Here is a 243,441-nt window from a genome sequence, read left to right on the forward strand (position 1 = left end):
TATGGATTCCACATCGAAAGCCAAAACCAGAACAAGTTCTGTAATAGATGATTGGTTGGTTTGTTCATTGCTTAACGCCCTGCTCCGCAATATTCCAGCTGTATATAATAGAAGAGTGAGTGAATTTAATTTTACGCCGTTTATTGCAATATTAGAGCGGGGAACACCAGAAATGGGCTTTCCACACTGTACCCATGTGGGGAATCGAACCCAGGTCTTTGGCGTGACGAGCGAACGCTTTAACCCCTATGGTCCCCACTGTCCCTGGAAATGAGAGAGTCACTGAAAACCCTCCGTTTTAAGCTGGAATCCTCTTTAAAGTTCACTTTCTATTAAATGTAGTATATATATTTAAAGCTACGTGATCGATGTGATAATTCCAAAAATATTTCATAATTTCCAATCGATGATGTAGATATGCGCTCTATATATAACCAACAGAGCGTTTTGGAAGATTATTCGGACAGGACGATCCGTAACTCTCAATAGTTGAAAAATAGATGAGGGGATAGGAGAGACGCAGATGACAACAAATGTTTCAGTAATTGTTGGCCGCGCACCGCGGTTTTCCAGATATATAACGGTGGTTACGTCATGAACGCTGGTTACATGCATGCTGTGGTATGGCGTCCCTATCGTTTCATCAGAAAACTGATCACTGGATTATCTGGTCCAGACTCGATTATTTACAGACCGGTGCCATATAGCTGGAATATTGCTGAGTGCGGCGTAAAGCAACTCATTCACTCACTTATCAAAAAGATTTATACTTGCTTCACTATTGTTCAATCAGACGGGATCATATCAGATTGCAAAAGAATAGAAGACATTTTAGCAGATACATTTTAATTATCCGACGTTCATGTTGAGGAGTGTAAAGTTTTATTTCCCGTGTATTCCAAACGTTAAACTCCAATATGAATGTCTCCGACACATAACCGGACCTTTTTACTTGCCCTCAGTGTAATGTGATAACCGCACAAATCCCTCCATGTGTCAAATCCGACATGGCCAGAGGATACTTTTTTCATATCAAACCTCCCGACTTGGACAAGTGAACTACTGCAAAGATGCATCCACGAGTTTGGCAGGAAGATAATCTCTGGGTTCCTTTCTATTATACTGTAAAGGATATTTCCACATAGAAAGAAACCAGACAAAATGTTGGTGTCTTGGGAACAGCCTCCCAGGAGGCAAAAGTGAGGATTGTATTAGCGCTTCTGTTGAGCGGTTAAGGATGACTGAGTTTGGTTTTACGCTGCTTTTAGCAATATTCCTGCAACATCACGGCGGGGGACACCAGAAATGGGCTTCACACATTGTACCCATGTGGGGAATTGAACCCGGATCTTCAGCGTGACGAGCCAACGCTTTCACCATTAGGCTACCCCACCGCCCCGGTTAAGGATGAATAAAGTGGAGGTTCGTCAACTTCATCCAGATGAACATAATGTACTTGAGCTGTGTTACTGGACAGTGTTGGTTTTGGCAATGGAAAGCTTGATGTAATGCACACCATTTAGAAAGATCCTACTACTAATGGGTGTGGGAGTGTGGAATTCAAGCTAAATACATCTTGTCTGGTTCTGGTGTCAGTCTAGACCCACTAATTACCAAGTGAATGTTGTCTTTGACATTGTTAGCTACCTAATTCCAGACTCAATTATTGATTATTTGTATCTGACTCTGTGCCAGCCTAGTCCAAGAACATACATCACTTCAGATCGAATGTTACAGTGCAATTAGTTGATGCAGTCTGCTGCGCAACCATGTTTTAGAACTGCGCAACCATGTTTTAGAAATCTATTCATTCACAATCCCAACTGTTGGCTCGGCTAATGACAGGTTTTGGTAATATACTCGCTCAGCACATGATAGGTTTGAAGTAATATCCTTCCTTTCTACAATAGGTTTGGCTTATTTCCTTGATTTCAACCAAGGGTCATATCCTTGATTTCAACCACAGGTTTTGGTCATATCCTTGATTTCAACCACAGGTTTTGGACATATCCTTGATTTCAACCACAGGTTTTGGTCATATCCTTGATTTCAACCACAGGTTTTGGTCATATCCTTGATTTCAACCACAGGTTTTGGTCATATCCTTGATTTGGATGACATAGCTGGATGTCACATCATTCTGGTGCTAATACTGTTATCCAATTCCATTAACTTTTTAACTTTGGTTCCCAACCTTGGTAATGGCCAAGGTTGAAACCACGGAAACACAAACACTGAATGGTTAAACATATACAGAAGTTTACTTGATGATGATGATGATGACGACATGTTCAGAGTACAATATTCGTTATTTGTACAGAATCATAATTGTGTGAGAATCTCCTCTAAAAGCAATTGTACTGAGGGGGTGAGAAGTCCCACGGCATCGTCCATGACGTCTGTTAAATCCCTCACACCACATACACTACAAAATAATCCCAGAATCCCTGTGTAAGAGTTGCATATAACGCCTGTACACACTTGCTGAGATGCCACTTTCTGCCACTCGCTGAATATGCAATCAGATAGCTATGGCTAAAGAACACCTCTGAAGCTGGTATAACATGGGGGCGGTCATCACTGACCTCTTGTCCGGATAGTAGAGACCGCTGTCCGTGTCTGGAGACATCGCTAGTTCCAAGGAACGTGTGAACACTTTGTCGAGGCAGATCATGATCAACCAACATCAAACTTTGTAAATGTTGAATAACACTCATAAATAAACAGAAAGATCTCAGGATAACCCACATAGCACAATTCTGATTGCTTCAACATTTGTAAATATGTCCTTTTCTACCCATTCTCGTTATCAACAGATCGGCTCGAAGCTGTTGAACTGTACATTATCAAACCTGCAAATATTTTTGTTTTAGGGGAGGGGGGTGAGGTGGGGAGGGAAGGGAACTGGGGGCCAAGAACAAGAAACTAATCATCAAAACGAAATGACACTGATTACTGAGGCAACGAAAAAGAAAATTCTACAAATGCAATGATGAAATTTGGATAATAAAGACAAAATGAAATCGCTGAGAAAAGGCTTCAGCATTATTGTCAATGTGAACAGAGTATCATTTGAAAGCATCCTATTGCAAAAGTATCCATAGTATACAGACAGAAAACGAACTAAAGCATACAAAGTGTGAACTATGAACATAGAAGGACCAGGCCGATCCAATGCAGTTGTGGCATCTAAGGGCTATTCAGTATGACTGACTGGTCACTGGTGCAGTCTTCCAAGGATGGGCTGAAATCCACACTGAGGCTGCAGGAAGAGCTCAGTACATCTGGAAGTTGTCAGACAGCTTGCATTAATCCCCAATAGCACAACATGTGTATATTGTTTATTATGTGTCATCATTAAGTCCTCTCTTATCAAATCGATGACATCGCAATAACAGCAAAGCACTTGTGAGTGTAGCATTGTCACCTAGCCGTCTTCTTTCGGTGGCGTAAACCAACCTGCAAAGAAACAATGTTCAGTGAAAAGGATCAATATCTGCAGAAAGCATTCAAGGTATTGCCAAACTACTTTTTAAAGGTGCTAGAAGTATTTATTCATATTACCATCTCATCCTACCAGGTACCCTATTACTGCTGGGTGAGCAGAGGCATAAATCACACAGTCACTTCAGGTTCTTACAAGACTTTTCATGGGATGCAGGGGTGGAAATAACCCATTGCCCGACGTCCGAGTCCAGTGTTTTTTTCTGTCGGGCAAGCAAATTTCGTATATCACACTGTACCGGTGTCCAGTTGACTTTCCAATGTTAGTTATGTTGTTTATTTTAAAAATACAACAAGAAAACGGCTGGTATAGTGAAAAAATTATCAGGGCAAGTGATTTTACATGTGCCACTGTTCTGGAGTACACTAGCAATTTTAAAGTTTGTTCCACCCCTGGGATGTTTTCAGACCTTCATGTCCTAGTAGCGAGCACTAAGATTTGATTTTAATGAGATTGACAGTTGCCTTGAATGGCACATAAAAACACACCTCCATTCCAAAACAAACAAAATTAAACTGAATTAAAAAGTTCAGGATCATCCCCAAACATAAATGATCCCAAACTTATCTTCAGTATACTCTGGCAGTTTTCTTCAAAGGCCTACATAAATTGATCATCAGCTGTTCATTCCTACCTGCCTACCTAACCTTGTGCCTAATCCACAAGACAAAACAAATCACCCTGTGTGTTGCCTTGTTTACTTGAAGAAACTACACCATACACATAGTGAAACCAATAAATATTCACTCAGATGTTTGTTTGGTGTTCAACACCTCAATCAGCCATTTTCCAACTATATAATCAGGGGTGGAAATAACCCATTGCCCGACATCCGAGTCCAGTGTTTTTTTTCTGTAGGGCAAGCAAATTTGTATAATACACTGTACCGCTGTCCAGTTGATTTTCCAATGCTAATTATGTTGTTTATTTAAAAAATCAACAAGAAAACGGCCGGTATGGTGGAAAAATTATCAGGACAAGTGATTTTACATGTGCCACTGTACCGGAGTACACTAGCAATTTTAAAGTTATTTCCACCCCTGATGATGGCTGTCTGGACCAGACAATCCAGTGACTGACATTAAGAGCATTGATCTACCCAACTGGGATGCCATATACACAGGTGAACAGGTGTTTTATTCACTGTTGCTTCTGGCACATCAGGCAATCAATTATACCACCCTGTCATATACATACCATTCTTTTCATGTATCTGTACAAGTGATTTGAAAGACTGTTGTGCTCTGGCCAAACTGTACTGGGTCTGTTGTTACAAAAAACAAGAAATTACTCACCATACACATAAAACGCAAAACAGAACACTCTATATATACTCTTTGGCATCCAGTCGCTGGGGCTTATTGAGCCTTATCTTTGAATCAACACTTGCACTATTTTTTTTATATCATATTTTATTTTCCGCAAGATTCCAGTAGTATGATTGGTACTTGAGTCAGGACCACCTGTGGTGTCTTGTTTAGGTAAAGAACGATGATATCAGGTGTAGAAACTATCACATATAGAAATATCTGTCTACTACACATGATCCTCAAACTTGTCCTTCTGTCGAGAGAGCTCAGAGTTTGGACAAATCATTTGGTTTCTTTTAATCTTTGTACCAACAATAAATATTCAAAACTGTCATACAAACGTCACTGTACAAATCTTCCAAACCTGCAAGTCAAAAGTCATTAGCCCAGAGATGCCAAACCCAAATTGGTGCAATTAGGAATCTGAGCTCCCTAAGATAGAACAAATTAGGAATTTTCCCAACAAAGTAGGGATCCCTATAAATTGTTGCACTCAAGGAACGAAACTTTTCAATGCCATTACACATCGCGATTCTTTTACAACCTTAAACCAGTTTGCCGTACTCGGTAGCAGTGTTTGTGAATGGTAAGTGAAAATAAAGTGAAATAAACAGTGCGTGGAACTTATCAGGCAGCCTACTCAACTTCCTGATTACTTGCTATTTTAAACAATTTAAGAAAGTGTTATATTTATTTAGTTATCATTTATTATAGTCAAAGATGATCCTAGCCCCCCCCCAGTAAGTAAGACTATCTCAATCTTTGTTATATTTTGAAAAGAATTGGAACGAAATTTGACTTTCGCAATAGCGGAATCAACATGCATTTTTCGGGATGATTCCGATAAATTCGGGAGGGTTGGCATCTCTGTTAGCCCAATCTGTCATTGCATGTCAGATTAACAACTTGGGACGCAAAGTTTCAACTTTAACCCAACACGATGCCAATACAAGCATGCCACCAGTTAAATCAACGTAATTATTAAAACTACAATACATTACAATCAACCCATCCCTTCCCTAAACACAATTAACTTCCTGATGGTTCCATAGCATGTACCAATGTTTTACATCTAACGATTATTAAATTTTAGATGCAACTGGTAAATACTTGATCGCAAGACTGACATGACCCGGCATGAAGTTTCAACACTAATGAAGACAAACCTTTGAAGCACTGAATGTAATGCGTGCTTTTCCTTTCACTAAAGTAGCTGAAATCTGCAATATGACGGATTCCAGACTGTACGCACTACTCCAACCCTGAATAAAACAAAACATGAATGAGTACAGGTCAGTATCTTCATCACTCAACCTTACTTACAGGGATACATCAAGACATTCTCAGGAGACAACATTCCATCCTCAGTCAGATGCAACTGCCAGTAAAAATTTTAACATTGAAGTATAATATTGCCCATTTATGTATTATCGTAACATCTTCAGCTGGGTAGACTTACATTTCACTAACAGGATCAGTAAACGAAAAGCTTAATTTTTCTGTTCTGCTTTTTGTATTGCAGAAAACATTACCACCACCCTTAAATTAAACATGTTTACAAAAAAGAGTAGTCTCAAATCAGAACAAAATAATTCATCCCTTTTATCTGCCACTTAGTTTGGAATTTCAGAAAAATAAGATAATGTAACATAAATGTAATCTTACATAAGTGGCCAGGCCCAACATTTCTGACAGGGAGAAAATATTTGTAATCTTACATAAGTGGCCAGGCCCAACATTTCTGACAGGGAGAAAATATTAAGCTTGTATTAATCTGAAGCACTGCTGAACCATCACCCAAAGGGAGATAACTCAAAGACAAATTTGCCCCAAAATATCTCTACCAAATATTAGTTCCCAAAAGGCATGGCCATCATTGTTCCCATACTCGGTAGCATTGTCCTGACACAGATCTACACTGTACCATCTCAGTCTCATGTTAATTTCAGGACTTGCTAAGAATCAAGAATTATATATATACAACACAGATCCATCCAAGGAACTGTCGTGGAGCCTACCTGTTTTGTAAGAAGCTCCATACATATGGCTCCTCCACCCAATACATAGCCTCCAGATATGACGGGATTCACCACTCTCACAAAAGGAGGATCAAATGGAAAGGAATCCTACAAAGAAAAGACAGCAATATCTTGAGAGATAGACAGAAGGGGACTATTCCGATTGGTAATCAAATTTGGGGTGTTTGTTGTTTAACGCCACACTCAGCAATTTCACAGCTATGTGGCAACGGTCTGTAAGTAATCGAGTCTGGACCAGACAATCCAGTGATCAACATCATGAGCATCAATCTACGCAATTGGGACACGGTGACAGATGTCAACCAAGTCAGCCAGCCTGACCACCAGATCCCACTAGTCGCCTCTTACGACAAGCATGGGTTACTGAGGATCAATATTCTAACCCAGACCTTCACGTGTGAGCCTCTGATGACAAGCATGGGTTACTAAAGAACAATTATAACACGCATCTACACGAGTCTAATCAAATTTGAACATTCGATGATATTGTAAATTTTATTTGGTGAGGCAAGGTGAGAGAAGGTTAAAGTTTGCTCCATTCACGATTACTAAAGTTATATGTAGCAACATGAAAGCACTGTGGCTGCTGTACCAGTTCAGACTTCATTATATCAGTAACCATTCATTGCACCTGAACCACACTGAGAACATGTGGCAGTCAACATGTTTAAGACATAATTTCAAGTATTTTTATGTTATTTCTCAAAATCATTAATATGAAAACGCATCTGTATCACATCTGCAGCAGTTAATATAGCTAATATGACCAGTGTAAAGATGTGCAGTTCCTGGTGCAGCCAAGAGACACAACTCTGCACAGTGAAATACTGTAATTAAAGATCACAGCAGCACCTGTTTCCTCCGTTTTGGACAATGTCACAGCATTCAAAGAGCAGGTCAATTACAGTGAAATCTGGACAGGTTCTGTTTGGTTCTACAATACATTCTCCAAGAATAAATAGATTGTTTGTTGTTTAACGCTGCACTCAGCAATATTTTAGCTATATGGCGGCGATCTGTAAATAATTGAGTCTGGACCAGACAGTCCAGTGATCAACAGCATGAGCATCAATCTACGCAATTGGGATATGATGACATGTGTCAACTAAGGCTGTAACGATTCATTCGCATATTCAGTGAATCGAACCGCAGCCTTTCATGAATTCAATTCGTTATTCGTGGTCACCAGAACCGAATATTAACGAATATTTACAATTTTTTTTTATGGGAGCATGTTTTACTAGCCTTGCAGTAGCCCAAGTCATGTTAGTTTGCCAAGGCCACACATGGTACTGTCAACTATAACTATTACATACCAAATTTGAGTGTCATGAGATCACTGGTTATTGCTGTGACAAATCAAAACTGTCAACATGGGCATTCCATATTGTACATCAATCACTTAACTACAATACTGTATTCGTGAATAATTATTCGTATTTGTTACCCAATATTCATGATATGTATCATATTCGCCACATAGTGTATTCGTTGCAGCCCTAGTGTCAACCAAGCCAGCGAGTCTGACCACCCAATCCAGTTAGTCGCCTCTTACGACAAGCATGGGCTACTGAAGAACAATTGTAACACGGATCTTCACGGGTTTTATCAAATTTGAGTAGACACTACAATCCTATTTCTACATGAACAGACAAACTGCAAAATACTTCCACTTAACCTGTTAATTCCAAAGTGGACCATGTCTTAGTTAAAACAGGTTATATTAGAACACAAGGGAAACTCTCTAGTGGTAAATTTCACACTTACTTTGAAAGTAAAACAAAGTTGGATGAAATCTTTCCCCTCCTTTTCCTTGTATGTCTGAAGATCTGAGTGAAGAGGACTGTCTTGATCAACCCTGTGAACATAACACACAGTGTAGCACACAAACACCAACACCTAAACTCGTGGAAGTAGCAGTGTATAAAACAGCCCATCCACCGTCCTTGACGGTCTATTTTTGTGAAGGACGGTCTATTAAATAAGTAAGGCCGTCCTTTGATCGGGGGAAATATTTGAAAAATAAACTTAACTTGGTTTGAACTTCGTCTTATCTATTATTTTTTCATTGTTTTTGTTTTAGGGACTGGCTGTCTTTGCTCAGGACTGGTCACTTTTTTGGACATTCCATATTTCAAGACTACTTTATACACTCACAGTAGCCACTAGAACTGGTCTGCCGGAACATTGTATTTTCTTATTTTTACAAGTCTGTCTGTAAAGGTTTTCTGAAAGTTTAACATATCATTGGGTAATTTAAACTAATTTGAATAGAAAGTACAAACAGTTATACTTTCTTAAAACAACTAGTCATATTTGGTCCACAAGTATTTGGATTATGAGTCAACAAATGCAGGGGCGGATACAGCTTTTTGAGAAGGGGGTGTGTGGGGGTGTGGGGGTGTGTGCACACACACTATTAAGGAAAGGAGGGGTGCACACTTCATTTTTCAGGGCAAAAGGGAGGGTGTGCATCCCTGCACCCCAACCCCTCTGGATCCGCCTATGAAATGTGAAATGACCTCACACTTATATCTTCAGATTGGTATAGAAAGGGAGGTAACTCTTGATTAGTCCAACAAGCCAAGCTGCAAATTTTCTTGCATTTTCTAAAATACCCTTCTCCCTAACTACCACACTTTTTAAAATATTATGGCAAAACATGTCTATTGGTTTTGGAGAAGGTGACATGAAGGCTATATTCTTCATTACAATGTGATTTATCTTATATTGTCATGTTTCATAGTTCTGAAGAAGAGTTTTTAAGTTCAAACACGTTCAGAAGGACAAGAGACTGATGCATTGCATATATTGCCATAGTGACCATCCTAATTACAGCTAGTATCAATATATGAATGAACAGCTTCTTATATCAAAGCGGGAGCAACATTTCAGTATAGGTTCTAATTCTGTTTTCAAGCAAGTTTCTGTGTGTGTTCAAACACCGAAAAGTTGCTCCCACTGTAACAAGAAGACAAAGTCATCAATATCCCCCTCAACGGCAAAATACTCTTTATGAAGATGTCTACTATAGTTTGGCATGAAATGCATGTGGACCCGGGTTTTTGTAAATATCTCTTCATCCAATGACCCAATCGATCTCAAACTGTGCAAGTGGATGTTTTGTCAGACAACCTAATCACATTGTAAATCACCGATTTTATGCATTTGTATTAAAGAATCTGTCTATGTAACTGTCAACAAAATAAACAGCAGAACGCAGAATGCTTGCAGAAGGAGGGAGCCAATGACCTGTAACAGCGGCAGTGTTGGGTCATAAAGGTCAACGTTCGTCAATGTAGGTCAGCTATGCACGTGACAGGTATGAAGAGGTGTCACAGGTCGTGAATAGGGTAAGGTGGGTGCCAAGTGTTAACCATCATACGGAGTTTGTTTCTCTGAGTTGTTCAACATTAACCACAAAACCCATTAGTGAGAATAATTCTGTAGGTTAAAATCTTTAAATTTTGCAAATAGCCGGCGAATGACATCTCTGATGACCCTGATGTCAAAAGAATCTAACTTTGGAAGCCTACCTTTTTGTACAAGGTTTTGTTTATTGGTTGTTTGTTTATTTTTTACAATTTTTAGCACGATGTTCTTTTTCATGCCAAGAGCAAAAGTTGTACGTTTCATGTAATCCGACACCTTATAAATCGGTTTGCTACGTTTGCTCTCTTTTTAAAAAAAATTAAACACATTTCTAATTAAACGTTTAGCATCATCTGAATAAGCTTTCATGATGACAGCTAGAAGTAGTCAATGTGAATGATCCAAACGGTCTATCACTGTGCAGTGCACAGGTAACTATCATGAACTACACGTGCATTGACCTTTATGACCCAACACTGCCGCTGTTACAGGTCATTGGCTCTCCCTCCCTCTGCAAGCATTCTGCGTTCTGCTGTTTATTTTGTTGACAGTTCCATAGACAGATTCTTTAATACAAATGCATAAATTCGGTGATTTACAATGTGATTAGGTTGTCTGACAAAACATCCACTTGCACAGTTTGAGATCGATTGGGTCATTGGATGAAGAGATATTTACAAAAACCCGGGTCCACATGCATTTCATGCCAAACTATAGTTATGATTATGTCAAATGTTTTGGAGTGTATACAGCAAAGTGCAAGGAGAGTATTGAAAGGTTTTTAAGATCTGCTCTAGAGAGGAGCACTACCCTCAAATTCAGTTGAAGCCTAACTTGTTGCCATGGAAATGCAACAAGATGACATCCTCATAGTCACAGCCTAAGTCACGTTTCTATAGAAACCACAAAAAATAAACTTCATATCTGGGTCTAAACCCCAAAAGGTACATCTAGGGATCATGCTTGACATATGTACCATGTTCGATGAAGCTAGCATGTATAGTTTGGGAGATCTGCTCCGGACAAGATGCCATCCTCATAGTCACAGCATAAGTCATGTTTCCATGGAAACCGCCAAAAATAAAATTTGCATCTGGGTCTAACCCCCAAAAGGCACATCTAGGGATTATGGTTGACATGTGTACCAAGTTTGGTTAAGCTATCACCAATAGTTTAGGAAATATGCTTCAGACAAAGTGTGACGGACGGACGCACGGACGGAACTCATTTCTATATCCCCCGCAACTTTGTTGTTGCGGGGGATAATAAAGAAGTTGTTCATCCACATATTGTTATCCTTCCCTAGTGCCCCAACTTCTAAATGCCTCTCAAAGAAGTTAGTGATAATGAAGCATGACATGAATGGAATTTTAACTTCTCCTCAATATTTTGCCATTCGGTTACAGAGTATTGTGAAGCATCACTGGTTCCATAAATTGTTACCCCTACTGACAAGCTCGTATGATCAGGATCATTGACTTACTTTTTTAACTTGACACACCATTCATACAGGCAATCATTGACTAGGTCTACTGTATAGATTTCTGAAAGAAATGTAATCCAGAAGTCAGTGTATGTAAGGCACATTTTTCAATCAACAGGGAATACTTGCATTTCACAGACAAAACAAAATCAAAGTGATGCTAAGCTCACAGTAACCATTCAATCCAAACTATAACATCTTAACAACATATATAAAAAATTACAGAGTTTCAAATTAAGATGGGAGTGGGTTTATGTGGTTATTTGCAGCACTGATTTTACCACTAGGGTTACAGAGGAACCATTGACTTTCATGCAAAATTCTGAAAAGCGGAAGTATGTTATAATGCTTAAGGCACTAGTAAAGTGAAGTACAATGCCTTACGTCTTTTAAAGCTTTCAGATTTGTATATGTCTCGTAGCTCCTTCATCAGCCTGTCGGTGGCCTGGACTGAACCAGTCACTGATCCCTGCTTAGAACGTAAAGGACAACAATCAATCAGAGCAGTAATACATAGTACAGGGTGTTCAGCTTGACCTGAGCTACTCTACATATGCTTAACCTGGGAGGTCAAATGGCACAAACGGCAGGTCGAGTTAACTTCATGAAATAGGGGAGCAGAGAATGTTAATAATGCCTAAAAGCCCGAATTGGAAACATTAAACCATCTGTAGCTTCTTTTCAAAAGAGAGTTAGGACATTGCTGACGATTTATCGACACTGAGATGTCAAGCGGCGACCTTGTGTCGGCTGTTTGGACATGTTGACAATCAACTGATAAAGGTGCACCCCTTCACAACAATAGACCCAACCAGTCTCAACAGTCACTGATTATGGAGGTTAATACCAAGATTATCTCACCAGTCACGGATCAATGAAGAATGTGATCGAGAGAGTGAGTATTGTTTCATGCCACTTTCAGCAATATTTCAGCAATATCACAGCAGGGGAAACCAGAAAAGGGCTTCACACATTGCACCCATGTGGGAATCAAACCTGGGTCTCCAGCATGACAAACAAACGCTTTAACCACTATGCTACCCCACTGCCCCAATCAGGTGGCACATCTCCTTAGCTTGCTTACAAGATTGCATCAGATCCCGGTAGCCTGTTTTGAGTGATAGTTACACTCTGACTGTGCTGGACATTCTGTTAAAATCACATCTCATATTTTCACTCTCACTGACATTATAAAGCATGAAGTACCAAAAAACAAGACAGAAAACATCTTAACCTTTTCAACCAATCACACTGCAGCAGTGAAAAGTCAGACAGATCAAATCCTTTTATACAACATTTCTTAACCAATCACACTTCAGCAAGCAAACATATATATTTCTAATCAGTTTTCATGACCAGCCTGAGTGAAGTACTAGTGGGTTTCCCCACTATGAAGGTCCTAGTCCAGAAGCTGTAATACCTTTAGGTAAGACAGACGTTGGTTCTGTTTCAGCCGTTCCAAGACAGCTAGGTTTTCTGTGTCAATTCCATCTATTTCCTCTTTGGCCTTCTGATCACTGCTGGAACAATCATCATCATCATCATCATCATCATCATCATCATCATCATCAAATGCATACATTCCTCGGGCAATACAAGACTGTTTTGAATCATATCTTAGACAAGAAGAGAGTACAATCTTAAACACAGTTGAGTTCACTCCAGCCACACTTTGGAAGATTTCTGTGCTTCTGTGCCACTTATAGTGTTGGGAATTGGTTAAAATCTCATAATTGATGATTGGTTTATTACAACCGATTGATGATTGAAAAATTGGTTAGCGTCATTAATGAAATTTGTTAATGCACACAAAAATAAGGAAAAAACATGTAGTTCTTTTGGCAAAATTTCACATCTTTAAGGGATGACTAGTATGGAGTCTGTAAGATAAATTCAATCATGACTTGAAACGAACTTGTAGTGCTTATGAAATGTAACAGACAAAACCAGTTTGTGAAAAATATTGTTTATGAAAACAAGTGTTCCAGAATTGTTTGTGTTCGATTATGAGAAAACATGATCGATTGCTTGGTCGTTTAGTCACTGCGTCCAATCTTCGATTATTTCAATTAATCGGACCACCACTAGCCACTTAGTCCACTAACCAAACACAATATTTTCTTTCCATAAACCTAAAACAGTAGGTCATGCCTACTAAGGGACTCCTGCTTCCTGACTGTCTGACAGCTGATTTAACGGGACTTGAGTTGCTTATTGCCCAAATAGTGTCCCCGATATTTTACAATGTTTACCCTTGTCTACAATTTGTTTCACATTATTGATTACACAAGCAGTCTGTGAAGTTAATAAACTTGACATTTTGTCATTTAGAACTGGCTTCAACACAAAACAACATGAGCACCCTCTGTGTTAAATTTGTGTGAAATATGCACATGGTTTTGTACGTATAAACCATCAGTCAATTGTACAATGTTAACAGGGAGTGAGGCCAAATCTCCAGAGCAATAACCCCAGAACATGACACAGATAACTACAGTCCTGGGCCCAGACTTTCGAAGCTCTCTTAACGCTAAGATTGTTGTAAGTGCCATACATTAACATTAACTTACGACTATCTTAGCGCTGAGAGAGCTTCGAAAATCTAAGCCCTGGGCTCAGACTTTCGAAGCTCTCTTGTCTTAGTGCTAAGATTGTCGTAAGTGCCATACATTAACATTAACATACGACTATCTCAGCGCTAAGAGAGCTTTGAAAATCTAGGCCCTGGTTGTTCTCATCAAACTGTTTCAGGATTGTCATCCCTCATATATTGTTTGACAATTCTGTTTGTTAACTCACAGCAATCGTTTGATTTCATTTATCTGGTTGGAACAAAAGAAGATCATCCCTTAGTAGTTCTTCCCTACCTTTGAGCATCATCTTCCATGTCATAGTGGAATTCATCTTCATCTTCTTCTTCAGAGCTCTCATGGCGGTCTCGCACTGGTTGTCCCTGAAACACCCAGCAGCTGGTGTGTGAGTTTAATGCTATTTGGAAAGAATTTCAGGTAAACTTCACATTTCTCTAGAGTAGTAAACTGAATGCAATGAGTTTTCCACCGCACTCAGCAAAGTTTGTCACATTTACTCCTGAACAATTTTATTTTTCTGCTAATATGAGCTACTTTGGTATCTAATTCAAAACTAGTGGATCCTGATACAACAAAGGGATGCAACTCTCAGAATGGATTTAAGTGCCTGAGACCACAAGGTCGCCAGTGTCCCCTGGGACAGACATATTGAGCATTGGACATCACATGACTATATATCCTGAAAGTAATAGAGTGAGTGAGTTTAGTTTTATGCCACACTCAGCAATATTCCAGCTATATGGCGGTGAAAGTAATAGGATATTATATGAGCGCGCCCATGTCATACTATGTTTATGACACGAGTGCCTAAATGTTGGTATTTACCGAGCGAGAGCAAGTGATATACCGATATTTAGGCACGAGTGTCGTAAACATAATATGATATGGGCACAAACATAATATTCTGTTTATTACTGTCAAATTGAGAAAATAAACCCATATCTACTTCCAAACATAGGCTGGCTACCCGCCGTCGCCGCATGTAGAAGGCAACGTCACAGAAGAAACATGAAGTCATAGCATTGTTCCTGACGTCACGTCACCATGACAAAGTGATATTTTGCCCTAGGGCATCGTATGAAAAATATGAACCCAGATATTTTCGCCCTGATAGGTAATAATCCTAAATACTGCATCATAGACGTAATGTACTCATGTTACAGCAGCTCTCTTAAACTTATGACTTCACTGCAGAGGATTTATTTATAAGTGTTGTCACTGTTTCAGATGTTGATGCTTCTTTTAACATTCTTAAATATGTCTGTGACATGAAAACAAAAATAAATATCTGATGGTTATCCAGAGTAAACATAGTAAAGTAAATACTGAGAAAAGGAACTTTTATATTCCTGAGTAAGAGATTTATTAACTGATCACTGACCTATTCAACATTGGTGCGTAAAATGGGCATTCGGAGTAAATTATGATAATAAGCATTATTCAAACTACATTACAGATCTGTAACACACAAGATTCTACCTGATCTGCCTCATGTCTTTTGGAGACAAGCATAAGGTACTGGTTATACCTGTTGTAGAATCCCCAGAGACAAACAAGAAACAATGGATATCATCATGTTCCACAATCAGGCTCAAACACATGCATTATAAGTTGTTCACTGGTCACGAGGAGGACATGGGTTGTTATCTTGCCTCACACATAAATGTCTTTTTCTGATTGGCTGAGCGCTCTTCTGTCATTTTCTATGTACCAGGGGTGGAAATAACCCATTGCCCGATGCCCGAGTCCAGTGTTTTTTTCTGTCGGGCAAGCAAATTTGTATATCACACTGTACCGGTGTCCAGTTGACTTTCCGATATTAATTATGTTGTTTATTTAAAAAATCAACAAGAACACAGCCGGTATAGTGGAAAAATTATAAGGGCAAGTGATTTTACATGTGCCACTGTTCCGGAGTACACTAGCAATTTTAAAGTTATTTCAACCCCTGTGTACCCCGCTGGGAATGCCGAACAGTGGGAATTCATTCGGTACTTTGTGTTAGTAATTCTTCTTTATCTTTCCCAGTGGGTAACTTAGAAAATGTTACTCGCTTGTAAGCAGGATACTTTGAAAATAATATAAGAGTGCTCAGCCAATTGGAAAATGATATTTATGTGTGAGGTAAGATAATACTGGCTATAACTTCTCTGCTCCAGAACCCCAATAAGGAGACAAGGGTACTGACAACTTTGTGGCTCCACTAACAGACCTACCCGGTTGACTAAAGCACTGTCAATAAAGGCGATCTCCTCTGGTACAGGGATGTCGTGGAGGGAACAGAGCTCTGTCAGGAGTAGCTTTACCTGTTGTAATATCTGGAACACAACAAGCAAGGAGTTAAAACATTAACATGGCATGGACCAACACTGGCAGGAAACAGTATCAAGAAGCCTGAGGTGAGAGGTGAGGTGAGGTGAAATTAGGTTTTAACGTCATGCTTGAGAATATTTCGCTCATATGACGACGTGCATGCGTGTGTATGTGTATGTGCGGCTGCTTGTACTAGCCCAGACTTAAGCTGGTTTTATAGTGCTAGCCAACTGAGATACCATGCTGCAGTGAAGCATGAATACCCCACTCAGACACATTATATGACTCCGAGCCGACCAGTCCTTGTTGTACCCATTAATGCCAAGCACCAGACAGGGACCAACAAGTACCATATTTTAACGTCTTTTGGTATGACGTGGTCGGAGATCGAACACGCGACCTTCCGCTCTCCGGGCGGACACTCTAACCACTACACCACGGAGGCGGTCCAAGAAGAAGCCTGAGACATTTGTAAGCCGTGTCTGAAACTAAACAGAGTAAGCTGTAAGCCTTCAAGCACATTTATAAAGCTGTGGGCCCAGTGTAAAATGTGGAGGGCAGTTGAAGAAACACTATTACAACATAGATTCTGTTTGGCAAGTAACACAGTATCTTTACATCACAAAATGGCCTCACAAAATCTGAGATGAACAGACAAGGTGTATCGAGTACCAGAAAAATATATATTAAAAACCTCTAAAGCAATGCAGAAATGGTTTAAACGGCAAGTTATGCAATGCCTACTGTACTGCATACAGTTCACATGAACTGATAACCCTCATATCTCTTCTCCACTTGGCATCTGTCCCCGGTCAGCATGACTGATTAACGAGCAGAGTAATTTGAAGATGGGTCCCATTTTACAAAGCAATAGCAGTGTTATCATTCATTTACCATGTTTAGAGCTTAAAATGAACTCCACCCATGCAGGATAAGGTGTCAGCCATAACCCTTTAGTTGGAGACATGTGAAATTGGAAAAATTGGCTGTTTCAAAGAAACTGTAGTAATGCTGTTCCGTCAATAGTTGTGTCATAGGGAAACTTTATGTACCTTATGCCTGAATGTCATTGTCATGGCAACAAGCATCTAAGTTCTAAACAGGTAAGGGTGTCACTACTTGGCAGCAAAACTGGTTGTCTTAAACAACAATTACAACATGTTTGTGTCACACGTTTCACCGTGTCACATGGTTTCGCCTAACATGAGACATCAAATAAAATGACGTTAGCCGTCTTGATTCATGATGGTTTCACTCATGCAACAATGTACATGCATGTTTTGCTAGTCGACATCCCTCTAATCATGCTGATGATGGTTTCGTAGTGCAGGATCACTGGGATACCATGCCATACTTTAACATGACGGGCCTTGTTGACATCAATCTGTCCAGTCTCACTTAGGGGTTGTACAACACAGGGGTGGAAATAACCCATTGCCCGATGCCCCAGTCCAGTGATTTTTTCTGTCGGGCAAGCAAATTTGCATATCACACTGTACCAGTGTCCAGTTGACTTTCCAATGTTAATTATGTTGTTTATTTAAAAAATCAACAAGAAAATCGGCCAGTATAGTGGAAAAATTATCAGGGCAAGTGATTTTACATGTGCCACTGTACCAGAGTAAACTAGCAATTTTAAAGTTATTTCCACCCCTGCAACACCAAGAAATTATGACAAATTTAATGAAGGAATTCTGGGTAAAAATAAGCTTCTGTCTGATGTAAGAAGCGACATAATGACCAGTCTTAGTGACATGTTTGCTATGTGTAAATGTACCAAAATGACTGAGGCTAATGTTCACAATACTAATTATCATGATTAAAAGAAGATGCTAAAATACAGTTAGTTGGTTGGTTGTTTAATGCCACACTCAGCAATTGTCTAGCTATATGGTGGCAGTCTGAAAACAATTTAGTCTGGACCAGACAATCCAATGATCAACAGCATGAGCATCAATTGATGCAATTGGGATACGATGACATGTGTCAACCAAGTTAACGAGCCTGACCACCCGATCCTGTTAACCACCTCGTACGACAAGCATGGGTTGCTGAAGACCAATTCTAACCCGGATCTTCACTAGTCACTAAAATACAGTACACTGCAAGAGACAAGGTAAAATATAGGATATTTTCATAATTCATAAGGGTGTCACAAATACATCTGAGCACCAATGCAACAGTGCATTAACATTGCAATAATGTATAACAAACATTCAGCTCTCTTCCTGTTTCTTTGTCCTGAGATCATGCATCTCCATAAAGCCATAATAAAAGTCACTACAGTATCATCATGAGCTGAGGAATTTTTTTTCAAATTTGGGAATTTTAAAAACTGCTCCCAATTTCAGGCTGAATACTCCCTTTTAATGCTTAATTTCTGGTTATGCAGCTTTAACCACTACATGGTTTCCAATAAAATGTCTGACCTTAAGCTATCAATATTCTTCCTACTTGACTATGTGAGGTAAGGGGACTAGAAGTGGTGTCAAACTGTATAATCTCACAGTGACAAGGTTCAGACATAGATAAGTTCTACCACAGCACACATCTGTAGGCCCCAGTAAATATCAGCCTATTTCTTTGTAGGTTAACACTGCACTTAGCTATATTGCACCTGTATGATGGCAGCATGTAAATGACTCAATCCAGTGGTTGATATTGTGAGTACCCACTCAGTCTGGAACAAGAACATGCTACCGACCAAGTCATCAAGTCTGACCACCCAATCCATTTGGTTCACAAAAGGACAAGCTGTTGATTAACTAGATCACAAAAAATACTTGTCAAGTCAACGATATCAAATAATGTTCAAACTATTATACTTGAGTTAAATCATTGGTAGATATAGTTTGACATATAATTCCACATCATTACTCATTTCATGATAACCCTATGGGGGAAGAGACGGCTGAACTGGTCTTCAGGATCCAATGCTTGTCGTAAGAGGCGACTAACAGAATCGGGTGGTCACGCTTGCTGACTTGGTTGACATGTCATCGTATCCCAATTGTGTAGATTGATGCTTATGCTGTTAATACCTGGATTGTCTGGTACAGGCTCGATTATTTACAGACCACCACTAAACAGCTGGAACATTGCTGAGTGTAGCATTCAGCAACAAACAAACAAAATCCTTTCAGCTTGGGTTATCCGGGGTAATAATGCCCACCATGTTGTATGTGCTTAGAGCAGGTCCCTGCAGCATGGAGTTCGATGCTATATAAGTGACCTTATTATTAAATTAACAACATTTCCAAGAAATAGAGAATTGTTGGGCTTTTGAGGGTATAGACCCAGGCTTGCTTATCAATAACGTACCAATTAAGTCAACATAATACTGTCAATAAACTGATTCTCTTCATTCTCATTCCACAGAGGTTACTCCTGTCATATCTTCCTACGTAGGAAGATATGACAGGAGTAACCTCTGTGGGAAGAGAATGGTGTCACTGGGACTTCTAGCAATCTGTTGAAATTCATTCTATCTGGTCCGATTAACCAACTCACGCCTATTTACAAAGAATGCACCAGCATATTGACAGTGACAAAGTAAAGACTTCACAGCTGTTGATTACTGTGGGATATCCAGGACATCAGTCACAGCAGCTGTTGAGCAAAGGTACAACACGAGGTCAACCCAGGGTTAATGTCGCTTCAAACTCACCGCACTTATATACAAATGTACTGTATATGACTGTAGATAAACCATTCTCATAGTTAAGCCAACATCCTAACTTGGTCCTTTAAATATGTATCAACTGACTGAGTTTAGTTTTACGCCGCTTTTAGCAATATTCCAGCATAATCACGGTGGGGGACACCAGAAATGGGCTTCACACATTGTGCCCATGTGGGGAATCGAACCCGGGTCTTCGGCGTGACGAGCCAACGCTTTAACCACTAGGCTACCCCACTGCCCCTAAATATGTATCAAAATCCCATCTCTTTTACGTAAGACTACGTAAACTTTTCGCTCAAGATCAGTCATTGAAAATAGAATATAACATCTCCATAGTGAATTACCATGATATCACAAGTTATTCCTGTTGTTACTAGTGTTGGGAATTGGTTGAAATCTCACAATTGATGATTGGTTCAATACCAACGACCAATCATCGAAAAAAATTGGTTAGCGTCATTTTTAGATTTTCCTATTCAGGTTGTAGTTTCAGATAAGTATAAAGAAAAAACACTTGGTTCTCTGGGTTTTTTTTCAGAAACTGCACAAATTACATTTGCAGATTTCACACCCAGTGTAAAATGATTCAGTTCCAGTGTAACATTAACTTCCCAGATTCTTCAAGAAATATTCAGTCATGACTTTTCAGAAAGTGAAGTGAGTTTTCTTAGAAATAAACACGTTTTCAGGCCCTGACAACGTCTTAGATATGTTAAATCATCAAGTATTTCAAACTCTATTACAGCGGTTCCAAAATTGTTTGTGTTCGATTATGAGAAAATGTGATCGATTGTTTGGTCGTTTGGCCACTGCGACCAATCTTCGATTATTTCAATTAATCAGACCACCACTAGTTGTTACACTGTCTCACAACAGTGAGTTGGTTTTACGCCGCTTTTAGCAATATTCCAGTAAAATCACGGCAGGAGACACCAGAAATGGGCTTCATACATTGTACCCATGTGGGGAATCGAACCTTGTATTCGGCAAATGCTTAACCCCACTACCCCCATATATTGTACACAGGGATAGAAATACTTTTTTTTCTAAGTGTGCCTTAGGGCACCAGACAAATATTTCAGGTGTGCCTTTCAGAAATCGAGTATGCCCACATGTTTTTAGAATAAATGACAATGATGATGATCATTTGAAATTTATTGTTAAATAAAGAAATGGGTTTATGAGCATTCAAATATGTATGGTATCATTCAATTTGGTAAAAAATAATTGTTTGGGGGATTAAATGACTAAATGTGTCTCTAAAAAATTAGGCGTGTCAAAAGGGCACCAGAACATTTTTTAGCCGTGCCATTTCTATATTTACCGTGCCATGACACACTAATATATGGGGTATTTCGAACCCTGGTACATATATAATAAATAACATCCTTCAACTAGTTCATATCATATGTTGTAGTTTGACAATTACATGTCAACATATTTTCGTAACATTACACACTAATGTACTAGAGTATATTACTCTTGGTAACATATAGTTTTCAATACTGTTTTCTCCAATCATTGCATGAATTGTATTTCCATTTTATTATTGGATCTAGTTTAACCTATGTTACTAGAGTATATTACTCTTGGTAACATATAGTTTTCAATACTGTTTTCTCCAATCATTGCATGAATTGTATTTCCATTTTACTATTGGATCTAGTTTAACCTAATCAATGGCAGATTTGGGAAAATGTGAGCACAGCCGATTCATGTGGTTTCCGTTACACCTCTGGCGCGAGGTCCTAACTTCAATGTTAATCCCCTGCATATAAAACAACAGCTTGTTTCAAAATACTTACAACTTAAATGCTTGGGACAGTACATCATCATACCCAGATATGTTTAATCACAAATTTCATATCTTCATTAACAAAGTCTTTTTCTCTTGTTGGCTCACCTTAATAACATTAAGTGCTTACTAACATGTAGTGCTGTTAAAAAATTGAGAGAAAAAAAGTTTGAAGTGTGTGGGAAAATGTGATCCTTTCCATAAGCCTTTATAAAACAACAGCTATAGAAGCTTTTTCTGAAACCCAAATTCTGCTTATCTTGTCATATAAGTTAGTTCTCTACAAGCTGGTTGGATTGTTGTTTAACGCCACACTCAGCATTATTCCAGCTACATGGCAGCGGTTAGTCTGTCTCACAGTCCTCGAACCACATTATTGTACCTACTGCCAAGCCCTCTCTGCAGTGCTAAAGCCCTAAATAAAGCAAGTCTATATTTCCTCAGGTTCTGAATCTCTGGTCTCCCTGGGGCTCCTTTTCAATTTAAATGGGCTTGTTTGTTACTATCAAAATTAAGCGTTAGTCTAGACGGCAGTCTGTAAATAATCGAGTCTGGACCAGAAAATCCAGTGATCAACAGCATGAGGATCGATCTATGCAATTGGGAACCGATGGCATGTGTCAACCAAGTCAGTGAGCCTGACCACCCGATCCCGTTAGTCGAACGTTACAACAAGCATGGGTTACTGAAGATCCAAATTTTCACAGGTCTCTCTATATGTAAGGACATTACTGTCTGTAATTCTGCTGGTCCAGATTTATACTGAGTTGATAGTGTCATATCTCTAAGATATCTTACATTTTCATATATAAGAGCACAATGGATACCATCAATATCCATTTGTTTTATCCTGCCACAAACCTACAATTTGTATGATAAATTGGCCAGGGAGCACCTTTAGAATACAGCACCACAACTTCTCGTGAGGACGATCTCTGCCGTAGGTCACGTGTCATTAAGACAAGCAACCAGTTTGTGAGAACCCGTCGGACGCGAACCCGCGACCTTCGGATTGTTAGCGCGACAGCTAACCGACTGAGATACGTCCACACTGTTACACAATGTGCAAATTTATCGAGTCATTCCTGTGACGTCACGGAAATGAACGGAAAGAGTCGAATAGGTCACGGACAATTACGAATGCTACGGGTAGACTTGGTGTCATGTGATTTTATTCTACGGACAATTGCCGAATGGATCCGATGCCATTTGGCACACTCGTCCCATTCCGTAATCTACAAATTAACGTGTGGCGTGGAATGAGCCGATATGCCTCAAACTGAAAAGGGTTGTTGACGTCAGGCGTCCGGCGTGAGATTTCATGGTGTATGCATGAATGACGCCAGCTTTATATAAATCGGTGATTTTGTGACAGAAAAGTGATGTAGGGAACACTGTAAGGATAATGTGGATCGCACTAAGGAATGAGGGAGACATGAGCATGTGTAGTGATGGCACGAGGGTGAGTTAGCCTTCGAATCACTACTTTACAAAATTTATGTTGCGTGTGAAAGAGGCTTCAGTGCAAATTCCAGGCCATTTTCCATTAGCCTACAATTTCTACATTAACCAATTTCATAATGTACTTTCTACTTTTTTGGTTTCCCGTTTTTGTGTGAAAAAAAGTATTAAAATGCAAAAAGGAAAAACAACAAATGGTACTCAAGTATTACAACCGGACATACTATATTGGATTAGGTCCCTTACCGTAACCCCTAACCCTAACCCCTTGAAATAATCCTAATAAATAGAATGCATTGACAGAACCGGCACAAACACGACTGACGTGTCTAGTGTAATGCAATATTACCGCTTCGAAAAATAAAATACTATTAAAACACTTTTCTTTGTAATGGTGCAAATTACTGAATGACAAAAATATATATGTAAATTTAAAAAATTACAAAATACAAAATACACAACACATAACACCTCAGCAGCCCGTAATACAAATAAATATGAACGTATTAGTGAAAAAAGAAAAATATTTCAAACTGGTGTTTGCAAAATATTGCGCATCCGCCGGTATACAACTACTGGAAACTCTCAACATCATTGGGCTTATGCAATGACATAGCTCGTATAGATGAAACACCAGTGAGCGGAGCTTATACGCACTCGCTGAGCCAGACAACCGTGTTGCCATGCAGGCGTCATAGGGCATTGTTTCGAGATCGTGCTTTCCAACAAAATCACATTACATTACGTAAAAGGGTATTATGACGCATTTGTAAAGTTTGTGGTGGTGTATTCTAAAGGTAGGCCAATTGTTGAATCGAATCAGCATGTACAATGTCTTGGTCCTGTGCCTACAGAATCAGCATATATATCATATAGATATAACGATTGTTATTGTCATCATAACTATTTATGCAACTCATGAATACACTAAGCGATTTTTTGACTCTTCACAACTCACATTAGATAAACCAGTATTTTGTCAACACTACACTGTATAAACATGAAATCCAATGAATAATTTTGGGAAAGAGAAAAACATTGATTTGCAGAACCTGTTACCGGCTTCCATTCAGGAATCAAATGTCAAAACTGTCACAATATAAACATGATAAACAATAAGCTTAAAGGTCACATGCAACGTAAAACACAACTTTGCAGATTCTGATACCTTTCGGTATGGACTTACCGAAACAAAGCGTCAAAAATGCAAATTCAACTTATAAAGTTGAAAAATAACGCGATGAAAAAAAACACGCAAAATTGGAGTTCAAACGTTTCACTAATTTTCCCCCGACTTTACTGGGGAAAACGGGTTTCAACAGCTGGGCTGCGCTCATAGCACGTGCGCAGTGAAATAGGTTCGCGCAGCTTGGAAGCGGGTTGTCCGGTGAGCTATTTTTCTAATGTTTTGTTGATATCTCACAGGCGCGAGCTTTTTATATGTTATGACCGTAAATAAACTGTTTATATAATTTCATTTGTCTATTTCACCACACTTTCTTCTTACCGAGTCACTTTCTCAGTTCGACACTTAAAAGCAATGTCATTATTTAGCGTTGACAGATTTCTAACTGTGATATAGATATGTCGTTGTCACAGACAAAACTCAATGTCTTGTTTTATTGACACCTGTGTGTCTGCCTGCCTGTCTGCTAATGACAATATTCAATACACAGCTGCTATCACTGACCACATGCAATTTGAACTTAACACCAATCAGGCTATACACCATAATCAAAATGCATTGATTTATGGCCCGAGTTCGGTCTCTGTCACATTATGTAATTACACAGACAGGTAGGTGTGATACTTGAACACATGACATGTTATGATGTCTGTTGATAGCAAAATGTTATACACAAAAAATGAGCATGTATTTACAAAACCCAACATCTCTATATATATACACACACAATGAGCCGTGAGGGCATCTGCAAATGAACCAGCCGTTACACTTGAGTGCACACCCACCCGCTCTGACTGGGTTCGGTATCCCGGCTGCTTCGTTTCTTGGGAAGTAAACCCGAAGTACACAATATTGCACTTTTGATTTGCGATTGTATGCTTATAAGTTTGTTTATATGTTTTTTCATAACCAACAATGTATATTATATGTCATGAATAAGTGATAATTGTGTTTTAATTATGTTTGATTTTTTGGTTGCATGTGACCTTTAATTGACTGCCAATGAGATTCACAATGGGCAATTGTTTATTATCTTTGGACAAGAACCATTTAGCTTGTCTGGTAACTATTAACCAAAAGTCCACCTAGGTTTTTCACAATGAAACACTGTTAAACTACTATACAAATTCACAATAGTGTAACTACTATACAAATTCACAATAGTGTAACTACTATACAAATTCACAATAGTGTACAACTAAAATATATACTCCCCTCTGCAAGGGATGCAAATATTGTGGACTGAAAAAGCTATACTATGTCTGCTTATTGTTTTTTACTCTGCACTCAGAAATGTTCCTGTATGACAGCAGTCTGTAAATAATCATGTCCGGACCAGACAATCCAGTGATTAACATCATGAGCATTGATCTAAGCAACTGGGATAAGATGACCTGCATCAACCAAGTCAGTGAGCCCGACTACCATGCGCAGGTTCTTATGACAATCATGGGTTGCTGAAGACCAATTCTATCACAGATCTTCATGTGTTATTATATGCCGTTAAGATTAGTGACTTATTTGTGTAACTGATTGTTCTGGTTTTCCTGAACATGCGGAAGGGACATGATGTAGTTTTTATCCACCAGGGATTTACAGGACGCGAATTCTTGCATCCTATACGCATAAAAATTGACAATGGACACAGCAAAATTTATTATGGTGGGTGCACCACATGGACGCAGAAAATGTCCAAATATTTTATTTTTTTAAATTTCAATCAAGTAGCAATAAGTTATCACTGAGTCTGCTACTAGCTGGGTTATGGTATCATTTGCAATTTAATTACTGTAACAATGTGATGATCTTGATACACAATACAATAACAGAAGCTGGAGAACAACAATATTACAACATAGTATTAATAATAATATTTAAGTGTCTGGGACCCCCATTTTGTAGTCCAGGACCCCTGAAAATTAAGAGCACGAGTCCCAGGGACCCTCAAATACAGGACTCAATGTAAATCCCTGATCCACACATTGTGTAATATTATGTGCAGTCAAAAATGTCATAGCATCCCTTCAGCATGTTCATGAAAACAGGGACAAACCTTGTCAATTTTGTCAACAAAAATGTGAAATTGGAGATATAACATCACTGGACATGATATTGATACACCTAATACATAGTAAATACTTTTCATAACTGGCGATAAAGGAACATATGCGCACATCTGTGCCATCTTGTTGACATAGCATTGCACGTGCCACATGCTCAGTGTAGGGTCCTTGTGTTGGGAAATAGTATCAAAAGTCGATGCAGGCGTGTACTGCGTTCAACCATATCTACACAGTCTTATGTCTTCGGGCAAAAAATGCTCTCCCCTGAAAGAATACAGCATTCTGATTGAACGAAACCTTAGACTTCATAATAATGGAAATTATTCACAAATCCTGAGAAGGATTGTAAAATGCCTAATTCAGACTAGTTGTCCCACTAGCAGTTTATGAATGACCCTTGCTGTGGGATAGTTTCACATATGGAGCTGTTACATCTCTGAACTGGTTTATATCAGTGTCCAGCGAATTTTCTCGACTCAAATGACATGGGGCCTTGACCATCATTTGATGGGACATATGTCATCATCTTTATCAAAACAATTTCACTGATAATTAGTCAACGTCCTTGAAAATGAACTGATGTGAAACCCTGATGTTCTTTCCTTGACAACTGTCAATAGTGTTATCACAGACCTTATGACAACTAAAATAAAGAGGCACCAGTTGGTTTTTTCCCCAATATCTAATCAACCCTTAGTCCTTACAGGAAAGACCTGTGTGAGAAAATAGCTATGCCATACATACTGTAGTATTGGTATATGAAAGAGTAAACTTTGTTTTAGCAGCAATGCATATATACTAGGGTTCGCAATATAACCGGTTTACCAGTAGTTACCGGTTCAGACATGAAAACGATACGTATTGCGATACGCTGATCGAAAACCGTATTTTGACTTGCATTAGGAAAATTTCGTAACACTCGAAACAACACTGAGTTAACCCAAGCTGCCTGGGAGACATTAGTAGGCTAACTGTCATATGACTTATCCCACCGGGTAATTGATGCTCAAGATGTTGATCACTGGATCGTCTGGTCAAGACTCAATTATTTACAGACTGCTGCCATATAGCTGGAATAATTTTGAGAGTATCGTTAAACAATAATCAAACTAAACTAAACCAAAACCCATTCACTACTATAGGCATGGGACCTCAGGCTGGGTCATTAACTTGGACAATGTAGGCTCCAGACTCTTTTAAGCCATTGAGTATTTACAAAGTGATCATTAACATTAGGTATTGAAAGTTTTCATAAGGGTATTCAGCATATATTCACCTTCTTCCATTTAGTCTGTTGGGATGTGTAAACAAACAGGGGACTTTTTCAATAGTAATTCTACTTCTATCCTGTTTCAAGCAAGTTGAACAAGAATGCACGATGAGGACTATTTTGTATGGATATACAACTTCTTTATTCTGTATAGACGACGTTTCGACATAGATTCTAATGTCGTTGTCAAGCAAGAATGCATTTGTATGCTGCCCTTAGTCACATGTAGTGATACATGACTAATTTGAAACAAGCAAGATGTTGCATATCAACAGCAAAGCTCATATAATTATGACACATGCATTAGTTCAGTGAGTGAGTTGGGTTTTACGCCGCTTTTAGCAATAATCCAGTAACATCATGACTCGGGACACTAGAAATGGGCTTCACACATTGTAACCATGTGCGGTATCGACCCCAGGTCTTCGACTTGACGAGCGAATGCTTTAACCACAAGGCTACCCCACCGCCTCCATTAGTACAGTGAAAAAGATCTGTAACGATGTGAGCATGGAAAAGTGTTAGCTGAAATAGCTAGACTGGCTCATTACACACTGTTATTATACTGTCAACATTTTTCAAACTCCATAGGGTTTGGTGATTCAGTGAGCTTTGACACAGACAGTCCTAAGATTGTCTGCCTTACAGTCCCTGAACCATTTTCCTCCTATCCAGCCCTTTTCTAATGTACATGGCCTAAATGAAGTGTCAAATTGTCATCAGGTTCTGATTCTCCAACCTCACTGGGCTCCTTTTCAATTATAACAAGAAGACAAAGTCATCAATATCCCCCGCAATGGCAAAATACTCTTCATGATTATGTCTACGAGTTATGATTATGTCAAATATTTAGGTGTGTATATAGAAATATTTAGGTGTGTATATAGAAAAGTGGAAGGAGAGTATTGAAAGGTTTTTAAAGTTCTGCTCCAGAAAGCAGCACTATCACCAATTTCATTCAAACTTGTTGCCATGGAAATGCCAAAAATATTTTATTCAGAATTCCAAAACTACCAAAAGGCACCAGTACACCACCAGATCTATCTATGTGCCAAGTTTGGTGAAGAAATATTGAAAGGTTTTAGAGTTCTGTCTCGAAAAGAGCACTACTACAATTTCAGGCTGTCAAACTTGTTGCCATGAGCACTATTTAATTCACCAATTTCAGTCTAAGTCAAACTTGTTGCCATGGAAACGCTGTCTGAAAATATTTTATTCAGAATTCCAAAACTACCAAAAGGCACCAAAAGTACACCACCAGATCTATCCATGTACCAAGTTTGGTGAAGAAATATTGAACGGTTTCAGAGTTCTGCTCCGGAAAAGAGCACTACCACTAATTTCAGTCAAAGTCGAACTTGTTGCCATGGAAACGCCAAAAACATTTAATTCAGAATTCCAAAACTACCAAAAGGCACCAGTACACCACCAGATCCATGTATGTGCCAAGTTTGGTGAAGAAATATTGAACGGTTTTAGAGTTCTGCTCCGGAAAAGACAAATGTGCACGGACGGACGGACTGACGGACGGACGCACGGATGCACGGACGGAGTCCATTTTAATACCCCCCGCAAAACGCGTTGCGGGGGATAACAAGTGAGTATGGCTTTACCCTTTTACCAATATTCCAGCAATATGATGGTGGCGGACACCAGAATTGGCCTTTATACCTTGCACCCATATGGAGAATCGAACCCGGGTCTTTGGTCTGACAAGCAAATGCTTTAACTGTTAGGCTAGCCCACCATCCCTTTTCAGTTTGAATGAGGTTCTTTAGTTATACATTGCAGGGCTCCAGATAAGTTTTCAACATCAGGAGAACGTACTCCTTATTTTTCAATATAAGAGTACTCAAAAACCTTAAAAGTACATATAGAGTACTGAATGGAATTTAATGGAGTATAAGTAATCTTGTGTTTGGTTTCATATATGCACCACAACATTGCTACTCTTGTGTAAACAGGTCAATAACCAATAAAACAATACTTTTCCAAAAACATATATGTCTGTAAATGATTCTAAGACCATTGCTGTGGTGCGTATCTGCTACGTTTTTTAAATTATTTCCTACCGTATCATGCATATTTTTTATTTGTACATAAGCCGATACGGCCCTTATCTGGAGCCCTGCATTGTCAGAGACTAAACGACAGTCTAGTCCAAAGGTCGAGAGTGAAAGTACTGAAACAAACAAATGTTCCAAACAGCTTTACATTGACAGCCCCACAATTATCAAATCTGGGCATGGTAAGCAAATGGTCAACAGCATGAGCAAACAGCCAGGTCAGACATTGTAACCTACGGATCCACATATTGTGGCCCTCACGATAAGGTGACATCAACTACTAGAGGCCTACACTGGCACTGAAGCAACAGGTTTGAACCACCACCTCTGGTCCAGCTTACATTGTATTTGTCAGGAGTGGTTTCTGTGAGTCTCTCTATCACAGTGGTGACCACCACTTCCTCTGAATCACTGAACCAGATGGGAGCTGACTGTGGATACGTTTCCTGAAAAGAGAAAATAAACTTTAGTCTATAAATAATGATGACATTAAAGAAGCTGATCAACAACCCTGTCTGTGCTATCCCGTAATCCAAACTTAGTTTATGAAATCAAAAGAAACAAAATGTCAGAGATACAATAGTTGCATCTTCAATGATCCAGAGCATATATGTCTAAAGTATTGGCAAGGAACCTGTGAGAGACGATATATCATCACAATACAATGGTGGCGATACAATGCGCCCGATACTTTACAATTGCTAATAACAGAACAGATATGATAGATAAAATGACTGAAACTTTATTTGTTATACAGCAGAACTTGTGTTCCATTCACACACACTTGAAAAGCTGTTCATCTAATAAAGTTTCAGCATTTAATGCTTAAGAAAGTCAAACATATTCAGTATACCTTGATCTAATATATATAAATCTGAGAGTGAAGTTTCCCTTGGGAAGTTGTGTTTCTACACCAATGCTTTCACAAACAACTCAATGTAATTTATATCAGCATTCAGAATCACTTAAGTCTGCTTTCTAAAGTTTATCTTCTGTTTCTTCTCTTTCTTAACAACGCTAAGACATCGTTCATAGTTGTAAATAAATAGTGTTATTTATCAAACAACTAAAACATATCTGTATATTTCAATTACTTGAAAGTAATTATTCTCAGTTCACAGAGTTTAAATGTTCATACACTGTGACTTATACACCAACTTCTTTGTTTATGTAGCAGACATAACAGACACAAACAAATTCCTTTGAAGTTCAATTTGTTTTTAAAATTCAGAAGAATTTCAAAGAGACTCCTTTCCCATTCCTAATGCAATACTCCCTACAACTTTAAGTAGTATTTAAGTTGTATCGGGATATATCGTCTCTTGTGGCGATACATCGATGTATCATGGACCCTCTCGACATAAATATCCTGATATATTGCCTAAATGTGATTTGTATCGATGCACTCGTATCTCGTAGTTGACGATGTAAACATCGATACTATTGATGAATCGTTACACCACTACACTGACTGACTGAGTTTTGGTTTTACGCCGCTTTTAGCAATATTCCAGCAACATCACGGCGGGGGACACAAGAAATGGGCTTCACACATTGTACCCATGTGGGGATTCGAACCCGGGTCTTCGGCGCGCGACGAGCCAACGCTTTAACCACTAGGCTACCCCACCGCCCCTACACCACTACAAATGTCAATGCTTTTGTTGTGAATACCAAGGAGCTATTAGTCACCTTCATTGTAAAAGCACACTTCAAGTTCACAGACGCATGAAATAGTATTCCATCCAATGGCATGTTCTATGGCAGGGTGTGATTTCGCTATTTACAACCTGCACCGGTGCATGTTAAAAACGGCTGGTGCAGGTTATACTATATAACAGGTTGCTCAAGGTGCAGGTAACAATAAATCTTCCTGACCCAAATGAGAGTGTTTGTCACGTGTACTGGGAATGTCAGGAGACACAAACTTTTTGGAAAAACCTACAAAGTTGGCTTAACAATTTATACCCTCATCCATTGCTATTATCAAAACATATGGTTTGGTTTGGTACTCTACGTCAAAATTAGAGCTGTGTATCGTGGCCTAAGTGGCGAGACGATATATCCCGATACTAGTTTAATGAGGCGAGACGATATATCATGAAAGTATTTATCTTCTCTTTCTTAACAAAACTAAGACATCGTTCATAGTTGTTAATAAATGGTGTTATTTGTCAAACAACTAAAACATGTTTCAATTACTTAAAGACAAGTCTTTACAGTTCACAGAGATTGTTCACATTCTTTCACTTATACACTAACTCCTTTGTTTATGTAACAAAGATGGCAGACACAAACAAATTCCTTTAAGGTTCAGTTTGTTTTTAAAATTCAGAAAAATTTCAAAGAGACTCCCTTCCTATTACTTATGCAATACTCCCTACAACTTTAAGTAATATTTAAGTAGTATCGGGATATATCGTCTCTTGTCGCGATACATCGATGTATCATGGACCCTCGCGATATAAATATCCTGATATATTGCCTAAACGTGTTTTGTATCGATGCACTCGTATCGTGTAGTTGACGATGCAAACATCGATACTATCAATGAATCGTTACACCACTAGTCAAAATATACCACTAAATAACATCATCATTGTAGCAAAAAAAGACACATTTACGTATGCAGTATTAAGAATATGCATCCAAACATAACTCTATTTATAAAAACTCTTAAAGAAATATTCTTTGTGGAAAACCATATATGCATTTGATGAATTTGATGAATAATTAGAAAGATGTGATACTTTATGGATAACAACTTCTTTATTATATTATGATGCAACATTTCGGTATAGATTCTTACACCGTTGTCAGGCAAGAGTGAAGTAATACAGCACAGAACTGACGTATATACACAAGTCGCATCGCCATCATAGTAATAGAATAAAGAAGTTGTTCCAGAAAGTATCCGACCTTTCTCATGAAACAGAATCATTCATCATTTATCATCATGGGGTCAGGTGCTGTTGAATGTATCTGATACTGAGTACTTGCTATGAAAACTGCTAAACAAGTATTTATGTTACTTTTAAGAATTAGTGACATTTATGGTGCAACCAAATTTTCATGGTGCAGCCAAACCTATAAGACAGGTTGCACTCGGTGCAGGCACTGAATAAAACCAAACTTGCACCCTATATCAGTATATGGATTTGAGTGAGTATGGTTTTATGACAACACGGTAATATTCCAGCTAGCTGTGGTCCTATTAATTGAAACAATCGAAGATAGGTCGCAATAACTAAACGACCAAGCAATCAATCATGTTTTCTCATAATCGAACACAAATTTTTTTGGAACACTTGTTTGCATTAACAATATTTCTCCCAAGGTTGGTTTTGTCTGTTATATTTCATGACCACTACTGTAGTCTACAAAGTCATTACATGTCATAATTGAATTTATCTTAAAGACTCCAGGAAAGTTATGTTCCCAACATATTAGGCATCCTTTAAAGACGTAAAATTTGTAAATGCATTTTGTGCAATTTGAAAACCCCCGAAAGAACTGCATGATTTTTTTTTTTAAATTGTACATTAACAAACATCGAAAAAAATTGATAAATGACGCTAACCAAGTTTTTTCGATGATTGGTCGGTTGTAATGAACCAATAATCAATTATGAGATTTTAACCAATTCCCAACACTAATTCCAGCAATATCTTGGTAGGAGACACCAGTACTGATCTTCCCACTGTACCCATGTGGGGAATCAAACCTGGGTCTTCAGCATGACGAGTGAATGCCTTTACCACTGTGTTACCCCACTGCAGCCTACTGGGTTGAACATTCAAGCCCCTGAACACATCAAATGACTATATCTAGTTCTATCAGTCAGTGACACCCTCTGCTGCTGTGACTGGTACAATAACTCATGAATAAGCCATCTCGGTGTGGCTGTGATACTGTCAGAAGATACCTGGGAGAAGTGGTAAGCATCAGACACCCCAGGGTTCTCAATTCGTTGTGATGGTATTATTAAAATTAAAAACATTAACGAAAGAAAAACAACTTAAAGTGAACAGATGACCATTTGAACAAACTTAAATGATTAGCGAGGAAATACAAATGTTCTGAATACTTACATGATTGGAATTCATTGTCATGGAAACCAGAAAAATCTCATTCAAAAATATAGAATTAGCAAAGCAGCACCAGCTCAAGGCTAGAATATCTGTGCACAATTTGATAAGGAAATAGTGAACTAACATTAAGGATGAGTTGAGGACGCTTCAGACACCATGTACATGACTGATGGAAAGTCTGAAGGATGGAGCCCATAGCCCCTGTGAATTTGGAGGCTTGCGATGATAGACGAAATACAGTGGGACATCCTGTATACTTTACTCAAACCATGTTATATTTCGGTTTTGATGAAACCAGGAAATAATACCACAAATGCCCTTGACAATAGTCACCTCCTTCATGATGATCACATTACCACAGAAGCTGCCACAAGTGGGCAATAGAGGCACTTTCAAGAAACTGATAATGTGCTGAAAGTACTTGCAAATAAATGTTCAGAACTTACAAAATCATTTTATACATAAATTAACTTTTAAGTCAAATTATTTGAGATTTGTTTGTTGTTTAACACTGCACTCAGCAATATTCCAGCTATATGATGGCGGCCTGGAAATAATCAAGTCGGACCAGACAATCCAATGATCAACACGTGAGCATCAATCTACGCATATGGGATATGAAAACATGTGTAAAGCAAGAGAGCAAGCCTGGCCACCCAATCCCATTAGTTTCTTCTTACCACATACATGGGTTGCTGAAGAGTGAGTGAGTGTGTTTAGTTTTACACACACTCAACAATATTCCAGCTATATGGCGGCGGTCTGTAAATAATCGAGTCAGGACAAGACAATCCAGTGATCAACAGCATGAGCATCGATCTGCGCAATTGGGAACCGATGACATGTGTCAACCCAGTCAGCGAGCCTGACCACCCGATCCGTTAGTCGCCTCTTACGACAAGCATGGGTTACTGAAGGCTCATTCTAACCCGGATCTTCACGGGTTACACAGTTAGAGAGTCAAAAAGGAACCTAAGACCTCTAATTTTGAACATTGATCTAGACAATGCTTAGCTTGATGAACTGTTTCTTAGTTCAAGGGGAAAATGGTGCTACAATCATGCTTACTGAGGTTAAATTATATTTATTATTAAAAAAAGTAGATATACTTGGTAAACCATACCAGGTAAGAAACAGTTATTCATTCATATAACGAAGTTGATATACCCAACACAGAGTATGCAATAGATGCAACAATTACTCAATACCAAACTTTATACACTAGTGCCTGATGTTCACTGTTATTCAATAGCGAATCAAAAACCAAGAGATCTTGACTAGCAGATCCCGACAGGAAGGAGATGTAAGTCAGTGGCGCACCCATAACACAAAGGTAAGAAACTGGCAAACCACAGATCATCACCTGGACCCTCACCCAGCGGATCCTGTCAGCCAAGAGATGTTAATCTGGGGCACACCCATAACACAGAGGTAAGAAACTGGCAAACCACAGATCATCACCTGGACCCTCGCCCAGCAGATCCTGGCAGCCAAGAGATGTTAATCTGTGGCACATCAATAACACACAGGTAAAGACCTGGCCAATCAGAGGAATCCGGCACATGAGATGCAACACCATGGTGAACCCATAAAGCACAGATATAAGCTACAAAAAAGGACACAAACTGATTAACAGATATTAAGTAACTTCAAAAGCCCAAATAGAGGTAAGTTATAGGAACAATCCCCAGTATTCACAATTAAACCAGCTCATGTTACCATATGCTCCCCCATATCTCTCTGACATGCTTACTCCTTACTCAAACAAACGCTGCCTTCGATCATCCAATCAAGAGCTTCTGTTTGTGCCAAACTTCAGGCTTAAAACTTGTGGAAACCGGACTTTTTCATATGCAGCCCCAACCTTGTGGAATTCACTCCCATACAATCTGAAAGTTTCTGACAGTATTGCCACATTCAAGTCAGGACTCAAAACATACATGTTTTCAATGTATTATTAGGAACTCTATTTGAAATGTACATATTGCTGTATAAATGTGGGAGACGCTTTTAATCTGTCATTGTTGTGCCTTGAGCCTATCTGCTGACGTGGAAAAGGCGCATGAAGAAATCTGCAATATATATATTTAATATATGTACATTAGCAAAAATACCTCAGCCTTGTGCTAATTACCAGCCTAAGAAGCAGATTTCGTTTTCTTCATACTGACTTACTCTGCAAGTAATGTCGGGTCATGCACACATATTCACAACATATATCATATGGAAATTGTATGGTGACACCTACAGGAAATTTGATACTTGCGGCTACCCATTCTCATGTTTCAGGTTTACAGTATTTCTGAATCAATCATAACTGAGATTTAAATTTAACCACTCACTTGAAGAACTTAAATGTAAAGCATTTCAGGTTTACACATACTTCAGCTAAATGTGGGTTCAAGTGTGAAGCCCATTTCTGGTGTCCCCCGCCATGATATTGCTGGAATATTGCTGAAAGTGGCGTAAAACTGAACTCATTCACTCACTAATGTGGGTGCAAAGCCCAAAGTGATGCAGGTCTTACACGTTAACACTACATGAAACCAACGAACCTGGATGTACAAACCAATACACCCAGGTAATAATCACTACAGCAGATCCTGGCACAGTTAACATTGATAAGTCTGTACAGCAAACTATCAGGAAATGAAAAACCCCAAATAGCAGCATTGGAAATCAAAATGTTTGCATTGTAAATCTTAGACTGGACTAACATAATTATTCTAATACCAGAAGTATAATATATTTTAACTATTTACTTTTGGGGGTTGAGTCCCATCGGGGATTGGAACCCACTCTCTCAGAGTGGGGGAGTATTAGTTTTACACCGCCTTTAGCAAATTTCCAGCAATATCACGTCAGGGGACACCAGAAATGGGCTACCCCACCGCCTCTCAGTGATGCACCCATGCATCAGCACACAAAGTCAGCGACCTAACCCACCGCGGCTTCCATTATTACTGAAGTCTGCCAACTAGTCTTGATCAGTACTTTGTGTACCCCTCTGACAAGTGTAAATTGGTATGGCTCGGATGGCTGAAAGCCATGAAATAGAGAATGGCTTTTAGAAAATACGCTGTAGTCAAATATAACAAATGGTATATCTGGGATGACACTTTCTCATTAAATTACAGATTATATGACCTTCTGAAGTACTGTTTGTGCATATGCCTCTAATATAAACTCGTGAAGATCTGGGTTAGAATTGATCTTCCATGACCCATGCGGTCAAGCTAGCTGACTTGGTTGATTTAAGTCATCGTGTCCCAATCACGTAGATCGATGCCTATGCTGTTGATCACTGGATTTTCTGGTCCATACTCAATTATTTACAGACCACCGCCTAATAGCTGGAATATTCCTAAGTGCGGCATAAAACCACCAACCAACCCTTTAAGACATGAACTTATCATATCGTCTATATTCCACAGGTTCGTATACACAATGTGTCTCCTTCATTCATCCATCACAACATACAGCCTTGTAGTTCAATTGCTATTTATCACCAAAAATAAGTGACAGCCTGGTTGCAGCATACAAGTTTTGAAGACTAAATCTGACTAATTCATCTTTTGCATGAAGTGCTATATCCCAATTATCTGACAGAAGTAGAGTAGGTTTCATTGCATTGGTATTCAATTGTATCCGAATGCTATGCCAAAAATTTGCATCAAATATATATTGACCGGTGTGATCCTAAGTAAAGGCACACAATTATATATATGTAAACACATTCCGTTACAATGGCAGGGCCATACTCTACACACCAAAGAGATGTAACCATATCATGTTACTGCTACTGTTGGTGAAAATGATTTCTACATGTGACCTTAGCTGATAATAAATGCTACGTTTGTTGATGTATCTGTGAATTATGCTATTAGTGAAACCTTCCTTTACAGATCAAACTGTCTAAACATACATGTGCACATGTATTTTCCCTTAACTTATTCCATTTCACTGAATGATTGAGTATGCCATGTAACAATAAACTACAGCAGGGCTTATGTTACACATTTTGTAACAGTTCTTTGTCATTCTTGCGTACTAATCTACCGTCATTAATAACATATTAATAAGTTAGACCTAATATCCAATTTGGGTAATCTGGAGGCCTTCCTGACATCGTGACAAAGAGGAGTGTTGTCAACTTTACTCATTGCGAGCCAATTGACATCACTTCCGCTTATCATTTCAGGGCTAAAACGACAAGGAAACAGACGCAAAAACCGAAATACGTGAATGAAGGATTTCCTGCAACTACTTCTAAGGCATTTCAAAGATGATAGCTCTTAATGTGTTTCGTTATACCGTGATATTTGCTTGAATGTCGTAGTGATTCCCATTTCTTCCGATGAATCGACATGACAGTTCATCGAGTGTTGCAGATCGAATCTGAAACCTTTCGTGGTCTTTCGGGAAAGAAGTCTCCAAAAGTTTGATATCCTGTTTCAAGTTCGCTAGACACGCCATTTTCGGTGATAACTGGTACCCTAGTCGGGCACCAGTTTATGTTTATCAATAACAAAACATCCAGAAGGCCTCTCACTTTCCAGAGTTGGTTGCCTTCACATGGTGCGCGCATGCGCAACTAAGGGTCAAGTTAATGTTTGTTTCCACTTCTTGCACTTCCTGTGAGTTATAGCACATTTCTGATTTTATTTTGAGACGAACAAACACAGACACGAGACGGAATTACAGCTTTTCACGATAAAATAGAACACGGATCGGATATTACAAGTATCTTTTGTTTATAAAACAATAATGAGCCGATATTTGTTTGACTACGACTATACATATAGTGGCTTCCTAAGCTCTATATTCATTGGCCTACACTTACAAAAATCAGAATTTCCGAGGCTTCTTATACAGTGACGTGAAACTGCGTTTTTTCTTGGGGTGGGGGGGTGGTGGGGTATTTGTTTTTTTGTTTTCTTTGTTGCGTTCATCCTCATCATTATCCGAGTCATGATTTCCCGGTTCCGTTTTCACTCTATTCTACATAAATCTTCCCTTTCACCACTGAGCATATTCACACACAATCAACAGCTTATCTCCTGCTTAAATGCAAAGTTGTTCCGATGTTCTTTTGACCCGTTTGAGTGATATCTTTGAGATCAGCTGACAAAAATATGAAAATATTAATGATAAAAACATTTTTGAGCAATATCCATACACATACAAATCCAAATTGTTTTGGTTATTGACACGTACGATCAACACAAGTTTGGAATTCAGCAGGAAATATTTGCGTTCAAATATAAAATAAACACGAAACGTTTAGCTGATCGTGCACTTCCTGGTAGCACAAGGCTAGCGTATTCAAAACGTCAATGGTTTTAAATGGGTATTAGTGTTAGTGAAAAGCAGCGTGTTGCTACATCCGTTTGTAATTGTTTACTAGTATCTGGGATATGTCAGTTCATTGAGGCTGCCCTCCCACTTTCGGTTTGCCGAAAGTCGAGTCCCTTTAAATGGTATTTTTCAATGACGATGTGCAGTGTCATTGCCTGGCAGAGATTGACTTTAATCAATAACACATTCGGCCCTCACGCATTGCCACTCATGCATTCTGTGTGAAAATCCTAGTCTAATTTAATTGTAAGGTCTGTGTGCACTGATATGATTCAAGAGATTTGGATGTCGAGGCGAAATGAGTCGCTTGTCGGATGACTAGAAATGGGAGCTACCATTATCAGTATACAATATAGTATTTGGGAAATATGTGGAAGGAATAGAGTTGCTTCCCTTTGATCAAAGGAATTACTCGACGAATAATCCTGAGCATGAGTTTTCCATTGTACGCTTCGGCACCCCTTTGGCAACTGGAACAGGAAAGCAGAAAAAGCAGGAACTTTGCCAAAAAAAATCCGAAATGAACAAGAAACACAAGAAAAGGTGCATTTAAAAAAAAAAAAAAAACAACTCATACGAGAGTCACACAAACTAAAGTGAAGACCTCTAATGTAAAGAAAAATATAGAAACTATTTTTACCTTAGTAGGAATATTGTATACATGTATTACATTGGTGGAGATTTTTACTGTATAATTTTAGCTGTCATTTATTATCCGTGATTCACGCTTTAATTTTGACTTTACTGTGAACACGTTTGTGTTTCCTCTTTGACTTTTGAGTAATTTAAGTTTATCAATATCCGGTGCTTTTTAGCCATTCAGGATTTCTTTTACTTTACGGAGTTTTATGATAGTCAGTTACTGTTTTATAGTCACCTATGTAGTATTTTAAAATGATTTGCCGCGCGTTTGATTCCCGGTTAGCTCTACTGTGTTTTTAAGTTAGTCAGCGCCATACCCAATGCTTGTGGCGTGAGAGAGTATGATTCTACGCCGCTTTTAGCAGTATTCCCACAATATCACGACTGGGGACACCAGGAAATGGGCTTCATTGTACCCATGTGGGGAATCAAACCCGGATCTTCGGCGTGACGAGCGAACTAGACTAACCCACCTCCCCCATGCTCGTGGATGTCACCAAGATGTAATTGTCTCAAATATGCACCACTTCGAACTGTCATTACATGAAACAGACACGAGTCACACGACGTTAAACAGTTGGAATTTACCGTGAGTGGGTTTAGTTTTTCGCTGCACTCAGCATATTCCAGCTATATGGCGGCGGTTAGTAAGTAATCGAGTCTGGACCAGGCAATCCAGTGATCAACAGCATGAACATCGATCTACGCAGATGCGATACGATGACATGTGTCAACCAAGTCAGCTAGCCTGACCACCCGATCCGTTAATCGCCTCTAACGATAAGCATGGGTTAATGAAGACCAATTCTAACGCGGATCTTCACGGCCATTCTGACGTGTGGCCATTTGACTAAGACCGTGGAATACCGTACAAAGCGGTGTTATACACAACACATTCACTCACTAGCTAATGATGGGCTGAAAACGTCTTGAATTCCGCAATTAAACGTGTATACTCAGAATTATATTTTTAGGCACTTAAGGCCCGTCCACCTTACGGGAGGTGAAAAGGCTTAGCAAGGGAAGGGACGGTGGAGTAGCCTAGTGCATGGTAAGAGCGTTCGCTCGTCGCACCGAAGACCCGGGTTCGATTCCCCGCATGGGTACAATGTGTGAAGCCTATTTCTGGTGTTCCCCGCCATGATATTGCTTGAATATTGCTTAAAGTGGCATGAAAATCCAACTCAATCACTCACTCTTCTCACCTTTGACTAATTTAATTGTATTGTTGAATTGTTCATTTTCAGAGCTGAAAAATGTTCTAGGTTTGATCGGCATAGATCAGTGCAGCACGTGCAAACTCGAGAGAATATCCTGATTCAAGAAATTTAAATACCACGTGACAGTGATGATGATTATACTGTTAAAAAGAGTAGAGGATAGTCCATTATTTTTTTTTACAATTTTTTTTTAATTTTTTTTTTTTTTTTTTGGGGGGGGTGTGTGTGTTATTATCTAGGAACCAAGTAAATTGTGTGATTGTTTATGGATTTAGAAAATGATCATTCCATTCACAACGTGTTAAGAATTTCGTGCAAACGTTTTTCATGAAGTAGACGTGAACAGCTATGGTTGGGGTAAACTTCGAAATTTACTGTGAAAATATCAGTATGTTGTTGTACATTTCAGTGACACAAACCAGATAGAAATTTGTTCAGATATGGTTTTAAACTCAGTTAAACGGGGTTTTTTCCGTACACGCGGCGTCTATCACGTTAGCAACAGATGCGTGCAATTCTTATACTGGAAGTTGGACCAGGAAGGACAGAGCATTGTGACGCGATCTCTTGCCGTTCACAGTCAATAATTAGCAGGATATATTCACGATATCAACAAACAAATAACGTTGATGACAGACGTCAATCTGTAAAGGTCTGGAATGGGATCACTCTGACTGCTATCTAGAACACCTTTAGATGTTGTTCACGGACGTGTCACTGGACAGTATAACCTGTCTCACAGTCCCCGAACCACATTATTTTCCCTACTGCCAAGCCCTCACTACAGTGCTAAAGCCCTAAATAAAGCAAGTCTAGATTTCCTCAGGTTCTTAATCTCTGGTCCTTCTAGGGCCCCTTTTCAATTTAAATGGGCCTGTTTGTTACTATCAAAATTATATACATTCAGAGACTAAGCATTAGTCTATGGACAGTACTACCGTGGTACCATCCTGGAAGCACACGTGGTGCCTTCCGCGTTGACATGGACGCCGTATTGTGTTTCAGGACAACGCAAGAACACACAATTGTATATACTTCCTCCAACATGGAGAACATGACCACCGTGCAATGGCCAGCACTCCGGACAGACTGGTCACTCATCTGAGATATCATGTCGAACATGTGTGAGATATCCTTGGACATCCTTGGCGTACGTCACCGTCAGCAACCACCGACCACCCTCAACTAGACTAAGGCTTAGTCTCTGAATATATATAATTTTGATAGTAACAAACAAGCCCATTTACATTGAAAAGAAGCCCTAGGAAGACCTGGGGAAATCTAGACTTGCTTTATTTAGGGCTTTAGCACTGCGGAGAGGGCTTGGCGGTAGGGAAATTAATGTGGTTCAGGGACTGTGAGACAGACTAACCCTCAACGAGCATGGTGTTTCCCTGCAGGAAGAATGGAATGTACCAAGTTGACAATGGGCTAGACTGATATCTAGTCTCTGAAATGAACACTTATTAAAGAATGAATAAATAATAATCATAAAATATAATGAAAACGTGCATTGAGACTTTCTTCATTTTCAGAAACTGTGGGAATTTTGACTTGCCACATATTCTAGACATGGATGAGCCTTCTTGGATATATTTGTTTTAGGGTCTGTATGACAGGTGAGGTGAGGTAAAATGAGGTTTAAACGTCACGCTTAAGAATATTTCGCTTATTTGACGACGTGCATGCGTACGTGTGTATGTGTGGCTGCTTGTACTAGCCCAGACCTAAGCTGGTATTATAGTGCTAGCTCACTGAGATACCATGCCGCAGTTAAGCATGAATATCCCACTCAGACACATTACACTGATTCCGAGCCAACCAGTCCTTGTTGGACTAATCTTATCTTACATGGCAATGCAGGTCTCTCAATCACTGAAAACCAGAATGTTTTCAAACATGTACATATCTATATCTCTCAAACAAACGCTTTCTCAGTTAACATCTGTTGTACATATCCTAGCCTATGTCTGTCACTTGTGTACTTTGTTGTAAGATGAATTGTGTATTTATCTGGAGAGGGCTTTTCTAAATTGTGCCCAATCCTTTTCTTGAATGAATAAAATATGTTTAAAACAAAAGTCCTTGTTGTACCCGTTAATGCCGAGCGCCAGGCAGGGACCAACAAGTACCATATTTTAGCGTCTTTTGATATGACGCATCCTCGTTATGTCCAGGGTATACGTTCCGATAAATCTCCACTATCGGAACGTATCTCCACTATCGGAACGTATACCCTGGACATATCGAGGCTGGGGATCGGGCTCTCTGGGAGGGCGCTCCAACCACTACTTCACGGGGGCGGCTCTGACAGACTAACATTGGACGTTTAATAAGGAGTATGCCTCGTCGAATCTGGAACTGTCTATAGAAACGAGGCAGACTCAAGCGAATCCTACTAATAAGTTTGATTTTTCATGATAAACGACGTGATGCTCAACGACTAATGCAAATCTGAATCAAATGCTTTTGTTGAAATATAAAACATCAGTAGCTGTGACACCTTTTCATTGAATGTCCCCTACCTTTTTAAATGTAAACAAACAGAAGCATCCAAGATGGTGTTTGAGTTATCCTGTCCACGTAAGGAGTTTTATAATGATGGGTTTTCCCAAAAGGATATACTGCACACTGCCAGACAATGTGGCTTCACCACAGAGTCTGAATGGATGTTTAAAAGTATTCACTTCTATTTATACAGTGTTCACAAGACGACTCGTTCAGCAGGTCTATGTTTGTCTTGATGTTACTGACTTGTATAATCACTTGGTGGCCAGTAACACGTTTTGAAACATCACGCTTCCTTTTTCATCCTCGAATACGGCCTTCACTCCGCAGCCATATCACAACGGATGCCTTTCAGCTGAGTATTAAAGACAGCTATTAAGGTAGACACAACACTAACATCAGTTGTAATGTATACTGTACAGATACGTTAAGGATAACCTGATTCTTTCATATTACCATTGTTTATATGTCGAGTTGGTCGGGTGACCTTATTTTGAGTAGTATATCTGAGACATGTTTTCTCGACCCAGTTGCTCTCCTTGTATTCACCGAACGTACCCAAGTTTGAAATGGCAAGTCAAATTTGAAATAGTTGTTTTTGTCTTTAACTGAATTTTCCCTGTAAAATAGTTTTGTCGATTTGGAACAAGCTTGTAAACTTTAAGCCGTCTTATGGTTTAAGGGGATATTGACTTGAGATTCCGAAGTGTGTTACGATGAATTATTGGTCGGTGACGCTATGTTATTTGGTGTGATTTAGTGAAAGTGGTTTTACGCTACCTTTATCTACATTCCATCAGTAGTATGTAGCTGGTCAGCAGATGTACGCCGAGTTTCAATCATGAGAGGAATCTAACCAGGGCATTAGGCGTGAAGAGCAAATGCTTAAACCACAATGCCAAGTCGCTGGTCTAGTTGCATGTGGACATAGTCCATTGGAAACTCGAGTAATGTACAAAGAAGTGTTCTCGCTTACAAGGAAGGTAAACTTAATATTTCAGAATTTAATAAATTCCTTGAGTCAATTGTTGTATCAATATTTAGTGTGCTGGTGGCAAATAATTTAAAGCGAAAAATAATCAGTAAAATGAATACGACTATGTATACAAAGTGACGTGACCTAGATTTGCGTCGAACCGCGACAGTGATCATGTGGTGGGTGTTGATCCAATGATATTCACCTCGGCGAGTGTGTCTGTGTGCGTGCGTGCGTGCGTGCATGTGTGATAGAGGTTAGGTGTTAAGGAGAAAGTGAGCGGGAGGGGTGGGGATGGGGGGAAGCTCTTCTTAAATTTGTGTCGTAGTCATGGGCCTAGTAAATTATTTTTTGTATGCTACTTTTATTACAGTGTGATATCTTCTCTGCATGCACCATTTAAGATGGGCTTTCCCACAACCGTTCTTCTTCTTCTATTACCAGGTAAGAACTTTGGCTTTAAAGCAACTATCACTTTTTACAGGACATGTATTTTAAAAGTTCATTTGTCCATCAACACATCCAAACGCTCACTCACACATCCCTACACTCACTCACACATCCCTACACTAACTCACACATCCCTACACTCACACACACGTCCCAACACTCAATCACACATACCAACACTCACTCACATATCCCTACACTCACTCACACATCCCTACACTCACTTACACATCCCTAAACTCACTCATACATCCTCACACTCACCCACACATCCCTACACTCACACATCCCTACGCTCACACATCCCAACACTCACACATCCCTACGCTCACATATCCCTATACTCACACATCCAAACACCCACACTTCCCTACGCTCAAACATCCCTTCACTCATACACTCACACATCCCAACACCCACACATCTCAACACTCACACATCCCTACACTCACACATCCCTACACTCACACATCCCAACACCCACACATCTCAACACTCACACATCCCAACACTCACACATCCCAACACCCACACATCTCAACACTCACACATCCCTACACTCACACATCCCTACACTCACACATCCCAACACCCACACATCTCAACACTCACACATCCCAACACTCACACATCCCAACACCCACACATCCCTACACTCACACACTCACACACACACACATCCCTACGCTCACATCCCAACACTCACACAGCCCTACTCTCTCTCTCTCTCACACACACACACATCCCTACGCCTACATCCCTACACTCACACATCCCTACACTCACACATCCCTACGTTCACACATCCGAACACTCACACATCCCTACCTTCATACAGCCATACGCTCACACATCCCTACACTCACATACACATCCCTACGTTCACATCCCAACACCCCTACTCTCACACAGCCATACACTCACACAACCCTACACTCACACAGCCCTACACTCACACACACATATCCCTACGCTCACTCACACAGCCCTACACTCACACAGCCCTACACTCACACAGCCCTACACTCACACACACATATCCCTACGCTCACTCACACATCCCAGCACTCACTCAGCCCTACTCTCACACAGCCCTACACTCACACAGCCCTACGCTCACTCACACAGCCCTAAACTCACACACCCTATGCGCACGCACAATCACGCGCGCACACACATCAGGTACTATGACCGATTCACTTTGTTTCCTATTGGTCCAGCTTAATGATATCCCAGAAATCCCAACTTTAGCACTTGAAAGGCATAAACAACGTGTGACTGACATGGTGGTGACATGATCTGGTTTCTTGTAGGCGCCATACATTGTCTTGAGCTGAAGTATCTCCTCACCCTTCCCATGAGTGTTGAACACGAATTCGAAGTCAAATACTCGGCATCAAAAGCTGTTGATGCTGTGCTTCAGAAGCCTGGATTAAACGCCACTCTTTACCCCTCCAAACAAGGCGTTTTCAGAATACCTGGAAATGAATCTTATCTGGTCGGAGGCAAAGAAAATAAAGCCCTCATTTTGAGTCTCACCACGCACGATGATGTCATCATTGGTTCTTTCGAAGCCACGGTTATGTGCTCAGCCCATTGGGCAGAACACTATGCATACCTTGCCTTGCCATTCTCAGCCCTAGGAACTCACTACATCATCTCAACATACACACCGGGAGAAGTAGGACGTGCCCAGATGGTCATTATCGCATCTGATGACGACACTGATGTCACTATCGCACTGCAGTCCTCCAAACCTGTTACGGTTCTGGATAACACTTACACAAAGGGGCAGATAATTCAGTTGACCTTAAACCAGTACCAGTCATTGTCGTTTGAGGCTTCGTCCGATATTACTGGAACCGTTGTCCGCAGCTCCAAGGCTGTGGCAGTGTTTTCTGGGAACTTCAGAAATCGTTTCCCTTTCAACGCAGTTTTCAATAATACAAGAGACCCAACGTTCGAGCAACTTCCCCCCGTGTCCCTGTTAGGTCAGGTGTATGTGGTTCCTCGAATACCCTCTTGTGTTTACCAAGAAGCTAAGTTCATCGCTGCGTTTGAAGGAACAGTGCTTCGTGTATCTCAAACGGCTGCCAGCATCACCCTCAGAGAAGCAGATCAGACCTCTTTAGAAGTAAGACAGAGTCTCTATCTATTTGCCAGCAAACCTATCCTTGTCACGACAATGTGTCGATGGAAAACGGGTCTTAATCCAACGTCTTTGACATTTATACCTCCCGTTGAGCGATACAAAAAGGTTTACCCTGTTCCAAGTCCACACACGGGTGACGCAACATTTCACCTCACGATCATTGCCTGTTATTCTGGCAAAACTGGATTAACTATAGACAAGAATCTTCTTACGGGAAAAAAGTACCTTCAGTGGGAAAGAGTTGAAAACTTTGTTGTCACCACAATGGCGGTACCTAATGGCCAACACGTGGTGGAAGCGGATTCACCCTTTGCGTTGATTGGCCTGGTGTATGAAGCAAGTGTAACCTCCTCGACAAGTCAGTTGTGTTTGGGATTTGACTTGGAACAAACAGGCGACAGTTTCTGTTCTCTGTCTCTCACATCACCAGGAAAGACCACTACAGGTGAGTGAGTGAGTTTAGTTTTATGCCGCTTTTAGCAATAGTCCGGAAATATCAAGGCGGGGGACACCAGAAATGGGCTTCACACATTGTACCCATGTGGGGTATCGAACCCGGGTCTTCGGCGTGACGAGCGAACGCTTCAACCACTAGGCTACCCCACCGACCTACCACTAAAGGTAAAGTGTCCCCAAACCGGACACTGTGTGTTAGTGGTGAACGTTTACTTTAAAGTCGATTTCAGTTAGGATAAGGCTTCTCATTTATTTTTACAATGTGAAGATAGATTTTTGGGCATATTGATTAAATACAGTAAAAACACCGTTGTGTCGAAGTTGAAGGGACCAAAGTGACTTCGAGTTATACAGTGTTCGAGACAACCGCGAAATTGTCGAGTAAAGAAAGAATAAACAGGGACAACATTTTGCTTTGAGGTAAAGATGAATTCGACACATCAGCTTTCGACACAACAGTGTTGTACTGTTGATATATATTGATGTTTTTGCCTGTTTACAAAATATGAAATATACTATATATTAATATACTTAATATAGGGCGATGGGGTAGCCTAGTAGTTTAAGCGTTCGCTCGTCACTCCCCCGAAGACCCGGGTTCGATTCGCCCATGGGTACAATGTGTGAAGCCCATTTCTGGTGTCCCCCGCCGTGATATTGCTGGAACATTGCTAAAAGCGGCGTAAAACCAAACTCAGTCAGTCATGATCATCACATTGTTACAGTAATTAAATTGCAAATGATACCATAACCGAGCAAGTAGCAGACTCAGTGATAACTTATTGTTACTTGATTGAAATTTAAAAATAAAATATTTGGACATTTTCTGCGTCCCTGTGGGTGCGACAATAAATTTTGCTGTGTCCATTGTCAATTTTTATGCGTATAGGACGCCAGAATTCGCATCCTGTAAATTCCTGGTGGATATAAACTACATCATTTCTGGTGTCCCCCGCCGTGATATTGCTGGAATATTGCTAAAAGCGGCGTAAAACGAAAACTCTGATTACATAGGTATAACTATTCTTGTAAATATAGAATTACAGTACCGATTATGCTTGCCCGGCATAACGGTATAGTGGCCAGTGTGAAGAAACCTCAAGAAATTCTATAGAATATGCAGCGGCATACTTCTTTCACTTATTCTTCGAATTTGATTTGAAATGCCTGTGTCTTTTACTCGTTTCCCTCCAAGAACAAGGTTCTTGAAAGACATTTAGAAGTTGGACGAACATGGATAGGAATTAGCCCTGAAACGTCGTATTAAAGAATAAGAAGAAGTTGTAATAACGTGTCATGTATCCAAGAAATAGACATCATATTCGGACTCATAGCCTCGAAGGATATCAGAGAGAAAAACATGGCGTTATGCATTCTGAATGTTGCTTTCAACGTGTTACATTGCAAACCAGTTCTTCACACATACCCCCGACAGACACACCAATGCCAGATGCAGCGCAAAGCAGTTCTTCACACATGCCACCGACAATCACGTCAGAGCAAGAGACGTCCATGCCAACATATGCTGTTATCCTCGTTGTTGTCGCTGCTGTTGCTGTTGTTGCTGTTTTCATATTGGCTGCAGTTATAATCAGTAAGTTAATGCACCGGTCTTTGCGGTTCGTATATGTTTTATGGAGCAACAGGAAACGTTTTAATTTGAATCTAACCACATTGACATCGTGGTACTTCGTGGCATATGTAGGCTGAAAACATGCCTGCTTTAATCAATTATAATTTTATTTTAATTGATTATTTTCAATTCACCGCCATGACAACAAGTGCGAAACAAACAAACCAGTACTTAGTGGAGGGTGATGTCTGATAACATGCATGATTTATGACAAGTCTACGTGCTTTTCAGTACAGAGACACAGACCACCATCTTCCGACTCCAGCAATTTGACGGATTCCACCTACGCATCCGTGGATGCTATTTCTCGTACGTATAGTCATCGTACGCGTGTAACCGAGGATTGAGTTTTACTAGAATATAGGCAGGGTATGAAACTCCCAAACATTTCCAGACCACAGAGCTATTTAGATGTAAAACATGCCAGCCCTGACCAAAACTTACCTGCCCACAAAAAATACCAATTCCCTTAGTATATATTTTTTTTAAACTTGTAAAATATTGAAAAAACTAATGCCAATGCACAAAAAAAATTAACTGTTTATTTCAGATTTGTGTGTGAATTAATAATGATTTATTATCCTAAAATATGAGGAATATCTTCATATACATGTCTAAATTTTAACGCGACCGTCGGGCAGGTAAATATGAGAATCTGGCGGTCCGTGTTGAAAATAACCCGTCCCGGGCGGTCGGGCAGGCAGGTATTTTGAACGCTGATATAGGCACGCCAATTTGCTTATAGCGACGTATTGACGAGGAAGCTGAAGTCAAGTAATGAATATACACTACTACTTCTACTACTACTACTACTACTTCTGCATGCTGCTGCTTCTGCTACTACTACTACTACTGGGGCGGTGGGGTAGCCTATTGATCTAAGCGTTGGCTCGTCACGCCGAAGACCCGGGTTCGAATCCCCACATGGGTACAATGTGTAAAGCCCAGTTCTGGTGTCCCCTGCCGTGATGTTGCTGAAATATTGCTAAACGCGGCGTAAAACCAAACTCAGTCAGTCAGTCAGAGTCTACTACTACTACTACTACTACTACTACTACTACTACTACTACTACTCTCTCTCTCTCTCTCTCTCTCTCTCTCTCTCTCTCTCTCTCTCTCTCTCTCTCTCTCTCTCTCTCTCTCATTCTCGATTGCACATCAGATCGTATGCACACTACTAAAGAAATCTTAATATTTTCACATGCATGATTATATGTTTCAGGGTTCGATGACCTACATAACACTGTACCAACTGACTCAAGAATGTCCTCAGGATCACTCTCGCCCTCCTACATCGAAATTATTCATTTACCGACAGGTTGGTAATTATGTTTACTGTAAGTTTTCTCATTGTTTTTGTATAAGAGGGCACACATTAAGGATCTGAAGTGGCCTAGATTTCGACTTTCAGTATTTTTGCCCTAAATCAGTGCTTCCGTGTGTTTTTCAGTGCTTAACCTTTGTCAACACTTCTTTCCAGGTGCAGATGTCCCCACAGATGGAAATGCGTAATCTAAAAATAAGGGTCGAAACCATAACCATTTCTTAAAAAAACCGTGCACACCACAAATACAGTAACTGACATCATGAGCATCGATCTACGCATCTGGAATGCATGACATGTGTCAACCATGTGTCAGCGAGCCTGACCACCCGATGTAACGACAAGCATGTGACGATCAAGCATAAGACCCAGGGGCCCGTTTCACACTGCGATCGTAGCGCTACGACTGTTGTAAGTCTATGTTGAAGTATAGGAGTTACGATCACCTTAGCGCTACGATAGCTTTGTGAAACGGGGCCCAGATCTGCACGGATAGTTTGGCATACTGTATACTCTTGTATGCGCTATGAGCACGCCCCAATGGAGTTTAGCGCCATATAAATGGACATTATTATTATTATTATTATTATTAGTAGTAGTAGTAGTAGTAGTAGTAGTAGTAGTAGTAGAAGTATACTGCTTTCTACTGTTATCAGTACCCGTGAAGGTCCGGGTTAGAATGAACCTTCAGTAACCCTTGCTTGTTGTAAGAGGCGACTAACGGGATCGGGTGGTCAGGCTCGCTGGCCTGCTTGACACATGTCATCGTATCCCAATTGCGCAGATCGATGCTCATGCTGTTGATCACTGGATTGTCTAGTCCACACACTCACACACTCACTACTGTTATCAGTTATTTTCAAACCACCATCATGTAGACACGCTATTGCCAAGTACGGCATTAATCAAGAAACAAACAAAAAAGTACTTATTGGTGTCTGATAACATGCGTGCTTTAATCAATTATTTTATTTTATCTGTTGATTAAGAATCTGATGTGCACGGATACTGTATCATATTAGTTTCTACAGTGATAGATTTTATTTGACATACTGTGAATTTGTTGCATCATGTTCCCATATAATGTGAAATGTGATATATCTTTTTTGTTACATATCTTTTTTTCGTATATTTTTCTTGCGGGGGCGATGGGGTAGCCTGATGGTCAATGCATTCGCTCATCACGCCGAAGACCCGGGTTCGATTCCCCACATGGGTACAATGTGTGAAGTCCATATATGGTGTCCCCCCGCCGTGATGTTGCTGAAATACTGCTAAAAGCGGGGTAAAACTCACTCACTCACTCTTAATATTGTATTATACATTAACATGTACATTACATTCTGTATTTGTGTGTGTGACACATTAATAAACATCCCTTCATTATTAAACACCTGTGTGACACATCAATAAATATTCCTTCATTACTAAATACCTGTGTGACACATTAATAAACATTACATCATTCATAAACACCTGTGTGGTACATTAATAAACATTCATTTATTACTAAACACCTGTATGGCACATTAATAAACAATCCATCATTACTAAACATCCGTGTGACACATTAATAACCATTCCATCATTACTAAACACCTGCGTGTGACATATTAATAACCATTCCATCATTACTAAACAGCTGTGTCGACACATTAATAACCATTCCATCATTACTAAACACCTGTGTTGCACATTATCATTACTAAACACCTGTGTGGCACATTATCACTACTAAAACACCTGTGTGACACATTAATAACCATTCCATCATTACTAAACACCTGTGTTGCACATTATCGTTACTAAACACCTGTGTTGCACATTATCGTTACTAAACACCTGTGTTGCACATTATCATTACTAAACACCTGTGTGGCACATTATCCATTAATGACTAAACACCTGTGTGACACATTAATAACCATTCCATCATTACTAAACACCTGTGTTGCACATTATTATTACTAAACGCCTGTGTGACACATTAATAACCATTCCATCATTACTAAACAGCTGTGTTGCACATTATCGTTACTAAACACCTGTGTTGCACATTATCATTACTAAACACCTGTGTTGCACATTATCATTACTAAACACCTGTGTTGCACATTATTATTACTAAACACCTGTGTGACACATTAATAACCATTCCATCATTACTAAACAGCTGTGTTGCACATTATCACTTACTAAACACCTGTGTTATTAAGAACCATTCCATCAGTACTAAACACCTGTGTGACACATTAATAACCATTCCATCATTACTAAACAGCTGTGTTGCACATTATCGTTACTAAACACCTGTGTTGCACATTATCATTACTAAACATCTGTGTGGCACATTATCATTACTAAACACCTGTGTTGCACATTATTATTACTAAACACCTGTGTGACACATTAATAACCATTCCATCATTACTAAACAGCTGTGTTGCACATTATCGTTACTAAACACCTGTGTGGCACATTATCATTACTAAACACCTGTGTGGCACATTAATAACCATTCCATCAGTACTAAACACCTGTGTGACACATTAATAACCATTCCATCAGTACTAAACACCTGTGTTGCACATTATCGTTACTAAACAGCTGTGTGGCACATTATCATTACTAAACGCCTGTGTGGCACATTAATGACCATTCCATCAGTACTAAACACCTGTGTGGCACAATATAATTACTAAATACCTATGTGGCACATTATCATTACTAAACACCTGTGTGGCACATTATAATTACTAAACACCTGTGTGACACATTAATAACCATTCCATCGTTACTAAACAGCTGTGTTGCACATTATCATTACTAAACACCTGTGTGGTACATTATCATTACTAAACACCTGTGTGGCACATTAATAACCATTCCATCAGTACAAAACACCTGTGTGGCACATTAATAACCATTCCATCATTACTAAACAGCTGTGTTGCACATTATCATAACTAAACACCTGTGTGACACATTATCATTACTAAACACCTGTGTGACACATTAATAACCATTCCATCATTACTAAATGTTGCACATTATCTGTGTGTGCACATTATCATTACTAAACACCTGTGTGGCATATTATAATTACTAAACACCTGTGTGACACATTAATAACCATTCCATCATTACTAAACAGCTGTGTTGGACATTATCATAACTAAACACCTGTGTGACACATTAATAACCATTCCATCATTACTAAACAGCTGTGTTGCACATTATCATTACTAAACACCTGTGTGACACATTAATAACCATTCCATCATTACTAAACAGCTGTGTTGCACATTATCCATACTAAACACCTGTGTGGCACATTATCATTACTAAACACCTGTGTGGCACATTATAATTACTAAACACCTGTGTGACACATTAATAACCATTCCATCATTACTAAACAGCTGTGTTGCACATTATCATTACTAAACACCTGTGTGGCACATTAATAACCATTCCATCTTTACTAAACAGCTGTGTTGCACATTATCATTACTAAACACCTGTGTGACACATTAATAACCATTCCATCAGTACTAAACAGCTGTGTTGCACATTATCATAACTAAACACCTGTGTGGCACATTAATAACCATTCCATCAGTACAAAACACCTGTGTGGCACATTATCATTACTAAACACCTGTGTGGCACATTATCATTACAGCTGATTCGAAACTTGGTGGTCGCTGGTTCGATCCAGTCGTTTGTCGAGTCATGCCAACAGACGTTAAAAGGTTGTACTTGTTACCCTGCCTGGCTCTCGGCTGTAAGGGGATGGTACAAGGACTGGTTGGCTAGGCGTCAGTCCGTTCACTCTGGGTATGTTAAACTCCAAGGGCAGGCGACTAACGGGATCGGGTGGTCAGACTCGCTGACTTGGTTGACACATGTCATCGTATCCCAATCGCGTAGATTGATGCTCATGCTGCTGATCACTGGATAGTCTGGTCCAGACTCGATTATTTACAGACGGCGCTGCCATATAACTGAGATATTGCTGAGTACAACTAAACTCACTTATTCGCCTATATATCACTGGAATATTGCAACGAGCGGCAACAAAACTCACTCAGTCATGACATTCAGACGTCTATATAATGTTAATGGTAATTGTGCATGCAGCTTTGACCTGCGTCAGAAACACACATTATATCTCCAGGATGTTCCATCATTTTTCCTTGACGGAATGTTCTTTAAATGTGTGTAGCTGCTTTGTCGGCTTTTGAAACAGGTGTGCTAGATTTTGTTGTTGACAATGTACCCAAGCCGTTCCTCTCGCGATGAGGATATGACCGACAATGTTGTATATGTAATCGACTGGGTCTTACTCTTCATCGTGAAAAAAGGAAAAAACCTACTTTAGAATAGATGCAGGATGAACACAGGTGTTTCCTTCTGAGCGTGTACTGACAATTGATCAAGTATGACCTTTAACCAAATTAAACGCACCCATCTGTACAATGGTCGGATTTGTGTTTGTTTTGTTTGTGCTGCACCTTTACCTGGTTCACATACACATCCGGGCTACAATTGGTCTTCAGGAACCCATGCTTGTCGTAAGAGGCGATTAACGTGATCGGGAGGTATTCCTGGGAAGTAGAATGGGTAGTTTTGCTGTAACCCCTTTGATGTCGGGGTTATGTGATTTTAAGGGATTAAAATACTGGGTGATGTAAAAATCTGGAATGTGAAGCGAAATGAGAATTGGGTGGTCAGGCTCGCTGACTTGGTTGGCACAAGTCATCGCATCCCCATTGCGGAGATCGATGCTCATGATGTTGATCACTGCCCAGACATACAGACCGCCGCTAGCTTGACTATTGCTGCGTTAAACAACCAATCAATTTCTGCAAAATTAAAAATTAATGCCTCTTTCCGTCATAATCATCCCTCTTTCGGTCATAATTGCCCCTCTTTCGATAACACTGAATGGTCTGACTGAGCCCGTGTTCGAAATATGCAATTAACATGTTGGAAAGCGCACATAAAATCTAGAAATCATCACCATGTTGAATAGCTGAATACCAACGAGAGAGAAACAAATAAATGAACTCAGGAAATTCAAGTGTTTCTTTAATATTTTCCAGTTTTCATCACAGCTTTGAATAGCGCTGTAGAAGATCTGAGAATAAATAAAGGAACACTGCCATAAAGTGGTGTTCCCTTATTTGTTTCCCTCAGCATATTATTGTCAAGAGTCAAGAGTTATACAGTCAACACCTGTGCTGTCAATAGTTTGACATGTGTCATATAATAATCTGTATAACTTTTTTTAAAAAGCACAAATCCTAGCACATCTAGAACTCAATTTGTTTGTTTGGTGTTTAACGCCGCACTCAACAATATTCGATCTATAATGGATGCGATCTGTAAATTAATGAGTCTGGACCAGAAAATCCAGTGACCAACAGCATGAGCATCGATTTCGATCTGTTGTGATATGATGCAATATGTGTCAACAAAGTCAGTGAGCCTCTTACAAGCACAATTCAAACCCGGATCTTCAAGGGGTTCTGGAATTCGTACTCACATTAGTACCAGAACTTGTTCTTTACTCAGAATGTGTAATTGCAGATAGAACACATGACAATTTTCTGAAATACTGTGTATTTATAAAAATCGTACATTGGAGCCTATGAGGTGGGTTAGCCTAGTGGTTAAAGCGTTCGCTCGTCACGCCTAAGACCCGAGTTCGATTTCCAACATGAGCATAATGTGTGAAGCCAATTTCTGGTGTTCCCCGCCGTGATTTTGCTAAAAGTGGCGTAAAACTAAACTCACTCACTTTATTTCTTTGGGGCGGAGGGGTAGCTTAGTGACTATTAAAGCGTTTGTCACGCCGAAGACCCAGGTTCGATTCCCCACATGGATGCAGTGTGTTAAGTCTCTTTCTGGTGTCCCCCAATGATATTGCCAAAACTGAAATCAAACAACACTCATTCTGTATTTCTTTTCATAATTTAGTCATCACTTACAACGTTACCCGTGAAGATCCGGGATAGAATTGGTCTACAGGAACCCATGCTTGTCGTAAGAGGCGACTAAAGGGGTCGGGTGGTCGAACTCGCTGACTTGGTTGACACATGTCCTATCCCAATTGCTTAGATCGATGTTCATGTTGTTGATCACTGGATTGTCTGGACCAGACTCGATTATTTTCAGACCGCTGCCATATACTTGGGATATTGCTGAGTGCGGCGTTAAACAACAAAACTTACAACGTACTTTAAACATCTTTAGCGTTTAGAATTACCGATGTTGTACAAAGAGCGCTTCGTTTCATCTTCAGCTGGGTGCCTGTATTTTGAGGGGCGGTGGGGTAGCCTAGTGTTAAAGCGTTGGCTTGTCACGCCGAAGACCCGGGTTCGAATCCCCACATGGGTACAATGTGTGAAGCCCATTTCTGGTGTTTCCCCGCCGTGATGTTGCTGAAATATTGCTAAAAGCGGCGTAAAACCAAACTCAGTCAGTCAGTCCTGTATTTTGAAAGGCTCATAAAATATATTTGAAGAAAACTGTCATGAACAAAACGCTGGAGTTGTTATCCAAAGGACAAAAGGCAAGTTTTGAAAATATTTATTGACATTATACAGCTTTCATATTAACTAATGCATTGTTTGTGCTTCAAATTGTCGATAAGTACATGTATACATATATTACACTGCTGCCTTGTAAAAAGACAGAAACCCATGACAAGTGAGTGGGGTAAGTGAGTTGCTTACATCAATATTACCGTTATGATGATACGGGCGCGTCAGTCTATAGGGAGGTGATCCGAAAAGAGGCCAAGGCAGAGAAGCCTGGTTTCCGGTGTCTGCTGCGCTACGCTTCGACACGCAGTACCGCCCGGTCACGGTATCGTGCCGACAGATCAGACCATGGATCATTAATCGAACCCATGACCAGCGGATCATTCCATGACTAAGAGATGCTATCAAGAATAATACCTGTACATTAAACTGTGATATATATATACATACGCATACAACTACGATAAATCTAATATTATGTATACACGTGAGAACTGTAAACATGCAACGGAGAGCGTAACAGTCTTCTGTTGTCCCGTATTGTCCATGTACATGATTCCACTTGAGATATACATCTGATTAACGCATCTACAATGACACCATTCATAACTCTCGACACTCCTGGGCCTAGATTTTCGAAGCTCTCTTAGCGCTAAGATAGTCGTAAGTGCCATACATTAACATTAACTTACGACTATCTTAGTGCTAAGAGAGCTTCGAAAATGTAGGCCCTGGATCCCAGAACAATGTAATCTGGACCAGGGTCTCCTTTCACAAAGACACTAAGGTAACAATATTGCAATGTTAAAGAATGGGAGTTAAGGTTGACCTAAGTAAAGGTTGCTTCGTGAAAGGAGACCCTGGTCATTCTAGGTTTGGGTTGGATTCCTGTGTCATGTAATCTCTATTTTCTGGGAACCATCCACATCGTGTGTGTATGACCACTTCACCGGCATCAATCAGTCTCGTTTCACAGCCAATTCCAATGGGACAACTTCATATCATGAAGCCCACGAACATGTTTTAAGTGTCACATATTGTCTGAGCACAAAATGTTTTTATGTTGCAGCCTCGTTCACATTAAGTTTCCAGCGATTTCTTTTCAAATCAGGACGTTAATTTAGTTACATGACGTATTTCTCTTCACAACCTTGCAGACGATTTCCGGTAGATGTAAGATGACACCCGGCCGCCATGTTCGTGGATCAGCGGAAGCACCCCGTTCTCCCTCTAGTGGTAGGAATTTGAAATTTTGCACTAAGGTTGCCACGTACATGAACAAACGGCTTTTCGCGAAGCTCTCGCCTGGACATTGTCTCTTGCCAATACCGAAAGGGATGGATCTGTAAGGTAATATTTCAAGGCTATTATATAATATCATAAATCATTAAGCAGCATGGTGTGTCAGTTTTTGCTTTATCAAGTTTAAAATCATCGTCAATACTAAACGGATCTGCGCACCAGTTTTCTCCATCACCCGACAAGACAATACGTATGGCCGAAATATAGTGACGTAGTTAAATATTACCATCCAATCAAAAGACTGTCTGGTTCCAGAGCGAGGGAAACTTCGTGAGCATTCTGACTAATGGACGCTCAGTTAGAGTTCTGGAACCTGAGATGTAGTCACTGACTGAATTTGTTTTTTAGGATAGTTGTACGCCCTCCTTTCTTTGATGAAACAATGAAAGGGGATCTTACTTTCTCCTCAAGGGATGGTCTTTGGGCAGTAGCCGACCAGCAGAGTCCAGAAACCTTTCTGGACGGAACACCCAAGGGTCTTCGTAGACGCGGTGGTCATGGTGGATGTTCCACAAGTTGGCCACCAGCTGCAACATGGAAGTGAATGGTAGCGAAAAGGACGTCAGCAATATGTGAGCATTAATGTTAGCTTCATGGGCAAGAATATGCACAACAGCGTCAGCTATCAGCAACAATGTCAGCAACGTGGGCAACAGTTTCAGGTTCATGGCCAACAGCATCAACTTTAAGGATAACAACGTCAGCTACAGACATCAACGTCAGTGAGTAAATGAGAATGGTTTTACGCCGCTTTTAGGAATATTCCTGCAATATCACGGCGGAAATCGGCTTCACACATTGTACCCATGTGGAAATCGAACCCGGGTCTTCAGCGTGACGGGCGGGCGCTTTAACCATTAGGCTACCCCACCGCCCCTATCAACGTCAGCAATACATGTATATGAACAACAACGCTGCATACACTAGCAGTTACTGATTAAGAGACCATCTTACGAGTACAAACAGCCCCTTACTATAAAATTTGTAAATTCCATCGTTTAAATCAAACGACATCATGCTTAATCGGACACGGACCATTTCAGGATTTTTGAAGCGCTATTATCGATTCACTTCAGAAACCTCATCTTTAAGAAGCACTAGTGTATCAAATATATCACTCAACATACCAGGGTGCCTTTGGGTATCGTGTACCCTCTTGTCTCTATGTCACCGCGGCTGAGATGGGGAATACTGAAAGGGGTATGGCTGGTGTATCGCAAGGCCTCTACAATGACGGCCTCGAGGTATGGCAGCTGCGGACGGTCTTCTAGAGTTACCTCCCTTGAACCGATCTGCGTCTGAAGCTCATTGTACATTTTCTGTTGTACGTCCTGGTTGTTGATGAGGCTGAGCATTGTGCCAAGCAGGGCCCCACGTGTTGTCACGTAACCTAGCAACAGAAATTTCAGATAAGTAAAAGTCTGTCATACAGTCCCAGACGCAAATATATCCAATACAGCCAGTGACAGAGTGTGGTCTGCGGTTTCAACATGAACATGAAGAAGGGACGTTCGGGTAGCCTTGTGGTTAGGGCGTTCGCTCGTCCCGGGTTCGAGCGTGAGTAAGTTTAGTTTTACGCCGCCAATATTCCAGCTATATGGCGGCGGTCTGTAAATAATCGAGTCTGGACCAGACAATCCAGTTATCAACAGCATGAGCATCGATCTGCGCAATTGGGAACCGATGACACGTGTCAACCAAGCCAGCGAGCCTGACCACCTGATCCCGTCAGTCGCCTCTTACGACAAGCATGGGTTACAGAAGGTACATTCTAACCCGGACCTTCACGGGTACCCCGGGTTCGATTCCCCACATGGGCACAATGAGTGAAGCCCATTCTGGTGTCCCTCGCCGTAACATCGCTATCGGTGTTACACAAGCAAAAAATATTTACGTGCATTACACAGCATGTTGGTATTAGCGAAATTCAGATAAAAATACTGCAATCATGGGTTTTTAAGGTTCTACAATCTTGATAAAAAAATACTCTTGACGCCAAGTTTAAGCTTGAATGGGACGAAATCCATTCAAACTCATACAAAAGAGGCTTATCAGGGAGTCGCCATATATATATATATATATAGTGCAGATATAAAGGAGATTTGACAAGAAGAAATATCTGGACTTATACACCTGCAGAAATCGTTAACCTCCCAACAGTCCAGCCGTAGCACGTGCTAATCAAGAACCACGGAGGAATGTGGGGCTGGTTGGAATGCACGAGCAGCACGAGAAAAATGTGACCCTGTGACAGTCATGACAAACGCTTATTACTCTATAACGTTAATGATGGCTTGTACATCGAATTGACACGTCAACCTCCGTTTATACCTCTGAAAACTATAAGACGTGCACTAAACATTGAACACCGGGTATAGTCGATTTCATGTGACTGTGCAAAGTTTGATTTTGTTGCAGTTATTAGATTTTGTGTTAGTGAGCAATTCATCGGTCTCAAATGGAAGTCAAACGGACTATAATCGCTACAGCACAGGTAGACTTGCACAATTCTTTAAGGTAATACATAATTAACAGTTTAAATGATAATTTCTAAAAAAAATAATAAATACCAGACTGGGGTCCTGTACTTAATCTAGATTTGCCTCTCAAAGGATAGAATTACTATACATCCATGGGCTTAGCATACAGTACAAACTGTAATTCATAATAGATAATCTCTGGGTTCCTTTTTAATATATAATTAAGATAATAAAATAATTAATTTCAGAGACTAAAGTTGGTCTAACATGTCTGTAACACATGGGCTTGTAACGTCAAAACCTGGCATTACGTCATTTATTGTCACGACACAGCACTATAGGATACATAACCTTCACTCCGGAATGTGCTGGGGCCAAGTCAGAAATGCATATTCATGAGAATCAATTCTATGTTTATAGGGCGGTGGGGTAGCCTATAATGGTTACGCTGAAGACCCGGGTTCGAATCCCCACTTGGGTACAATGTGTGAAGCCCATGTTGGAGGAGAGCGGAAGGTCGCGGGTTCGATCCCCGACCGCGTCATACCAAAAGACGTTAACATATGGTACTTGTTGGTCCCTGCCTGGCGCTCGGCATTAATGGGTACAACAAGGACTGGTCGGCTCGGAGTCAGTATAATGTGTCTGAGTGGGGTATTCATGCTTCACTGTGGCATGGTATCTCAGTGGGCTAGCACTATAAAACCAGCTGCAGTCTGGGCTAGTACAAACAGCCGCACATACACATACGCACGTCGTCATATGAGCGAAATATTCTCAAGCACGACGTTAAACCCAATTTCACCTCACCTCACCCATGTTGGAATATTGCTGAAAGCGGCGTAAAACCATACTCACATACTCACTTTAAGTTTATGTCATGACTATAATCTATTGATGTCCTTTGTAAGACATTGTGCCATATTAGGAACTGACGAGCGTATGAAGTGATAACATGACCAAGCACCGAGAGTGAGTGAGTTTACATGCTTTTAGCAGTATTCCAGAAATATTACGACGGGGACACCAGAAATGGGCTTCACACATTGTAGCCTACCCATGTGGGGAATCGAACCCGGGTATTCGGCGTGACGAGCGAACGATTTATCCACTAGACTACCCCACGGTCCCCAAGCACCGAGAGGAGAGGCTTCAAAGGCAACATGGATATTCAGTGAACACCCCTCTGTTTCACCAATACATGTATTAACACATCCTGTTACAGGTTCACTGATGACCACAATACTGTATGTGTAATTTCAGAGTTTTCAAATTGTTACTGCTTTCAATTCGTGTGGACGTAAAATATATGGTCACTATGGCATTGGTCCTCGCTGCAAGGCTGTACTGAAGGCTAAGCCATGGATATATACATGTAGTAATTATATCCGAAATATTATCTAGAGGCCAGTCTAGATAAGCGGAGAATACAATGGTTATTAATGTTTATTTAGAAATATTTATTTAAACTGTTAATTATTACCGTATATACCTGTGCAAGTCTACATTGGACCCACCTCTTCTTACTGCGACTCAGTGTGTGTGACGTTTACAATCAAGACTATTTATAAATTAACAATGTCATTCTTACGTACTATAAATATATAAAAGAAGAAAAAGTCTCCTCCATGCGCAATCAATTTAAGAAAACTAGTGACAAGAAACACTATTTTATATGGCTAATCATATCACCAGACGGTTTATGGAACCCAGCAACACTAAAACATCCAGACAAACTTGAATGTTGTCATACGACCCTGTCTCAATTTACGCCAGTTCCAACATAAACTTCAAACAACTATACCCTGTGATCCATTACGCGGATAGGATATCGTAACAGTGAAACCTATCTATCCACCGACAACGTATGCTGATTTGACACATTTGTATAACAACATGAACCAGCTCAACCGTACTCCTGGTTGCAAATCAACACTGTCACACACCACGAACAATGAAATTGTTTTGCGAAAAACCTTGTTTATTTTTAATGGCTAGGTACTGCCCTTTCTTACCTGCATTGAGAAAGTCCAGTATGAAACACTTGATTTGGCTGTCGGTGATCTCGGCCTTCTTGCCTCCTACCCCGCGAGCTTGTTCGGTGAGAACGTTGTATATGAAACCTTGTCCCAGCTCGGCATTGAATTCGTTCTGTCGGGCCAAGAGTAATATAATAATACGTGCAGGCAAAGAGAAGGCAAAAGAGAACACCCCATATAGTTGCGGAGTTGGTATTTCAGTTACATCGTGGAGTGTCGCCTTTATGTTCGAGGTAAGTCCGAGGTGACGGTGGTGTACATCTTTTGTGACGCCTATGGATGGGACAAACAGGATTGATAATGAGGGCGAATCTGGGATTTGAACCAAGAATCGCCGGATTCTGTCACGGCTAAGGGGGGCAACTCTGTATTGCGCCTGTCTCAGTCGAGACAGTATAATATCGCTCTCTCAAAAGATGTACACGCCCTTCACCTCAGGCTTTCCCCGAACATAAAGATGATACTCCAAGATATAACTGGAATACAGCGTGAACTCTTTGAGAGCATCCCTGCTGACAAAAGTTGACTAACATAAAAGGGAAATCGAATTGTTATTATCTTCTAGAATTCATTATATTGTTTGTACTACTGTAAATACACTGCTGCAGTCTCTCTCTCTCTCTCTCTCTCTCTCTCTCTCTCTCTCTCTCTCTCTCTCTCTCTCTCTCATTACTGAATGATAAACTTCAGATTCTGATATTTCGAAAATATAATATTAAAAAAATACATTGTAACCATAAAATGTGTATTTGCGGGCTTTACCTTGGACTGTTCGAAGAAATGGTGCAGTAGCCTCGTCTTGGATTCGTGCACGTCGTCGCAGATAGCCTTATAATAACCAGGTATGAGACGGAGGAACGGAAACATCGTCAACGTAGCATCGAGTTCGTAACGTAGAAGTTTGTTCATGGCGTTGTTGAAATCCAGCATGGCGGACAGTGACAGTGACTCGCGTTCGGCTCGTCGTCCTATCAACTGAAATCAGTAAAGTAATATTCTTTATACAGTGAGTGTGGGTTTACACCGGCTTTAAGCAATATTCCGGCATTATAATGACACAAACATGGGCTTCACTCGTTGTTGGTTAGTTGGTTGTTATCGCCGCACAGAGACTAATTAAGTTGGTTTAACAAGTCAGTAATGGATACTCAGTTGGCTGGTCCACGTTTGTCCTTTCTATGTTTTTTCAATATATGTTTCTTTCTTTGTTGTTTTACGCCGCACTCAGCAATATTCCAGCTGTATGGCGGCGGTCTGTAAATAATTGAGTCTGGACCAGACAATCCAGTGATCAACAGCATGAGCATCGATCTACGCATTTGTGATACGATGACATGTGTCAACCAAGTCGGCGAACCTGACCATCCAATCGCCCTTTACGACAAGCATGGATTGCTGAAGACCAATTCTAATCCGGATCTTCACGGGTCTGCACGTAAATAGTTGCTGTTCCTCCATATGCTCGAGAGGGGTAAGGATAAAGGATCAAGCAATCGAGGCTACCTTTGGATGATATGTTGTCAGGCTTTGTGACTTGGTCAATCTCATGTCATCGTGATCGTGTCAAACTCATTGTACCTATGTGAGGAATCGACCCAGGGTCTTCGGCGTGACGACCGAACGCTTTAACCACTAGGCTACCACTGCCCCTATTCCTCCTGTAACTGCCTTCATCTGACGGTTTGATTATTCCCTGAGTGTCCAGCTTGGTGTGTCCCTGTCTATACACAACCAAAGCGAATATAACCCTGTCCAAAGCAACATCTATTGAGTAAATTATGATTCTGATATCAGCTAGGCCTGTGTAGATGTACATAAATAATTGTGAACAAATATCGGTTAAACATTTGTTAGGTTTGTTGGATTATTCACAGAACAAGGATCATCAATGGATCAAATGTTGGAATAGTTGTCACGACAACCGGAATTCGGTAGCACTAAGGGAGACAACTCTGCACAACTAAATCCAGCTCGGACCCGTGAACCGTTATGACTTATCTTTCATCTTCATTCCTGCAGTAACATTACCCTCCTGAACGGCTCTGTCTGTCTTCAATTTCGTCTATCTAACAGACGGCGTGTTGTGTCAACAAACAGACAGGTTTATTTAGACGGGTCTTGCACAAACTCGCACTAGTTATTGGTAGTCATAAACTACCGAGTAGAATAACTTGGTAATCACATGTAATCTTATCATTTCAGTCTAACCACGTACGCCCCTGTCATGTGTAATCTCAACATTTCAGATGGAATCTAACCACGTACGCCCCTGTCACGTGTAATCTCTTTATTTCAGATTGAATCGAACCATGCACGCTCCCGTCACATGAAATCTCATCCTTTCAGTCTAACCATGCACGCCCCTGTCACATGTAATCTCATCATTTCAGTCTAACCACGTACGCCCCTGTCACGTGTAATCTCATTATTTCAGATTGGATCTAACAATGCACGTCCCTGTCACATGTAATCTCATCATTTCAGTCTAACCACGTACGCCCCTGTCATGTGTAATCTCATTATTTCAGATGGAATCTAACCATGCACGCCCCTGTCACATGTAATCTCCTCATTTCAGTCTAACCACGTACGCCCCTGTCATGTGTAATCTCATTATTTCAGTCTAACCACGTACGCCGCTGTCATGTGTAATCTCATTATTTCAGATTGAGTCTAACCATGCACGTCCCTGTCACATGTAATCTCATCATTACAGTCTAACCACGTACGCCCCTGTCACGTCTCATTATTTCAATCTCATTATTTCATCATTGAATCTAACCACGTACGCCCACGTGTAATCTCATGTCAGATTGAATCTAATCTCATCATTTTCAGTCTAACCACGTACGCCCCTGTCATGTGTAATCTCATTATTTCAGATTGAATCTAACCATGCACGCCCCTGTCACATGTAATCTCATCATTTCAGTCTAACCACGTACGCCCCTGTCACATGTAATCTCATTATTTCAGATTGAATCTAACCATGCACGCCCCTGTCACATGTAATCTCATCATTTCAGTCTAACCACGTACGCCCCTGTCATGTGTAATCTCATTATTTCAGATTGAATCTAACCATGCACGTCCCTGTCACATGTAATCTCATCATTTCAGTCTAACCACGTACGCCCCTGTCATGTGTAATCTCATTATTTCAGATGGAATCCAACCATGCACGCCCCTGTCACTTGTAATCTCATCATTTCAGTCTAACCACGTTCGGCCCTGTCATGTGTAATCTCATTATTTCAGATGGAATCTAACCATGCACGCCCCTGTCACATGTAATCTCATCATTTCAGTCTAAATACGTTCGGCCCTGTCATGTGTAATCTCATTATTTCAGATTAAATCTAACCATGCACGCCCCTGTCACATGTAATCTCATCATTTCAGTCTAACCACGTACGCCCGTGTCACATGTAATCTCATCATTTCAGATTGAATCGAACCACGCACGCCCTGTCACATGTAATCTCATCATTTCAGATTGAATCGAACCACGTACGCCCCTGTCACATGTAATCTCATCATTTCAGATAAAATCTAACCATGCACGCCCCTGTCACATGTAATCTCATCATTTCAGTCTAACCACGTACGCCCCTGTCAGATGTAATCTCATCATTTCAGATTGAATCGAACCACGCACGCCCCTGTCACATGTAATCTCATCATTTCAAACTGAATCTAACAATGCACGCCCCTGATGCATGAAATCTCATGATTTCAATCTAACCACACACGCCCCTGCCACATGTTATCTCATCTCATCATTTCATTCTCGTCATGCATGTTAAAATCATATATAATCTAATCATATGTTACCTCGTCGTAAGGCCTAAGACCCAAGATACACGTTACTGAAATATTGTTCGAAGCGGCGCTAAACCCAACTTTCTCATCAGTCAGCCAGAATATATGCTTTACAACGGTACCCGACAACCCTACAAATTGGTCACGAGTGTGGGCGAGATGGGTTTTACGCCGCCTTTTAGCAACATCCCTGTATTATCACGCCAAGGGACACTAGAAAAGGGTTTCACAATATGTTCCCATATGGGGGATCAAATCTGGGTCTTAGGCGATACGAACGCTTTAACCACTGAGTGTGGATAGGCATCAAAGGGGATGTGGAATCGTCCCTTCTCTTGCTGACATACCACATTATTTTGGACTCAATATTCAATTGATTTAAGCTGGACATTGAGAGCAGAATGTGACATGTTTGCTATGTTGAACGTTGTTAAATTGAGACTCCGCGTAAAATTACAATGAGTGAGTTTAGGTTTACGCCACACTCAGCAATATTCCAGCTATATGGCGGCGGTCTGTAAATAATCGAGTCTGGACCAGACAATCCAGTGATCAACAGCATGAGCATCGATCTGCGCAATTGGGAACCGATGACATGTGTCAACCAAGTCATCGAGCCTGACCACCCGATCCCGTTAGTCGCCTCTTACGACAAGCATGGGTTACTGAAGGTTCATTCTTACTCGGACCTTCACGGGTGTAAGATTACAATTAGGCGGTGAAATATCATCAGCTTCGCACGTATTAATGTCGAATACACATACAGTGTCAGCATCCGGCTAAATTCTATGTTGTACAGAATGAATACCTGATCACAATATACATGGAACGTAATACTGTACTACTACTAATAATAAGATGACTGACTGACTGAGTTTGGTTTTACGCCGCTTTTAGCAATATTCGAGCAATATCACGGCGGTATAATAAGATGAAGAATGATGATAAGATGATGATGATGATGATGATGATGATGATGATGATAATGATGATGGAAACAGCAGCCCCATCAATAATAATAGTGAGTGAGTTAATATTTAACGTCACATCGGCAATATTTCAGCCATATTGTGACTAATCAATAATAATAACGATGATAATAATAACCATAACAATTATCGTCGTCGTCGTCGTCATCATTATCCTCAGCGTCATCATTATCATCATCAGCATCAACTATAAACCATACATCACTTACCAAACTATGAAGACAGTTCATCAAGGAGGTGGAGAGGATCTTTTCAAGATCCACCTGATCTTGCTGAGCAATTTCATTGACCACGTAGTCCATCTCGTCCCTCGCGTGGACCTCGTAAGCTTCGACCCCCTCGCCGTACAGGTGGAGCGACGCATGAAACAAACGACGCAGACGGGAGTGTTCCTGTCCCGCCTGAAGGAACCCCAAGGAACCATTGTCAAAGACAAACTTGGTCGCGAAAGTACCTTGTCTGTCATTCGTCAGTTTCTTGTTACCCTCCGAACTAAACACCTCTTTTACAACCTCGGCTTCGTTAAGAAACACTATGGCTTGACCAGGGAGTTTGAGCGCCAGGACGTCGCCGTATTCCTGAGCCCAGTCCGTGACGGCGACGTGAAGACCTGTCGTCGACGACGTATTCAGGAGACTTTTAAACGCTTCTAATGTCGGAGGCCCTGGCAAATGACTTTTCTTCTTCTTCATTTTCCATAATGTTTTCATCAGCAGGATTGCAATACACACAAGCACAGATGTAATAATCTCCATTTCCTAATTTGTACCCAACCTGTACAGTATATAAGTCAGAGGAAATGTGACGTTGGCGATATATGTCCACACTTTTGTATTTCTCAGGAAAGACGTCAATCCCAATTACTGACGCGAGCTGTCTATTATGAAATATTCAAGGAGCGCGACGTGTTTTCAGAGACGAGTAACACATGAACCGTCGAAGTGGTTCGGAATGTCTCCTGTTTCAGTACAGTAGAAGCTGGTGCATATTTAACACTACAATAGCCCGTTACTGACGACCACGCTTCGCTAATCTCGCACAGGGTCGTTGGTTTCCGTAGGGTTTAAACTCTCTTAACACCCTCCTTCCGAACAGACATCTATTAAAGCAGAGGGAACGATGTCTTAATCCAGCCAAATCCTGCTGCACTGCTTTGTCAAATGTGTGTTGTCGACATTGACCATCGAACCGGGATAACTGTTATAATAGTTCGAGACTCGCATGACCTATATTGCTAGGTCAGACGGCTTCCAAGGTCAGTATGCTAATACCATGCCGACTCATTTTAAACTCGAATTAATGACACACATAAGTCACAGCGCACTAGCAAATATGATGGAGATATTCCTTCGTGTTTCGCGGGAGGATTTGCGCTTTCGAAGTTTTCACAACTGGTTTGCAAATGGGCTTTTGAGACGCGTTTTAACAAGGCACTCTGCGCCGCGTGTTTATCTGTTTATGCACATTTTGGAGATGTGGCAAAACCGCGGCTTCTCATTGGTCACGCCCCCTCCATACCTCCAAGTGACGTCACAGATCAACACAACCTGGGTCGTTTTCTGCGTGGCAGAGACTAGGGGAATTGGCGCAAAGCCCAGCAAGTTTTTCCAGTCGCAGAACGGAAAGACATTAACATCACATGAAAGTTCTAGACAGTCTTATCTTTGGTTTATCCCAGACTTCATAAATTGCCAGTTCTGAAGGATTCAGTAATGGCAATGATATAGGTTTGGTAATAGCATCGATGGCAAGAGATACGAAGGATTTCTCTCTCTCTCTCTCTCTCTCTCTCTCTCTCTCTCTCTCTCTCTCTCTCTCTCTCTCTCTCTCTCTCTCTCTCTCTCTCTCTCTCTCTCTCTCTCTCTCTCTCTCTCTCTCTCTCTCTCTCTCTCTCTCTCTCTCTCTCTCTCTCTCTCTGTGGTGTGTGCTTGTGTACGTGTGCTATGACTAGTGGTTCTTGGGTTAATTCGGTTGTTTAGAGTCATTTCAATGTCAGGATGGTGTACACTACCTTAAATGATGAAATGAAATTCCACAGGCCATATATAAGCATTTAACGGCCGAATGTAGATGTACTTACATTAGGTTACATAGACGCACTTCATTGACTAGATGTTCTTACATTAGGTCACTTAGACGCACTTCACTGACTAGATGTTCGTACATTAGGTCACATAGACGCACTTCACTGACTAGATGTACTTACATTAGGTTACATAGACGCACTTCATTGACTAGATGTTCTTACATTAGGTCACTTAGACGCACTTCACTGACTAGATGTTCTTACATTAGGTCACATAGACGCACTTCATTGACTAGATGTTCTTACATTAGGTCACATAGACGCACTTCACTGACTAGATGTTCTTACATTAGGTCACTTAGACGCACTTCACTGACTACATGTTCTTACATTAGGTCACTTAGACGCACTTCATTGACTAGATGTACTTACATTAGGTCACATAGACGCACTTCACTGACTAGATGTTCTTACATTAGGTCACATAGACGCACTTCACTGACTACATGTTCTTACATTAGGTCACTTAGACGCACTTCATTGACTAGATGTACTACATTAGGTTATGTTCATTGACTAGATGTTCTTACATTAGGTTACATAGACGCACTTCACTTGACTTAATTATGTTCTTACATTAGGTCACTTAGACGCACTTCACTGACTAGATGTACTTACATTAGGTCACTTAGACGCACTTCATTGACTAGATGTACTTACATTAGGTCACTTAGACGCACTTCATTGACTAGATGTACTTACATTAGGTCACTAAGACGCACTTCACTGACTAACTGTTCTTACATAAGGTCACTTAGACGCACTTCACTTACTAGATGTTCTTACATTAGGTTACATAGGCGCACTTCATTGACTAGATGTACTTACATTAGGTCACTTAGACGCACTTCACTGACTAGATGTTCTTACATTAGGTCACATAGACGCACTTCAATGACTAGATGTTCTTAGATTAGGTTACATAAACGTACTTCACTGACTAAATGTTCTTACATTAGGTCACATAGACGCACTTCACTGACTAGATGTTCTTACATTAGGTCACATAGACGCACTTCAATGACTAGATGTTATTACATAAGGTTACATAGACGCACCTCACTGACTAGATATTCTTACACACTTTACAGGTCATATGGACGCAGTTCGTGGATCATATATGTAATGTACTTATATTAGGTACGACGTACGGTATTGACTAGATGTATATATACTTACATTAGCTCATATAAGACCCACTTCATTGACTACACGTAGAAGTAATTACAGTTGATCATGTGGACACACTTTGTTGACTAGATGTACATATACTAGGTTAAACAGAGTGCGTGAATATGGTTTTACGCCGCTTTTAGCAATACTCCAGCAATATCACGGCGACGGACACCAGAAATTGGCTTCACACATTATATCCATGTGGGGAATAGAACCCGGGTCTTCGGCGTGACGAGCCAACGCTTTAACCACTAGACTAGCCCACCACCCCGGGTAAAACAGAAGCACAACGATGTATTTCACATACACTTGAGGGATTTACTAAAATCTACGAACCTATGATCAACAGTCACTCATAATATATATACTCGTACATCATACATTGATTTGCTACATCAAACGTTCGAAAGTGTGCCCATAGGAAAAGTTTCAGATATATACTGACGTATAAAAGAAACTACACACCTGGTGTTTGGGGATTACATTCGCCCATAAAATGTCAGATATCGTATGACGTTGCGACGTTGCCAGCACCTTACGTTACTCGCCCAACAAAGACGATTCAGTCTATGTTGACGGGTTAATGTTATGCCCCGGAAAGGTCGGTACACCTGGATGCCAACAGCACGCAGTCATCTCATCACTGTGTTCTTGCTGATGCGGTAACCCAGCGCTGTTGATGCTGGTGACGGTCATCGATTAATCTCCATCTGCAAAACGTCTGGCCAGTCTAGCTGACGCGCCTATTTAGCCTGGTGATGGTCTGCCTTCTTCATCCGCACGTTCGTGCAACATGGCTGTTCGAAGCAACCATGTGCGACATTACAATGGCATTTTTTGGGCTCCGCTACAGATCATTGCAGATAATCGTGGACATTTTGATGTGTGCTGGCTGTATCAGTCAGCTGTGTTGCTACTGTTGGAGCATATCATGCACGTGCGATTGAAAATGACCATGACGTCCCACGCACGTCCCTGTTGAGAAAAATCAATTGTGTTTTGTCAACACGTACACAATGTTTCTGACTTATAAGTTACAATCGAAACACTTTTCAAAATATTTACGTTGTAATTGGGAAAGTAATCGATTTCTCGAAACAAACTTAAGTTTTTACTCAAATTTCAAACTCAGTTTGACAATTTGAAACAGCTGAATTTTTAACTCAACTGCATTTTTTAAAATAAAAAAGCCCAAACAACTTAAGTAATCTATCCGACAAACTCAACTTGTCTACTATGTTGGAGTTTAATATCGATTTCCGTTCATTCTGGGAAATGCATTTTCCTGCTTTTTCTCAATTTTGAGTAAAAACTCTAACTTAAGTCAAAACTCAGACTTAAGTTTGTTTCGAGAAATCGGGGCCTGGTGTGTACAGTATTTTGTACGTCAGTTTTATATATTAGATTACCGAGACCTTTAGACATACGTTATTCTCTCAATGTACAGAGACCATGGCACTTTAGACATGCTTAAAACACTACATGTACATAGATCATGGCATTTATGCACTAACCCTCACCACCAGCACCTTCATTGCCCTACCCGTCAAACCCCCTCAACCGATATTCCCCACACAACCCTCATTACAGCATCACTCGTACGATAAACTGGACTCTCTTCGGTCTAATTCGTATTGTGATTTAGTACCTGTCAGTTTGTGAAAGACCATTTTCTCGCTACCGAGAGAAGCATCCCCATGTGGACAATTCAAACAAAATTCGCCATCTTTCTATCACAGACACATACAATGTATATGACGATCGTACTAGGCTGTATTCAATTCAGAATCTGGTTCACGGTCATTATAAAGGCAATTCGGTGATAATACACACAAGGCAGAGATAATGTTAACCGTATCAACAAAACCATCAGACTAAACGCTCACTAACCCATTTATATTGGGACTTAACCCAGTACAAGGAAGTCCTACTGACAATACGTACAGTTGTGGGGTGACCTGTACTCTCTCTATTGGGGTATCAGCAAGGGTATCGTGTAGCACCACCGCTATTAATGGTCAAAAATATAAATGTTGAAAAATCACAGCATGTCATGTCGATAATGAAGATAAACGATAGAAATTTTAGATATTTCAGTACGATCATTGCGTGCGTGTTTGATAGGATAAAACTGCAGTTAGAGCGTTCTTGCAGTTTATTATACACCCACGAAAATAACCTACGCAATTACATGTAGATATTTCAGCTGTCGGGCGTTTAGGCTAGTTGTCCCTTACTCTGAGCTGACAGCCTGGTTTTAAAGGTCACACCACTTTAATATTTATAGGAACAGTAATTTGTTGTGTGATTGTTTCTGCAACTGAATGGTTATCATTGTTCAGTGGTATTTCAACGGAAACGAAATCAACAAGTAGAGGAATGATTGTACTGAGCCTTCATAATGTGACGACTGTGCGCGGCCGAACAGTTGAGCCGTTGTGCTAGAAACACGTTTCCTCCCGTTGGCTGTTGTGTCTCTGCACCGAGAGAAATCTATAAACATACGTACAAACGTTATGTCACTAAGCCTTTAGGCGCGTTGAAACAAATGAATGAATGTTCTTTGTTTCCTCAAATAATGTCAGAGAGTACAAATATAACACAACACATGACATGTATGCACATAAATATGAATTATAACCCTACGTTGCTATCCTTATTTACGTTTATTCTTTAACAGGTATAGTAAAGATTTTAGATTCCGAATTATTGCTCTTGACACAATGCTTACGAAACTGGCTCATTGTTCAAGATCAATAGCATCTAAGACGTGTGATACCACCCAGAAGAATGATAACTCTGGTGTCTTCTGAATAGTCTTTTATACCAGTCCAGTACTGGGTCGTACAGGGAGCGGTGGGGTAGCCTAGTGGTTAAAGCGTTGGCTCGTCACGCCGAAGACCCGGGTTCGAATCCCCACATGGGCACAATATGTGAAGCCCATTTCTGGTGTCCCCGCCGTGATGTTGCTGGAATATTGCTAAAAGCGGCGTAAAACCAAACTCAGTCAGTCAGTCGTACAGCTTTCTGTACAATTCCTTTCTCTGTCGCAATAGTTCTTCACAGTTCAAAAGTTGATGTTTTTAATTGCATGTTTCAGTGACGCAATGGAGTCTTAAGCACGGTCTATCTTTGTGTGTTTGTTTTGTTTTTGGTTGTTTGATCGCCGCATTCTGTAAATAATCGAGTCTTGACCAGACATTCCAGTGTTCAACAGCATGAGCATCGATCTACGCAATTGGGATACGATGACATGTGTCGACCAAGTCAGCGACCAGACAATCCAGTGATCAACAGCATGAGCATCGATCTGCGCAATTGGGAACCGATGACATGTGTCGACCAAGTCAGCGAGCCTGACCACCGATCCCGTTAGTCGCTTCTTACGACAAGCAAGGGTTGCTGAAGAATAAGTCGAACCCGGTCACGGGATTCATCTGTGCGAGTATAAGTGGCATATAAATGGTATAAACTGTGCTTGACGTACTCGGCAATGGGACATTTTTTAATACGTATTTTCCTTGGACTCTTTCTGCATTTGAATATCAGAACACAACACTTGGTTGCATTGTAACACAAGAGTAACCGCACAACATTGGGTAAACATTGTAAACACTGTAGGACAGAGTAAATAGTTAGATATAATAATAAGCTGAACCATGCAAGTTTAAGTTGTAGATCCAAATACAATGTTTAAACTTTGACGTTAACTGGACATCGGACTATCGGACAAAAGTCAGTCTCCTTTCCAGGGAGTTATGTGAAATTTACAGTGATGTAACTGCCTGGAAAAACACAGTATACACCGATGTTTGACAGGGGCTACAACAAACCAAACACGGAATGGTTGGTGACGTATCTGATACCGCTATATGGGGGCTGGTGGGGTAGCCTAGTGGTTAAAGCGTTCGCTCGTCACGTCGAAGACCTGGTTTCGATTCCCCACATGGGTACAATGTGTGAAGCCCATTTCCGGTGTCCCCCGCCGTGATATTGCTGGAATATTGCTAAAAGCGGCGAAAAAGTAAAACTCACTCTCTCATTACGTAAGTACAAATATTCTTGTAAATATATAAGTGCAGACCCGGGTTCGATTCCCCACATGCGTACAATGTGTGAAACCCATTTCTGGTGTCCTCCATTGAGATATTGCTGGAATAATGCTAAAAGCGGCGTAAAACCATACTCAATACGTATTTTCCTTTGGACTCTTTCTGCATTTGAATATCAGAACACAACACTTGGTTGTACTTGTAACACAAGAGTAACCGCACAACATTGGGTAAACATTGCAAACACTGTAGGACAGAGTAAATAGTTAGATATAATAATAAGCTGAACCATGCAAGTTTAAGTTGTAGATCCAAATACAATGCTTAAACTTTGACGTTAACTGGACATCGGACTATCGGACAAAAGTCAGTCTCCTTTCCAGGGAGTTGCGGAAATTTACAGTGATGTAACTGCCTGGAAAACACAGCATACACCGATGTTTGACAGGTGGCTACAACAAACCAAACACGGAATGGTTGGTGACGTATCTGATACCGCTATATGGGGGTGGTGGGGTAGCCTAGTGGTTAAAGCGTTCGCTCGTCACGTCGAAGACCTGGTTTCGATTCCCCACATGGGTAAAATGTGTGAAACCCATTTCCGGTGTCCCCCGCCGTGATATTGCTGGAATATTGCTAAAAGCGGCGAAAAAGTAAAACTCACTCTCTCATTACGTAAGTACAAATATTCTTGTAAATATATAAGTGCAGACCCGGGTTCGATTCCCCACATGCGTACAATGTGTGAAACCCATTTCTGGTGTCCTCCATTGAGATATTGCTGGAATAATGCTAAAAGTGGCGTAAAACCATACTCACCCACTCACTGATACTGCTATCAACGGTGTTTTAGTTGTCTTGCGTTGTTTCGTAAAATGTTTCGTTGTAACGTCTTGACAATGTTTGTATGCTTTTGTCAAATCCACTTTTCAAGGGTATCTTTACCTTTCCTGATAGTTCAGTTTTGTTATTTTTCATGTCACAGAACATTACATGTTTATCTCCCCGAGTGATAATATAAAGCTGGTATAGGTTCATCATGAGTTGCGCAGCCTATTTGACAGTTGTTTGACAAGGAAAGATAAATATTCTATTTATACAACCTGTTTCCATAACTCAACAGGAGTTTACCCAGAACACTAAGGCGTCGACTTGCACAGGTCTCTAAGGTAATAATTAATAGTTTAAAAGATAATTATGTAAATAATAGACTAGCATCATGTACTGTCCGCTTATCTAGACTTGCCTGTTTAAGGGACAGAATTACCACAAATACATGGGTTTAGCATTCAGCATAGACTAATGCTTAGTCTCTGAATATATATAATTTTGATAGTAACAAACAAGCCCATTTAAATTGAAAAGGATCCCCAGGGAGACCAGAGATTCAGAACCTGAGGAAATATAGACTTGCTTTATTTAGGGCTTTAGCACTGCAGAGAGGGCTTGGCAGTAGGGAAAATAATGTGGTTCAGGGACTGTGAGACAGACTACATTGTAGGGAGGGCTTGGCAGTAGGGAAAATAATGTGGTTCAGGGACTGTGAGACAGACTACATTGTAGGGAGGGCTTGGCAGTAGGGAAAATAACGTGGTTCAGGGACTGTGAGACAGACTACATTGTAGGGAGGGCTTGGCAGTAGGGAAAGTAATGTGGTTCAGGGACTGGGAGACAGACTACATTGTAGGGAGGGCTTGGTTCGGGGACTGGGAGACAGACTACATTGTAGGGAGGGTAGGGCAGTAGGGTTCAAAAGACAACTACATGTGGTTCGGGGACTGGGAGACAGAGACTGTGAGACACATTGTAGGGAGGGCTTGGCAGTAGGGAAAATAACGTGGTTCAGGGACTGTGAGACAGACTACATTGTAGGAGGGCTTGGCAGTAGGGAAAATAACGTGGTTCAGGACTGTGAGACAGACTACATGTAGGTTCAGGGGAAAATAATGTGGTTCAGGGACTGTGAGACAGACTACATTGTAGGGAGGGCTTGGCAGTAGGGAAAATAATGTGGTTCAGGGACTGTGAGACAGACTACATTGTAGGGAGGGCTTGGCAGTAGGGAAAATAACGTGGTTCAGGGACTGTGAGACAGACTACATTGTAGGGAGGGCTTGGCAGTAGGGAAAATAATGTGGTTCAGGGACTGTGAGACAGACTACATTGTAGGGAGGGCTTGGCAGTAGGGAAAATAATGTGGTTCAGGGACTGTGAGACAGACTACATTGTAGGGAGGGCTTGGCAGTAGGGAAATAATGTGGTTCAGGGACTGTGAGACAGACTACATTGTAGGGAGGGCTTGGCAGTAGGGAAACTAACAGTGGTTCAGGGACTGCTTCAGGAACTGAGACAGACTACATTGTAGGGAGGGCTTGGCAGTAGGGAAACTAATGTGGTTCAGGGACTGTGAGACAGACTACATTGTAGGGAGGGCTTGGCAGTAGGGAAAATAATGTGGTTCAGGGACTGTGAGACAGACTACATTGTAGGGAGGGCTTGGCAGTAGGGAAAATAATGTGGTTCAGGGACTGTGAGACAGACTACATTGTAGGGAGGGCTTGGCAGCAGGGGCAGTAGGGAAACTGGCAGTAGGGGAAAATAATGTGGTTCACATTGTAGGGAGGGAAAATAATGTGTGAGACTGTGAGACTACATTGTAGGGAGGGCTTGGCAGTAGGGAAAAATAATGTGGTTCAGGGACTGTACATTGTAGGAGACAGGGGGAAAATACAGACAGACTACATTGTAGGGAGGGCTTGGCAGTAGGGAAAATAATGTGGTTCAGGGACTGTGAGACAGACTACATTGTAGGGAGGGCTTGGCAGTAGGGAAACTAACGTGGTTCAGGGACTGTGAGACAGACTACATTGTAGGGAGGGCTAGGCAGTAGGGAAAATAATGTGGTTCAGGGACTGTGAGACAGACTACATTGTAGGGAGGGCTAGGCAGTAGGGAAAATAATGTGGTTCAGGGACTGTGAGACAGACTACACTGTAGGGAGGGCTAGGCAGTAGGGAAAATAATGTGGTTCAGGGACTGTGAGACAGACTACATTCAGCACAGCCGTGGAGCAAGGCTAACCGAGGTGTTATGGAAGTAGTTCCGGCTGAAGTGTTATTTTACATGAGTGATGCGGTGTGATGTACACTGTGTGTCAGGCAGTGCACTGCATTGTGTTTGCTGTTTAACACGAGACTCCAGCAATATACCAGCTAACCGACGGCTGTCTGTAAACATCAAACAATCCAATATATAACTGACATCATGAGCTGAGATCTTCACAGCTGGCATATCATCACATGCATCAACCAATCAGCGAGCCTGACCACCCAAATCTATACACATTGTGTTGGGTAGTGAGCGAGTGATTTTACACTGCCCCTAGCAATATACCTCCTACATCACGACAGAGGATAACAGCATTGGAAATCAAACATGGCCTTCGGTGTGACGAGCGAATGCTTTAACGCCTAAACCAACCACCCCTAGGGCTTTGCACGAAGAGACGAACATAAGTTTAAGATGGGATATTCGCGTGTGTGCGTGAGCGCTAGCACTGACTAGTGCACGTTTCACTGAGAGCTCATGCCGCAGTTTAATCAGGATAAGCCAGATAACCCAGGGAACCCACGACCTAATTCCGTTCCTGCAGATTCCACCTACTACAGCATGAATGTGGCATCAAAGATATGAATGCCTCACATACTTCAGTGAGATCGTAATGTAGGCAATGTCTAACTGCAGTCAGTTTGCAAAACAACTGAACATTTCATTCAATCACACTACAATGTACCTGAAGTTTTATTGATATATATGTTTGACAGACTGACAGATTCTGCAAGAAGTGCAGCACATGTGAAGAATGTAATGAGTTTTGAAATGACGTCGTTCTGTTGCGTGTAACCCTTGTACTGCGTAGTTTCCTTGAATGTGCTAATTTTCTGACCATGTCGTTCCCTTGAATTTGTTATTTTATTGACCATGAAGTTTCTTTGATCTTGTCGTTATTTAATAACCAGGACGTTCATTTGAAAGTGTTACTTTATTATCATGTGGTTTCCTTGAATGTGTTACGTTATTATCATGTCGTTTCCTTGAAAGTGTTACTTTATTATCATGTCGTTTCCTTGAATGTGTTACATATTATCATGTCGTTTCCTTGAATGTGTTACATATTATCATGTCGTTTCACTGAATGTCTTACTTTATTATCATGTCGTTTCCTTGAATATGTTACTTTATTATCATGTCGTTTCCTTGAATGGGTTACTTTATTATCATGTCGTTTCCTTGAATGTGTTACTTTATTATCATGTCGTTTCCTTGAATGTGTTTCTTTATTATCATGTCGTTTCATTGAATGTGTTGCTTATTATCATGTTGCTTCCTTGAATATGTTATAAATGATCATGTCGTTTCCTTGAATGTGTTATTTTATCGACCATGAAGTTTCATTGAAAGTGTTACTTTAATTATTAACAAGTCGTTTCCTTGAATGTGTAATTTTACTGACCACGAAGTTTCATTGAAAGTGTAGCTTTATTAACATGTCGTTTCCTTGAAAGTGTTATTTTACTGACCATGCCGTCCCCTTGAATTTGATATTGTACTGGCCATGTTGTGTGCTTAAATGTGTTATATCACTTGCCATGTTGTTTGTCAGGGGAAGCAAACGAATTATATTATACAATTGGTTCACAGACAGGGGGCAAAAGGATTCTTCTACTTGTGTGACTGAGCACATGGACGGTAGTGGAGAAATATGGTGATCCCGACTGGTGATCGTGTTGAACCAAACCAGTTGAATCAGTCTGTCTACCTGCCTCCACATACCAGTTCTAATTAGTAGTAGACAAATGAGGATTGGTTGGTAACGATGTGTGACCAAGGTTACGATGTGTCCATTGTGACTCTCGTGTCTCGACGCAGGAACTGGTTAGATGCTAGTACTGACTGACTGACTGAGTTTGGTTTTACGCCACTTTTAGCAATATTCCAGCAACATCACGGCGGGGGACACCAGAAATGGGATTCGAACCCGGGTCTTCGGCGTGACGAGCCAACGCTTTAACCACTAGGCTACCCCACCGCCCCTTAGATGCTAGTTACCAAGGCCAGCTGGTTCAGAGCTTGTCAACTGTTTCTGGGTTTATCTTCAACGAGCGGCCTGAAATAGCTGAAATACTGACAAAGAAAAACAATCACTCGTACAGCAGTCTCACACTCAAACAGGGCCAATGCTACATATGATACGACGCTAAAGTACATCAACACTCACACGTCACACTCTTCATTTAGACCCAGATGTTATCAATAGCTTGCGCCTCCCGCTGGGTGATGATGAAACACTAGTCTGGAGTACAGTTGCTGAACGTACACTGTACGGCAGCTTGAGATGCTCATACGGAGGGTAATGTGAACCAGTAACTCTTGTATACTTAGCACGTTGGTAACCAACACGTCGAAAGCCGAAGTGTGTAATTTCGCCTCTCGTGTACCTCTCGGTCTCGTTTCATAAGCGATCGTTTTGATACGACTGTCAAAGATACTTACTACTTACTTACCTGATAAAGAGTACCTGAAGAAACTTTAGCTGCAAGATTGCTGATACAACGTCAACCAATACTTCTCCAGTTTATACTCATAAAGAAAGTCAAAGTTATGTGTAAGGTTTAATAGAAACAGTTCTACAAAGAGACCATAAATATTAAGAGTGAGTGAGTGAGTGAGTATGGTTTTACGCCGCTTTTAGCAATATTCCAGCAATATCACGGCGGGGGACACCAGAAATGGGCTTCACCACGCTTTAACCACTAGGCTACCCCACCGCCCCCATAAATATTAAGAAAACCTATATATAATGACTGTTCTGAATAGGATTAGTAAATGCCGCTGGAGGTAGTGAGTTTAGTTTTACGCCGCTTTTAGCAATATTCCAGCAACATCATGGCGGGGGACACCAGAAATGGGTCTCACACATTGTACCCATGAGGGAAATCGAACCCGGGTCTTCGGCTAGTGATAAAGGGGCCCTGTATGTAATGGTCGAAGGTTTGAGTCCCGCATTTGTCCTGATTGGCATGTTAGCCTTATACCCGTGTTCGCTAGTTTCACTAGGATTATACACGTCTCATGCTAGTATTGATTTGGACTCTCACATTAAGACTACACGCCCTGATACAGCCGGCGTTAAGCTTAACCTCCTCAAATACGTAGTACACACGTGGCTGTAACGTTGAAGATCGCGTTCATCGAATATCACATTAAAACCTAATGTGAAGATAGCTTTACACGGTCCCTTTGTGATCGTATTATTAAATCAATATTTAACATCAATACATAAAATCCCAAAGGAGCGAAGAACACTTCTTTATGTAAGGAACTAGGGTTGATGAAATCTGGACTTGCCTAATAATTCTACACTTAAGTTTGAGTCCATTTTAGTTTATTATAAAAGGCTTTGGAGAAAGAGTACATGTGTAAGGGCATATGCAAGGGGAAACCTAACCCCGACAAGTAATAATATATCAATTTGACAGCCAGGAAGTTATTACAAAGTGCATCCTCATCATGCATCCGGCCCGGAATTGGTCATCATCGTGTCTCCAGGCAATCTGAATGTACTAAGTCAACTCAGATGTATGTATCAAATACATTAGAGAGGTGGTGGCAGTACCATGGTACACGATACAGGTTCACTGGTGACCAGCACAGTCGCCAGTCTAACCCCGCATTTTTTGCACAAGTTTGCAAGGTTTCGGTCACTGTTTTCAGCCTATTGATGACGTTTGTGTTGTTTTTTTAACCAAATCGAATTGTCAAGAAACTGCATACTTCCTTTTGCACCTCAGCATATGTATGCATATCGGTGATCAAATGTGCTGTGAACCGAACTTACAAAATAATTCATTGAAGCACATTTTGTCTTTCGTTGTTGTCATTCTTGTTGTTATTGATGTTGTTTAACGCCGCACTCAGTAATATTACATCTACAAATAATCGAGTCTGGACCAGACAATCCAGTGATCAACAGCATGACCATCGACCTACCCAACTGGGATACGCTCACATGTGCCAACCAAGTCATCGAGCCTGACCACCCGATCCCGTTAGTTGCCTCTTACGATAAGCATGGGTAGCTGAAGACCAATTCTAACCGGCATATTAACGGGAAGTTTAGTCTATAAGCCTTCAATGATGTACAAACAATATCCATGCCTTCATCCGTGCCATTACTTTTTGTCTTGGGGAAATTGTGCTAACCTTTCCCAAATGCAACATCAACTTCCAATTATATATCTCGGTCATAAAAAATAGGTTGTACACAATACGTAAAAAGCAATAAAAACTAGTGACCTGATTATTTTTCGACCGAGATTCATCGTACAGAAATATGTGTCGAAAAGATAGTCAATTACAACCATCGACACGAAAACATGACTTTGAGAGCCTTTGGAATTACCAGCTGAGTGTGTGGGGGTGCGTTCTCGTCACGGATCTGGTCCTGCTGCAGCGTTTGTGCCATCTAGTGGGAGGCCAGGATGAGGTTGAAGAGTTTATAAGCACTCGTAGAAAAAACGGACTTCAATATTTTTTAAAACTTTAAAGCAACTTTAAGTGTTTCCGTCCTCAAAGATTTTTTATTTTTTCCCTTATATTTAATGATGATGAATTTATCCATTATCAAGATCCTGTTTATAGAATATAGGTATCATTCTCACTTTATCTTTGTAGGATGGTGATGATTTTCATTTCATCAGAAACCAAAGTGAGAATCGTTTTACGCCAACTTTATCCATCCTCGATAATCTCCTGGGTGTACGTTACAATCACTCTCCACTATATACGTATACCCTGGAGATTATCGAAGATGCCTTTATCAAAAGCCCAGCAATATCAATGGTTTGCGGGACCTTAAACGGGCAACACAGTTTCTCCCTCCAAACCAAATGGAATATAGGTGGATATAGACAGTGTCTGTAATACGAGTATTTAGCTGGGTCGTGACTGATGCAATACTTTCTCGGAGCAGTGTCACGATAGGCTATATCAATATTTGAGCGAGCAAATTTAGTTGTCATAATTAGCATGGAGAGCACCGCACGAATCTGGATTGAGATGATGGTTTAATCTAAAACGTAGTTCTGCGTTGGAGAAGGCTTTTCCCTAAAGACGTGAGATTAGATTCATCTGGCGCGATAAAGCGAATTGAAGTATCAGCCTCAGTATGAGCCTGGTTCTGGGTTAATCTGCCAGAGCCCTTTGAAAGTGTGTCGGTTACAGCAAGGCGTGTTAGGTTCATGAAGGAGAAAACCTCAAACGTTTACCTTCGGCGAAACCCAGGAATACGGGGTATGGTGCTGACAAACCTATAAACACACGTGGGGGACCAGGATTCGAACCCATGATCATCGGACTCTCGCGTGCACAAGCGATGTAATTCTTCACAGCGAATTGTAGCGACGCATACCATTCTGCCTTCCTTGCCCCCGCTAACATATATCGGTAACTCGGGTAAGATATAAATACTTTAATCCAGTTTCGATTACCTTACATCAAATAATTGTCCTGTATGTCAATATGATAACGACCCGTGAAGATCCGGGTTAAAATTGATGTTCAGTAACCCATAATTGTTTGGGGCGACTAACGGGGTCGGGTGGTCAGGCTCGCTGACTTGGTTGACACATGTCATCGTATCCCAATTGCGTAGATCGATGCTCATGATGTTGATCACTGGATTCTCTGGTCCAGACTCGATTATTTACAGACCGCCACCATACAGCTGGAATATTGCTGAGTGGGGCGGTGAGATGGCATTGTGTTCAAAGCTTTCGCTCGTTACGCTCTAGAACCAGGTGCGATTCCCATATGGGTACAACATATAGTTCTCTGCTGGTGGTGAATTTATGGTGGGATGGTAGCAAACTTTCTGATAGTCCTATTTGACAATACGCCTGATTAATTATAACCTGTCGGACAAACGAATGTATACATGCATGCTTCATGGTTGTCAAGAACTAAACGTGCAAGAAATGTTTTGTCGACTGAAATACTGACTGACTGAGTTTGGGTTTACGCCTCTTTTAGCAATATTCTAACAACATTACGGCGGGGGACACCAGAAAATACTTTAATCCAGTTTTGATTACCTATCATCAAATGATTTTGACTGATATTCAGTAACCCATGCTTGTTGTAAGAGGCGACTGACATTATCGGGTGGTCAGGCTCGCTGACTGGGTTGACACTTGTCATCGTATCCCAATTGGGGCGATCGATGGTCATGATGTTGATCACTGGGTTGTCTGGTCCAGACTCATTATTTACAAACCGCCGCCATATAGCTGGAATATTGCTGAGTGCGGCGTAAAACTAAATTCACTCACTCCCCAATATGATAATGAAGGAACGACGTCTCTCGAGTTAACTATCAACTTAGTACTGGGACCTTGTTGGAAAAGATGCTGAAATATTTAGCATGTTTTGTTTTCATTATGTTTAAACAGTTTTAGGCACTATTTCAGAAACATACCGTTATCTGATTGATCGGATGGAAGGTTGTTTTGACGTGATCCGTAACGGCATGTCACCACGCCTTTAAGGGCGGGACAATCATTACATTTTATTGAGACTGATCTTTAATGACTCTTGATTTAAAAACTCTCGCCTTAAAAAAATTCCATGTGGCATTTTCAAGAAGGAAGTGAATTTTTAAAATATATATGTCAAGATGAATCACACCATGACGTAACGCTACTGTAGACATAGAGCTGAAATATAGTGCCACTGGGATTATCTACGTAATTGGGATACCATGACATGTGTCATCCAAGTCAGCGAGCCGGACCTCCCGATCCCGTTAGCACGGGCTGCTGAAGACCAATTCTAACCCGATATTCAAGTGTTATTTGTTCTTTGTCAAGTGGGTAACCAACGACTTGTTCAGTTGCTTTCTCTGCATCATATGACTCATCTTTTTATTTAAAAAATCATCTGCGGAAATGTGCAATGTTTTTGGATCCATGTTTTCTTCGGTGTCGTAAGAATATATTTAAATGTAATTTTGAACTGTTTGAAGCACGGGTATCGGATCACAATAAGGAGTACCAGAGTTAGGCAATTACCCAATACCGACAACGACAGACAAGAAAAACAAACTTAGAGTTATCTCCCTTCCGTCGATTTGCATTCGCAAAACGTCGGTAATTTCCGTACATCATACGTGCCTCAATTACTCGAGATAAATAATTACTAACACGAAGTGCCAAATGAATTCCGAGAGTTGGGCATTCCCAGCGGGTAACATAGAAAACGTTACGCGCTTCTAAGCGGGGTACAATGAAAATGATAGAAGAGCGCTCAGCCAATCAGAAAACGATATTTATCTGTGAGGTAAGATAAAAGCTATGATCTATCCGAAACTCAGTACCTCTGTAAGAGTTGAACAACCCTCACTCACTGAAGCAACAAAAAGTCCAGGGCCTAGATTTTCGAAGCTCTCTTAGCGCTAAGATAGTCGTAAGTTAATGTTAATGTATGGCACTTACGACTCTCTTAGCGCTAAGATAGCTTCGAAAATCTAGGCCCCGCATTGTTTGTGATGATAATACCCTGAATACTCTGCTAAGCCCTTTCTTCCAAGTTGGATTACTGTTAGTGGAGACTGAATATTTCCATCGTTGTCTTTATTGCTATAATCACTTCTCTTGCATAGGGGCGTAGTGGGCGAGCTGTCTGAGGCGCCAGGCTAGTGATCCAGCGAGCTTGGAGGATCGAGCCCACCAGTGACCGGGTGTAAAAACCTTGGAGTCAACTTTGTGTGCCAACTCTTTCAGTGTTGACACAAACCTGTGCACTTAAAAGGACCCACGAATCCGTTGGTATATGACCAGATGGTGGCCACATGAATGCGTGCAAACACCTAGTTGCGGGTACAGCAACGTGCAGTAAACCTTGATAAAGTACTGTGACTATGTGTCCCAGTCCACCCTGCTGTGAATGGGTACCTCGTAAGGATGGTAAAGCCGCAATAACTCGGTGGGCCTATAAAATAGTGGCTGCAAGAGTTGTATGTTCCCCAGGGAGCTGAGATTGATAATACGATGTTGCTGTTGAGATTGACATCCAATGATCGAGGAAAAATACCAGCGCCTTGAGCGTGTACTAGTTGCGTGGATATGTGCGCTGTATAAATATCCTATATTAGCATCATACAGCCTCTGGATTTGTCAGTATAAACAGATTAACGGTCCGTTATATAACGGTAAAAACATGAATATGCCACATACTGCATAAACAGATTAACGGACCGTTATATAACGGTAAACAACTTTAATCTGCAACACATACTACATAAACAGATTAACGGTCCGTTATATAACGGTAAAAAACGTTAATATGCCACATACTACATAAACAGATTAACGGACCGTTATATAACGGTATATAACGGTAAAATTAACGGACTTTAATAACGGTGCCACAATACTACATAAACAGATTAACGGACCGTTATATAACGGTAAAAAACATTAATATGCCACATACAACATAAACAGATTAACGGACCGTTATATAACGGTAAAAAACTTTAATATGCCACATACTACATAAACAGATTAACGGACCATTATATAACGGTAAACAACATTAATATGCCACATACTACATAAACAGATTAACGGACCCTTATATAACGGTAAAAACATTAATATGCCACATACTACTTAAAGAGATTAACGGACTGTTATATAACGGTAAACAACATTAATATACTTCACATCCATGCCTATTTATGTCTAGCCACTCCTTTTTTACTTTGAACTGAATGCATAACCGTTAAAGAGTTTTCAGGGTCGTTATATGTCAACTTTGCCGACGTCTTTGCCGGCGTTTAGACAGGTAGTCGTGTCTGCAGGTTATACGACTAAATATAGGAGCTTCGGTGAGGCAGTGCAATTTGCATGGTAAACTGTAATGTGCTGGCCTCGAGGTCGTCAGCCTCCACGGTCTACGGCCCTCATTCTGTCCAGGTCTAGACGTTGAGATTTATGGTGTGCATGTGTTTGACTCATTGCGTAATTGTTACACGTGGAACGAGGACATGGCATACGTGTTTGTTTTTGAATACTTACAGGTGACTGACTATCCTTTGTCTACAATCCTTGTCCTCTCATCCCTCTCCAACCCCCGTCCTTTATCACTCAACCCCTTATCCTGTTTTTCAACCCCTTATCCTGCACATCAGACTATCCTCAATCCCATACCTGTTCCTCCATCTCTAAATACTAGTACCTTTTCCTGTAATTCAAACCCTGCCTATGTATTTCATTTAACTTGCATAACAGATTCTCACGAAAGAACGGATGTCTGCTGACTGTGATATGATGTAATGTGATGTAATGTGACTGTGACGTTATATAATGTGACTGTGGTGTAATGTGATGAGGCTGTTATGTGATGTAATGTGACTGTGATATGATGTAATGTCACTGTGATGTAATGTGACTGTGACGTGATGTATTGTGACTGTGACGTGATGTAATGTAATGTGACTGTGACGTGATGTATTGTGGCTGTGATCTGATGCAATGTGACTGTGACGTGATGTGATGTAATGTGACTGTGAGGTGATGTAATGTGACTGTGACGTGATGTATTGTGACTGTGACGTGATGTGATGTAAGGTGACTGTGACGTGATCAAATGTGATAATGCCGTGATTTAATGTCACTCTGACGTGATGTAATGTGACTGTGATGTGATGCAGTGTGACTGTAATGTGATGCAATGTAACTGTGATGTGATGTAATGTGACTGTGATGTGATGTAATGTGACTGATGATGTGATGATGTGATGTATGTATGTGACTGTGATGTGAAGTAATGTGACTGTGATGTGATGTAATGTGACCTCATGGAATGCAATGTGACTGTGATGTGATGTAATGTGACTGTGACCTGGTGTGATGTAATGTGACTGTGATGTGATGTATTGTGACTGTGACGTGATGTGATGTAATGTGACTGTGACGTGATCAAATGTGATAATGCCGTGATTTAATGTCACTCTGACGTGATGTAATGTGACTGTGATGTGATGCAGTGTGACTGTAATGTGATGCAATGTAACTGTGATATGATGAAATGTATCTGTGATGTGATGAAAGGTGACTGTGATCTGACGTAATGTGACTGTGATGTGATGTGATGTATGTGACTGTGATGTGAAGTAATGTGACCGTGATGTGATGTAATGTGACCTGATGTGATGTAATGTGACTGTGACCTGGTGTGATGTAATGTGACTGTGATGTGATGTATTGTGACTGTGACCTGATGAGATGTAATGTGACTGTGACGTGATGTAATGTGACTGTGACCTGATGTGATGTAATGTGACTGTGACCTGGTGTGATGTAATGTGACTGTGATGTGATGTATTGTGACTGTGACCTGATGTGATGTAATTTGACTGTGACCTGATGTGATGTAATGTGACTGTGATGTGATGTAATGTGACTGTGACCTGGTGTGATGTAATGTGACTGTGATGTGATGTATTGTGACTGTGACCTGATGTGATGTAATGTGACTGTGACGTGATGTAATGTGACTGTGACCTGATGTGATGTAATGTGACTGTGACTGTGATGTGATGTAATGTGACTGTGACCTGGTGTGATGTAATGTGACTGTGATGTGATGTATTGTGACTGTGACCTGATGTGATGTAATGTGACTGCGACGTGACGTAATGTGACTGCGATATGATGTAATGTGACTGCGATGTGAAGTAATGTGACTGTGATGTGATGTAATGTGACTTGATGTGGAGTAATGTGAGTAAATGAAGTGAGGACACGCTTGTTGTGCCAGAGGAATGATTACAGGTAGGCTTACACCGATCAGACTGCATGTGTGAAGAGTGGAGCACATTCATGCCACACATTAGGCATGTTGTTTCTGAGGGTGCTTGTGTTCGGGTGATGTTGTCAATGTTATCAGATAAATCAATTTGACAGTCACAAACGGTCATGTATTCTTTGAATATTTACCTTTCAGTAACACGTCGGCAAAAATCGCTATCGAGATTGATAAAATTATTACACTGAAAATACTTGTTGCTTAATTTTTTGTGAGGAGTATAATATAACAGTTGTGATGTGATGTGACTGATGTGAAGTAATGTCACTGATCTGCACGTTGTACATTCGCCATTCCTGTCAGGTTGAACTGTGCACTGAATATATACGTCACAGGCATTACTGATCAATTTCATTCTATGACAAAATACCTGCTGGGTAAAGGAAAGCATACACGTGAAGTTAACACTTCACTCTTCTCATTACTGGGTATTGTAAAACTTTCCTCACTCACTCACTCACTCACTCACTCACTCACCGATCTGTTTCAGTTCTTGCATGTTTAATTCATGACAACAATTAAGCATGCATGTATACGTTCGTTTGTCCTACAGGTTATAATTAATCAAGCGTAATGTTAAAGATGAATATCAGAAAGCTTGCTACCATCTCACCATAAATTCACCACCAGCAGAGAACTTTGTGCTGTACCCATATGGGGAATCGCACCTGGTTCTTGAGCATAACGAGCGAAAGCGTTGAACACAATGCCATCTCACCACCCCTATAATGTGGGTTTTTTGTTGTTGTTTGTTTGTTTGTTTGATGTTTAACGCCGCACTCAGCAATATTCCAGCTATACGGTGGCTGACTGTAAATAATCGAGTCTAGACCAGACAATCCAGTGATCCACAATCTATACGCATTTGGGATACTAAGTCATGTGTCAACCAAGTCAACGAGCCTGACCACTCGATCCCGTTAGTCGCCTCAAACATGGGTAAATGAAGAGCAATTCTAACCCGGATCATCACGGGTCCTAACATGTGTAGATACCATACGAAGTGAGAGTGTTTCAGGTTCTAAATCCGGGCACCGGTGAGTCACGTGTGTCACATATGTCACTATATTATAAGATGCTATACACAGTGTACGTTCCTTTATGCACATGTCCTATGTCACGACCCTCCAGCAGTTAGTGATTGTGAAGAACGTCAGTGCAAACTGGGTCAGTTGTGACGTGTCATGTATGTGGCTGACCTCTAGCGTTATGACGTTATATCCTCTGTCTATACTGGTGTACATAAAACGCCTGACTAAGCAGAACGCTATGTTTTATATTACTCGTGCCATATTTATAACAGAATGAGTGAGTTACGTTTTACACCGCTTTTAGCAATACTCCAGCAATATCATGGCGTGGGCACCAAAACGGGCTTCACACAATGTACCCATGTGGGAGCATTGAACCCGGGCGTGACGAGCGAACACTTTAACCACTAGGTTTACCCCACCCATAGGCGGATCCAGAGGGGCGCAACCCCCCCTTTTGTCCTGAAAAGTTATTAAATGACCATTGAAACTCGGGTGAAAATGAAGTGTGCACCCTCCCTTTTCTCTAGAGTGTGCCCCCTCCTTTTTCTCAAAAGCTGTATCCGCCCCTGCCACCGCCCCTATTTGTAAAACAGGTCATCGGATAAATGGCTACGACTACTTTGTTAGGGGAACATGGGATTTATCGCCTTACAAACCATAGTGATTGTAGTGAGTTCTTCCACAGACATTCCTGGACATGAGGTATTACTAAAACGTTATGAGAAAAACTATGTTTTTGTCCTTTTGCCATCCTACCCTAAGTTTTGATAATATTTCTACCACTGACGAAAAGCTTGAGCCAACAAATGAAACAACGATTGAACTGACATTACTTGATTCAATAGATTGATTGAAGCAGTCATAAAATCAGTCTTTGCTGTCGAGAAGAAGAAAATCAAGCGATAACCACCTTACTTAATTCACGGATATTCACGTATAAAATGCTACGGAACATGATTCGACCTGGTTAAGATCAGTATCAGTGACAGTACCATTATAAGCCCGCCCGTGCTTTTCACCAAAGAGGTAACAGCCAATATATGAATCACTTTGGACTTCACGAACATTGCCTTCCTCCAACAAATGGAGGAACGAGCGCAGGCGCAACAGACCCCGGGAACCCAGTCGTCAGTCGTTGGAGAGTTGCGTCCCTTAGTCCCGTCAGAACCCTGTGATCGCGGATTCGAATGCCACATTCGCCCTGATCACGTGTCTAGGTTTTTCACCAAAGAAACAAATCTCCACAACGTTCATCACTAGGAGTTGTATTCATAAAATAACGTAGTTTTGATTTTTAAAATTTAATTTTCTGAAAATGAACTTTAATTTCCTCCCGGTTCATGCTAAACACGTCAAACCTAAAATACTGTTCAAAACGAACACCTCTCATTCATCATACTTCCTACATGAAATTTACAGTTGTTTAAGGAAGTGATAAGCACATTTTTAATAAAATATTTTACGAGAAAGATGTTCAAACAAAGATTGTTAGCATCTCATTTCGCCCATAATATAGGTTGATTTGCAGTTGTAATTGAAGCCTATACCCTTACTAATCTACACATGCCGTCATAAGGTTGTAAATTGAGTGCGGCGTTAAGCCACCAAGCAACAAACAAAATTATTGCACCTACATACCTGGACCTTCCGGGTTAGAAAGGAGTGTGGGGTATTACTTTACAACTCTCCCTTAATCTACAAGTTACACAGGTAAATCAACGGGTTTACGTCAATTGGGGGCTTGGCCAGGTCAAGGCAATTGGAATAAATCATTGCGTAACGAAGGCATTAGGCAGGGTGAGCCTTGAGCTCAGCGTCCACGTAACGGGACGGGGGAGAGGGGCTCGGTTTTGTTCAGAACTACATTAGGCAGAACCCCGATTGTGGCATAACCTGTACGTGTATGTGATTAACATATATATTGCCTGTTTCACCTATCTGTACAGTGCCATTAGACCACAGCAAATGAATTATTTGTTCTACGAGGTGTAGTGACACGTGGTATTTGGTCGAGTTCAAATGTATTGCATTTAGCGACCTGCATGCACTTGCATGACTATGTGTGTGTGAGTGTGTGTTTAATTGCATTTATGCTATAACTACTACTACTACTACTACTACTGCTACTACTACTATTCCTACTATTACTTCTACTACTGATGACAATCATCATTGTCATAAAGTGTATATTCATGATACGCCACATTCCCAATCTAAAACATTATGAAAGTGCTCTATAATGTATCAGTGCATATTCGGAATGAATTCTCAGCTCCCTGGGAAGAAGGCAATTCAAGCAGGTTAAGACGACTAATAGTCACATTGTCATCTCATCCTGCCGGGTACCCATTCAATGCTGGGTGACCATAAATATTTCAAATAAACACCACTTACAACACTCTGTGCCCGACGCTACTTAACGTCGCCTCATTTCTTCCGGTGTACGTTACGTCGTACACGTGACCGCCTCATATCGAATGAGTGAGGTTAGTTTTTAGCAATATTCCAGCAATATCACGGCGGGGGACACCAGAACTGGGCTTCACACATTGTACCCATATGGGGATTCGAACCCGGGTCTCCTGCGTGACGAGCGAACGCTTTAACCACTAGGCTACCCCACCGCTCCGCCTCATATCGAATAGACAATTTGGTTAAATGATTCACATAAAGAGTAGGTCAAAATAACCACAGTTCAAGTCTAACACCTAAATAAAAATAATGAATTTCATATTTCAAATTCACATTCGTGTTCTGTATCTTTAAAATGATATTTGAGGAACAATTGTTCATGGCGTCTGCCCTAAATGAATGAATCTATTGTGACGTTTGAAGTGAAAGAAGCTCCTGATAAATGCCTATCCATTTGAATGAAAACATCACCCTTAAAAATGTTCATTGTATTCTAAATGTAGACATAAATATATGTAAATGTTATTCATTCCATGTAAATGTATTTTATGTAGATTTGTACACGAACGTATGTAAATGAATGTTTATAATTGCATATATTTTTATATTAAAGACTGTTAACACAATGTCTAAGCCTGTATCTGTCATAATATAAAAATTGTTTTGCCGTATAAGGAAGTGATCTACAAGGACCCAAGTCGGTAAAAATGTGTAGTCTATTCCTCTGTCAACTCACCAGGCGTTATGGCAAGATGACCGTATTTTGTAACTCCCACAGTTTAACAGAGATGTATGTGAGACGAAGGTCTGCGAGCGCGTTGTGTAACGTGTCCCTTGGTTACGTTCCAAACAGGTAAACTGACGGGCGAAAGAAACTATACGCCCATGACTGTTGGTGAGTGAGTATGGTTTTACGCCGCTTTTAGCAATATTCCAGCAATATCACGGCTGGGAACACTAGATATGGGCTTCACACATTGTGCCCATGTTGAGAATCGAACCCGGGTCTTCGGCGTGACGAACGCCTTAACCACTAGGCCACCCCACCGCCCCTGGTTTTTGGTAGTAATTATTCAAGGAATGGTCATTCGCAGGTCCTGAATTGTATACGGATATCACAGAAGTGATTTTAAAGTGGATTTTAAATTTGCAGTGTTTCCGCAACTGTTTTCTGCCTATTTAGGTTTGGATAATGTATTAATATTTTGATCAAACCCAAATTTCAACAAGTGTTGCAGTGTGAAACATTTACAAGCATTTGCAAGAATGTAAAGATATAAATATTGTACCACAGTAGATGTACTACGGTCGAATGGCCAAGATGTCATGTACAGTGGAACCCCGCTTATCCGGACCTCGCCTACCCTACCATATTAACGTGAAGGAGATACATACTATACATGAAATGCTTCACTGACAACATAATCAACATACAAAAGATGAAGTTTTGCTTCCGTAGAGTTTTTGTTAACTGACGAGATAAAGATATAAATTTATATATAAATTCGTTTATCCTGACAAAATGTGAGAATGTGCGGATAAGCGAAGTTCGAGTGTGCAAGGTGCTCCTCCGTCCGGTTACAAAACAACATCTTATCGCTTAAAAGATGGGCACTTTAATTTAGATTTTCGAAAATCTTATCGGAAAGACCGATTTATGGAATAACAGCTAGTAATTAACATATATTACAAAAAAAATAAACTATGTTCGTTAAATAAAACAAAACGGAGCCCGGAGGCTTTCTTCATTTTCAGAAACTGTGGAAATCTAGATTTGCTATATATTCCAGACTTGCATGGGCTGCATTGGGCGTATTTGTTTAAGGGTCCGTACGACAGACTTACCCCTTTATGAAACAAGCCGTTCGATCCAGTTCGACAACGTCATTTCAGCACAAAGGCAATTGTAACTCCGATGCGCCCGGTTCCTCAAAGCGACAATTGTGGTAAGTCGATGTTAAAATATGGAAGTTAAAGTATAGATCGTGTTAACCTTAAGATCGCTTTGTGGAACACGGGCCTTGTTTCGACTCCGGTGATTGAATGTGATCGATGGAAGGTGATCTAATCATACAGCGGTAACGTCAGAGTGGCAAGAGGCTTAAGACGTTGACATCGAGTAGACAGCTGTCCGGCAGGGAAACGAGTCTACTGTATTCTCTTTTGTCAGGTAGAACGCTGACTGTTCGCTTCTTAATTTTTTGGCCCCCCTCAGGCAACTAATGAATTCATGCATGCGCGTAGAAGAAAAGTTCGGAACAGAATGAGTGAGTTTAGTTTTACGCCGCACTCAGCAATATTCCAGCTATATGGCGGCGGTCTGTAAATAATCGAGTCTGGACCAGACAATCCAGGGATCAACAGCATGAACATCGATCTACGCAATTGGGATACGATGACATATGTCAACCCAGTCAGCGAGCCTGACCACCCGATCCCGTTAGTCGCCTCTTACGACAAGCATGGGTTACTGAAGATAAATTCTAACCCGGACCTTCACGGGTCAGTTCGGTACAGAACTTCATTCGCATCACTCTCAGTGTTATGAAGTACATTGATGTCATAATTGCATATAATGGAAGCCATAAGTATATCCATATTTTTCATTCATTCATGGATGTACATGTGCAATATGTACTCGTCTATAATCTCTGGTTTTCGGGAGGAAGCATATAACAGTAGCAGAAAGCACGACTTATGAATGGGTTGAGCGGTATCTAAAATGAATCAGATTAAAAGTGCACACAAAGCTCACTTAACATTTCGATTTTGATTGCGCTGACTGACTGACTGACTGAGTTAGGTTTTACGCCGCTTTTAGCAATATTCCAGCAACATCACGGCGGGGAACACCAGAAATGGGCTTCACACATTGTACCCATGTGGGGATTCGAACCCGGGTCTTCGGCGTGACGAGCCAACGCTTTAACCACTAGGCTACCCCACCGCCCCTGATTGCGCTGAATGATAAGATGATGATAATATCATCAAATAGTGTATGATAATGCAAGAGGTGTTGTATGGTAATGCACAATCTGCAGTGGTCAGAAAGACATCATGATGCTATGACCTCATTCCATTTTATCATTTTCCTCGACATGGCTGCAATATTGCCATTATCATTTGCCTTGGTGTAGTGGATCGGTAGTGCAGCTCGGAGAACGGTTAAAACTCGACGGTTAATTCTCCACGTTATACCAAAAGAACTTGAATTGTACACGTTGTTACCCTATTGGTCGCTGGGCAAGGAGGTATAAAACAAAGACTGGGGTCAGTGTGCTGACACTGGGCTGGGTTAGTCTGTCTCCCAGACCCTGAGAATAAATCACAATGGAGCCTACCTCAAGTCTAGATTGCGTCAGCTAATGTTCTGGGCTCCATTTAGATTTGTTTTGTAGATATATATTTCCATAAAATAGCTTTAGTTCTCATTGGGCTGGACAAACTCACACTCACGCACACAAACACGCACACGCACACGCACACGCACACGCACACGCGCGCACAATCATGTAGTAAGCAAAATAGGTCCATTTCACCACTCCCCTATTCAACGTTTCGGAAAGGAATTCCGATTGTTCTTTCAAAACGTGTAGAGGTCACAGATTGTAATCTCCCTGATCCGAAAATTCTAATCGGCTCTTGACAAGCATTGAGTGTATATCAGGAACCGACTGAATCACGGAATGGTTTCCGGGGTCCATTGATGATCAGTACCAACACTTGACGTACGTAAGGCCAATGTGGGTAAATGCTGTTTGACGTCACATCATTCTCTCAGTTTTTCGGTGACGGTCCAGTCAACCTACTGGAATTGATCTTCAGCCACCCATGCTTGTCGTGAAGAGGTGACTAACAGGATCGGATGGTCAAGCTCGATGACTTGGTTGACACGTGTCATCGTATCCCAATTGTGTAGATCGATGTTCATGAGGTTGATCACTGGATTGTCTGGTCCAGATTCCATTATTTGCAGTCCACCGCCATATAGCTGGAATATTGCTGAGTGCGGCGTAAAACAACAACCAAACCAAACCGATCTTATCAAACCATATCAAGTGACCTAACTACACCATCCACTATTTAGTCTGACGGTTAGAATGAGGTGACCTTCCCCCAATCAACACAATAAAGCAACTTTTAACAGAAGTTATCATAGTATTAAACACCAAAATACACAAAACACTCCATCATGGGTGTCACTTGCATTGACGTCATACAGCATTGGCTGATGGTTGATCGAGAGCATATCTGAACTATTACTTAAACCGACTCAACGCAGGTTGCAAGGTTAAACAAACAAGCAAAGGCTTTTTAATACAAATATGGTTCAAGATATAATGGTTGAACAATTACAGTACTTTAACTTGTTCCATATATGACTCTGATTTAGAGTAGTGTGCCTATCAGTTAGATCACGATGTCAGCGTAATGTGGGGAAACGATGCCCACGACTCAGTGTTACGTCAGTGACGTGGCCACGTACATCATTTATGACGTAATAGACGTTACGATGTGCAGCACAGCAAGGTAACGGCCCTCTGGAAACATCACTTTGAAGGGGAAATAGTATGTAAATCACAGGAGATAGTTAAGAGAAGTCGTCCGTAATATATTCACTACATGTTACACGGACGGGGATTCGTGGAAGAGACTATAGCATGCATTTCTTTTAATGGATAACAACTTCTCTTTATTCTGTACACGACCTTTCTGAAAAGAAGTTGCTATCATAACAACGTGTATTCATGTTCGTCCAACTTCTAAATTACCTTCAAGGACTTCATTTCTTAGAGGTCCAGACCACTCTTTGCAACACAATGCAACATGACCTACAAGTCTGCAATATATGAGTTTTTTACTTTTAAAAATTACCAGGAAACAAACAGCATGTTTTGAATTTTTAGAATGACTTGCAGTAGAGTTCAAATACTTTCTGCACTAAGAAAACTATCAATTCTCCAAGGAATACTTAATTATCGGTCCCCAAGGCAAAAACAGTGTGGAGCCTGGCTTGTTTTGTCAACAAACAGATAGCTCTGATTCTTCAAAGGTGAGGCTATTACGTCACACCCTTTGTCAGAGACAACAGCAAATCCCTCTCTCTGTCATTCATCGTAACCTGTAGCCGCATAAATCCCACTGCTAGATCTGTCTTTGTTGTGGACCGATTTACCCCCTCGAAGAAAGGAATCTGTCGGTGCTACCAGGTGGTCTGTTAACGATCAATGATGTCAGAGAGGGCGGTTTCTCTGTATCAACAGCCGCGGAGAGAGGCTTATGCACACGTCATGGCGCTGGCTGAACGAGGCCATCACATTGATGGATCTTCCACAGCCAATAGCAATAGAACGTTAGGCAAGAACGAGATGCTGATATAGTGAGGCTACTCTACTGCTCAAAGTTAATGTTCTATCGAATCGCCTTGCGTTTGGAACCAACCTTATGCAATGATGCAATAAAGTTTTAAAGTATATACAGTATTATATTGTATAGAGGTACATAAAGAAACGTCACATGTTATTGTATTCTGTCGCTTGTGAATTCGGCATCTTTGTGAGTCTATGAACGATTGAAATGTGGCAATACAAAAGCGTCGTAATTCATCGCGAGTTCGTTGCGAACACGTCGCGTCTGATTGAAGATCCATCATGAGTAAAACGTGTAAAAGGATAAGTCACTTTTCTTACATCAAAGAAATGGAAATAATATGAATGTTTATCTATGAAGTAATACCTACATATACTTTACAGAATGATGAGCATACATCACAATTGCTATCATAGAAACATAACCATATTGGCATATAACTGATTACTCCGTGGACTGCAGTACCGCCTCAGACGCCCGATGACAGCCACGCTGCTTACTGTGTGTGAAGTAAAAGGAGTTCATGAAGCGCCAGTAAAATTCAAACAAGAAATTCATGATATCTTTACAAATGAATGAAAATATTAACTGGCCGATACAAGGGAGTTAACTGACTATAAGGGTCCGGTTTTCCCCCTTGTCGAACTAGGCTGGAATTTCGGAGTTACATTAACATAGTCCAATTGTTTTTAATGACGTTGCCCATGTGACCTCATGTACTTCACGAAGTAAGACCGTTTGTATAACAACATAGATCTTGATTATCGATCCGATCCTATACACTAGACACTGCCACGTTGTAAGAAGCCAATACATCGGAGAGCTGGAATCGGACTGGTCAACAGAAGCGACATAACCTGTAACAGTCAGGTGGAGCTAGGATCGAACAACGTAATTCCGGTAGGGTTCGGCAAGGGAAGAGACAGCAGTGTTCGCACAGAGTTGAAAAGTACTTGAATGTAACCCTGTCCAATAAAAAAGTACTTCTGCCATCGGACCGCGGGAGAGCTTGGAATTTGCTTGCCAGTGCTTGAAGCGTGCTGGAATGTACATACAAACGGATTAGCTGAAACAAATTGCGTTTGACCATTGTTATACGATGACATGACTTCTTCCAGTGGCATATTTAGAAGTTGGAGAGTCAGATTAGGACACACTTTATTGATAAACAACTTCTTTATTCAGGTTTCGATACAGATTTTTGTATCGTTGTCAAGCAAGAACGAGTCTGATACTTGCTTGACAACGATACAAGAATTTGTATCGAAACGTGGCATCACCTGAAGACAGAAGTTGTTCATCCATAAGGTTTGTCCTTATCAACGATGGCATGCAAAAACCATGTCAGTGAGCCACTTGGCAACCCGATCCCGTTAGTCGCCGTCTACAAAAACCATGGGTTTCTGAAGACCAATTCTAAACCAGTAGGAGCCACAACGACAGGATGCAGTGACCCACGTCACCGACCATCTGATCCTCCCAGTTGTTCCGACAAGAATGAGGTACTTTGGGTCTGTTATTCCATGGAATCCCCAAGCAATCTTTATGCTACTATTCGAATCTAGTCAGTGAGTTAGTTTAACACCACTTTGAGAAGTATTCCAGGTACATCAAGCAAAACATTGGATGGAAGCCTGAATGAGTTAGTGAGTGCGTGGGTAAGGTTTTACGCCGCATTTAGCAATATTCCAGCAATAATACGGCGGAGGACACCACTAATATTATAATGGATTCTCACATTGTTCTGAGGGGAATCGAATCCGGATCTTTGGCGAACGCTTTAACCACTATTCTACCCCACCGCCCCGATGAAAGCAGGATGCAGGTCCCGGATGTTGATCACTTTGATGAAACCCACGGGCACGGGGATGATGCCGACAAACCTTCATTCATAATCCGGGCAAACCGGGGTTCGAACCCACATCCGTAAGTTTCTGGCGTACCCGTGTACCCAAGGGAAGCAACTCTACACAACAAATGGTGTGCCTTAGTCGACTGGGCTATATACAGATATGAACTTTAACTGGTCAAGCATTTTCACGATATTAAAGTATCTTAAGCTATTTAACACTGAATGTACTTTTGAATATTTAAATAAGGTATAATTTACATTGTGTTCAAGCACACATTATCTGATATCCGTTCATTGGGGGATCCAGAGTGGGGTTCATGGGGTTCGACCCACCCCCACCCCCCACCCCCCTTTGAAAATGACTTAAGACCACATTGAAGATTTAATGTAAACCTTGAGCACTCAATTAGGTGCGTATAACTCAATAACTCATAAATACAGACAATGAAACACTATAGCATCTCCAAGAAAGCTTACTGTAGTTTATTGGTAACATCATTTCATGGTCCGGACGATTTTTATGATGTCTTAAACACCCTATGTGGCCTCAGCGTGTTAATACGTTTACACAAATGCTGTCTCCGTTATAACAGTACTTCGAGGTAAACCTCATCAATCCGGACAGAACTATTTCCCGAAATCGTCCTGATTAACATAATTTCAGATTAACGAATCATAAAGTTTAGTGATGAACTCGTCCCCAACAATAACCCCCCGAAAGCGACTGTCCGGGTGATCAGAGTCCGGTTTAAAGAGGTTTCAGTGTATATTAGATGTTAATAAGCTGAACCTGTGCTGAACCGGCAAATTTTCCCTCTCGGCCTTAAAGTAACGTTGTCGGTAAATACACGAAGTCCTGTTTAAACCTATCTGTAATGGTGTTAGGGACCGATGTCTGTATATAGTTGCGGCGATGGTGTTGTCCGTCTCCGTCAACATCGGGGCGCCTACCACGTCACCATTGAGGGACTATAATCTCCGCTAATGTACGGCCGTCCGGCCGACTCACATACCCATGGTGACTTTATTGGTAACTGTTTGTGAATCTAAACATACAATTGACAATCTCTTCCTTCCATTGTTCTTACATGTTTATATAATTGGCTAAATTTAGACCGCATTCGATAAATATTTTTAAATGGCACTTTAACATTGTTGAAAGGTAGATTGTGTAAATTGTCATGTAGCTGGGTGTAACCTTTGTGATGTACGCACGGGGATGGCTAGGGTTAGTTTTCTTCGTAACCTTCATGTCCAGTAGGTCAGTTGTGTGTTTTAGATGTGATTGTGTTTTATGTTGAAGAGAAGTTAAGAATCAGTCGGCTCAGAGTCGGTATCCTGTTGATAAGATGGTAATTCATGACGCTTTCAAGATAGTATTCTTTACACATCAAGACATGCAAACTTCCAGTAGAGAAAGGGGAGTTTTTACGGTATAACGTGTGATGTTGTTTCCTGTGCATTTTAAGTGTTGTAATATAAGTTTGGTGTAGTATTTTGAATTGTAATATATGTTTTCTCTTTCTTGATAGTGTGAATATTTTATTGTCTCCCAGATGTCTGTTTCGGAAATAGATCTTTTATTTAAGTTATTTTACTACGCTTAAAACTATCTCATAATTTCAAAGGGTGGCTCGCTTTAAATTATTTGTATCAGTCGAATGTAACTAACTTTCTAATGTGAGGGAATCTCTAACACACAATCTGTCTGTCTGTTAAACTGCAACATGGTATGTCAATGACAGGTACCATGAAACCAGGATTAGTACATGCACGCACGCACGCACACACACACACAGACAAACAAGCACACACACACGTGTAATCCAAAGACACTCATAACCTCAAAGGGTGGCTCGCTTTAAATTATTTTTATCAGTCGAATGTAACTAACTTTCTAATGTGAAGGAATTTCTAATAAACAATCTGTCTGTCTGATAAACTGCAACATGGTGTGTCAATGACAGGTACCATGAAAACAGTATTAGTACATGCACTCACGCACGCACGCACGCACGCACACACACACACACACACACACACACACACACACACGCAAACACACACGTGTAACCCCAAAACACCTCAGATCACCTCAAGAAAGGGCATATTTTTGTAAAAGAAGGTACGATAATCATTCGTTTAGTAATCTAGCATCATCCTCGCAATTGTATTCAAATTGTATCCTGATTTTAGACATAAGGTAAGCGTATCTCATAAAAATGCAAACTGCCACTTTAAATCGTCGTTTAACATCCTCGGCGTGTCAGGAATTATTAACCAAATATAATAGACAATATCTAAATGTATAAAAATATCTTTTGGAGGGCTTTACACCACCACATAGCTCCACATATCCAAAGTAAACATTTATTATAATTAGTTGTGTTATCATATTATATGCTTTATGTTATTAGAATCCCATATTGATGGAAATAGAATAAAAATAACAATATATTTAGGATGTTAATGTCTTGATATCTATATTTATATGCATTTTACCTGTTAAAAAATATTGTAAAGATTAAAATGTTGACGTTTAAGCCATACACCCGATACGTCATCCTTTCAAACTGACCAAGTGTCAGCTGTCATATAACTATTAAGAATATATGTGTATAAGATCATAAACGAAAACCAACAAAGCAAATAAAAGAAGCGCCGATGCATGACAGGGTATTTTAAACTGCCATTTATCTAATCATGAGTCATACAAAACTCGATTATAAAGACATTATGCAAAGTAAATATTTTTTTATTACATTGTGCTCATATATTTTTTCTATAAACGTGGTGTTAAGCTATACTCACTTACATATATATACACACGTAATTATCATTCTGAGAAGTTTCTATTCAACTTTCAACCCGTGAAGATCCGGGGTAAAATTGATCTTCAGCAACCCAGGTTTGTCGTAACAGGATCGGGTGGTCAGGCTCGCCGATTTGGCTGCCACATGTCAATGTATCCCAGTTGCGTAGAACGATGCTCGTTCTGTTGATCACTGGATTGTCTTGTAAGACTCGATTATTTCGAAACGGCCGCCATATAGCTGGAATGTTTATGATTGCGGCGTTAAACGACAAACAAACTATGCAATTTTCTATTGTAAGAAACATCGTCGATGTAACCCAAGTATGCATATGATAATGAATGAAAGTACTGTAAGACGTGTCATGATTTTACATGTTATTATGTTAAATCATCGCTCGTCTTCAAACCACGGTAACACGAAGTGTGTAAAATTGATTTCTTCATCCTCGATGACACAGGGAAGATTATTTCTTTCCTGTTCTCTTAAGTAGCCTGGCCCCATCCAGTATCCGTGGTGCAGCGGGATATATCTAAAATATTTATTGAAAAATATAAATTCTAGATCCTGGTAATCTATCACCAAATAGCACGTGAGATTAAACAAATATTCTTGCAGAGTGAGTGAGTTTAGTTTTAAGCCGCACTCAGCAATCTTCCAGCTATATGGCGGCGGTCTGTAAATAATCGAGTCTGGACCAGACAATCCAGTGATCAACATCATGAACATCGATCTGCTCAATTGGGAACCGATGACATGTGTCAACCAAGTCAGCGAGCCTGACCACCCGATCCCGTTAGTCGCCTCTTACGACAAGCTAGTCGCCTTTTATGGCAAGCATGAGTTGCGGAAGACCTATTCTACCCCGGATCTTCACGGGTCCATTCTCGAAGAAGAAAATCAACAATTTAGTTTCATAGACGTTAAATCACCATCTCAAAGCAGCAGTTTGCATGTACCTGTGTTTGACGGTGGGTGAAAATATAACAAACAGGAAGTAGATATTCGATGGTGATTGTATTTTATACGGGAACAGTGGGGTTTTTTAGTTTACATTCGCAGTTTTCTGACGATTGTTTTCAGCCTAGTGACGTTCGGTCATATCCATTTTTCATAAGTATACCTTTTTTTGCTGGACAGTTTGTGTAAAGTTTCGACTTTGACTTTTACAAACAAACATTCCATAACATACTATGAAGGTCTCTTATCTTGTTTTATTCATACCCCTAAGTCGTGCCACGATATGAGAAATCCCACTCGGATTTGTTTCGGAAATAAACTTGGTTCTTTGTAGTGATCCTTGGAGAAAAAGGATCACACCGATATCAAGCGTTTCATAAGAACACACACGACTGGTTATAATGCATTATATAATGCAAGGTCAAGGCTCGAATATATACAGAGCGCAGAAAAAAAAGCTGTAATGTTACAACTCTCTCTCTCTCTCTCTCTCTCTCTCTCTCTCTCTCTCTCTCTCTCTCTCTCTCTCTCTCTCTCTCTCTCTCTCTCTCTCTCTCTCTCTCTCTCTCTCAATATTCTTTTTATCTTTGTAGGTAAACTGTATTATACGTAGATAATAAGAACAAAGACTCTGGCGTAATGACGTGTGATATTTTGTTGTTGAATGCTCTCCTAGCATAGTAAGCCAGGATAAATACTTACATAATCCTAATTCATTACATGTTAATGTCATGGACCAGACAGTTTGTGGGTCACCGACCGTTAACTATACTTCACGTAGCTGTAGGTCGCTGACAGGTTGACCACCTTAAACATTCCTGTCCGACATATTGTCATATACATAGTCAGCGTTCGGATAGGATCCCACAACATTATGTCAAGTTAACTAACAGTATACCAATCATCTACCTTGGTCAGGCAAACGAGTGGTTGATGACATGAGCAACGGGCCATGATGTTGGGTCAAGGTGACACAGGAGCAGCCGTGTAAACCAATAGGTCTTCGGTAATCAGTTCTTTCGACAAGCGGGCGGTGGGATAGCCTAGTGGTTAAAACGTTCGCTCGTCACGCCGAAATCCCGGGTTCGATTCCCCACGTGGGTACAACATGTGAAGCCCATTTCTGTTGTCCTCGTGTAATGTAAGTTCGACCACTTAAAAACTGTCGCTGAATTTTCAAAGTAATATTCATATAATCTTATTTTCAAATCTCTTACCTCTAAACTTGTTTATTATATCAGGGGCGGTGGGGTAGTCTAGTGGTTAAAGCGTTGGCTCGTCACGCCGAAGACCCGGGTTCGAATCCCCACATGGGTACAATGAGTGAAGCCCATTTCTGGTGTCCCCCGCCGTGATATTGCTGGAATATTGCTAAAAGCGGCGTAAAACCAAACTCAGTCAGTCAGTCAGTCAGTTTATTATATCAAACATTTCCGAAATCCAGGTATTTTTACTGCTTTTCACAATCGCGGCATGGCCGCCTTCTCACTGTCAACACAAGTGACTCAGAAAGCTACGTCACACAAGTTCGATCATATGATTGGCTGGCTTATCAGGATGACTTGTATGGACGATCTTTTGTGTCAGATTCAGAGTTACAGCAGTCCCAAGTAATTTTATGGTATTTATGTCCATGAAACGTTCATTTTATGTTTTAATTCTTCTAAAAACGATGAAAAGTCACAAATAATGAGCTTACATACAAGCATTATGCAGGGAGTTATTCTTCAGGCTCATCGTGACAGGGGCACCAAACCTCAGAATGTCGACAAACACCACGAACTGGCTTGCAGAAACGTAAATGTGTTCTGTGCTGACATGTAGGGTGGGTACATTGTGCCCAGGTTGTATTTATCAATGAGGCAATAGCTCGAACCTCATCAGGTACAAATTGACGGAAATTCTCAAAAAGCATTACGTTTTCTGTAAGAAATGGCCCTTACTTGTTTCCAAAGTTTTAAATTTTGACAAGGATATCACGTGTCTGGTCATGTGACATTTAGACCAGCAACGTAAACAAGCAGAAGACAGGTGTGCTGTCAATTTACAACGTGTGAAATAAATACTGTTTACATTTTATTGGAGCTGATAAAGTTACATTATTGATCTAGGGTTAAAAAGTAGTTGTTTGCTGAATATGAGCTATAACTTACGTTTGGTAACTTAACACGATACATTTTCCGGTCCAAACGAATGAAAGCGGTGTCAGCAGAACATCGAAGCTGCAGATATCGTAAGTTATCGCTACGTATCGCGACAATTACCATTCAAAACGGGCGATCGAAGTTACATGTCGATCGAACTTGTGTGACTTGACGATATCCCCCGTCGTGAATACAAGACAACACTGACTGATACAGATATAGCACGACACAAAATGTCACTGTTGAGGACAGCACAACACAGCACAAACTGACAACAGCAGAACACAACACAAACGGTCACATCTGAGCGTAGCACATCCGAAACCAGCTGACACAGATAGGCACACTACACGAAATAGGATAGGCACATTACATAAGGTAAGATAGGCCCACTGCACAAGCTAAGATAGCCACACTACACAGGCTAAGATAGGCACACTACACAAGCTAAGATAGCCACACTACACAAACTAAGATAGGCCCACTACACAAACTACGATAGGCACACTACACAAGCTAAGATAGATACACTACACAAGCTAATATAGGCCCACTACACAAGCTAAGATAGGCACACTACACACACTGAGATAGGCACACTACACAAACTAAGATAGGCACACTACACACACTGAGATAGGCACACTACACGAGCTAAGATAGGCCCACTACACAAACTAAGATAGGCACACTACACAAACTAAGATAGGCACACTACACAAACTAAGATAGGCACACTACACACACTGAGATAGGCCCACTACACAAGCTAAGATAGATACACTACACAAGCTAACATAGGCACACTACACAAACTAAGATAGATACACTACACAAACTAAGATAGGCACACTACACACACTGAGATAGGCACACTACACGAGCTAAGACAGGCACACTACACAACATGTGAAGCCCATTTCTGGTATACCCCGTCGTGATATTGCTGGAATATTGCTAAGAGCGGCGTAAAACTATACTCACCCACTCACTCTTTCGACAAGCTCAGGGTTCTGTGGATCTAAGTTGTCCTCGACACCACAGTGAATACGTGGTATATTATATTGCACGTCCCTATTGTATGTTGATGTATAATGTACGTTCATGAAAAAGGCACAAACAAAGCGAAGAATTACATAGCGGCGCGGTTCAACGCAGCACAATACAAGACAACACAGACTGATACAGATATAGCACGACACAAAATGTCACTGTTGAGGACAGCACAGCACAAGACAGCACAAACTGACAACAGCAGAACACAACACAAACGGTCAAATCTGAGCGTAGCACATCCGAAACAATCTGACACAACTGAGCACAACGAAGTACGACATAACCATATACACCTGAACATATCATGCTACAGTTGGGCAGCATAGCACAGCATAGTACATCACAGCATAATACATCACATCACAGCATAGTACATCGTGTCACCTCATTCCTGCAACAGCAAAGAACAATAGTGCACCACAACCTGACACCAAGCAGCTCGAAAACCACAGCACAACACAATCGTAAATTGTCACAGAACAACAGAGCACAACAGGACTCGACACGGCACAACACAGCACAAGCTAAGATAGGAACACTTGACAAGCTAAGAAAAGCCTACTACACAAAGTTAAGATAGGTACACTTCACAAGCTAAGATAGGAACACTTCACAAGCTAAGATAGTCAAACAACACAACCTAAGACAGGAACACAGCACAAGCTAAGATAGGCACACTACACAAGCTAAGATAGGTACACTTCACAAGTTACGATAGGTACACTTCACAAATGAAGATATGCCCACTACACAAGCTAAGATATGCCCATTACACAAGCTAACATAGGCCCACTACACAGCTAAGGTAGGCCCACTACACAAGCTAAGATAGGCACACTACACAAGTTAAGATAGACACACTACACAAGTTACGATAGGTACACTTCCCAAATGAAGATATGCCCACTAAACAAGCTAAGATATGTCCACTACACAAGCTAAGAAAAGGCCCACTACACAAGCTAAGGTACGCCCACTACACAAGCTAAGGTACGCACACTACACAAGCTAAGATAGGCACACTACACAAGCTAAGGTAGGCACACTCCACAAGCTAAGGTAGGCCACCACACAAGCTAAGATAGGCACACTACACAAGCTAAGATAGACACACTACACAAGCTAAGATAGACACACTACACAAGCTAAGATAGACACACTACACAGACTAAGATAGACACACTACACAAGCTAAGATAGACACACTACACAAGTTAAGATAGACACACTACACAAGTTACGATAGGTACACTTCCCAAATGAAGATAGGCCCACTAAACAAGCTAAGATATGTCCACTACACAAGCTAAGAAAAGGCCCACTACACAAGCTAAGGTACGCCCACTACACAAGCTAAGATATGTCCACTACACAAGCTAAGGTAGGCACACTACACAAGCTAAGGTAGACACACTACACCAGCTAAGGTAAGCCACCACACAAGCTAAGATAGGCACACTACACAAGCTAAGATAGGCACACTCACAAGCTAAGATAGGCCCACTACACAAGCTAAGATAGGCACACTACACAAGCTAAGATAGGCACACTACACAAGCTAAGATAGGCACACTACACAAGCTAAGGTAGACACACTACACAAGCTAAGATAGGCCCACTGCACAAGCTAAGATAGGCACACTACACAAGCTAAGATAGATACACTACACAAGCTAAGATGGGCACACTTCACAAGCTAAGATAGGCACACTACACAAGCTAAGATAGACACACTACACAAGCTAAGATAGGCACACTACACAAGCTAAGATAGGCACACTACACAAGCTAAGATAGGCACACTACACAAGCTAAGATAGGCACACTACACAAGCTAAGATAGGCACACTACACAAGCTCAGATAGGCCCACTACACAAGCTAAGATAGGCACACTACACAAGCTAAGATAGGCACACTACACAAGCTCAGATAGGCACACTACACAAGCTCAGATAGGCACACTACACAAGCTAAGATAGGCACACTACACAAGCTAAGATAGGCACACTACACAAGCTAAGATAGGCACACTACACAAGCTAAGATAGGCTCACTACACAAGCTAAGATAGGCCCGCTGCACAAGCTCAGATAGGCCCACTACACAAGCTAAGATAGGCACACTACACAGTTCGATGCAATTCACCAAAGCACGAGACAACACCAACAGCACCACCTAACACAAAACAACACAATGACACAACATAGCACGAAACAAACAGAAAACAGCACAATCTGGCACAGACACACCACAGCACAGCATTACGTCACACCAGAAAACTCTTTCAGCAATCAGACTACTCTGTTATTGCCCAAATATTTAATTATTCATAAATATATAATATATGTAACAATATATAGATATAGATATATTGGACAATATAATCATAAAATCAGAACTTTACAAAAAAAACAGAATATATTCTTTATATTGTATTAAATATCGCGGTGATTTGGTGAGAGCACTGTCTCCTGAGTGAGTTAAACAAAGGACAGTGGGAAGTCACGCATTCCTATTGGCTCTGTGCAACACCCGTGCCGATTGTTAACTTAATTTGTGTGCTCCCATCTCTAACCACAGTCGACAAATAACCGATGACCATGCTGATGGAAAGATGGACTGGTGAATGGCTGGGGTGAGAGAGAGAGGGTTGACACGGTTTCTAATTCAGGCCACTCCACGCCTCACTACAGTCGTTTACTTCGCTTCACGTTATAGACAAGGCGTCAGTTGAGCGAGGCCTGTGCGACTGTGTGGAGCATCTATATAGTATTGGAGGACTTTTTGTAAACATTGAGCTCAGGTGCTGATATGTTCTTGTTCACGGGACACTAATTGTGCGTTATGGAACAATACTGGATTTTAGTCATTCCGCTTTTGGGATGTCTCCTGTCAATTCCCACAGTTAGAGGTAAGTAGTGTACAACATATGCTTGTTTTTACTGTCGATGTCTCACCTGGCGAATAGCACCTGACACGAGGTCAATCTTCGGTAGCTTTTGCCCCTGCCCTACTATGGTAACACTTTGAATCATATACAATTTATATAAAATATGTTTTTTACATTTGATATTTCATTTGAGTATCTGTACCTTATTTGTAAAAGTTTTTGTTTACATATCTATATTTAGCAGTATACATTGTGTTTCATACACATATCTTTATGAAATCATGCCACGATTAATTTCATAAGCATACTATTTAGACCGCATATTTATGTAATGTATTTTTATAATTGTTGGAGTTTGTAACTTAAACGCGCTTGGTTTTGGGTCGGTTATTAAAGAGAGCGTCCCCACGAGAAATTCTTTCCACGAAGTTCAACTGTAATATCGTGCAAACTGTCGGAAAGGCAACTACCACGTGACAAATATCTCTTCAGTGAAGAAAAGGTCGACCACCCATGACAATTAACAATACAATTGCATTGTTTAAATTCCCAGCAACGTGTGCACACGCGTTCACGCTGTCGGGACAATCTTACATTACATAATACCTAATTTTAAGACCCGATAGTATTCTTTTATCGTGTACGTATTATACGTAGTACCGGTTACGAAGTGATGTATGCGTGCAGTCAAACCCATCTTACGTAATTATCAGTACATATCTCCAAGAAAGTCAATGTGTATTTACTGATCCTGACGTGAATGTGTGCAGAAAAACTTATCTTTCAGGAGAAATGGTATTGTTCAGTGTTATAATCTAGATAAACGTGAAAATATGCGTCTGTAATTAAAGTGTCATTTTTTAAAGCCTCGTGTCAGCCCTTAACGCTCCTTGTGCATGTCTGGTGTCACTCGTAGTGTGCACCTCATCAGTTGAATTGTTCGTTGTTACGTTTAAAGGGATGTCTGCCCTTAATCATGATCCATCGTGGCAAGTCATCTCTTAAATACATTCACAATTCTGACTGATATATCATTTGGTACGCATCGGAACTGCGATTGACTCCACGGGGCATCTTAAACGGAACTGTTCGCTCGAGTGGCATTTATTTGTACGATAACTGTCGCAATATTACAACCATCACTCACTCCGTAGTGTCAAGTTTAATGACAAAGATGCACCCGTTGCTGTTAGTACGGTTGTATTCTATTGACTTTATTAATTTGTATTACTGTCATAACAAATACAATATTTAAAATGTTTGTGCATGTGTTTCATGGGTTATTCTATGCATGGAAATTATTTGGTTTTACGTAATCACGATGAACAAGATAGTCAATTGCCCCCCATTTGTATTAATGGTTTGGGTCTATTATTTTGTTATTTTAAGGTCTTTAAAGTTAAAAAACGACCCTATAACTATTTAGTATAAACTGTATGTGACATGTCAATGTACCGAGGTCAATATGTTTTTGACAATGGACAATACGGTTTATGTGAATCATTTACATTTGACCGGATCGTGGGTATGGGGTCAGGTAATACGGCGATGGACTATGCTATTCGTGCAGGGTGATTTTGTTTCGGGTCAGTAAGCCCGAAATACGTCCGAAGCCTACCCGGAATATCCACCTCGAAATTACAGTCGTAATGTCTGAACCCATACCCTGCCAAATAGACCTGCCCACAGACCCACAAACAGTTGCAACAAGGCCGTCCTGCGGAATACCTCCCGTAACTGAGAGTACAGTACATCCAAGGAACATCAATCAGAAACTATTCAAGAACAGCATTTTCCCATGAACAGCGCGACCCTCTCCCCCGTGATCACTCCAGTCGTTCAATGAAACACCCCAGTTTTCTCCCCTCATATCCCCCATCATACCCCATCCCCGACCCCCCGAGGGCTTGTCATGGTCACATGTCTGTATTACATGAAGGTGTTGGCTGAGGTATCGAGTGTCCACTACCTGCAGATCAATCACGGTGTCTTGACCAGGTTGTGGTTTCACAGCGTCTGTGTTTGACCTCGGGACACACCTGGTCAAGACTGGACAGGTCTGAACAGATTACACTTAATTACGGTCATCTTATATTGTTACCTCACAGCCTCTACCTATGAAGAAAGAGCTATCCGCCCTGTCACTATTCGCTATGTGGCTGTGTCTCTTTTTGTTTATAAGTTGGTTTTGCGCATTTCCGTCAAAGCTTTCGGGTCTGTGGGCGAAATAGAATCAGACCAACATTAATTTTGTATGTTTGATGTAAAGTTCGTTGGAATGAAAAAATATATTTTTTATCTATTTGTCACGTGATTTTATTGTGATATGCTAAGGAATGTCGAATGGTGTCTTGTGATTCAGGTAACACGCCCCCTCATGTTAGAGTACCAAGGAGGCTATGAATAACATCCGCCATGGCTACATTTGAGCGACGTCATCCTCATCAGTGGTCCTGATCACTTGTCGTGGTCAGGCTAAGTTGAGCATTATCTGGTGTTGTGAGATTCTAAGACTCTGCTGTTATAATATAAATCCCAAAACATTAACCTGGAATTGTTTCAAAATTTTAATGTCGGATACGTAAACAAAGCAACAACAAAAATAAGCGACTCAGATTCAACTCGACAGCTCGTCGTAAAATATGTGGGAGATGTATAACACTTTAACGGATTGCGAAAAAGTTAGAGTATATGTCCCATCCGCCTCATTATATAGTCATTTCCCAGACAATGCCTGGTGATGTTGTTTTGTTTCAAAGCCCAGTCACTGAGACTGTTTATAAAGTACACATCGTAAGTCTTGGGGCAGGTATAATATATCAGAGCCGGTCGCCCGTGGTGGTTGGTCCACTTCCTCATTACACTGTCCACTTGGCCGATAAATCAACGGATAATTAAAGTGGGGCTTTGACAAAGATGGCTGCACTTGGTGGGGTTGTTTGTGCGCATGTGCAGATTTACCTTTGGGTGCAGATGTCATCTGTGTGTATAGGGGTCGTGTGCAGATTATGACCATCCGGGTATAATCTGTAATGTCAGACTGACTGAGTATGGTTTCACGCCGCTTTTAGCAATATTCCAACAATATTCCAGCAATATTCCAGCAATATCACGGCGGGGGACACCAGAAATGGGCTTCACACATTGTACCCATGTGGGGAATCGAACCCGGACCTTCAGCGCAACGATTGACGGCTTTAACCTCTATGGTACCCCACCCCCCATGTAATGTCAGAGGATAAGGATACTGCGCTGTGATGTGATAGACTATACCCGCATGACTAGCAGTGGTATGTGGTCGTTATGGCTACATGAATTAATGAATAGCCTGATTGTAGATAATATCGGTTTAGAACAGACATATACCACAGTGCGGGGGTGCATGTTGAGTCGTTGTAGTGTTGCTAAGATGTTGACACATGCTTGGTCGCTGTCGGTGAAGCAGTTGTAGTAGTGATCGTAGAACCTGTAGTGGGGGTAGTTGGAAGCAGTTGTAGTAGATTAGGTAGACATATTTGTAGCGTTTAGGGTGGGGTGGGGTGGGGTGGGGTGGGTAGTTGTAGTGTGGTAGGTGTTAAGGTGGCAGTAGTAGTAGTAGTAGTAGTAGTAGTAGTAGAAGAAGCAGCAGCATAAACAGTGGTAATGATAGTTGAAGCAATAACGAGAGTAGTAGCGGTAGTAGTTGTTGTTGTGGTAGTAGTAGTAGCAGCACCAGTAGTAGAGCAGCAGTAGTAGATGTTTGGGTAGTTGCACCCTGGGTTTTGTATTACTGGAGGGGCGATGGGGTAGCCTAGTGGTTAAGACGTTTGCTGGTAACACTGAAAACCCGGGTTCGATTCCCCACATGGGTACAATATGTGAGTCCTACTTCTGGTGTCCCCAACCGTGATATTGCTGGAATATTGCTAAAAAGCAGCGTAAAACCTAACTCACTCACTCATTCATGATCATTACATGAAGGCCGGATATCTTATAACTGGTGGTTCAAGCAATGGATCGTCACACCATTGACCAGGTTCAATTGCAAATACGTGTTCAATGTGTGGAGAGCATTTCTGGTGCCAAACACTTTAACACGGCTTAAATATTGCAAGGAGCGCCAAATACAACATTCACGTCTAGTACTTAATGAGATGAGAAGCTAATTTCTTAAAATAGGTAAAAACTCATAGAACCAGAAATATATGCGTATCTTGTGCCAAGTTGGAAGACGACCATTTTGCATTCATAATAGGACTTCACAACCGTTCTCCTAACACACCGACAGTATTTTATACACTGGCGTGACCGCTGACATGATGGCGGCAAAACCATGCCCCCAGACCTGTACTCTGGCGGAGTGATGGATAGCCCGGTTTGTCGGCGGGGTGAATTAGAAACGTTTCTCCCAACACGTGGCAGTGTCAAAATAATGTGCATATTTCTGACAAGCTGAATATCGTTGACATTAGTAAGCAAGTACTACACTAAAACAAACATAATATCGGCAATAAATGTCATCGTTTAAGTATCAGGGATAGCTTGCAGGTTTAAAACAATGCCAGCCGCCACGTTTTGTCCCGAATGCATGTCAGTTCAGCTCGCACTTAACCAATATTGGCCAAGTAATACTACAGTGTCGTCTGCTTCTATCGTCTGCTTCTCTTGTCTGCTCGTGTGATGAAAAGGTCACCGCATCTTCCCACCGTTTTTTCACCAACTGTCGTCTGCTGGTCGAACCCCCGACCCCCTTCACCAGCGTCACCTACATCCCTTGGTTGTTCGACACAAGAATAGAACAACGGTTTTGGAATCTGAATGCATATTGACACAGCATTTGTGAAGGGGTCTAAATCGGACGTTGTCACGGGAAGAATGAGACAGTGTTGTCTCAGACAACATATGAAATAACCCGAAGACAGTGGCACTGCCACTGGTTGCCGGCCGCGAGATGGACACTGACTTTCACCTTCAAGGTCAAAGGTCACATGTTTCTTAAAAAAACCCTTTAATATGTCGGTCATATCAGTGTCTGTGCTTTGGTCTCAAGGTCAGATGACATCTTAAGAAATTCAGAGGATGGAAATCGTATTCGGATGGATGAGAAAATGTTTGGACAGGGTATAATTTCACCAAGCGGTGTATCAAAAGACGCATTGCAATCCAGTTCTTAACGACGGGTTGCCATGAAACGCCATTACTATCAACGATTATTTAAATGTTTGTTGTTTAACGCCGCACTCAGCATAATTCCAGGTAAATGACGGAGCCCTGTATATGAGTCTGGACCAGAAAATCCAGTGATTGGTATCCTCAGCATCAGTCTAAGCACTTGAGATGTGATGACGTGCATTAACTGATCCACCCAGCCTTACTACCTGATCCCGGTTGCTGAAGATGGGTTCTGACCAGCAGTGGAATGCTGGGGATATGTTCTACCCCTGGTCCCAGTGAACAACAATAAATAAATATAGTTTTGAAAGAAAGCAAATTTTCATGTGATTATCAACATTTAATCTTTTTCCAACGATGGAGAAAATTACCTAAAGTTTGGCCATCCATACTCTTTATGTGTTTCCCGTCCCCATCCGCAACCAGGAAGAGAGCGGGCAAGCGAGAGAAAAAAAGAAAAATAATCAAATGTTTTTCACTAATTCTGTAACTTATGTTATGAAATGTAAAAAAATAGATCACTTGATGATAGTCTTTAAAATACTCTCAAGAAGCAGATTGAGTTATTTTGTTTCGGAAACATATTTAAAGACACGAAGATGAACAAAGATTCAGTTAATCTGTTTGTGCAAAGGAGAGGGTATACTTTCTATCACATAATGATAGGTTTCCATAGCGACGGGGAAGATTGAGATAAGAAAGCTAATAATCATTTCACGTCTGATGCATCACGGCCGGTGAACACCTTAAATGGGCTTAAAGGCATTTATTGCAGATATTATGGTTGTTTTAGTACCCAACAAGGAATCAAACCGGAGCCTTCGGTGTGACAAGCGAACGCATAATCCCCTCGGCTATCTCGCCACCCTTTGAGAGAAGACCCTATTAAGGATTCCTGCCCGATACTATGTAGATTCAATAGAGGTAGAAGAACGCACATGGACGGAGGTTTTCTATGGTTAGGTTTGTCTGTCGAAGCGAACCTGACTCCAGGTTAGGTTAACGTGATTCCTGCCCGATACTATGTAGATTCAATAGAGGCAGAAGAACGCACATGGACGGAGGTTTTCTATGGTTAGGTTTGTCTGTCGAAGCGAACCTGACTCCAGGTTAGGTTACCGTGACATAACCTTCCTGCTTGCTCGTCAGGACATGACGTTGCATTTTAAAGTTCCAATTTACACCTGACTTCTAATGTATGCTAGATGCTGAATCAACCTGGATCTGTGGTAAACGAACAGGCAGGTAAACAAGCTCCACATCTTACGTATTCACACTAAATGCCAACTTCATCAAAAGTACGAACCAGTTGGAAACTTGTTTGGGTAGTTGAGTGCAACCAACTTGCTTCACAAACCATCTTAAAGTTACTTGGGGCAAACTAGGCAGATTCTACATGTAATTATTCGTAATTTCATACAGGTAAATTAACTGTATTTTCTGTTGGAATTGAGAGGAAGGACCTCAGAGGAAGTGATATCTTGGAAGTATAGGTCTGTCTAGAAGAGAACCATGATCGAAATTTGACAGTCGGGTAGTGGTTAAAGTGTTCTCTCGTCACGCCGAAGACCCATTTCTGTTGTCCCCCGCCGGGAAATTGCTGAAATAATGCTAAATGCGACGTAAAACTAAACTCACTGCCAGTGTTACTACATCTCAAAGATACCACTCAGACATCTGGAGCAGAATATGATTGATCAGACAATGAATAACGGACATGACAGACAGTCAGCCCTCGGCCACGGAGAGAAATTTGGCTTCCACACTTGTTGTTTAAAATCAGGCATACTTGTATGCTTGTCATTACATAACATGGACAATTACGGTGTGTGAAGGTATGTTGACTATGTGTGAAGTAAATACCTCTCCTTTCCTGATGAGGGGGGTTGTCATTGCCGTTGTCAGATATGACACATCATTGTCATGTGTGGTTCTGGAGAGCACTCAATTCTGACGGGAGGCTTGTGGACTGGAAACATAAATATAGACAGGGAGATTTCGGCCTGATTGTATTGGATGTCAGGCTAAAGTAACATGCCTTAGAAGTCGGACTTTAATGGTACTCGGCTGTAATGATGCTGACATGATCTTGACAAGCTAGTTTATCTGATGCGTAGTCTACAATGACCGATGACTGTCGTGACAAGACATTGTGATGATTTAAAATGGGACACAGACAGATTTATCAAGTATGAGTATACAAGCTTTAATCCTGTAGTTGTACGTTGGTACAACCTCTTGTCCTGTTTTTCTTTCATTTATATTTGTTAGTTTTTGTATTGGTCTTGGGCTGGTTCCACAAAGACATTTTTACTAAGATTGTCTTGGGTCTTTCTCACTCACTCACTTATCTCTTACTTTCATCCAAAGTAAAAACAGTTTTTTTGCTTGATGTTTAACACCGCGCTTAGCAATATTCCAGCTATATGGCGGCAGTCTGATAATTATCGAATCTGGACCAGAAAATCCAGTGATCAACAGTATGAACATCGATCTACGCAACTGCAATACGGTGACGTGTCAAACAAGTCAGCGAGCCTGACCACCCGATCCCGTTAGTCGCCTCTTACGACAAGCATGGGTTGCTGAAGACCTATCCTAGCCCGGATCGTCATGTGTGTAAAGTTAAAAATAGAATTCTAGATCAAAACGAAAACCGGTAATATCTTCGATAGGCCAGCCATCTTGTTTTTTTCCAAACCCGCTATACCAGTGAAATGCACACTTATATTAATAGGTAAGTGATTGAGTAAGAAATTCATTCTTTACAACCAACTAGAAATATAAAAATGCACTGTACAAAAGCGAACATTGAAAGGCGTTTCATACCGGACGATCCGCCTTTAGTTCCAAAGTAGTGACACGCGGAAAACCTAATATTAAACGAGGATCTCATGAGGGGGAAATACGGTAACTGTAGAAGCTGCATTCTTGGCAAGACTTCGTCTACTGGTGACTATGGAAAAACATTCTATTACTTTCCTCCACTCTATTAGGGTCATAAACTCCCAGTTCAAAGGAAAACATTGAAGCCTTCATTATGCAATGTTTTGGAAACCCTGTTGTGGTGATGACCATGCTGTGTAAAGGTACTCTTTGTTAGATATTGGCACGAACACATGGCATTTACTCAAGTATAACACGAAACAGGGGTCAGACTTCGACTGTTTACTCTGGTCCCAGTATCGTGTTCGGTCAATAGTTCTCAAATAAAGCGTATAATGCTAAGGTATTATGCTTTGAAACGGCGATAATGGTGTCCATGTTGAAAGCATGCTCCCAACCGTGTCCAGTTGGTCAATCCTTATCCCGGTCTTGTTGACAAACCTATATTTGACCTATGATTTGCTTACATTGTATAACCGACTTCGTGGTCTAGTAGATAGAGCGTCTTGTAGAGAGCGGAAGGTCGGGTGTTACTAAACATGGGGTTTTCGGTACCTCCTCTAGTGCTCTGCTTTAAGGTGATAAAACGAAGTGGGTAACTTGGAATGGGTATCCTGAGTTGGGTATCAATACTAAACTACGGCATGGTTTCACAATGGCCTTTCCCTAAAAACAGGCATTATTACCGACATGTACAAGCACATATATACAAGTGCACGCAATCCTGAACGCAACTTTCCCGCTCAACTCAACTCATCCTAGGCGTCTCGGGGCGATGAGGTAGCTTAGTGGTTGAAACGTCCACCCGTCTTTCTGAAAACCTGGGTTCGATTCCCCACATGGGTACAAGCCCATTTCCTGTTATTCCCGCTGTGATATTGCAGGAAGATAGATACAATCAACGTCAAACCATGCTCAATCACTCTAAGGTGATGCAGTCCTGTCTCCGAAGTTGTGTTCTTTAAGCGTGACCGATGCCGCTGGTCGTGTGTTCGGTCCCAGATTTATCCTGATTTATCCTTGCTCTGTTGGAACCAAAGCGTGCTCATGCGTCTCACCAGAGTAGTTTCATCACTTCCGGCTTTCCTGCATAATGGTTAAAGCGTTTGCTCGTCATGCCGAAGACCCGACTTCGATTCCCCACATGGGTACAATCTGTGAAGCCCATTTCTGGTGCCCCCGCCGTGTTGAAACTGAACTATTGTTTAAAAAGCTTCTTTGAGAGGCATTTAGAAGTTGGGGCAGTAAGGATGGATGAACAATATTGCTATGAGAGCGACCAAAACCCAAACAACCAACCTCAAAGACTTTACACTCAGAAAACTCCAAGAAGCCATCTACATCAAAAAATTCCAACCATCAATCAACCGTGACCAAGGTTACTACATCCCTCCTCCATACTACCAACTCATTAAAGATCCTCATCACCGATAATTCCCCGTTTATGTATACAACAGGCTTCACTATCTCCTTGTGTACTTTACAGGCTTCATTTGTTAACGCTTTTATGAGTGAGTGAGTTTAGTTTTACTCCGCACTCAGCAATATTCCAGCTATATGGCGGCGGTCTATAAATAATCGAGTCTGGACAATCCAGTGATCAACAGCATGAGCATCGATCTGCGCAATTGGGAACCGATGACATGTGTCAACCAAGTCAGCGAGCCTGACCACCCGATCCCGTTAGTCGCCTCTTACGTCAAGCATGGGTTACTAAAGATCAATTCTAACCCAATCTTCACGGGTCACTCACGTATAAGGCAGTCGTAATCTGGTTATTCAAGGCGTCAAAATGACATTCAATTCTTCTACAGAGGGCTCCCTTTAAATGAGACAACGCAATTCTGCAGCTATATATTCTCATATAATTACGTCGCAGAAGTCGTCATGCAAGACGACAAGGTGACCTTGATCTGTATTGACAAAACAACATGCAGTACTTTCTCACGAGCTTCTTTCCAAGATGGCGACGTGTGACGTCTTGAGAGCTCAATCTGATAACAAAGGTATCACCGTATTATTGCACTGACACAAATACCAGCTCCTTGAGCATGCACTAGTTGCCTGGATATGTGCGCTATATAAATATCCTATAATAATAATAATAATAATAATAATAATAATAATAATAAATAAGTCGTCCTCACAAAGCTTGTTATTGTACAGACCAGTTTGTGTTGATCTCTCCAAACAAGCACTCATAATTCTTTTCGTTTTTATTTTTATTTTGTGCATACTACTCTCCCGACAACAGCAGCCTCCCTTGACACCCCATTGACTGAGTTAGGGATGGGACGCTAGCAAAGTGGTTGAAGCTAACGCCTACTCCGAGTTCTGTTCCCAGCATAGATGCAATTGGTGACGCCTGACAGTGGCACGGTTGTGTTAGTGCAGCGTTCCTGAAAAGAAGACCCGGGTTCGATTCCCCACTCACAATGATATTGCTGGACTATTGCTGAAAGCGGTGTAAAATCATACTCACTCACAGACACTAACCTTCAGCCCTCAACTTTAACCCCAACTCCCACTCCCAAACCCATCTCCCAACGCCAAAACCCCTAACCCCAATACCAACCTCCAACCCCCAACCCCAACCCCAACCACCAACCCCAACCTCCAGCTCCCAACTCCCAACCTCCAACCTCCACCCCCAGCTCACGCACGCACGCACGCACGCACGCACACACCTCCCCCCGACTACGCCAGTCACAATTCTGTCTACGACAGGTCATTATGTCCACACATCTGGCCATAACATAGTTGTTGATGTAAGTAATTTGCTAAGAAAAACGCATTAGTCCAAGGACGTTGAATGCATAAACCAGTCAATGCGTTCAAATCGTAATATCATGTTCATGTATGTCACCTTTTTTAATTCCTGCCTCTTGAAAGAAAAAGGTATTCAAGTACGAAGTATTCAATGCGGGATTGGACTCATGGTTAGTGTCTTTAAAGAAATGCTCACGAAACATGCAAGATAGGTCAAGGTCTTTCCGTTTTTTTTGCCAATTACTAGTCCCGTTATACGGGTTTGCGTCATGACATTTTTTAGTATACAGTGTGTCTTGACAAAACACTAATGTCGTGTCAACTCTCCTTCTCCACATGTCTTCATATAACCTTGATGATTGTTGATATAACTCATTAGTCAAGATTGGCCCCGTTCGACAGAGCAATTGATTGTCACGAAGTGAGGTTGGGGAACAATGGATGTGTTCTGTCGACTATTAATATTGTAGGGCTCTGATGTTATTGATATGCGCAGACATGTCACTGTGGTCAGAAGCTGGCCTTGGATGTGTTCTGTCGACTTCATATTGTAGGGCTCTGATGTTATTGATATGCGCACAGACATGTCACTGTGGTCAGAAGCTGGCCATGGATGTGTTCTGTCGACTTTTAATATTGTAGGGCTCTGGTGTTATTGATATACGTACAGACATGTCACTGTGGTCAGAAGCTGGCCATGGATGTGTTCTGTCGACTTTTAATATTGTAGGGCTCTGGTGTTATTGATATGCGCACAGACATGTCACTGCGGTCAGAAGCTGGCCATGGATGTGTTCTGTCGACTATTGATATTGTAGGGCTCTGGTGTTATTGATATTTGCAAAAATCTTCATTCCCCTTACAGAAAGAGACATGCCAGGATGGTCAGACCCTGATCACAGTCACGACCCATGTCTGTCGGTATGAAGGGTGAATGTTGTTTTATGCCACAGACACCTATATCCCGGCTGTGTCACGGTGGCCTGTACATACGACCAGCAATGCGTTAGCGGGACCACATTTAGCTTGGATTCCCCACTCGTAACATGTACCGCGGAGTATTGGAGTGACACTGTTCAAACATGCTCCGTGTCATCTATAGCACTGGGTGAAATATATCGCTTTATTAACAGTCGAGGAGTGACAAGTGTCAAACTGCAGTTTTCTCAACTGTAGTTACTAGTGTACACATGGTATATCGACTAAGGCAAATTTAGGGTAAGCTTTTATTGGATGTCACCGATTTTGGGGGTAAAGTCTATCTAATTGATGAATAAGTCGATTTTCGATCTACAAGGCGAAGGTGAACTCGTCAGGATCTACAGGGTTATCGGTAGCTCGACCTCATCGATCTACGGGGTTCGGGGTAGCTCGACCTCATCGATCTCCGGGGTAGCTCCACCTCATCGATCTACGGCGTTCGGGTAGCTCGACCTCATCGATCTACGGGGTTCGGGGTAGCTCGACCTCATCGATCTACAGGGTTCGGGGTAGCTCGACCTCATTGATCTACGGGGTTAGGGGTAGCTCGACCTCATCGATCTACGGGGTTCGGGGTAGCTCGACCTCATTGATCTACGGGGTTAGGGATAGCTCGACCTCATTGATCTACGGGGTAGGGGCACCTCGTCTTCATCCAGTAATCTTCAACGTTTTATAATTGATTGACATCCTTTGAGGTATACTGATTTCATGGCACATTAAAAAGCAGAACTTTTGTCTAAAACGAATTTCGACGACAATGTGGCTCTTTGTTCAAATGGGCTACGTCAATGTTGACATGCATAAAAAGGTCATGAATCTGTTTTACGTTTCATAACATCTCATTTGTATGACATGAAGTTTTAGTCAAAGGCATTCCTAGTTTTTATGTGCGTACTGACATCCTATGCCACTGAATGTTGAATTGTCGTTACATAACCATGATTAATCACCACGTCTTGACAATAAATCGTCAGATTTGACAGGAGTAACACGGAAGGAATATAATACAATTTTTATGATAAACGATATTATTACGATTTCTTAGGAACAAGGTGGGCTCGCTTCCTATGCCATTAACAATGCGATGCCTGCGACAGGTGATCTGCAACGATGACGTTAACCCAGCCAGTATCCACGTGACCTTGAGACTGGATGTCGAGCAAAGAAGATCGACGCGTAGTCTTGTAGTGTCGATGTATTGTGTGGTGATTAACGAGGCTGTAAATGTAAATCATGTACTATACACGTGTGACTGTGCGGCGACAAGACGGGTGGAGGATTTGCCCCAGGGGTAAAGCCATCAAGTTATGGAAACTCATGCCTCATAAATTTGTATCAATCGTTATGTCATCTTCATCCATCTAAGCCGTGTTACTCGTCATGTTGATATCTTCTGCCTGGGACATGTTACTCGCCATGTTGATATCTTCTGTCTGGGACATGTTACTAGTCATGTTGATATCTACAATATGGAATGGGTTACTCGTCATGCTGATATCTACAATATGGAACGGGTTACTTGCTATGATGTATATTTCCACTCTGATACGTTACTCGTCATGTTGATATCTTCTATCAGAGACATGTTACTCGTCATGTTGATATCTACAATATGGAATGGGTTACTCGTCATGTTGATATCTACAATATGGAATGGGTTACTCGTCATGTTGATATCTACAATATTGAACGGGTTACTCGTCATGTTGATATCTACAATATGGAATGGGTTACTTGCTATGATGTATATTTCCAATCTGATAAGTTACTCGCCATGTTGATATCTTCTATCTGGGACATGTTGCTCGTCATGTTGATATCTACAATATGGAATGGGTTACTCGCCATGTTGATATCTTCTATCTGGGACATGTTGCTCGTCATATTGATATCTGCAATATGGAATGGGTTACTTTCTATGATGTATATTACCAATCTGATACGTTACTCGCCATGTTGATATCTTCTATCTGGGACATGTTGCTCGTCATGTTGATATCTACAATATGGAATGGGTTACTCGCCATGTTGATATCTTCTATCAGGGACATGTTACTCGGCGCGTTCATCTTCTGACAGTAGCATTCCCTTGTCAGTGTACTTTTGAAATCAACATCGAGGAACCACGGCTCTGGCTCATCTCAGACGATACTGCTGGAATTTTGCTAATAACTGCATAAACCCATACTCATTCACGTACAATATGTGTTCCAGAATCCCAACCAAACTATTGGATTTAACAAAATGTAAGAAAAGCGGTAAGCGTCAGTTATAGATAATCCATCGCGACTGCCTCCAATATGACGCCGTGAAAATCCCTTGTCACTCACTACTGTCGAGCGGAATCCTTATTCCGACAGCAAACATCCATCTCCGCTACAGTATATACAATCTTGGTCGCTTACTGTGTACTTATACATCTATTACATTGTAATAGTGACTCCAGCTGACATCTTCGTGCTGAAATCCGACATTGTACATCTAGCAAGTGTTGTAACGTAGTGTCATGAGGGCAAGTGCACTTAAAATGTCACAAGTGACAACTTAACGTTCATGACGCCGGCTTCCAACATCGTGATCTCCGCTTGATGTCAACAATCCCCTGCTGGTAGGTGGCTTGCGTCGCCGACAGTACGACGATGGTTGGTTCTGTACTCATGGGACCGTTTGAAGGTGCTATATGGCTCCGAATATTCCTTGCTTACAAAAAAACTTGAATTGACATCCACGTAAACTTAAGCGTAGAGGTGCTGGGAAAATATCTTCCGGAGTGATTTCATGTTTTGTGTTCGAAACTTCGAGGATCTCCTTTGGGGATGGATGGATGGATGGACCTATATAACCCCATTTAGCCTAAATATGCACAATACCTGAAATTAATTCAATTGGTTACGTTGTAAAAACGTTTGAAGTGGTCGATTTCTCGGCTTTTCCGATTCGCGCCGAAAGACGTGTCAAGGAATGCTTCACATCTAAATAAAACATAACGTGTCATGACAAAATGATATAGGGTTAAAATCCATGACCATTCAGCTTATAAGACAAGTCGATTTCATAAACATTTACTAATTTGAAATATCAAAATCTTACGAAGTTTGGGACTCACTCTCTACCGGGATGTACTGTCTATTGGGGAAATGGTAGTTGATGACGACCAACTTCCGGTTGAGTATGGACAGGGCTTACCCCCTGTGATGTCACTCGACAGCTGAGACTCGACCACAAGCTAGTGACTGACACCATGAGCACAATGTGTCATAGCCAGTCAGACTCTGCGATCACCCTGTATTCTGGGGATATTAAAAACGGAAGCATATAAAACCCAATCCCGTTTACTCGAAGTCTTAAACGTCGAGTTATCAGTATTTCTCGTAATATGCCGAGTGACATATGACCTTAGGGCGGACACGCTTTTACGGGATCCAAATTACATGGCATAAGTCGAACTCTCGGTAGTTTGGCGACTAGTGTTGACTTGAAAAGAAATTCTTTAAAATACTTGTTTTAATAATTTTCAATCATAAATGATTTAATTTCTGATTTTTTTGTATGTCCCCTTTAACGAGAGTCCATTCTACATCGGATACAGCAGTAACCATATTTCAGTAATGATGTACTGTTCCGTCAACATGGCTGACCCGCCAAGCATGTCACCGGTGTGTCATAACCTACGTGGTTACACGCAACAAAATCTCTGTGTCCTCAACTGGAAGATGATATATATTGGAATGAAACACGCATGTGCTTATATATACTGAGTCAAAAAAGAAACTTCACAAAATGTAATTTGAAAAATAATGAATAAAAGTTTCTCTGATGATACATCTATGTATCCGAAATGGGATCCCTATCTTTTGACTCTAGAAAAACGTTAGCAAAGCCCACTCAAACCCATCCATTCGTCGTGCAAATGACGTTAGTGCCAAATCAGGTTTTGCACGTGCAGTCGATCACGTGATCTTCGCATCGAAGTTTTCTTCATATGCACGTGTTTGCATTGGCCTCAAGAATTGAAAAAACACTTTTAAACCACAGTTCTAACGGTACTTGAAATGCCACGATTGTCAAATGTGCAACGTGAACGTGTGCCGTTGGCATGTTGCAAGCGGGAAGATCAGTTATTGACGTCGCAAGAGCAATGGGATGCAGCCGTCGTACTGTGTATGACTTGCGATGTCGTCTACAACAAACTGGCACCACTTCTGATCGCCCAAGGTCGGGTCGTCCACGTGTGACGTCACGAGCAGAAGACCGTCAAATCGTCCTACGTCACCTACGTGACAGATTTCTGCTGGCTACACGAACCAGGGCTGAGATGTTTAGAGGTCGACTGTCCTCACAGACCATTCGAAATCGGTTGCGGGCTGCCAATCTCCATTCTCGACGTCCATATCGTGGGCCAATATTGACGCCGTCTCATCAACGACAACGTCTGCTGTGGGCCCAACGTTACCTCCGATGTACCTAGAGAGACTGGAATCGAGTCGTCTTTAGCGATGAATCCAGGTTTACCCTCAGATTCGCGGACGGCAGGCATAGAGTCTGGAGACGACGTCGTGAAAGGTATGCCCAATGTTGTGTACAGGAAGTCTACAGATTCGGGGGCGGAAGTTGCATGGTGTGGGGTGCTTTCTGTGGGAACAACCGTTCCCGACTTCTGGTCATCCGTGGAAACCTCACAGCTGCTGCTTACCGCGACCAGGTGCTCACCCCTGAACTCGTTCCTTTCATGGCGGCTCATGGCCCAGGTCTACAGTTCCAGCATGATAATGCTCGGCCGCATACCGCGATGTTGACACGAAATTTCCTGCAAAACGCAGGAATCAACGTCATGGACTGGCCATCGAGGTCCCCTGACCTTAATCCAATAGAGCACGATTGGGATGCACTTGGGAGAAGGCTTCGTGGTCTTAGGAACCAACCTCAGAATTTGCAGGAACTTGGCGCTGCCTTGCAAGAGCAGTGGCGCAGAATCCCAAACCACGTGTTCACAAGCATCAGGCAGTCGATGAGGAGACGGTGTTTGGCAGTGGTGAATGCGCGGGGCGGCCATACACGATATTGAACTGAGAAATTTTCACATTTCTATTCTTGTGACTTGACATTCTGTATACCCATGTTTTGGAACGGCGGTGTAGCCTAATGGAACTGATTATGGCACTGTCAGTGTATCGAGTACTTCACACAGATCTCAGCAATGAAATAATAACAATTTAACCATCTTACCATCTCTTGTTCTTTTATAGTGCCCTGAAGAAAGAATGTGAAGTTTCTTTTTTGACTCAGTATATTAACTCACTTAATATCTGCTGACAGAACAAATGTACGGCAGTGTTACATCACTTGTGTGACAGAAGTCAGTTACGTAAACCTATCAGTCAAGTTTAAAATAAGACGTTTGTTTTTAACAATTATATACATCATGATGCATGTGTGCACTTGGTTACTCCGTGCGCCGTGAAGTTGGGGGATTAGTTTTACGACGGGAAGGTCTGGCGCTGTGTGACAACATGGTAACTTGAAATAACGTGTGTTACGGTTGTAATGTGTGGACAGACACGCACACAAACACACACGACGGCACCCACGCGCACACACACATGTAGACACAGACATATAGAAGATAAATGTGATCTCATTGATTTACTTAAATGGTTTCAACGTATGCAATTTTAGAGAGCAAATGAAAAACATTTTCTTCATACACACCACGTGTGTGTGTGTGTGTGTGTGTGTGTGTGTGTGTGTGTGTGTGTGTGTGTGTGTGTGTGTGTGTGTGTGTGTGTGTGTGTGTGTGTGTGTGTGTGTGTGTGTGTGTGTGTCTGTCTGAACCTATAGAAATATAGACTTGCCACATTTAGGTCTTTAGCGTTAGGGCTAGGCAGTTGGGAAAATAAGGTGGTTCAGGGACTGTGAGTGAGTGAGTTAGTTTTACGCCGTACTCAGCAATATTCCAGCAATATGGCGGTCATGGGCTGTGAGACTAATGTGTATATATGCAGGGGAGTACGATATAATATATATACCGTACCTCCTTGCATGTTTTTATTTATTGATGTTGTGTGATAAAACGCTAAAATACTACTAAACATATAGGTCCACTTTATGAATGTTTAGCACTTGATACCTATTACAAGCATGTCAAGAAATAATCTGTTTGGCTTCAGTGTTTTTAAATGTATATTTTACTCTGTGAACAAAAATCTTTGTTCGTCAGTAAGGATTCACAGGATACATTTTGTGAAAAGGGCTATTTTACTCGAAACATTTTTCCAGCTTATATAGACAGACAGACAGACAGATTTTTTTTATTTAAGTCTCACCTCGATACGTATCAACATTGATTATAAACATAAATAAAATATACAAGTAAAATGTATCGAACCACCCACCATGGGGTTATGAGAGACTACATTACAGATAAAAAAGCTTTTACAAATAAGTTTTAAAATGTATGGTTAAAAGATTAAAACATTAAAACTTATATACAATATGTAAAAAATCATCACGTGTATAAGATAGTGGAACGCTTGGATAAAATAGCATGGTAGGTTTTGGCAGAAGTGTGTAAAACGACCGGATGTGAGAGTGTAAGACCTACTTTATCAGTATAACAGAGATGGGTAAAATCTATATGTCAGCAAAGGTATTCATTTCGACGACCGAAAGGGGCATTTGTTGGTGAGAATTGACTTTGTAATCGACTTTCTTAAAAGGCGTAGATTGTCTCTCAATATGTATAAATCACTGCCCATGCTTAATATGTTCAGGCCTCTAGGTAATACTGTCGACTGTGTAAAACAACATTCAACCACGTACTATTTCCAGGAAGTAGGATAAAAACACAGAACTTCGTGCACTGCCTTCTCTGAACCAAATGTTCAAAAATGATTTTTGAAAAAGACACCCTGGTCTAAAGCAGAAACAAAAAACATGATTTGTTAAAAACGAACATCTTCTACAACTGGGTCTCTTGTAAAAATACGTCGTTGGTGTTTTCGGAAAACTCAATGTGATCACGGTTTTGGAACGGACGTGATTCACGTCTGGAAATAGGTAAGACTGGGAAAGGCCGGTTAGCTCCGCTTCGTATTACCAACCCTTCCTCATGTTCTTAAATATTGTCGAGATATATTTAGCAGAGCAGCGACAACATTTTGGCACACACCTGGTCATGACTCACATTCCGCATTCGTTAAAGTCATGGGATTCCACGGAGTGCCTATTTTCAACGTACCCGTGCGAAGATGCGGCTGACGCAAAGGGACTCAATACACTTCTTGTGTTGGCATGTTTTGTCAAAGCAACATAGGTTATAAATGTCCCATGAGACTGGCATAATTTAATGTGGACTATGTGACGGTTGTTTGTGTGTCGCAGAGTGGAATACGAAGTCACAGGACTGTCCGCGGGAATTCGGTTCTTGAATTCCTTTCATGACCACTGAATGATTCACGAATCAACCTTACATTTTTTAAATAGCTTCTGCTGGTCTTCGATATAAACCAATATTTCACTGTCAGCTTGGCAGCTATCCCAAGCTTGGCATTATGGTATTAGAGGCTACTTTACTGAAGGCATGGGTGTTGGGGGCGGTGTCGCTGATTTGGTTGATGCATGTCATTAGTGAAAAAGTGATGCTCTTTAAGTCACTCACTGGATTGTCTGGTCAGTTATATACAGACCCCCTTCATATAGTTGCTGTATAACCCGCGAAGATCCGGGTTAGAATGAACCTTTAGTAATCTATGCTTGTCGTAAGAGGCGATCGATTCCCCACATGGGCACAATGTGTGAAGCCCATTTCTGGTGTCCCCCGCCGTGATATTGCTGGAATATTGCTAAAAGCGGCGTAAAACTAAACTCAGTCAGTCAGTCGTAAGTGGCGACTAACGGGATCGGGTGGTCAGACTCGCTGACTTGGTTGACACATGTCATTGGTTCCCAATTGCGCAGATCGATGATCATGCTGCTGATCACTGGATTGTCTGGTCCAGACTCGATTATTTACAGACCGCCGCCATATAGCTGGAATATTGCTTAGTGCGGCGTAAAACTAAACTCACTCACTCACTAGTTGCTGTATACATGTAACACCCAGTCTCCTTAAGTGTTCGTGACGGTGGAGTAGCCTAGTGGGTAAAACATTCGCTCGTCACGCCTTATATCCATTCCCCAAATGGTTACAATTATATGTGAAGCCAATTTCTGGTTTTCCCCGCCGTGACATTGCTAGAATAATCCTAAAACACTAAACTCACTCACTCACTCACTTCTTAAGTGTTCAGTGGCTGGTGCTGCCAGTATGACAAGTATGCCTACCCTTTTCCCAAACGCCTAGTGTTACCACCGATTTGCAATGATCCATTCATGTAACGTTCACTGCTGTTTTGCAACAGAATCTGTTTCGCCAGACACTTGGCACTGTTGATACACTATGGCTTGTATGTTTAATATTTCAATCGGGGTCAATGTCAAAGGCTTCGTCATCAAGTGATGTAAAACAATTCACTCAGTATTCATTCCATGGGCACATGTTCCATATTGCATTTAGCGGTGAAAGATCGTTCTCTCACTCATCTTTTAATTCGGGTGTTTTGGGGTAGCCAAGTGACTGAAGCGCTTACTCGTCATTCTGTAGGCGCCGGTTCAATCCCCCCTGTGGCAAGAATGTGTAAAAACCCATAACTAGTGTCCCCCGCCTTCTGATATTACTAAGACCCGTGAAGATCCGGGTTAGAATAGGTCTTCAGCAACCCATGCTTGCCACAAAAGGCGACTATGCTTGTCGTAAGAGGCGACTAACGGGATCGGGTGGTCAGGCTCGCTGACTTGGTTGACACATGTCATTGGTTCCCAATTGCGCAGATCGAGCTCATGCTGTTGATCACTGGATTGTCTGGTCCAGACTCGACATTTACAGACCGCCGCCATATAGCTGGAATATTGCTGAGTGCGGCGTAAAACTAAACTCACTCACTCTGATATTGCTAAAATCGGCATAAAACACTCACTCCTTTATTTCTCCTGCCAATATAAAAATATGTTCATATATAATACATTTGGTATAGTGTATTCACTAAGGCAGAGAGCGGTATTAATATGTAATCTTGAATGTCACCGTGTTCTAACAACGTGGGTCGGTAATCCTGCTATCAACCACCAGCTGTACATTTTGCAAACAGCTGTAATATATGGTAATATTGTTGAAAGGAAAGTAAAATATCTAAGTGCTATTTATTTCAAAAGCAATGATACCTATTTATGTGATACATAAAGATACTAACGAACCGGTTTTATGTCGAAAAGCTTAACGCCCAAATATCCACATGATGTATAGGTATAGGGCAGACCATTCATCAAGCTTGACGCATAATGTACACCTCAACCATGATGACAGTTTTGACACGCTCGATCAGGGCCTGTGGTCAGCGTAACGTGAAGCTGTTGGGAATAACTATCATCCATCTGTCTTGTTAAAACACAAGTACAGCTGTACGAGATGTTCGGTAGGTGCAATGCGACATTTATAGGTAAAGGTAGTGCCTCAGGGGGTGTATGATGACCGCGAATAAAGAAACGCTAATTACAAGACTGACTGGTTCTCGAGGCTTCATTATAACGTGGCCTTGACATTTCAGTTTTCTGTCGTGGCTGATGCTTGTTTCATCAAGACAGAAATCTCAAAATCTAACGCGCTTCGTCACAACCAACGCCACCAGATCTCAACCTTCCCTCAATTGTTCAATACAAATGTAGTCCGCAAATGAACCAATGCTACAAAACTCTTTACTGTATATATGCGAGTGTGGACAAGACAACCCAGTGATCAACAGCATGAGCATCGATCTACGCAATTGGGATACGATGACATGTATCAACCAAGTCAGCGAGTCTGACCACCCGATTCCGTTAGTCGCATTGCACAGGTCAAAATCGGGAAGAGCACAAGATACTACTGTTGTCATTGATGAGTCGAACTTGGAAATGTCACTAGAACTATCTGAAAGCTTCTTGTAAGGCTTGAAAGTCGCGAGACGCTCTAGGAATCAACGCAGAATTAGCATAACCGACCTAACCTCCAAAGGTGCGGACATCACCATTGTTATATATTCTTGTAGGTAGGTTTTTGTCACTCTGAATCTTCACAGATCAAAACGTAACAGACAAGGAGGTTTCATATTTTTCTAGTTCAGGCAGGTAAATCAGTGGAAGAGAATTTGACTTCGGCAAGAAAAACGTCAACAGAGCTATTCCAGCAAATGTCAATGTCGCTTGTTCCGGTCTGTGCTTAATATTAATTAAGTTGGGGGTTTTGTACCGAAATGAGGGAGTTTAGTTTAACGCTGCTTTTAGCAATGTTAAAGCAATATCATGTGGACACCAGAAATGGGCTTCACACATTGCACCCATGTGGGGAATCTAACCCGGGTCTTTGGCGTGACGAGAGAACGCTTTAACCGCTAGGCTACCCCACCGCCCCTTGACTGACATGAGAGGAGGCCATAAGAATATTGGGTTTTCTTACATATATATTTCAACGACTAAACATAACCTAGGACGATTCCAATTTTACGGGATGTGCTTATTTTAAGGGATGTGCTTATTTGAACACGTAAACTGACACAACACAAGGGAAGTTATTACACAGGGAGTGATTATTTGAATGAAACAACAAAAGGAAATATTATTGTAATCACACATGAAATGCTCACTGGAATGATCCAAGACACACCTTGTGTTATTACACGTGAACGCCTCTTTGAGCGACTCAACAAAGGGAGAGATCACCGTTATTACAAAGGAAATGACCGGGTGTAAACTGGTCTTGAACAACAACCCGCCCTTCTGGTAAGAGCGAAAATGCTTGTCGTAAGAGGCGAGTGGCGGGATCGGGTTTTCAGGCTCGCTCAGTCGCTTGATGCATGTCATCCTATTCCAATTGTGCAGATCGATGTTCATTATGTCAATCACCAGATTGTCAGGTCCAGGGGGCGGTGGGGTAGCCTAGTGGTTAAAGCGTTGGCTCGTCACGCCGAAGACCCGGGTTCGAATCCCCACATGGGTACAATGTGTGAAGCCCATTTCTGGTGTCCCCCGCCGTGCTGTTGCTGGAATATTGCTAAAAGCGGCGTAAAACCAAACTCAGTCAGTCAGTCAGTTGTCAGGTCCAGTCTCGATTATTCACAGGCCTCCGCCTGGAATATTACTGAGTGTGGCGTTAAACAACAAACAAAGACAACATACGATCTTTTGAACGTTTCAAGGAACAGCATGGGGAAAGATGTTACAGAGATGAAGTTTATTAGAAGCCACGACATTAGGAAGGATAATGATAATCCAAAGGAAATGCTTCGCTGAACAAAGGAACTTAGGAAAGCTGATTTCAATGGGGTACCAAAGCATACTATTACCTGTATATCGTTTTTTCCTTGAGAATCATCCAGCTTATGAATAAGTTATTGGGGCTCAACAGCGATAATATGATATCTCATACTGCATTGTCATTGGTGGAGAATGGACAGGGGATGGGGAACAGTTTGGATTTAAGGAGTTCTGAGTGTGTTTGTGTGTGATTATGTCTTTGTCAGGGTTTGTATCGTTGATGATGATGATGATGATGATGATGATGGTGGTGACGAGGAAGTTGGTGGTGGTGGTGGTGACGAGGAAGTTGGTATACCAGTCAGCAATGTTTTTTCTAGATTACATCCATGACATTTGCGGAACAGTATGTGTAACTCAAAAATGAAACCAATAACACTAATTCACAGAAACTAAAGTCTAAACCGAATGATATCACCCTATCTCCTGTCTTCCTGTTCCTTGAAGCAAGGAGTCAGAGTCAGCATGAAAAGCACACAATTCCTCAACCAAAACGTCATGCAGTATGGCAAACGCGCGACCGTCCCTCGCCATTGACAGTACGAGTAAGTGTGACAGTGTTGACGAGGTATTTGTTTTCAACCACCCGTTGTTGGACCAGTGAGAGTCACTGTGTAGTCCCTCTCCGAGCGACGCCATCCTCAACACGTCGGCCACGGGGGGACGTGTGGAGATGTTGAATCAAGCTGTTTAAACTCACACTTTTCAGATGACCTCAAACAAGCATGGTGTTGACCCAATCAGTATAACACTCTCTCTTTGCCGGCTCTTCTTCTCCACTGTCTGGTCACATTTTCCGAAAACTGGGAATATCGTGGATGTTTCTTAACCCGGAAACGGATTCGGAAGTACGAACTTACCACGTGCGTTGCGAATGTTTTATGGGGTCGAAAATATTGCTTACTTTATCTTTATTTAAATTTCACTTTCCTTCTGAATTATACATGTGTTTGGTGTTTGTACTTTTTTCAGCATAAGTTGAACATCTTGGATCAACTGACACTGCGAACCGCCCCCTCTGCTCAACCGTACTTGTTTCGTGTGCACAGTTCATTCTATGTGCTTACTTTAAAACCTGCACACTTTATTTGTGTAGACGCGGATTGTTTTAACTGTCAGACATGCGTACAGCCACACCAACGGTACACAGTTTTCCGAGCGTAAAACGACCACTGAAACTTGCGAGTATTTTAAGCCCCGGCGTTGGTACTAGGATGGACCGGATTCATCATCAGCATCTTGTTCAGTTTTCGTTCACATTCTGGGATGGCCTTGTGGATAAAGCGTGCGCTCGTCGCGCCAAAGGCCCGGGTTCGACTGACAACATAGGTACATTGTGTCCCCCGCCGTGATATTGCTGAAATATTTCTGAAAGCGGCGTAAAACCCAACACACTCACTCGTTTTACTAAATCTTTGCTCACCATATCTCAATTTCCACAACATAAAATTCATATAACCGCATCCATGGTTTACTGGTTAGAGCGTATACTGTGTCTGAGTGGGCTATCCAGGTTGACGTTTCGCATGGTATCTCAGTGGGCAAGTAAAGTAAGACCGACATTTCTCCAGACTGGTAAAAGCGCTCGCACGCATGTACGTAGGTACGCACGCTCATCGTTAAATAAATAAAACAATCCTCCCAACAATCCGTCTCGTCCTTAAATGTATTCTTATACCTACATTCCATGTATTCAAAATACTTATGAGGGGCGGTTGAGTAGCCTATTGGTTAAAGCGTTCGCTCGTCACGCCGAACTCCCGAGTTCGATTCCCCATATGGGTGGTACAACATGTGAAGCCCATTTCTGGTGTCGTCAGCCGCGATATTGCTGAAATATTGCTAAAAGCGGCGTAAAACTAAACGCATGCAATCATTCATTTCCTTCATTCCTTACACGTCTTATACAAATATGTTTCCGCATACTGTTCAAACGTATATATGTTGAACAGATCATATGTTAAATTTGTATGTGTGTATGTATGTATGAATGTATGAGATTAGCTGACTGATACACAAGTTCACCGTGTTCTTCTTCCTGAATGTAACTGTTCCGATTGATATGATTTGTATAAAATGTATATACTTGTACGTTTGCCCATACCCTCACGTGTATATCGTTGAAAGGGTTCTTTGTCAAACTTGTAAGAACTTCAAATGAATCAGATTGATTGAATGGTACACAGAGCCACGTCGTGACTGTTTCTGAATATGGCTGTTCCGAATAATATGGTTTACATAACGCAGGACATTGGAATCTATCCTGATAAAACCGAAACATGAGTCTCCTTAACCTATTCAGACAATGACCTACTTTTCAGTCGATCCGAATTTTCTCGTGTGAAAGTGAAAAGAGACACTACAAACAACTATGGTTACACTGAATTCCAATTCCTTGTTTCATAAGAAAATGGTATTTACAAGTTAATTTTAATTTAAACTTTAATAACATCGTATTTCTATATTTTATGGCGAGGTGTAGGCAGCATGACCCTAACTAAGACGTCACAGACTGCCACAGTTTGATGAGGTCATAAAATGATTCGCAATTCATCTGGATCTCTGGTTACATCTGTAATGTGTTTTTTGCGCTTATTCAATGTAGTTTTGCAACGCACAATGTGATTGATATAATATCAAGTTCGTACCAGACCGCCAAACCTTTCTAGTGGCAGAGCCTCGTATTGAGATTTCCACGATTTCCAGATTTCCGTTTGTCAGAGCACGTTGTATGACAGAGCACGCTGCACGACGTGTTTGCAAGGATTAGAAGGAGCGTAGTGTTGCAATATACAAGTGCTTAGATGTATCAAATAATACTGATTAATATTTATGTAGCCAGTTGAATGAATTGGTCTCAAAATTCTGGACTGGTTATTGTACTAAGTTGCGCAATAGGACGGAACCCAGTCAACAGGAAACGAGACTGCTGTGTAATCAATGTTTGGACTTGTCTACTTGGCGTGGATAGTGACAAATGCTGAACAATACCGGACTTCTTGCTATGAAAGTTGTAACCTGGCTTGAATATTTGTACAGACATTTCTGCTGGTCCTGGCTGACCTGGGAACAGGCATTACCTCCTTGACCTCTCAAGGTCAATACTTGCGAGATGTTTCTTCATGATCCGACAAGGTCGTTGTATTCCTACACGGATCTCGTCTCAGACCTTCTGATTGGAGAGAGCCTGAGATGGCATTTATTATGTGTTCATCCGCTTATGTCTCACAGAAAGTAGGGCATTTGGACCCGATGACTTCTGACGTGATCCGATTGCCGTTGATTCACTGTAGTACAGCCAGTTTCTTTCGAACGATGCAAAAACAAACCATGTGCCAATAATTTTGGGTTGTGTTGCTAAACTTTTTATGTATTATTTCTTCGGCTGTCTATTTATTTATGACTCGGTAACACATATCCGACTGTGATCACAGACGGTTGCATTACGGGAAATCAGTGAAGGTAATTAAAACTGAGCTATAGTTTCGGACACCTTGCCTAGAAATGCTGCTTTATCCATTTGTTTTTTTTTTTGGGGTTTTTTTTCGTTTGGGAGGTGTATTTTTAAAAAAAAATTATTTAATGTTGTTGTTGTTGTTAATTGCTTTTGGAGGTCTTCTTTTATTTGCCTTTGTTTTTGTTAATGGGTTTTGTGGTTTTTGGTTTGTTTTTTTGTTTTGCTTTCTAAAGTGATTGGAATATTCAACAGAGTAGATATTTCCCTGTGGTGAATCCCAGCTTCAATACCATATCGATCCGTGCTTACAGAGTTCGACAAAAGTGGTTAGGTCAAATACATGCCTCATTGCGAGCTTCTCAGAAACATTAACCTGACTTGAGTGAAATACTGATCAAGGCATCGTTAACCTAACTCACACACTCACTTACTCTGTAATTAAACAGGGAAGTGAGTGCATGAATGTGAGTTCATTGTCAGAGGTGCATCAGAAAAAATCGAACCCTGGAAGATGGCTGTTCTATAAAAGCGACAAAAGCATTTCCATATGATTCTGGATTCAGAGTTTGAAAGTTGACATATACCGACAAAACGATTCCGACTTGTCAAAAGTGTACATGAGATACATCCTTATCATGAGGGGCGGTTGGGTAGCCGAATGGTTAAAGCGTTGGCTCGTCACGCCGAAAGCCCGGGTTCGATTCATCACCTGGATACAATGAGTGAAGCTCATTTCTGGTGTCCCCAGCCGTGATATTGCTGGAATATTGTAAACGCAGCGTAAAACTCACTCACTCATTCCTTATCATGAAGTCGGAATCAAGCAATGGACTCGGCTCTAAACCCACACATGCCCACCATCAAACCTTGTGTAACCTTGACTGTATATAACATCCGGGTCCTAACATCCGACATGGGTGTAGAGTTTTTAATCTGGAGACGTCAACTCGGTTCGTTCACGCCAGCATCACAAAACGTGTATTTGTACAGAGAGGGAAGGGCGAGAAACATATTCGTGTCACGAGTTTTAAAGGCAATGGTTCTTAAAAAATGAAAAAAACATACATAAAGTGCGCTCATCAGGAAAAATAACATGGCTAAATTTAACTCCCAGCTAAACAACTTACAAGACACGGAAAAGCAAAAATGCAATGAAGATGTGATTAAATAATGTTGTTTTATGATATACGATATACTACTTAGTATTTAGAATGTCCGTACATGGAGTTAATTGCTCATTAATAAGCTAGATGATATTTCTTTCAGGTTTCAGCTTGAGCAAAATGAAAACGTTTTCATCTGTCAATGTTTATAACGGTTTTTTTGGATAACATTTAAATTGGTTTAGAACGTCCTTTTTCATTTGAAGAAGATGCATTTTTTTAAACAAAGCACTAAAAATGACCATGTCTAAATGTTACGAAATGCCCTTCGTCTTCAAGAGTGTGCTTGGTTTTCGGTATGTTTAGGGGAGGGGTGGTCGCAGATATTAAGACATTATGGTGTAATAATATGATCAAGAATAGTTGATAGGTACGCTGAAGATAGTTTACTGGTGTTGAAATGCACTATTTTAAACCTTCAGTAATTTCACATCAGGGCGCACGTTATACCTGTGTGGGTAAACTCTTTACCACTCAGCTCTCCCAGTCCCCCGAACCCCGACCTTGAGAAAAGGGCAATAAATTCTTCCAGTTTATGCAGGCAACAGGGCCCCGTTACACAAACCGATCTTGTCACTAGGCAGTCGTACCTCCTTACTTTTACATTGACTGGTTTGTGGAACGAACCCCTGTAGTTGTCCACCACTGATCATGGCATCTGGGGAGGGATTCAAACGCTCAAAACATACGGACAGTACAGTAGTTGTAAAGCGGCATAAGTAGCCTATGGTCAACAGTGCAGGTGGCACCGGCTGTTCGGTCAAGTGACAATTATCAGATTATTATGAAAGACTCACAGGGTCATAGCATGGTGGCAGTGTAATCCTCTTTGCTCCTTTCAAGAATGTTGGTTCAATGCATTGAGGGCTATGGGTTTCAAATGAGATTTGATCGCCTTTGATGCAATACCTCGACCATTCAGAGAAGATGCCATGGTGAGTAAGTCCACAGCTTCGTCTCTGACCCCACACCATTCCCATTGGCTCACATAACACATATATATTCCCAATAGATGATATGACTGATATCGAAGCTCATTCGGATATTTCCAATTTCTCTCGCTTTATTCTGCTGTAATGAATTGGGGGTTCACGGCCTTTCTAACAATATTCGGGCAGTCACACCAGAAAAGGGCTTCACACTTTGTATCCATTTAGGGAATCCTAACCGGGCTTTCCATGTGACATTCAAGAGAATCATCCCAATTCTAACACTCGTGCGCACGCACGCACACGCACACGCACACGCACACGCACACACAATATATATATATGTAGCGATCTTAAAGGCGAAGCTAATCTTGAACGTCACCACCTCATCCTGATCAAAGCAGAGGCGGTGGGGTAGTCTGGTGGTTAAAGCATTCGGTCGTCACGTCGAAGACCCGGGTTCGATTCCCCTCATGCTGTCCTTATATTGCTAAAAGCGGAGTAAAACCTCATTCACTCACTCACTCACTCACTCACTCACTCACTCACTCATACTGAATAACGACAGCGTCAACAAAATCAGCTGCCATCCAATTCAGCATCTGGTGCAATATTATTGGCCGACATAAAATGACGTCAACACCATGCAGGCTGCCTTGGACACAAGTCACGCCACTTACTTCGTTCCTGAACCTATTTGTATGCATTTTAGCGCAAGAGATAAAAAAAACAAAAAGGTCGCGTGACATGTCATAATTACGTGCCAAGAAATTCAAATAACACATCTTGAAACATCCGTGTTGGGTGAATCCAAAACTGTTCGCCCGTCATTAGTGCATTTGTTGGATACTTCCTAGCCCTACGCACGCTTCGCACGCTTCACACGTTTCCAATGTTTCCTTGAAGTTTCTTTGTTCCTTGTGACTCAGCGTGACGACATGTGACATCCGACCCCCATTCTCTTCCTAGCCCTTCACAAGCTTCAAGACAAGGTGTCGCCCCTCCCCCGCATATCATTAAAGGGACCGAAGACCCGGGTTCGAGTCCCCACATGGGTACAATGCGTGAAGCCCATTTCTGGTGTCCCCCGCCGTGATATTGCTGGGATATTGCTAAAAGCGGCCTAAAACCATATTCACTCACTCACTCACTATCATTAAAGGGCGGTTGGATTGACAAATTGTTAAGGCGTTTACTCGTCTCACCAATGACCTTGGTTCTATTCAAAACGTAGATCGATACTAATGCTGTTGATCACTGGATTGTTGGGTCCAGATTCGATTATTTACAGATCCCCGCCATACAGCTGGAATAATACTGCTGTGTAGTGCGGTAAACAACAGACTAAAAGACTTGTTTAATTATTTAATCTGTGTTTCGCTTCAGGGAAACCACTTTCAGGCAGCTTCAATCATGAATAATGTTAGACCATGACTTTGAAAATATATATCAGAGAAAGCATTGAAACTTTCTTTCATGTTTGTTTCCTACAAGAGGGATAGACAACGTTCTTTGTATTCGGTTGGGTAGCCTTGTGGTTAAAGCGTTTGCTCGTCGCGCCGAAAACTCGGGGCCGATTTTTCACATGGGTAGAAAGCCCGTTTCTGGCGTGCCCGCCTTGATATTGCTAATAGAGGCATATATACTTAAGTACTCATTCGTTTTGAGTTCTCGCGGTCTCCCAAAACTGTGTCCCAACCCGTTTGAAACCAAACTGACACACATTCTGTTTCGATTTGAAGTAAAAATGAAAGGTCAGGAAAGGTAAAGGAAGAAGAGTCTTTTAAAAAAGTCAATCCGGTTACCAAAGCCGTCAAAATGTCATCTTTCATGCCCGAAATACGCTTTGTCGTCGTCGCTGCTGTTGTCTCAGTGATGTCACCGGTATGTAAATGTCGTATCTATCCCAAGACGAGATGCACTGTCTTCTTCAAAAAGCCCAGATTTTACACCTTGCGTTCTTCTGGAGGCTGAGAAGTCACCTGCCTAAGTGTTAGTTCAGCAATTAACCCGAAGCTTACCCTGTGGTCTGGGGGATTATACGTGGAGACGTGTTCACACTGGGTGTAGGCCCTCATCTAACATGGCTAGAAGAGGGAGTGAAGTCATGACGTATTCTTTGCCCTGGGAAGTTCAAAATGGATGTGTCCTTTGTTGAGGACAGCTATTTTGCTGTATCATTTTACTCCACAAAGAATCCAGGGTTGAATATGTCTGCTTAAAAAGCAACATTGCCATCAAACAAACCCTAAACATACCAACAAGCCTTGGGTTTCTCGAGCTAGAATTTGTGCCCATACATATATTGGTTCTCTCTTTAGTGGTGGCTTTGTCGAGTAAGCCCTGTGAGAGATGTCTGACTGACTGACTGAGTTAGGTTTTACGCCGCTTTTAGCAATATTCCAGCAACATCACGGCGGGGGACACCAGAAATGGGCTTCACACATTGTGCCCATGTGGGGATTCGAACCCGGGTCTTCGGCGTGATGAGCCAACGCTTTAACCATTTGGCTACCTGTGAGATATGTGCCACTTGGGCCTACAGAAACCAATGCTTGTTTCTTCGAATGCCAGATCGCTCCGTTTGTGTTTTTAGATTTGTAAGGTTTCATTAAAATGGTAGACGCCTACAACCTGCATCCCGTTCGCTTTCCCCCCGTCTTAAGCTGACTGACTGAGTTTGGTTTTACGCCGCTTTAAGCAATATTCCAGCAACATCACGACGAGAGACACAAGAAATGGGCTTTACACATTGTGGAGAATCGAACCCGGGTCTTCGGCGTGACGAGAGAGCGCTGTGTAACCACTAGGCTACCCCACGCCCCTGTTAAGTTGAGACGCCGTGGCACATCTACATCATACCAAATGTGTGCTTTCGCTTATGTCTTTCGTCCTATCTTAAGCAGATAGGCAGTAATATGATTGGTCTATTGCTAAAACCGGCACAAACACACACAAAAAAACACTCATTATGTCAGAATATCGAAATATCGAGAGAGAAATGGATACTACAAGGATCCTGAGGTCCTGTATTGCAAATATCATATGAAAACCGTTATATCATATGCAGAGACCGTGTTCACTCCGGACCTTCCTTCAACATCCAGTGGATATTAGATATAATACTATATGCCAAGTTGCTGCAGTTCAACACTGCGTCCTTTCGACGTGGGGAAAACTCATGGTCATTGGTTCGAATCCCTGATTCCACCTGATGTTTCAAGCTTTCAACAAAGTAGGACCTCATAAATAAGGACAACCCTATCTCGTAATGCACACTAGCGTGGTGGTACGTGGTAAACACACACTTGTTAGTGGAAAGTATAGTAATAAGACATTCCTTCAAAACATCTTAATAAATACACACACACACACACACACACACACACACACACACACACACACACACACTATGTATGTGTTGGGTTGTTACATGCGATAGTTTTATGTAATCTTGATCCATTTAAGTAAATACACACATAATAAACTCACAGGGGTGGGGTTTGGATGTTTGTGTGGGGTGAGGGGGAATTGTTGTTCTCCGCTGAACAAGGTCGTGAGAAACAATCACGATTGATGACAAGGTGAAACCCGGATCTGCTGGTGTGACATCATCGTAACCCGGATAAAGTCAATTACTTGTCCTCCCGGGGTCATTTTCGTTCAACTAAGTACCTCTGTCAAATGCCTGACACGAGTCTTCACTTCTTACACAGTTTCCATCCATTTCCGTTTTAAAGGGTATACATGTTTAGCTAAAAATATTCATTAAATTGTTTAATTTCGTTGAGAAATCGAAACTGTTTCTATTTGCGCCTTAACCATGGCTCGGTGTACAGACAATAAATCAGTATGTTTATATAGCTGGCAATACCTTGGTGGGCGAAGATATGTTATCATATTTCTGTGTATCAGTTATGTAAGGGTATCTCGCCCAAAACACTCTTCAGTTTTGACTGCTCTGATTTCAATACAAGCGCATTTGTTTACGAACGAAGAAGACGTCCGGTTACGTGATGTGCAAATTCACTTTTTGGCTATGGTTTAACCACGTACTATCCATGTCCAACAGTAGTGCAAAAATAACATAATCCATGTCTCACACTATGTCAATATACCAAACAATGTCACCATGTCACGTATTATTTCATGATGCCAAACAATTTCTTATCCATGTCACGTACTATTTCATGATGCCAAACAATTTCTTATCCATGTCACGTATTATTTCATGATGCCAAACAATTTCTTATCCATGTCACGTACTATTTCATGATACCAAACCATTACTTAATCTATGTCACGGACTGTTTCTTGGTGGCAAACAATAACTTAATTCATGTCACGAACTATTTCATCATACCAAACAATGACTTATTCCATGTCACGAACTATTTCATGATGCCAAATAATTACCTAATCGACATCACGTAGTATTTGTTGATTCCAAACAATTGCATAATTCATGTCACGTACTAGGTCATGATACCAAACCGTTACTTAATCCATGGCACAGTCTGCTGTTTCATGATGCCAAACAATAACTTAATTCATGTCACGAACTATTTCACCATACCAAACAATAACTTAATCCATGACACGAACTATTTCATGATGCCAAATCATTACTAAATCTATATCACGTACTATTTGTTGATGCCAAACAATTGCATAATTCATGTCACGTATTATGCCATGATACCAAACCATTACTTAATCCAAGGCACGGTCTGTTTCATGATGCTAAACGATAACCTAATTTATGTCACGAGCTATTTCATCATGCCAAACAATGACTTAATTCATGATGCGAAACAATATGACCATGTCACGTACTATTTCATGATGCCAAACAATTCTTTAAACCATATCACGTTCTATTTCAGCTCAAACTGGGGTACCTTCAACAACGTCAAGCTCGACAACAACACCACAACCACCACCGCCGCCGCCGCCACCCCCAGGTAGGACAGTTACATCGACAACATCTCCCAACATGTCTTGTACCTGGTCATAACAGAAACCTAATTACCCATGGACAAAAGCAGTTCATATTCACAGCATCATATTTCGGTAGTCAATGTAAGAAATGTTTGGATAAACACGGGTGCCCTGTGTTAATCCAGACACTAGACCAACAACTGCCATTCACCTTTTCAAGTAGTACATATACTACTCACACTTTGATAAGGATCACAAAAATTCACAACTTTACTAAACGTCGATTTATAATTTGAAACTGTATCCATTTAAAACTGGATAAATGATAATATGGTAAACCCTCTTTAGGCAAACAGCCACTTTAATCTAACCTTATGCATTTGATACATGATTAACCATTAAAATGGTTTTCATGGCACCAATCAACCATTTTGCAAATCATGGAACGAGTCACTGACAAATAAACAACACCTGTCAATAGCAGGTATGCAATGACATACTGAAACCTAGGATCCATGCTTATAATAAGCTTAGATATTTAGACCAAATTTGACCCCACATCATAGTTTTCTGTTGAATCCATGATTTGATCCTTAGCAAAGTGTGAACAGTATAATAAGGACCGATGACAAAGATCCTGCACCTAGTAATCATGCTCGTAATCGTCAATTTCGTGTTTTTACACACCTCGCATGGAAAACAAGAGACCATATTCAGATTGATGCTAAAGAATCGGATCGAAAATGAACCATTCACGTAAGAAACATTGCTCAAAATGTGTTTGATCATTGTTGCAATGTTCAAAGACTCATTGTGGACATTTCAGTACAATATGTATCAGTAACAAAAATAACTCGCCATTCTGAACAGTTGACTTGCATTTTCATGTGTTTGTGACCGGTGCACCTTTCCCGAACACCTGGTGTCATCACTATTTGGTTTTGATTTACAAACACATTAAGACGCAGCTTCCAGTTCATATCCTATTTTTTGCAGAAACTATATTTTTGTAGTGTTGCATCTGCACTCATATTACGAAAGAACTGACTTTTTTATTTATCTTCAACGATTCAAATTGTTTCATAATTTCACATTATTTTAATGTAATTAGAATTCATAACATGTATTACAGAGTCATGTGTAAATAACAGCCTAGCTTTAATGTTAACAATATACTTTATATGTATAAGTTTCGAGATAATATGGCTGTACTACAGTGTATTAAAGGAAATCAGATAACGGATCGGGTCCAAATGCCCTACTTTCTGTGAGACATAAGCGGATGAACACATAATAAATGACATCTCAGGTTCCCTCCAATCAGAAGGCCTGAGACGAGATCCGTGTAGGAATACAACGCCCGAATCATGAGGAAACATCTCGAAGTATGACCTTGAGAGATCATGGAGGCAGTGCCTGTTCCCAGGTCATCTAGGACCAACACAAATGTCTGTACAAGTGTCTAGCCAACTTTCCTAGCAAGGACTCAGGCATTGTCTAGCATATGTCAATATACACGTGACATACATGGCGGTAGACGTTCCATTGTCCTGCGTCATGCAAATATTATTATTCGGAACAGACATATTCAGTCACGACGTGAGCCATTCAATCAATTCATATGGAGTTCTTATAAGTTTGACAAAGAACCCATTCAACGATATACACGTGAGCGTATGGTGAAACGAAGAAGTATATATACATATTATACAATTATATCAATCGGAACAGGTACATTCAGAAACAGGTTCACGGCGACCCTGCATATCAGTCAGTTAATCTGATATATCCCAGCTAACAATTTCACGTTGTCACAGCGTTATCACAACGTTATGATTTCGTTGTTAAGCGTTATGCTGCCGTTTATGTCGTCACAACATTGTGGCCTGACGTTGTGATGCGTCATTTTTACGTCGCCACGAGGTAACGTTATTTGACGCTAACGTATTTTACGTTGTCTTAACGTTCTATTTAACGTTGATAGTTTAATAGTTTTCCCAGTAGTCAACAGTACATAGGAAACAAAACAGAAATTCACGTCAATGTTTGTTCGTTCGTTGCGAAAAGGTAGTGAGTTAGCTGGGATGGAAAACCAATGTATTTTTGTACCAGTTCTTGGCTGACACTGAATAGCAGTCAAACAGACATACAGACAGACAGACAGACAGTGACATTGAGCTCCAATGAGTCTTGCCTTCCGACAAGATGTAATTTAAAATAATTTCATGTCATTTATCACCCAGGTAATTTTTGTTTAAATTCTCAATTGGTTTTAAATACTCATGCTCAATCATAATTTTAACTCGACATCATTCGTGACAAAGATTGATATGGCAATTCTTTCATTTCGTGTGATCACAGTGTCAGCGACAATATATTTCTTCCATACGCAGTCTGTTTGACGCGTCAAATAAATATATTACTGTTTCCCACTCACGTCTATAGGCTGCCCTGTATGGAACGTGGCAATATCTTACGTCAAAGTCGCTTTAAGCCTGTTAGTTAAGATACCATGACTAATGTTCACGTAAAAATGCCATTGTTTTCGATTGTAACGCGGTTTCAAAAACCTAAAGTTACTAATTCCTAAATATAAATATATGGTGTTCAGTGACGATATACGACAGCTTGTTCACAATTTTGTATACGACCCCTGTCTGTGGGACTTTACTTATGTAATTCTCATTTCCACATTCTATAGCAGTGTAAATACCTTGTGCACAAGGGGCGTGCTTTGTCAGTGCGTACCCTTGTCTGAGTGCCATTCATCGCCAGCCCGAGGGTCCGGTACTGTCGGACGTTGACCATTAATATTCACGATGTAATACCCAGGACTTATCCGGGTGACGGGGGTCAAGTTAATGGCTTAGTCATTGAGGTGCATATATCACGACCCTCCCCAGGGACACTGACCGGTCATACGGTCACATTTGTGTTGACGACATGAGAACGTTGAGACAATGACCGAAGGCTACCGCTGGTCAAGATGGCCATAGATTACTATTATCAACTTTAGATTATCTAAAGGATGTTAGTCTGAAGATGAAGACCGCCTCCGTGGTGTAGTGGTTAGAGCGTCCGCCCGGAGAGCGGAAGGTCGCGGGTTCGATCCCCGACCGCGTCTTACAAAAGACGTTAAAATATGGTACCTGCCTGGCGCTCGGCATTAATGGGTACAACAAGGACTGGTCGGCTCGGAGTCAGTATAATGTGTCTGAGTGGGGTATTCATGCTTCACTGCGGCATGGTATCTCAGTGGGCTAGCACTATAAAACTAGCTTAAGTCTGGGCTAGTACAAGCAGCCGCACCTACACATACACACGCATGCACGTCGTCATATGAGCGAAATATTCTCAAGCACGACGTTAAACCCAATTTCATCTCACCTCACTCTGAGGATGAAGATAAAGTGCTTAAGATGAAGTGGCAGAACATAAGATTCTGCAAAAGGTATCCGTTATATCTTCATAATAGTGAAATATACGCCGTTCTGTCGAATAACTTGTTTGAGTCACAGTTGAGTGGGATTATTTCTGTCGAAGTTTAGGGGCCTACGTAATTACTTCGAGCTAGCCTTGGTTCGATACAACAAGGCTAAGGCTAGCTCGAAGTAATTACGTAGGCCCCTAAACTTCGACAGAAATAATCCCACTCAAATAAGTTATTCGACAGAAATAACGGATACCTTTTGCAGAATCTTATGTTCTGCTTCTTCGTCTTGAACGCTTCATCTTCAGACTAACATCCTTTAGATAATCTAAAGATGACTTTAAAGGGATTTTTATTGACCAGTTGCTTGCTTCGAGAGACCCGTATGTTCGACACAACGATATTTTACTGTACATCGAAAATATTACCAGAATTTGCGTTTAATCCACAATATGTAAATGACCATTGTTCATAGTGCCAATCATCTGACAGTCGTTTTCAAAGAAATAATATCTTCTTCCTAATGAACAAAGTCTGATTCATCAACCAAAGCTTTCCACCCTACGTGTGTATGGGGTCAAAGTAAAGTGTGTTAGAAGTCTCGTACTGACACTGGTTTTAGATATAATTTGATCAGTGGATGTATATGCTCATGGTACTGAGATGGGAGCCAAGCACAGTCAGTCTTCATCAAGATTTGCCCACACTGATGCCGCCACTGTATACCAGGTACAGGCGCTTATCCCGAGGGGAAGACAGACTTGGAGTATCTAACAGTCCTCCTTATTTAGCCTCAGGCTGGAACATTAAACATATCCAGTACTAAGAGCCTACTTTCCTTGTTTTACTCCCTTTGCAATCACTGATGCAAGATGATTGCATTCTTTACAATACTAGATGACACTATCTGTTCACTGAACTGTCAAACATGTGCCCGGTGAGTGATTACGGAGTAAAAAAATGAGATATTAGTTTGTTTCAAGGATAACGGGAAACGCCCGTCGCATTAAATGAACATGTGTTTGACGTTTGACGTAATTCTATGGAGCCCCGTTTGTAGGAAAATAAAAAAAAATCCCGGATAATCACTGTTGAGAATAACTGCATGTATCCAATGGGATATTGTCAATTATTCGTTGATTGGAATTTTGATAATCCGGACGAAATGGCATGGGAAAGTTTAAAGAGGTTACAGTTTAAAGATTAAAGGGGTATTGTGTTGATACGTTTTACGCATGTGATACACTTTTCACTGATCACCCAGAATATGTAACGGGGCGGTTGGGTGGCCCAGTGGTTGAAGCGTTCGCTCGTCACGCCAACGACCCGGGTTCGATTCCCCACATGGGTACTTTGTGTGAAGCCCGCCTGGTGTCCCCCGCGGCGCCGTGATATTGCTGGAATATTGCTAAAAGCGGCCTAAAACCCAACTCATTTACTCGCTTATAATGTATAACACTTGAATAATCACTCGAACAATAAATCATAATAATGCTTTGCAATAAATCAACGTATAAGAACCCGTAAGTCAGCCTCACGCAACAGCTCGTAAGTCTTAATGATAGGACTACGTAAAACCTATCTTTCGTTGTTATGGTCTTTAGACAAAACAAAACTGGTTTACTATTCCGTTCCTTTCTCCAGCCATCCTTGAAATGTACTGCCTCGCATCAACCTTGTCAACTTTGGCCGTAAATGTCAAGGGAGGTAATTCTCATGATGGCAGGATTACGGGTATAACTCTGTTTAGTCATTCTCGTGGTTTACGAGGCGCGGACCATATATGTGTGTTAGAGGCTCGTTTTTGGCAGCAACAGGATGTTAACGATGTTTCTGTGTTGTTTGTGCTGTTTCTGTAGTTTCTTTTCGTTGTAAACGTCATAGTTAAATGTTCAACAACCTGACCATTAAAAGTCTGTTATAATCTTTAAAATTTTGGAATATATGCGTTTAAATTTTCAATTAAATTTAAATAACAGTTGGTTTCTCATAAAGGGTCAGAATTTATGGATGTCAACTTCTTTCTTATAAGGAACAGGACGTTTACAAGTATAGTTTTACTCCTTCATCGGGTGAATGAAAAACTAGGAAGCAGATAGCTAGCCGATGGGAAACAACAGCAGTGATAACCTACACTTTAACGAACTTTACAAGGGAGTTACATTTACTCTGTGTCTTCCAGTGTGTATAAGAGGCGGAGGGGTAGCCTTGTGGTTAAAGCGTTCGCTCGTCACGTCGAAGACCCGGGTTCGGTTCCCCACATGGGTACAATTTGTGAAGCCCTTTTCTGGTGTCCCCCGCAGTGATGTTGCTGGAATATTGCTTAAGGTGGCGTAAAACTAAACCCACTCACTCACTCACTCCAGTGTATATGCTGTCTCCCGTCTGTATACAGAGCCTGGATACCAGAGAATCGTCAGTGCAGATTATTTCCATCATTTGATATTGTGTACAAATTTGTGGAATATTTTGCCATGGAATCACTGAGATAGCTATATAAAACTTCTTGAAGGAGTTATGATTCCCCGAGGAAGAGTGAATAAGTCAGGTTTTACGGGTTTAGTAATATTCTTCCTATATCACTTTTGGGAAACCACAACGTTTACCCGTGTGGGGAATCGAACTCGAGGCTTCGGCATAACGAGCGAACACTCTTACAACTAGGCCATCGCAGCGAGTACCTGCGGATAAGTTAGGGCTTAAAGATGGACTTCTCTTAAGGGTGGAAATAACCCATTGCCCGACGTCCGAGTCCAGTGTTTTTTTCTGTCGGGCAAGCAAATTTGTATATCACACCGTATCGGTGTCCAGTTGACTTTCCAATGTTAATTATGTTGTTTATTCTAAAAATTCAACAAGAAAACGGCCGGTATAGTGGAAAAGTTATCAGGGCAAGTGATTTTACATGTGCCACTCTTCTGGAGTACACTAGCAGTTTTAAAGTTATTTCCACCCCTGTCGGCACCGTCAATCTTAAGGCGTACGCTCATCACGTCAAAGAACTTCGTTTGATACCCCACATGGTGTGTGACGTCCTTTTCCTGATAAACCCGTGAAGATCCGGGTTAGAATTAGTCTTCAGCACCCCATGCTTGTCGTAAGAGACGACTGACGGGATCGTCATCGTATCCCAATTGCGTAGATCGATGCTCATCCTGTTGATCACTGGATTGTCTGGTCCAGACTTGATTATTTACACACCACCGTCATATAGCTGGAATATTGTTGAGTGCGGCGTTAAACAACAAACCATCCAACCAGCCTTCTCCTGATGACATCGGCGGTGTAGCTCTACAGAACATGTTACTACATGTTAAAAGGGGTCATTTGAAATTAAAATACGAGGGGACAATCGCAAAAGTAAAACATAAGGGAAATGTTTACATATGCCAAAATTAATAATAAATGTTGAATCTTAGTAACAAAAACAATTTTTATTTGTGTACAGCGTACCGCACTGCTGAGAGAATCCTCAAATTTACTGGATGGTGGGGTCGCCTAGTGGCTCAGTGTTCGCTCGTAACGCCTGAGACCCGGGTTCGATTCCTCTCATGAGTGCCCCTCTCCGTTATGTGAGAATATTGCTAAAAGCGGCGTAAAACATTAATAACTCATCCAGTTCCTCAATCACTCCGGACACAGTGCAAGATCTCTCAAGACAAACCAGCAATGGCGGATAAAAATATAATAATATTATGCTCTCATGCTTCACACACAAACCTTCGCTGACGTTATTGGGGAAGTGGCTGCTCAGGTAGCGAAAGATGGTTTCTATAAATGCGTACCTTGACTCCTAACCCGTGTTTGCTTTTTTTCATATAACTATGATCATTTGATCATTTGTCTTGCCAATACCAAATACTGCCTAGTGGCATTATCTTTGTCACCTTGTTTCCTTGGGCTAAACAGATGCTATCATTTGTCTGATCTGTCCAAAAGAAAAATGCAACGTTTCACTGTTTATGAAGGGAATCAACAGCTGAGGTATGACGTCATTGGTGTACATGAAATATACATTTTGTCTCTTTCACGAATCTTTTTGAAAGTTGATGGATTGATTCCGCCTTGGCAGTTTGAAAGGTATGATGAAGCATGGCTCTAGGGTTAGGACGGGATTGCTGTAGGTCGCAGTCCCTTTGACAACACGGAATTAGAAAACTGTCGCGTCATTACATGAAGGCATCGTGTGTTGGTTTGGATCGGGGGCGATGGGTAGATTGACTGTAGAAGCGTTTGGACCTTTTGACAAAAGGCGGTGTGGTAGCCAATTGGTTACAGCGTTCGCTCGTCACGCCCAAGGACCGGGTTCGATTCCCCACACTGGTTAAATGTGTGAAGCCCTTTTTCTGGTGCCCCCCCGCAAGATATTGCTGGAATATTGCTAAAAGTGGCGCAAAACGAAATTCTCTCACTCACTCTAGGAATATCCCACCACTCGCTGTCAAACAGCAGGGGCGGTGGGGTAGCCTGGTGGTTAAAGCGTTCGCTCGTCACGCCGAAGGCCCGGGTTCGATTCCCCACATGGGAACAATTTCTGAAGCCCATTTCTGGTGTCCCCCGCCGTGATATTGCTGGAATATTGCTAAAAACGGCGTAAAACCATACTCAGTCAGTCAGTCAGTCAGTCAAACAGCAGATGTGGAATCATAGTGAGACATAGTCAGTGTCAAACAGCGTTGTAAATAAAACACTCAAGTCGCTTTAAATCAAACTCATTCACTCCGTTCATTCCTGGGGCGGTGGGGTAGCCCAGTGGTTAAAGCGTTCGCTCGTCACGCCGAAGACCCGGGTTCGATTCCCCACATGAGTACAACGCGTGAAGCTCATTTCTGGTGTCCCCCGCGGTAATATTACTGGAATATTGCTAAAAGCGGCGTAAAATTAAACTCACTCCTTCCTATTACGTGTACTATCTATTGATGTCTCAGTAGTTGACGATATATTCCTTGACTTATTTGTTCATTGTGACCCAGTGATGTATTCAGTGCCCCATATGTCGACGACCCCATAACGTCTATACACGTCTCCCAGTTCCCATGCCCATCCAAGGTCTGTTGTCACAATACGACGCCCTGAAGGGTTTGATTACCACCCAGAACTGTGAATCAAAGTAGGTAAAAAATGTATACATAATCTACGTCTACGCCTAAACATAAAAGTGATCGGTGCCTGGGTATGAAAGCTCTGCTCTTTGGTGCGTGAACAACGCGTGTTTGTATAGATCCATTAATGCACTTCTTAAAAGATACATGCTTTGTGACCACAGGATCAGTGAAGTTACAAATGCGCGTCTTTTGTCATTCTCACGTGTTTCTGTCTGTCTAAAGGAACTAGGTTCCTCAGTACTTGTTTTTGTCACGGTGTATGCATATTGTTGTTGTTGTTGTTGTTGTCTGGTGGAGATGTACAGACAAAAGGGATGGTACAGGAAGACACGGAGATGAATCTTCATCAGCATCCGTGTTTACGCCTTTCAAACATGAGACATGGAGTTACGTGTTGTCATACAATCTTATCGGGAACATCTTTCAACGTCTTCTTGTTTGTGGGGCACGGGAGGCCAGGGTGCCGTTGTTCAAAACAACCTTAGCGCTAAGACTACCTTAAATCTATGTTAAGGTATGGGAGTTACGGTCACCTTAGCACTAAGATCGCTTTGTACAACGGCACCCTGGTCGCTTACGGTGTCACCATTCACCGTTTAGAGTTGCGTCCCTTGGGTACGCCAGGAACCTGATTGTGGGTTCGACTCCCGTTTTGCTTAGATTAAGTTTGTCAGTACGATACCCGTGCTCGAGGGTTTAGGTCATTAGATCAGTTAGTTCCTCAAACACATCTCGGTTTCTGTATTTTGCGATTTACGTATTTCACACTGACATTGTAAACCAAATAACGTATATTTTGTCAAACATCGGCCAGTCGTTTAAGAAGCCTCCATTCGCTGTGCAGAGTTACGTCACTTAGCAACGCCTTACATTACAGATTGTGGGTTCGAATCTCCGTTCACTCTGATTATGTTAGTAGGTTTGTCAGCACCATATTCTAGACCCACCACATGGCTGGAACATTGCTGAGTGCGGCGTACCCTTGACTGCGTGTTTCATCAAAGCGCCAATCTTCTGTAACCTATAGTCTGTTTGCAGTGAAAACGTACCATGAATTTCACTTTAAACAAAAAAGTACATTGAATAAAGTGAAATTAACATTGCGATTCCTCATAATTTTACCTGGCCAATTGAACATTTAAATATTGGAATTCAACTTAGGATAAAAGTTGTTTAACAAACGATCATAGTTTCAAATCGCTATTATTGGTTTGTATTACAAGGGGGTACGCACATTAAATGAAACACCGAGAACAAGAAGGGTTGGTCAACACCATGATCACGTACCGCACGTGCATTAGTTTAACTGTTCCAACTACTGCGCTTACCCCCTTGTAATACAAACCAATAATAGCGATTTGAATCTATGATCGTTTGTAAAACAACTTTTATCCTAAGTTGAATAAAATTCTGAGATTTAAATGTTCAGTTGGCATGGTAAAATTATGAGGATTCGCCATCTAAATTTCACTGTATTTGATTTACCTTTTTGTTTAAAGAGAAATGCATCGGTACGTTTTCACTGCAAACAGACTATAAATCACGTTAAGCTGACACGTAATACGCCATTGCTGGAATAATGGTCAAAGGGACGAAACCCAACTCATTCATTCTTTATTTTGATAAAGTATGCATTAACAAGGAAATAAGAATGGCACTGACAAATTCCTTTCACTTACATCTCGTGTAAGTGCGCAATTATTGACAAAGCTATTGTTACCTGTTGATATTCACCCGTGCAAGAAAGCAATTTAGGAAAGTTCTATGATGCAAAAGAGAATTATGTCCAGAAAGTTGTCAATAGGTATTAGCTGCACATAGGCCATACTACAAGCCTCGGTCTTTTAGATAAAGCCTAAAATGTCCTTCTAAAGAACCTGTTTCACTCAACAGTACATTAACTGACCAGATGCAGTGTCACCTAGGAGTTGTCGTGGGTCCACGATTATACGGATAACGGTAACGACCATTTCGGGACATTTCGTCTTCGGACCCCTCAATTAAAGGGGTGTTACCGCTCCGTAAATATAACCCTCACACAGAAGTGGTAGGGGAAGACGCGTCCAAATGGTGTCAACACCCTCTCCTGCCCGGGGAAAAGTGGCAAGTATCACAATGAGAGTGGCTTGAGAATGAGATAATGTTATGAGTTTATCTCACCATCGAAGATGCCCTTTTCACCTTGGGTCACGGTCTGTTAGATGTCCGAGGGGAATAGATATTACTTATTTTCTTTGGAGAAACTGCACAGTCACTCTTATGGGAACAAAGGGACGTTGTGGGATTCATGTTGTTTGTGTCTGGGTGTTACCTTTGTTGGATTTCCAGATAAAAATAATTTCAATCTTCAACAAGACCATAACCTGCAAACCGGATCACCGTTGCGCACGACGGGTATAACATATAAAATGCGTATTTACGCTTCGTGTTTTCAGATACAATAGCTGCATTGTCATTTCGTATATTTATATATTTTATTTATATATTTTCATAAAAGGGCGGGTGGTGGGGTAGCCTAGTGGTTAAGGCGTTCGTTCGTCATGCCGAAGACCCGGGTTTGATTCCCACATGGGTACAATGTGTTAAGTCCATTTCTGGTGTTCCCCGCCGTAATATTGCTGGAATATTGCTAAAAGCGGCGTAAAACCAAACTCACTCATTAAAGGGCAACATTCACAAAGATTTTAGCATGCCTTTCTAGTGAGATATTCGATATGTTGCATACTTTAAAATTACCAAAATGCGGATTTTACGCATTTGAAACAGAAACGATTATAGAGAGACAAGGATGAAAAAATGAAAAAAACAAAATTTCGAAAAAATTAAATATATTCTCGCTCGCCCATGGTTTAGTTTCGCTCAGAATTCATGTCTTGGAGGTTGTAAATGAATGAGTGAGTGTATGTTTATAAGCATCATGACACAAATTTCATTTTGTGTTTATCTAACGAAATATCAATGCATTAACATAGAGCCCATGCATCTTCCCTCCGGCTCCTCTAGTTCGGTGAATAAATTCAATTAAAGTGATTCGTTTAAATTGGTGTCGAGTGAACGATGGTACGGGTCTTGTTGAATACATTCATCTGTAAACACAAAAATGTTTTCATCATCTATGGTAATGTCTGGGAATAGGAACGAGTACCCGGAAAAGGCTTTGAATGTTTTAAGACAAAAAACGAAAGTGGTACATTCTGGTACTACTGGTGTTCCGGGATGACGGACCCGTGAAGATCCGGGTTAGAACTGAACTTCAGTAACCCATGCCTGTCGTAACTGGCGACTAACGGGATCGGGCGGCCAAGGTTTGCTGACTTGACACATGTCATCGTATCTCAATTGCGTAGATCGATGCTCATGCTGTTGATAACTGGATTGTCTGGTGAAGATCGATTATTTACTGACCGCCGCAATATAGCTGGGATATTGCTGAGTGCGGCGTCAATCAAAACTCACTCACTCACTCCAAGACGAGGGTTTCTGTGTCACGTGTACAGTCAAATGTACGGCAACTCACAGCATAGGGGCATCTTAAGTCTTGATCCTCTGAGTGATGGTTTGACTTCGTGATTGGGGGCGGCGTTGTAGTCTTGTGGTTAAAGCGTTTGCTCGTCACGCCGAAGACCCGGGTTCGATTAACCACATGTGTGAAGCCCATTTCTGGTGTCCACAGCCGTGTATTGCTGGTATATTGTTTAGAAACGGCGTAAAACCATACTCTCTCACTCACTTGATCCTCTGGATGATGTTTTGACTTCGTGATTGGTTCGTGACCTCAGTTTGGTTTGATACATATCCACCATTTCCTAAAGTTCTGAACGCCTAAAGCCTCGTTTGCTTATCAGGATATTGTCCAAGGTGTTCCCTCCTTCACGTAAAGTTTAGTATGAGATCGATCAATCCTCCCATCATAAATCCTCCCATCCCGCCTTAGCTTGTTTACCCACTTAAAGGAAGTAATATGAAATGTGGAAAACGTATAACACATTCTTCACTTCCGGATTTCCTCCCAAAACAATTTTACACGCCATGGTGTAACTGGAATAATGTTTCAAGCGGTATTACACCAAACTAACTAACTCACTCACTCACTCCATAATCATAAGCCTTAATTGAATTGAATAAGCCTTGATTTCCAATTACACCCTTAAAGCTGTATGGTTTTATCAATAACAACTAATAACAACAGCAGTTTTCCATTAATTAAGAGTTGGCTGTAACGCCAGTATTGTACACATCATATTATTTGGTCAGTGAGTTTGGTTTTACGCAGCTTAAAGTAGTAGTGAGTGAGAAAGTTTGGTTTTACGCCGCTTTTAGCAATATTCCAGCAATATCACGGCGGGGGACACCGGAAATGAGCTTCACACATTGTGCCCATGTGGGGAATCGAACCCGGGTCTTCAGCGTGACGAGCAAACGCCTTAACCACTAGGCTACCCCACCGCTACGCAGCTTAAAAGTCATCTTTATGCGGTAGAAAAGGCCCTAGTTGTCCAAATGACAAAGTATAGATGTGATGTTAATAAACAAGGTTTTTCAATGTGACGCTTCTGATACTCGTATGCGCGACGACGCTTCATTGTAAAGCAAGTTTTGAATTATATACAGATCATCGAATCTCCCCGGAGGGACAACGGGAGTGATCAGCTGACAGCGACATGTGCATGTATGTTTAAATCGATAGTGTAGATCGATGCTCATGACATCAATCACCGGATTATCTGGTTCAGATTCGGTTAAGTACAAACCGCCGTCATATAGCTGGAGTTCTGCTATGTGCGGCGTGAAACAACAAACAAATAACGCTTTGCATGTTGAAATGTACATACCCTCGGTTCCATACCTAACAACTTAAAGGAGAATACGAACGAAAACAAAACTTTTGATATATTGTAAAGGATATTCTAAAAGTCACATTCCGTGATTAAAATTGAACAAAAAGTTTGTAAAATAGCAATAAAAACACAAAAACGTACTCGTATTTCCGCCAATTACGGAAACACCCAACAGTTAATGAGCAGAGGGGCTATCACGTGACATGATGTCTTATGTGCCTGTTGCTGATGGCTTCTTCTTTGATTTTACCTCACAACTTAACAGTGTCCGTGGATTCTGAAGCAGTAAAAGATGTTCCTGATGTCATTTCTGAAATGGATGTTAGACCGTATCAATACGATCCGATTTTACATCTTGCAAGACAATCTTCCACTGGATAGAGAATGAATAGCAAGGCGTTAATTACTGCCTCCAGTATCTCTGTATATTGCTGCACAAATGGAAACAGAGGTCATCACATAGTATATATTCATATTTCTCCGTAAGAGTACACATTTAATATGTTCGTTATTTACAGTATATAAATGTTAAGTTGTATCATTGTATTTCCTAGGTTTGCAGACCCGAATCGTGAACGGCGAGAACGCAACCGCATACAGATCGGGGAGAGTAGAGGTCTCCAACGACGGCGGAACAACATGGGGGACGATATGTGACGACTTCTTCAACAAAAGTGCTGCCATTGTAGTGTGTCGTAGCTTCGGTTTCACCGATGGAGAGGTTGGTATACACACGTCCAACACGCGTCCATCTTCTTGACCTGGGTCCCGTCACACAAAGCGAACTCAGCACTATAAATAAGACGATCTTAAATTCCATACCTTAAAGGCACAATATCACACATTTTCGACAATATTTTGACCTATATTATATATATTGGGGCACATGCACTCACTTCAGCTTCTGTTGATACAATAAAATACTTATTATCCCTTACGACTTGCCTGAAATCGATAGTTGAAATTTCGAGGTGAACAGCTTCGAAACAGATAGACATGCTGTAAACGATTGCTCCGCACATCGAAAAATGTCGCACGCGGTGTTGTCGATGTTTGCCGAACTGACCACAAGTTGGGTTATAGGTAAGCTGGGCCCCGTCTCGCATATCGCAATATAGCTTTGGCGAACGTTAGCGCGAGCAAAGGGAGCCGGGAACCAGCTTAGGTTATAGGTAGCCTGCCTCACAGTCCCTGAACCACATTATTTTCCCTACTGCCAAGCCCTCTCTGCAGTGCTAAAACCCTAAATAAAGTAAGTCTAGATTTCCTCAGGTTTTGAATCTCTGGTCTCCCTGGGGCTCCTTTTAGTTTATATGGGTTTGTTGGTTACTTTAAAAATTATATATATTCAGAGACTAAGCATTAGTCTAGGTTATAGGATATTCGTAAAAGGCGCCCCAAGGGACATAACTCTATGGGGTTCGCTTGAAATAATGTCCGGCCGATAGAGAGCGCGAGAGTCCATTTAATGCAACGTTGCATTAATTCATGCGAACTTTTTAATTCAATATTGTAACCTAAATACTAATTATTTTGAGAATAAATTATATGGTAGCTTCCCTGAGGGCTGAAGCCCATTTCTGGTGTCCCCCGCCGTGATGTTGCTGGAATATTGCTAAAAGCGGCGTAAAACCAAACTCAGTCAGTCAGTCCCTGAGGGCTGATAATGTTATTATTGAGAGAAATGCATTATGTATTTTTAGAGAAATGTGGTCTGACATTGTGCCTTAAACACATACATACGACAGTCGTAAGTGCTAAAGTAGCTTGTCCCAGGACAAGTTATCTTTCTTTAAACTTATTTTAAGTCATACTGCCACTCCGATTCCCTCCACTGGACCATGATGACACTGTTTTGTGTCCTTCCGAGCCCCATTGAGCGTATATCAGTCAACGTATTTTCATCGGGACGTGGAAAACTCGTTGAACCGTTGACGTCTGCCAATGCCTTTTTGCGGTACGGGAGATCCGGCCCCCTAAATGAATCTGAAGGGGTAGTTGGCTGCATGGGTACTAGAGATATGTACCCCAGGTACGTTTCTGTATATAGAAATGTACCCCAAACAAAAAGCTTTTGTATTCTGATTTTGCCTCGGATTCATTTCTGTAGACAGCAACGTCCCCTTCAAGCTATGTGACCGCAGTTCGCTGTACAGACTTACGTCCCTTGGCCACACAAATGACCTTGTCCTCACCAGAAAACGTTGGTTCGAACCCCAATTATGTTTCTAGGATTGTCTGTTAGCATCATATCCGTGCATCACAATGGTAAATGACTGAAAATTGCATCACTTTCGCCTTACTTCCTTAAGTAAGCTGAAACGCCGTGACACATCTACGCGATACCAAATGACGTTAAAATATTATATTTCCATCTCCGTTAGCTCGATAACACCAATGGGCGGTGGGGTAGCCCAGTGGTTAAAGCGTTGACTTATCACGCCGAAGACCCGAGCTCGATTCCCCACATGGGTACAATGCGTTGAGCCCATTTCTGGTGTCCCCCGCCGTGATATTGCTGGAATATTGCTAAAAGCGGCGTAAATCCATACTCCCTCACTCACCCATAACACCAAACACGTGCAGCCACACACACGTACATGCGAGGCGGTTGGGTAACCAAGGGGTTAACACTGTGCCAAGTCACGCTGAAAAACAGACTTTGATTCTCCAAATGGTTTTGATATGTGAAGGCCATTTCTTGTATTCCACGCCCTGATATTGCTGGAAGCGGAATAAAATCATACTCACTTACTCACGCATATGCATATGTCACGTTTATGAAATGCAATATTCACGACTGCGACTTTCAGCCTCCTTTACCTCACTGCTCACTTGAACTACGTCATAGCTACTCAGTGATCCATGCCAGAATATTGCTAGAAACGGCGTAAAACCACACTCACCCGTTCGTCCTTTCCTCCTTGCAGGCGATTGCCAAAGCGTACTTCGGCAGCGGCTCGGGCGCAGTGTTCCTCGACGACGTGGAATGTCAGGGCTTTGAGACAGATCTCTCTCAGTGCAGGAAGAGCAAGTGGAAGGACCACGACTGCGACCACACTGAAGATGTTGGCGTATACTGTTACAACAGCACCGACGGAGGTATGGACGGCGCAGACAGGAACAGTAACTTGTCACACAGCATTCAATCGCTGCATACTGACAATGAATATTACACTGTTTACTTTTCAGACTTTCGCATGTTATGCCTTCTTTCATGGACCCGTGAAGACCCAGGCTAGAATTAATCTTCAGTAAACCATGCTTGTCGTAAGAGGCGACTAACAGGATCGGGTGGTCAGACTCGCTGACTTGGTTGACACATGTCATCGTATCCCAATTGCGTAGATCGATGCTCATGCTGTTGATCACTGGATGTCTGGTTCAGACTCGATTATTTACAGACCGCCGCCATATAGCTGGAATATTGCTGAGTGCGGCGTAAAACAAGAAAGAAACAAACAACCCATAAAACCTCTTTTTGGGATGACGAGTTAGAGCTAGTGTTTCTTCTGTCACAAAATGTGTATCGGATGGTTCAAATGTCTGATTACTGAACACGCTTAAGATAGACATTTGATGTGTTAGGTAATAATTTGAAGTATGCTCATATCGTATGATTGTTTAAAACCTTCTTTCGAAAATATGCCAGAGAACAATTGCATACGCGTAGTGTTACTCTGCCTTCATGGGCTCTAGACCTTTGGTTAAAGTGGTTAAGACCTGAACATACCACAGAGTCAGGTTTGATTGCTAAAACGGGTACAGAATGTCAATCTCATTAAAATTACATGTTTTTACTCCTAACTCTGTTCCTCCCTGTGTAAAGATCTCAAGAATCTCCATAGGATGTTATTTCAAGTGAACGTTCTAGTAAGTGAAGAGGCCTTAAATAGTCGGTGAGGTGAAATCGGATCAACATATCTGATTGCTGTGTGAAGTTAACCGGGGAAATTTGAGTGGCAATACCCTAAAACTGCGGTACAGTGCTGTTGTTGGTAGCAGACATCCGGTCGTTTCTGAGCGCTGCGGTATCTACTTGAAAACGGATGTTTTATTGATTATGGTATTTTTGTTTTCTTTGACGTGTCTTTTTAGTAAGATCGAAATTCAGTTTATGCGTCATGAAATCTTAGCAGTAATATATCTGATTTTAAGGAGTTTACAGAAAGGTAAACCATTCTTGTACCACGTGTAGTCATGTTATCTGGCGTTTTTAGCTCAGAAACTTTGTCATCAATCATGAAGATTCACCCGTGTTCGTTAGAAGAGATGAGGGAAAATACTGATGTCATCGTTCGCAAATTGCATAGATCGAAGTTCATGGTTCACAATCTGGTTCAGACTCGATTACTTAAAAACGCCGTTTTATAGTTAAAACATTGTGCAACTTTTGACAACAAATGAAACATGTTTTCACTGCGACCATCACTGATGCCATCATTTCAGTGTTCAAGATGCAGCTGACAGAAGGGTCCACAGCCACGACCCTCAACACCATATGGGGGCGGCTGGAGGTGGCTCTGGGCAACATGAAGTGGGGCAGCGTCTGCGACGACCTGTTCAACGAGAACGCTGCTGGCATCTCGTGTAAATACTTCGGCTACTCATACGGACAGGTGAGCTATTCAAAACAGGATTCTTCGCGGAATATGATACGATTATTAATGTTATTATAGTGATGGCTAGTGTATGATGTCTGAAGCCAAAGCTACAGTGTGTATGTACATTCCCAGCTAACTCCTCCATGTCTGTTTCAGCGACTGACGGAGGAGGGGTTTCGGAATGGTGAGAGGACTTACATGGATGAGGTCAACTGCCGTGGAGGAGAGACGTCCCTGCTGCAATGTCGTCACAACAGTTGGAGGACACATGACTGTGGGAGGGAGGAGGATGTGGGCGTGGTCTGTTTCAACACTACAGGTACAGGACACTATTAGAGGACAGCTTTACACGACAACCTTACAGGGTAACATTACAGGGCAGCTATACACGACATGACCGGGTAACAATACACGACAACATTACAGGGTAACATTACAGGGCAGCTTTACACGACAACATTACAGGGTAACATTACAGGGCAGCTTTACACGACAACATTACAGGGTAACATTACAGGGCAGCTTTACACGACAACATTACAGGGTAACATTACAGGGCAGCTATACACGACAACATTACAGGGTAACATTACACGACAACATTACAGGGTAACATTACAGGACAACTTTACACGACAACATAAGATGGCAACATTACAGGACAACTTTACACGACAACGCAGGAAAACATTACAGGAAAACATTACACGGCACCATAACACGGCTACATTACAGGACAACTTTACACGACAACATTACAGGACAACTTTACTCGACAACAACATTACAGCAACATAATTACAGGGACAACTCTACAGAGCAACATTACAGGATACATTACAGGGCACCTTTATAACAACATAAGACGGCAACATTACAGGACAACTTTACACGACAACATAACACGGCAACATGAGATGGCAACAACATTACACACTTTACAGGACAACATAACACAGCAACATTACAGGCTACATTACAGGACAACTTTACACACGACAACATAAGACGGCAACATTCCAGGACAACTTTACACACAACTTTGCACGGGACAGCTTTACATGACAACATAAGACGGCAACATTACAGGATTACAACATAAGGGCAACATTCAACGGCAACTTTGCACGACAACATAAGACAACATTACAGGACAGCTTTACACAACATAAGACGCAACAATACAGGGCAACTTTACAGGCAGTTTGCACAAACATAAGACGGCAACATTACAGGGCAACTTTACATTGCAACATAACACGGCAACATAAGACGGCAACATTACAGGACAACTTTACCCGACAACATTACAGGGTAACATTACAGGGCAGCTATACACGACAACATAACACGGCAACATTACAGGACAATTTTACACGACAAAATAACACGGCAACATAAGACATGAACATTACAGGGCAACTTTACATCACAACATAACACGACAACAGAAGACAGCAACATTACAGGACAACTTTACCCGACAACATAAGATGGCAACATTACAGGACAACTGTACACGACAACATAACACAACAACATAAGATGGCAACATTACAGGACAACTTTACCCGACAACATAAGACGGCAACATTCCAGGACAACTGTACACGACAACATAAGACGGCAACATTCCAGGACAACTGTACAGGACAACATAACACAACAACATAAGATGGCAACATTACAGGACAACTTTACACGACAACATAAGACGGCAACATTACAGGACAACTTTACACGACAACATAAGACGGCAACATTACAGGACAACTTTACACGACAACATAAGACGGCAACATTACAGGACAACTTTACAGGACAACTTTACACGACAACATAAGACTACAGGCAACATTACAGGACAACTGTACACGACAACATAACACGGCAACATAAGATGGCAACATTACAGGACAACTTTACACGACAACATAAGACGGCAACATAAGACGTGAACATTACAGGGCAACTTTACATCACAACATAACACAACAACATAAGACAGCAACATTACAGGACAACTTTACATCACAACATAACACGACAACAGAAGACAGCAACATTACAGGACAACTTTACCCGACAACATAAGATGGCAACATTACAGGACAACTGTACACGACAACATAACACAACAACATAAGATGGCAACATTACAGGACAACTTTACACGACAACATAAGACGGCAACATTACAGGACAACTGTACACGACAACATAAGACGGCAACATTCCAGGACAACTGTACAGGACAACATAAGACGGCAACATTCCAGGACAACTTTGCACGGCAACTTTGCACGACAGCATAAGACGGCAACATTACAGGACAGCTTTACACAACAACATAAGACGGCACCATTACAGGACAACTTTACACAGCAACATTACAGGGTAACATTACAGGGCAGCTTTACACGACAACATAAGACTGCAACATTACAGGGCAACTTTACATGGCAACATTACAGGGTAACATTACAGGGCAGCTATACACGACAACATAACACGGCAGCATTACAGAATATCTTTGCACGACAACATTACAGGGCAACTTTCCACGAGAACATAACACGGCAACATAAGATGGCAACATTACAGGACAATTTTACACGACAAAATAACACGGCAACATAAGACGTGAACATTACAGGGCAACTTTACATGACAACATAACACGACAACAGAAGACAGCAACATTACAGGACAACTTTACATGACAACATTACAGGGTAACATTACAGGGCAGCTTTACACGACAACTTAAGACGGCAACATTACAGAATATCTTTGCACGACAACATTACAGGGCAACTTTCCACGACAACATAACACGGCAACATAAGACGGCAACATTCCAGGACAACTGTACACGACAAAATAAGACGGCAACATTCCAGGACAACTTTACACGGCAACTTTACACGACAGCATAAGACGGCAACTTTACACAACAACATTACACGGCAACTTTGCACGACAACATAAGACGGCAACACTACATGACAAAATGACATGACAACGATTCTCAAAAATATGGACTTTATTCCCCACCTCCTGCTTTTGCCTGTGTTTCGGTTATAATGTCCAGTGGGCCACTGAGGACAAACAGTCATCCTTAATGTGTTCATGTTTTCAACCACTTGGACAGGCTCTAATATATATACTGGTCAGTTATATACGTTGGCTAAGGCATTGTAAAGGCAGTGTCGTAGGCAATAGGATAAAGCGTTCGTTTGTGACAACCAACATGGGGTTTTATTCCCCACTTGGTCAAGTGCTCATATTTACCCCGCCGTGATATCGGTCGAAAATGACTAAAAGCGACATTAAACCTTTCACGTCAACTCACTCACTCGCTCGCTCATTCCTTCTACGGGGTGGTGGTGATAAAGGAGCCCAGCAGTTCAAGCGTTAGCTTGTCACCCCCAAGACTCGTTTTCGATTCCCCACATGGTTACAATGTGTGAAGCCCATTTCTGGTGTCCCCTGCCGTGATGTTGGTGGGATGTTGCTAAAAGCGGCGTAAAACCACACTCACTAACTCACTTACTGTTGGAGTAGTGTAGTTTCGAGGAGGTTAACGACCTGATTATTTTCATTGCAGTTCGACTAAGGTCCAAAAGCTTGACCATCCGAAACGTAGGTGCCGTTGAACTATGGAAGGCTGGAGAAGGGTGGATGGAGGTGTGCGATAAAGGATGGACAGAAGACGACGCTAAGGTCACGTGCCGCGAACTCGGCTTCGTGGACGGCATGGCGCTTCACGGGTCAGCTCTGGCCGGCAACATGTGGGGGAGCCCATGGGGCAAACACCCCTGGAGCACGGGGAGGACCGTCAGTTCCTACAGCAGTGTCAACTGCACGGGCTCGGAGACCCGTCTGGCCGACTGTCCCATGGTCAGGTCGGGGAGAGGATGTTCAACCCTGTCGTCTGCGTCTGTCATCTGCTACAACACCACCATCGATGAAGTTGATAACTGTAAGTATTGGTTGAGACGGTGATGGGATGTTAGTTGTCGTAGAGATGAGATGTCAAAAGGGTCATAAGATGGTTATTCGGTTTTGTTTGTTGTCTTTCATCAGTTGATAGAAAGTGTCTTAGAAACGCATGTAACACAGGTTTGAATTGTGTCATATATGTTCCAGCTACCGAGGTCCGACTATCGGATGGGGAGACAACTGGGGTAGGGTGGAAATATATCATCTTGGTCTGTGGGGCCAGGTTTGTTCCGACCAATGGAGTGACCGAGAGGCCAGCGTGGTGTGTAGGATGATTGGCTACAAAGGGGGCAAGGCCTTCGGGGACACCTCACGCGACAACCTTCCTCCCTGGCTGACCGACATCACATGTGTGGGCAACGAGACCAACGTCCTTGACTGCGATACGGGAGAGTGGGGAGAGTCAGTGTACACCTGCACCCCCGCTCACGTCCTCTGCTACAACACCAGTGAGTATCAACCAAATTCCCCAGCATCAAATGTTTTGGCGTCAAACCACACTCACTCACTCATTATTCATTCGCTGTGCTCTACTACATATTGATGATTTCAAAGTAATTCTCGTTTGTACTGAAATCTGAAACATTACAATTGCTGGCGATCCATGATGATCCGGGTTAGAATTGATCTTCAGCAACCCATGCATGTTAGTCGTAAGAGGCGACTAACGGGATCGGGTGTTCAGGCCCGCTGATTTGGTTGACACATGCCATCGTATCCCAATTGTGTAGATCGATGCTCACCATGTTCATCACTGGATTGCCTTGACCAGTGTCGATTATTTACAGACCGCCGCAATATAGCTGGAATATTGCTGAGTGCGGCGTTAAACAACAATCAATCAATCAATACAATTCCTGGCGAATGTGTACATGATAACCTTCTTATTACCTATCCAGATGTGACTGTTAGCCTTGACAACCCTACAGCCGGCTACGGCAGAGTGGACATCTCCTACGACGGTGTCAACGGCACCATCTGCAACGACGGCTGGTCTGACGAGGAATCCTCCGTGGTGTGTCAGATGGTGGGATATACAGATGGCCGGGCCATGAACGTTGATGTTCAGCCAGGGTCGGGGCCGGTGTGGCTGAGCAGCGTCACGTGTGGATTCGGGGATGATTCCTTGTTCGAGTGTGACAGCAAAGGCTGGGAGAAGAGCAGTGACCAGTGCGCTGACCATCAGAATGATGCTGGGGTTCGATGCTACAGGAACGGTATGTCCAAAATCAGTGGGGTCCTAATCTGTATTTACAATGTGTGTGTGTTCGTGCTTGCGTGCGCGCGTGAGAGAGTCAGTCAGTCAGTGATTACATAATCTGGGCCCATAACAAGTAAATGATAACAGACATGTATACACAATCCATTGTCGCTGTCGGTACAAACGATCTGTATACACCTTGCAGCCAGTTGACAATTTGTGTCACAAATTGGCAGCCGTCGCTCAGTTTTCTTTCCTGAATGAAAAAAGGCCTCTGAAGTTTTACCGTGGCGGAAGAAGAATTTTTATGACATCTTCGTTTCAGTAATCCATGACTCACGCGCACATTGTATAATCAGGTGATCAGATAACCACTGCTTTATACGTGAGTGACACGTGAAGATCCGGGTTAAAATTGGTTTTCTGCAACCCATGCTTGTCATAAGAGGCTACAAACAGGTGGGGGGTCAGGCTCGCTGCCTTGCTTTACACATGTCATCGTATCCCAATTACGTGGATGGATGCTCGTGCTGTTGATCACTGAAATGTCTGGTCACGGCTCGATTATTTACTGACCACCGCCATTTTGCTGGAATGTTGCTGAGCGCGGCGTTAAACAACAAACACACCAACAAGCATGTATACAGGAAACCATATACAGGCCGCTGAAACAAATGTTCCTTTAATTACGAGTTCAGTGATTTTGTATCATGTTAGTACAGATATATTTGTACATACATATGTGTACCAACACGTCTCAGTTCGACAGAGTTGCGTCCCTTGCGCATTTCAGAATCCTGCGATGTGAGGTTTGGATTTCAAATCCGTCATGATTATTGTCCTTATTTGTAAGCACCATAATTGTCTTCATATGTTAACTAAAGTTAGAGACCTATATCACTTTGGACTTTCATCCCAGTTAAAGCTGACAAGCTGTGGTATGACTGGAATACTGTACAAAGCGGAATAAAACCCTAATCACTCACTCACTCGACCCCTTATAACACTTCATCCCTTCCAGTTCGTCTAACCCCCGGGACACACAGCGTGGGGGTGGTTCAGATCTACAGTCGAGGACGCTGGGCCACAGTTTGCGGAAGAACCGGTTTTAATGACAACGCTGCCAAGGTTGTGTGCTCAGAGCTCGGCTTCAAGAACGGTCAGGCTCTTCCATTGGGGGTGTTTGGCAGGCAGAGACTGGACAGTGTCCGACCTAACATCACATGTAGCAGTAACGAGAAGTCGCTGTTGGACTGTGATTATGACAAATCGTTGACAGCTACTTGTCTGCCATACAGTATCTCCTATGCGTCCGTGGCTTGTTATGACACTGTTGTTTTCGGTACGTTCTGTTTCTGTCATCGTGATTGTTTCCTGAGGTTGTATATAATTATTTGGATAATGGGGTACAGAGTCCGTCAAAACAAACTTGAACCCGAAAACTACGTATGAGTCTCATTCACGTTCAAGTAATATTTTTATTGTGTTTCCAGTTTGGACTTGAATGATTGTACACAAAGTGTAAGGGTCATATGTTGAACATGCGTCAATGAATAATTCAACTTATATTTCAGGGCCTAGATTTTCGAAACTCTCTTAGTGCTAAGATAGTCGTAAGTTAATGTTAATGTATGACACTTACAACTATCTTAGCGCTAAGAGAGCTTCGAAAATCTAGGCCCAAATTTTAAACACATGTTTAACAAACATCAGAGTTTCATGATATATTGAACATGATTTAGTAAATAATTCAGCCTGAGTTGAATGTCTGAGATGTACTTGACATGGTTCGTGACATATTTACATCATGATTCAATGCATCGGTACCCGAAAGTTGCAGATGTTTGAGATATATTGGATTTATTGGATATGATTCAATTAAAATTCTACGTAACTTTGAAGCATGTTTAACATAGTTCCAGACATCGTTACCATAATTCAATGAATAAGTAAACATGATCCACTAAACAAGAACCTTAAAACAAATATTGTTTCCCGTCACGCTGTCTCTCTTCCGAGATTTACCAGTTACGTCTTCATCAAAGGGAGATAAGCCACGTTTCTTATTTATATAAATTACGATTACGTCAAACTTTGCTAATTCCCTGTATCACTGTTTTTGTCTGGTCCAGGGTCGACCCTTTGACAATCCACGTACGCGGGCATTTAATATTCTTTCAGAGTCATCTAAACGGCGACCGGTAAGAGTTCCGCCCGTAACCCCCGCTTGAATTGTATTCTATTAATTAGGATTATTTCGAGGGGTTAGGGTTAGTGTTGGGTTTTTTTATATAAACAATCTATTCTTAGACATATAATGCTAAAAACAAAGCGGGGGTTACGGGCGGAAATCTTTCCCGGCGACCTGGACAAGTGTTCATGAAGGTTTTGGCCATCATTTTCTCGAATACCTGTTATAACGAAGTTACAGTGATCCGTGATATGAGGTTCATGTAGCACCATTGTTATATATTTATACAATAAATACCCACACGCCGATTGCGGCTTTAAAAAAATATTCATGAATCTTATATAACCCACAGGCGAAGAGTATAAGCTTGAGGGCGGGAACATAGAAACCGATCAGGCCTCTGGGAGACTTCGAGTATTCAAGCATCAAACATGGGGTTACGTGTGCGACAAATACTGGGATGACAATGACGCCAACGTCACGTGTAAGGAGCTCGGTCACAAGGGAGGAATAGCTTACAGATATGCTGGAAACTATCCAGGGCCGTTCTTCATCAGCGAGATCAACTGTGTTGGCAGCGAGAGCAAACTGGAGGATTGTCCTAAAGGACAGGAACTCTGCACATCGCTTCAAGCTGGTGGAGTGTTGTGCTACAGTGGAGAAGGTGCGTGATGATGTGTGGAGATTCATAAGTATACGGTCGCCAGTAGTCTGTCATACAGACCCTGAAACAAATATACCCAATGCAGCCCATGCAAGTCTAAGAATCGGGCTTACGCGAAATAATTGGCTTGCTACGCGCCTGTCCGTGATATAGCTGGAATATTGCTGAGTGCGGCGTAAAACAAAACTCAAATGACAGATTAACGAAGTTTGGGTGGCTACAGCCAGTAAACATGGCGATTGTGTGTTGTACTAAAGAAGTGCGGATTATTGCTCATACTAATGACTTAAAAGGGAGAGATATCGTATTGGTCAACATGTTTCGCTCAGACGTATCATGCAGGATAAGCCTTAGTTTGCAATGAGTTCGCGAGTCCTTTCGTAGAGTCGGCTTTTTCCTGAAGGAAAGGTATGGTTTGAGGTCCCCAAAGCGTTTCAGTTACTAGTTTAGAAATTAATTGCAATATCTGTTGACCTCAGCTCCAAGGCTTCAGTTCTCACCAAAGGGAGGTAAGCATGGCCGCCTCGAAGTTATCATCAACGGCGAGGCTGGGCGGATTTGTGGCAAGCTCTGGGACGACAATGATGCCACAGTGGCATGTTCGCAACTCGGCTTCAACGACGGCGTCGCTCTGAAGTGAGTAAAACTCACGACATCGTTACTTGATCCTTATTTGTGTCGAAAAGACGCGTTTGAATGTTTTCCCTAGCATGTTAATCATTAAAGCCGATTAAAATGTGGATTGGTTGGTTACAATGCTGAATCCTGATTGTTTGTCTTCGTACGTGAAAAAATGATTTCGCACAACCAACGGGCCTGTAGGGTAGCCATGCGGTTACAACGTCAGCTTGTCACAGGAAGACCCGAGTTCGATTCCCCACATGGGAATATTGTGTGAATCCGTTTTCAGAACATGCCATCTCATTGCTGGAAGATCACTGGATTGTCTGGTCCAGAGTCGATTATTTACAGACCGCCGCCATATAGCTGGGATATTGCTGAGTGTGGCATTATCAAAATAAAAACATTCATCGTACAGCCAGTCGACGGTGTACACTGCCCATACTGAATTATTTGCAGGTTTTTATATCCCTTATTCGTGCCAGGATCCGCTGAATGTGTTTCTGTTCATATTGTGCTCGTAAACAACTAGAGCCTGTACCTGTAGCTCTCCTCCCTCATGAAGCCTACGACTTGTGAAGGTCCGGGGTAGAATAGGTCTTCAGCAACCCATGCTTGCCACAAAAGGCGACTATGCTTGTCGTAAGAGGCGACTAACGGGATCGGGTGGTCAGGCTAGCTGACTTGGTTGACACATGTCATCGGTTCCCAATTGCGCAGATCGATGTTCATGCTGTTGATCACTGGATTGTCTGGTCCAGACTCGATTATTTACAGACCGCCGCCATATGGCTGAAATATTGCTGAGTGCGGCGTAAAACTAAACTCATTCACTCCCTCATGAAGCCTACTCGCAGTGATGTGCTTCTTCGTTTCATTCAGCTGACTCACAGATAATTGTTTATCTCCTGTTTTAGATACCCCAAGGGCAGAGGATCGGTGTACATGACTCAGCTCCGATGTTTCGGCAACGAGCCGTCTTTGTTCCGCTGCACCAACTCCGGCTGGAAGAACGTCATCAACGACGAGCCGTGTGTCCAGGATGCGGGCGCCTTCTGCTTCAGAGACGGTAAGCAATATAACAGGTTCTCATCCTTTTGACTTCCTTGAACACGCCATTCATCCCGAGACTGTGGAATGTTAATCTAGATTGATAGTTTACTTTATTTGGCTGCGCGAGAGTCTCTTGTTTTGCCGTTTCAAGGTCACTGTATGTACCCCAGTCGTCAAAAACGCCGCGCTGTGCAGAGTTTTGTCCATTGTGCACACCAGAAAACTATCTTGTGGGTTCGAATCCCACATTCAGTCTCTTTATTTTGCAAGATTTGTCAGCGCAATACCTGTGCTGATGAATATTGCAAAAGTGGTAAACATCTAACACCAGCATACTTCGGGATTTTCTCCCACATCAAGCAGACAAACCGTGATGTAACTGAAATATTGTTCAAAGCAGGATTAAATCAGACTCATCCATTATTCACTAGGGCGATATGGGGTAGCCTAATGATTAAAGCGTTAGCTCGTTACACCGATGTGGGGTTCGATTCCCCACATGGGCACAATGTGTGAAACCCATTTCTGCTGTCCCTCGACGTGATATTGCTGGAATATTACTAATACCTCTCACATTACTCTAGTTAATCTGGGGGCGCGGTGGGCGAGCTGGGCGAGCTGGCTAAAGCGCCAGGCTAGTGATCCAGCGAGCTTGAGGTGTCGGGATCGAGCCCACCTGTGACCGGGTGTAAAAACCTTGGAGTCAACTTTGTGTGCAGACTCTTTCAGTTTTGTCACAACCTCTAGTGTACAGTACACAACCCCCTAGTGTACAGTACACAACCCTGTGCTCTTAAAAGAACCCACGAATCCGTTGGTATATGACCAGATGGTGGTCACATGAATACGTGCAAACACCTAGTTGCGGGTACAGCAACGTGCAGTAAACATCCCAGTCCACCCAGCTGTGAATGGGTACCTCGTAAGGATGAGAAAGCCGCAATAACTCGGTGCGCCTAGTGGCTGCAAGAGTTGTATGATCCCCAGGGTGTTGAGATTGATAATACTATGTGCCGTTGAGATTGACGTCCAAGGGAAAGAATACCAGCGCCTTGAGCTTGGATATGTGCGCTATATAAATATATACTACTATTATGATTATCGAGAAAGATTAACTATAACACTCAGACTCAGATGTTCTTTAAGATATATTGAGTGGTATAGCCTATCCACGCCATGTTTCAGTGCGTGTCACGGGAGGGTCAGTGAATCAGTCAATGGCGATGGGCAGGATCAGCATGTTGATAGGAAGCCGATGGCACATGGTGTGTGCGGACTCCTTCGACCAGGTAGATGCGGATGTTGCCTGTACGAGTCTGGGCTTCTCCAGGTCGAAGATATTGAGGACGTTCCGGGCCACCTACAACCCCAACTACATCACCAACGTCGAGTGCAATGGTGACGAGAGCAGTCTGGCAAACTGCAAATACACCAAGGGACAGTGTCCGTACAGTGTTGGTCAGGCGAAGGTCATCTGCTTCTCGGACTCACAACAAGCAGGTGAGTCTGACACTGGGAGGTTTGATAGTCATTCAGAAGTATCACATAGAAATATGAAAATACACAAAAACATCGGTTCACTTATTATTATTATCACGTATTATTTAAACAACAAACCAGTCACCAATATGAAAATATCGGCAGCTTTAGTGGCAATGGGGAAGCCTAGTCATTCGATTGTCACGACGAAGATTGTTCCCGAGTTCAAGTCCATATTGCTGGAATATTGCTAAAAGCGGCGTAAAAAACATATTCACTCACACGTGTCCCTTTCAAAGTTTCTCCTGCATTATACTGCCTAGTGATGTTCGCAAATACAACTTAAAGCAGTAATTTAATGTTAGTACATCATCATGAATTGGCTGACATTTAGACAATGTGAACACATTGTCCATACTGTAAATCAAGACATTGGTGCTAGGGCTGAAACGTCTGAAAATGCAAGTCGACAATCTTGGTTATGTTGTTGTTGTTGTTGTTTTATAAAGCCGTAATCAATAATATTCCAGCACTCTGGCGATCTGGAAATAATAGTTCCCGAACCAATGAATCCAGTGATTGACAGTGACAATCTTTGTGTTGTCGTTTGCTGCATATTGTTCTTCTCATATAATACCTCGATGCATAATGACTGAGGATCGGAACTAGCATTAATTCAGTGACAGGCTGATTTAATGAGTATCAGTATATTTTAACAACGGTTAAAGGATTAGGTACCGAAAGGTCATTAAGGAATTGTATATTATTATACGGGGCATTTTGTCATAATATAAGGAGTGGGGGGGGGTGGGTTTTTTTTTTTACCTAAACTCTATTATATGACCACATACACGAATTTGTTTAATTTTTGTACAAATACGTTGACCGGATATATACTTTGCTGATTCAGGAACCAAATACCATATACACAATGGCTTCAATGGTCGTGTGATCGTTGAGCGGTATGGCCTGAATGGAACTATTTGCGAGGAAGGCTGGAGTGACGTGGATGCCAATATTCTGTGCAAACAGTCGGGCTATGCCGGGGGTGTAGCTTACGGGACCCCTCGGAATAGCTCATTCGAGCTGGTTTGGTACTCTGAGGTCAACTGCACAGGGAGCGAGGCTTCCATTGTTGACTGCGTGAAGAACGATACTGTGTCCAGATCTTGCAGGAACTCCGCGACATCGGCTGGGGTTTTGTGTTACAAATCAACAGGTAAGTGTGGTGCTTCATTATATAAATGGGACAAGTAGAGTTGAGTCCCTTTGTTGATCAAGGATGCGCTCGATGAAATCAACTCGCCTGCTACCCACTAGGTTTTCCCGGAAGGTGAAGTGTGGCTAAGTCTTTTTGAATCTTTACATTGGACATTGTATTTGAAATGTCGTAACTTATGACCCTCTTTGATCATGTCAATGGAATTCACTTAGTTGGGTCGGGATCATGGCGCTGATTCCGGGTTCGAATCCCATATTCAACTCTATTATGCTCCATGGTCTTCCAGTACATACACTTGTGCTTTGGCGTCACCAAAGAGGATGTGATTTGTCCAACCCTTGACACATCGTGATTATATTTTTAATAACTGTTCAAAACATCGTATTTCCTTTTCACTCACTCAACAAATTACGTTGATTCTGTTTGCCTAAATTGGTTAAATTAATGCTCAGTATTAAAAACATTGTTACAGTCTGTTCTACTGTATAGTCACATATTTGGTACGAGAACATAGTTGGGTCAATTTGGTAGTATTCGTTTGTATTCTACCCGTGAAGGTCCGGGTTAGAATTGATCTTCAGAACCCATGCTTGTTGTAAGAGGCGACTAACGGGATCGGGTGATCAGGCTCGCTGATGTTGATTGCTCATGCTGTTGATAACTGGATTGTCTGGTCCAGACTCGGATTATTTATAGACCGCCGCCATATAGCTGGAATATTGCTGAGTGCGGCGTGAAACTAAACTCACTCACTGGTTTGTATTCTCATTTCCGACTGACGGCAAAATATTGTTTGTGTGAATCCCATTTAGGTAGTACTATTCGCGACATTGCTGGAATACGGCTAAACTTCTGCTCTGAGATTTGGCTGGCTTTTTGTAGGTATTCAGGTGAGATTGGCCGATGGAGGCAAGAACTTCGGGCGGGTGGAGATTTCTTATGACGGCGTATGGGGCACAATTTGTGACTATGTCTGGTCAAGATACGACGCACGCGCACTTTGCCGCCAACTGGGCTTTGTGGAAGGTATCGCTTACGCTCAGTCCAGGTATGGGCGTGGCTCTGGACCTGTGTACATGGATGAGATGCGCTGCCGCATTAATGACAAGTCGATCTACACCTGTCCGAACCGTGGCTGGAACAACAGCGCCGGCTACTGCCACGACCACGACAACGATGCAGGGGTCTACTGCTTCCCAAGGGGTGAGTTACCCTTAGTCAACACTACGAGCTAATAATTCATAAATATTAGCTCATTATAGTCAGAATCGTACAATGGAATCGGCAGAGATGACTATGACTAACCCGAATTTATGAGCTTAACGAATACTTTCTATTGCTACAGTGATTTGTGAAGGGTGGGGGAGCCTATCTTGAAGCTATGAAACGTTTTCTCGTCACCGAAAAACCTGTCTTCGACAACAAACATAAGACCGCCCTTAGGAAATCCGGATTAGAATTGATCACAGCAACTGACGCAGGCTGTGAGAGGGCACCGACAGTCATGTGTGGTTTTGTTGATAGGTGTTCCCGACGGCGTTCATCATTTCTAACAAAATAAGTCACCGGATTTCCTGGTCAGTCATTACGCCAAATACCATTTTTATCCCCCACTCGGCATATAATGCGAGGGGATATAGTGAATGCCTCGTCCGTCTGTTTGGCCGTCCGTCCGTAATCGTTTCCGGAACATAACTAAAAAACCGTTCAATAATTTTAAACAAAATTGGTAGATATATCAAATAGAATCTAAAGTGGTGCATTTTGCTATTTACAGATTTTTGTCATTTTTCTTTTTCTCGGTTTCCATGGAAACGTTTTGGACTTAGTCTCAAAAGGGAGGGGTGGGCTTCGTTTCAGGAGCATAACTCAAAAACCGTTTAATATTTTTTTTTTGCAAAAATTGTTAGATATATCAAACAGTAACTGAAGTGGTGCCTTTTTTTGCTATTTACAGATTTTTGGCGTTTTTAGTTTTCTCGGTTTGCATGGAAACGATTCAGACTTAGTCTCAAAAGGGAGGGGTGGGCACAACTCGAAAACTGTTTCATATCTTTCAACAAAACCTGCCAGATAATCGAGGCAGAACCCAAAGTGGTGCCTTACGCTATTTACAGATTTTTGGCATTTTTATTTTTCTCAGTTTCCATGGAAACGATTTGGACTTAGTCTAAAAAAACAAGTTGGACTTGTAACTGTCAGATGATTTGTTCTTTCCAATTTGTGGGGAGATTTGTCATCTGATGATGACTCTTGTTTAATTCTGAACATGGCCTGTGGGGTAGTCAAGTGACTAAAATGTTGGCTTGCAGTTTTGATTTGAAGCTGACGTAAAATGTATGCTTGATGTCAATTCAAGACTATGTATGCTTGTCTCCAATGGGATAGCCTAGCTGTTAATGTCTTTGCTTGTCACCCAGATAGAAAGGTTTGAATTCAAACATGGATACAGCTGTGTGAAGGAATATCTGCTGTCCCCCATCGAATATTGCCATATGGTGTAAAGTCCCTTCCACTTAATAACTCATGTAATACAATTCTACAATTCACAGTGCGCCTCGAACCGAAACCACAATTTGGTGGACTGGAGATTTGGACAGGCTACTCCTACGGCCTTGTCTGCTCGGCGGGATTCACAGACACAGAGGCCAAGGTCGCCTGTCGTCAGATGGGCTACCCAGACGGAAAGGCTCTTTGCTGTTCTGCCTTTGGTGATATGGGCAAGTCCATTGCTATAGGCGACCTCAAGTGTACTGGAGAAGAAGCATCTGTGATGGACTGTTCGCATACCAAGACCTCGCAATGCAGCTCCAACCATTACGCATCTGTCGTCTGCTCCAATGTCACTGATACATCAAATGGTGAGTACAATCACAATGGCTTGTAACGCTATATATAATACTAAGACCCTGTATGTGACAGTATATAACTTGATAGCAGTTTTTAGCGTTACTAGCCCCTGTGAGAACAATTAACAATTTTGTTTTGCAAAATTCTTTAACTGCCTTGTAGCAGCAACAACATTCAATAAGGTATCTTGAAGATGCCTTGCATTTGCCAACCATTATTTGCCCTGTTGTTTAACAATTTGATTATGAATTATTTAAATAGTTTTCTTGCAAAAAAAAATCACTTAAGGTACCAAGTGATTAGTCCACTCAAATGATTTAAATAATATTAATGTTGTCTAAGATGTTTTTAGGTGTACATATTGTGTCTGTGAAATGAAATGAATTATGACTGCCAAACATCAATTTGAATGTTAGTTTTTAGCTTTGCGAAATGTGATCATTGTCTTCAAAATGTTTCTGTTATATATTTGAACCATTTATGAGTAAAGGTGACACTTCAGGACTTGAAACCTCATTCAGTTTATAAAGACACCTGTCTCCATTGTTTGAAACAGCATACATCGTGAAGCTCGACAACGGGACAACCGGCAGAGTGGTCCTCCGCCACTTCAGCCACGATGGACTTATATGTCCCAACGGATTCGACGACAATGATGCCAAGGTCGTGTGCAGAGAGATCGGAATGACCAATGGTGGATTTTCCTACAAACGAATTAACAACAACAGGCGGAGTTTCGTGAAGGAATTAAGGTGGATGACTAACCTGAATTGCACAGGTGAAGAAAACCTCCTGGAGACGTGCCCCGGGATCACGTGGAATCAGATTAACCCTTGTGACAGAGGATCAGATGCAGCAGCCTTTTGTTATAGATCCCCAGGTGAGATGTGTTTGGGATGGTGAGATAGCCTGATGGGTTGAGTGTTAACACTGGTTTGACTCCATGCATGGGGACAATGTTTGAAGAACCTATCTGATATCTCCCCCCGCCTCTTCCCCAATAACCCGTTGCTCTGATTTTCCTGGGAAATTGTTCAAATTGGCATAAATACCAGTTCACAAGCTCACAGAGGCAGGTGTGAATCTTACCATATGTCCCCATTGTCATGGTGTGCGACAAGGTCCCCTGTGCCTATTGTAAGGGACCGATCATAATTTATGACTAGGGGGGTGATTGTGTGTGTGTGCATATGTGTCCCCCTAAGTGCAAACTAAAGCATGGTGACAAGGTGTGCTTTTAAATGATGTGTAGCATCATTTTGTGGTTGGCATGGACTGTTGCACATGCTGTCAACCACTAGTTTGCTGACTTGATTATTTACAGATTGATGAAATATTGCAATATCCTCTTCTCCAGTGACTATACTTGAACTATACACTGTTCTCTGCTTCCCTTAGGGAGGGGCGGTGGGGTAGCCTAGTGGTTAAAGCATTCGCTTGTCACGCTGAAGACCTGGGTTCAATTCCCCACATGGGTACAATGTGTGAAGCCCATTTCTGGTGTACCCCGCAGCAATATTGCTGGAATATTGCTTAAAAACGGCGTAAAACCATACTCGCTCACTCACTTAAGGCACAGGTGGCTGTCATCTTAGGCACTTCAACTCGCTGAGCAGAGTTATGTCCCCTGGTCACAACTGAAACTCATTATCATGGGTTCAAATTCTGTCCACCCAACTATATTTCTAGGTTTGTCAGCTCCATATAATAAATATATATATATATCTTCAAGTCATGTTCCTCCATATCTCTATCACAGTATCAAATGATTCAGGTATTGCTAAACCACGGTTCCGTATTGAGGGCGGGCTACACGCCTCGAGGGTCGCGTGGAAGTGAACATCAACGGAACATGGGGCAGCATTTGCGGTATCAACGTTGATGACAACGTTGCTGGCCTGATCTGCAAGGACATGAATCATCCATCAGGCATCGCGGGTAAAGCCGGAAGTCGGGGGAAGACTGTAGGTCCCGTGTGGATCAACCAGTTAGACTGTGTTGGGAATGAGAGCAGTATCTTCGACTGCCCCTTGACAGGCTTCGGTGAGGACGACGACTTGTGTAAATCACACCTGTACGACGCCGTTATACAGTGCCACTCCACTGGTAAGAACATGTCAGGACAGTTGGATCGTACTCTGGTTTACATTATTTGTCAAATACCAACATGATAACTTAACATTTTAGAAGGATACTGGGCGATTTCATTATGGACTGCAAGTGGAGTACTGGAGTCGTGTACTTACTTACATTAACTGTCACAGTTGAGCAAAACATGCTCCAGTTGCATGGCAACATGGGATACGATTTGTATGACACCATGTCCATGTTTATATTTCACAGGGGGCGGTGGGGTAGCCTAGTGGTTAAAGCGTTGGCTCATCACGCCGAAGACCTGGGTTCGATTCCCCACATTGGTACAATGTGTGAAGTCCATTTCTGGTGTCCCCCGCCGTGATGTTGCTGGAATATGGCTTAAAGCGGCGTAAAACCAAACTCACTCAGTCAGTCAGTATAATTCACAGCTATGGCCCACTGTCAGAATATCCTTAGCATATGTTGAATAGTATATTCGGCAAGGCAGTAATAGGGAAGATTTCTTTCCTGGTCCTGTATCAATTAGTCATAGTCCAGCGTGATGTACCATGTACTCTACTCACACTTTGATAAGGATCACAATAATTCACAACTTTACTTAAACATTGATTTATAATTTGAAAACTGGATAAATAATGATATGGTAACCCCTCTTTAGGCAAACAACCACTTAAATCTAACCTTATGCACTTGATACATGAGTAACAATAAGAATGGTTTTCATGGCACCAATCAACCATTTTGCAAATCATGGAACGAGTCATTGACAAATAAACAACACCTGTCAATAGCAGGTATGGGATCCACAAGATGCAGTGACATACTGAAACCTAGGATCCATGCTAACAATATGCTTAGATATTTAAACCAAATTTGACCCCACATCATAGTTTTCTGTTGAATCCATGATTTGATCCTTAGCAAAGTGTGAATAGTATATTACCATAGATAAGCCAAATTTTGAGGACCAAAACAGAAGCAGTCTGCAGAAGGGGGTTGGCTTATCTACGGAAAGTCCGAAACATCAGGACGGTCTTACAGTTTACACCTGCCTGGAAGTTTGCCTGGTTTGAGTTGTCTGTAATTAGCACCCCATCGCAATGGGGTCAGCTTATGTACGAAACATACCATTTTGATACTGATTTTAAGGCTCAAGTGAGGGGGTCGGCTTATCTACGGTAATTTACGGTAACTGAAACATTGTTCACTACAGACTTAAGGAACATGCACTCACCCACCAAAGACTTGTTTAGCTCATTCAGCTCATTACTTTGATGTTTATTTGATTTTAGATCATACTTTGCTTTCGTTATTAAGTTGAAGTGTGTGTTACCCATTACGTTTAAACAGGTACAATCCCAGGTGAGTTTCAAGTCAACATGTTGTATTTTCTCCATGCCTCTAGTAGCTTCGATACAACAACAAATTAATTTTCACCTTTGATTAACGTTTAATCATTTTTCATAAACAACATTTTTGGTCCCCTGTTGATCATGAATGATTACTATAATAAGTACAGTATGTCCAGAAAATTAACAAGTGCCAAAAACAATGTAAAGCCAAAAGAGCTCTTTGGAAACTCAGATTGAAAAAAACTACCATGTAACGACAATGTTGTTGCTGTTGTTGTTGTTGCTGTTGTTGCTGTTGTTGTATCCAGTGAGAACTCTTATTGTAGCCTGATCACTGTTGAAATATGCCATTTCTGTTTCCTCACATACAGCAGTCTTTTAATGCCTTGCTCCCCTTTTCAAATGTGTCTTTTCTGAAGAACTAATCTCATCATCAACTCTCATAAAGAGTGCACAGGTGGCACTGTGGTATAAGGTGACACAGTTCACTGTAGAATTGTGTCCCTTAGCTGCCATTTCGTTCATTATGAGTTCAAATCCCTTCTCTCTGCAATTAAAATCCTGTATCTTTATGCACCATGCCCTGTAGGTTTTCAATATAGCATCTTGTAACCGTTTAAGCTCTAAAGATATATCTTACAAGCATTGAAGTAACTGCAATTCTATTCAAAGCTAATAAAGTAGAACCTCAAACAATCTTATATAAACCTCTCAAACCACTTCTTCGTCTGATATTCTATAGCTAGCAGTACTTAGTGGTGGTATTATCTCCTGAGGACTAGGGGGCGCTGGGGTAGCCTGGAGGTTAAGGCGTTCACGCGTCAAACTGAAGACCCGGGTTCGATTCCCCTCATGGGCACAATGTGTGAAGCCCATTTCAGGTGTCCCCCAGCGTGATATTGCTAGAACGTCATAAAGCCCAACTCACTCACTCACTCCTGAGGACTAAAAACTCACTTATGCACTGTAGTACCTAGTGTGAACTCCACACATTTATTATACACCTTTTGTATTCAATATACACCCTATCGCAGCCTCCAGACTGCCTATAATGGACAGCATCTGTTGCAAAAAAGACTTTAAAGATGTTACTTCTTGTTTCACTGTTTTGCATTAAGCATTATAAAAACAAGACTGGCTAACTCAAGGTCAGTTTAGTATGTCTGAGTAGGGTATCCAGGTTAAACTGCAGCATGGTATCTGTGTGAGCTGGTACTGTATAGACAATGTTAGTCCTGACTAGTACAAGTGAACACACTTGCATACTGGTTGCTATGTTAGTGGAATAACCTTGAACATAAAGTTAAACCCCATTTCTCTTTATTTCAATTTATTTGTGGACCAAATAGTTTGCAACGAAGTGAAACGTGAGTCTGCCTCGAGAGCAGAAAGTCTAGGTTTTGATCATTGGTCTGGTCAAACCAAGAGATGTAAACTTGTTGTTTCCCTGTCTAGTGCTTGGTGCTTGGCATGAAGGGAACAGAACAAGGACTGGCCAGCACAGGGTCATCAGTTCAAACCAAAGATGGTACTTGTTGTTTCCCTGTCTAGTGCTTGGTGCTTGGCATAAAGGGAACAGAACAAGGACTGGCTAGCACAGGGTCATCAGTTCAAACCAAAGATGGTACTTGTTGCTTCCCTGTCTAGTGCTTGGTGCTTGGCATAAAGGGAACAGAACAAGGACTGGCTAGCTCAGGGTCATCAGTTCAAACCAAAGATGGTACTTGTTGTTTCATGCCAGCCAGTGCTTGGCATTAAGTGACACCAAAGATGGTACATGCAGCCAGACACACAGACATGCATGCACATTGCTGTACATGTGCAATAATCTTGAATGAAACATTAAACCCCAGTTCACTTCACCCATGTTTTTTCCATTTGTCCAGTGCGTCTATCTGGAGACATCAACGGACGCACAGATTACGGCCGACTTGAAATTAAGCTCAACGGGACCTGGGCTTCAGTGTGTGACAACGGCTTCAACGATAATTCAGCGGAGGTAGCGTGTCATCAGATGGGCTACAACAAAGGAAAGAGACAGTGCTGTTCCGCTCTGGGGAACCTTCCGAGGTCCATGGATCCTAAGGTCACCAGGATCACATGTGAAGGTCATGAGCAGATGCTAGCCAACTGTACCATAGCCCCGACTGGGGAATGTGCCAGTTACGTGTCCGTGGCATGCAGCACTACTGAACTCTCTGAAGGTAAGTTCCTAGAAAGGTTGTGTGTTAGAAAGATACTCCGAATCCAATTGGTTTGCCTGGAAACTTCAAACATGCTTTGCCCAGAGGCAGAGTTTTAGTCCAGTGGTTAAGGTGGTAGCTTATAACACCAAAGGCCCTAGTTTGATTTCCCAAGAAGCACAAGAAGAATAATACCTGGGTTACCCTCTGTACTATTGCTCAAATATTGTTAAAAACAGCTTAAAACCATACTCTCTCACTAGCTCACTTGGCAGAGTATGGCAGTTCAGTTTTTCCAAGCTATACATACATGTATTTGAGTTAAAAATGTACATTCCATTACATCATTTGAATGTACTCCAATGTTAGTTTGTCATCATGTTCCTGTTGATTGTTTTCAGACGTACACAAAAAGAAAAAGGATTAGAATTGAAACAAATTTTGAATGCTGAAAAATTGGGCTCCACTGTTCCAGTTACAGAGTGAACATGTTCATGAGCCGTTATTACTTGTACCATATGCTTCCATGTTGTTTCAGGTGAATACTTGACTTGCCTTTGCATGGCTTTGTGATAGATGCCACAAGTTTGGCAGGATATACTCACGTTTCGTGAGCACCTGGTATCATTTTACCGTGGTTCAAACACATTTGCCGATGATATAGTCGGAATCATACAATGAACTCTTTTGTTGGAGATGGGCGGTGGGGTAGCCTAATGGTTAAAGCGTTGGCTCGTCACGCCGAAGACCCGGGTTCGAATCCCCACATGGGCACAATGTGTGAAGCCCATTTCTGGTGTCCCCCGCCGTGATGTTGCTGGAATATTGCTAAAAGCGGCGTAAAAGCAAACTCAGTCAGTCAGTTTGTTGGAGATTCCTTATAATTATGAAAAAAGGGTTTGCTTACTTTTTCAACTCACTCATAACCAGTTTTTTGTTCCAGTTCTTAAAATCAGCCTGCCAAAGAATGGGTTCACAGGCATGGTGAATGTCAGCCGATATGGCATCTGGGGAGCCATTTGTGGAGAGAGCTGGAATGATACTGAAGCCATTTCTGCATGTCGACAACTGGGATATGTCGGAGGTGTTGCGATTCCGGGCTCAGCTATCCCCCTTGGCATGCCCATCATTATGGGGAACGTGGTCTGCAGAGACGACGATACCAACTTCAATGATTGCAGCCGGGATGACTTCGACACACATCACGGATGTGCTGAGTCCAGGGCTGGGGCAGCTGTGTTGTGTAGCAACTCAGGAGGTAAGCTGTGGAATCCAACTTCAGAGATCCTGGTTAATTCAAATTTATGTATTCGGTATTTACTTTATGGTTTTATTTCCATGTTTGTTGTTCAATGCCGCGCTCAGCAATATTCCAGCAATATGGTGGCGGACTGTAATTATCTAGTGTCTTGACCATACAATCCAGTGACTGACCTCATGAACAATCATAGTTACGATGACCTGCATCACCCACATCAATGAGCCTGATCACCAGTCCGTGTTAGCTGCCTCTTACAAAAAACGCCGAGGAACCGTTATGACTGTCCTTATTCACAGTAGTGTAATGTTGTCATTCAACTTGTCTCAAATTCGAGAAAACTTCATACATCCCTTTTAGCTCCAATATGTTTTGTGTATGAAAACATATCCCAGTGTAAGGAAATAAATATGTAGTTTTTCTACACAATTCTATGATGTTTTAAAACATGTAAGATCTGCATGGTCGCGCTGACACACTGTTGGAGAAATACTGCTCAAGACAGATTTAGGTCACATCCCATTTGCAGTTCTGTTTAGGTGTTGTTGCTAAAAAGAAACAAACCAATCTGTCATCTATGGCATAACATGTCTTACTTAAGTTGAAAGTTAAAACTATAAAGCCAATGAATGAAACCTTGTTAACTTGACCTCTGTTCTATTGATATATAGCGTTATATGAAAATGTATAACCAAGTCAAAATCTCTATGGTGTAGTATTTTCTGTCAATCACCTCTCAGGTCAAGCAGACCGCCTCCGTGGTGTAGTGGTTAGAGCGTCTGCCCAGAGAGCGGAAGGTCGCGGGTTCGATCACCGACCGCGTCATACCAAAAGACGTTAAAATATGGTACTTGCTGGTCCCTGCCTGGCGCTCGGCATTAATGGGTTCAACAAGGACTGGTCGGCTCGGAGTCAGTATAATGTGTCTGAGTGGGGTATTCATGCTTCACTGCGGCATGGTATCTCAGTGGGCTAGCACTATAAAACCAGCTTCAGTCTGGCTAGTACAAGCAGCCGCACCTACACATACACACGCATGCACGTCGTCATATGAGCGAAATATTCTCCAGCGCGACGTAAAACCCAATTTCACCTCACCTCACCTCACCTCACCTCAGGCCAAGCATAGGTTGCTGAAGATCAGACCTAACCGTATCTTCCTGGTTGTGCTTCATTTGTGTCAGAATCCATCAGTGGTCACCACGCCTTTCTCAGTCATTTTGTAATGTGAAAAGTCATAGCCAGATATTCGAAACTCAAACCATTTACATCGTCTGTTTCAGAGGGTGTTCAGTACAGGATGGCTCCAGGGTCAGTTGGAGACAAAGGGATCGCCCAGCTTAATATTAACGGTCAGTGGGGCTACATTTCCCGTCTGGAGTTTGACGACAAGGATGCCAGCGTCTTCTGTCGCAGCATCGGCATGGTGGCAGGCCAGGTGTTGTGGCGCTCCCCATCCTCCTCCAGCCTCAGGGGCAACATCTTAGCCTCCTACGTCAACTGCACAGGCTCCGAGGCCGCAGTGCACCAGTGTCAGGTGGTGTGGGACCCAGAGAGAAACAGATACATCCCTGCGACGTTTGCCGTATCAGTCAGCTGCTTCAGAGGAGGTATGGCAATGTGTTATATCTTGACATGTAAGATGGCTGTCACAGTTTGTCTCTTCAGGTATTTGAATGCAGTTAATTTTGCTGGAGTGGTACTGCCGTGGTTGAAAATGTAAAGTTTGTTATCAGATGAAATTAACATGTTGAAAAAGCGAAAAACTTTTCGGATTCTGATTTATGTATTCTGATCTGTGATCTAGGCATTGTGTGTCAGCTACATTGGATGTGTAAATTCTCCAAAGTTTTAAGCGATATATACAAGCTGCACGGGATGTAGAAACTGCGTAATGTGTGTAAACTGCATGATATGTATGGGCTACACACAGTGTGTGCAAATTTGTGTATTGTGTGTAAGTTACACAGTATATGACAGGTACAATGTGTGTGAGCTGTGGAAGGAGTGGAAAATGGAAAGTTGAAATTGATATAAAGGTTGTATGGTGATCTACAATAAGTGTTCAAGTTATGTAACGTTTGAGAAATGTATGATATGTAAGCTGGACAATATGTGTGAGCTACTTTGTTTTTACACAACGTAATGAATGTGAACTATGTTCTGTGTGAGCTACATTATGTGTGTAAAGGCGCCCCATAAATGTGCTACATACTATCTAAGGTTGTGTTACATGTGTTTAATGCTCGAGAGATATGTTCTATTTTCCAGTCCGAATAGAACGCGGAGACAGCAAGACCAATGGTATCGTCAAAGTCTACAACAATGGAGTGTGGGGTGCCATATGCTCTAAGGATTTCGATAACCGAGACGCAAGTGAGTACTACCATTCCTGTCATATTGTCACTTCCACAGAAATTGAATGTCGTAGTGTTTGAGTGTACCAAATTTACCACCAAGGTCAAAGCAAAGCAATATTACATAGCACCTGAGCTTCAATGAATTAAGATGGCTTGAAATTTGCTGAAGATGTTGACCATTCAGTAAATACTTTAAAATGTTGTGGTGTGTTGATATAACAACGTGTGTTATAGTGGTGGTCCGATTAATTGAAATAATTGAAGATTGGTCGTAGTGACTAAACGACCAAGCAATCGATCATGTTTTCTCATAATCGAACACAAACAATTCTGGAACACTTGTTTTCATTAACAATATTTTTCACATGGTTGGTTTTGTCTGTTATATTTCGTAAGCACTACAAGCTCGTTTCAAATCATGATTGAATTTATCTTAAAGATTCCAAGAAATTTATGTTCCTAAGATACTAGTCATCCTTTAAAGATGTAAAATTTTGCCAAAAACAACCCCAAAGAACTACATGTTTTTTTTCCTTATTTTTATGTGCATTAACAAATTTCATAAATGATGCTAACCAATTATTTTCGATGATTGATCGGTAGTAATGAACCAATCATCAATTATGAGATTTTAACCAATTCCCAACACTAGTGTGTTATCTAATGCTGATGTAAGAAGTTATTAAAATAATTTTGTTAAAGAACCAATAAACTTTGTTTTTTGTTACTCTTTTAACCATTACATATGAGAGATTTGTGGTTAGTCTTATGCGGAACACCAAATTTATTCTTTAAAAACTTGTGGTTAGTTAATACCGAGCGATTAAAAGTGGCCAAAAAGTCGCCTGCTTCACTCTCGCCCGCCAACGAAACCGCAGACAGGTTACGTAACTCTGTCGCCAGAGCACTGCAGTGACGTCATATGAGGAACGATTTTCAGTTAGTTGTATAGAAAATGTGTAGCACGCTCATCATTTTGGTGATTTCTCGACATCAACGGCGACATGCCGAATCGTTGCTTTGTCAGTCAATTGCTCCTAGGGGTCGGGCGATGGTGTCCCCATGCACAGATTTCCACAGGACCCGCAGTTAAATTGCTAAATGGGTTATGTTTGTGAGTCTTGAAGCGCGTTGTGGAAGCCTGAAGCGATATCTTACTTGTGTTCAGATGATCGCTTCACGGAAGTTAAAGAATCAAAACTACTTACTAGTTGTAGTAAAATATGCATATGATTGATGACCATAAAGATTTTCTATGACACAACTTCGTAACATAACGATTTCTTCCTCGGAAGTGAGGTTGTGGTCGAAGTAACAATAATATTGTAAGTAGTATTATATTCACACCCACCTCGCTGCCACGAGAAATTGTTATGTTATAACGCTATGTCATGCAAAATCCTATTGGCCATCAATAAAATACATATTTTACTACCAGTAGAAAGTTGTTTTGATTTTAGTAACTTCGGTGAAAACAAACCTAAATACCATTTATCCTCAGACTGGCGGATGTTAGCGACAGGGCGCCGCCATTTTTAAAAATAAAAATCTGTTAGAATTAATGAGATTATAGTTTGTTTTCATCAAGTTAGAAAATCAAGATTACTTTCTACCAGTAGTTAAATATGTATTGGAATCATAACCAAACGGATTTTGCATGACACAACTTATAACATAACGATTTCTTCCACGAAGCGAGGTGGGGGTCGAAGTCACAATACTCTTGCGATAAATGTCTTGCTACATTCCCATGGTTAATGTCCACTCACCAGTATGTAGATACTAGTCAATGTATGTCTTTATATTTGGTCTTATAATCCTAATTAGTTTATTATCATACTTGTATGCATTTTGAAACTAAATAAAAAGCAGACGATCTGCTGATACTTATAGTGAATTTATAACAGAACTGTAATATCTAGACATTGTATAGTTTGCCAATGTGAATCATAATTCGCACACACACCCTAGTGCATGTTGTCTGTCTCATTACACTTCACGCTAGAAAACAATGATTCTGTTGAATGCTACGACAAATGAATAAAAACAAAATGCAAATATATTAAAATTAAAACAGATTAAAGTTATAGGAACAATATCAGGCCATTACCTTGTTAGAGGAATGTATCCATCAATATCCACAAACTGTTCCAAATGATGTGTCTTTTAACAGTTTAATATACGAAAAAGTGATAAAATCTTTTCAGGTATTGGTGTATAGTCTCATTGGTCACCCAAGATAGCACACCTGGCAACTAATTGCATAATGTCCGCCTTTTCTTTAAAACAGTAATTTAGTTAGCCAATAATGGGCAATCAATCAATGTATTGCCGGTTAATCCTTTGAAAGAAGGACGTTGTTTTACGCCAGACACCGACCACGACAGAGTGTATTCAGTATAGTTTAGTAAATCTACATACATAAACCCTACCTTTTGACAATTCCGCTGTGTAAGATAAAAGTAATTAATCAATCAGCGTGTTATCGGTTAATCCTTTGATCGATGTTTATAATGTTGAATATTTACTCCAGACACAAAGAAATGCCAAATGGGAACCTTTGTCGGGTAATCTAAAGTGTGTTACCACTAATTATACCTGTTATAAATTCATTAACTGACCATCAAGTGAATGATGACAAATAACATGTAGGGTTTATACCACCTAACACGGGTTACAACAAGGGAGTATTAATTGCTGTATTGCATGTGAAAACTTATGGGCCGACACTGTTTTGAGAATACAAACAGATTTTTACATGACATGATTAAATATCGAGGTAAAAACACAGAAATGGGATCAATTTAGATCAGTCATTATACAAATAGGGCCTAACGACACCAATCGATTTTGATAGAATCGTCTATGAAAACAAGTTGTAACTTCGGAAACTAGGCAAAGCAGGAGACAAAATTAAATGACAGTAGATTGTGAGAACATATAGCTTTCATTTTCCACAACAATTGTCACGATTTCAGGTTTATACAAGCCTGTAAACAAGATAATTTAACCCCTAAAATGTAGATGAATTCTGCATCGACCCTCAAAGCTATTCCTCATATGGCGTCACAGAGGCTCCGCTCTGATTGGTTGAAATTTCGTTCGCGGGTGAGAATTGTGCACTGTTGTCAAAAAGGTCGATTTAAGTCAATTAAAGGTCGAAATGAGTAGTTTTAATGACGGGGTTTCATTTATAACGATGCCAGTTAGTGATTTATGTATTTGTACCCCCTAGGGTTTATGTGACCTTTAAAGTATGTATTGATAATAAAAATTTATCAAAGTTAATTTATGCTATATATACATTGTACATCACATAAACTTGTAAGACTTAAATTCTGATGCACTTGTTTTGTTTTCAGTTTTACCTGAGATAAAGAAATGTTTGATATGAGACATTAATATTTTCAAATAAGAAGTCTGATACTCAGGATGTTTTGAGATAGTGTCCCATGAAAATTGAAATTCAAGTAAAATTACTACAAATTAAGTATCCCAATATCTATTGTATCTTGAACAAAGTGGTGTGATACGTATCTTATCAGGGTTAGTTGTATCATTACATAACTGTTTCTTACATTTCATTGCTATTTATTCGTATGATTATTGCATATGCATGATTACAGTCAGGCCGCGGTAATCCGGTCCTCGTTAATCCGAATCCACCGACTTCCGAACGCTACTCACTGGGCACCAAATCATCTCCCTATATATTGTATATAACTGACACCTCGTTAGTCCGAAGATTCAGTTTCCGCCTCCGAACGCTGGTCAGTCGGAACGGATTGGACTAATTAAGTTGTAAACAGCTGCGTTAATCCGAACGATTGAAGTTGACTGCGCTGCTGACTGGTCCACCCAAAGTGACATGTTGTTTGTTTAGCGACTTAGCGACTCATCCCTTTGATCCCTTTATCAGAAGTGATAGGGAAATTTCGACGACCACGCTGTTTTGGGAAAGACTTCAATCCAGAAATATATGCTCGGTACCGTTTCAACACGAATTAAAATTAACGATGTTTCGAGGAATTCATTAAATAAATAGAATAACCTAATGAATAAAATAAACAAAATATATACATGAAGCATTTTTGTCACAGGTCATAACCTAGCACGATACGTCCAATAAGTTCCATAATTTACGTATAGGTAGCGATTTCTTGCTTAATATGTTCAAAAGAGCATTATTTTACCCCAAACTTTCGTCTAAATCTAAAAGTTTTCGTTTACGAGGACGGTATCCATTGCCGTAATATGATTGGCTGCCTTGGGTCACGTGTCTGATTTTGACCAATCACGACCCTTATAGCAGACTGTAGCGAAAAAGCGTCATTAGAAACCAATTTTTATCCAATAAAATCGCTTCTTACAACTGTGGAAATACTCTCGGCAATATGGTTTAGTGATGTTGTTGATGGTCAGAGCTTTCACATGATACCCGACATCAAACGATTCGCCTCCCATGTTATTCATACGACGCTCCGAAAACGGAGGTATTTTCCGTTGTTATGTCATGTTACCGAGCGGAAAGCCACAGATATCGGGAAATAGGCGACCATACATATTATTTAAGAAATCTTTTTATAATAATTTTCTGATGACGTAAAAATGAAAATATAAAAGAAAAAGGCACAGGCATGTTATGACATGTCACAAATGGAAAAAAAATCGCCATAGTTTTTGCTTCTTTCGTGGTTTATCTGGACGTTATAAATGTAAACTTGCATTTTCATTCAAAAACAATTTTATTTAAATTGTAGTTGTATCAAGGGGAAGTAACTCGGTGCATATACTGTGGTTTCAGCAGTCCGAACGTTTCACTATCCGAACGTTTTTTTTAAAAAACCAAAGTGTTCGTATTAACGAGGCCTGACTGTATTTTGTCCTGTATTTCAACAAGCAATTGTGTAATCTTGAAACTAAAATGATTAAACATAATTAAAACTTATGATCTATGAATATTATAATCTAAGGCTGTATTGTGTCAGCACTGGTTATGAGAAGGACTACACAGTTACTGTGTGTTGTTCATATGTCCACAGCTGTGATATGCCGGGAACTGGGGATGACTGGAGGACTGGCTCTCTGTTGCAACCCCTACGGCTTCAACTTTGACGACGCCGTATAGCTGACCTCCGGTGTACAGGCAAAGAGAATTCAATACGAGAATGCAAGTTCTCCTCTCGTCAGCGTACCTCACTCTGCTACAGACAGAACTACGCCTCAGTGGCCTGCTACAACGACACTCTGTCAAACAGTAAGTACATGAGGTGGTCAAACATTAAGTACATGAGGTGGTCAAACAGTAAGTACATGAGGTGGTCAAACATTAAGTACATGAGGTGGTCAAACAGTAGTGAGTGAGTGAGTCTAGTTTTACACTGCACTCAGCAATGTTCCAGCTATATGGCGGCAGTCTATGAATAATCGAGTCCAGTGATCAACAGCATGAGCATCGATCTGCGCAATTGGGAACCGATGACATGTGTCAACCAAGTCAGCGAGGCCGACCCCCTGATCCTGTTAGTCGCCTCTTACAACAAGCATGGGTTACTGAAGATCAATATTCTAACTCAGACCTTCACGGGTACGGTCAAACAGTAAGTAGGCTGTACACATAGTCAAGACTGTAAGTACATGTTGTTGTTGAATAGTAAGAGGGCAGTACACATGGTAGTCAATCTGAAAGTCAGCTGAACATGTGCCAATCAAATGTTGTTGTCAAATAGTAAGAAGGCAGTACACATGGTGGTCAAACTGAAAGTCAGCTGAACATGTGCCAATCAAATGTTGTTGTCGAATAGTAAGAAGGCAGTACACATGGTGGTCAATCTGAAAGTCAGCTGAACATGTGCCAATCAAATGTTGTTGTCGAATAGTAAGAAGGCAGTACACATGGTAGTCAAACTGAAAGTCAGCTGAACATGTGCCAATCAAATGTTGTTGTCGAATAGTAAGTAGGACGTACATGTGGTAGTCAAACTGAAAGTCAGCTGAACATTTGCCAATCTAATGTTGTTGTCAAATAGTAAGAAGGCAGTACACATGGTAGTCAAACTGAAAGTCAGCTGAACATGTGCCAATCTAATGTTGTTGTCAAATAGTAAGAAGGCAGTACACATGGTAGTCAAACTGAAAGTCAGCTGAACATGTGCCAATCAAATGTTGTTGTCAAATAGTAAGTAGGACGTACATGTGGTAGTCAAACTGAAAGTCAGCTGAACATGTGCCAATCTAATGTTGTTGTCAAATAGTAAGAAGGCAGTACACATGGTAGTCAAACTGAAAGTCAGCTGAACATGTGCCAATCTAATGTTGTTGTCAAATAGTAAGAAGGCAGTACACATGGTAGTCAAACTGAAAGTCAGCTGAACATGTGCCAATCAAATGTTGTTGTCGAATAGTAAGAAGGCAGTACACATGGTAGTCAAACTGAAAGTCAGCTGAACATGTGCCAATCAAATGTTGTTGTCAAATAGTAAGAAGGCAGTACACATGGTGGTCAAACTGAAAGTCAGCTGAACATGTGCCAATCAAATGTTGTTGTCGAATAGTAAGTGGGCAGTACACATGGTGGTCAAACTGAAAGTCAGCTGAACATGTGCCAATCAAATGTTGTTGTCAAATAAGTAAGAAGGCAGTACACATGGTAGTCAAACTGAAAGTCAGCTGAACATGTGCCAATCAAATGTTGTTGTCGAATAGTAAGAAGGCAGTACACATGGTGGTCAAACTGAAAGTCAGCTGAACATGTGCCAATCAAATGTTGTTGTCGAATAGTAAAAGGCAGTACATGTGCCAATGGTGTCGTCAAACTGAAAGTCAGCTGAACATGTGCCAATCAAATGTTGTTGTCAAATAGTAAGAAGGCAGTACACATGGTGGTCAAACTGAAAGTCAGCTGAACATGTGCCAATCAAATGTTGTTGTCGAATAGTAAGAAGGCAGTACACATGGTGGTCAAACTGAAAGTCAGCTGAACATGTGCCAATCAAATGTTGTTGTCCAATAGTAAGTAGGACGTACATGTGGTAGTCCAATTGTAAGGCGGCTGTACATTTGGTAGTCAACAGTAAGTAGGCTGAATAAGTGGTAATCAGACAGTCAGCTGAACACATGATCAAACGATCGTATATATCTTCTGATTCTAAGACCCCATCTCTGCTCTACAGACTACACCATCAGCCTGAGTGGAGGATCACGGTACACTGGCCAAGTGGCCCTTACATTCGCCAATGTTGAAGGTCGCGTCTGCAGCGACAACTGGGACGACCCAGATGCAGCTGTCGTCTGCAGCACCTTGGGCTACAGTAAAGGCGTGGCCTACAGCCACTACAGATCCTCCTTCTCCTACTTCGACTACACAGGCCCATACTGGACGTCCCAAGTCAACTGCACTGGCAACGAGACCTCACTGAGGGACTGCCCTCACATTGGATGGGGAAACGTCACAAAGTGTTCCAGCGGCCATTTCGGTGGAGCACTCTGCTTTAACAATGAAGGTAACAAAACTCAAGTAAAACTCCATCTATAATTCTGTAAGGTGAAAGTTGATCAGTTTGATGCTGAGGTCTGTGTCTAAGCATTTTGCCGTGAAATCTTGTGTCCCAAAGCTGTTAAGATCTTGCAGGAGTCGGTATAAATTCAAGATTTGACATGATTAGGATCCTTGGTCGGTCAGAATGAAACCCAGTCTCATGACTTACACCAAAGTGTTAAGAATCTGCTAAATGTCCAGTTGGATGACAAGCAGTTATCAGTATAAATTAACATTGAAAACAGCATTTACCAAAATAACTTGCACACTCTAATATAGTGCTGTTGTTGAGGATGAGTGGACGGACGTGATGCCAACAGCCAACAAGTGTGAGTGTGTCAGTTTGGTTTTATTCCGCTTTGGTAATATTGGGGCGGTAGGATATCCTGGAGGTTAAAGCATTCCTTCGTCATGCCGAAGACCCGGGTTCGATTCCACACATGGGTACAATGTGTGAAGCCCATTTCTGGTGTCCCCCATCATGATATTGCAGGAATATTGCTAAAAGCAACATAGAACCATACTCACTCACTCACTCCTCCTTGTCTTTCCAGGACTGTTCTACCGCCTGTCAGCAGGGGGTGACCAATGGGGTCGGGTGGAGGTGGCCGTAGATGGACAATGGGGGTCACTCTGTGACCGGTACTGGGACAAAAGAGAGGCCAAGGTGTTCTGCAAGAACCTCGGGTTTGATGATGGTGATCCTTTCTACGGGTCCTACAATGACACAGCCACAGGACCGGTCTGGGAGTCGAACCTGAGATGTGATGGTGGTGAGAAAACACTCAACCAGTGCCCCCATGAGGGTTGGGCCGTTTCAACATCAAGGTCCTGCTTGGACCACACCAGAGATGCTGGTGTCTTCTGTTACACTAAAGGTATGTGGAGATAAAAAACATTTTCGAATTTTGCACTTAAACGTAGCAAAATAATACTCTTCTTCTGTTTATTCCCTTTTCATTTTATCTTTCCTTTAACTTCCTCGAGAATGTTTTCCAATTTCATATCAGATGATTAAAAGATTTAATGAAAATGGTTTACCAATGAAGGATGTTCTGTGTTTTCTTGAGTTCAAACATATTGCTGAAGCTTCTTGTGCAATTCTGTCTTGAGGATGATGACGTGAACTGATGTGGTCTTAAACCTCCATACACACCCCAAAACACAAAACAGGGGAATACACTTAAGGCAGTTCTGATGAACAAAACAATTTGTTGTGGCTTTATTTATCTTTACAGTCATTTTCAGATATTGTGAAAACTTAGTGATACAACGGTTACTGTACTTGATCATTGCATATTGTCAGTTTTATCAAGAATGAACATGAATTATGAGTTCTTTTGTCATGGTTTTGTCAAGATTGTAGTCAGTCATAGAGGCAACAGTTTTCCACTGAAGGAGTTTGTTGATATGTTCTGATGACACTGGTTGTAAAACCAGCAAATGGTGTAGTGGCCATGTCAAACCAAAAGAAGATAAAGATGGTACATATACTTGCTTCTCTGCCAGGCATCAAAAGCAGAAAACAAGGCATGTTCAGTATACATGTGGGTATCGGTGTTAAAATGGTGGCATGTTATACATTATCACACACATACATGTGCGCGCACACACACACACACACACACATCACACACATCCATCCATCCACACCTATGCATACATGCATACAAACATTATGACGAGTTGCTGTAAACGTAAGTTTAAAGCTCTCTGCACCTCAACTCTATCATCATCATCATCATCATCATCATTTTCATATATACATTTCCAGTGAAGCTGAGCACAGGTGTGGGACGGTCAATTCAACATGGCGGTGTGCTGTGGAACCAAAGGGGAGACTGGCATTACGTCTGTGACACCGGCTTCAACGACATGTCTGCCCGCGTCGTGTGCCAGAGTCTGGGTTTCAAGGATGGCCGTTCTATCTGCTGCTCCGCCTATGGCAACACCAACTCCTACAACAAAGACATCATCACCAACATGACTCTGCGATGTACGGGAGAGGAGGAGTCAATATCCGAGTGTATGATTACAGAAGACTGTGTGAGCAAGATGTACGCCTCAGTGGTGTGTTCAGACAACCCACAGGAGTTTGTTAATGACAGTGAGTACTACTAATACTATCACTACTACTGTGACTACAACTATTGTTGTACCCGTGAAGATCCAGGTTAGAATCTTCAGTAACCCATGCTTGTCATAAGAGGCGATAGCGGGATTGAGTGGTCAGGCTCGCTGACTTGGTTGACACATGTCATCGTATCCCAATTGCGTAGAACGATGCTCATGATGTTGACCACTGGTTTGTCTGGTCCAGACTTGATTATTTACAGACCTTCGCCATATAGCTGGAATATTGCTGAGTGTGACGTTAAACAACAAACCAACCAACCAACAACTACTGATGATTATGATGATGATGATGATGATGAAGAAGAAGAAGAACTAACCTCTACACAAATATATATGCTTAGAGCACTGTAAGAGTGGTTTCCTCAAAGGTCATAAGGGATGCTTTTTTTTGACTTGATTCATGGACTATGAATTAACTAGGAAAGAGCTATGAACTATTTCTCTTATGTGTTACAAAAGATGTACAATTTTAACAAGTTATATACCAATGTTTTCCTTCTTCTCCTGTCCCCAAGCAAGCATGCATTATTCCATCAAAAGTTAACTTTGTGTAAGGATTTCCGATTGAAAAAAAACATGGTGAAAAACAAGAATCACTCACTGATTTTTATGAGCAAGAAAAGGAGCTGTATCCCTCCCCATAATATCATGTTTAACATCAAATGCATATTTCCTCCTTACCATCTTCCACGTGTCCAGATTACACGCTGACCATCAACACCGGGGAGAAGAACTCTGGCCAGCTGCGCGTAGCCCACTACGGTGTACAGGGTCGTGTCTGCAGCAGAGACTGGGACGATGAGGACGCTTCGGTGGTGTGTGGAGCTCGGGGATATACAGGCGGGATGGCCTACAAGCATTCTTACGTCGGCACATACTCCACACAGCGCCAATTGGGACCCTACTGGCTGAGCTCGTTTAACTGCACCGGTGAAGAGAAGGACCTGATGGACTGTCCACACCTTGACCGGACCAACCTGGGCAACTGCTCCAACAAGCACACGGCAGCCGTTCTGTGCTACAACGACTCGGGTATGTTGATGAACTGGGATCTAATCCACAAAGTGATTTTAGCACTAAGATGATCTGAACTTCCATACTTTAACATAAATTCATGATATAAGTAGTGCTAGTAGGATCACTTTGGGCAATGAGAGACCCAATGCACCCTTCCACAAAGCAATGTTAGCCCTAAGGAGGTAGTAACTCCCATATGTTAACATAGGTTTCCAATAGTTATGGAATTAAGATTGCTTTGTGGAACATCCCCAGGTTGACTTCAGGGTTTTGTAATTGATCGTTCATAGTCATTCCATTTAAAGATTTGTAAAGACAATGTACGATAAACACGCATGGTGCACAGATCATCGTCATTGACAAGCTTTTTCAGTCATTTTCACCATACTTAAGTATTTGATCATGCCGCAAGTCCATAGCGAGCAGTGTCTATGAAAAGATGTAATTGGTCAACCATAATACTTCCTCCTTTGCAGAGTTGACACTTATCCCCTGTTCTATGGTAGGGACATGTTTGTCTTCATTATTAACCCTTTCAATTGGTTGATTGGTTAATAGAAACCATGGGTTGATAATTTGCGATTGCAAGAACCACGGGAATGGATCCAGTGATTAGTGTAGGTAACCAAAATACAAGACCTACAGGCACAGATAATGGTTGAAATTAAAATATAAATCACAATCCTACCATTTCAAGCACAATTTTTACTCTATGTGTCTTCTACCACTAATTCAGGTATTGAGTACCGCGTTGCCGGAACGGGACTTGACTTCTTCGGGCGAGCTGAAATCCGCATCGGCGGTGTATGGGGAACCATATGCGACAACTACTGGGATGCCAAGGAAGCCAACGTCTTCTGTCGCCAGCTCAACTTCAGCGATGGCGTTGCCATCTCCAGAGCACGTTATGGGCAGGGATCTGGCCCAATCTGGTTGAGTCATCTACAGTGTACTGGCAACGAAAAGTATTTCCATGAATGCCCTCACCGAGGCTACAAGGACCTCTATTCCGCCCCATCGTTTGGCTGGCCCTTCACATTGCCCTGTACCTCCCACAAGGACGATGCCTCTGTCTTCTGCTACAAGAGCGGTAAGATGTCAATGTTTTTCAATCTATACGAGAATGACATGTTTATGGTTTAATATTTGTGTGTTGGTTAACTGTTTACAGATAGTTGAGGTGTCATTACCCCTGGGAGTAAGATTAATGGTATACAGACTTAATTGTGATCATCGGATGGTCAAATTTCCGACCTGATCATCATGCCAAAAACAGTATACACTATCTGTGTCTACAACAGCCTTGACTATTTACAAGTCTCCTTGTTACTTGAATACTATGTTGTAAACCAACATTTACTTGCTGTTAATGGGTGGGGTAGCCTAGTAGTTAAAGTGTTTGTTCATCAAGCTAAACCCCGGGTGGATTTCCTATGTGGGTACGGGATGGTGGGGTGGGCTAGTGGTTAAAGCATTCGCTCGTCTCGCCAAAGACCGTGGGTTCGATTCCCCACTTGGATACTATGTGTGTGCCCATTTTGGTGTTCCCCGTCGTGATATTGCTGGAATATAGATAAAAGCGGTGTAAAACTAAAGTTCTTTGTTAACAAATGCACTCTCCCATATTCTGCTTTTAGTATTATAGTTCTTCTGCTTTACATACATATAAATAAACATTTATCTTCAGCTCGACTCAACCAGAGATTCGGTGCTACCAAGGGAGGATTGGAGATATTCGATGATGGGAAAAAGGTTGGAGTATGTGACACGGGTCTTGACAATACCGCTGCAACTGTTGCATGCAAGAGTCTCGGTATGAACTTCACGCACGGACGGGCTATTGGTGGATCTGTGTTCGGCAACATCTCCGGACCAATCGTGTTCACCAGCATCAAGTGTAAAGGGACGGAAAAGGACATCAAGGACTGCACACTGAGCAAAGAAGGAACATGCACCACAGGGACGTATGCATCTGTGTACTGTTCTAAGACACCATTTAATGACACAGGTGAGTACGACACCATCACAGCTGGGATCCTCCAGTTGAGTGAGTGAGTGAGTGAGTTTAGTTTTACGCCCCACTCAGCAATATTCCAGCTATATGGCGGCGGTCTGTAAATAATCGAGTCTGGACCAGACAATCCAGCCAGCGATCAACAACATGAGCATCGATCTGCGCAATTGGGAACCGATAACATGTGACAAGTCAGCGAGCCTGACCACCCGATCCCGTTAGTCACCTTACTGAAGGTCAATTCTAACCCGGACCTTCACGGGTCGAATATGTTCTCCAGTTGAGTGTTGTGGATGGCTGTGCCACAATCGCTTGCCCGGGCACAACACATAGGGAATCAGTTGGGTCAGGTGGTCAGACTTTCATGGCATCCCAACTCCTCATGATGTCAATCCCTGGATTGTTGGGGACTCAATCATTTAAAGAACACATGCTGTTCTTTGAGAGATGCTTTAGAGAACACTCAATCCCTGTTCAGTACAACATACATTTGCTGTTATAATAACACTGATTTTCATGGCGCATGAGAGGCGGTGGGGTAGCCTAGTGGTTAAAGCATTCGCTCATCAGGCTGAAGACCCGGGTTCGATTTCCCACATGGGTATAATGTGTGAAGCCCATTTTCTGGTGTCCACCGCCGTGATATTGCTGGAATATTGCTAAAAGCGACGTAAAATAATACTCACTCACTCACTCATGGTGCTTGATATCTGGCTTTGAATAAATAGGAGGCCAGTAATCATTGACTGTGATCTCTGGTGCCTACCTTAAGATGGCGCTTGGAATGGACAATAGTAGCAGCATACTAGTAGTTAAATCTTCTTGCGTAAATTTGACAACCAGTATTTCAGTGTGCTATCATGCATACTTGCTTTTGATACAGCCTGTCAGAGGGGTTATGTCTTATTCAATCGCAGTCATCAGTGCTATATTTTGAGAATGTTGTTCATAATATCAGCAACTTGTTTATCTCATCCAAACACCATTATTTACCGGCCATTTTTCCATGTTATAGGGGTAAATCATCATATATCATCTTTTATAATCACATATTATATCAACAGGCTTCCAGATTCGACTAGCAGCCGACGGCCTAAGCAAGGACTACCATGGCATTGTAGAAGTCAAGAAAAACGGAGTGTGGGGTCGGGGTGTGCATGCAGGGGTGGGACGATATGGACGCCAGTGTGGCATGCAGGAGTCTCGGCTTCAAGGGCGGGGTGGCCTACCTCCACATTGTCAAGAACACTAACGCCATCCTCATGAGGAACTTCCGGTGTAGTGGCAATGAGACCTCCCTTGACAAATGTCCACATCATGAGACGGCCGACAAACAGAACTGCAACTACGACTCTAACGACGCAGGTGTTATCTGCTACAACAAAACAGGTATGCATTGTTGAAACCAAAGTTTTAATGCGTTTCATCATTTTGGGTTGTGACATTGTACTCTTAAAAGGCTCTAATTTCATTTTAGCATTGAAAAGCCCTAATTACCATTGATTTGCCATAAAAGCCCTATATTTAGCAAAAGATTTTACAGGAAACTAGTACATAATCAAAATACCTTGCAATGACAGTGGGTGTCCATTAATCTCCATCCTGAAGCAATTTTTTCCCATTCCAGCAATGTAGCTAAGAGTAACTTCCCTCTGATGGTCATTGTGATATTTGTTAAGTAAATAGTACATCCCCAAAAAATGATGACGTAGGCAAGTGACGTCATCAAACTGTGTGATGATGTAATAAGATCATGGTGGATTAAAAACGTATGGCGGACTTTATATTGTCTGTTGGAATCCAGGACAATCCACCTCTAACATCGAAAATACATGACAGTCAGTGCCACATTGACCAGCCGTGTGTGTTGCAACTACTTATGCGTTATATGTGTTTCTATAGTTCCTTAATATTGTTCTTTGGGTCATGAATAGGCACTAAAAATGCTATAAATTTGATGGATGATAATCTGTACGAACCCTGAATATAAGTACTAATAGCTATACATTCTTTTTTATATATTCCTCCTTGGGGTACTTATAAGCATTTAAATGTCCATTTAAAATCCCTACGACAGTTGTAACAATATTTTGAATAAAATATTTACAAAACAAAAACTACGTTTTGTCTTGTGAGACCACCCTTACAGGGCCCTCTGGCCCCCTACAATAAGAGCAGGTAACTCAGACCGTAACCTGCGTACCTCACTTTCCATGCTGTCGTTGTACCGACAAGGCGTGGAGTCCATACCAGAAGGTTTTTCCTTGCGACTATAGAGAAATGAGTGTTTCAGAAACTGCAACTGTATGTATGGTTCTCTTTTTTTTTTTTTCCCTGCATGGGCGGTGGAGGTTTTTCTGAATTTTTTCATTCATAAATTCTCGTTGTAACTTGGTACCTGTCGCTGTCATTTCGCTAGTGCGTGTCAAGATGGCGGACAGGTCCCTTCATTAACCTTCCTGTTCATTGGTTTCCCATGTGGTTTTCAATGTTACAGGTGGTTTTAGTGATTTTTATTTGTATCTTGAGTGCGTGTTGGGTATGTCTACTGCTTTCGCATTTTCTATATTACGCTAAAAACCGTAATTATTAGTTATGCTGCAGTGTGTACTAGGTCAACTGCATGCTCGTTATCGCGTTAGTTGTGTATGCCCATCGTCTGTTTACATGTATTTGTATGTGGGTATAGGGTACATTGCTGCACAGGTTTTTACTTGTTGCAGTTTAAACCCTGTACTTCCTGCCTTGCTGCAATCCCGTCACGGGATTCCCACGAGGTCTGCCCTCACGCTGTTTAGTGCAGAAGGAACATGAGGAAGAGGGGTGTGCGGCATGTGCCATGTTCTCGCCCAAACCATTCGGTCGGGCATAGACACGCAGCTGTTTTACAGCAACCTGCTTGGGGGTGATCTCTGGGCGCAGGATCCCCGTCAAAGCGGCTCCCATAGTAGGAAAAAGGGGTCCACGGGGGCGCTTCCCCGAGCCCGAGCCGGCTCCCAAAGCTAAGGCTACCAAAGGCGGCCGTCACGCACTCATGCCCCTTCGGCGTCTCCTCCTGCTTCCATCTCTGTACCCGCCACCCCCCCTCTTGATTCAGCACCTGTGCAAAATGTTCCTGTTGATTCCTTAACCATTTTTTTCCAGGAGCAGATGTCGTCAGTCAAGTCCCTGATTGATACGGCGTTAGCAGGGTTCCGTAAGGAGCTCAGCGCCGGTCGTCGGGCGGAGCTGACACATCTGGGGGTTAACTGCGGCCGAGCCTGGCTCGGAGAGCAGCGCCTCCCAGGCTTGATCCTGGCCGGCCGTGGCGATAGCATGCCCTCGGCGTCTGCTGGCGACCTGGCTTTACGCCGGGGCTGTCACAGGTGCCTGGTGCCCGGCGAGACAGGGTTGCCCCTGTCATCGCCTGGTGTCCCGACTGGTGGTCGCTTAGGCACCGACCAGTTCGGGGATACCTCGGCGCCTGGCAGCCAGTCTGGGCTGCCCGGGAAGCCTGTTGCGGCAGGTTCCTCTCGGGCTACTCGGCGACCTGGCGCGGGTTCCTCCCGGCAGGGTGATGTTTTCCCCTGGCTCCTCTGGACCTTATTACTTTGTCTGGTCCTGCCTCTGGCGTCTCCTCGGCGTTCTCTCAGGAGTCTGAGATGATGGCGGCGAGGATTCTGCGAGGTCGATATGGAGGAGGAGGAAGGGACGGAGGAACCCGGGCGGGAGTGCCGTACTCCTTTGCCTCGTCCCTGCGGCAGGTTCGGGATAAGATCGCGAAGTCCTGCGCGGGTGGCTATTCCGTCCGGCAACCCGACCCAGCGGAGTTTGGCTCCGGGGGCGTTCGCACTTAACCGGGTCGCCAGAGGCTCGCCTGCGCATTCTCCCATCACTGGTCAGTGAAGTGGTGAATCCGCTCCTTACTGGTACTTCGCTTCGGCTTTGATTTGCCTGGCGTGGGCGGCGGTACCAGTTAGGTGAGGAGGCGCTCGCCGAACCACCAGTGGTGGGCGAAGTCGCGTATTTGCCTCGGTTACATTAGGAGGGTCGTCTTCGTCTTCCCTGGCCTCGGCCAGGCAGGGCAGGCGCCTCCCCCCTTTTCCGGCTAGTACATCCCTACCGCTGAAGTCTGCCTACCGGTCATTTGAAGAATGCTACCGGTGCGCGGCTCAGCAGCTTAAAGTGGCCGTCCATTCAGCCTACCTGTCTGCATTGCAGGGACAGCTGGTGGCCCACAGCGCTGGCGGTGCCGATTCATCGGAGTCGGTGCTCGCGCGGCAACTAACGGATGTACACTCACATCTGGCTCGGGACAGCATTAGGTGCTGTGCCAGCCAGATGATGGGTGCAGTCATGGGCTTGCGCCGCCTGTGGCTGTCTGTGGCACGGTATTCGCCGGCCACACAGCAAGCTCTACTTTCATTGCCCTATACCATGGGATCTTCCCTGTTCCCTGGGGCATTGCAGGTGGTTAGGGAGGCCGCGGAGGCTGTCTCTACTTTTAAGGACTCAAAGCCTTTGTTGGAGCAGCCCTCCGCTCCTCGCCATCGGCCCTCCCCGCTTGCATCCGCTTACCCTTTGGCTCCGGCGAAGGATGTTGTTAAGTGGGCTGCCCCTTTGCAGTCAAAGCGGAGCGAGGCGTCGAGAGGCAAGGGGCAGGCCTGCGCCAGCGCCAGCAGTCAGTCTTCGGGGCAAGGGAAGCCAGCCCGGCTTCCCACTGATTCATGCCCCAGAGCCTTGTTGCCCCCACTCCATGGCGGAGACTTGCCGGCGGTGGGGGTGCACTGCCTCTTGCCACCGTCCCTGTCGGCGACGGCTGTCCCTATTCCTCCGGGAGTGGGAGGCAGCCACCTCAAATCCCTGGGTCCTGTCCACGCTCAGGGATGGCCATTTGCCACAGTGGGTAGCGATCCTCCGTCCTTCTCGGGGGTTGGCTGCGCCTGTGCCGACCTCCCAGACACAAAGCGGAAGTCCTCCGTGCGAGGTTCAGTCTTTACTGACCAAGGCAGCCATCGAGGTGGTTCCTGTGAGTCAGCGAGAAGAGGGTTTTATTCCACCTACTTCCTGCGTGACCAAGAAGGGCCGGAGGGTTCAGACCCATTCTGAATCTCAGAGGGCTGAACAAATTACTGGAGGTGCCGTCTTTCAGGATGGAGACACTCAGGTCAGTGATCTCCTCCGTCGAGACAGGGGATTGGCTTCGTCAATCGATCTCAAAGGCGCATACCTCCATGTTCCAATGCACCCGAATTCAAGAAGTACCTCCGGTTCTCCTTGACGGGGCGTGCTACCAGTTTAGCGTGCTCCCCTTCGGCATCTCACGGCCAAGGGTGTTCACCAAACTTATGCTAATCCCAGCTCAGTTAGCCAGGTCTCAGGGCAGGTGTTGTCACCCGTTACCTGGGCGATTAGCTTCTCACGGGCCTTAGGGCCTCAGTTAAGCAGAGCCTCCACACTGTGCGTGCTGGATACTCTGGTGTCACTGGGCTGGATTATCAATCTCAAGAAATCAGAACTTCGTTCCGGCGCGGGATCTGATATTCTTGGGAGCCAGATTCAACAGGCTAGAGATTGTTTCCCTTGCTCGGACGCATCGTCAAAGTCCGAGGGACTGTGTTACAGTTCCTCCAGTCCCCGTTCGTCGGCCCGAACATGGCCCGGTTGCTCCGGCAACATGGCGGCGACAGTGGGCGTGGTTTGGCGTCTTGGCGTCTGAGATCGCGACCAATTCAGCAAGCATTAGCTCAGCTGTGGTCCCACTTTCGCGGGGCTCTGAGATTATGCTCATAGCGCCAGAGTGGTTAATCCCTCACTTGCGATGGTGGGCCGGAAGTGGGAATTTGTCAGGGGAATCCCCTCGACACCCGACACCTTCCCTCTCAGTTCAGGCGGGCGCCTCCCTCACAGGTTGGGGGTCCTGGGCGAGCACTCAGCCTCCGGCCTCTGGTGGGGCCGGGAGAATCAGCCTACACATCAATGTGTTAGAACTGAGAGCAGTCCGCAAGGTGTTGAGTGCTTCGGGTGTTGGTGCAGGGCCGTGTGGTTCGTCTAGAAATGGACAATCAAGCGGCCATGACTTACATTCTCAAGCAAAGGCGGCACAGTGTCTCCGTCGGCTCCTTCAGGGGCGTGGCAGTTTCTACTGTGGTGCGATCAGTTCAACATTGGGTTTTGCCTGTTTATCTCCGGGGGTAGACAGCGTCCGTGCAGGCCAGCTCTCTCCGCGGTATACTAGCCCTGCAGTGGATGCTTTCGACCGGGAGATATTAGGGATTATCTCCCAGTTGTTGGTCGTTCCAGGTGGATCTGTTTGCGTCTGGGGTGGCGAACCAGATTCCTGTGTTTTGCTCAGTTCGGATCGGGTGCGTTAATAACGGCGCCTTTCAGCTAGATTGGACGGACAGGGTACTGTGGGCGTTCCCCGATACCACTGATTTCCAGGGTCCTGTAAGCAGCTGACCGCTGCAACCAGCTCGGCTACTTGTGCTTCTGGCACCTTTGAATCGGCACAAAGCTGGTTTCGGTAATTCTCAGGTTTCTGGCTCAGCCTCCTGTTCTATTACCTTTTCGACCCGGACCTCCTATCCCAGAGCGGGCCCACCCGAATCCCAGGATTCAGTGGGTGGCTTGGCAGCTATCAGGGATGCGCCTCCATCGCGGCGAATTCCTGCACCAGTTGCAGACACAATTCTGGCCCGGAGGAGGGATTCGACAAGCGTTCAATATGAGGATAGATGGGCCTGTTATTGGCGCTGGTGTGTCAACAGGGGATTCTTGATCCCTTTTCTACAGATTTAGTCTGTGTGTTAGAATTCCTCCAGTCTCGGTTGGAAGCGGTCTAAGCGGCTTCAACTGTTCGAGGATATTCTACAGCTATTTCTCGTTTCACATTCCTGTTGGCGGTGCTCTCTTGGGGCAGCACCCTCTGGTACAGCGTTTTTAGCGAGGCGTGGACAGAATCCGTCCGGTTGTCCGGTAGTTAGTCCCGATGGGACTTGTCAATCGTTCTTGATTGGCTGTCGGTCCACTGTTTCACAATCTGTCGGTTCTTTCACTCCAGCTGTTGGCGTGGAAGGCGGCGTTTCTTAATGGCGGTGACTTCAGGCGAAGCGGGTTGGCGATATTCACGCAATGTCGGCCGATCCAGCTTACTATTTTCACAAAGACAGAGTTAGCATCACGGCTGCCTGATACTTACCGTCCTAAGAAGGATAGTCCCTTCCATGTGGCCGAAGCCTATTGAGCTCCCAGCTTTCACTCAGCCTTCCCTGTCGGTACCTCTCTACGGCGTGCTCCGTCTTAGATGTCCGTAAGACACTTAAGGCTTATATCAAGCGAACAAAGGGGTACCCGTAAGGGTAACCAATTGTTTTGTTGTTATGGCGGGGTTCAGGCTGGTCTTCCGGCGACCAAGCAAACCATTTCTAGGTGGCTTGTCTCTGCCATACACATGAGCTATACTCAAACAGGTATCCGCCTGTAGGGTTGAAGAGCTCATTCGGTTAGGGCAGTGGCTACATCGACAGCTTACGCTGCAGCCCTGCCCATTGAGGAGATCTGCTCAGCGGCTATTTGGAGCCGTCGATGCGTTCATCCGTCATTACCAACTTGACAGACTCTCCAGTGGCGTGCTTTCGGTTGGTCAGTCAGTTCTCTCCAGTGGGCATGGTTCCACCTCTCTAGCGATTGAGCTTTGAGGTTTTTATTGTGTGAACCGTTATCTGCCAATTTTTAACACTGGTGTTGGGTTTTACAAATCTTGTTACATTTCCCCTTGGTGATGGGTTTTATGTGGTGATGGTTTTATTCCCATGTCTCTTGCTTTCTAACGAGCGATAGACTAAACTGCCCTTGGAAACTTTGCTGTTCCGCGGCATTTCGTTTCTGGGTTTATTCTTGGGACCCTTATCTTCACTTCGAGTAGATTACGGGGAAGGAGGGAGGTGTGTCTCGTTCGTTGCATTAGCGAGGTTTAAGCTGGACAAAATTTGCATCGTTTACCCTGACCCTGGCTCATGCCCGCCTGATTGGCTTTGGTGGACCGTGACCGGGTAAAGTGTGCCTTTTCTGCTATAATTAGCTTGGAAATTCCACTTCTTGTCGGGGGTGTTTAAGCAGACAGAATGCAGCTCCTGAGATCCGTCTTTAGGAGTCTGTCTTATGCTTATAAGTACCCCAAGGAGGAATATATAAAAGAATCGAACTAACCTGTAGAGGTTTAAGATTCTTTGAATATATTCCTCCTTAGAATCACATCCCTCCCTCCCGCATTCTGTCTGACTTAGTTCAGCATGGAAAGTGAGTCTGAGGTTCACGGTCTGGAGTTACCTGCTCTTGGCTGTAGGGGCCAGAGGGCCCTGTAAGGAGTGGTCTCACAAGACAAAGCGTAGTTTTTGTTTTGTAAATATTTTATTCAAAATATTGTTACAACTGTAAGTAGGGATTTTAAATGGACATTTAAATGCTTATAAGTACCCCAAGGAGGAATATATTCAAAGAATCTTAAACCTCTACAGGTTAGTTCGAATCCTCATATACCTATAGCCGTGTTTGGATGTCATCGAAATGGTAAATGTCTGAGATCTGCATTGCTTTGGGAATCCGTCCCATCTCATCTGCCATTTTATGATATAATTGAAATAATGGCCAAAGTGGTGGAAAGCTTAACTCACTCACTAATATGAACAGATATGGGTTATTTCACAGCTATCTCTGAAATTTAAGGTCCTTATTAACAATATACTCTATTGGAATAGTGGTATAGATCGCTGACTTTGTGTGCTGGCGATTTAGTGCCTGACTCTGAGAGTGTTGGTTTGAATCCTACATGAGACTCAACCAAATGAAAGTTTGAGCAAGTGTGATCCCAAATATAACATATGTTTCATTTGACCACTTTCTAAATGGCATTGTGTAGTAACACTGGCATGTTGATGTCTGCTTTAACGAAGCCATTGTTTCCCAATTGTGTAGATCGATGCTCATGCTGTTGATCACTGAATTGTCTGGTCCAGACTCGATTACTTACAGACTGCTGCCATAAAGATGGAATATTGCAGGGTGTGGCGTTAAACAACAAACCAACCAATCTTGTGACTGACTAGGTCATTAGTTCATTAATAGAGCATCCTTTCCAATTAGTTTACTTTCCTCAAACATTGTTGTTTTGTCATCCAAACTTTCCTGAGAAGGTTTTCAAACACAGAAGAATGTCCTTTCAAATACTCATTTGTCTCATGCAAAATCAGTGATGGATAGTTTGAGCATCAATATTGAGAGCAGCAAGAGATTATGTAAATCCAAATTCAGCAGTTTCAGACAGACCTATTCAAATAACCAATTTTATCTGTTATCTTTCAGCTCTCACGCATGTCCGTCTGGGCAAGGACCGTTCAGGTGACCAATCAGTTGACCGTGGTCGAGTTGAAGTGTACGTTTCTGGGCCAAACGAATGGGGAACGGTATGCGACGACTACTGGGACAAAACTGACGCCACTGTCGTCTGTCGGCAGCTGGGATTCCAACATGGCCGTGCTATCAATGGAAGTGCTTATGGGAAGGGCACAGGTCGGATCTGGTTGGACAATGTGGAGTGTATAGGAAATGAGACAAGTATTGGAGATTGCCAGAGCCGAGGCATCGGAACTCACAACTGTAATCATTCAGAAGATGCCAGTGTTGAGTGTTACAGTAAGCTGATCTATCACTTATTGCCAACTAAGATCAATTTGATTTCTATATTTTTACAGAATTGGCTTAGAATTGAAGATCTGGGTTAGAATTGGTCTTCAGAGGTGACTAGCAGGATCGGGTGGTCAGGCTTGCTGAGTTGGTTGACACTTGACAATGTATCCCAATTGCGTAGATCGATGCTCATGCTGTTAATCACTGGATTGTCTGGTCCAAACTTGATTCCTCCGCCATATAGCTGGAATATTGCAGTGTTAAACAACAAACAGACTGAATTTACAGTATTCTGGGTCGAAAAATACAAACAAAACATCTTTTAATGGGATCTCTCATATGTATTGGTAAAAAGGTAAAAAAATACGAGAAAGTAAAACCAATAAGGTCCTCCTACTCTGACATCAACTGCTTTGGAGGATATTCCTGCATCAAAACTACACATCATTTTCTTTTTGTCTGTGAATCATATTTCAGGACATCAGTATGTCAGGAAGGTAATTCTTTGGGGTAAAACCTGGAAACAACTTGGCTTTAAAAAAATTCATATCTGTCAATCTGTCCTTGATCTTGTCTTTATTTAATCCTTGTTTTGTTAGCACTTTGAGGTTGATGAACAGGAATGTCTATCACCTATGTTACATTCCTCCATCATGAAAATGTCCTGCTGTTAGAAAACTGAAATATGTTCTTCCAATCAGCGCCATTATTAATCTCACTCACTCAGTCTAATCACTGGATTAAGGTAACTATTGAAATTTTGAAATTAAAGATGTTTTTTACTATGTGACAATGCAACTCTAAAATCTTATTTTCAGATTCAACCACCCCTCAAACGACATCACCTGTTACAACATCCCCTGTTACAACAGTCAGCACAACTACAACTATGTCAACGACGACATCACCAACATCAACAACTACTCCTCCCACTACAACATCTCCAACTACAACTCCTTCAACTACAACAGAACGTGTTACTAGCCCAGTTCCACCATCTTCTACATCACAACCAACCACTTCAGCTTCTGCAACATCTACATCTACAACTACAACAACACCATCAATGACAACCACTACCATATCAACAACGTCAACTTCAGTTAGTTCATCAACAACAAATACACCAACTACAGAGACAACCACAACACCAACAACAACGCTGAAGACAGGAACAGCAGCGACAGGAGGCCAGCAACAGAAACCCTCGAAGAATATAGTTGTTGCCGTTGTTGTGCCAATAGTATTACTAATTATTATTATAACTATCATCGCTGTTGTGTTATGGCGCGTACGTCGTCATCCCAAATCTCATTTTGCACATGAACGTTTCCATGACGACATAATAGAACAGACGCATGATGGCAGCATCGCCATGAGAAATCAGCTGTATGATATGAATATGTCCAATGGGGAAACGGCCGACCCGATGAGTGACACCACCAAATATCTGGCCGAAGATTCCGAAATTTCAATAGAGGGCAACGGATATGCCCATTTCTCCAAGGCCCCGACCCATTCGGAGGAAGACTCCGGGGGATTTTCTAACCCCCTCTATGCAGTTATGAAAGATCCAACAGCCACATCCAATCCAGCTGAGCTTACTCTTCAGGCAGATATAAACACGTCCAATACGTAATGGCGATACAGAATGTGAAATCGTGTATGAAACACAGTCCCCTTGAAACACATATCAATGTGATCACATTCTGATGAACTGTGATCCTGGTTTCGATAGACAATACAAGGTTAGGTCCGGTCATGTGATACAAACCAATACAAGCTTGTTTATTTGTATGTGCAACTTGGGTGTGTTGTAATAATTATGATTATTATTATTATGAATGGATGATGCAGTAACGATAACAAGTAACAGCATAAGCCAGGAGTTATTTACAATGGGAAATCGGGTTTATCTGCTTCGTTACGTTGAATTTTTTATAAAAAATATCGCCAAACATTTAAGCATCATATCAGTGTTGTATCTGTTTGGACTCGGTTTACATGTTATGACGTCAGTTTTCAATATTGTTTCCACCTTAATGGAAAGACCGTCTCTTCTTAGCATATTATGTCCATAATTTGATGGGATATTAATATATACACAAACGTCCATTTTTTCATTGAAATGCTTATATTTTTATATATCGCTATTGTATCGTGTCTCGTGTATTTCATTCACTCTTTGCACTCCATGCACTTCAGTGTGTATTAAATCCACCACTACGTTTCAAAAGTGGGAAAGTTTGTCAGTCATACAGCAAACTGAATGAAGTGAATTCAGAGATATCTACATGAAGCAAATTGCCAATCAAATACATGTAGATACACAGAAGAATCTAGAAATGCCCCTTTTGTCAGACATTCGGGGAGTGGGAGGGGTGTAACCTAGTGGTTAAAGCATTCGCTCGTCATGCCGAACACCCGGGTTCAATTCCCCACATGGGTACAATGTGTGAAGCCCATTTCTGGTGTCCCCCACCATGATATTGCTGGAATATTGCTGAAAGCGGCACAAAAGCAAACTCAGTCGCTCACTCACTCACTCACTCACTCCCACATGACAGGCTGTGATATATCTGGAATATTGTTAAACCCAACTCACTCACTTGCACTAATCCAAGAGTATTTTTATAGGTTGCTCTGCACCATATCCATATTCCTGGGATTCACCAAAGTATTAAAATCTAAGATCAGGGTCCTGATCCACAAAGTGTTCGTAGCTCTACAACTTTTGTAAGCGTGTGATAAACAATAGAGTTATGACTGGTCGTAACTTTACGAACATTTTGTTGATCGGGACCCTGTAACATGAAGTGTTTTCATTCTACATGAAACTAACATTCCACAAGAGAAGAGAACTCGCTCACTCACTCTTTATGGCTAGGGGAGTGATGATGATATTTATGGAGAAGCATGTACAATGTGAATGACCCCCCTAAAATGTATACACAAAGGAAGTTACCCCCACCCCACCAAAGAGAAAAGAAGATTTTTTTATAGCATAAATCATGGTTGTGAAATGTCCATCCACCTGTTGGTGTGAGTTTTGTCATCAACGTTTCTTTCTTTTGTAGGCCATTTTATTTGAAAATACTTTTGGGTGTAAAATTTGCAAATACTATCATTCCACTCTTTTCCATTTTTGGATCAGTCTTTCAAGTTCATTAAATTACAAATTCAAACACTTTCATTTATTTGCTTCATATGTTTTGCTGGCAGTAGATTTTGCACATTAATATTTCTGCAATAATGTGGTCATATTTTTGTATATATGATGTAAATGATAGTGCATATATTCGCTAACTCAAACAACATGTGATAAATGTACATATACCATCCTCAGTTGATTAACAATGATTCCTCGTTAATCCAGTCACGGAGTGGACCCCATCTTCTGGACTCTGGATTAATGAGGTTTCGTTGTTCACAGTTGTCAAATGTTCCCGCACCAATTAAATCTACAGTATATATATAAATCTATGCAGGTGTGTATGTAACAGATGTGTAATTAAACTGCAATTTTGTATAGAAATAAACAGAGGCTTGTATCTATGTGATTCTTTTTTACTTTACTGACATGCTCATCTTGAGTACATTCCCTAGTTATAGCTGTGCAGTAAGTATTTGTGTTGTTTTATACAACTAAATTTTGTGCTGTTTTATAACCTGATTCTGTGTTTTATACAACAAAATTTTGTGTTGTTTCATAAAACCAGAATCAGTGTTTTATACAACCACATTTTGTGTTGTTTCATAAAACAAGAATCTGTGTTTTATACAACCACATGTTGTGTTGTTTCATAAAACAAGAATCTGTGTTTTATACATCGATTTGTAGAGGAATAATAACTTTAAACTGCATGAGAGTATTCTTTAACATATTGTGATAATGTTGTTGACATTCCCAGTTAATCTGCTGATACATTGTATTTTACTGACCCTTTTTTTTGCATTGTTTCTTCACATACGAAAACACATTGCAAACATCTAAGGGCAGAAACATTGCAGAAGTCAGAATGAAGGCTCATTGTGGCAAAGGCACTTTCACAACATAGTGCTTTAAATTAAATGTCTGACAGAAAAATTGCGTATTTGTGTTGATTTTTGCAGGAGAAAATTTGTTTAGGGAATTAGTATGTTATAAAAGGTTTGGAGTTTCCACATATCACAAACTTGTGGATGTATGTAGAAACTAAGAACTTTTAGTTTCCATGATGGAATTTGATTATTCTTGTGTTGACAAGTGTCTGATCCAGGGCCTTAAATTTCTATCTATGGAAAGAATTGCTTGGAAATAAATGTGCTTTAATAGTACTTGAATTTCATTCCATAGGTTTATTTAAAGACAAGATACTTTCACTAAGTAACCACACTATTGTTTCTAAAACAAATATTGTAACAATCCAAAATCAAATGACTTGTCTTGTCTTGTGTCTATCGTGTAAGACATACATACTTTAAAGCTTTATCTGTATGATTCAAGTTTTGTATGTAGCATTGAAATCAGGGGGGCACAACTCTGATTGTTTTATAGGTGCACACATCCTGTTTTGTGATACGATTATTTGTCAAAAGATTAGATACATATACTGGACAAAATAAGTTAGGGATATTGTTATTTTTATGATTCATATTTTATCAGTGTGTCAATGAATAAATAGATCATTATTCATAATTTCAAAATTTACACATATCCCTAACTATTTTTGTCCAGTATATTTTGATACATGAACAAAGAACAAAATATATTTGTGTCATGAAGATCCGGTCTTGGCATTGATGCAACTATCATGTTAACAATTATGACTGGTTACAAGGAACGTTAAATCAGCTTCGTCAGGACGATATGAAGTATGATATAACAGTAATTACCACTCCATAGTGATAGTTCTTTCATTCGCTCTTTGTTCATAATATCTGAATTATTTTGTTATTGTTGACAGGCATGAAGTGTAGCTGAATGTTGCTTCTTTGTGTGGCCAATTTTATACAGCGTTTGTTTTTACACGCGAGCAACATACCCTCATAAAGGCATAATGTTGAGGGGCAGTAGTGTAGCCTTATGGTTAAATTGTTCGCTCGTCATGCTGAAGACCAGGGTTCGATTTCATACATGGGTACAATGTGTGAAGCCCATTTCTGGTGTCCCCCGCCGTGATATTGCTGGAATATTGCTAAAAGCGTCATAAAACCATACCCACTCATAATGTTGTATAGAAATTACAGTTGTTGTTGCTTACTTAAAACAGGAACATGCCTCGAAATGTGATGAATTTAACGGTACCCTGTTCCACAGAGCGGTTGTAGTTAAAATCTGCCTGAAGGGTATATGCTGATTTTGCATCCTTTTGAAATTGACACCCATTTTGCTTAGCTGTATAAGCGCAATTATGTCATTTGTAAATATCAACTTAAGATGATAGCATGTTAGGAGTTGGAACATGTTCGTAATCCTATCTGTAGTTTGAAATAATACATTCTTACGATATGTTCAAAGTTTGCTTTGTGTTGCTGGGCTAAACACTTATGTTTTTCTTTGATCTAACGCCACATACATCTTCATAATGGACAGTCGTGTCATCCTACAGTTGGTCGGCCAATGGTGCTCTTCTAAGGAGGGACCAAATTTGGACAGATTGTTATTATAGGAAAACTGCTTCAAATAATTCAAAAGCAATATTTTGTTATGTTCAGGTTTTTTGGTTTAAGAGTCAGGGGTGGAAATAACCCATTGTGTGACGTCCGAGTCCAGTGTTTTTTTCTGTCGGGCAAGCAAATTTGTATATCACACTGTACTGGTGTCCAGTTGATTTTCCAATGTTAATTATGTTGTTTATTTTAAAAATTTAACAAGAAAACGGATGGTAAAGTGGACAAATTATCAGGGCAAGTGATTTTACATGTGCCACTGTTCCGGAGTACACTAGCAATTTTAAAGTTATTTCCACCCCTGAGAGTATTGGTCTGAAAGCTAACTGTAAATCTAAGTGTACATAATTGAATTTTAAACAAGTAAGGGGAACTGTACTACGGAATATCAATTTACATTAAATATTAATGATGTATTCACAAACAGGACATGTTCTTCAATAAATGTTTTTATCTTTTATGAAAATACAACTAAAAATATTTTTAAAATATTGACATGTAAAATTGATTTAAATTTAAAAGTTATTCAGCAATGTCTACAGTTTCACCTATACCTAATTCTGTGCATGACATAAATATTCGTTTTGCCTGGAGTGTTGGAACTTGGCGTTGTCTAACCGATCTACAACCATGTTTTGACTGAACTCTTCTTTGTTGCCTACATGTCTGAGAAGATTTATCGATTAGTCTTGTATAGGCTGAATAGCAATGATGTATTTGTACAATGTGTATATTTTGAGAATTTTGTATGATTTAAATCATCTCGGGTAAATGATAAAAATAAAATTCATATATCGTGTAAATAAGTTTGCATGTGTGTTGTCGTCTTTGAGTAGCAGCACCAAAGTACCAACAAGTTGGGACATTAAATGAAGGCAAATGTGAAGGTCTGATTCCGAAATGCTCCTGGTGGATTTGGGGTTAGAATAGTGCCCCTGCCAACTATGCTGGTGTTGAGAGGTGGCAAAATGGATCACGTGGTCAGGTTGATTGGGCATCATTTATCATATGGCAATAAAGATCACATGATTGTCTGGTCCAGATTAAATTATTTGCATACATACATTAAATGTTTCCTACACCCTGGTTTACCAATTCATCTTCAGTAACCCATGCTTGGTGTCAGAGGAACCTCATCGGGATTGGATGGTGAGACTTTGGTTGATGCAAGTCATTCACAGACAGAATTTTGTGGCTAGATGCTCCTAACAGTATCTGGATTGTCTGGTCAAGATTATTTACAGATCACCGTCATACAGCTGGAATATTGCACACAGCTCAGTGTTAGGAAAGAAACATAAACTACCAAATATTACACACATGTTCTGAATACCTTTATGAGAAGTTTAAATATTTGAAACAAGTGTTGTGTAACCAGTTCAAAGTTATCCACGAATGTTGTGTAACCAAACTAGGTTATTCAACGATAGTGATGTCATAATGCCTAACTTTCTGTTGCCTCCTCGATACTTTGAATTAAAATTACAACTCCACATTCAAGTAGTTTTTGACCAAAAATTTCAACCAGACAAAACATTAGGTTAGTGTATAATTGAAATTTAATTTTGGTGACCTGGGGATTGGTAGGTTTGAATATTTCTAATTGTTTACTTTCACAGGGCTCCAGATAAGGGCTGTATCGGCGTATGTACGGATAAAAAATATGCACGATACGGTAGGAAATAATTTAGAAAACGTAGCAGATACGCACCACAGCAATGGTGTACGGTCTTAGAATCATTTACAGGCGTATTTATCTGAAAAAAGTATTGTTTTATTGTGTATTGACCTGTTTACATAAGAGTAGCAATATTGTGGTGCATATATGAAACGAAACACAAGATTACTGATAGTCCATTAATTTCCATTCAGTACTCTAAATGTACACTTAAGGTTTTCCAGTACTCCTATATTGAACAAATAAGGAGTACGTACTCCTGATGTTGAAAAATTATCTGGAGCCCTGCTTTCATCTATAAAGTAGTCATGACAGAGTTTATATCTCCCTTTCATTTTGCTTACATCCGGCATCGTCGGCTTGATTTGTCATCATGGATCACACTGTTTTCCCATCCTGTGTGTAATAAATAGATCACAAATATCTTTAAACGTTTTGATTTATCCAGTCACTTTCGCTTGTGAATTAGTCAAAACATTTATCGATATATTCAACACCCACTTATTTTGTAATCTCTGTACACCACAGAAAGGAAGTTAACACTAACAGACAGGAAGCTTACAGCACATTGAAGTAGTTTGAACTCGGTGGTAACACATGGACCAATTGGAGGGCTGGTAGGCCGGTAACGATAGTAAATGGACACTAATGTTGCAGCAGTTTATAACCTTGTCTTTTAAGTTTCTTTTGTGCTTCATAGGCTTCTGACTTTTGAAAATCACCAGCACCAAAATATTACTGACATCTGGATTCAAACTAACAATCAGCACATTGTTACAAACCTAAGGGACACAACTCTGCACGGTAAGTTCCTACACCTCAGTTGACTGTTGACATTTGCCATCAGATGTCAATAAAAGACAAACATGACTATGTTTTGATGTATGTTTTATACATATATGTACATATATTTAAACATATAACAAGCAGGCAAAATCTTGAACATACAAATGAGTGACAAAAAGGGACATAACTCCGCACATTTCTGATGTCTGATTTTGCATATATGCTAATGTCAATTAAGCCCAAATCTGCCCTGAATGTAACTGTATTGTACTGACGTCTATTCACACAATCATGTGACCAAATTCAGAAATAATATCCATGGAATAAAATACAAGAAGTAAAAGAAAAAGATTCAGAACAAACTAAGATCATATATTTGTAAAAACAGAACAATAAACCTGTAAAGAAGTCACTGAAGGATGAGAATTTCCCCAATCCACGCAACATGAAAATGGCACTTCCCAATTTAATCTATAATGATGGCATTATTTACACAAAAAACACAAAGTATTCACTTAAACAGGATTTGATAAAGGTCACTAGAATTTGTTGTAATATTTACAAAAACATAGCCTGTTACATGGCATTATGAACTGTTTTTCATAAATATGAAATGAAACTTAAAATATGTCACTATCTTGTGTTTTGTGAATCCCTGTGCTGGAATCAGTTGTTCTGCTCTACATTGGCTGACGTGGGAGGGCTTCATTCTGAAGTTACATTGCTGGTTTCCTTGGCAACGGGATAAATATCATTTCCTGGCATGGATAGTTTGAATGTCCATTTGTTGACGTCTTCCTCAGCTTTGTGTGAGTTGAGAAAGGTGTGACAGGAAATCTCATATTCTCGGCCCATAGGGGTTCTGTTGAAAAAGTTGAGGATACAATCAAACACGGAATAATACAAGATGTATGATAATCAAATTTGGGATCACATTTAAGGACACTTTAAGGATACAGGTGAGGTGAAATTGGGTTTAACGTCGTGCTTGAGAATATTTCGTTAATATGACGACGTGCATGCGTGTGTATGTATCTGTAAGTGCGGCTGCTTGTACTAGCCCAGACTGAAGCTGGTTTTATAGTGCTAGCCCACTGAGATACCATGCCGCAGTGAAGCATGAATACCCCACTCAGACACATTATACTGACTCCGAGCCGACCAGTCCTTGTTGTACCCATTAAAGACGAGCGTCAGACAGGGACCAACAAGTACCATATTTTAATGTCTTTTGGTATGACGCGGTCGGGGATCGAACCCGCGACCTTCCGCTCTCCAGGCGGACGCTCTAACCACTACACCACGGAGGCGGTCTCAAACTCTAGAAAAGAAGTATAGGTAGCATGGTTGAAGTTGGTAGGTTTGCCTGAGTTTAGTAAAGTGCAGTCATGGGCGGTATGAAAGTAAAGTGTCATCAAGGGCTGAGATGAGAAAGTAAAGTGTGGCCAAAGGTTGATACAGTGAAGTATGACCAAGGGCTGAGATGAGACGATTACCGGTAAGGGTGATCGAGGGTTGAGAGGAGACAATTAGTGTGATCAAGGGCTGAGATGAGACGATTACCGGTAAGTGTGATCAAGGGCTGAGAGAAGACGATTACGGGTAAGTGTGATCAAGGGTTGAGAGGAGACGATTACGGGTAAGTATGACCAAGGGCTGAGATGAGACGATTACCGGTAAGGGTGATCAAGGTTTGAGAGGAGACAATTAGTGTGATCAAGGGCTGAGATCAGAAAGTAAAGTGTGATCAAGTGCTGAGATCAGAAAGTAAAGTGTGATCAAGGGCTGAGAGGAGACAGTAAAGTGTGATCAAGGGCTGAGATCAGAAAGTAAAGTGTGATCAAGGGCTGAGATCAGAAAGTAAAGTGTGATCAAGGGCTGAGAGGAGACAGTAAAGTGTGATCAAGGGCTGAGAGGAGACAGTAAAGTATGATCAAGGGCTGAGAGGAGACAGTAAAGTGTGATCAAGGGCTGAGAGGAGACAGTAAAGTATGATCAAGGGCTGAGAGGAGACAGTAAAGTGTGATCAAGGGCTGAGAGGAGACAGTAAAGTGTGATCAAGGGCTGAGAGGAGACAGTAAAGTGTGATCAAGGGCTGAGAGGAGACAGTAAAGTATGATCAAGGGCTGAGGGGAGACAGTAAAGTGTGATCAAGGGCTGAGGAGGAGACAGTAAAGTGTGATCAAGGGCTGAGAGGAGACAGTAAAGTGTGATCAAGGGCTGAGAGGAGACAGTAAAGTGTGATCAAGGGCTGAGAGGAGACAGTAAAGTGTGATCAAGGGCTGAGAGGAGACAGTAAAGTGTGATCAAGGGCTGAGAGGAGACAGTAAAGTGTGATCAAGGGCTGAGAGGAGACAGTAAAGTGAGATCAAGGGCTGAGAGGAGACAGTAAAGTGTGATCAAGGGCTGAGATCAGAAAGTAAAGTGTGCTCAAGGCTTAGATCAGAAAGAAAAGTATGATCAAGGGCTGAGAGGAGACAGTAAAGTGTGATCAAGGGCTGAGAGGAGACAGTAAAGTGTGATCAAGGGCTGAGAGGAGGCAGTAAAGTGTGATCAAGGGCTGAGAGGAGACAGTAAAGTGTGATCAAGGGCTTAGAGGATATTGTAAAGTGAGATCAAGGGCTGGGCAGAGAGACAGTAAGCAGTAATCAAATACTGATAAGAGGCAGTGAGGTGTAATAAAGGGCAGAGATAGTAAGGCATGGCTGAGATAGCATAGTGTGCATCAAGGCAAGGTCAGTCAAGTGTGTTCAAGATAAGAGAAGAGACAGTATAGAGTGTTCGAGAGTTGAAATTGTAATTTGAGGAAAAAATTAGAAACATGACAAATCTCTTTGCCACATTAACAATGATGTAACTGAGAATATGTAACATCTACATAACAGGTACTATGCCATCTACTACATTTCTGCCATGATTCAGACAATCTACACACACTAAAGAGAGAGAGAGAGTGAGTTTAGTTTTACGCCACACTCCGCAAAATTCCAGCTATAAGGCAACGGTTTGTAAATAATCAAGTCTGGACCAGACAATGCAGAGATCAACAGCATGAGCATCGATGTACACAAATGGGATACGATGTCGTGAGTCAACGAAGTCAGTGACCACCCGATCCCGTTAGTCGTCTCTTACGACAAGCATGGGTTACTGAAGACCAAGTCTAACCTGGATCCTCATGGGTTACACACACTAGAAATATGCCATTTTTTTATCGTAGGTTTAAACAGATATATCAATACTCTTACCCCAAAAGGAAGGCCTGCTCGACAGCCAGATTCTGATTTGTCTTACAATGGGTGATGATCACTAAGTCATTTGCCTGCAACAAAAATATTTCCATCAAACACGTCAAAGGTTTTTTACCATTGTGTTTTTATTCAGACAACTGCATCGATCACCTTAAATGTTGAAGATTACTGTGCTTCCAGTTTTGTGTGTGTCATTTCAGTGTTCAAAGACCAGAAATTTGATTTGGAACAACAGCATTACAGCCGTAGTTCAAATTTGGGATTGAAAATTTGAGACATTGAAAGGTATTCAAATGAAGAAAAAAATATGACCAAAATCTTTTAACCCACTCACATTCATATTACAATCAATAAAAAAAACCACTAAAAATAAATGTAAACTTTGACTTATGATGCATAAACTTAACAAACTATAGTGTAATCTAGCTTCATGTAATTGCTTGTTTTCAATAGTACAGCAACAAGACATATTGGGGCCATGCATTTGACAAAGGCAATGAGAGTTACCTCCCTTCATCTTCTTTACAGCGGCTCTTTCACATAAAGCATGAATGTATGGCAGGTATATCTTATAAAGAAACTCTGGTGCACACATCAACTGCCTTTGTATATTTGAGGACAACGAGGGTACAGATCGGTTAACGAGGGTACAGATCAGTTAACGAGAGTACAGGAGGAAACTGGAATATTAAAATTTTTATAAAGGGCTTTTGAATGGCTAGGGGTGGTGATGATAATTTTAAGGGGCGTTCACCCATTTTCTTCTGGGGAGGTGGGTGGGGTCATCAATTTTGTACACATGTACGAGGGGGTCAGCAATTTTGTACGGTACATAAAAATACTCAAAAATTATGCTTAAGAATTATGAGAAGTGGGAGGTAGGTGATTTTGTACATGACATGCAGGAGGGGTCACTTACTTTGTACATAAATCTTTGCGGGGTTCATTCACATTGAACATGCTCCTCCATAAAAATCATCACCATCCTCCCAAGCCATAAATTATGAACAGTCCATAATATCATATTAAAAAGCTGAACTGCAAAACTTATGCCAATTATTACAAGAGACGTTTACACACTGTTTATACAATACTCACTGGAACAGGTGCCCCTTCAAACTCCATCCTGAGCCTCGGGTCGTGATACTTGACCTGCCACTGCGTTAGGTAGGAGGCCTCGGACACTAGAGATACCCGTTGATGGCGAGACTTCTTGGCAGTTTTCCCGAATGAAACCTGGTCACTGTGTAGCAGCAGCTGAAAGTGTTGAGTCAGCATTAAAAACAGATTCTCTGTAGTGGTTAAGGTACCTGTGGAGCGTAATTGTAATCTCATCTTCCAGTACTTTAGATCAGTCTAGGCTCTAGCAGAGAGGCTGAAGAGTGCTGCTGTTTGCACGGGTACTACAGATATGTACCCCAGGTATGTTTCTGTTCACAGAAATGTACCCTAAACAAAGTCGAAACACAGAATCGTAACCAGTACCCTACACGGAGGACGAGTCCATTTTCTGCAACCCAAAACCAAAACTGTATATTTGTTAGCTTGTATGCTCAAATTTTATATAATGCAATCAAATGTATCTTATACCAAACAGGGGTGGAAATAACTTTAAAATTGCTAGTGTACAGGTCCTATACCGGACGTTTTCTTGTTGATCAATTAGCAAACACTGGTACAGTGTGGCACAATGCTCAGAAAATGGACTTGTCCTAGGGCACAATTTGGACTTGTCCTAGGGTACATTTCTGTATTCTGACTTTGGCTAGGGTACATATCTGAAGAATCCATGCTCACAACAACCCCTACAGCAGCAGTTTGGAAGAACTTTCTTTTTTGTTTGAAAGGTGATGTCAGCCGTGAGTCACTAAGATTGCACTTGCTGTTTTTTTTAATGTTTGGCAGTGTGTACTAGGGCTGGGACAGGTAACCCAGGTACCCGGGTCAGGTGGGCACCGAAGTTGGACCTGGGTACCCGTCTCAATACCTGGGCCCGTTATGATCATGTGACTAATAGATTAAACAATATATATGTTAATCTTTCATGATTAACAGGTTGTATTGTCTTTGAAGATTTAGACATAATTTACAGTCACTTCTTTTGAATATAATACATGGTTAAGATATTGAAAAATTCACAATTTTAGCCTCCAGCTGAAGAATATATTGTCATTTCTTGCAAATTTGATGTCAGGAATTAGCACAACTGGTATCTGGGTAGGGTAATAGGGGATGGGGTACCCGGGTAGAAAATTTGGACTTGTCCCAGCCCTAGCGTGTACCCCAGGTGTCAGAAACTTGATATAGATGGCCGCTACAATTAATAGATTGAAATGCAGTTCAAAAGACTCACATTCCCTGCCTCATCAACAGTAGAGAGGTGGAAAGCTTGACCATATTTCAGAGGCTGAGCATCTGCAGAACCGTCCACACTGAAACAATACAGACACAATATACACACCAATGCCCCATTGTCCAGACTTTATACCATCCCATTATTTCCAGTGTTTAGAACTCATGGGGTCCATGTCTTAACCCTGAGGTTGATACTCACTTAACTTATCAGGGGTTCCCTAGATTCAAATACCATAGGAGCAGCCTAAAAACACTCCAGGGTGCCGTTGTACAAAACAACCTTAGCGCTAAGTCTACCTTAAGTCTATGTTAAGGTATGGGAGTTACGGTCACCTTAGCGCTAAGATCGCTTTGTTCAACAGCACCCAGGACCCTTCTGAACATGATTACAATTAATCCTTAAAATAATGTTTTAAATGTGATGATGTAGGCCACAATCAACAAACTGATGAACAGACATACTGCTACATATGCAGGCTCAGTTACATTTTCTTACCCTTACTTGCCCAATCTCATCTAAGACCAAAACAATTTTGACTGACTCTGGGCAGGCTTTTAAATGACAACTTTAATCTGTGTCAGATATGTGTCTAGACTAATAACTAGTCTCTGAAATGAACATATTTTACAGAAAAAAAAGCTCATAGCAAACTATAGTGAATGGGAGTGCTGAGACTTTCTTCATTTTCAGTAGCTTCGGAAATCTAGACTTGCCACATTTTCTAGACTTGCGTGGGCTTTCTTGGATATATTTGCTTCAGAGTCTGTATGACAGACTAATATGTATTTTGCTCATCACAGAAATATACCACCCAATTACCATGCAACATAATGCCTAATGTCAGATCTGTTAATATGTCAAATGCCATAGATGCAAAATATACACATTACTTCTTGAAACCCAATCAGTGCTACCAGAAGCTTGTCTCACCTCTTGATGACGAACACAGATCGCAGGACTGGCTCCATGTTCCTGGAACCAGTTATATCCATGGAACTGGCAGCCAGTGCACACTGGTCCCGGGGATTAACGCCGGATGAGTATTTGGTTCTGTCTACTGCCTCCGGGCATGTCAGCATCACAACATCTCCGAAGTGGACACATCCATCAAGTGATACACTCAGGTCTCTCTGGAAGTTGAGTTATCAATGCTCAAGTTTATTCGCAAAGTTTGTGTCTCTGTGACACTGTTATATAAAAATAAAGACTCCTACAAAACTATAGTGACAACTGTAGACATCTTTGATTGCACAATTCCATTTAGAAAGTGGTCAAATTTAACATATGTTATATTTGGGATTACACTTTCTTAGTAAAGTACAGATTCCAGTACTTTTGTTGGGTTTGAGTCCCATCCGGGATTCGAACCCACACCCTCAGAGTCAGGCACCTAATCGCCAGCACACAGGGAAGTCACGGTAGCTGAGCAGGTTAGGCAGCCAACTTTTAACAGAAATACAACCAAAAAGATTTTAAAAAAGGATTTCCAGTCAAACAGAATTTAACCCAAAAAGCATTCAACCACAGAACCAAATGTTCACTTGGCCTGCCTTAAGCGGCCTTCACACGGCAAATTAAAGTTTGACAACACATGTTGTCCAATTTGAGTTTGACAGTGTGAACATTTCAACAACTTGCCATCAACACCAATTTAAGAGTTGTCAACTGATGTTGAGAAATAGGATCGGTCTCTATTCTCACCAAGTTTTCCATCAAACTTTTCGGTGTTGTCAAACGTGTGAAGTGTTGTCAAACTCGTGTTGATCAGAAACAACCAATTGCAGTCAACGAAAATGTCACACAATGTTTTGGTCGAAAGTTTGACAATATGTGTTTCACGCGTGAAAACACGAGTTTGACAACCTTTAAATTTTAACGTGTTGCCAAAGTTTAGTTGGCCGTGTGAAGGCTGCTTTAATCTTATACCCATTCAGATGATTTCCATGCAAACTCTTCTGATGACAGAGCATGTTGCCGCTTACCTTCTGGAGTAATGTTGCTCCAAGACTGTGAGACTGCTGGATGAGGAGTTGGCCATTCTGCCTTCTCTCAAGGAAATCCTTCAGGGTGTCCTGAAACACAGGTAGGTTAAAATTAAATCAACATTTGCGACAGTGTAAACAATTTGGTGAGGTCGCCATGCAAAGTGCATCCCAAAAATGTTGGTGTGATTATATCGTGATATATACTTTCATATTGTGATATATACTTTCATATTGTGATATATACTTTCATATTGTGATATATACTTTCATATTGTGGTTCTTTCTTTTTGTAGGAGAATCTTAACCCTGAATCATTTGATTTTAAATTTCAGAGATTGATGATGGAATAGTGGCTACAGGGCACTGAGAATGTTGTCCTATTTATAGCAAACGTGGAAGCAACAACAACAACAATGAAGCACCATGACAGCATAAGCATTCACTTCTTGAAAAGAATAGTGCAAAATAGGGGTGCGTTACAAACAAGTGATTTACAGCAATCTACCTAATAATGGAGCTCTAGCGCTAACATTCAGCCACTTGCAATCGCACCAATTGCTAGGTGAGGTCGCCTTGTTCTCAAACCAAAGTGGCAGCTGAGGGAAATTTGAATTCAACAAATGAACAAGAAATGTTGGACTGGACCAGCTGAGAAATATGCATATGCAGTTTACATCCCAGCATCCTCAGTTTGTTCCACATCTTCAATGTAGTCATTAGTAAGGCTGTAATGATTCACTCGCATATTCGGTGAATCGAACCGTAGCCCTTCATGAATTCAATTCATTATTCGTGGTCACCAGAACCGAATAATTACGATTGTTTTAAGATAGCAAGTTTTACTTGAACCCTTATGTCCTTTTCCAAAGTGAGATATGCAAGAATGGAACATGTACTAGCGTTGCAGTAGTGCAAGTCATGTTAGTTTGCCAAGACTGCACATAGTACTGTCGACTATAACTATTACCATGATTACATACCAAATTTGAGTGTCATGAGATCACAGGTTATTGCTGTGACAAATCAAAACTGTCAACATGGGCGTTCCATATTGTACATCAATCACTTAACTACAATATTGTATTCGTGAATAATTATTCGTATTCGTTAACCAATATTCATGATACGTATCATATTCGCCACATAGTGTATAATCGTTGCAGCCCTAGTCATTAGTATTCATAAATCAGCTCATCATCAAGACCTTTTTATTACGCTCTTCATTAATGCAAGGTGATCAAACGGTACTCACTCCACCATTTTGAAAGAGTGGACTAGCACTACAAGCTGTTGCAAACCTGGGATAAATGATTAATTTGCTTCTGAGAGATATATATTTGCAACGCACCCTAGATGGGTGTCATTTCTATTTGTGAAACTCACATAGGCATTCAGCTGATAAACAGAGGATGATAATCTGTACGTTTGTCACATCTATATTAGCTCATCAGAGAGATCATGTCAGACTGGCATGCATGTCACAATATGATCGCAATACTTATTTTTCTCAAATCTAACTATCCATGTTTGATGCAGCCAAGCTGATGTTGCAATCACCCACTTTGTGTTAGTTCTAACATTACCATTCTATCAAATTAAGTTTCCTAGTAGTGAGAGGCTATGATATAAAGCTCACCTGAGTAGGTACAGACCCGTGCCAGATATATTCGGACACTTGACGTAATTTCCATAGACTTAGATGTTATTTCAGTGTAGCATAAATAATTTTCATGAAGTGAGTTTAGGATGGATCTTCGTAAAATTTGACAGGCAAATGTGAAATCATCTCTGCTCTGCGCACATTATTTCAGTTCAGTTTTCCAACCACTATTTAACTAATGACATCACATCATCAACTTATGTCTGGTTCCAACCACAATCCCATAGGCCGCTATGTTAAAGGAGTTCTTGGCACTGTACATATGTTGATAAACTTGTAGCCATTCGATAAATAAACAACGGAAAATTAAACAGAAATTATGTGATTGTAGGTAAGATGATTCCTCACAAATGTGCAAAATTTGACTTGGATCTTACGAAAATTAATTACATAAAAATTATTTATGCCACACTAAATTAACATGTAAGTCTATGGAAATTACGTCAAGTGTCCGAATATAACTGGCACGGGTCTGTACCTCGTCGGTCTATCGCAAAATTCCATTCCATTCACGTTTTCTTCTAAATTTATATTGATTTAAAATAACAGTGAATGCATGCAACGTTTTGTAATCCTTTACAGTGACAATACAATCCTCTCATGAAAAGTGCTTGAGCCATACTCTAAACTAATGCCGAGCTACCCTGATATTACTTCTGATAGATTCGAGACTACCCAATGTTGACGCACAGCCACAGGTCCATTTCACATGTGCAATATGACTGACTGTACCTGCCTAAACACAGTTCAATATCTGATACCTTCGTATCAACTAAACCCCCACGTTTGTTAAATTATTACCTCCTCTAGCTGTATGTCTTCATTCCAATTGCCAACTCTGACGGACGGGTTGTATGTCCTCACGTTCATGATGATACTACTCCAATGCCTTTTCCCGAACTGCCAGATGATGCTTGAGAAGTTTACCTTGGCAACATGACAGGACCGCAGTTAGTACACTAAAATGTTAAAACAATTACTAATTTTGTTATATATTGAACGATTGGGAAATGATAAGTCGAATGATGAATGAAGTCGGAAAATTTTCAAATTTGATTTTTATTTTTAACTTTGCCCGACGAACTGAATTTTATCCAATCAGAATTGCGCATTTTGATTTGCAAGAAATAAAAAGTAATACGTTTTAACATATTTGATTTAACGAAATGAATTAAACGATTTTGTTCTGTATTTACGGAGTCAGAAAAGTTAAATTTTCTGTTCTGGTTAATGTTTATTTATGGTATCTCGAAAAATCTCGTTTGACAACTACGTCAACTCTGTTTCTCGATCGGCCATTTTGGAGTGGGTTCTGTGGAAAACAGATTAAACTCTTCGTTACTTTTATTTATTGACATCATACGACAAACATGACAAGTCTAACACAGAGAAACGTTGGACTTAAACAAAGAAAGACTGCAAGCCAAGGGGCTGAAGCTAATGATGATCAAGATAATTATGATCAGAGAGAGGAACTGGAGGATCACGACTCGAAAGAAACAAGACTGACGCTCATGGAAGAAGTGTTATTGCTTGGATTGAAGGACAGAGAGGTATAACCATTTTAAAACGGATGAAAATAAGGGGCTGAGAATGACAGATGTCAGCATTTTATTTTCATGTTTTCTACTTTTTTTTCGAATTATGTTAGTGAATGTCATTTTGTGGAGATACCCTTTGGCTTGACTGTTCAGTCAAAGCTGACAACCTGTCACCTCAAGTCCACTGTCTTTTGAACACAATGTAAGATTTAAGCAATAAGATCGACCAGGAATAGTTGATGGATATTATGGTTCAGTTGTTAAAAACATCACGTTATCTGCCTTCTTGGTTTGGGGATTTCTCTCTCTCCGTTTTTTTGTTCATTTGTTGACAGTTTTGGGCCACCTGTCAATCAGTATTGTCCTTTAGTGAGGTTGTTCATTCTTTGCGAGGGGGATCATTCTTGCTACTTTTTCTGTTAGCGATGGATCCCAGCACATTAAGGAAGATAACTCATACAGTGTCGCTTCACTTGTGATTATAGTAAATACACTCACTTGTGTAAGCAGGTAAACTCAATTGCAGAGAACCAACCGTATAATACTTTTTTTGAATGATCAACATCCAATGAATAACTTTTGAGTGATCTAAATTAGTGAGTATTGTGTTTAACCTCCCCTCTGTAGTTTTGATGGTACAGAATAATTGCTGCTGATAATAAATTATCATTTGCTGAATTGAGAAAATATTTTTTGACATTTCAGAAAGTAGGCTTTATACATAAACAATATCTGAATATTTTCTAATATTTAAGTGCTGTGACATATCTCATGTACTCCGTAAGTGCCATGAGACAAGCAGAGTACAAGGTTATATGATGCTTTGTATTGTTTCGTATTTTTGAACAGCTGTTTTTGTTATTGACAGGTCAGCAGTTCATCAGGTGTAACGCTAATTAAATACCGGAAAAGTCTTCAGATCATAGCAATTTCATAGATTTTAATAATTTAGGGCATGCTTTATCACAAATGCTTGATTGAAATCAAATTTGAAGAAACTGACTTGGCATAAAGCATGTAAAGATGACTATAAATATGATCGACTATATTGTCACCAGAATGAACAAATCAGCCAATGAGATTAAAACATGGTTTCCACTTCTTGCATCGCAGTGAAATTGCAGCAAGCAGGCTCATTCCAGTTCTGCCCACTTTTGTGTCAGATTACTTTTATGAAATTGAATGATTATAGGTCTTTTCTGATTGTTTCTCCATTTCATTAGCTGGTCCACAACCAAGAACCAGTAATGACTTCAGGGCTCCAGATAATTTTTCAACATCAGGAGTATGTACTCCTTATTTTTTCAATACAGGAGTACTGGAAAACCTTAAAGGAGAATGCGAGTGAATTGCAATAATTTGCTGGGTGAAAGATAAAGTCATCAGAAACATATTCCCAAATTTTCAATTAAAAATTATGTATAATTATGTTTTAATCGTGAAAACAGTTTCTATAAATCTCAGCTTCGGCCATTATGCATATTTCGCTGGAACCCACATGACCTTTCCGCTCGTGACGTCAAATGTGCCTGGAGTCCGCCATATTGCCAAAGACCAAGTGCTACAGTAGTACAAATCGTTTTGTTTCTGTCGTTTATTTAAATGGTACGATGGTGTATTGCGTTGCCTGGGGATGCACAGCATCATCGAACATGGGAAAGAACCACCATTTCTTCCGTTTGCCAAGTGAAATGACAGATTTCGGCAGGAGAAATGCGCCGATCATTCCGAGTCGGACGCATATGAAAGAGACATGCACGCATGGGGTATGGAAATCCCCAAGCTAGGCTGAAGAAGGAAAAAATACCCACGAGATTCATTTATACTCCATCATTCCCTGTAACAAGTTACTGTCAGTGGTATTTTTAACATAAATTAAATCACGTCCGATTGCCAGTCGAATTGCCCCCGCTACAAAATGCCCCAGCAAATTTGGTCAAATTGCCCCAATGGGGTAGTCAAAATGCCCCAATTTATTTAAAATGAATAAATATAGGCCATAAATGCATAGTTTTGTCAACTTTGATATTACCAGGTATGTTCTTCATATATAAGTATGTACATAGTTATGAGTTTACTAATGAAACATTTTATCAGAAATATTACTTCCTAATAACTTTTATATAAAGAACATAATATCATAACAGGTTGACAAAAACTATGCATTTACAGCATATATTCAATCATTATTAATAAATTGGAACAAATTAGAATGAATGACCAAATTTGCTGGGGCATTTTGTAGCTGGGGCAGTTCTACTGGTACACATGAGATATATATTATCAAAATCAGTAAGAGATTTCACATGAGCTTGAAAATGTTTCGCTATAACATTCTTTTCGGTTTAGAGCCCTAAATGATGCAGTCTACTCAAACATTGCCGAATACAACGGCAAATCATGAAGTGCTTGTTGCTTTCATTGTTTTCCATTTTGTCCAATTACGCACATTGGCATCAGACTCGCTATTTATCAGTAGTGTGCCGTGAAAGTTGTTCTGTATTCTCATTGGCTGACAAGATGTCATTCTAAGGCTATGACCGAGTACAATAACTGTTTCCATAACCGAACAATGGGGAAACATAAGTTGTCCTGACTTGTACTTTATAATTCCCCAGTTTTCGGGGAATAACTTATCTGCTGCGTCGCGAATATTAGCTCTGACTTCATACTTTATTAATCAGAACTATAGTACTGTCGGAAATAGAAAAAAACTGTATTTTCTCATTTATATCTACAATTTATGTAGTTGATATATGAAAGTGTGAAATATCTGTTAAACTGAGTTCGGCCTAACTACAGTCTCAGTGGTAGAGAGATAGGAAAAGGAGAAAAGGGACTTTACTGAAGGGAAATTAGTGCAGAAATGAGCAATGCGTTTTTTTCTAAGTAAAAAAGACTCATTTGGAACAGACCATGGCTTTATGCAAATTAGTGTGCGACGATATTGTATTACAAAGGACACTTTTTAAATGCCGAATTTGAAATTAGACGTAGATTCATTATAAACGATAGCTGACGTAAAAAATAATAACTTTTATGCCGAAACTATTAAGGATGTAGCTACCATGCAGTCTCACTGTCACTATAAAAAGAAACAGATAGGAGGGGCCGTCTCAAAAGCAAAACCTGGGGTCGGGCTTGGGGATAGAGATATCAGCTAAGATAAGATAATCCTTTAGGGCAATTATACTGGGGAGGTACACGGCACGTCATAACAATTAACAAATAATATCCAGTCCTGTCGATCTTCGGGTGGTCATGCCACCTATATACTACGATGCGTTTCTATGGTTTTCGGATCATACTCTCTTACATATCTCAACATAAACTTTATGAAAGAAAGACACGTAAGATGTTAATCAGTAGATGAGACATAGTCAACACACATGAAAAAGCACAAAATATCTTTGAGATGGCATTTCATGCCAGGTGAGTCAACGGTCCGTCGTCATACCTGGCTGAGCGACCTAATTGTCATCTATAGTCTGATCTATTGTTTGCAGCAGCTATTCATATTTTTCCTAAGTTTTTGCCCGATTTTACGAGTAAACATGCTTTTCTGGATATCGTATTACGCATCCCACTGAATGCCCAGTTAGGCCGAAGTGGGTTATTTCGACATATGCTATTTGCAATTGTGTACATTTTAGGGATACAGCGTAACAGCCTAAAACAGTTTTTTTCTATTTCCGACAGTACTATAGGATCCTAATTTTTTTCAACAAAATAATTCCAGTGTAATTTTTTAAGCAGGTAATTTTTATTTTCCCTCGTCTGAAGCATAATTATTTTGTTTTTAAATCCCAGACACCCTACAGTCACCCATTTGACACAAAATGAACTGTAATCACATTTTTTTAAATAATTCTTAATGACTGGTCATATATTTATAGGGGTGAGTTTGCTGGCTGGAACTGTATGACATTTTGCTGACAAATAGTAATCTTGTTAATGATATGGTCTATTTTTAAATTTATTTTGACCTCAAGTGGTGCCTCCATTTCGCTTGATTCTTCTTCTTCATCTTCAGTGGAAGATTGTCTTGCAAGATGTAAAATCGGATCGTATTGATACGGTCTAACAACCATTTCAGAAATGACATCAGGAACATCTTTTACTGCTTCAGAATCCACGGACACTGTTAAGTTGTGAGGTAAAATCAAAGAGGAAGCCATCAGCAACAGGCACATATGACGTCATGTCACGTGATACCCCCTCTCCTCATTAAATGTCGGGTGTTTCCGTAATAGACGGAAATACGAGTACATTTTTGTGTTTTTATTGCTATTTTACAAACTTTTTGTTCAATATTAACCACGGAATGTGACTTTTAGAATATCCTTTACAATATATCAAAAGTTATGTTTTCGTTCGTATTCTCCTTTAAGAGTACATTTAGAGCACTGAATGGAATTTAATGGAATATCAGTAATCTTGTGTTTCATTTCATATACTAGTATGCACCACAACATTGCTACTCTTGTGTAAACAGCTCAATAAACAATAAAACCATTTTTCAGATAAATACATCTGTAATTAAAAATGAGTGTAAATGATTCTAAGACCGTACACCATTGCTGTGGTGCGTATCTGCTACGTTTTCTAAATTATTTCCTACCGTGCATATTTTGTTATCCATACATACGCCGATACAGCCCTTATCTGGAGCCCTGGACTTGGAAGATGGATTTGTCTGTTTAACTTCAAGCGATTAAGCCCTGAAGGGCATCCTGTACATGCAAAGCAGCAGGTACTCAAACAAGAATGCCACTTGCAGACATTAACTATTTTGATCCTGTTAAATATTCAAAATGTCAAGGTCACCATGATCAAAATCATGATCACACATTCAAAAGTGTATGCAATACTATTTTGGCTTGATGAACAGAAATATCAGCCATTGACAGTTTGACACCATTTCTCAACACATTGCTGTACAACTGCACCAGCAGATTAGGCATTTTTTAGGACATGCCCCCAAACCAGTCAGTTTTATGTTCTGTCAAATTATGATACTTTGACTGGAAATTTACCATTCGACGTACAAATGTCATCTTTTTCCAACATGAAACAAGCTATGACATCAACTAAAATGGTATCATTTAGTTTTCAGGAATTTCATTTGAAGATAAGATTACTCGCATAATAGTGAGGGAGTGAGTTTAGTTTTACGCCGCACTCGGCAATATTTCAGCTATATGGCAGCAGTCTGTAAATAATCAAGTCTGGACCAGACAATTCAGTGATCAACAACATGAGCATCAATCTGTGCAATTGGGAACCGATGACATGTGTCAACCAAGTCAGCCTGACCACCCGATCCCGTTAGACGTTTAATTCTTAGAAAACTCACTTCACTTACTGAAAAGTCATGACTGAATATTTCTTGAAGACTGCAGGAACTTTATGTTCATGATATATTAGTCATCACTTTAAAGTAGCAAGTTGCATTATTTTACATTGGATGGGAAATTTTCAAATGCAGTTTGCAGTTCCTAAATAAAACAAAAAGCAACAGAGAACCACGTAATACCTTTCTGCAATAACAACCTGAATAGAAAATCTGAAAAATGACGCTAATCAATTCTTTTCGATGATTGCTCGTTGGTAATGAACCAATTATCAATTGTGAGATTTCAACCAATTGCCAACACTATATTCTACATTTCTGTGTAACTATATAGCCGTAGGTGGATCCAGTGCCACACAAACACAATTTGTGCACAACCATCACTATTATAATCTTATGATAATGGGCATCAGAGGAAAAGGCTTGACATCCAGGGGGCTAATGATGTTAAGAACATGAATCTGCATTTCTTCATTTTGTTTGTCAGCATGGTCAGAGTTCTGTTAGACCACCTTTTCCCTGTCTCTGTTCACCATTGACGTATTCAGTAGAGCTAGCCTATCTGCAGTTGCAGTGGTGCTGATGTGAACATTTTGTCATGAATAAACGTTAACAATTACAAGGACACATTTCTTAATGTGTCTCAGTCTGTGATGGTGTGTAATTAAAACAAATTTTGTTCTTGAGAGCTCAGGTAACCATACTCCATTGGATAACACTAATCTTGTTGCTTGGAGCAATATGTTGGATTGTTTGGTATTAACTACATATGCCCATATGGATAGCTCACTGGTCTCAGGCAACAAGATGTGTTGAGTTGCCTATATTTTCTAGAGATAATGGTATTAATAACAACCAGGGCCCTGAGCTGATGATGAGCCTTACCACCCTCACTGTGCCCGGATCACCCAAACGTTCTCTGCTGCATATCATTTTTAATCTGTAAAACATGATAATAAGAGTATTTGTATATCGCTGACTTTCACCACACAAGAGCAATGCTCAAAGCACTGACAATCTGATTATTATTACCCCAGAAAAACCAAGCTGCCTGTGAGATACTAGAAAGTTAATAGTCACATGACTTATCCCACTGGGTACCCATTTTCTGCTGGGTGAACAGAGGCAATTTTGAACAAACTCACTTGCCTAAGGTGAAGCAACATGTATCACATATACAAGACACCAAAAATACTGCATCGGTATGCATATTAATTGAAGTTTAGTTTTGGCATAATATCCGTACATATTTGTGTTAACATGGGTCTTTATGTTGAAGACTAAGCTTAACATTTGTGTATTTATGGTGTGTAGTTATTATGAATTTGTTGTTTCAGGGCTATACCTCCTTCTGGAATGACTGTATATCATCTGGTCTGCGAGGGTGCATCTTGATAGAGCTTGCACTACGTGGGCGTTTGGAGCTGGAGAAGGCGGGAATGAGAAGGCGAAGTCTACTCAATCGCAAGGTTATCTGCAAGTCGGACACTCCTACTGGAGATGTCTTGTTAGATGAAGCTCTCAAGCACATCAAAGAAACACAACCTGCAGAAACTGTCCAGAGCTGGATTGAATATCTAAGTGGTATGTTATTTTATGTTTTCCCAGGGGTTTCAGGCTCAGTAGTCATCTTCATTTGAAAAAGACCGCCTCCGTGCTGTAGTGGTTAGAGCGTCCGTCCGGAGAGCGGGAGGTCGCGGGTTTGATCCCCGACTGCGTCATACCAAAAGACGTTAAAATATGGTACTTGTTGGTCCCTGCCTGACGCTCGGCATTAATGGGTACATCAAGGACTGGTTGGTTGGAGTCAGTATAATGTGTCTGAGTGGGGTATTCATGCTTCACTGCGGCATGGTATCTCAGTGGGCTGGCACTATAAAACCAGCTTCAGTCTGGGATAGTACAAGCAGCCGCATACACATACACATACACACGCATGCACGTCGTCATATGAGCGAAATATTCTCAAGCACGACGTTAAACCCAATTTCACCTCACCTCATTTGAAAAAACGACGATAACTGTGTGCATACAGGTTGTTACTAAACTACCATGGAAAATATTGTACAGTGTCTGGAAGGCAGGAGTGTCCTTTCCCCACTTCTCTTGTAGTATTTATGGAAGTGAAATCTCTTCATAAGGATGACTAGCAGCCCCAGACGGTCATTCTGAATATACCAAAGCTGTTGTGTATTCATCCATGCCAATCAAGCAAAGATTTATGCTCTGAAGCTGATTCTGTGTCAATCACAAGAACAGGAGTTGAAGCCAGTGTTGTATCAGAGCCAATACAATTTGGTTAATATATCCGCAACCCTAAACACGGATGGCAGATTAGAAAGTTAAAAGTACTCGAACTTCTAAGAGGGTGTCCTAAGTCTTCATGCAAAGAAAGATCACAGGAGGTATAATGTCAAATTTTGTCTAGGTGGACTGAATGACAAGTAAAATTGACAGTTTACAAACAAGATTGTCATGCACTTGAACTTTAAAAATTATAAGTTCCTCATGTGTGGACATAATCATGAAAATATGACAAGGCATCAAACTTGAAATTAGAACATTGACATAATTAAGTTTATGAAAAGAAATATTTTAATGAACCTCACACCATACTCAGAGCAGACAGGATGCACAGCAGTTGTTGTGAAAACATTCCAAGCATGCAAGAAAGTACACAAGAAAGTACAATTTGATGGCATGATTTAAGCACTGGACATGTTGAACCCTAAATTATTATATAATGTAGTCAGGAATTTGTACAGCTATGAAACCAAAAACTCTTTTTTTTAGACTAAACTTTTTGGTCTTAAAATCAGTGCATACATTGCCTGTGAATTTAAATATCTATATATAAACTCCGTATTCTGATTCTTGTAAGAATGTATATTTTGTTAATGGAAAGAGTACTCACTTAATCAACATTCAGTGTTGATTCTAGATGCAGAAGTACAACTTCCCAGGATTGCCATGAAAAAATTAAGCAGGGTCATTTTTCAAATATGGAGTGCTATTTTCAAAAAGAAGACCAAGAAACAAAACAATTCGCTGTTTTCTTAAGTTGTAAACCGATGTGTCTGAGAGGATACTCGGGCATGGTGACATCCAAGCCTTTTGTTTAGATTGCCAGTTGTGAAAAGTTTCACCATGCATGATACGAAGTCATCCATCATGAGGCCATATATTTAGAGACAGCTTTGTTGTAAGAGTTGTCTCCCTTTGACCATGAGTTTGGAAGTTCCTTCCCAGCGAGTGATGCGTTCATTAGCCTCGCTAGTGTTCTCACAAAACTAAAAACAAGATAGTTGAAATGAAACAAGAATTCAAATTAACAAACAGAATAATTAGGTTGGAGAAGAGTGTACATGACAGAGATCACTTTGTAAACATACTGGTCAACTATAGTCCGTTTGTCTGAAAAGCGGACTAATGATTGCAATCTAACTAGAAAACTAATAAACATAAAATACTCAATGAAACACTGATCATAATCGAAACGTCAGACCAACTCTGTGAGGTTTTTGCAGAATTTATGTCCTAAAATTAAAAAAGTTGTTTAACAAACTATCATTAAAATTTTGACACAGTTCACTATTTGTTACGAGGGAGGAGATCAGAGAAAAGGACAGCCAGGTTTTAGAGAAGCACGTGCACAAGTGCCGACAAAGTTATTGATTCATTAACCTGTGCTGTGCCATCTCCATCCTTTCTCACACTCCTGGCTGTCCCTTTCTCTGCACACCTCCCTCGTAACAAATAGTGAACTGTGTCAATATTTTAATGATAGTTTGTTAAACAACTTTTTTAATTTTAGGACATAAATTGTGCAAAAACCTCACAGAGTTGGTCTGACATTTTGATTATGATCAGTGTTTCATTGAGTATTTTATGTTTATTAGTTTTCTAGTTCGATTGCAATTCATCGGTCCGCTTTTGAGCCAAACAGACTGTAGTCCAAGTGGGGAAAAGTTACTGGGGGCAGTTATGGTATAGAGAGCTAGTGAACGGGCTTGCAAGAGAAACTTGATGAATTGCTTGAGCGTAAAATGTTGTATAAATTCCATGGCTCATTGTTTCACTTTTTTTTTCAGGTGAAACCTGGAATCCTCTGAAACTGCGCTATCAACTGAGGAATGTACGAGCGCGTTTGGCCAAAAACCTGGTTGAGAAAGGTGTATGTTCCACTGAGAAACAGAATTTCCTGCTATTTGACATGACCACACATCCACTTACCGACTCAACCGTCAAGCAGAAGCTCATCAAGAGAGTCCAAGATTCCGTTCTCAGTCGCTGGACCAATGATGCCCATCGAATGGACAAGCGTGTATTATCTCTCATTTATCTTGCTCATGCTTCAGACGTTTTGGAAAATGCCTTCGCTCCCCTTTCAGATGATGATTATGAAGTGGCCATGAAACGCGTTCGAGAACTGCTTGATCTGGACTTTGATGCTGAGAGCATGAAGGAAGGAACCAATGAGCTTTTGTGGGCTGTCATATCTGCTGTCAGCAAGTGATTCTAGCCTGTGCTACTTCTGTGCTTTCAATGGATTTGGTGTCTTTTCTACCTTCACATGAACTTGACTTTGTGGAAAGTGAGGGGCGTTTCATGGTTTAAGCCTCAAACTTTGACCAGTGATTTCAGGCTTGACAGAGATATATTATGGAAACACAAATCCCTCTGAATACAGTGCAGGATCTGTTCCCTTAGCTACTGAATCCAAGAGTGGAGATCCTGCCCAAATTAATATGAAACTGGGATATGTATATGACTGGGGACGTTTTAACTTCATTAAATTTACCAGCATGTCGCAGGATGACGTCAGTTCTGACTGATCTCATGCTGTTTGGGGTTACAGTAGATAGTCCTTAATGTACCCAACAGAGGGCCAATAACCTTCTTTGTTGATCAAGGTGGCGGTATAACAGATATCATTATGTCATCTTGATTTGGACAGTCCCACAGTTTGTGCTGGATGATTTAGGGGATATGACTGTCCATCGGTCCTTTGTATATAGCCATACTTCATTGTTCTGTATCATTACATCCACCATGTTCACATGTATTCCTTTCCTGCCAGCAGATCCTGTCCTACTTTGTGAGGTATTCTAGATCCTCAACTCTGCGCATCTGGGTTATCAGACTCTATCCATTGTTACCAGTATTCAGGCATGGTAACTGCGCTTTTTGAATATCTGCACATATATTTGATGGCATAAGATGGTAGAAATTTACCCGAAAATTGTTCCTGTATAGATGTTTAACAGCCTCCCAGATATTCAAATTGTTGTAACAGGGTTGAATTTAACAGGGGTCCAGGAGTTCTGTTGAATGTGAATCAAAGGACCCCTAAACTCTTCACATATGTGACAAGAACCCTCTGAATTTACAGCTTAGTTTCAAACACAGGTAGGCTGGGATATCCATAAACTTAAACAAAAGGGCCACATACACGAGGTATTCTCCTGGACAGTGTGTGATATGTGTGTTTATCTGTCTCTGGATGCCAGTTCTATGTAAGAAGTGATGAAAAGGTATGCACACAATATCCTATATCATGTGTGTTGTCATCAGTGCAAAGGGACGTGTATGTCAGTGTGTTTCAAAAGAAATCATTATCATTAACACTGCACACTTTTACACCCACTGACATACATGTCACTATCATGTGCATCAGTTTACACTCAAGGGTCAAACCTCTCACCATCACACACCTACACACACATACAATCAGTATCCATTCACATCCCTATCATACATGTACATGCACCCACATCACACATTATATTCCACACTTACATACATCTTCACACACATCACCATCTCGTACATGCACATATACCACACACCAGCATCATGCCTGCATGTATAGATGTTAACCCCAATTATATGCACACTTTGATCTTAACATTAGCCATGTTAACACAACCTGTCACAATCTTCCATGCAATTAAACTGAATATGTTTTAGCTGAAATGACACTAATGCAAAGCATAGCACATTAACGAAATCCACTACTAATATATATACAAATAGTAAAGAGAAGTAGTCTGGGTGATTGGTTCTTAATTCAACTATTTTCTTAGAACTAGACATTCCAATATTTTCAGATCATCAGCATGATCGGAACTATCTCTTTTAACATATTGAACATATTTCCCTTTTCAAATACCAAAATGAGCTTGTGATTATTAAAGAATTTATGTACATAAATCCATCCTTGATATTTTGAGGAGAGAAGTCTACAAATGTCTTATAATCTGTTGTAGGAACATCCAATACTTCTTTCTTTCATGCATACCTTCCTACAGATATTGACAGTATTTACCATTCTGTGACATGGCATTTCATGGGATTTTGATTTCTTATTGTTCTGGTTCTAGTTGTGATAATGTAGTTACCGTATGAATTTATCCAGCGATGCCAGACTGTGGAGATCTGACACAGAGTTGGTGATAGACTTCATCAGTTGTAAGTATATAGAAAGTGTACAGAGTTTCTTGAACAGCTCATTTCCTTATAGCATTTTGTTTTGGTTTTGCCTATTTTATTGTGTACATTACTTTGTTATGTTTGATTCATACAAGACTTCACTTGACTTGAGAGGCAGTAGCCATTGTCATACACAAGTGATATGTTATGATAATAAGTTTATCTCAAGTTTTTGAGAGGTATAAAATTGACACCAAGATGTTCACTGTTAACATTAAGCTTCTATCCCTATTAAATGAAGAATATTTTTGATGGAGCTCTGTACAGAATGTGGGAATATGCACATGGTCATTTGAAATGTTTTATGGGTTCTTTTCACCACCAGTGAGTAATATTAAATGCTATATTGTGAAGGAAGTTGTATCATGTTGGAGTTGTTTCAAACCATGGGGGTAAAATTGTGTTATGGAATAATATATTCATAATATGTGTTTTTGATGGTTTTCATGTCCTTGATCAATAGTTCTGTAATGGTACACATGTATCAATATGGTACAGGACAGTGACCTAGTGCACAGCACATCTAACCATGCTGGTTGAAGCGCAAGTCATGAAGCTGCAGGGTGCTTTAATTCTGGTTCTGAATGGTTTCTGTTCAGATGAATAATATTGGGTACCGGTACTTTCATCAGCTTGAAAATAAATATGATCAAATTCAATATGTTTTGGTCAATTGGCCAGTTACCTTTGAAAATGATGGATCAAACATCAGAAATGTTGGTTCCGGTGCAGTAAAGGAGGGTATTTCTTGGTAGCGGCATCTGAAGCCAAGTGTTTCATAGAACTGCAAGACCTCATGGTGGGATGTATGTGACACTGGATATTTAGGTATTCTGATGAGCATCCTTTGATGAACATATGAATCCGTTCTGATATTTTCACATTTGCATGTCATGTTGTGGTTTGAAAGTATTAACTGTGGGTTAATTTGTTTTCAACATATTATCAGTAATCAGTGGATGTGATCATGATGAGTGGTTCGGCACTATAATAAAAATACTGTAAAATCTTTTGGAATGGGTAGATGTGGGAAGCCTGGATGACAATATGATTTTAGCCTATTTAATAATTGTCGTCTTTGAAAACTGCTTAGAATGAATGGAATAACTGTTTCAATTCCTTAGACAGTCAGATGACATTCTTTGGATGTTATTGGTATCAATACTGATGTTGCTTTCTCGTATGTTTGGTGTCCGTCTTAGCTCTGGTTGTGCTACAACTGAAAGAAGTATCTTATTGGTATCTCCATGACATCCAGTTCATACAAAAGATGTGATGCATTTATTAAATACAGCCTCTTTCATCCTCTAAAAGGTAACTGTAAGCTTAGAACAAATCTGCAATTGATTTGGATGATGTTACAACTATAAAATATGTGCCAAGTTCTAAATGTTAGTATAAGAACAGGAGTGAAAGTCTTCAATCTTCATTGCTCTCAAGGAGTTACACATATCAGTGTATATTTCCACACTTTCCCCCTCGATGTGAGAGTGTCCAAGAGTAGTCTTAGACCTAACAATATAGTAGACTAAGTAGTCTTAACCCTGCTTAAGGTGACTCCAGCCAATGTGTTGCATTGCCAAGCTTTGTAGTTTCCATCACAAGCAGATTACCATGTTCTTGTCATACTTTGTGATTTTCCAGGGGGGAGACTATTTTTTCTCTATAAAAGTTTGCCTGAATGCTGATGCATGTGCATCTTGCATTTCTTTCTACAGAAAGCAATTACAAATATTAACATCTCATGTTGTATATTTTTGGTCGTTACAATATCCTGAAAGATGGAGCCAAGATAGCTCTATCCTGGGTATATTGTACGTGGAGACACATAGATGTTTTTTATACTGCTTTTAGTGTTTGTGAAGGATTTGTTAATTCTAAGAAATACTGAAAACATGATGTGATGTGTTCTGTTATACTGTCCAAGTTTCTGAAGCAAATGATTTGCTACTGAATGTATGCTGTGTAACAGTAAGGTAGGTAGGTAGGTACCTGGTGCATTGACACTGGTTTCATGATTGTCACCACCTTTGTCATGGATGCTTTATTTCAACCAGAATTGGTATCTTTACAGCTGAAAGATTGGGGCTAATGGTTAACAGTTAGTTTTGTGATATTTAGGTGCAATCACTGGGAAATATTCTATTTGTATATAGGCCATTGATACAGATTTGTTTACATGTATATCAATAAATTGACAAAGTATGGTATGTTGCTTTTGTTTCTTTTTTCACAATTCACATTTAGATATACTGTAAATCATGAAATTAATGCGTCACGAATTTAATGCGAGTGCGAGGGTCTAGTCTAAAATGCGTCACGAAATTAATACGAGCTCAGAAACTGTGTTGATGATAAAATGAATTGATCTTGTAAAGCAATGAATGGAAATGAGCTGGCGATGTTTTGATTACGCTGCTAAGTCTGATCACGTGATTGCTAGCTACTACTTGTTTTATGACAACATGTATAAACGTAATCCGACTTGAAAGACACTAGTCATCTACCAAGGTACAACAAACACGTGGCTGGAGAATGTCTGGTCTGGCTGATGTGCTTGAGTGACTTTAAACAATGACCAGTGATTGTAACAAGTGATAGTTACATGTGGCTTGAGATACCTGTAATGAGGAAGTGACCTGTATTGGTGTAATGTGTAGTGTCAACAGATTTATGATTTCTGCCTTTTATTAAGTAGACATGGTCAGGCTGAAATGCGTCATTATGATAATGCGAGAAGAGCACAGACGCATTTTTTGCATTAATAAAATGCTCGCATTAATTTCATGATTTACAGTATATACTGACTGACTGGTCAGTGTCTTTAGCATGCATCAGACTAACAGCTGCTTAGAGCTTAAGAATTCATGTGCTGCCCAACATGCATTCAAAAGTCAAAGCACAGCAATCACTTTGAGCACACTTTGTATTATACCAAGACTGTTATCAGTTTCACATTTGTGACCAGTGGCATGTTTCATTGTGTTACAGACATTGTTTTCATGATGTACATTAACCAGAAACTACTCCATGATGCATCTAGTAGTCTGCATTTTCATAGGTATGACAGTTTTCTCAGGGTAAGGACTTTCCCAACTTTTGCGTATTTGCGTATTTGGTATGGAATGTAGAAAAAGTGATTTGTCTGAGCCTGCTCAGTGACTGATACTTGACCCAGTATCTGCAGGAAATGTCAGTGATTTTTCACAAAATGAATTCTGAATTTCCAATTCTGTTGCAACTAGTGTATTGGGCTTGTTAAAACTTGTGATGCACTGGCCAACAGAGGCTTTTAGGCTTTGTTTTATGTTATTGCATGGAATGCATTGTTAAGACTGCAATTGTGAAATAAATGTTATTTTGATCAAAATAATCCCTAAGAATAGTGTTTCAGATTAATTTTCACTCCGAAAATGTATTATACATGGTAACAATGTTACAGAACTCATGGGCGGATCCAGGAATTTTGAAAGGAAACGCAAAAAAAATAAAATCTTCAATGTGATCTTAAGTCATTTTCGGGGTGGGGTGGGGTGGGGTGTTTCTGAACCCGCCACTGGAATTCATACACAAAATTATCAACTTATTTATACAGGACTGTTGAGATAGTGACAAAGACTGAAGGTCAATTCAAACAAGCATTGTAACTATAATTATGTAATCTAATGTTAGAATTGTGTTGTTAAGTGTTGTTTTCCACTGCCAGTACTCTAGACATTCAGCAATAATCATGACAGAAGCCTGAAAATAACTTACTTTGGGCCAAACAAGCCAGTGATTGATATTGGTAGCACCAACCCATGTCATCCTGACCTGGTCAGCAAACCAGACAGAGCCCGACTGACCCATTTTGTTGGGTGTGTGTGTGTCCCCATCATTTTTGTACGTTTTTTTACATATTAATATTTAAAAATTATGCTTGCAAAATATTGGAGGGGTCATTGATTATTTTACATGACATGCAGGGGTCACTTTGTACATAAATTTGGGGGGCATTCACATTGTACATGCTTTTCCATAGAAATCATCATATCTCACACACCCCTGGCCATAAATGATGAACGGTCCCTAATTTCATTGTTTTTTAGGGGAATTTGACCAAATGAGACATGTACCTAAGGGGGCATAAGAGTTGGCAGACATCTGTTGAAGGTCATCCCAGGTGGTTTTGTAAATCATTTGGCTATACTGAGGGGTAGGTGGCATTAATCACTGAGAAAACAAACATTTGTAT

The 243,441-nt window shown here is 41.3% G+C and overlaps 6 protein-coding genes and 1 long non-coding RNA gene across 14 annotated transcripts; 3 read left to right on the forward strand and 4 right to left on the reverse strand.

The window, feature by feature from the left end:
* Positions 1–2,242: 2,242 nt before the first annotated feature.
* On the reverse strand, positions 2,243–38,820 carry LOC124282405 (ubiquitin-conjugating enzyme E2 Q2-like). Of its 2 annotated transcripts, none has more exons than XM_046718385.1 (12): positions 38,542–38,820; positions 30,478–30,582; positions 16,517–16,618; positions 14,577–14,662; positions 13,130–13,226; positions 12,094–12,181; positions 11,710–11,770; positions 8,622–8,712; positions 6,834–6,941; positions 5,982–6,077; positions 4,703–4,769; positions 2,243–3,459 (listed from the first exon to the last, which is right to left on the reverse strand). In XM_046718385.1, exons 1-12 carry the CDS (start codon positions 38,701–38,703, stop codon positions 3,428–3,430), a joined length of 1,095 nt encoding a protein of 364 aa, XP_046574341.1. In that variant the 5' UTR covers positions 38,704–38,820; the 3' UTR covers positions 2,243–3,427. The 2 variants fall into 2 exon arrangements, with proteins under 2 accessions (XP_046574341.1, XP_046574340.1); XM_046718384.1 differs by having other exon boundaries at positions 13,130–13,229.
* Positions 38,821–44,106: 5,286 nt separating this feature from the next.
* Positions 44,107–51,611, forward strand: LOC124282404. Its single transcript, XM_046718383.1, has 7 exons — positions 44,107–44,335; positions 45,305–45,375; positions 46,695–47,978; positions 49,446–49,583; positions 49,854–49,931; positions 50,845–50,942; positions 51,148–51,611. Exons 2-7 carry the CDS (start codon positions 45,336–45,338, stop codon positions 51,169–51,171), a joined length of 1,662 nt encoding a protein of 553 aa, XP_046574339.1. The 5' UTR covers positions 44,107–44,335; positions 45,305–45,335; the 3' UTR covers positions 51,172–51,611.
* A 951-nt stretch (positions 51,612–52,562) lies between these two features.
* On the reverse strand, positions 52,563–54,390 carry LOC124282536. Of its 7 annotated transcripts, XR_006900177.1 has the most exons (5): positions 53,187–53,732; positions 53,021–53,049; positions 52,852–52,921; positions 52,760–52,817; positions 52,563–52,588 (listed from the first exon to the last, which is right to left on the reverse strand). It is a non-coding gene; the product is annotated as an uncharacterized LOC124282536 (long non-coding RNA). The 7 variants fall into 7 exon arrangements; XR_006900174.1 differs by lacking the exons at positions 52,563–52,588; positions 52,760–52,817 and adding an exon at positions 54,270–54,390 and having other exon boundaries at positions 52,913–53,049; positions 53,257–53,524; positions 53,711–53,850; XR_006900179.1 differs by lacking the exons at positions 52,563–52,588; positions 52,760–52,817 and having other exon boundaries at positions 52,913–53,049; positions 53,187–53,314; positions 53,484–53,553; positions 53,653–53,720.
* A 3,138-nt stretch (positions 54,391–57,528) lies between these two features.
* LOC124282406 (cytochrome P450 1A1-like) lies at positions 57,529–69,530 on the reverse strand. Its single transcript, XM_046718386.1, has 6 exons — positions 68,339–69,530; positions 64,081–64,293; positions 63,295–63,430; positions 59,927–60,189; positions 59,199–59,326; positions 57,529–58,840 (listed from the first exon to the last, which is right to left on the reverse strand). The coding sequence occupies exons 1-6, from the start codon at positions 68,882–68,884 to the stop codon at positions 58,618–58,620; spliced, it is 1,509 nt and encodes a 502-aa protein (XP_046574342.1). The 5' UTR covers positions 68,885–69,530; the 3' UTR covers positions 57,529–58,617.
* Positions 69,531–109,556: 40,026 nt separating this feature from the next.
* LOC124282503 (deleted in malignant brain tumors 1 protein-like) lies at positions 109,557–212,008 on the forward strand. Its single transcript, XM_046718512.1, is given in 42 exon segments — positions 109,557–109,926; positions 143,516–143,593; positions 157,498–157,664; positions 159,874–160,045; positions 161,393–161,562; positions 161,704–161,866; positions 165,158–165,532; positions 165,700–165,725; positions 165,728–166,001; positions 166,452–166,769; positions 167,775–168,095; positions 169,297–169,608; positions 170,088–170,244; positions 171,147–171,298; positions 172,468–172,782; positions 173,672–173,980; positions 174,866–175,186; positions 176,536–176,844; positions 177,390–177,713; positions 178,637–178,939; positions 180,281–180,292; positions 182,169–182,486; positions 183,409–183,723; positions 185,007–185,333; positions 185,995–186,099; positions 191,126–191,196; positions 191,199–191,340; positions 193,256–193,585; positions 194,175–194,498; positions 195,395–195,727; positions 196,456–196,788; positions 197,510–197,863; positions 198,461–198,781; positions 199,852–199,937; positions 199,939–200,176; positions 201,679–201,734; positions 201,932–202,340; positions 202,812–203,059; positions 203,300–203,605; positions 204,392–204,455; positions 208,052–208,459; positions 209,272–212,008. Coding segments are annotated over 42 exon segments (10,554 nt in total). The 5' UTR covers positions 109,557–109,859; the 3' UTR covers positions 210,093–212,008.
* Positions 212,009–216,654: 4,646 nt separating this feature from the next.
* Positions 216,655–226,828, reverse strand: LOC124282407 (cilia- and flagella-associated protein 161-like). Its single transcript, XM_046718387.1, has 7 exons — positions 226,623–226,828; positions 224,159–224,248; positions 223,107–223,306; positions 222,174–222,252; positions 220,919–221,077; positions 219,818–219,891; positions 216,655–217,431 (listed from the first exon to the last, which is right to left on the reverse strand). Exons 1-7 carry the CDS (start codon positions 226,689–226,691, stop codon positions 217,275–217,277), a joined length of 828 nt encoding a protein of 275 aa, XP_046574343.1. The 5' UTR covers positions 226,692–226,828; the 3' UTR covers positions 216,655–217,274.
* Positions 226,829–227,090: 262 nt separating this feature from the next.
* Positions 227,091–241,417, forward strand: LOC124282408 (Golgi phosphoprotein 3-like). The gene is made up of 3 exons (XM_046718388.1): positions 227,091–227,374; positions 234,053–234,299; positions 236,807–241,417. Exons 1-3 carry the CDS (start codon positions 227,192–227,194, stop codon positions 237,229–237,231), a joined length of 855 nt encoding a protein of 284 aa, XP_046574344.1. The 5' UTR covers positions 227,091–227,191; the 3' UTR covers positions 237,232–241,417.
* Positions 241,418–243,441: the final 2,024 nt, after the last annotated feature.

This window comes from Haliotis rubra, unplaced genomic scaffold (assembly GCF_003918875.1).
Source record: "Haliotis rubra isolate DU_JTF1 unplaced genomic scaffold, ASM391887v1 Scf3, whole genome shotgun sequence".
In the NCBI taxonomy this organism is placed as follows: Eukaryota; Metazoa; Mollusca; class Gastropoda; order Lepetellida; family Haliotidae; genus Haliotis; species Haliotis rubra.

What these genes read in the sequence shown, in the direction of transcription:
- LOC124282407 (XM_046718387.1), bottom strand. Translation starts at nt 226,691, where the DNA reads ATGAACGTGAGGACATACAACCCGTCCGTCAGAGTTGGCAATTGGAAT. An exon ending in AAGACATACAGCTAGAGGAG is followed by an intron (nt 224,249 to 226,622) that starts GTAATAATTTAA and finishes CCTGTGTTTCAG; the next exon opens with GACACCCTGAAGGATTTCCT. An exon ending in GAGCAGGCCTTCCTTTTGGG is followed by an intron (nt 217,432 to 219,817) that starts GTAAGAGTATTG and finishes CTTTTTCAACAG; the next exon opens with AACCCCTATGGGCCGAGAAT.
- LOC124282406 (XM_046718386.1), bottom strand. Translation starts at nt 68,884, where the DNA reads ATGGAGATTATTACATCTGTGCTTGTGTGTATTGCAATCCTGCTGATG. An exon ending in ACTGGACTTTCTCAATGCAG is followed by an intron (nt 60,190 to 63,294) that starts GTAAGAAAGGGC and finishes TTCTGTTGCTAG; the next exon opens with GTTACGTGACAACACGTGGG. An exon ending in CGATACCCAAAGGCACCCTG is followed by an intron (nt 59,327 to 59,926) that starts GTATGTTGAGTG and finishes TCCATGTTGCAG; the next exon opens with CTGGTGGCCAACTTGTGGAA.
- LOC124282404 (XM_046718383.1), top strand. Translation starts at nt 45,336, where the DNA reads ATGGGCTTTCCCACAACCGTTCTTCTTCTTCTATTACCAG. An exon ending in TCTTCTTCTTCTATTACCAG is followed by an intron (nt 45,376 to 46,694) that starts GTAAGAACTTTG and finishes GGTTTCTTGTAG; the next exon opens with GCGCCATACATTGTCTTGAG. An exon ending in ATCCGTGGATGCTATTTCTC is followed by an intron (nt 49,932 to 50,844) that starts GTACGTATAGTC and finishes TATATGTTTCAG; the next exon opens with GGTTCGATGACCTACATAAC.
- LOC124282408 (XM_046718388.1), top strand. Translation starts at nt 227,192, where the DNA reads ATGACAAGTCTAACACAGAGAAACGTTGGACTTAAACAAAGAAAGACT. An exon ending in TTGGATTGAAGGACAGAGAG is followed by an intron (nt 227,375 to 234,052) that starts GTATAACCATTT and finishes TTGTTGTTTCAG; the next exon opens with GGCTATACCTCCTTCTGGAA. An exon ending in CTGGATTGAATATCTAAGTG is followed by an intron (nt 234,300 to 236,806) that starts GTATGTTATTTT and finishes TTTTTTTTTCAG; the next exon opens with GTGAAACCTGGAATCCTCTG.
- LOC124282405 (XM_046718384.1), bottom strand. Translation starts at nt 38,703, where the DNA reads ATGGCGTGTCTAGCGAACTTGAAACAGGATATCAAACTTTTGGAGACT. An exon ending in ACATTCAAGCAAATATCACG is followed by an intron (nt 30,583 to 38,541) that starts GTATAACGAAAC and finishes TTCTCTTTTCAG; the next exon opens with GAAACGTATCCACAGTCAGC. An exon ending in TTACATTCAGTGCTTCAAAG is followed by an intron (nt 4,770 to 5,981) that starts GTTTGTCTTCAT and finishes TTGTAACAACAG; the next exon opens with ACCCAGTACAGTTTGGCCAG.